Genomic DNA, 288,358 nt, shown 5'->3' on the forward strand with positions numbered 1-288,358 from the left:
ATTAATTCCCTAGATTCGAATTCTGCAGTTTACCAGAGAAACTGGGTATGGGGAAATCTGAACTTAGTTTTACTCAAAGTCTGTCACCCCAACAAGGAGGGACTTCCCAAAAGAACAGGAACTGATCTAGAAAATGAAGTGTATGGATTAGGTAATTTTACGCTCAATCTCATGATCTTGAATATCGAATCCGAAGCTACTCCAATTTTGCCCGCCATGTCAGTATTTCCAGTAAAAGGTAAATTATGTGTAAGAAAGAATGGTTCCATACATATGGGCCATAGTAGATGCACCACTGTAATAGAATTTAGTGATCAAGGCAAGTCTATATTTAGAGCTTCCCGCCATTCCTACTTCATATGTGGTCAGACAGCATACATACGTTTGCCACTAGATTGGGATGGTACCTGTTACATCGGATTCCTTTTGCCACCTGTTTTCCTAGCTCCTCCTGATTATCACAGAAATACTCATTTAGTACACAATAGAGAAAGGAGAGATCTCCCAATAGTCGATTATACTGAGACAGCATGGGAAAAATACACAGATTTCAATAAAGGTCTCTTTCCCTATATAGGTACAGTTACCAATAGTAAGCTGATACGTAGATTAACCAGAACCCTTGAAGCAGTAGTGAACGAAACTATTTCCGCCTTAGGCAATTTAACAGAAGAACAGTCTGCTATGCGGATTGTTGTGCTTCAAAATCGTCTTGTCCTTGACGTCATCCTGGCCGATAGGGGCGGAGCTTGTAGGGTCATCGGATCAAGTTGTTGCATTTTCATACCAGAAAATTCGCCATCTGTATATAAAGCCATAACTCGCCTTCATAAGATTGTAAGCCAGATACACCAGAATCCAGGCACCTGGACTTGGTCCGGTTGGTTTTGGAGTGTATTATCTACCTTTGGATGGAAGGTCCTATCCTTCCTAGGTATTGGCTTTCTCATACTATTCAGTTGCTGTCTATGTCTACAATGTGGACCAGCGATCTGTGGTCTGTGTGCCACATCGTGTATTCCACCACCAAGATTTCATTCATCACGGAAGAAGAAAGAAGAACAAATGATGCTATATGAACAGATCGATGGATTAATGAAGATTGATATCTCTTGACGGGCAAGTAGGGGACAAGGAGGGAATGTGGAAATATGGATTTTTCTGGTCAGTTATGTCCCCTATCTTGGACCCCAACGGTTTCATGTATAAATCACAAGTACATGTATGTTCCCTCCAGTTCCAGTTATGAAGACGCAAACACATGTGTGTCCACCGCCAACATGTCCTCTTTCAGATCCGCCATGAATGGGCCGGATATTCCATTCCTAAGTACGAAAGGCCACCGCCTTTATATGGTTCACTTATGCCATTTTACAGTCCAGGCAAGTAGGCCCTGATTCTGCCATCAAGCTGTTCCTGCCTTCTGCCTCTGAAAGCTCCAGTCTGAGCCCGCATCTGTATCCATGAACTTTGTCCTCATTCTCTGCGCGGCTAACGGTGCCTGACATCAGCCTGTTGCCTGCCAAAAACTGTATTTCACCTTCGAAATTATCTGCTCCGCTCCCTACCCAATGCATTCCTGTCTAGTAGTTTATGTAAACATTCTTCCAGCTACCGAGCAAAAGGCCCGGCTTCTCTGTCATTATGCAAGTAATTCATAGCCCTGTTACTATGGAAGATTCCTGCCCTCGCATCTAGTGTAGACACTTAGACGCTTGTACACGCACTAACAGTCAGTATAGTCAGTATAGAATAAGATTCTACTCCAAGAAGGCCTCTCTTTTGGATAACATAGTTCTTTAAACATAGGATGTTAGATATGATTTGGGATTAGGTTGACTTGACCCTCCAGACTTCTGTCGCCACATGTAGAGCTAAATGTCAAGTCCCCTTCACCCCCTAGTTGCACGTCAATCACACGTCATGCTGCTGCGCGCGCATTTCTGCCAAGTATTTCTGCTGACATTGCGAAATTCTTTCATGGAACCACCCTATTATGACATCATACCTGATGACGTTCTTTATTTACGCCCAGTTACACCCACTTTTGCTACGCATGTATGTTTTATCTTTACTATCAATTGTTACGCCTCCTGCATTTGCTTCACTGTAATGCCTATTGTATAAAAATGATTACTTATCAATAAAGTACGGTCTTCACTTCCTGAACCTTTGTGGTGATGGAATCTGGAGCTCATCAATTTAAATTGATTATGGAATAAAGCCCGTTCCGAACCTCTAATACCACGGATTCTGCCTCTTATTTTACTGAGCTATTGTTATAGATTTTCCGCATCAAATTAAGTCCCGGTAATTAAATTATTTACCACAACCTGGGGGATTACTGCTGACAGTAATAGGTGGTGTGACAGGAGTAGTTGGAGGAACAGTTTTGTTTTTAGCCTGTGGACAACTGCTGTCAGTTTTCCAATGCCCAGGAGTTTTACACACATGGCAGTAAGGCTTTTTAACTGTGGTAGAGGAGGGAGCTTGGGACCCACCACCCTGTGTGGAGTTTTGGGGCCCTGAGGAAGATTTCTCTTTTGCTTTATCCCCACCCTTCTCTTGAGGCTTGGTGGTATCTTTCTTTTGGTCACCACCCTGATTTTTAGGCCTAATCCTGGTCCTGACCCATTTATCTGCCCTCTTTCCCAATTCTTGGGGAGAGGTCAAATCTGAGTCTACCAGGTGTTGATGGAGAAGCTGGTTCTGACAATTACTAAGGATCTGCTCCCTCATAATCAAGTTGTACAATCCTGTATAGTCCTGCACCTTGCTGCCATTTAACCAACCCTCCAAAGCCTTAGTGGCACAATCCACAAAATCAGACCAGTCCTGTGTCTGTGTCTTCTGGGTGTCTCTGAACAACAACCTATATTGCTCAGTGGTTAAGCCAAACCCATCTATCAGAGCACTCTTCAGGACTTTGTAATTGTTTGCATCCTCATCACTGACTGTGAGGAGCTTGTCTCTGCCTTTGTCAGAAAAGGAGAGCCACAAAATAGCTGCCCACTGACTTTGGGGTACCTGCTGTACTTTGCAGGCCCTCTCCAAAGCAGTCATCCACTTGTGGATGTCATCCCCATTCTGATATGGGGGGACTATCTTGCTTAGGTTTCTATGGTCATAAGACCTATCCCTATCTCTAGGAATGTTGCTGCCACCAGTGGGTTCTGACCCACACAATTTTTGCTCTCTAGCCAGAGCAAGCTTCTCCTTGGCAAGGGCAAGTTCTTCCCTCTGAATCCTCAGATTAGCTTCCCTCATTCTGGCTGCATGCTCCTTTCTCTCAGGGGAAGTCATTCCCCTGTGAGAGGAAGCATTAGAGATGCTAGAGACATGGGAGTGGATGGATTCCCTTGAAGGGGATCTGTCCCTCCTGCTTCTCTGTGAAAGCCTACTTGTGGGTCTGTATGGGGGGACCCCATGCACACTCCCATGTAAGCTTAGGTTAGCCTGGCTAAGTCTTCCTACTTGGCCCTGGCTGTCTACCTCTCCATCTGAAGTCCCATCTGACTCATCTGTGGTGGGTAGACCCTTATCTACAGCTATGGCACCATCCCTGGCAGCTCTTTCAGCATCATAGGCCTCCAGAATCTCCACTAGCTGTCTAAGGGTAGGGTTGGAACCCTGTTTTATTCCTCTGGAGGTACACAAATGTCTCATCTCCTGGAATGTTAAGGTATCATACCTAGAGGGGGTCTTCTGCAGACCTGCCCCTCCTGAGAGAGCATCTACTTGATCTCCTGCCAGAGGCATGATCTAGTGAGGGTGTGGTGTGTGCACCTACCTACACTAGTTGTTTCTACTAAACCTCTCTAGTAGTTGTAGTCAGGGTGTGTTACTCCCTTCAACCTACAACTACTAAGTCCAGTAGGACTTAAGTATTATAATCTATGTTATATGTACCTAGACAATATCTGTGTGATCTTTCAATTTAGTATCTCAAGATTACAATGGTATTACAACAGCAAGCTCAGATCCCAACCGCTGCTCACCAATGTGAGAAGTTGGCCTGATGTATGATGTCACTAGTTCTAGTGTACACCTTATATCAGTCCAAATACCCTTATGGTGATTGGTTGTAAAGTCAACCTTATAGACCAGCTATCCTAGTGGTAGCATGGACAAGAGCAGTCTTAGGCTAAACTCTGAATGGCATGTGAAGCCAGCTGTGATACCATATATAATCCCTTGAATACCAAATGAAAGGACACCACAACAGATATATATATAAAATAAAGTGTATTTATTCTAAGCAAACCCTCAGCACTCTTTATGAGATTAGAGGTAAGTACAACACAGTCTTATTTAAGCATACATTAAGTCACACAGGTAAGTAATACAGTTAGGCCCTAGGGGCCACGCAAACCATATACTAAGTAAGTGGTATAAGAACCACTGTCACGGAAATAGAATAGGCCTAGGCCTAGGGAATCGCTGGGGCTACACTACACTAGCGTTAGTTAGGAAGTGGGAGGCCCACGGGATTCGTGTGCAGAGTGGAAACACTCACGCGTAATGCGTAAAAGTCAATAGCAATAGTACAGTTTAGAAAACGGTAGATTTAGGACACTTCCGGAGTAGCTAGGAAGTTGAGACTGGAAAACTAGACACTAGGATAGTCACTATCCTGATGAGCACCGGAGTACCCAAGTTACCTAGCCCACAGGCTGCGGGTGCATAGGGGTGAAGATGCGTTGTTTTCGTCGTCGACTCCTATGGATGCCTGAAGAAAGATGCTGACAGGCAGTCAGTGAAGAGTGTCCGGTGGATCCCAAGGCTGGGATCAAGAAGAGAAGAAACCTGCAAGCAGAAGGGACAGAGTCAAGGTCACTAGCCAGTGACCACGTGGAACCAGGAAGGAACCAGGCGATGTCGTGAAGATTGCAGGTGAAGGTGAAGCTTGTCGCTGCAGCCAGGAGGACCAGGAAGCGTCGAGGACGACCAGGACCAGGAGGCGAGCTGTCCCACGAAGGCTCTTGCTGTGGGCGGCGTCGAAGTTGGACTAGGACTCACCAAGCCTTGGCAAGCGGAACCCACGAAGAACGAAGGACTTGCTTCTGGTGCAGACCAGGAAGGTCTGGGGTGCTTCTTCTTTGCAGAGAAGCGGGAGCCAGTCTGGAGGAGCCAAACCAGCGCAGAAGATTTCAGGGTGCGTCGTCACAAAGGCCACTAGCCAGCGGGCAAGCAACCGGACAGACGCGGCAAGCAGGAAAATGCTGAAGGGCCCCACGCAGGACTCGTGGAGTGTGGGGGGCTGATCTTCAGTGCAGATGGTGCTTGGGGTTGGGGCTTCTCAATCCCCGGTGCACAACTTCGAGGGTACCTCAGAAGCTGCGCTTTAAGTTACTAGCCACTTTTTCCAGGTAGCCGGTCCCACGTCGCTCGTCGCCTCCACGGATCTCAGCTCGGCTGTAGATGTGGATCAGGGTCGGAGAAGTCTGGAAGTCAAGGCTCTGGTCGGGCTCTGCAGTTGGTTCCTCGTAGAACGTGGGCAAAGCAAAGGGTAGTCTCTTGATGGTGCCTGTTTGCACAGGGTAGCCACTCCTTGGCTACAAGGGAGATTCTTCAGTCTTCTTCTTTCGTCGAATGTCGAAGGTCCAGAGTTTCTGTTCAGTTTTGCAGGTTCAGGATAATCTAAAGTCTTGAGGCCCAACTCCCACTCTTATACTAATCTGGGGGGCTGGGATACCTGCTAGGTCACGCCTTATGGGTGGGACCTGGGAGGGGGTGGTTACACCCACTTCCCTTTGTCCAGTTTCGCGCCAGAGCTGGGGCTGGAGTGCCCCAGCGCCGGTTTGAACTGGACTATGCAAGGAACACCTTGTGTGCCCCAGGCATGTCTCATTCCTTTCAGCCCACCCTGCCCCAATACACTAAAGGCTGTCTGGGGAGGTGCTAGCACCTCCCCAAGCAGGAAACCTATTGTCCAGGCCTCCCTGGCTGGGATCACTCCCAGCAGCAGGAGGTCAGACTTGTGTCTGTGGCAGCAGCATCCATTTTGTGATGCTGAGGCTTTGGTTAGAGTTAAACAGCAAAGTAGGATTTTAACATGTCTCTCCCTCTAGAAGGGAGGGATAATATCCTCATCACCAGAAATGGTACGGGGGTATTATTCCAAAGTGTTAGACACCTTACACGACATGTTTTGATAAAGCCAAACCATAGTTACCATAACCGTTTAAGATTATAAGGCACTTTAAGAGTATATGGTAGGCTATATCATAGAACAGCTATAAGGACTTGGTTCCGAAAGCTGCAGACAGGCTCAGCTCATGCTAGAGCACCATCTCACATGTTACCAAGCACTCTGCCTCCAGGATTGTTAAGGCCTGCCATAGGAGTGACTGATAGGTACACATGTGTCTATATATAAGGGTAGATATAGGCATACTATACCTAAGCAAGGGGTGATTACACGACCTTGCCCCAGCTGAGTGATCAGCCAGTTGTGTCTGATTGGAAGGCCAGACCAGGGGTGGCATAATACATGCTGCAGCCCCTGGGAGGCCTAGGGTACACCTATGCCCTGGGTACCTAGGGTACACTGTACAGGGTCCAATAAGGTGATCCTTACCAATTGGTTATGTACCTAGGGTACATGGAGTCCATTTTAAAGAGAGAGCAGACAGCCTGAGACCCTGAATGGCAGGATCTCAGGCCAACTAAGTCGAAAAACCAGCTAGACACTAGGCAAAAAGTTGGGGGTAACCATAGTCAGATATCCACCTTCCTACAGAGACTATGCTCCACAAGGGGTGCAGGAGCAAATCCTCAAATGCATTACAGACTACTTAGAATTTAACGACACACCGGACACACCCATTGCTACGCTGTGGGGGTGCTTAAAGCAGTAGTGAGGGGAGAGCTAATTGCTATATCAGCGGCAGAGAACAGGGAATGCAAAGTCAAGAGGGAGGAACTTACTGCCAAAGTGCTGGAGCTGGAGACGGTGAATAGCCGAACTGGAGCGCCTTGGGTCTGGCGGCAACTGAAAAACGAGCGAGCCCTGCTGGCAGGGCTCGACTTAGACAGGGCAGAATACGCCGCCCTCCGCCTTAAACACTCATACTACATAGGGGAGGGCTAAGACGGGACGGATGTTGGCTAATAGGCTGCGGGCAAAGACGCAACAGTGTAAGGTAAAGGAGATTCTAGGCCCTACGGGAGACGCGATTACTAATGATATGGGAATAGCGCAGAGTTTTCGAGATTTTTATGCTACTTTATATGCGGGTGACTCCCCGTCTATCCCACATATAGATGCCTACCTCCATAGCGCACACACGACCGCATTGAATCAACATAACGGAGAGACGCTTGATAGACCCATCCGCATAGAGGAGGTGGTGGGAGCCATCTCCCGCCTTAAACACCTGAAGTCCCCAGGGCCGGATGATTTCTCAGCTGGGTTTTATAAGCAGTTTTGTTCAACGATAGCCCCAATACTTACCCGTCTTTTTAATTCCTTCACTGGCCCAGGCACGATCCCCGAGGAGATGTTATTAGCTTCGATAGTGGTGCTTCCCAAACCGGGCAAAGATGCCTCTAACTGCGGCTCATACCGGTCAATCCCGTTGCTCAACGTTGACCTAAAACTGTTTACGGGTATATTGGCGAAACATCTGGGGCCCCTAATGCCGGGTATAATCGATCCAGACCAATCAGATTTCATACAGTCCCGGCAGAGCAGCGATAACACTAATCGTATTTTTCATCTCATGGACAAGGCTCACCGCACAGGGATGGACGCTCTCCTCCTATCAGTGGACGCGGAAAAAGCGTTTGATCGGGTAGATTGGCGCTTTTTAGACAGGACCCTGATACATTTTGGCTTCAGAGATAGGTTTAGAGCGTGGGTCTCGAGTTGGTACACTAACCCCATGGCTTCAATTAGGGTGAATGGGGTAACTTCCACGCCATTTGAGATACAGAGGGGGACCAGACAGGGTGCCATTGTCGCCTCTCATCTTCGCCCTCTATATTGAACCATTGGCCCAGAGTATCAGGGACAACCCGGAGATAGTAGGCATCCCCTTCGGGGGCACACAACACGCCGTTAGCCTATACGCTGATTACATCATTGCTTCTCTGGATTCCCCAGCTCGATCGGTCCCCGCTTTCTTGAAGGAATTGGAGGATTATGGTTAGGTTTCGGGCTTACGAGTTAACGTGGGGAAGTCCTCGATCCTTCGATTTCAGTCGGACAGTCAAACGCCTCCCCCCGCGGGCTCGACGTTTGCAGGCATACCAGCCTATTCTTCGATCCCCTACCTTTGCATTGAACTGGCAGCATCGGTGGCCCAGACGCTCCACCTCAATTACTCTAAATTCCTCCAGCGCTCCACAAAAGATCTGAATGAATGGAAGCGCCACTCGCTCTCCCTGCTGGGCAGGGTAGCAGCTGTCAAGATGTCTCTCCTACCTAGAGCGCTGTACCTCTGAGGAAATATGAATTTTGTGATCAGTTATGTCCCCTATCGTAGACCCCAACGGCTCCATGTGCATGCTATAAGTACATGTATGTTCCCTCCAGTTCCAGTTTTGAAGACGCAAATATATGTGCGTCCACCGTCAACATGTTCTTTTTCAGATCCGCCATGAATGGGTCAGATATTCCATTCCTAAGTATGAAAGGCCACCGACTTTATGTGGTTCACTTTCCACATTTTACAGATTCAGGCGAGTAGGCCCTGAATTCTGTCATCAAGCCTTTTCCTACCTTCTGCCTCTGAAAGCTCCAGTCTGAGCCTACATCTGTATCCATGAACTTTGTCCTACTCCCTGCGCGGCTAACGGTGCCTGATCCAGCCCGTTGCCTGCCAAAAACTGTATTTCACCTTCAAGATTATCTACTCCGCTCCTCATCCGATGCATTCCTGTCTAGTAGTTTAGGTAAACATTCCTCCAGCTACCGTGCAAAGGGCCAGGCCTCGCTGTCCTCATGCAAGTAATTCATAGGCCCCGTTACCATGGAATATTCCTACCCCCTCGCATCTCATGTAGACACTTAGACGCTTGTACACGCACTAACAGTCAGTATAGAATAGATTCTATCCTAGAGACCTTTCCTTTTGGATAACACAGTTCTTTAAACATAGGATATTAGATATGATTTGGGATTATGTTGACATAACCCCCAGACTTCTGTCTCCACATGTAGAGCTAAATGTCAAGTCCCCTTCACCCTCTAGTTGCACGTCAATCACACGTCATGCGGCTGCGCGCGCATCTCTGCCAAATATTTCTGCTGACATTGCAGGATTCTTTTATGGATCCACCCACTTGTGACATCATGTATAATGACGTTTATTAAATTACGCCCATATGTCCGCCTCTATTAGTTACGTATGCACAGTTTATCTGTATTATCAGCTGTTACGCCTCTGTTTCACTGTAATGCATTTTCCTATAAAACTGATTATCTGTCAATAATGTATGCCCTTCCTTCCTGAACTCTCGTGGTGATGGAATTTGAAGCCTACAATTCGAATTGTATTCCTTTGTATAGGAATAAAGCCTTTTAAAACCTCTAATACCACGGATTCTGCCTCTTATATTTACTGAGTTATTCTTACTAGACTTTACCACATAAAAAATAGTACCGGTAATGAAATATTTACCACATAAATTGGCGCCCGAACAGGGACACTTTCTCATCTCACGCGCCGGCGGTGCGTTGCAGGCCCGGTCTCCTGCTACAGCTGAACGGACAAAAACGCGTACCTGCAGGATTTCCTGTATCTCCCTCCGGCCAAGCGGGGGCGACTGAGGCTGCGATCAACACCCAGACGAGGCGGTGAGAAGTGCGAAGTATCCCGACCAGAGCCTAGCTGAGAGAGCAAGATCCGAGGTATACAGAGGCCCACCAGGTTCCGAAGTTCCGAGTCCAGTCGAGTCGAGTCCAGTCCGGTCCAGTTTCAGTTCCGTTCCGAGGCCTTCCGTTCCGAGCTACCCGGTGAGTACCATTACCGGGGAGGCATTTAACGTGCACATAGTCTGTGCCGGTCAAGACGGGTTTGGGTACACAAATCCGGTCTGCACTGTTTCAGCAGTGTATCTGTACTGTTTAGCAGTATATATAGTATGTCTTGCATATAAACAAGTATTATCTAGTGTCAGTATTATGTCAGTAACTAGTTTTCTATTAGTTATCATCGTTCGTTAAACTGTTAAGTGTTAAATGTTTTAATACGTTCTATATATTGTGGTGTGAATGACTGTTCATTATTGTGTTCATTGTATAAAGTGTGTTCTAGTAATAAGGTCCAAAAATGCCGCTCTTCTCGAAACTAAGACAGATCAAAACCAGAAAAGGGGTACTCGAAGAAGCTGTTCCCATCCCACCTAGGGATACTCCCGGGTATTTTATGTATCATAAGCATGGCCTAGATGCCGTATTATTTCTTGATTTATGGGTGGACTACACCAAGGATTTGCCAGAAAATCAGAGATGGCCCGCAGCGGGGACCTGGGATGCAGATTGCATCATGAGAGTAGAAGAAGAATTATGGAAAAAGAAAGCCAGACAGTCACAGAAAGATGCCATTGAATTATGGCGTAAAGAATCATATAGACGTACAGAAAAAGCGCTCAGACAGGAAGAGAAAGGTAGAGAGAATTTAAATAAAACCCGAGAAAATCTATTAATTGAGGAAGGTACCCGAGTAAAATCAGAACAAGTAGATAGACAAAGAAACACTCTCATGAATGGTATGTATCCTCTTCTGGCCGAAGGGTTACCTAAGGCTACCCCGGAAATACCAAAAGACTTAACTCCTCCATTGCTCCCGATAAAAGCACATCCCAAAACGCATCCCAAAACAGCAAAGGACGTTTTCCTTTCCTCCTATTTAGATGACGTAGCTCCCGAGTATGCTAATGCCATACCACACATACCGCTTGCCGATGGTGTTCAACACCAAGAGCATCCGTCTGTATCCCCGCAACTACAACCTCCTACACAAGTTCCCACAGGTCCGTCTGTGTCTACAGTTTTTCCCACATCTACAATCTCTATCCTACGTCCAACGAATCCTTTCATGCCTAGCACCTCAGATGGCGCTACAGGAGGTACGACAGACATGTTTGCCACCCCGCCGCGAAATAAACAGACCCTTAGAGATTTAGCACTCCAACGTACACCCCAATTAGCGACATCCAACATGTTTAAAGAACAGCTTGTGGATTGTAGATACGATCCAGTGCCAGGTAGACAGGACAAACTGCTCATATCATCACTACGTATACGACGAGCTACATTATATTTAATGACGATACCAGGAATGGTTGAACACCTAGACAATATATATCGCTTTGTCTAAACAGGGCGAGGTTCAGAAAGTATTAACGAAGCTATGGAATACCAGAAAGTGGATGTACAAAGACAACTACTACGTTTTTTCATAAATTGTGTAATTAGGAATCAAGACAGGCCCGGGGCAGATCATGATACCATGCAAAAACTTGCCAAATGGGGTCAGAACATATCAGAAGAGAAACATGATAGACAGGCGTGTATAATCGCCATGTGTCGAAAGATCCGCAAGGAAGTAGAACGAATACATAAAGAAAGACGAGAAACAGACAGAGTAGAATCAGAAGAAGAGGAGGAGCAAGAATCAGAACAATTAGAAACGATAGCTTATGTAGGTAGAGGAAGACCCCATAATAATACTAGAGGCTTTAATGACCCGATACGTCCAATACGTCCAGAATATAATAGGCATTTTCCAAATCCTATGTTAAATACAAGATCCCCTGAACACCTATTCCAAGCCGTTGATAAATTACTCCGAGATCGAAGGGGGTATCATATGCTCGATTCCATGGACGAACAAGAATTAGCCAGGTCAGCAATACAATGGGCTGATAGTCCCAGCGAATACAATGATGATGCACTAGCGCACACGTTTCTGAATCTTGACCCCTACGAACAGCGTTTAGCTAGTATATACATGATTCAACACCTTCTTATATTATATAAAAGCCAACACTCCGATCCAGGACCCTTACCTGACATATTGACAGAACTACTCACGAATAAATGGAGAGGGTCAGGTACTGATTTAATTAATGAAATTCTAGAATTTCGAAGCCAGTATATAGCTTTCGTATGCCCAGAACACGTTCCAGTTCCCATTATGGGAAGAAAAATGTATCACATAGATAGACAGAACCCGTTACGCGAAGTACACCCAATCAGAGGTGACGGTAATAACTTTACACGCGTGTTTGTGTACACGCCTATAACTAAACTGGAATTATTAGAAATGAAGAAAGTAGTACCCAGTCATGACAAGGACCCAGCAGGTTTCCATCGCGAGATAAAAGACATGTTACTCATGGGAGAGTATACCTACCCCGACATTATGAAAATATTAAAAGTCCTATTACCCGCCGGTGTTTACGAGAAACTCAAAGAAAAGGAATGGGAGGTGGGAGACCAAAAGATAGATTGGACAGCATTAGAAAACGAAGAAAGGGCCCGAGCTGCAGGAGCAGGACTTGGGTAAAAGACTACAGCACTAGCAGGACTACTAGTACAGGTACTGCCACGTTTATTAACTACGAAAAAGGAAGACTGGGGTGCAATATCAGCCTGTAAACAAAAACCAGATGAAGACACTAGTGATTTCTATTCCCGATTTGAAAAATGTTTTGGTATAAATAGTGGCATAAAAGCCAGTAGTGAGTCATATCCACATCTGTTTGTGACAAAATTAGTTGAAAATTCTCTGCTGCAAGTCAAGAATAGAGTATTGAAATTCGAAAGTACCTGGCAAGGTAATACCCCATCACAGATGTTACAATATCACCACAATAGAATTAGAGAAGAACAAGAACACGAACAAAGACGTATGAAAGATACAAAAATGAAAATGCTTGTTGCTCAGTCAGTCCCAGTTGATGGTCATCAAAAGGGTGACTCCGCAGGTCCTACGAAAGGGACATGCAACTATTGTAAACAACAAGGTCATTATATACACGATTGTCCAGTCCTGAAACATAATATTGCTACAGGTAGAACCCAGGAGAGACCACGTCCACCTAGACAGGATCAGAATCAACAACAAATCCCTCAGCATGCACAACCTAGGTTAGCTCCGCAACAACTAGCTCCGCAACAGGGAACTCCTCAACAGACCGTAGCACCACCACAAACGCAGCCTATTGCTGCAACACAAGCGACAACACAACAGATGTATCAGTATGCACAAGCAGATTATCCCGATTATCAGCGATATACATGAAATAGCCTAGAGAGGGAAGTTGGCTTACCCCTTATTGAGGTTCCTGTAGACCAGGAGGGACCTTATGTACATAGTGAACTATTAGGGGAAGACAGAAAGTTTTTACTTGATACAGGGGCAAGCAGAACAACTATACGACGCAGTGAAGTTCCAGGGGCACCCCTCTCAGGCTCACAGAATATTTCCCTTGGATTCTCAGGAAAACCCATAATTAATGACGTAACACAACCTCTTCCACTTACGATTGGTCCATTGACACGTACTACAGATTTATTGCTTACTAAATCATGTCCAGAAAACTTGTTAGGTATAAAAACATTGAAAGCTCTAGGAGCTATAATATGTTGTTCTCCGGAAGGAGTACGACTATTTCTACGTGACTTCAAAGGTCACTACGTGTCAAGAGATATGGATCACCGATTACAGAATTTATCTACACATTTATGGGCACAAGGCCCCACTGATGTTGGTTGCATGAACATTACACCATATCGAGTTACACTAAAAACAGGAGTAGTACTACCACGAATGCGACAATACAAGTTACCACCAGATGCTGTTGTGGCTTTGCTGCAAATCATTGACGAGCTCATTGCACAAGGAGTGGTTGTCGAAACCGACTCCAATGTATGTAATTCCCCGATAATTCCGATTCTTAAAAGAACGGATCCAAAAGCACCACCAGTATATCGATTAGTTATTGATCTGCGCGAATTAAATAAATGTATTGTACCACAATACCCTGTGGTCCCAGATATCTCTTCATTACTAACTGCTATTGATTCAGAAGCAACGTTCTTCACTGTAATTGATCTCAAGAATGCCTTTTTTAGCGTCCCAATAGATCCGGAAAGTCAATATCTGTTCGGATTCAGTTTAAATGGACGAAATTTTAAATTCACACGCGCACCTCAAGGATTTACAGAAAGCCCCAGCATCTATAGCCAAGCACTGAAACGAGAACTTGACAGTATCCACATGCCAGTTAACACTGCCTTGCTTCAATATGTCGATGATCTGCTGATCACCGCCCGAAGTGAACATGAATGTGAAAAAGCGTCACTGACGGTTTTAAAATTTCTGGCTGACAAGGGGCACAAGGTGTCCCCTTCTAAGCTGCAATTCTGTGTCCAGCGAGTTGTTTACCTTGGGCACTCGCTGTCCAAGGAGGGAAGGCAGCTTACACCCGACCGCATCCAGTTAATTGCTAACATGTCAGCACCCAAGACACAAAAGGAGGTGCGGGCTTTTATAGGCCTCACTTCATACTGTAGGCAGTGGATCCCTCAATATGCATTTCTAGCAAAACCACTCATCCAGTTGACAACACAGGAGGTAGCCACATCGACTGTCCTCCCTTGGACTCAAGAACATACACACGCCTTTGAAAGCTTAAAGAAAGCTTTATGCCGAGCACCTGTTTTAGCAACACCATGTTACAGTAAACAGTTTACACTCTTTGTTACAGAGCGCGAAGGTACTGCCTTGTCAGTACTCACTCAGGAACAAGCAGGATCACACAAACCATGTGCTTATTTCTCTAGTACATTAGATCCAGTAGCTCAGGCTCTTCCTGCGTGCCTGAAATCGGTGGCAGCAACAGCTTTAGCAATCAGACAAAGCGATGCCATAGTGTTAGGACACCAATTGACAGTACAAGTACCACACGCAGTAGAGGTTCTCTTGAACCGCACACAAACACAACACTTGACTATAGCGAGACTTACCGGTTACGAATTGACATTATTTCAGCCACACATAGAAATCAGACGTTGTAATACGTTAAATCCTGCCACACTGTTACCAGTGGGCGGAACAGATCCATTGGCACATGATTGTGTCGAAGTCATTGCTATCACGACGAAACCCAGACAAGACTTGACAGATATCCCTTTGTCGGATCCAGACTTGACATTGTATGTAGATGGGTCATGTATGAGAACAAGTACAGGAGAGTTAGTGGCCGCTTACGCAGTCACAACAGACACTGAAATCATTGAAACAAATTGTATTAACACTTTGTCAGCTCAAGCAGCAGAGCTCATCGCTCTGACACAAGCCTGTATTCAAGCCAATAATAAGAAAGTCAACATATACACAGATTCACGTTATGCATTCGGAGTCGTCCATGACTTCGGCGTACTGTGGCGAGAGAGAGGTTATTTAACTTCTCACGGTGCCCACATCCAACACGGACCCCTCATTCAAGCCCTATTAGACGCGATTCATCTACCTACTGCAATATCGATTATGAAATGCAAAGCTCACACAAAAGTTACCGATATCATTTCTCAGGGTAATGACCTAGCTGACAGAACAGCTAAACAGACTGCTCAGAATCAGACTCACACAGCTGACATGACAAAGACAATAGTTCCGACACCAACACATTGCATGACAGTTAAGGATCCCGCCCTTGATGTAATTGACATACAGACACATGCTACACCAGAAGAAATAAAGAAATGGACTGAATTAGGAGGGATCCAAACGGATCAAGGATGGATGACGAAGGAAAAATCTATATGGTTTCTTCCCGACTCTATGGTTCAAGTCATCATTAACACAATACATAGTCCAGCGCACCTAGGAGAAAAAGCTATGCTAGACAGCATTCAACACATTTGGTTCAACAAACACTTGCGAGCAGCAGCTAAACAAAAAGTTCGTACCTGTATGATATGTTGTCAGTTTAATCCAGGTAAAAGCATCCCCGTAGAGCAGGGTGGATTTCAACCTCCCGATCATGCTTTTGAAGTCCTCCAGATGGATTATATCCAGATGGAACGATGTCGAGGATTCAAATATGTTCTCGTAGTTGTCTGTGCTCTTTCCCGTTGGACAGAAGCCTACCCGGTTTCAGATTACACTGCCCCGACTGCTGCCAAACAGTTAGTTCGAGAATTCTTCCCACGGTACGGTTTACCACGTGTTGTCTACTCAGATAACGGCCAGCCGTTCTCATCCGAACTAATGAAACACGTTTCCCTTTTGTTAGGCTACCAATGGAAATTTCACTGTGTCCGACATCCCGAGGCAGCAGGTCTCGTGGAACGCCATAATCAAACTCTGAAAATTAGATTGTCCAAAATATGTAGAGAAAAAGGTGTCGATTGGATAGTAGCCTTACCAGTTGCGCTCTTTTACATGAGAATGGTAGCACATTCTCGAACAGGGCTATCCCCGTACGAGGTGATCTTCGGTAGACCACCAAATATGTGGGGGACGCCTATACCTCGCAAAATCACTGATGTTGACTGTAATATGCTGACAGATTACCTGGCTTCCTTGATGTCTGCACTACAATCTTGTCGTTCACAGGTAGCCGCAGCTTTTCCCGATAATACTGAGGGGAAGCCCCATGACGTGGTTCCTGGTGACCTGGTTCTGGTCCGGAATTTCGACCGGAAGACCCAACTGGAGCCTAGGTGGAAGTCGCCGAAGCTAGTTCTACTAACTACAAGGACAGCCGTAAAGATCGAGGGACGAAAAGGGTGGTTGCACTCGAGTCATATCAAGAAATTTTATGGACTACCATCCAGTGTGAATACTCAACCTTGTATTCCCTCACAGACAGACTCAAAGCTCCCCTTGGTTGAGCAGTCAAAACCAGAACTTTACAAACTAAAATTAAGGTCTAGCAAGTCAGACAATTTGATTGTTTAAGTCCTCTCCAAGGTGAATCGGTTGAATTTGTCTCTGACATGTATCCTCTAGACCGAAATAGAGAAAGAAATCAACAGATGCAGCTTAAAAAGCATGCGTATTGTAAATCACTTCGTAGTCACTGCACAGTAACATTATTAATTTTGTTTTTTCTAAGTCTTCTGATCATCTTTTCCAGCATACTATTGCACATGTATTACCCTATTCTTAAGCGTGCTTACAATGTAACTGCAGAACATTCTTTTAGCGAATTACCTCCGCATGAGTTGTCCTATAGATTTGCGCTGCGCAACAACACATTCATTAGTATGTTACATCATTCCCATCAGACCAGCAATGCCACAAATTGTTGGATATGTGGCCGACTCCCTCCCTATCAGAACTATAAGGGAGTTTTGCCCCTCTTTCCCTATCCGTTCACACACAATGGCTCCTGTGGAGCATGGTTTAGTTTGATTAATTCCCTAGATTCAAATTCCGCAGTTTATCAAGACAACTGGGTATGGGGAAACCTGAACCTAGTTTTGCTTAAAGTCTGCTACCCTAACAAGGAGGGACTTCCCAAGAGAACAGGAACTGATCTAGAAAATGAAGTATATGGATTAGGTAATTTTACACTTAACCTCATGATCCTGAACGTTGAATCCGAAGCTACACCAATCTTGCCTGCCATGTCAGTATTCCCAGTAAAAGGGGAATTATGTGTAAGAAAGAATGGTTCCATACATATGGGCCATAGTAAATGCACCACTGTAATAAAATTCAGTGATCAAGGCAAGTCTACATTTAGAGCTTCCCATCATTCCTACTTCATATGTGGCCAGACCGCATATATATGTCTACCTTTAGATTGGGATGGTACCTGTTACATAGCATTCCTTCTACCACCTGTTTTCCTAGCTCCTCCTGATTATCACAGAAATACCCATTTAGTACACGATAGACAACAGAGAGATCTCCCAATTGTCGATTACACTGAAATAGCATGGGAAAAATACACAGATTTCAATAAAGGGTTCTTTCCCTATATAGGTACAGTCACTAATAGTAAGCTGATACGTAGATTAACCAGAACCCTTGAAGCAGTAGTGAACGAGACTATTTCCGCCTTAGGCAATTTAACAGAAGAGCAGTCTGCTATGCGGATTGTTGTGCTTCAAAATCGTCTTGTCCTTGACGTCATCCTGGCCGATAGGGGCGGAGCTTGTAGGGTCATCGGATCAAGTTGCTGCATTTTCATACCAGAAAATTCGCCGTCGGTATATAAAGCCATAACCCGCCTTCATAAGATTATAAGCCAGATACACCAGAGTCCAGGCACCTGGACTTGGTCCGGTTGGTTCTGGGGCGTGTTGTCAGCCTGGGGATGGAGAATCCTATCCTTCCTAAGTATTGGCTTCCTCATACTATTCAGTTGCTGCTTATGTCTACAATGTGGGCCAGCGATTTGTGGTTTGTGTGCCACATCGTGTATCCCACATCCACGTTTTCGTTCAAGATCCCGGAAGAAGAAAGAAGAACAAATGATGCTATATGAACAGATCGATGGATTGATGAAGATCGATATCTCCTGAGGGTCCGTAGGGGACAAGGAGGGAATGAGGAAATATGAATTTTGTGATCAGTTATGTCCCTTATCGTAGACCCCAACGGCTCCATGTGCATGCTATAAGTACATGTATGTTCCCTCCAGTTCCAGTTTTGAAGACGCAAATATATGTGCGTCCACCGTCAACATGTTCTTTTTCAGATCCGCCATGAATGGGTCAGATATTCCATTCCTAAGTATGAAAGGCCACCGACTTTATGTGGTTCACTTTCCACATTTTACAGATTCAGGCGAGTAGGCCCTGAATTCTGTCATCAAGCCTTTTCCTGCCTTCTGCCTCTGAAAGCTCCAGTCTGAGCCTACATCTGTATCCATGAACTTTGTCCTACTCCCTGCGCAGCTAACGGTGCCTGATCCAGCCCGTTGCCTGCCAAAAACTGTATTTCACCTTCAAGATTATCTACTCCGCTCCTCATCCGATGCATTCCTGTCTAGTAGTTTAGGTAAACATTCCTCCAGCTACCGTGCAAAGGGCCAGGCCTCGCTGTCCTCATGCAAGTAATTCATAGGCCCCGTTACCATGGAATATTCCTACCCCCTCGCATCTCATGTAGACACTTAGACGCTTGTACACGCACTAACAGTCAGTATAGAATAGATTCTATCCTAGAGACCTTTCCTTTTGGATAACACAGTTCTTTAAACATAGGATATTAGATATGATTTGGGATTAGGTTGACATAACCCCCAGACTTCTGTCTCCACATGTAGAGCTAAATGTCAAGTCCCCTTCACCCTCTAGTTGCACGTCAATCACACGTCATGCGGCTGCGCGCGCATCTCTGCCAAATATTTCTGCTGACATTGCAGGATTCTTTTATGGATCCACCCACTTGTGACATCATGTATAATGACGTTTATTAAATTACGCCCATATGTCCGCCTCTATTAGTTACGTATGCACAGTTTATCTGTATTATCAGCTGTTACGCCTCTGTTTCACTGTAATGCATTTTCCTATAAAACTGATTATCTGTCAATAATGTATGCCCTTCCTTCCTGAACTCTCGTGGTGATGGAATTTGAAGCCTACAATTCGAATTGTATTCCTTTGTATAGGAATAAAGCCTTTTAAAACCTCTAATACCACGGATTCTGCCTCTTATATTTACTGAGTTATTCTTACTAGACTTTACCGCATAAAAAATAGTACCGGTAATGAAATATTTACCACACCTCTTTCAAACCATTCCGGTCCGGCCGCCCGCGGGCACTCTTCAGGCTCTACAGTGGGCGATCAATCACTTCATATGGGGAGGGAAGAGACCCCGAATACGCAAAGAACGGAGCTATTTGAGACAAGACGGACGGGGATTGGGAATTCCTAATGTCCTAGAATACTTCAGTGCGGCACAGCTACGGTACCTTGTTGAATGGAAACATCCAGAATCTGAGAAGAGCTGGCTCTTCCAGGATAGGGCGATAGCTCAATTGGATCTATGGAAGGTCCCCTTTCTTAAATGGGTACACAGACCTCCCAGCTTCCGGGCAACCCCTACTACAAAGTCTATGATGAGGGCCTGGGATGGGGTGGCAGTTAAAAAGGGCCTGACAAAGTTTCCCTCCCCAATGACACCTCTATTTGATAATAAAGAGTTCTCCCCGGGTATGGACATGAGGGCATTTTCAGTCTGGAGTGCATCTGATTGTCGGTCAGCAGGCCATTTGTTTGACCTAGAGGGCATTCTTCCCTTTCAAGACATGAAATCTGAATATGAGCTCCCGGACACTGAAGGCTTTCGCTATTTCCAGCTTCGGCACCGGCTCCTTCATGCAAACGTTCAACCTGGGGTAGCTAGGAAACTCACTAAGTTTGAGAAGTGGCTGTATACTAAGAACACTGATAAGGCAATGATTTCTGAGCTTTCTGATATGCTTAGAGGGGAGACCCCCAGGGAACACGCTACAGGCCAGCGAAGATGGGAGAGAGAATTAGGTAGAGAACTGACGAGCAAAGAGTGGTTTGACATCTATTACCATGCGAATCACACAGCACACAACATAGCTAGTAGGGAGTCAGCAGTTAAGGTGGCCATGTATTGGCCTCTGACTCCAGCCCGCTTGCATAAGGGGAATCCAACAAGAAGTGCGCTGTGCTGGCGTGGCTGTGGGGAAGAGGGCACTCTGACTCACATTTTATGGGACTGCAGAGAGCTGCAGACTTATTGGAAAGATGTTTTAGATTACATTGACCGCCAATTCGATACTGAGATACCATGGTTTCCTGTCTATGTAATTTTGGGGCTGCCTAACCCCATAACTTACCCACTTAAGTCCAAACGGGGCAGGTTAATGAGGATTGCATTGAAAGCCGCCACTCAGACCGTCCTCTCCCATTGGGGCTCCCCCACGGGACCGACTAGATTGGGATGGTTACATAAATTATGGTACATTATAGGAATGGAACGCATACAGGCCTCCCTATCAAACGCTATGTCCAGCTTTTCAGATGCTTGGCAACCCCTGCTTTCTCTTCTGTCGCTGGAGATGAACGAAGTTACATGTCCTAGATATCTCCGCCTTCTCCGTCTCACCAGCCTGGCTTCTACACCACAGCCAGTGAATGATGACCCATGACTTTACCGTGACCTGCTGCACCTTACGACAGAACAATGGCACACCAGTTCGAGGGTCGGGAAGAGGGAGTTGGGGGTGGGGGGTTCCTTTACATTCATTAAAAGGCAGTAGCTCACTAGCACTTGATAATGGTCTGCAATTCCGGGGCCAGCCTGGCAGCACAAGAGGGTCCTGTCTGTAGCACAGTTACTAATTGATCAGTACCAGGGGGAGGGACCATGGATTCGATCCGATGTGCCAGTACCTGAAATCTGCCTTATTGAATTTGTTTGTACTTCTTTGATGCAATGCCAAAGAAAATAAAGTTAATATTAAAAAATATATTTTTTTAGGCTGCACAGTCCACATCAGATAGAAGTTGGATGTGGCCAGGTGGAATTTATTTATTGTGGCTGCTGCGAACTAACCTGTAGCGAAAATAGTTGGATGCTGATCAGTGCCAGATAGAACAGTATAGAGAAAACAAGCACTGTCAAAGCCAATAGGTCTCATCTATGCAAGAGCTATTGGCTTTGCCAATATGTTTTAGCCATGTTATACGCCGTTCAGCATGGCTAAATGATAGAGGGGTAAAACAGTGTCATGAAGTGGAGTACAGTGGACTAGAGTGAACTGGCATAAGTAGAGTGGATTGATGTAGAGTGTTGTGGAGTGTCGTGGAGGGAGTAAAGCGTAGTGGAGTGGAAAGGTTTAGAGTGGAGTTGAGTTGAATGGTGTAGAGTGCCAAAGTGGAGTAGAGTGTGTAGAGTGGAATGATACACAGTGCAGTGGAGTGCTGTAGGGCAGAGTGGACTGGAATAGAGGGTGTTGCGTAGAATGGAGTAGAGTGTTGAGAGTGACGTAGAGTGACATAGATTGCCGTAGAATAGAGTGGCATAGAGTGGAGTAGTGTAGGAGAGTTGAATGGCACAGAGTACAGTAGTGTGTTGTAGTGTCAAGTGACATACAGTAGAATGGAGTGTCATAAAGTGGAGCAGTAGAGTAGAATGCAGTAGTGTGTCATAGAACAGGTGGAGTAAAGTGGCATGGAGTTGCATAGAGGGAGTTGTGTAGAGTAGTTTAGAGTGGAATAGTGCTGTAGAGTGGTAGAGAGTAGAGTGGAGTAGACTGCCATAGATGGAGTACAGTGAATCGAGTAGAGCATCATAGAGTGGGGTATTGTGGAGTGTAGGGTCATAGAGTGATCTAGAGTGAAGTGGCATAGAGTACAGTGGTGCAGAGTAGACTGGCGTAGGGTGCATTGGTTTTGAGTAAAGTGGTGTAGAGTCCATTGGCGTAGGGTGCAGTGATGTAGAGTAGAATGCAGCCGAGTAGATTGCAGTGGCATAGAGTGCAATGTCAGATTGGAGTGGCACACAGAGGAGTAGAGTGGCTTAGAGTTCAGTGGTGTACAGTGCAATGCCATAAAGTAGATTGTTTCAGAGTAGAGTGAAGTGGCGTAGAGTTGTGTGGAGCAGGGTAAAGTGCAGAGGCATGGAGTGCAGTCACCTAGAGTAGAGTGGCGTAGAGTTGAGTGCCACAGAGTGCAGTGCTGCAGAGTAGAGGTTTGCAGAGTAAAGCAGTGTAGAGTGACGTAAAGTGCATTGGTGTAGACTAGAGTGCAGTGGCTTATAGTGATGCAGAGTAAAGTAACGTAGAGTGCAGTAGTGTAGAATAGAGTGGCGTAGAGTGCCGTGGCATAGGAGTAGAGTGCTGTAGAGTATAGTATAGGGGCATATAGTGCAGTGGTGCAGAGTAGATTGGCATAGAGTGTATTTGTTTTGAGTAAAGTGGGGCAGAGTGCATTGGCGTAGAGTGCACTGGCATAGAGTGCAGTGGCATAGCATAGAATGCCAAAGTGTGCAGTGGTTAAACAAATAAGGGGGTGACCCAGTATCCCTCAGAACCTGGGCAGTAAGTTATAAGGTAAACAGTGGTTCCGTTGGGTGAAAGAATTACTTTACGCATTGGGCATAGTCAAGCGTTATTCAGATAATATACGATATTCTCCTGTAAGCAACACACAAGACAGTTCATATGCAAATCAAATTCTTTATATATAAATTACGTCATTCATATATGTATGCATCGATATTTCATGGAAGGCCGTCAAGCAATAGTGTAATGATACAAGTGACACAGTGAATAATAAGTGCTCGGTGACAGTGTGCGTGATATGTACAATAGTTTAAAATCGAGAATATTCGAAAGTGGCCAGAGGGTTCAATAGTAAAGCTGCGTGATGGAAGTGTTCCTTTTGGCGCAGATTCTATGTAAAGGTCCACATAATAGTCGACGTTTCAACCCTAGTACTGCACTCTTGATAGGTCAGTGCGGGTCTTCATCAGGACTTGGATAAAGGGTGACGGCCTTAGTAAGAGAGAAATTCAAAATAGTCTGGGCCTGTGGAGTTGGTAAGCATCCAGCATGAATCTCAGGATGGGGTTCCAGTTAAGTATTCAGTGTTGGTGAAGGGCCTATGTTGTATGAGGGAGCAGTTGATTCACTGGTCCCGTAGCATTCGGGGCTCCACAGTTGTATCTAAAAATGGTTGCATCAAATTTCATGCGAAGTGCTGTCTAAAATCCAGGCGCTTCTAATCCCTTAGTGTGGGTAATAGGCAAGGTTCGCTCTTCAACCGAAGTTAACTCATTCGGAAGATCGGGCGGCAGGCCGGGGGTCCTGATGAGCCAGGACCCCCGGCCTGCCGCCCGATCTTCCGAATGAGTTAACTTCGGTTGAAGAGCGAACCTTGCCTATTACCCACACTAAGGGATTAGAAGCGCCTGGATTTTAGACAGCACTTCGCATGAAATTTGATGCAACCATTTTTAGATACAACTGTGGAGCCCCGAATGCTACGGGACCAGTGAATCAACTGCTCCCTCATACAACATAGGCCCTTCACCAACACTGAATACTTAACTGGAACCCCATCCTGAGATTCATGCTGGATGCTTACCAACTCCACAGGCCCAGACTATTTTGAATTTCTCTCTTACTAAGGCCGTCACCCTTTATCCAAGTCCTGATGAAGACCCGCACTGACCTATCAAGAGTGCAGTACTAGGGTTGAAACGTCGACTATTATGTGGACCTTTACATAGAATCTGCGCCAAAAGGAACTCTTCCATCACGCAGCTTTACTATTGAACCCTCTGGCCACTTTCGAATATTCTCGATTTTAAACTATTGTACATATCACGCACACTGTCACCGAGCACTTATTATTCACTGTGTCACTTGTATCATTACACTATTGCTTGACGGCCTTCCATGAAATATCGATGCATACATATATGAATGACGTAATTTATATATAAAGAATTTGATTTGCATATGAACTGTCTTGTGTGTTGCTTACAGGAGAATATCGTATATTATCTGAATAACGCTTGACTATGCCCAATGCGTAAAGTAATTCTTTCACCCAACGGAACCACTGTTTACCTTATAAAGTGTGCAGTGGGGTAGATTGTAGTGGAGTTGCGTATGGTAAATTGCAATGGCATAGAGTGGAATGGTACAGAGTGGAATAGAGTGGTGTAGAGGGCAGTAGTGCCGAGTAGATTGTTTTAGAGTTCAGTGAACTGGCGTAGAGTGTAGTGGCATAGAGTAGAGTGGCTTAGATTACGGTGTCATAGAGTGCAGTGGTACAAAGTAGATTAGAGTGGCTTAGGGTGTATTGGCATAGAGTGCAGTGGTGAAGAGTTCAGTGGTGTATAGTGAAGTGCCATAGAGTAGAGTGCAGTGAAGCAGTATGGTGTGGTGTAGTGTGAAGTGGTGCAAAGTATAGTGCAGTGACACAGTGTGGAGTGGCAGTGTGGAGTGGTACAGAGTAGAGTGCAGTGGCGTGGCGTGGCGTGGCATGGAGAGGTGCAGAGTAGAGTAGAGTGGAGTGGAGTAAAGTGGAGTATGCAGGGTGTGATAGCAGATTGCCATTACAGACAACACACCATCAATTGAAATGACCATTAAATTAGCACTGACACACAGTTTTACTGATAAAACTATACAGCACACAAACAATAACATGTGGAGATGTCATCACCAAGTATATTGATTTTTTTGATCGTATTATAATATTTGTTTACAGCACACTACAGAATTACCAAAAAATTTGCTTCATTTGTGCTCTCCAAAGTCTAGTGCTGTCAAAGCCCTGGTGTTGTCAAAGATTGATTTCTGTAACACACTCTTCCTAGGTGCCAACAAGATGATCAGACGTAAGTTTTGATCACTTCAAAACGCGGCACCACGATTATTACTTAGTATACCCAAATTTAGTTCGGTGTCTAAAGGGATTCAAGAGCTGCATTGGCTACCGCCCCAGGCGAGGATCCAATTCAAGTCCTTGTGCATTGTTCACAAGACCCTGTATGGGGTGGGACCAGCCCATTTCAGCAATCGCATTAGATGGCATGTCCCACAACGCAATCTCAGATCATCTACTGCCTCTTTGCTGGTCATTCCCAGGGTGAAGACCGTGAAATGGGGTGGTAGAAGCTCCTTTCATCTGGCCCCTAAACTTTGGAACACTGCCTTTTACTCTGAGAAGCCAAACAAATAGACAACTGTTCAGAAAGGCGCTGAAAACTTGGCTGTTCGCGCCCAACTATTAACCTCCGTTCGCCTCCTTGCTCAGGTTATGACAGCTCTAGCGGTATGACGTCTCAGCATACACGCGCTTTATAAAACTTTCATTTCATTTGAAATATCTGTTAATTTACAGACATTTAAATTTTGTTCTTTGCTAGAAACAAAAATAGAATCATACAGCACACCCGAGTAGTCAGCATAATTGTCAGATAAAACATCTCACTTTGAAGTCAGAGAAAGAAATGTAAACACCAAGCTCCCTGGATGACAGAGCCTGACCTTTGACCTCTGTCTTTGAATGCACAGCAAATGTGACAAGATAAGAACAAGTTTTAAATGACTGTTTTCAGAAATGTAGCGCTGGTGGAAGAATACAGTAAATAGGGTTTGGGCAAGGGAAGGAACAAACTCAAGCTGGAGTGCCTAAAACAAATAAAGCTAGCAAATAGAAAGCAAGCATATGTGAGTTACAAAACACAAAGCCAGTGGTAAGCAATGGGTGGAATACATTCCCAGTGAGGCTTTCCGAGTGTCCCCAAGATGTCCATAGCAAACCAGATAGCTGCTCGGTCTGGTAGGCTACGACCTAAAAAAGGACGACTAAAGACTGAAGAGACCTTACAAAGTAGAAAGAGCATCTTATGTGTGTAGGTTATGAAAATTAAAACAATCCCTCTCCCCCGCCCACCCACACCTAGGTATTGCGTTGTTTCCCCTTTTCTATTACCTTCAAATTGCTCTGTTCTCCATTGATTACTTCTATTATTTTTATACTTTTGGAGACAAAGTCCATATTACTGGCCAAATGGTAATAAAAAATTCAAAAACGTGACCTTTTGTAATATTTGTGTCGTGAACTGAATTTTCATGGATAAAATATATAGAAGACAAAGAACTAAGAAAAAAACTAAGAAACTAAGAAAAATATATAATTTTGATGCCTGTTGGAAGGGTATGTAGGGGTGTGGCATTGAGCAATTTGTGATGTGGAGTTCATTTTATTAATGTGCAGGAGGAGTCATTGCCAGTAAAACACAAACTGCAAATATGTTCCTTAGTGGAACGAAATATATAGAATTAAAGATGGGTAACTGAGTTATAGGGATGACTCCCTATCAAATAGACAACGAAAGGGAAGCTCAAGTTATCTGTAATGTTACTCAGAACCCCGAGGAGAAAAACATCTCCGTTAACTCAGTTACCATCTATTATGCTATGTATGGTCCCCAAAATCATCTGTCACTGTTTTTAACTGTTAGGTTGAAGCAAAGGAGTACATACATAATATGGCCTCTGCTCACTGTCTGGAATTTGAATAAACATCCCTATCTGCCATCCTTAACCAGCCACCTTCCCTGCCTTCCATTTCCCTCCTGCAGCTGTGTGTTATGCTTTCTGTCAATGCAGAAATGCACTGACAGGCTCTCAGAGAGCCCAGTCTCCCTGGCCTCAAAGGACTTTATGAAGTAGCAATAGTGGGTAACAAGTTGTTGTCAACTGTTGCTGCATCATAGCAGTGAATTACCAGATTTAAAATCCAGTGTAAATGATAGAAGCTTCCTATGGAAGCCATGCATAACATATTGAATAACGTTATTGAAAAGTATGTTGGATGAAGGGATTGTAGAACTTGTAGATGCAACTTTATGGATTTCCCTGCTTATTATAACATGCAAAAAGCAGGAACAATTTGAGTGTGCATTGATCCATGTAGTTTAAATTATGCTGTTTAGGTGAAAAATCAGCCGTAGCCCCAGATGTATGAATGTATAGGTGCTGTCAGTGGTATTTAAGAGGGGTGTACCATCAGTAGTGTTAGAAGAGTCACCCCATCACTGGCTGCATATATCACTCCTGATGGTTTGTTCCAACTTTCTAGAATGCTTTAGGACTTCCTTCAGGGTATCTGTTTTTCAGAGACTTATAGTCAATGTGTTTAAGGGTGTACAGAATGTTGTGACCTTTCCACATGACATTCTAGTGTTTGGGCAAAGGGGAAAGGAAGAGAAATTGATTTGGTGGTTGTAAAGATATTGAGTATTTTACAGGCTGTGGGAGTGACTTTGTGGCCTAAAAAGTTTCATTGTGGCGTCAGAGTGGTTGAGTATCAGAGCCAAATTAATTTCTAGAGAGAGGTTGCGATCCAAACCACTGACGCCATATGTATTAAGCCATTTAGCAGTCTCAAACCCAGCGATTTGCTAAGTCACAAGGTTTGCAAACACTGAATTGCTTTGTATTCTGCACTAGACCAATTCAGCAATTCTGTAACTGGTTACCAAGTTGCAAAAAAGGTTTAGAAATGCATAATGAAAATTTGGAAGGGGTGTGTTTAAAGCATGCCTTCCACATTGTGATTCACAAAGCAATGAATCAATGGTTCTTTATGCATCCCTATGAATCATAAAATTACCTGTTTGTTCCTGTGAGTCTACTGAGTGTCTTTGAATATAACAGAGTGTTTCTTTACTACCTTTAATTATTGACTACACGATTTGAGATAGAGAGGCAGTTTTCTTAAATATCTCTGACCCCTCAGATACAAGTTCTGCCATCAAATAATTCAGTGTAAGCACAAGCTGAATCTGTGAGTCAAGCCTTTCTAGGATAAAATCTGGAAAGAAAACAAAGGAAGACAGGCAAGTCCACCTCTTTCCACTTTTTATCAAGAGCCTTCGCAATTCCTTCATAAATATACAGTAATATTAGTTTGCAACATTGTTAACGATAAAAAAACTATTAATCATTCATGTGTAAAGACTCCAAAAAAGATTGACATTTTCCCTGAGGTGCGATAACACTGCTGTCAATCTGCCTTATGAACCAAAGTGTCCTGAGTTTCTTGCCCAATGTAGACACTTCTTCACATCTGGGGTGCTTTGTTGAGGGGACACTCTCCAGTGTGCAGAGCAGGCTGATTATGTTCAGAATATCAGTCAGGCTCTGGAAAGGCTGGTCCACTGTGATATAACCAGGGTCAGAGGTGACTGCGGCATGGTCAGGATACCCTTTTGCTCAATGCGGCAGTGCATATATTGAAGAGTGATGGGCTGCTTGGAATGCTCCATTTTTACTACATCACCTAGACGAGCAGCAAGAAGCCTGCTTTGCCTTTCTCTGTTTTACAGACTGTGTGTTTCTTTCAGGCAATCATAGTAACTGGTAACAATCACAACCCTACTCTTGCCAAACCACTGACATTGCCAAGCCAGGCAGGTGTTAGCTGTGGCAGTGTAGAGATGAGCAATGACGCCCCCACCAGACATCTTGCTCTGCCCAACTCACCCTGGCCACCATCCCACCGATCCGCAAGACCCCTGATGGAGGAAGATCCTTCTCCTACCTCGCTGCGAAGACCTGAAACTCCCCGCAATTCAGAAAGGACATCAAGACCTGATTCTTCGACTGAACCGCAGATCCACCCCCACCCACTCAGCAACTTGAGACCCTTACAGGTGAGTAGTCACACTTTATAAGAACCCTGATGGGTTAAATTGTTGTGTCAATGCAATAGTTCATGCTTAGAAGTCCTACAGCTTAGTATGTATGCATTTCTTTGTAGCTTTTGTTGTAGCACTACTAGACCCTATAAGGGTAACAAAGCACTATACAGTGAAGGCTTGTACAACAGATAATCACTGTGCAATAGTAGAATGCAAAGGGGACTATATACAAAACTGGGCGATTATAACTTAACCAAGTCAGCAGCAGACACGCAAGGATTATAAATTTGGAACATAAACACTAAAAACAAATGAGTTAACAACTGCAGCAAGGTAAGAGGGTGAGGTATATAATAACATAATATATGTGATGGCTATCACCTTCTACAGCCTTCCGCCCACCATTAGTTTTGTGGCTGCGACCCCCCCTCTGACTCTTCTCACTTAAATCCTGCTCTCTGGTTCTTCGTTCTGGATTTTTTACTTTTGTGAATCCCGCCATTTTGTTGTCGGTCTCTGTCGACACCCACGACCCAGACCCGCCATCTTGTTTGACCTCTGTCCGTTCCCCCTTCCCTCCGGACTCCCCCTGACGATCCTTGAACGTTTTTCTCCTTCTTTCTGGACTGCCTTAACTCCATCCCCCCACCTCTGGTTCCCTTCTCTCCCCTCACCTTCTCTCAGAACACTATTCTTGTCCCCCTCTACCTTCTCTCCCCCTTATAATTTTTCAACTTACTTTGTATTGACTGTGCAACAAATGATTAAATTATTGTACCTTGTAACTTGCTATTTTTGTTCCTTATGTAAAGCGCTCTGATACCTTTGGGTCTAGCCAGCGCTATATAAAACTCAAATAAATAAAAAATAAATAAATATATATGGTAAGTCAGACTTGTAAGGTGGGACATAGGGAAAGAGGAGTTCTAGGAATTAAATCAGTGATAATAATTACGTTAGGCTTGATTTATAAGTAGTTGAACATCAAAAACTTTGAGGATTTGGGGCCAAATGTACTAAGATTTATACTAGCGATGTCCAAACATTATTCTATACAAATGGCAATTATCAAATTGCTGTTCTTAATGCATTGTAGTCAGCGTTCCTCAATTAGCGAATTGCTAGGAATCTCATTCGCAACTTTGTGATTACAAAAAGCAGCTCTGTATTTAGAGAATCGCTATTTGGTGAAATTCGCATTCGCAAGCAGCTTGATGATCTCATGATGAGATGTGAGTTTGCATGCTCTATTGAGTGTACAGGTCCACAGAGGGAGGCAAGCTGTGTGAGCTCTCACACTTTCTAAATGTTTGGAGGCATTTTTATTGTTTTTTGATTAGCATGTCCCGAGAGGATAGTATGAAGGATGCAAGAGGACACAAAGGGCCCGATTCACAGAACTAACTTAAGACAAAATCCTAAACTTACTACCATTTTGGTATTCACAGAAGGCACTTACTCATTTTGGTATTCACAGAAGGAACTTACTCATTTCGGTATTCACAGAAGTTAGGAGTCCTAACTTTAGTACTCCTAAATGCCTTCTGTGAATAACGAAAGTCTTAAAATTAGGATTTTTCTCAGTTTAGTAGTAGTATAGTTAGGACTCCTAAATGCCTTCTGTGAATACCGAAAGTCGTAAAATTAGGTTTTTTCTCAATTTAGTAGTAGTCAAGTTAGGACTCCTAACTTTAGGACTCCTAAATGCCTTCTGTGAATACCGAAAGTCTTAAAATTAGTTTTTTTCTCAATTTAGTAGTAGTAAAGTTAGGACTCCTAACTTTAGGACTCCTAAACTGAGAAAAATCCTAATTTTAAGAATTTCGGTATTCACAGAAGGCATTTAGGAGTGCTAAAGTTAGGACTCCTAACTTCTGTGAATACCGAAATGAGTAAGTGTCTTCTGTGAATACCAAAATGAGTAAGTGCCTTCTGTGAATACGAAAATGGTAGTAAGTTTAGGATCTTGTCTTAAGTTAGTTCTGTGAATTGGGCCCAAAAAAAGGAGCTCGAGGTGCTCACAGAAGAATGTGTGGCACATCAGGGTGAGCTATTTGGAAAAAGCTCTTTCCAGGTAACAGATAGCCAGAAAAGAAAAACTCTGGAAGGATATCCAGGGCAAAATAAGTGCAATGGGAGTGACACATGGCATAATTTAAGAAATTAGCACTGATAAGATTTGGGTGTCACATACCAAAGAGAAGTTGTCAACCAGACTTGCAGAGGCCTGGGGAACAGGCGGCAGACCCTCTACCCAGCCACTCCAACACCTATTGAAGACATAATTAAGAGTACCAATTCCAATTCCAATAGCTTTATTGGACAGATTAAGTCATAAAAGTGTTTACAAAATACATACTAAACATCTACATATTAAGAGTACCTTTCAGCCTGAAAGCATTGTTGGTCTGTCAGACATTGATACCTCTGCCCCATCCAGGACATTGAAAGTAAAGATACATTTTTTACCGTACATTCCTGTTTCTTGTATTAGGCCTACTTTTTACATTTTTGAATTACTTGTAACAAAACCAAAAAAATGTTCATCCTTACTGATACCTTGCTGATGCATTTTGAGAGTTGCAGTCGCTAGTCTAAACATTAGGTTTAGGGTTATTTTGTGGTATTTTTTTTCAATAATTACTAATCAAACATTATTATTTTTAAATTATTTTTTTCATTTTTATTTTTTTAGTTTAGTATTTGCATACAAACAATACAGCTCATACAATATTGCTGCAATAGGCAAGTATATAGCATCAAAGCGAAAAAATAACAGTTAGAAGAAAGACAGAGAAAACACAAAACTTCACAATCACAGCTATACATGTGGTAAACAGTACATATGGCTATGGATATGTTACATTTTCCTTCATTGAATAAGGCTGGTGCTGCAGAAGAGGGACAGCTGTATTTTGAGGACATGTCCTGGAATTCTATCTAAGGGACCAAACTATGCATTGCAATTAATAATATATGGTACTCTGTTGGTAGTGACTGTGGTATTATCTAGCAGCGTTCCGTCTCCGTTCTACACATCTCTGTTAGTGCCAGGCTGAACACACACCCTACTGCGACCCCGCAGGGGGATCTTGATCAGTCTCTTGTGTGCTGTAGTGTCTGGGATAGATAGGAGGTAAGATTTGAGGGGTTCACATATGTCCTTGGGTTTCGACGTCGGGGGAAGTAGCTCTGCATATACCAAGGCTTGTTCCTGCCATGTGGTCATATCTTGGAGCCATTCTTTGAATTTAGGAGCTCTACCTCTGCCCCATTTGCATGCGACCTTGCGTTTTGTTACCAGTAGACCCAGCGGTAGAAACCTCGTGTGTGATTTCAGCCCTGTCTGTGTATCCCAGGATAGCTGTTACTGGGGTGGATTGCAGGGGGGTTACTACCATTTGGTCCAGGGCACTGAATACCTGTTGCCAATATTCATTGACAGGTGGGCACTCCCATGCCAGGTGTAAGAATCCTGTGTTTGCTTGCCTACAGCTTGTGTACCTATCGTCGTCCCTCAGAAGGAGCTTGTGAAGCTTGGTGGGTGTATAATATAATAGATGTAGAAATTTGTAATGTATCAGTTTTAATCTACTGTTCGTTGAGATGTATTCTGTTTGTTTGCAACAGAAGTCCCATTGCTGGTCAGGCTGTGATGTACCTAATCCTGCTTGCCATGCCTTTCGAGATGGTAACTGAAGCGATTCAGTAGGGCTTTGTGTATTTGTGGTATATACGAATGGTCACATTGTAGTGTAGTTCCTATATCCCTGATAGGCTCTGCTCATTGGAATAACATACACTATCGATTTGACATAGGACTAAGGTCAGTATGTCTCTATCGAGTATATTAAACTTAATTACTTGAGTGTGCCAGCTAACTCAAAGGTCACTAGAAACTTCTTGAATATACAAGAAGGGATTAGTCTCTGACAACCGCATAAACTTGACAACTTTGTTTCCCTCTAGAATCGGAACAGTCTCAAAATCGTGGAAACAATAGATAACAGTTTCACTCAGTCAATCGTGCATGCTTCGTTTCTACAGAGTTGCACAGAAATAGAGAGACGGGCGTTTCAATAAAAGGGTTTATTGAACAGTCTTATTTCTCATGCAAGAGATATGAATTGCTACAATCGTGAGACAGACTGCGAAGTACAATATGTACCAGGTTAGCAGTAAGATAAAATAATACTGCAATAGCATGGTTTGTAGCTATGACATATATTAATCAAAATACATACATAAATAACATAATGCTAAAATGTGATACTCATCTGATGCTTCTAAATTGTTCTACCCCAGAGTACCTAACCTAAGTGCAGTACGTGGTTTGAAGTAGGTGCTGTTTCTAAAGTATAACTAGCTATATTTTAGTTTAGCCAAGAGTTGCCAAACGTTTCTCTAAGTTCTAGTCAGCTCCATACCTTAGAATGAGAGAGGTTGGAATCTCTTTTCTGGACTCAATAGTCTAACCCCCGCAAGGGCAGTCAGAGAGCACTGGAGCTGGATTCTCTGCGAGGAGGATAGCAGCGTCAGGTCAGTGCATCAGGCTGGAACTCGATCTCCTTCCGAACTTGCCGTGGCTAACCGCGTAGTCTGGGTTGGATCGAATCCTCCAGGAACCGCAATTTGCCAGGGCAAGTGCTGGTATATTTATACCTTGAAGGTGTCTAGGAATTCCAGTATTGACGTAAAAGTCGGGCAGAGGAACGTCATGAATGAATCCCTAAGGAATAGATGTTCATGCATACTTAATGAGTTCTTCGAGAAATCAATATTCACGCTGAGGGAAATTCCTAAAGGCTTAAGGGTATGGTTTTCCAAGAATTCGTTGTGACGTGGATGGACGGATGTAGGTGGCCATGCCTGTATTTGTACGGACAATGTCTAAATAATGGCCGGATTTCTATGTCCAAATAAGGGCAATGTGAATTGTACCTATATAAGGGCATAAATCGGGAAACCTATATACGGAATCTAAATCTGCACACAACACCCACTCCAGTTTCGTATGAACGACGTTACTAAATCCTAAACGTTCTAAACATATCTTAAAACAGAGTATCGCATGGGTTTGCTAAAACAAGCTAAAAACATATCTAAAACATATGTTCTAAAAACACATTACAAAACCATTGCTATGCATAAAGTGTTGTACATATTAAAGGCAATGTTCCATTCTAAGCATAGGATCACATTGGAATGCTAAATGAATGAACCAAAATATATACATGTGATGAAATGGCTCGTAAATACAGAAGAAAAAGGGGCTGAAACCATTTCATATCAGGTTACACAAGTCACATTGTTACTCATGACAAGGTGGCATACTGTCCCTGGAAGTTTTTCAAAGAATTCTGTTCTCTATGAATAGTTCTACTATAAGCAGATTACTGTGCCAAAAATGAGAAAAAAATACAAATTTGAAAAAAAAAAATCATCATAGGAAAAGTTCCAAAGTCAGTACCATGTTTGAAAAAGAATAAAGGCCAAATTCAGAGCCTTTCCGGAACATTGTGTGCTTGAATCAAAAGTCGGTGTGAGGGGATGGAGAAAACGTAAAATTTTCTAATCTTGTAGACAACAAGTCATCTACCATTGTGGGTGAGAGTTGGAATACCTCGTGTAGAAGATCAACAGCACATAGATGTGAACTATCGCCTTCATCATGGGAAGCATCAGCAATGTCCGGATTGGATGTTACCTGCGCGCCTGGTGTTTCCTTTCGTACCTCAGCAGTCGCATGTTGCGTCTGCGAGATCTCAATGAATGCCGCCATCAGGATTGGTAGCCGCTGGTGACAACACATAGCATGGGCCGTTATCGGGTCCTGCAGAGTATCGATATCCGTAGGCATGACTGATGGGAGTGTCAGACAAATGTCCAGCACGCATTCTTCACCACATAGCAGGCAGCATAGAAGAGGTAAGATGCAATCTTGCCAAATTGGTCTGAATGACAGAAACCAAGTGGTGTTTAATTCTCATAGACGAGGTAAACCCAGAATTTGGACGATGCGCTCATGACACTTCATCTCCAATAGAGTTCGTTCCATGGTGAACTGGGTGTCGACGGTGATTTGGATTGCCATATCGCAGCAATAGGAGCAAAAATAGTATCCCTGCAACGAGTGCTAAAAGGAGCGGCAGTCTGCCAAACACAGAGTGCATGAATTTTGGAAAAATTCAGAGGACTGCTTGAAAAGGTGCTAACAGTCCTGCACACACGTTCTTAAATACATGTACAATACCACTCGTATCAGACATGTTTAGGATACGACCTAACATTTCTGAGAAATGCACAGGGCAGTTTGTATACAAAAGGGTATGTATCTCCGCCGAAGTCCTTGCGACTTGGAGATCATAGGTTTCTTTGGCAGAAGTCAAAGGCACAGTTTTTTGTAAAAGAATGGCTTTCATTCTGCTTAGAGTATCAATTCGTATAGAAGAGATATTCAGTGAAGGCCATAAAGGCAACTCCCTGACTATGTCTATTTGTGGAAACAAGACTTGCATACAGCAAGTGACCCTGGATGTAACCGTTACTAGATATGGTATACCTGGCAGCATGCCACAGCAGCTGTGATCATTCAACATAATGTAACTCCCATTTGAAAGTTGACCAAAGATTGGATTAATCACTGCTGCCGGTGAACCGTGCATGTGGCAGGATAAGTTTGTAGTGGAACCGTCACAGCCCCGTGTAAGTTAATACCCTGACAAAGGAGAGAACCGCTTAGTGCGTGTTCACAGTTTTCACCGCTAGAAACACTTCACGTCCCCCACTCCAACATCTGTGTGTGTAAGGTAAATCCCAGGATGTCTTGATGTATTCTTTACCCAACCTTTCATATTTGCCTACTGATATATTTTTTAGGCAATACTGAAAATGGAAAGTCGTAACAAGCAGAGTAATCTTACCATGTATGATCCACTCAGTAGCTGGTTTTTCTGCCACTGTGAATGGTAATTTCTCCAGGTTTTCACTGCTCAGCACCATATAGTCTGCTCCCCTTTGTGCCATTTGGATCTGTCTATCAGTGAGATTGAATTCTGCAAACAGTGACGTAGTGTTGATTAAACGCCAAGGCACATAGCCAGAACGCAGGTTTTGAAGCGTCCAGCCTAATAGCATGATAGAACGTAGCTGTGACTGACCATGTTGCAACATGACCAAGTCTTGTTCCATGATGTCTATGACAGAGGATACAATGCTGTCCAAAGAATATATCCTGGACGACAGAGTCGTTAACCCATTGTCTACTACAGAGAGAGATTTCTCTAAATTAATACGATCAATTTCTCGTATTTGTTCTGCAGTCTCTGCTTGGGTGACCTTCCATGCTTCATTATAAGCAGCGTAGATACCGGCATATATGAAATGTTTTTGACGCGGTTTTCTTGGACCTAGCAAGAATTCCCTAAGGTCTGCACCTTCTTGAAGTAAAGTTAAGTGTTGTTTTACATCCTCTAGTGTAGCTTTCTGTAGCCAATCAAGGCAAACTTTCCCTACACTGTAAGTTGCTACTACCCCCAGATGCTGTCTTTGGACATAACGTGGGTCTGGCCTATGAAAGGTAAAACCTTGTGTTTTGTTCAGGATTCTATCTTGACAGTTGTTTGTGTCTAGGGGCCAGAGCAATCATTTTTTTCCATTCAGAGTTTGATCTGTTATTTCTTAAAATAGTATTTACGTCGACCTCCCCCTGTGTAGTGCTTTCACTTGTAGGTGCAGGAATAGACAGAGTGTTCATGTCTTTTATCTTGGCTATTCCAAGGCATGATGTTTGTTGGACAGTGTTGTTCAAAAACATAACTTGCTCAGTGTTGATACAAGTTCTAAACAAAGCTTCTATTCCCTGTACTTGCCAATCTTGAATACCCCAGACAGTTTTCGTCTCAATGTTGTCTTTCCAAAAGTCGTAACCCTGTCTAGACAGTTGGGTAATAAAGGCTGCAGAATAAATCTGTTTGGTATTCGTTAACATAGTTTTCATTCCTGTCTTATTGACATTCTTAAAGTAAAATGTCTCTGCTTTCGAGATATTAAACCCTGAAAAATATGGAAATTTCGTTGCAAATGTTTTTGAGTTACCCTTTGGTGGCGTAGGACAATGTTCCCATTGGTTATACATAAATACATTTCTAGGTGATGCAGATTTATGCAAGAAATGATGACCATAGTGGTTATAACAATACAGTTGTTCATAGTCTGATGAACCTTGTAAATATTCATTATTAGTAAATGCAATTGATATCTCTAGATCAGACATCATATTATTAACAGTCTCGAAGTCCCAATCATCAGAAAAGGTACTGGAGGTAATAAAGTCACTTAATGAAATTTTAAATAAATGTGGAATCTTCAAAAGCTCCAACGGACCAAAAATGTCATATTCGGTTTTGTCCCAAACTATACCATCAGGTATAGGAATCGCTGTGATGTTCACTGCTGACAAGTTTCTTGCTTCACGATGGGATGATTTGTGTGGCTGGAGAAATAAGTTCACTCTTGTACTTGCTGTGTCCGTTTGAATATATCTTCCATGAATCAGCATACCCAGAGTTATTACCAGAGCTAACCAAAGTAGAAAGAAGAATATTCCCACAACAATCCATAGTTCAATCCATGGTGAAACCAGATAAGTCTTTTCCAGTAGATGAAAAAAGTCTGTTGCTTGTTCTTTGAGAGTTCTTTGTACTGGTGTTGTTTCAGGCTCGCTGGGATCCTCAGAAAACATATCAAAGATCATGAAATAGCCTGAAGCAGTTCTGTCAATGGTTGGAATTGCATTCGTATTTGATGAAATTGCTGGAACCAGTTGATCACTTGTTACTTTGTTGTAAACAGGTGTATCTGGACGAACTGTTATTTGGGTCTCAAGAGGTACAAGGTCCATAGCTTTGTTGCTTAGTCCTCTATATCTTACCGTTGAATCTTCAAAGGTGATGAGTCTCTCACTTTGAACCTCTTGGATTGTAGCTAGAGGAGTGCGTCTGCTACATTGGCGGAGTCCACTTCGCCTACTGTTCAGTATCGTCCACATTGTGTGGTTTGATCAGGTCGATGGACACAAATCTTTTCTCCTTTTTACCAGCAAGGGGCGGCAAAAGTACTGTTCTTGATCCGTGGATTGCTAGGACAGGTACTGGTTGTCTGTAAGAAGGCCCAAATTCCTTCTTATCTGCGATCTTTTCTCTGACTAGATCCCCAAGCTCTGGGATCCAGACAGGCCTTGCTGGGACGGCCGGATTTTTCTAAGTGGTGGTTGGCTTCAGGACCACGTTGCTTTGTTACGTTCTTAAATCATTAAAGTCCTGTAAAACAGCCAAACGATCTTTGATATCAAATTGTTTGTTTTCCACCACTGTGCCTTTCATATCTAAGTCCGGAACCAACATTCTAGTCCCAAACAGGACCTCATATGGAGTGACACCCCCTAGAGAACTTCTTGGCAAGTTGCTAAGTGCGCGCTGGACCCCATATAAATGTTTGACCCACCCATCACCCGAACCTAATACCCTAGCTGTTATAGACTGCTTTATGTCCCGGTTTTTTCTTTCCACAACAGAATTTCCCTCAGGATGGAATGGAGAAGAAAACCGCAATGCTACACCCAGACTGGCCATGGCTTCTTTGTAAGCCCTAGAGCTAAACGCAGGACCATGGTCAGAATAAATTGTGCCTATTGAGTATGTGCCGATAAAGACTCGCAAATCTTTTATAACAGTTTGAGCGTCCGCCGAGCGCTGAGGCCACATCCATAGGAACCTAGACTTAGTGTTTCTGGGATTGCATTTGTCCAAGAGGACGCCTGCACGTAGATAGTCTAATGCTGTCTAATAATGGTGTCTGAACTGGGCTGGCCATGTTGTAGTCAGGTATCTGGTGGCATTCTGTACTGCGATCTCTATTGCAGTCTATGCAGTTATTAATGAAGATGTGAATGAAAGTATTCATCCCTGGCCACCAGTACATCTCTTTTAGTTTTAAATTGTCTTTGAGATCCCCTGATGTATCAGACCCTCTCCCAGATGTGCTTCGTAAATCAAAGCTGTTCTACGTTCCCTGTTTGGAATTACTCTATCCCCCACTCCAGGAATACGAGTAAACGGAACGCCATTCGCATCAATTATATATGAGTGGAAACTTATTAGGTAATGCCGCACCACTGCCTTTGCTTGATGCATTGACAGCCAGAAATATTTAGCTGTCTATTTTTGTTTTTGAACGAGTGATTGCAGCTACGGAAGCCTTTTGCACAGCCCCTTTCGCTGCTTCATCAGCCAATGAATTCCCTTCAACGTGAACGCCATCACGTTGGTGACTCAGCGTGTGTATCACATGAGTGTTCTGAAGTCCGTTTGGCAACTGAACTACTTGTTCCCAAAGCAATTTGTGCATCTTTGAAACCATTTTGACTCCAATTCTGTAAATATTCATTGTAAGATTGAACACAGTAAAAAGAATCGCACACTATGAGTGTGGGGAATTTGCGATCCGTGTTTTCAAGTGCCATCTTAAATGCTTGTAGTTCAGCTCGCTGAGCTGTACAATCTCCTAGATATTGGGTTTTTGTGACCATTGGTCTGAATTTGCCATCTTGCATGCAACCTTTAACGATAGCACACGCTGCACTGTAAGCTTGTTTACTCTCCGTAGCGGGCTGTGCAGATCCGTCAGTATAAATTATAAATTCGTACTGGTCAAGAAGGAGAATTTCAGTAGGCAGAGGACATTTGTGTTCATATTGCAGGAATGCTTGTGTTTTTAAATATGGATCAAAAACGTATTCAACATCAGTTGCAGCAAGAGAATTAACCCATTGTATCCATCTCGGATGTAAAGCTTTTGCATTTGGAATGCTAGCCTTTGTAACTGCCTCTAGGGCTGGTACAGGAGTCACAACCATAATGTGTTTCCCCTGTGCTAGGGCTCTTTCTTTTGCTACAGCGGATTGAACTGCTGTCAGAATTTTTTCTGTAGAAGTTAATTTCATTTCTGCTTGTGTATACAAGTGGGATTTGTATGCAATTGGTACTTTTTCACCTTCGCTAAAAGTTAAGTAGGTGAATCCGGATTGACCCAGAATTATTCGGATCACTAAGTTGCGTACGTTCACGCGTGTATGCAAGTGTTTCGTTGCTAACATGTCTGTTTGTAGAGAACGCAAAATTTCTGTGTGTTTTTGTGTCCAATGTGTGATTTTAAAATCAGGTTTGATTAATTCGTAGAGAGGTTTAACCCTTTCTGCGTAATTTAAAATGTAAGTTCTTCCAAAGTTCAGAAAACCTAGAATCGACTGTAAATTTTTCGGCGTTTTTGGTGGTTGGAGCAGCGCACACTTTTCTAAAAAGTTGGCTGCCAGGCTTTTGCCTTCTCTTGATAGTTCATATCCTAGGAAAAGGACTTTAAGGTGGGCAATTCTTGACTTTTTAAAGTTGAATTTGTAACCCTCTGAGGCGAAGCCCAATATTATGGTGCTCACCCTGTTCAAGTGCCTATCTAGGCCATCGTCTGTCAGATATATATCATCGACATATGACAATGCCTCGTCATCATAAGTTTGTAGTAACTCTGTTACCCTTGCTGAGAATAACCCGGGCTGTTTTTGAATCCCTGGGGCAGTCGACAGAATTGACACTGGGTCTCCATTATTGAGAAAGCGGTCAAATATCTGCTTCCTTGTGCAATATTTTGACAAAAGAAACCATTTGAAAGGCCGATTGTGGTTTTATATTTTTTACGCACAATGTTATTCATTAATGCTGTACTATGTGCATTTTGCACTGCAAATGTTTTGCAACAAGAGTTTAAGTGTCTGTAATCCAATACTAGATGACATGTACTGTCTGGTTTGGAGACAGGAAACAAAGGATTGTTCATTGGTGAGGTGCATGTTTCAATCACCCCCTCATATTCAAGTTGATCTAAGATCTCCCTGACCTGTCTTTTAGCTTCTTGCTTAACTGGGTACTGCCTTTGTGCAGTCGGTTGATTTTTTTTTTTTTAAACTCTTTTTATTAACATTGCTCATGAAATCATTCGCATCAATACAATACTCACATAGCATGGGTTAAAATGTCATCGCCAAATACAGTGAATTGCCAACGCAGATACAGGGAGGTTTGTTCATATACATCAGTCTGGGTCTACTCCGCCCCTCAATGCCCTGTATTTCATCCACGGTCCCCAGATCTTTTCCATTTCTTTACACAGCCCCTGGATTTGTAGATGGTTTCCTCTGCCCGCTGGCACCAGTCCAGGTCTCGCAGCCACTGGTCCCACTGCGGGGGCACCTGTGCCCCCAGCCACTTGCTATGTTCCGTTTTGCCACCCCTGCTGCCATTGCTAGCCAGATCTCATTATATCTGGACCAGTCTGTGGCCCCTTTGATCATCAGTAGCAACCACCTAGGCTCCATTAGGACCGCGGAACCCACCACTGCTGTCATCGTGTCCACTACTTTAGACCAGAATGCGAATATCTCTGGGCACTCCCACAATATGTGATAGAACGTACCTTCTTCCCTGCACCCCCTAGCACAGTGGGCTGATGGACTCCTTCCCCAGGCATATAAGTGTGTTCGGGGGTAATAAACCTGATGAAGAATTTTTAACTGTACCAGCCTGAACCTAGCGCAAATGGCTGTCTCGCGGGGGCTCTGCAGCGCATCCTGCCAGTCATCGTCCTCCAGTGCCCCAATGTCACCCTCCCATTTTTCCCGTAGGGACACTAGGGGATCTGGAATGTTGTTGACGAGTTTACGATAAATTGTGGACGTGGGTTTTTCAGCAATGGGGTCCAGGAGAAGCCTGTCCTCCAGGGGGGAGTAGTCCGGGAGCGATGCAACCCCCCGCATGTGTGAACGCAGGGCGTGAGTAAGCCTTATGTAGTGGTAATGCTGTGTGTTGTGTAAGTCATATTCCTTTTGAAGATATTTGAAGGGTCGGGGGCATCTCTTTTCCATACATCCCCTAAGTACTCAATGCCAATTAACGCCCACCCCCTGAAGCCGGTCAGTCTGGTCACTTCCGGAAGCTGATCCCCAAACCATAAGGGGGTTCTACCCGTGAGGGAGCCCTTCTAGCCCAGGAACTGATTTGCCTCCCTCCAGCACTGAATCACCACCCCGGTGTGCGATGGCAGGTCCCTTCTCGGCCGCCTTGCATAAAGGAGTGGCTCACAGTGCCCCCCAAGCATGACCCATCTGTTCACCCTATAGGCCGGCTCCGTACTCGCTGCATACACACAGTCATTGACCACCTGCAGCAGTGAGGCCCAGTAATATAGCTGTACATCCGGGAGGGCCAGCCCCCCATCGTACACTCCCCTAGTTAACTTGCGTAGTGCTATCCGTGGACTGCTCCCCTCCCAGAGCAATGTCCGCACTGCCTGAGAAATTCAACTAAATGCCCCACTCGGAACCGGATATGGCGTGTTTTGTAAGATATACAAAAGCCGCGGCAAAGCCAGCATTTTAAACATTGCGGCCCGCCCCATAAGTGACAACGGTAACGACCTCCAATGGCTAACATCCATCTCCAAGCACAGCAATTGGGGTTCCAAATTCCTGGTGAAAAACTCTGCTCGGTCTCTAGTGATGTAAATCCCCAGGTACTTAAATCCGCTCTCAACTATTGAGGCCGGGAATCTAGACGGGATCCGCGGGGGGACCCGAGAGCGGGAAGATCAGGGACTTTGCCCAATTAATCCTGTAGCCTGAGTAGCTACTGAATAATTCAAAAAGATGGAGCACCTGCGCTATCGAATGGTATGGTCTGGCCATGTACAGGACGACATCATCTGCGTACAAAGAGATACACTCTTCCCATTCCTCAGACACAGATAGGCCCCAGAACGACCTGTCCCTCTGAATCCAGTGCGCCATTGGCTCAAGGGCTAAGGCGAACAAAAGGGGTGACCGAAGGCACCCCTGTCTGGTTCCCCTCTGCAGGGGGGAAGCCCGAGACTCTACCCCGTTAACTCTGACCCTCACCATCGGACGCTCGTACAGCAGCTGCACCCAGCTGCAGAATATCGGTCCAAGGCCCATTCGACGGAGAACCATAAACAGGTAAGGCCATTCAATGCTGTCAAAGGCCATTGAGGCGTCCAGCGCCATCAATGACGTTTGAGTGTCTCCTATGTCTTCCGTCATATATAGGACCCCGTATAAGCGTCAGAGATTATGACGAGTGCTCCTGTGCGGCATGAATCCGGACTGATCCACATGCACTAAATCAGGCAGGACCGAGAGCAGCCGTGTCGCCAGCGCCTTGGCTAGGACTTTAGCCTCAGCGTTTATGAGCGAGATCGGCCGGTAGGAGGAGCATTGATCGGCCGACTTCCCCGCTTTGTGGATTATGACCGTGGTGGCTTCTCTATGACCAGGAGTAGGTCGATGATAATATTTGCCTGCCTCTTGTAGATCTCTACTGGGAGCCCATTCGGCCCCTGCGCCTTGTGGTTTTATATTTTTTACACACAATGTTATTCATTAATGCTGTACTATGTGCATTTTGCACTGCAAATGTTTTGCAACAAGAGTTTAAGTGTCTGTAATCCAATACTAGACGACATGTACTGTCTGGTTTGGAGACAGGAAACAAAGGATTGTTCATTGGTGAGGTGCATGTTTCAATCACCCCCTCATATTCAAGTTGATCTAAGATCTCCCTGACCTGTCTTTTAGCTTCTTGCTTAACTGGGTACTGCCTTTGTGCAGTCGGTTGATTTTTTTTTTTTTAAACTCTTTTTATTAACATTGCTCATGAAATCATTCGCATCAATACAATACTCACATAGCATGGGTTAAAATGTCATCGCCAAATACAGTGAATTGCCAACGCAGATACAGGGAGGTTTGTTCATATACATCAGTCTGGGTCTACTCCGCCCCTCAATGCCCTGTATTTCATCCACGGTCCCCAGATCTTTTCCATTTCTTTACACAGCCCCTGGATTTGTAGATGGTTTCCTCTGCCCGCTGGCACCAGTCCAGGTCTCGCAGCCACTGGTCCCACTGCGGGGGCACCTGTGCCCCCAGCCACTTGCTATGTTCCGTTTTGCCACCCCTGCTGCCATTGCTAGCCAGATCTCATTATATCTGGACCAGTCTGTGGCCCCTTTGATCATCAGTAGCAACCACCTAGGCTCCATTAGGACCGGGGAACCCACCACTGCTGTCATCGTGTCCACTACTTTAGACCAGAATGCGAATATCTCTGGGCACTCCCACAATATGTGATAGAACGTACCTTCTTCCCTGCACCCCCTAGCACAGTGGGCTGATGGACTCCTTCCCCAGGCATATAAGTGTGTTCGGGGGTAATAAACCTGATGAAGAATTTTTAACTGTACCAGCCTGAACCTAGCGCAAATGGCTGTCTCGCGGGGGCTCTGCAGCGCATCCTGCCAGTCGTCGTCCTCCAGTGCCCCAATGTCACCCTCCCATTTTTCCCGTAGGGACACTAGGGGATCTGGAATGTTGTTGACGAGTTTACGATAAATTGTGGACGTGGGTTTTTCAGCAATGGGGTCCAGGAGAAGCCTGTCCTCCAGGGGGGAGTAGTCCGGGAGCGATGCAACCCGCCGCATGTGTGAACGCAGGGCGTGAGCAAGCCTTATGTAGTGGTAATGCTGTGTGTTGTGTAAGTCATATTCCTTTTGAAGATATTTGAAGGGTCGGGGGCATCTCTTTTCCATACATCCCCTAAGTACTCAATGCCAATTAACGCCCACACCCTGAAGCCGGTCAGTCTGGTCACTTCCGGAAGCTGATCCCCAAACCATAAGGGGGTTCTACCCGTGAGGGAGCCCTTCTAGCCCAGGAACTGATTTGCCTCCCTCCAGCACTGAATCACCACCCCGGTGTGCGATGGCAGGTCCCTTCTCGGCCGCCTTGCATAAAGGAGTGGCTCACAGTGCCCCCCAAGCATGACCCATCTGTTCACCCTATAGGCCGGCTCCGTACTCGCTGCATACACACAGTCATTGACCACCTGCAGCTGTGAGGCCCAGTAATATAGCTGTACATCCGGGAGGGCCAGCCCCCCATCGTACACTCCCCTAGTTAACTTGCGTAGTGCTATCCGTGGACTGCTCCCCTCCCAGAGCAATGTCCGCACTGCCTGAGAAATTCAACGAAATGCCCCACTCGGAACCGGATATGGCGTGTTTTGTAAGATATACAAAAGCCGCGGCAAAGCCAGCATTTTAAACATTGCGGCCCGCCCCATAAGTGACAACGGTAACGACCTCCAATGGCTAACATCCATCTCCAAGCACAGCAATTGGGGTTCCAAATTCCTGGTGAAAAACTCTGCTCGGTCTCTAGTGATGTAAATCCCCAGGTACTTAAATCCGCTCTCAACTATTGAGGCCGGGAATCTAGACGGGATCCGCGGGGGGACCCGAGAGCGGGAAGATCAGGGACTTTGCCCAATTAATCCTGTAGCCTGAGTAGCTACTGAATAATTCAAAAAGATGGAGCACCTGCGCTATCGAATGGTATGGTATGGCCATGTACAGGACGACATCATCTGCGTACAAAGAGATACACTCTTCCCATTCCTCAGACACAGATAGGCCCCAGAACGACCTGTCCCTCTGAATCCAGTGCGCCATTGGCTCAAGGGCTAAGGCGAACAAAAGGGGTGACCGAAGGCACCCCTGTCTGGTTCCCCTCTGCAGGGGGGAAGCCCGAGACTCTACCCCGTTAACTCTGACCCTCACCATCGGACGCTCGTACAGCAGCTGCACCCAGCTGCAGAATATCGGTCCAAGGCCCATTCGACGGAGAACCATAAACAGGTAAGGCCATTCAATGCTGTCAAAGGCCATTGAGGCGTCCAGCGCCATCAATGACGTTTGAGTGTCTCCTATGTCTTCCGTCATATATAGGACCCCGTATAAGCGTCAGAGATTATGACGAGTGCTCCTGTGCGGCATGAATCCGGACTGATCCACATGCACTAAACCAGGCAGGACCAAGAGCAGCCGTGTCGCCAGCGCCTTGGCTAGGACTTTAGCCTCAGCGTTTATGAGCGAGATCGGCCGGTAGGAGGAGCATTGATCGGCCGACTTCCCCGCTTTGTGGATTATGACCGTGGTGGCTTCTCTATGACCGGGAGTAGGTCGATGATAATATTTGCCTGCCTCTTGTAGATCTCTACTGGGAGCCCATTCGGCCCCTGCGCCTTACCAGACTGAAGCGCGGCAAGAGCTTCGCCAATCTCCAATCCCGTGAGGTCAGCCTCTAGTTGGTCGCTCTGCTCTTGGGACAGTGTGGGCAGTATGAAGTCCCGCAGGAACTCCGCGCAGTCTTGCTCCGATCTGGTGCACACCTTTTCAAAGTGCGATGCAAATGCCTCCGCTATTTCCATTCCCGTTGAGGCCAACCTCCCCTCACTATCCCTTACCTCGGCAACCCAGGAGCGCTCCCTGTGCCGGCGTTCCAGCCATACCATGAGCTTTAGGCTTTTATCACCCAGATCGTAGATTCTGTGTTGCGTAGCAAGGGAGTATGCTCTCGCCTCACTCTCCGCCAGAGCGCGTAGTTCCCTCTGTTCCAGGGCCAGTACGTGACTGTGTCTGGCCGAATGCGTCCCGCCCGCCTCTCGCTCAAGGGTGGCTATCTCACTTTCCAACTGTCTAATTTGTAAGGTCTCCTCTTTCTTCTGGGCGCCAATTAGTGCCTGAGCTTGTCCCCTAAGAACTGTTTTGTAGGCTTCCCATAATGTTAAGTGGGAGTCCACTGTACCCCGATTCTCATCAAAGTAGAGTTGAGAACCCTCCCGAATCTTGTCACACACATCTTCGTCCCTGAGTCGCCACGGGTCTATTCTTGGGAAGGACGCCCTGACGGTCACTGGACCCCTGAGAAGAACACTCACTGGAGAGTGGTCCGAGATTCCCCGCGCCAATATGCTGGTGTCGACGAAGCCACCCAGCCGAGCAGTGGCGGTGAACAGATGGTCAAGCCTGGAATAGGACCCGTGTCTGGCCGAGTAGTACGTGAATTGTCTGTGAAAGGGGAAGTGCGCACACCACACGTCCCCAAGACCCAAGGCCTTTACGAAGCCCCGTAAGCCACTTTCCCCCCTGTGTTCCCGCCCCTCACCCGACCTGTCCAAGGCTGCATCCATCACCGCATTTGTGTCGCCCCTAGTACTAGTACTCCCCGAGGGAGGTCCGTCAGGAAGGAGCCCAGTTTCTCAAATGTCTGGGAATGTAAACCAGGTGCAATGTAGCAAGAGACCAGCACAAGTGTCTGTCCCTCCCATCTGCCGGCTACTGCCGCCAAGCACCCAGAATCCTCTATCCATGCACCCCCGACCACTATAGGCAAAGTATTTCGAATCAATATACCCACCCCTCTAGAGCCTGATGTGAAGTCCGAATGCTCCACCATTTTATACCCAAACCTGTCTAGAGCCTTACATCTATTGCCGCGTAGGTGCGTCTCCTGTAGGAGAACCACATCTGGGGAGTGCCGCTTCAAATACTGCAGAACGAATGTCCATTTAATTTTGTTCCCCAGCCCATTGACATTCCACGTCCATTCTTTTAGCTGTGCCCGATCACCCATCAGATGTCAAAGAGCCCTCCTCCTCTGGACAGACCCAATTCCTCTGTGTCCCATCATAACAGTACCATCATGCATCACAATAAAGTAGACACTGAGCAAAATATACCAATCCCCATGAACTTCCCCCCCACCCCCAAACCAACTCCCCCCTCCCTGCCTCCCTGCGCAGTGGGTCCCCAACCTCCCACCATTCAAACTTGCAGAGTGCCTGTCATCCCTTCTTACCCAACACTAACTTGCAGAGGGAACGCAGTCAACAGAAAGAGTTATACATGGCTGTCGGAGTGTACACCCATACAGATCGAAATGTTAGGTTCATCCTGTTGCCCAACTTGGAATCCCCCTCCCGGCCCCCCCCTCACCATCGGTGCGGCTACAGTCATCAGAATGGTCTCGATGAGCCAAACTCTGACCCACCCAATGACCTGGAAACCAGCGACTCCACTGGACCTTCCTGGCCCCCATTCCAATACGAGGTCCAATGTCAATCCCCTTCTACCACCCCAAGTCAGAATTACCTCGGATCTTTGGAGTCACTATCATCACTTATGCGGACCCTGTTCCTGTGCTTGGTCGTCCAAGGCCGACCCGCCTGCATTAGTCCCCTCCCGGCCAGACTGGCGGTGATCTTGTCTGCGCGGTCCTCCATTTCTGCTCACTGTCCTCCATCCCTCCAGCCAGTCACTGGCCTCTTCAGGCTTATCAAAGAAGTATGCCTTGCTCCCGTGCAGGATCTTAAGTCGTGCTGGGTAGAGCTTCCTCAGATATGGACACAAACACCCACAACACTTGTGCCACCCAAAGCCATGGCAGCAATCTCTCCACTGCTTGATTTTCCAGGAGACACAGAAAACCATCAGACATGCCTTACATGTCATTCTGGTACCCGAGACAGAGAAATGTGTTAATCTCTTCTTCAATGCCAACACAATGCATGCAGAGGGTGAGGTTTACATGTTCATAGGGCTTCAGAAGCATTTCACACAACTCACAGATGCTATAACTAACTTATGCACAGTAATGAAGCAGCATAACATCACCCACAGACAACGGCCCTGATCCAGAGTGTATCTTCATTTTGCAAATGAAATGCATTTAACTAAAAGTTGCAAAAGTATATGGAAACTAACATGTATATTAGAAATGCAATTTGTAGTAGGTAACCATACTTAAGCAATATAAGTAAATATATATGTCTAAAATCTCGCGCTGCTGTGCAAGTAAGAGTCAGCACTCCAGGAGTCTTGAAATATTAATTTATGAGACTTGCTGACGTGATTCGACCTGTCCGGTCTGTGTGAGAGCCACTGTCCAATCATGAAAAATGCTCTATTTTCTTTAAACACAAGTGAGAAACAGTAATAAACATGGAAGAAAGACGCGTGGGTATTCTTTCTATTGAAAGAACATTTCATGGGAAAACAGACTGGTTTATGATCACCAAGAAAACTGATATTTAACAGTTGCATTATTTTCTGCGAACTAAAAAATATTCTTTACTGAAATTGATTAATACAACTGCTTCAGCAAATGCAAGCAATCGGAAATACGGCCAGTGCCATATTCCATTAAATTCGATATCACTCTACTCAAAATAGAAGGGATAGTTGCAGTAAAAACATATATTGTTATGTCATGTGACATTACATGGCAATTGGATAATATTGTTAAGTGGCCTAAATCCAATCTTCAAACATCCCTCAAGGATAATCCCCATGATATATCCCCCATAATCCAACAATACATTTTGTGAAATGTGAAATCTAATGTTTAAAGGAAAAAGAAAACAGAACAAAAACACTAATCTGGGTGCATTCTTTCTCGAAAAGCACAGCTCACATATCAAAAATCAATCATTTGACATAGCCAAACAATTCACAGGATGACTATCCTAAATGCACATGGAGCTCTTCATGGTTATTGACGCAACCAGGGTATTTGCTGCTGAGTCGGATGATATACTCCGATTCCATTCTCCTCAAAGTACGCTCTCTGTCTCCCCCTCTTTCATGTACTGGAATCCTGTCAATATCAAAAAATGTGACTTCAGATGCAATATCTGCACTTCATCCATGTGTTTGCTCACAGTGCTTATCTGTAGCATAGCTCATGTCTTTGTTCCTAATAGCACGGAAATGCTCTAATACCCTCTTCTTCACAAGAAAAGACGTACTTCCCACATATCCTAGGCGACACACACACACACCAAGACATACACTACAAAAGTTAGTTTGCAGAAAACAATGCAATGAACCGCAAAATGACGACGAATTATCCTTTCAAGGACTTTTGTCTGTGGTCCATTGTGCAGATATGAGGATTTGGAATGTTTAACTATTCCCAGATGTTTTTCTGAAATCCTATTGGATGTTATGAATGAAGAAAGGGAAACATGTTACCATCTGGAATCTTTTATGTTTATATTAGTGAATGTTCCTAGAGTAGGTCTAGACTTCTTTTACTTAGGGGGGCTTCTTTCACTCGCAATTTTTGTAGATTCATCCCCATGGTTTTTCTTGAGACTATGGGGCATATTATCAAGGAGATTTGATAATTATCGCAAATCGCGCTTAGCACAATTTACTTTATCGCTGGATTTCATCGCCGTGTTAGCGACGTATTATCAACGTTTTCCTAACAGGCGATGTAATTCCAGCGATAGAGGACGATTTTCAGGAATAGCGCGTGAAATCCAGCGATAATTTCACAGCGCTAAGGAGAAGCTTGCTGATAGGGGAGTGTGGACCTAACTTGGCAATCCACCTCCCATTATCAGTATGTCTAAGTCAATTTAAAAGCAGGCGTTACATTCCTGCGATAACCGCAGTTAGTGCGGTTATTTTTATCGCTTAGCGGGTCTGCTGCATGGCTTGTAAATATGGTGAAGCTGTGTTAGCGAGGATTCCCATGTTGTTGTGCTCAGGAATGCCTACTTTGCATGTCATTAGCAATATTGATCTCTGACATGCAAAGTCGCAAGGAAACATGCGCTAACGCTTGTTAGCGTGTCCTTGTAAATAGGGAGATAAAAAAATCATTTCCCTTGATAATATGCCCCTATGTCTCTCTCCATGGGAGATGGCTTTGAGCCTATTCCTTGTTATATTAGATGTCTGCTGATTTATGGCTGAGAATACTTTCCAAAAACAACAGTTGATGGACAGACTGCAGAACAATGTCATACATTTACCCCAGTGCAGAGATCTGAGCCTAAATCCATTGTTTCTTTGCTCACCATTCCATTCCAGTTTGAACCCATCCATATGCAAATCAGTCGTGACACTGTGCCTCATGGGAACATTCCAGCCCGAACTGCCAAGACAGGTCCTCCCTGGACTGGAAACAAGCATTCTAGGACCGGTATCAGGGTTTCACCCCTCTTCAGCCAGGATAGTTTGATTCCAGTGGCATGGAGAGCACGGGACCCACGTATGGACATACCCGTCCCACTCGGGGTGACAAATGCAAAACCAACACAACAGTTGATGGACAAAATAGAGAACAATGTCCTACATTCACCCCAGTATGGAGATCTGGGCCTAACTCCATCGTTTTTTTGCTCACCATGCCATTCCAGTTTGAACCCAGTCATATGCAAATCAGTCTTGACCCTGTGCCTCATGGGAACAGTCCAGCCCGAACTGTCAAGCCAGGTACTCCCTGGACTGGAAACAAGCATCCTAGGACCGGTTTCGGGGTTTCACCGCTCTTCAGCCAGGATGGCTTGATTCCAATGGCATGGAGAGCACAGGACCCACGTATGGGCATACCCGTCCCACTCGGGGTGACAAATGCAAAAACAACAGTTGATGAACAGAATGCAGAACAATGTCATACATTCACCCCAGTACGGAGATCTGGGCCTAAATCCATCGTTTGTTTGCTCACCATGCCATTCCTGCTTGAACCCAGCAGGAACCCAGCGGGCTCACTGTGCCACTGGAATCAAGCTATCCTGGCTGAAGAGGGGTGAAACCCAGAAACCGGTCCTTGTATGCTTGCTTCCAGCCCAGGGCGGACCTGGCTTGGCAATTCGGGCTGGACTGTTCCCATGAGGCACAGGGTCAATACTGATTTGCATATGGTCAGGTCTAAACTGGGGTGGCATGGTGAGCAAAAGAATTAACCCAGATCTCTTGACTGGGGGTGAATGTTTTGTATTGTTCTGCATTCCGTCCAGGTATACCCAGACGTGGGTCCCGAGCTCACTGTGCCACTCGAATCAAGCTATCCTGGCTGAAGAGGGATGAAATCCGAAATCGGTCTTAGGATGCTTGTATCCGGTCCAGGGAGGACCTTGTTTGGCAATTCGGGCTGGACTGTTCCCATGAGGCACAGGGTCAATACTGATTTGCATATGGCCAGGTCTAAACTGGAGTGGCATGATGAGGAAACGAATGATGGATTTAACCCAGATCTCTAGACTGTGGGTGAATGTTTTGATATGTTCTGCATTCCGTCCATCAATTGTGTGTCTTTTGCTTTCTCGCCCTAAGTGCGCCGGATATGCCCAGACGTGGGTCCCGGCCTCACTGTGCCACTGGAATCAAGCTATCCTGGCTGCAGAGGGGTGAAAGTCTGAAACCAGTCCTAGGATGCTTGTTTCCGGTCCAGGAATCCTAGGATGCTTGTTTCCAGTCCAGGGAGGACCTGGCTTGGCAATTTGGGCTGGACGGTTCCCATGAGGCACAGGGTCAAGACTGATTTGCCTATGGCCAGATCTAAACTGGGGTGGCATGGTGAGCAAAAGAATGATGGATTTAACCCAGATCTCTTGACTGGGGTGAATGTTTTGATTTGTTTGGCATTCTGTCCATCAATTGTGTGTCTTTGGCTTTATCGCCCTATATGCGCCGGGTATGACCAGACATGGGTCCCGGGCTCACTGTGCCACTGGAATCAAGCTATCCTGGCTGAAGAGGGGCGAAACCGTGAAAACCGGTTCTAGGATGCTTGTTTCCGGTCCAGGGAGGACCTGGCTTGGCAATTTGGGCTGGACTGTTCCCATGAGGTACAGGGTCAAGACTGATTTGCATATGGCCAGGGCTAAACTGGGGTTGCGTGGTGAGGAAAATGATGGATGTAACCCAGATCTCTTGACTGGGGGTGAATGTTTTGATTTTTTCTGCATTCCGTCCATCAATTGTGTGTTTCTTGAGAATACTTTCCAGCTTGACATTTCTTTTAAATTGGGATGCAAAGGCTTAATACTTATGCATTTATTCTCTCACCAGAACTCTTTGTTGGGTTTCTGAACTGACACCAAATTTCCATTCTAATTTAATTATAGATTAGGAAAATTCCTGTAAAGAACACACTAGCTGTATTATTGCAATATTACATGTTATTCTGACCAACATTGTATTATTTCTTATATGGAAATATCTATTATTGGACTATACAAATTGCTAAACTGAGGCCTAAATGATTAATACTTAAGTAATAAAGACTGAATAATAAAACATTTTAACTCACACCAATTCTCTTTATTGACTATAATGAAGTATTTAATAATTCTAATGTTTATATAGATTTTGAAGTAAATGATTGCTCCTTTTAACATCATGTCAACAAGCAAAGGCCCTTATGACCAATGGCAGGGCTCATTTAATGATTACACAAGAAGATTAAGATATAGAAAACCCTGCTCTATCACCACTAACAGCTTATGTGCAGATTGGATGGTTTACTAGGTCTGTTCACTGGCTTACACATGCAACAGCGACATTATCAAGGCGCACGGTGAACATGCAGGTGGAGATGGGTTACTACAGTGGTGACTTAGCATGTGGCCTAGTACAAGTCTCCAGTGCTTTGGAAAACATCCACACATCAAACATCTCTCCAACTTGTAAATTTGGTGGAGGGGAAGTGAGGAGCTGTCAATTCTCAGTAGCATTTCAGTCCTCGAAGAAATGTGTCTGCTTCACACTCACATGCAAAGTGCAGTAACAGATGTCTCACAAACAAAAAATGTTGTAGACACAGAAGGGCCGAGTGGAGTGAGAGGAAGGAAGAATCAGTAGCAAAATTTAATTGAAATTTCAGTTTATATTATTTCTATTTCTTGAACCTTTTGAATTGTCGAAATTGAAACATCTGATTTAGAACATTATGTGCATTATTTTCAACTTGAAAATATACCTGAAGCGAAGGTAATACAATATTATGGTTAAACAAGCATTCCTCACTATCATTTGTCCTTAACCTGGCACTTACTTTAAAACTAATTTCTATTAATCTCAGCACATCGTTCTCTGCCTTCTCCTGCCCTTGATTCATCTGGAGGGCGATGTTGTTGTTGTGTTCGCAGTTCTTCTTCATCAGATGTCAGGATTGGAGAGAGAATGATAGGTATTCACCTTAATGTAGCAATGTTGTGCAATATACTAAATGCTGCTAAACTTTTGAAGGTGGTGTCTGGTCTACATTGGAGTGCGCCATCACTCTTAAGATGACATTGAGAGTGACTTTTGAGGGGCCTACAAGCCCTCTCAATTACATTTCTTGTAGATTTATGTACAGCACTATAGCAGCGCTCACTTGCTGAAGCAGAGTTCAGATAAGGAGTTAAAATACAGAAACGCACAGCCTACAACTGTCTCCTACAATGTTAGGGGTATATTCACAACAACGTGTGATAACTACTGCAAGAGTAGCGTAACGCAACTTTCAATATTGCAGCCCATCGCGGGAAAATAATGTCCTGACAACGTGGGATTCACAACAAGTCGGTAGCATGCGATAGTATGCCGAAACCGCGGACAATGTCTGCGATAAAACCACTTCGATGGAGATAAAAACATAAACCACAACACCAAAAAACCTGTAATGGGCCAAAGCGCGATGAGGAAATCATCGATAAGCAGCACCAGGGCTGCAACACACACCAGGCAGATGAGAAAAATCTCTATAAAAGCAGAAAAAACACCCACACACAAACTGACCTACACCCAAGCACCATGGAGGCAGCCGGAGCAGGCGCAGCGGACGAGCGCAACCCCACAAGCACCCCGGATGACCAGCCTGGGACCTCGGGGACAGGGAAGGGCAAGGACAAGAAGATGAGGAAGACGAAGTTCAGTCCTCAGGCGAACAGGATCATAGTCACGGAGGTGATGGAATACCATCAACAACTCTTCGTCACCTCCAACGTGTCACTGGGCACCAAAACTGCAATATGGCAGGACATCGTCGACAAGGTGAATGCTGTCGGAGAGCACAAGAGGACAATGGACAAGGTCAAGAGGCGATGGAATGACATCAAGTGGAAGACCAAGGAGAAACTCTCCGCCAACCAGAAGGCAGCAACGCAGACTGGAGGTGGGGGCCCAGCGCCACAGCTAGAGCTGGATGACATGGAGGAGCTGGTGTTGACAGTCATCAGAGTGGAGTCTGTGGCCGGAGTTGGGGGACCGGACACTGCTCGACAGGACACAACACAACCGCAACAGGGTGAGTGACCACCAGGTACTGGGGGGGATGGGTGGAGATGGGCACAATGGCACACATGCACAATCAAGCAGAGCACAGTGCACCTCCACAATGACTCTGGGTCATCGCCCAGATCTACAGACTGTCACAATGTACAATGCCATGATGTCTGAATGTCAACCTGTACCATGCGTCTACACACATGTGGACACATTGTAATACATCATCTCCCCTTCACATCGCAGGGGCACCGTCAACACCTCCTGCAGAGCAGTTCGAGCCAGTCTTCACGGATGATGATGAGGACAACACCAGCATCGACGCCCAAACCATCCAAGACATCATTGACCTCATCCGCCACTCACCTCCAGGCTCAGGGCAGCCCAGCTACTTCGTTGTTACCCCACCCACCACCCAAACCACCCAGCAGGAGGCACCCACAGCCCCGGCACCCTCCCAAGACCTCCAGGAACAACACATGGCCTTCCAACGCCGTGTGCTGGAGTGCCAGATTGAGACGGCTGAGCAGGTGAGGGTGGGCTTCGGCATCATGGCTGCCAAACAAGACGCCATCCTTGATGTCTATGTCCGCCCCATGGTCTCCAACGAGCCCTGAGTGACATCGCTGGAGTCATGACGCGGAGAGAAGAACACCTGTCCGCTCAGAGTGGCTCCAGCGATGCCAGCCATGAGCTGGCACACATACGGAGGCTCATGGAGGACATGGTGTGGATGGAGGCAGAAAGGATGGCAGCCACCACTGCACATCATCGAAATGTAGCTGGGATCTATCATGCCCTACAGACCTCCACAATGGCATTGCCGCCACAAGGCGTGGCACTGATAAATGCTGCTGCGCCCACACCATCCACATACCCGCCCCCTGGTGTGTCAGTGCCTCCCAATGCAGCAGCCAGATCCACTCAGGCCCCTGATGTGTCAGTGGCACCCAGTGCGGCAGCCGGATCCACTCAGGCCCCTGATGTGTCAGTGGCACCCAGTGCGGCAGCCGGATCCACTCAGGCCCCTGATGTGTCAGTGGCACACAGTGCGGCAGCCGGTTCTGCAGCACCCACAGGTGGGGCAGGGCGGGCAGGGCACACACTCGGGGATGAGGACGTGGATGGGACTGTGGTCAGAAGGACCAGGCACTAGCATCCATCACCGCCTCCTGGCCTGTGTCTGCTTGGTCCCGCACATGGCCCCATGACCTTCCACTGACCCGCGATGCACTCCGATGCACTCACTTTGAACAGCGACATGGACTGCCACTTCCGGATTGATGCCCAATGACACGGCGACCAGGCTGCGGACTGTACCCTTCCCTTCAGCAGGACTTGTCATCCCCGGATGGACTCTGGCTGGCCCTCCACGGGCTCATATTGTGCAGTGTGCTGCCCATTGCCCTGAACCGCTCCAGCTGCATAACTACACTGGATGTGCAATAAACATCCATTGGCGCACTGCTGTGTCATGTCTATCATCAGCCATGTATGCATGTATGGATGAATGCAGGGACAGTGATTTCCCTTGCCTCAATGATGCGCATCCTGTGGGATGCCAGTCAGAGGGTACTACATTGCATTTTGTGCACCGGGTCCCGTGGACACTACAACTGGGACACATGCATCACTCACTTCCTTGTCCAGACATGGACTGAACCACGCCGAGAACCCACATGTCATTGTGGCAAGCCCTGCGCTGGTCCGGCGTACGGCAGGCCAGACCACTCCACTTACGCTCTGAGGGGGGGGCCTCATTGCTACCCATCGCAGGGGTACTCGCTGGTGGTGTGCAGGTCACTGGTCTAGTTTTCAGCATGTCACAGCCACTCCCTGAGGGCAGGTTTGGACGCACACCCATCCGGCACAGACGTCACAGACCATGTGACTCCACCAACATAAGGGGCCGATGACGTCACATTCTCCTCTGCCCCTGGTGACTGGATGACGGACGCCACGGCTCCCAATCATAAAGGGCACAAGAGTTTTGTTGCGCACAGGGTCAGTGGGATCCCAGGCCTGTGTATGACACGGGCAGACCACCACGTGGCGCTGACTGGGGTTGCACAGGGTGAGTCGCACCCGGCGCATTGCGGCAGGCACAGGCACCCCGCCACGGGACGGTGACTTTGGGTGCACTGAGTCAGTGGCACCTTAACCTGCTGAGCGGGTGGGCACCCTGTGATGATGCACCGTCCCGGCGGTCAGGGCAACTCAGGTTTCGTGTGCCCTGCTGGACTGCATTGTCGGCCAGAGCCAGCGGGCAGTGTGGGCCTCCTGCCACGTGCCCTTGCTTCCTGGTCACAGACTTAGTGGCACCCATTGGTCTGATCGGGTGTGCAAAAGACACACAATTGATGTACGTAATGCTGAACAAAGCAAAACTGAGAGTGTGTGCAGCCTGTGATGTTGCCGGGTGCACTGGTATGTCCTTGGCCATGGAGTATTCAAGACCCAGCAACACACATGAGACCTGGTGGCCTGCGGAGCATGACTGCATGGTGTGGAGGGTGCCATGTCCGCGGGCCCCAGGCTTGTGGCTTGCAGCGGCACGTGGTGGGACATCTAGTCTACACGCCGGTGGCGGAAGATGAGCAGTGAGGCCTGGCTGTGCATGGGCGGGCATGCTCCGTGGGCAGCGGGTGGCTTTGTGATGCCTCTGCCTGGGTGTGCATGGGCGGCCAGGCTCTGTTGTCTTGTGCGAGTGTGTGTACTGTGCCAGTCATGTATCTGGACTCTGTTTCAGATGACGGCTCTGACTCAGATATGTGACCTAATGGACTGCACTACATGCCGGCAAGTGGTTGGAAAAACACCGGTGGCAGCATGTGAGCTGTGTAGCCTGGGTGCGCAGGGGTGGCTCTCTCTCTTCTTCTCTCTCTCTCTCTCTCTCTCTCCCCCTCTCTTCTTCTCTCTCTCTCTCACCCCCTCTCTTCTTCTCTCTCTCTCTCTCTCTCCCTCTCTTCTCTCTCTCTCTCTCTCTCTCTCTCCTTCGCTCTCTCTCTGTCCTTTGATGTGCGCAGGACACACCTTCTCATGTTTTTTGTCTTGCAGGCTGTGACCTACGGACTGTCCCGCGGGCAGCCGCCAAGTGTCTTCATTTGATTTCGGTGTTCATTTTAATAAAGTTGTTTTTGTTGCTTAGGAAGTGAATGTGTGATGCTCATTTCTGTGTCGACACATGCATTTCAACTGTTGTGATTGTGCGACATCATGAAAAATAATTTGTACATGTTTTTGTGTACCTGATGTGGCATGTCTTTGTTGGGGGGGGGGAGGGGGGGCAGGGATGGGTGGTCCAGGGGGTGGTGTAGGTAGGTGTTGTGGCCCTCTTGGGTGTCCAGGCCACATGATGTGTGGCTCCATGGCATCTGTTGAACTTCCAATGTGGCCCTGGGCTGGTCTCCCTTTTGTGGTGCCGGCTGCCGTCCGACTTAACACCGGGTCAGAGCAGGTGTTGATTTTCTGGTGCTAATGTGCCTTATCGCCGGTTTTGTGTTCTTATCGCCATTGTGTCTGGTCGTTGAGAATGTTGAGGTGTGGTGTTTGGCACGGGAACGCCTACTCTGCATCTCATTAGCGATAGTTGTGGGGATCCTCTGTGGCGATGTTTTTTGCGGCTGCTATCGCGGGTAAACTGGTGCTGTGGGCTCTTAGCACCAGCTTGGGAATGGGGAGGTAAATTTATCACGACTTCGCCTGCGATAAAGTGCCGTTAATTCGGCAATAGCTCCTTGTGAATATGGCCCTAAAAGTAAAAATACATTACGTCACAAAATTGAGCTACATCATCGCTATATACTTAGGCAAATATAGAAAACATTACCAGGTAAATGTCCTTCACCAAATTCTTCTCTAAAAAGGCATGCGTAAATCCCGGTATAATGAACTATGAAGAAATCATGAGTACTGGCTAGGAATCTGGTCACTATATCAGTAATAATATTTGAGGTATTGCAACAACTTAATATTTGAAAATTAGTCCCATCAATGCAGCCTAGGACATGAGGGAATTAAGCTATCTGATAAAAATTTATTTTTGTTAGCTGACATTTCTGTAGTAGAAAATGCTATGTAATCATTGATTTGACTTCTCTTCCAGAAACTAAGAGGTGCATTGAACATAATATCTACACATCAGTAGAGATTGAATTGCTCCAGCGAGTATTTCGCGCTAGATGAAGTTTCATTTCTGCTGTTAAATCTAATATAAGGGCACTAGGTAAACTGTAGAAGATTTTCCGCGCAGTCTGGTCAAAAATAGTAATGCAAACTTTAAATATGCACTTCTGCCTCCTCCTCCTTCTCTACAAACCAGCCAGCATCATCATCCTCCTCGCCATGACATACAGAACAGCCATTGTGGAAAACGCAGATGCATTCTGGGGCTGTTTATACAGGTTGCACCAGGTTACCATCTGTTTCGAGTTAGTTTTAAATTGCACATGCAAAATGAAAATTCTGCGACTAGTCGCAATTTGCTAGTGCTTAGTACATTGAAATAGTGATTCACTAATAGGAAATCGCAAAATGTGATTTCCAATATGGAGTCACAATTTTACAGAATCAGTAAACATTCTACACTGTTTAAATTTCCTAAAAGGAGTAGATTATTTAGCTTCTCTGTTTGTTTCAAAACTACTTATGATAGGAATGCAGGGAAAATGATTAATTTCTCGACAGACCAGTATTAGAGGGCACTGTTAAAGGGTGGTAGTGAGGGAATCCAAAGCAGAGGTGGTCATTAGGGGGCGCCACCAGCACCAAAGCCGGTGAAGCATGTAGTCTAGAGGCAGTGGCTGTTTCATGTAATCAGCTCTCCCCAACTCTGCCAGTCTTACAGGGGCAAAAGCTGGTCAGAAAAGCTCCCTTTTCCTGTTGTTTAGCCTCAATTTGCGGTCAGGGCCAGACTTGGGAACCAAAAGCAGCCTTGGAAAAAATGCTAAAACCAGCCACACTACCTTCATCTCCTTATACCACTTCTCTCTTTCCATCTAGCCATTCCCTCTCTCTCTCACTACTTCTCTCTGCTCTCTCTTGTCTCCCTGTGATGGCTTCCTCTCTACCTCCCAGTCTTGCTCTCTCTCTCTCGCTCACTTGAAGCCTCCCTGAGCCTTCTGCAATTAATCTCAGCAGAAGTGACAGAGGCACCAGGAGTACTCCTGGGCTTTCAAAACCAGTCTCAAAGGGGTCCAGCCCACCGGGCAAAAGCCCAGTGGATTAAAAGGCCTGTCCACACTTTCGATTGGCTGACTGTAACATTCCATTGCTCACATTTAAGATAATACTTTATTTCTTTTTTAATTTAAGCACTTCATGAGAATGCCTGTGTTTTCTATACAAGTCAATGGAGAAAGGCCAAATCGGAAAAAAGCTGCAGGCTCAGACCAGGAGGCCGGTCGGGGGAACCCAACAGCTAGGTTGCGATGCTCAGAGATGTAGGGACACCTTTGGTCCTCTTCACCAAGTCCAGAGCGGACTGGTGCAGGGGTGCTTTTAGGTGCCGGAAAGGGCTTACCGGGGCAAGTCGTGGTTGAGGAGGTCTCCGTGCGGTGGCGACTTTGACGAGTCCAGGAGGGGGTCAATCAACGGTGGACTCGGACTCTGGAGCACTGGAGAACCTTGTTGGTGACAGTGGGCCTCTTCAAATCGGGCCAGAGGTGTCGGGTGCAGAGGTGGAACTGGGTGTCAGGTTTAACGGTTCTTCTGGTCATAGAGGCCTTGCTTGGAGGTTGCTTTTTTTAATAGTTCTACTGTTCTCTGGAGGTCTTGATCTTTGTTGAAGGCAGGAATATCCTCCCAGGGTTTTGGAGGTCGCTAGACTGCTGGACGTGTTGACTTTAGCGCAGCTTTCATCGAGGGCTGCCAACAGGCCAGTGTGGCTGGGGCCAAGTCAGGTGCTTTCTGCAGTCTTCTCTACTTTTGTGACTCTGTAGTGCCAGGTAGTAGCCAATGGGCTACTTACTTTGAGGTGACTACCCCCTCTAAATGCTCACCCCACGTGGGGGGGCATATCCCTGATCCTGCCCGGTTGGCTGGTTTCCTTTAATTCAAAGTGAGATGGTAGGTTTCAGGGGACTCCTCTAAGGGAACCTCAGTGTGCAATATTTAATAAATCTGACACTGGAATCAGTGCAGGTTTATTACAATGAGATGTTTGGCACCAAACATCCTATAATTCAGTGAGCTGGGGAATTCATAATCACGAGTGTCCAGCCCACGCACTCACTATGGCATTCCTGTTTACTCACAATATCCAGAAATCGACATGGACATTGCAGGGGCACATCTGCTCATGCATATATGCCCTTACAGGAGATTTGGTTAACCCTGCCATGGGACTACAAGGCCTGCTGTAGGGGTCACCATGCAGAGTCTGTGGGCATGGCACACAGGGATGTGTTCAATCACTGGAGCCTAATCCGGTTCCATCCAGGATGCACAGCGAATAAATGAATCATTCAATAAGATTCCAAAGTTAAGTTCCATTTCTCTTTGAATGTTATTCCAAAAAGTTCTCCATATTATTTTCAGTGTTTTTCATTAATACTTTACAGGTTCAATGAGTGCCGGCTGGCTTTGCTCATTAGACACCTAGAGGTGAAAAATTCCTCATGATATGCCCTGATGTTCCAGCCATGTCCAGAGGCGGAGGACCTCCTGACATAGGGTCAACGACCCCACCTCGCCCTGTTTGTTGTTGTCCATGAACACCTGTACTAATCTTTCCCGGACAGAGGGAAGGAATGCATTTAGTGCAAGACAAATCACCCGGAGTTCCAGAAGGTTGATGTGGAGCCTGGACTCTGCTGGAGACCAGAGGCCTCTGATCTCCGCCTCTCCCATGTGGCCGCCCCATCCCAGAAGGGATGCATCCATCACCACTGTGTGGTCTGGTTGGGGAAGGGAGAGGGATCTGCCAGTGACCCAATCCTGGTTCGTGAGCCACCACTGCAATTGACGTGCAGTGCCCTCCTGAGATCTGGCTGCAATTGGACAGATTCCTCTGATGTTGCACCCACTGGAACTTCAGGTCCCACTGCAGAGACCACATATGCCACCTGGCATGATCGACCAGCAGGATGCAGGAGGACATGAGGCCCAGCAGCCTTGGGGTCATTCTGACTGAAACCCAGGATAGAGGCTGAAAGATCGGAATCATAGCCTGAATATCCCGAACTCGCTGTTCGGGAGGATAGACCCAAAACCGCGGCGTGTCCAGAACCGCTCCGATGAAGAGGAGCTTCTGAGAGGGAATCATGTGTGACTTCGGCACATTGATGGAGAACCCCAGCGAATGCAGGAGGTCGGCCGTAGTCTGGAGGTGGGAGACGACTGTCTGGGGCGAGCCCGCCTTCAACAGCCAGTCATCGAGATAGGGGAAGACTGAAACCTCTGATCAGCCCAGATGAGCTGCGACCACCGCTATCACTTTTGTAAAAACCCGAGGGGTGCTGGTAAGGCCAAAGAGGAGCACGGTAAACTGAAAATGCTCGTGGCCTACCATGAACCGCAGGTAACGCCGGTGGGCTGGCAGGACGGGGATGTGAAAATAAGCATCCTGCAAGTCCAATGCTACCATCCAGTCTTCCGGGTCGAGGGCAGACAAGACCTGAGCAAGCGTCAACATCGTGAACTTCTACTTCCGGAGGAAGCGGTTGATGTTCCTGAGATCCAAGATAGTACGCAGGCCCCTGTCCTTCTTGGGGACCAGAAAGTAGTGGGAATAACAACCACAACCTACTTCTGGGACCGGAACGCGCTCGATGGATCCTTTGGCCAAAAGAGTCGGAACTTCCTGCTGGAGAAAGGCCGGTGATCCTCTGACATGAGGTGGTGGTGCGGTGGCATGGCTGGAGGGGTAGCCTCGAAGGGGAGGGAGTAGCCCCTTCGGACTATCTGCAAAACCCACCAGTCCGACGTGATTGTGCGCCAGTGGGGGAGGTGATGGCGAATTCTGCCGCCCACTGGCGTTTGATGGGCCTGAAATGTTGGACTAGGAAGGTTTGGAGGCTGCTGCAGAGGGGGGATTGGTGGACTGGCCCGCCCGCTGGCCCTTGGAACTATGACAGTTGTTCCCACATCCCCAGCCGTGTGAAGGTTGGGTAACTTGCTGCGGCCTGTGGCCCTGGGCGGGACGTAGTGGGGCACCCCTTCCGTAGCCATGAAAGGGGGGAAAAGCAGACTGTGCAGGGCGGGTGGAGAGGCCCAAGGACTTGGCCGAAGCCCGTGAGTCCTTGAAACACTCTAGAGAGTTGTCTGCGTTGTCGCCAAAAAGGCGACGGCCATCAAAGGTGTTCTCGACATCCCCTGAAAAGCCAGTCGATCTCATCCAGGCGTAGCGACGAAGTGCTACTGACGTTGAAATGGTCCTGCCCAGAGAGTCGGCGGTGTACAGCCCAAAACAGATGGTAAACTTTGCTGCATCCCTCCCAGCGGCGACAGCCTGGGAGAGCACTGTCCGTGCCTCCTGCGGACACTGTGGCAGCACCTGCGCAACCGTATCCCACACCAAGTGGGAATAGCGGCCCAAGAGACATGCTGTGTTTACCAACCGCAGTCCTAAGCTCGCGGAAGAGAAAATGTTCTTCCCAGGATGGTCCTGCTTCTTGGATTCCCTTTCCGGTGGAGCGGTAGGGAATGTGCTTTTGGAAGTGGAGTCTTGGACTACCAAGCTCTCCGGGGTGGGGTATTGAGAGAGGAAAGTGGCGTTGCCCGGAGCCGGGCGGTGGCGTCGGGCAATCATCCTGTCCAGGGGAGCCTCTGTGTTGGGACTGGACCACCTGCCCAAAAGGACGTCGGTGAGGGCCTCATTAAATGGCAGCAAGGGCTCCTGAAGAGCTCGCAGCCAGTTGAAGCACCTCTGTCAGGAGGTTAGTCCTGACCGCTACAGTAGGAAGCTCGAGGTTGAGAGCCTCGGCTGCCCTATGCTACACCACTGTGTATGTCGCTCCCTCCTCTGTAGCCACGGTAGGAGGAGATAACATGCCAAGGTCAAGGGAGGTGTGCAAACCACTGGCATCCCCGAGTTCCTCTCTCCACGTCCTGTTCACTGTCCAACTGGTCAGTCAGAGAGTCACCTGACCCCTCCCAGTCCTCCTCCTTGTCCTCTGGGTGCTATTCTGGTCGAAGCGGGACCCCAGGAGTGAACAGGGGCATAAAAACCCTACTCGGCGCCGGATCCGGTGTCGGGCGACACCGGTCCGGCTTCAGGTCCATGTCGGGAAGGAGGCCGGGGTCGACGCCGGCCAGGGGACTGACCTGCGTCGAATGTGGTAGGGGTGCCGGAGGGAGCGGCCCCGGTGGAAGCGTAACCAGGTCAACCGGTGCCGATCTGGATCCAGGCCTGGATCCAAGGAGGGCCTGCGGCGCCGGGGCTGGAGCCATTGGTGGGAAAGGCCTAGGCCTCCCAAATCAAGTCCGCGGGGCCCGACGGCGCGCTGGCGGGTTTGGGCCACCCAAAGATGGCATGCATTGCCTCGTAGCACGTACGAAGCTGAGTGGGAGTCGCTCCAGGTCCCGGAAAGGGAGGGAAACGCGGAGTGAACTCTTTGGGCTCCGTGCGCGGAGCCGCAGGAGGGGCACCACTTGTCTCCCTCGTCGGGTCGGTCGGCCGACTGCCGCGGAGAAATTGAAGAGCGACGATGCTTCTTCGACTTCTTCTTATGCTTTGAGTAACCCGACCCCGAGTGTGAAGACTTCGAAGACTTGGACGAATGGTGGTGGCTCAGCGACCGTTCCCTCAACCTCCCTCGCGACCGGGACCTCGAACGGCGCGGAGTCGACTGTCGGTGCTCAAGCAGCTTTCGGGACCGCTCCCGCAAAGACTTCGGCGCCATCAACCGGCAGTCGGAGCACGACTTAGGCTCGTGGTCGCGCTTCAGGCAAAAGAGGCACACGCGGTGCGGATCCGTCACCGACATCATCCAATGACAGGAACCGCATGGCTTGGACCCGGGCATCCCTCAGGCACCAGGAGTCAAAGACTCGAAAAAGAATTCGACAAAAGTTGAGAAAAAAGTCAGTCAAAAAGTGTCTGGAGGTACCGCTCTTCCCGGATCTGCGCTGGCTGGCACGGAAAAAGAAAGAACTGACGTCAGCGCGCGAGGGTGGTGTCTAAGTAGCTGCTACAACGTCATCTCGGAGACCACAACTACAACGACGGACGCAGAGCCGACCGACGCCACCTTCCGACGCACAGAGGTACTGCTGACGAGAAAACTTTTCAGATCCAGTCTGACGCCTGGGGGTAATTCTAAGGTAAGGAATCTATAACTAACGTGCTTCTTTCAGACTTTGCAATCTTATTGAATGATTAATTTATTCGCTGTGCATCCTGGATGGAACCGGATTAGGCTCCAGTGACTGAGTGTATACTTGTATGCATGGATGTAGCGCTTAACCAGGAAGGCACGCTTAACATTGCATAGAGCATTTTAAAACGGGCTGAAGAACCATTTACATTGGTGTGCACTCTACCATATGAAGTGAAACACAGAGATGTGTGCCATGTCGACTCTTCAGTTTGGTCTGCACAAAGGCACGCAGTCTGCAATGACAGAGTGCAGGGCCTTGGTGAGGGAACCCTAGGGTGGCAAGATTTGTGCTGCAGCCCTTGAGGTCCCTCTTCAGTGCCAATGCCCTAGGTACCAGGAGTACCATCTACTAGAGACCTACAAGGGCCACTAAAGTTCTGCTAATTGGGTAACAAAATGCACAGTTTTTAGGGAAAGAACACTAGTACTGGGAACCTGGTTAGCAGGGACTCACTACACTTCATTCAAAGTTGCATAAAAAAACAGGCAAAAAGTGGAGGATATTGCAAGAAGAAAAACTGTTTCCTACAGTGATGCTGCCGGAAATGGTTTCAGAACGTCCACACTACGTCAGTCTGACACCATTTCTTACTAAACAGATCTACTGCATGTTCAACTGCCTAAAAGACTGTCTTCATCTCTCCTCCAAGGGTGGATGGACGTAGCTCTGATTTTTAGCTTAACTCCCTTTATAATGCTTCTTCTAATCAGGCATGTGTTCTTTGATAAAACTGTAGCACTAATAGTGCAATTGATTGTTTGTGTGTTGCTTATGTTTTCAACAAAATCTCCATCCACCACCATCTCCAAAAGTTGGCCTTGGTTGCTCAAATTAACACTTCTGGAGAGGCGGGAGCCTAAAGGAAATAGCTTGTTTATCCAATGTGGATTCACCTGTGCTAGCTCTAGAACACTACTAGTAAAACTAGCATCAATCTATAACCCCTGACTGCCTGATGACCTCAGAACAGGCTTCATATTGTATATTTGGTCTATAGTGCCATAGCACTCTGAGCTTTAGGGCTACTGTACCATGGAGTCAATAACAGGACGCAAACATCACACATTCTCCTCTCGTTGAAGCTGCCAGAAGAAAGGGCAGGTCTTTCCTGTAGCCACTGTAATGCTTAACACTTAGGAATATCACCTGGAGGCAATGAGTGTCTTCTTGAAGGGTACCTGATTGGAGGAAAAACCAGGCAAAATAAAAACTCTCCGAGCAGACAGGATATTTATAGTAGGGAGTTGTTCAGTGTTGGCTTGCTCACCAATTCCCTACTATAAATGATAATAGTAATAGTAGATGAGGACCGAATTCAGCAGAAGCAAGATTCCTGGAGATGGAGAAAATTTCCAGAAAAAGAATTAAGGGTTCCAGGAGGTGGATCAGGATTCTAGGTGATGACATAGGATTTAAGAAGAAAAAGCAGGAAACAAGGAGCAAATAATCAGAATGGACACTCACCAATGCACTTACTGGAGCATTTGCTATTCATGGTATTGAATGCTTTAAAATGCGTCAAGTTCAACTATGACCAATTGAGTCTCCTGCCTTGGTCAGTCAAGGAAAGCTCTAATAAGTTAATTTAACCATAATATCACAAAAGCAAAGCAACAATATTTCGCCAATAAGATCAATGTATCCCAAACCTCTTAAAATGTTGTTAAAATCCTGGAATCCATAGCCAATGTGTGTTATTTAAATATTGAGATCACAACAACACATGTCCTGGTAAACAATATAAGCTCCCTTCTTTGAGAAAATTGAAAGCTTCAGACAAGAATTCAGCAACTGAGAAACTTTATCACCAAAGGATAAAGAAACACCCTCTAATTTAGAAAAAAGTGGCAGTGATCTCTTGGAATTTGCTTTGTTATAAATCCGTGAATTATAGACAGTAAAACTACTATTTCGCTCTGCGATATTTACCTGTGCAATCTGTCGCAGGGAATAAAGAAAATTTCAACTTCTCTAAAACAACAAGTTATTGATTCCTCTTTTGAGAAAGGATTAGTATCAACTGACTTAAAATAAACAGCTGTTTGTCCCTTGTTGAAGAAGCCAAATTTGGACTGCATGGATACAGTGAAGTTTAGACCTATATCTTTACTTCCAGTTCCAGCAAAACTTTTGGAAAAAAGCAGCCACCTTTTAGTTGAAGACCCATCAGTAATCTGTTGGCCTGTTAGACCACTATCTAACGGGCTTCCATCCAGAATTGTGGACTGAGCCACTGGTAAGTTCAGCTGTGGAAGCGTTGAGAACTAACATAACATAACATGTGTATTTGTAAAGCGCACATTCACCCGGAGGCATCTTGGTGCTGAATAACAGATGTTTATTGTTACCCAACTCAATGGTACTCATTTTATCGACCTCAGATGGATGAAAGGCTGAGTGGACCCACCAGGATATGCACCTGTGACCATGAGGTCAAACACAGGTCCCTGCAGTGGACGCATTAGCCCTCTGAGCCACCAGACCCAGTTTAATTTACACTGATGGTGGTGGAGTTGAAGCTGTGATTTGGTGGGGCAGGTAAGTGGCTTTCAACCATTATTGACCACTGGCTTCTTATTCATCATCTCTCCATCCTATCAATTATCAGTAAAGCCCTTTGTTGGATCTCCTCTTTCTTTGCACGGCAAACAGCGGCCTAATTGCTTCTCTAAGGGCCAGATGTACGACACCCAAAATAGTGCCTCGCAAATTGCGAGTCTTTTGCGACTCGCAATTTACGAGGGGCTATTTTGGATGTACAAAAGTGTGAAACACACTGTTAGCGATTCCCAATGGGGTCGCAAATTGAGAGGCTCATGAATATTAATAAGACTCTCGCACTTTGCGACCCCATTGGGAATAACAGGCCCTCCCAGGTATGGTGGCCTGCTGGGCTTAGCAGACCACCATGCCTGGGACTGCTTTTAAATAAAGCAGTTTTTTTTTAGGCCTCGCCTGGCGAAAGCAGCGCATGCGCTGCTCTAGCTAGGAGAACACCTTTTGTAATCAATTCTGCGAGGGCTCTCATGCATGTGTCTGCAATGGCCATTTGTCCATTGCAAACAGCATGCGCGTGTCCGTGGGACTGTGTGGATAGTCCCACGCCATTTTGTTGCCATAGCAACAAAATGCCGCATCGCGTTTTTTTTTTATGTCAAATGCTAACGGCTGTCCTTCAGTTCCCCCGGGGCACAAGCAGGCATCCACTTGCTCAGATCAGTCGTCCTCACAGAAGTGGATGCCTGCTTGTGCCCCGGGGGAACTGCAGGACAGTCGTTAGCATTTGCAATGCAATAGGTCTCGCATTTATGCGAGTTTGAGTTATTGACATTGTAAATGACAATGCCTTTTATTTATGTTTCAAAAACAAGAATAAAAGGCATTGCCATTTGCAATGTCAATAGCGTAAATGCAAGACCTATTGCATTGCAAATGCTTGTTTTTAATGCAGCCCGCTTTTCTTAAAGGAAAACGGGATGCATTTAAAAAACAAAAAAAAATGAAACGTTTTTGTTCCCCTGGTCCCCAGGGAAAGGGGTCCCCTGGGGACCTCTTCCCTTTTGCCAGTGCATTACCACCCTCTTGAAGAGGGTGGTAATTTGCGAGTGTTTTGCGCCCGCAATTGCGGACGCAAAACATTCTTACATAGGGTTGTGCTCGCTATTAGAAAGGGAACGCCCCTTCTAATAGCGAGTAGCAAAAACCTATTTTGCGAGTCGCAAAAAACTGCGAGTCGCAAAATAGGGTTTGTACATTCCCCATGCTATTTTTGCATGCGCAAATGGGTTCGCATACCCGTTTGCTCACGCAAAAATAGTCGTACATGGCCCTGAGTCTATGCCAATCAGTTATGGAATGCACTGTCCCCTTTACTTTTTAATGGGTCTTTTTCACCTTTGGCAGATCTTCTTCATCAACACAATGTATTGTTTATGTTTATACATGATACTGAGATCCTCCTTAGTATAAAATGAGAATAATTGATTATAGTAAATACGCTTTCAATAGCCTTAGATGTTCAAAATCGGAAGGCATCAGATGTTCTGAATCTCCATGCGTCAAAGACAGAGGTAATGGTGGATGGACAAAACCTGATGGGTGGGGCACAGCCTTTTGGCCTTACAACTTAGGCAGGTGCCCTCAACCAGTTCCGGCTATCAGGAACATGGGTATTATGGTTGATTCGAATCAAAACTTAACAGGCAAGAAGCCTTGGTGGGCAAATTGTGTTTATTTCATTTCAGAACATTATATAGGGTCTTTGTTTTTGTCATTTCCACAACAGGTTGCCACCATCAATGCACTTGGCCATGCCCAACTGGATTTTGGTGCTTCCAATGAAGCTTTTTTATTGGCTTCCAGTTAAGAAGCACTTTTATTTCATGTCTCTGTGCATTGTGCATCATATTCACTATTACAAATCCTGATAACCCTCAGTATTAATAGCAAGGATTTTGCTCCACCCACGTAGTTCTTAGAGGGCTCACTTTCAATTATTATTTAAAGTTCTTAAGGACAAAATTAATAAATAAGGAGGACGAGCCTTTAAGGATCAAGAAACAATTTTTGGGAACCCCATTTCAACCTACATAGGTATAGAATAAAAAAAACAGCACATTGGTGTGTATTCGATGGACATTTGGTCCAGGGAACAGAAGTGAAGAAGACAAGATGGTAACATGACACATCGTCTAGTGGTATGAGACTGTATCCATGAGGAATTATAGAACAACAACGGGACCCAACACCGGGTGGAATGCAACACAGAGCTATAGATCAACCCTGATGAAGTCCCAAAGGGACGAAACAGGTTTGCTGGGCTGAATGGATTGCTCCTGTCAAATCTACATGTGTTGAAAACTGCCTCTGTCAAGTTTGGGGAGAGGGGTTGGCCTAACGGCTAGGGCTGTCGACCTCAAATCTGGGGGACCAAGTTGGGGGCAATCTTGCCGAGTTCAAGTCTCGGCAAGAACGCGCAACATCCATTGATTCTGAGCAAATCACTTAGTCTCCATGTGCCTAACAAAAATGAATGTGTCCTCATGTAACACAACTGGTGCTCGTGTAAAGCGCTCAGATATCCGATACCTTCTGGTCAAGTTTGTGCTATATAAAACTCCATTAAAACATTTTTTTTTACAAAAGTTTGCATTTGTTGAATAAAAGTGGATTCAAAGCAACTTGCAAGACTCCTGAATGACTGCATCATGACTTTTTGATCTATTACTGAAGAATTATATAATCATCTGTGAACTTTGGAACAGATTATCTTTAACAAATTTAACGCTCCTTTGCATTTGTTGTTTTGATAGGTATAGAATCACCCCATCTTAAATTTTGTAAAAAATTTAAATAAAGCTTGGCTCTTTAGTTAAGGTCATCTGTAAATGACAGTACCAAGGGTACAAAGGTAATACTAAGACCCAATAAAACAGTGTTGTCCCAGGAATCATAAAAGGGCCTCACATGCCCCAACAGCCAGAGAGTGTGCCTGTTGGAATATGACTAACAATTCCCCAACCCTGATCACTCAGCAGAGCTGGATGTTGGGCATTTTACCAATGGCTTGGCTGTCTCTGTGCAGGTCTTCTGCAGCCCCCCTAAAATTAAGCTCTAATAGGGCATGTTGGACACTTGCCTGCCACGACTCAGGTGTTGGGAACCCACACAAAGGTACTGTACCTTGCTTCACTGATCTCTTGTGTGATGTTATGTGTGATGTTAATCGATAACAGACATTTAACTGTAGTTGGATAATGACTTATGGAATGTTCTGCAACCAAAGCAAACTGGCAGGACACTCATAATCTCAAGATTTCCTACATTTCTCAATGCCTTGCGGTCACTGCAAACTCAGCACAGGTCATCAGGTCTTCAGTCACATATTCATAGTCATAATAACTTTATTTCGCAACTACATATGGCATAAAAAGTATTCTAAAACAGTCAATTACATTTAAATCATTAAAAATGGAACCTGAAACAAGATGGCTTCCACAAGGCCAATGGAATGAAAGCAGCGTGACGCCATACGGTTCATAATGCCTGACTGCATCCTCCTCTCGCTCATCTCTCTAATCCCAATATTGTGTTCCTAGCTGCACTCAGACTTTTTGTAACTTGGTATCCCTGCCCTCCTCAGGCATGTTGTTCTGCTTGTTCGCTGTACCAAGGCTAGTATAACCCATCTTCATTCTTAACCCCGTACATCCCCTCCCTACTGCCCCCTGTGCTCACCTCAGAGCGTGACCAGGTCTACATTGTGCATCTGTAGGAATTTATCGAGACCAGGCCTACTACTTTCTTTCATAATTGCAAAGACGAAACCCCTCCTTTGCTTTAGCTGTATTGTATTGGAGCGTTTGTACCTGTGCGTTGGAGAGATTTGAACATTTTTGTCGTCTTCTTTCTTCCACCAGGAAAATATTTTATCACTGAAGAAACCCTTCTCATCACACCCCTTCACAGTGTATAATTTCCCGTTGTAAATGTCTTTACACCTGCTAGGGACACCTAACAGAGGAAAATAGAGTCAGCTACACCCACTTTATGAATTAACTCCGGAGTAGCGTGCTACTTGTCGAAAAAGCACTTCAACACCCCATCAAGGGTAGAAAGCGCTAAATAAATGCAAACCTTTTCCCTCTTCTATCCCTCCGCTATCCTTCTGAATTCAAACAACAGACTAACATATCCACCACTAAATTACTTTCATATTTCACTGTACTAATTCACCACTTATCCTTTATGGGTTCCGGAGTAGCGGGCTACTCGCTGAAAAAGAACCCTTCGGTTCGGGAAGGTTACAAAACGTCCTTTGCAACATGCACCCTCCTCTGCTCCAAATCGCCCTGAAGACAAACACATAGAGCAAGATTTTTTTTTTTTTAAATAACGGTTTGTAACTCTGCTGTAAGGACCAGAAAACTGAATGTTGCACTTGAGCCTGGGGCACTTCAAAAATAACGGGCAAATGGCGTCTAACAAGATGGCCTCCTTTGACAGTATTCAAAAAATGCGGCGTTGAACCGGTACGTGACGCAACCCTGAGCCTTGGGAGATTAAGGGGGGAGAGGGGGCCAAGCCGACACCAAACTCCTTTATTGTGTGTGAAAAAGGCCGCTTTATTGAAACAGGTGCATATCACAATTTAACTCCTTGGCCACTGCCTTACAAAACTAACGCCTCGCTATACAATAACCTCCTGACCCCTTGTGTTTTCCCCCCACCCCTACGATCCCCACATCATTTCCCCCATCCCCCAAAATACAACATAACATTCCATAACCAACATATAACCCAATCCTACACCATGTAACCTTTCCCAACTCCCAAACTCCCCTGACCGTAACCCCTACCTGCCTTTAGTGCAACTGTAACTAACCAACCTCTAATCTAAACTTATCCAACCTGTCTACCCTTTACCTGTCCCTGGACCCACATTACCAAACCTCTAACAACAAACTCTAGCCAATCCCGGCCAACTGTCAACCACCCCGCTTGCACCTGCTCCAAGCGACAATACATCCAACAGCCCCTATGTACCTGTTCCAACAAATGCTGCCCCCAAAACCCGCAAAAGTGCAGACCCAAAACCCCTTGAAACAGGCCCCCTAAAACCCCTCTAACCATAGGGAGGGTGGGTGGGGAAAAACTTTAACTAGCGCACCCAGCCACCAGGTCACCAAGCCTAAAATGGTGGCTGGGAATCGCGCGTTTTGTATATATACCCCTTGGGCTACTACCCCTGGATTTGGGCTACATTTGGGCTATCCTTCAAATGTAGCCCAATTATTTACAAAATGGCCGTTCGGCCACGCCCCCCTCTCCCCCCTCCCAACCTGCCCGGGCGGCAGACCTCGCGGTGCTCGGCTGCCCCCCAGGCTCCCATTGGGAGATTAAGGGGGGAGAGGGGGCCAAGCCGACACCAAACTCCTTTATTGTGTGTGAAAAAGGCCGCTTTATTGAAACAGGTGCATATCACAATTTAACTCCTTGGCCACTGCCTTACAAAACTAACGCCTCGCTATACAATAACCTCCTGACCCCTTGTGTTTTCCCCCCACCCCTACGATCCCCACATCATTTCCCCCATCCCCCAAAATACAACATAACATTCCATAACCAACATATAACCCAATCCTACACCATGTAACCTTTCCCAACTCCCAAACTCCCCTGACCGTAACCCCTACCTGCCTTTAGTGCAACTGTAACTAACCAACCTCTAATCTAAACTTATCCAACCTGTCTACCCTTTACCTGTCCCTGGACCCACATTACCAAACCTCTAACAACAAACTCTAGCCAATCCCGGCCAACTGTCAACCCCCCCGCCACCCAGGAAAAGGGGGGAAGTGTCGGCGACTGCGCCTCTTCCTCCCCTTTTTCTGCCCCCCCACGCACCGCGACCCCGCATGACCTAACGCCTATAAACTCCCAACAGACGCGCCAACACTTCTCTCAACTCCAAAAGATACAGATCCATTCCCATCCTGGACAAGTGCACCCCGTCATCCCTGAACATCTCCCGCGCATCGTATCGAATGTCCCCGTGTGCCACGCGGTCAATCCCCAAATGCCGACAAAACCTCACCATCTCCGTATTAAGTTTCCGTCGCGCCTTATCTACCGCACCTGGGTTCACCGCCCCCCTCCAACTCCTCCGGGGGACAAACTCCGTCCACACAATCGAACAACCCGCCCAGCTCTCTTTGATCAAAGCCAGATCCTTCTTCATCGCCCGCATTAGGGCCAAACCAGTCTCCCTTACCATGTCGTTCTCCCCCAAATGAAGAACCAATACATCTGGGCACCGACCCGCCCTTAAGATCCCATTCAACACGGGCACCAGTTCCTTCCAACGCATCCCCCCCCTACCCCTCCACCCCACAGAGAACACGTCTTTATTAAAACCCAACTGTTCCCCAAAGTAACTCTCCTGCGCCTGCAATTGGGCCCTCCTCACGAACGAATGCCCCACAATCCAGATAGACATTTCTCGGGCCAGGGGTCCCATAACCGAACCTGAAAAGAAAAACAAGAATGAAAACCTAACCACAACCTCTGAAAAATTTCACTGTCCTGTGTAAAGTCCCTCTTTTGCCTGTTTTACAGTGGCCCCCCACCCCCCGGCTCGCTGCGCACATAACGCTGGTAGCAATTTGAAGACCATCTTCCCAACTTCATGATTTCGCCCCTGTCCCAGCCCCTCGCATGCGCCTCCGACGCTGCCCCGATGCGAAACGAGTGCGTGCCAAAACCCTTTTCCTCGACCCCCAGCGTCCTAAGTGCTTTCCTCAGTACTGCCAGCAATTGTGAAGCTTTAACGCCTCGCCCCTGCTGATGGGAGAAGACCAGTCCCCCCAGACCCCCAGCGCACGCCCTCCACCGCATACCCCAGCGGAACGGACACACCCCCGGGGATCGCCCTTTCCTCAACGTAACCCACTTCCCTCGACTCTTCTGGTCAGTCTTTGCCTTTCGCAGCCAAATGCTCACCACCCGATCCCCAAATGATACTTCCTCCCAGGTCAAACCCCGGTCCGCTTTCGACCCCAGCAGCTCTGATACCCGAAACGCCCCAAAAAACATCCAAGACATGAGTGTGGCGAACAGCAAGGCCTCCCCACCGTCCCAGCACACCGCTGGCAGAACCCCCATCACCCTACCTAAGAGTTCCCATGACAGAGGCCTCCGCACTTTGGCCACTCTCCCACATTCCCGCGCCCAGCCTTCCAAAATCCGCGTCCCCAGCTCCCCCGCGGATGGCGCATAACCCCACAACAGTTTGCCGATGAACGCAACCCCCGCCAACTTGCCCACTATCGTCACCCTTGTCAAACCCCTCTCCACCAAATCCAGAATAAATTGCACCACGTCCTCCCGTCTCTCCGCCTCATAAGCCCGCCATCTCGCCCCTGAGTGAACAAACTCCTCCCATGCCGCCCTGTATGCTATTTTCGTTGACCGCGCCAAAGAACCTAGAACCAATTGTAGCATCCGGTATTGCCTACTTCCCAGAGTTGGCTTGGCATCCTGGTCGGGTTCCCGTCCGCGTCCTTGGCGAGCCCACGGAATCTCCCCCACTGTGAACGAGACAAGGCATCCGCAATGTCATTGTCCACTCCTGGCACATGCACCGCGCGAAACGCAATATCATGCCTCAAACAACCCAGCACAAAAACCCGCAACAGCTTAAGCACCTGCGCATCCCTCGCCGACTGCCTGTTCACCACCTGTACCACTGCCATGTTGTCGATCCTGAACGTGACTTTTTTGTGGGCTAACAAAACCCCCCACAGTGTGACTGCCACCACTAAGGGAAAGAATTCCAAAAACGCGATGCTCCTGCCGCCCTCTAACCAGTCCTCGGGCCAGGGCTCCGCACACCATCTCCCCTGCCAATACAGACCAAATCCCTTGCTTCCCGCTGCATCCGAGAAAATCTGTACGTCCCATACCATGTCCACCTCCCTCATCAAAGGCACCCCATTGAACTGGTGCAGGAAAAACTGCCACATGCGCAAGTCCTCTCTCACCCCTGCTGACAACCTCACATGATGGTGCGGAGGCCTCTGCCCCTCCAGTGCGCGCCCCAGTCGCCTGCAGAAAGTCCGCCCTACTCTGACCACCCTACAAGCAAAATTGAGATGTCCCAGCAACACCTGTATGTCCCTGACCGTCACCTTCTGTCGTGCCAACACCTCGGTCAGCAAACTCAACATGTTCCGTTTCTTTTCCTCCGGGAGGCGCGCCTCCATACGTACCGAATCCAATTCAATACCAAGGAATGCCAGTGCCGTACTGGGGCCCTGCGTTTTTTCCGGGGCCAGCGGCACGCCCATGTCCCCCATGATCTCATGGAAGCTGTCCAGACCCTGCTGGCAGTCCGCGGAGTCTGAGGTGCCGACAAAGAAAAAGTCATCCAAATAATGTGTGACACCTTGGTGACCCGTTCGTTCCGTAAACAACCATTGTAGGAACGTGCTGAAGCATTCAAAGAGTGCGCAGGACATGGAGCAGCCCATCGGCAATGCCTTGTCCACATACCAGTGACCGCCGAATTGTATGCCTAACAGATCCCAGTCATCTGGATGCACTGGCAGCAACCGGAAAGCTGACTTGATGTCGCACTTTGCCATCTGTGCCGCTGCGCCCGCGGACACCACCAGTGCCATGGCCACGTCAACCGATGAATATGACACAGTGGCCGCGCTGTCCGCAATAAAATCATTGACCGACCCACCTTCTGGCCATGACAAATGCTGAATGAGGCGAAACTGTCCCACCTCCTTTTTAGGCACCACCCCAATGGGTGACACAATCAAATTGGGCAGAGGCCACTCGCAAAATGGTCCCGCCATGCGGCCTTCCCGTACCTCCTTGTCTAGTTTTGCCTGTACTACTTGCGGATGCTCCCTCGCTGATCGCAAATTATCTGCCCATCTCCGAACCCTCGGCCCCTCGTACCCCAATCTGAACCCCTCTTGAAACCCCAATCTCAGTGTTTCCGCCGCCGCCCTGTCCGGATAGGCCCCCAGCGCCCCCACCAGCTGCTCTACCCTAACCGGAGTACGAGCCCTTCGCCCCAGCCCCCTTCGCCCCCCTCCCTCCTCCTCCCTGCTGTGACTGCTGCTGAGCTCCAGCCTTAGGGGCTCCCGCCTGCCAATGCTGCCCGCTCTGGCCCGGACCTTGCGTCCCCCAACACTTGACCAGCGGATGGCGCTTGCCGCAGCTCGAGCATTCGTGCCTAAACTTACAATATTCTCTCGTGCATAGTCCTTTGTTAAAGTCCCAGCAAGCCCCTTTATCTCCTGTCGTCCCTCTGCCAGCTCCCCCCACCCCCCCGCGGGTGGGACCCCCTCGAAAGGGCTGGTACACGAGCGGCAGCCCGCTGGCTGTAAATATAGTCTTCCCCGACCCCGCCAGGCCCATGGTATGCTGCCAGAGATCCGTATCCAACTCTCCCCATTTTGCCTCCGCATCCCATGCCATGCGCGCCCGGAATTCCTCATCATACTGAGCCCAGGCATATCCGCCCCCTGTAATCTGTGCCTTCCTAATTACGTCCATGTATTTAAACATGGCCACTGACCTCTCCGGAAACTTCTCGCAATACACGCTGGCATATATCAGAAAAGCCGCTGTCCAGTTTTCTATTGTCAGCGGCACCTTAGGCCTTTTTGCGAGCTCAAATTCCTCTTCCTTAGATCCCTCCTTCGCTCGGACCTCTCTGTGCAGGAGTTTAAGTATCTCCACATATTCCCCTTTCCAAATCCGTTCCTTCGTTGTCAACATCAAGTGCGCCCCCAAGGGCTTGGTCACTCCCATATATGGTAACCGTTTTACCTTCAATTCCTTACTTTCCAGTTTTGCCTCCTCTGCCTTTGCGTCCCCTGGCCCCTTCTCGCTTGTCCCCTCCTTCTTGGTCTGCCCGCTGTCACCCTGCCCTACTCCGTCCGTGCCCACAGCCACATCAACCACATACGCGCCTTTGCGCAGTCTTTCCCCAACCCCCCCCTCCACCCCCGCCCCCCCCACTCCTCTCGACACCATCCTTGGCCGCCCGAGCAAATGTGCATTACCTGGCGCCAGTGTCTCCGTCCGTCGCTCATCCCGACGTCCAGTCCTGGGAGCCGAGCTGCTTTCCCACCGTGATGTCCGACCCGTGGGCTGCGCCTGGCGTCGTGACACCTGTAAGAAACTAGTCACAACATTACTCGGCCCCCCGTCCCTACCGTCTCCCACCTCACGCAACTCCCCTTCCTCCATACTCTCCTCCTCATAGTCCAATTCCTCCTGTCCTGCACCCCCAGCGTTCCCCGCTGGACCTGCCACCTGCTGCTTAGGAAAACAAACAACATTCCTTTCGGTGCTCCTCCGTCGCTGCCCCCCGGGGCGCAGTAACCCCGTGGGTGTTGGGGCCGGCGAGCCCGTCTCGGGCCTACTTGTGCCAGCCGCGTCGGGATCCCTCGCCGGTACTGGGCACGCCGCCCGAGGCTCCACCCTCCCTTCTCCTTGGCGTCGCCAGGCCGCTCCCAGCCCTGCCAAGTCCGGTACCCCGCGCTGTTCCCGCTGCCTCTCCGCTACCTGCAAAGGAAAGGAATGGTCTGGTGTGCTGGGCCTACCTACCTTCCTCCTGCCATCCCATCCCCGCTTGCCAGCCCCCGACGACTCCGCGACCCACGCCTTACCCACCGCGCTCAAATCCGCCCCGTCGTCGTCCTCCCCCTCACCCTCGTCCCCGTCGCTCCACTCCCCCTGTCCACTCCATCTCACCCCGTGCCCGCTCGACTCCCCTCCGACCGCGCCACCCCCCCCACACCCCTCCCCCCTCCCTGCCGTCTCCCCCGCTCTTACGCCCCCAACCCCCGCCAACCCCTCTGCCCAGGACTCAAAGATATCCAGGCCTCCCCAGTCCCTCTCACTGCCCTCCGACTCGAATAGCACTGGGGATTCTCCCCCTGCTGCTTCCCCCTCCAGGGCCCCCCCTACCTGCTCCCACTCTCTGACAGTGCGCCCCCCCGCGCCCCTGCCCCTCTCCCAGGTGCTCGCGTCAACCCCCCCCCCGCCCCTCCCCGTCTCCCCCCCAGCCGCCACATGGCCCTGCGCGATCGCCACCCCACTGAAAGCCGCGCTCCCCCCCCTCCCCTGACCCCCCACCGTCTGGCTGACCGGTCGATCCGTGCCCGAGCCGCCTGCCCCCCCCCGCCCCCCCACACTCCCCAATACCGAGCCTTCCGACCAGGGGGCCGCGCGCCTCCGCGCTGACCCGGCCCCCGATATCCCCCCGCACTGCGCGCTCCCCCCGGGACCTTCCCCCAGCTCCTCGTCCTCCTCCACGTGTTCTCCCCGCCCCCGCGCGCTCCGCGATCCTCCCCGCGTCATCGTCAGGCCCTCCGCCGAGCAGCCTCTCGCCGTCGCCCTGGAAACGGACGCTCCCCGGCTTCCGGAGCGGCCCGCGTACGATCTAGGCCTCGCCTGGTAGGCGGCCGGAGCCTTCCCCCGTCGCGTCGCTCGTCCCCGCCCCCTCCCCAACTCCAGTCCCGTCTCGCTCCCCTCCTCCACACACGCTGACCCCGGGGCAGCGCTCCTGACATATGCGCTGCCCCTGTCACTCACCGCTCTCCTCAACGGACTCCCGGGTGGCGAACAAGCCGCGACGGCGGCCGCCACCCCCGCGGACGCGCGCCTCGCCGGGCGCTTCGTCCAATTGGCCTCCTGCACCAGCAAGTCCATCCTCCCCGCCTCGCTCAACAACCGAATAGCCTCCAGGACGCGATAGTCGCCGCAAGACATGCCGCCAGGTACGTGTCAAACTCCTTACTCACGCCTAATAATACACCAGAAAAACTTTAACTAGCGCACCCAGCCACCAGGTCACCAAGCCTAAAATGGTGGCTGGGAATCGCGCGTTTTGTATATATACCCCTTGGGCTACTACCCCTGGATTTGGGCTACATTTGGGCTATCCTTCAAATGTAGCCCAATTATTTACAAAATGGCCGTTCGGCCACGCCCCCCTCTCCCCCCTCCCAACCTGCCCCGGCGGCAGACCTCGCGGTGCTCGGCTGCCCCCCAGGCTCCCATTGCGCGTGAACCTGGTCCGTCCCGGGATGCACTTCCAAAACTGGGGTTTGTGATGCAAAACCCCTCACCTTTGCAATTACAGTTTGAACTCAGCTTCGATTTGCCCGCTAGGCATTCTGTGGGACCCATTATTCCTTTCAAAAAGCCCCAACCCGCCCTGCTGAGCCAAATTGGTCGACCCCCTTCCCTCCCAGTAATATTTCCATATTCAGTCCCCCCCCCCCCCCCATTCCTATTACTTGTACCACCTGTTCGAGGGGCTCGTTCTCAGCCTCTCACCCCATTCTACGCTTTGTAAATTAGCTTGCATCAGACACATCAGATGCAATCCTGCACCAGGGCAGTTATTAAGTTGGCGTGGGGGATGGGCTTTTTGGAAAGAGCAACGTGTTGTGTCTGGTTAGATTGTCCAGGCCAGCAGGTTACAGGGTGAAAGTTGGAAGCGTGCACTCACCCTTTCATCCATTAAATGCCGATAAAATGAGGACCCGTTTCCATAGGGATACTTGCTCATAAAAGGACACAGCCAAAATGCACTGTTCACCTGTGCCAGCTTCTCACACTACATACTCGAGCCACCTGTTCCCCCATCCGCCCATGCCAGCTTCTCGGACCACTCACTGATGCCAACAATCAATGCGACCCACCAGCGTCCGCCTGCCACACTGCTCCCGAATTCCAAATGCCAGCATCTTGCCATCTAGCACCCATACCGGCTACTCACCCTAACCACTTGTGTGTAAAAAAACAGCTTCCAGGTCAGAGGTCAGATTCCTGTTCACTTAATTATTTGCCTCTATGTGATTTCACAGGCTGCAGTGCCAGTTTTGTGCCAGTTGTGTTGATGGTTTGTCCGAAAAAGTGTAGCCCGGGCACATATAATTGTCTAAACTTAAAGGGTAAGAGGGTAATAGGTGAAACAGTTGTGATGGGTAAGTGGACAGACCTTACAAGCATTGCGAACAAGCAGGGGGTATGCCACTTTCAGGGGGTCGTGGGGGAGGAGGGGTTAACAATAAAATGTGAAGGATTCCACTTGCAGCATTTTGAACGTCTCCATGGGGCACTTTTGGTCGAAAATTGTGACATCTTGGGTGACACTCACCAAATGTCCTTCAATTACATAGTGAAACTATTGCCCATAAAAGACCAGTAGGGATGCAGGGAGCAAGTCACATGTTACGGTGACACTGCCCCAGCCCACCATCCTTTAAGATACACCAGCCCTTGTCTGATGTGGAGCAAGAGAAAGGGCATTTGAAGTTTTTTGGGGCAGCAAAGTTTTGCAGTGGTCGCGGCATGGTGTCTTTTGGACATGTTTCATAGCGAGGGTAGAACCGTAGCTCCGATTATGCTTGCTGATTTTGCTGGGTTGGTTGTGCGATGGGGTGTGGGGTGGGGGGTGTTATTTGTTATTTTGTTTAAATGTGTTGTATTTTATATGCATGTCCCTTCTTTATTCCTCTTTTGTTACTTCATGAGAAAACTGTCAAAGTCAAGATTTTGTCCATTGATGCTACGGAAGCCTCTGGGTTACAGAGCTCTGCTGAATGTGCATTTGACAAATAAAATTTGTTTAAAAAAAAAAAAGGTTTTGCAGTGGTCGCTGTTTTCATGCTTTGCTCAGTTTGTAACCAGTTCCTGGCCTAATTTTGCAATCGCACATACAAAGGTTTTCTGGTTATTGCCAGATAATTTTTTTGTGTAATTTTTGCCACATTTGGAGATAATGGATAGTGTTGTTGTTGAACCCCATGACCATAGAGAATCCATGGAGACATTCTATCCGCTGGTTTATCTCCTGTATAGCTCTTCAATGCACAATGGCAAATGCTACATTTTCCCCCACTTTGAACTTTAATACCTTAAACTTTGACATAGAACTTTGGGACTGTTGCAAAAAAAACAAAAAAACTCAGAGCTTTGCACCCCCTACCGAGGCATATCTGCAACCAACGCCCCTCCCCCCCCCCCCTCCCCAAATCTACAGGAAGGCCAAGTTCAGCCCTGTAATGGCGTTAGGGAGGTGCTCTTTGTGGCAGGGGGCGCCGGGTAACTTTACCCCGACCCTCCATATGGGAGGCTGGGGCCGTGGTTCTCACACAGCCAGGCCGCTTCCTCCCAGCTGTGATGTGAGCCTGGCAGTCCTGCCATCTGTCCCCTCAAAGACCACGGTGCCCCTTCCATTCACACTTCCAACCCTCGGGGCACCCTCTTCCCAGACCCCTTGCGCTCCCCTCACGGATATTTTCCCTACAAAGGTGGGGGGGGGGTGTGTGACAATGTAGAGCACTTGGGGAACAAAGCTTGGAGTTTATTTAACTCAGTGATTTTGAAGTGGCTTTGGTTCAGCCAAAACAGAAATGATTTTTCCATGTAGGGGGGAGGAGGGTTGAAATGGGGGAAGGGTCAAGGGGCGAGGATCTGTTGTCCATTCTTCTATGTGCCAATCAAAGCGCTAGGATGCCTGGATACTGGCTGCTCAGATACACACTGCTAGGCAGTCACAGCTTCATAATAGGCCAGAGTTGAACCCTTAGCCCGAACGCTGTGGTACCACAAACATTTGTGCAAGTGACTTTATGTTAAACAATTTTGAATAGCGCACCTTTCAATGGCTGATTGGTCCCTCGGCTTTAAGTGAAAATGCACGTTGTAAAAGTTGCCACAGAAATACAGTGACTGTGATGCAAAAGTGTGCCATATTTGCACTCGCTTCACATGTGAAAAAAGGAAACTTTTGTCTAACTTTTTAAAAGACATGTGTCACCACTGATCCCTCTACTTCGGGTGAACGCGCCTGAAACCACCATCTCACACCACCCTCACATAACTGGGTAGGTGGCACATAATCCATTCATGTCCTCCTACCACCAGAAAAACAAATAGATTGTCGTTTCATAGGTTATTTATTGAGATAAGGGATGCATTGGCTATAGGATAGAGATTTTCACATAATGATATGTTTGGACCTCCCTCCTTCCTGCCCACCCAACCTCCTATAAAGGAGAACACACAATATTCAACAGAGGAATTCAGGAAGACATGAGATACAAACAGGAGGAATCAGAGTTCAATAGCAAGCACTGAACTGGAGACCAACTAAAAGTCTGACACCGAGTGAAACATCCCTTGTACACATACCTACCAGTGTTTACAGATTATGCCAATGGTATTACTAATTGTTTCCCAAGCAGTGCTAAAATATGGGGTAAATTGGGTAAGACAAGTTTACATCTGCACGTCTTTGCACACATATCTTGGTATTATATTCAAGCCATGTTGGTTAACTGTAATGCATTTCACCGTGAGGCGAATTTACTACATCAGCACTGCACATCACTGATAGCAGAGGCCATGGATTTACTTACATGGTAAGAAGGAATGTACGTTTTTCCTGTTGAAAAACAGGCCTACAGTTCTGTCAAACAGCAGTGTACTGCGGTATCCAAATCCCCCCCAAAAGCAGTGTCATAATTGTTAAAGAAATCTACTCACACCCCAATCGGAATCTGAAAGGGTTTATTGACATCAGATAAATGAATAATCTGTGAGTAGCAGATTTAACCAGATGTCTGACAGGTATTAATGACAGAAATATTGTGGGGACAGAATATTGTGTCAAAAATATGGAGGAGCAAAATATCAATACGGTAAGTGCAAATAGGTGAGTATAGATTCCCTATTCTTAACTCCACATATACGTACCTTGACGATATGTATATCGCCAAGGTGCGTATGTGTGGAGTTAGGTATAGTAAAACTTTGTTTTCCCATAGAAACTTACCTTCATGATATTATTTGTCCGCGATATTCTTTACATCATATTTTGTCCATGATTTTTCTGTTTGTGATATTCTGTCTAAATACCCATTTTTATTCAGTCAGCAAATGAAAGTTAAGATCAAGAGTCCTACTATTACATTCTAATATTACAATAAATATTCTGTACCTTCGACTTTCAGGAGTAGCCTGGACAAACAGTTCAAGCTTTATTTTTTTGTTGCTTACATTTTTATTGGCATTTGTTATAACATATCCCCACCCACATTGCTCCACTTTAACCTCAGCATGGGAAAAGATATATTATGCCAACTGATGACATGATATTTTGTCCACACAATACTTTTTCCTTGTTATTCTGTCCAAACACCGATTTAACCAACCAGATGTTACGCAGCAATGGTCAGTGGAAAGGGCTCCAAATCAGGGCAGAACACAAATGTATAACTTAACGTGCACAAGTTTCTAGAAAAGATCATGTGTTCATTTCTTACAAAGAACACAAGCAGGCGCAGAGCGTGAGATCATGGAAATGAGAAAGAATGGCCTTTAGATAGTAATGGAAATGTCAACAGGTTCAGCTAAGAAGGCTCTTAGTTTTTTATGCTTCTGAAATAAGAGGCAAATCATGTGCTCCTCCTGTGGGCAATACTAGCCTGAGCAAGGAGACATTACTGGAGCAGGTAGAGTTACATTAATATACATTGATGAGTACCGAAGCACTCAGTAGTAGTCCGTAAGTAAGGATAAATTAACACAAATGTTAGTGTTTCGAAATGAACAAGCGTATATGGTCCTTATCAAATCTTTTTTCATTCGTGGTTTTATTCTTCGAACATTTTCAATTCTTGAAACATACAGACAACTGTTTCAAGACTTGACGATGTTCAAAGAATAAAACCACGTATGAAAAAAGAGCATTTGATATGGACCATATACGCTTGTTCATTTCGAAACACTAACATTTGTGTTAATTTATCCTTACTTACGGACTACTATTGTGTGCTTCGGTACTCATCATTGTATAGTTTTGACCTAGAGTTTTGCTCTAGGCATTTGTGCACCCCAGGTGGAGTGGTGGCTAGTACCAAGATGGCTTATAACAAAGAGAGAGGGACCCCTAGACCAAAGGAGAGGGGTACCAGAAATGACCTTAGTCACAAAAACAGACCTCCTTTGGATCTATACACTTCACCAACCAATAATCCACTCAGACCTCACATTAACAGGATGAGAGTGGACATCAAGAATGTAATCAAAGAAACAATGTAAAAAAAGTTATACAAATGTATTCAAGTTTCACAAATTGTCACATATATCACAAAATATACAATGTTACACAGATATTTGATAAAAAGCTGACAGTATCCAGACTTTATACACAAAAAATAAAATATTGTTTAAAAAAAAAATTTCAAGGCTCAATAACAGATAAAATCAAAAAATACATCAATGATCATACAGCACCATACATTTGCAAATTGGGAAGGAAAAAAAGGACAAATTAATCCTATTAAAACAAGGAAATCACCAAATCAAAGATTGGCACCACCAGCCAAGACTACTATCTGTTGAACGATTACTATATCCCAGACTCTAGTAAACAGATGGGCAAATTGTTTGTTTGGAAGAGCCACCAAACGTTTGTGAGAGTTACATTAATGCAAGTAAATACAATTTACATCCTACACTCTTTTGTGTAAAGTCCTGTCCTGTCATAGCTGTCGCCGGAGTCATGTGTTGCAACACAATGAGGTGCTTAAACTCAGCAGTTACTGATGCTGTTTTTGGGATTTCAAGAGTTGAATATGTGATTTTGAGAGGAGCTCTTTAATGGAAGTTCCATCATGTTGTTAGTGTTATTGATCAATGACAAATTTCCTGGATGTGTTGCATTGGGTGTTACCACACACAGGGTATAACCACAAGGGATGTACAAATTTATAATTTTGGTGGAGTCATTTTGTAAAAGGTGACAAACTTTGCAATATATGTTGCTATGTTTTTCACTTTTATAAAATAGGTCCTAGCTACATTTCCTGTAAATTTATTTTTGTAGGATTTTCCCATAAAAAGTATGGATGCATTCCTATACAAAATAGTCTTTTGTGGAATTTCATGCCTCCTATTTTTTAATATTTCACAACGTAACGGAACTGGTGAAGTTTTATGAAATCCTCACAAAATTAACATAGCAAAAATTCCACATTTTGCAGGCAGACACATAATTAACATATATGGTGCATTACGGGATAACTAGCCCTGACGCAAAAGTTATAGTACATAGAACCTGTATAATTTACTTCAGTGGTTCTAGTTCCACTAGATTTCGAAGATTCCTTTTTGAGGCATAGACCGCAAAATCATCTGCAAAAAGACAGGCTCCAAATACAGACTGCCAAAATATCATTTGCTCACAAATATCTCCCTTTAAAACTTTGAACCGAATTTAATTCCTAAATCCAGCCAAACTCACTTCCTCACATAGTTTAGGACTAGGTTAATTTCCTGGAATCATTGGAGGCACGTCCTTGACAGTGGGTTTATATGTAGTTTGTAACTATTGTAGGGAGACACTCATGCAAGATTGTGACATTTTGGTAGAATGTGGTTTGAAATTGATGTTTTTACAGAAGATGTCAACCCAGGGTACAGTAAATGAAAACTGTCCTTCCAAGGATCTTAGTAGATAGAGTGGGGTTTGCAGTGGAGAAGTGAATAAGCAAGACTAGAGGAGACAGATGGTCTTTTCTAATTTATTTAGTGCGGTCCTTTAGTACCGGAGGGCTCTGGTATCCCAAGATTGGGGTGCTTAGTGGGGGTTCAAGGAGCAAGGTCCAATGAGCCGTTCTGAGATTGTACTCCATTGTAAATGGGTGCTGACAACTATGCTGATGCCAACATCCCGAGGCCAAACTCTTGGCAATGATGACAATCCCATGGAAGCCAGAGGTCCTCGTCTTGAGGTTGCCATCATGGCTCCACAAGTTAAGCTCTTGCTGCTATCTGGTATATATTTCAATGTTACAAGTTCCAATCCTGGAAAGTTTAACTCAGCCTTTCATCCTTCCACATCAATTCTCTGATAACCTTTGCTTTGCATCTACATGCCTTGCAAGTGGCAAACACAGTAGTATGAAGCAAGCGGTGTAACAATAGTCAGAGAGCTGGAAACAAATGTGGGTTCACACTGCTTCACCTCCCAGCGGGTTCGCCCCTAAGCATTATGGTGGATGCAGTTCATCAAGCGTGTGTACTTGCACAAAAGTTCTTTCGAGTGTTTCACCAGGTTGGTGCAGATCAATGCTGGCCATCTCTAAACACGTGTTTCTGGATAATTATCCGTCATCAGTAGAGATTAGGCATGAAAATATTTGGGGTTGCTGAGCAGGCTGCCAAAGTCTTCTCGGGTCACAGTACCTCTCCAGGCGCGCAGGTGCCTCTCCACGAGCTCGTCAGCTCAAAGTGGCTCGAGGGAGCCTTTTAAACAGGAAACAAATGTGGGATCACACTGCTTCACCTCCCAGCGGGTTCGCCCCTAAGCATTATGGTGGATGCAGTTCATCAAGCGTGTGTACTTGCACAAAAGTTCTTTCGAGTGTTTCACCAGGTTGGTGCAGATCAATGCTGGCCATCTCTAATCACGTGTTTCTGGATTATTATCCGTCATCAGTAGAGGTTAGGCATGAAAATATTTGGGGTTGCTGAGCAGGCTGCCAAAGTCTTCTCGGGTCACAGTACCTCGCCAGGCGCGCAGGTGCCTCTCCACGAGCTCGTCAGCTCAAAGCGGCTCGAGGGAGCCTTTTAAACAGGAAACAAATGTGGGATCACACTGCTTCACCTCCCAGCGGGTTCGCCCCTAAGCATTATGGTGGATGCAGTTCATCAAGCGTGTGTACTTGCACAAAAGATCTCTCAAGTGTTTCACCAGGTTGGTGCAGATCAATGCTGGCCATCTCTAAACACGTGTTTCTGGATTATTATCCGTCATCAGTAGAGATTAGGCATGAAAATATTTGGGGTTGCTGAGCAGGCTGCCAAAGTCTTCTCGGGTCACAGTACCTCTCCAGGCGCGCAGGTGCCTCTCCACGAGCTCGTCAGCTCAAACCGGCTCGAGGGAGCCTTGTAAACAGGAAACAAATATGGGATCACACTGCTTCACCTCCCAGCGGGTTCGCCCCTAAGCATTGTGGTGGATGCAGTTCATCAAGCGCGTATTTTTGCACAAAAGTTCTTTCGAGTGTTTCACCAGGTTGGTGCAGATCAATGCTGGCCATCTCTAAACACGTGTTTCTGGATTATTATCCGTCATCAGTAGAGATTAGGCATGAAAATATTTGGGGTTGCTGAGCAGGCTGCCAAAGTCTTCTCGGGTCACAGTACCTCTCCAGGCGCGCAGGTGCCTCTCCACAAGCTTGTCAGCTCGAAGTGGCTCGAGGGAGCCTTTTAAACAGGAAACAAATGTGGGATCACACTGCTTCACCTCCCAGCGGGTTCGCCCCTAAGCATTATGGTGGATGCAGTTCATCAAGCGTGTGTACTTGCACAAAAGTTCTTTCGAGTGTTTCACCAGGTTGGTGCAGATCAATGCTGGCCATCTCTAAACACGTTTTTCTGGATTATTATCCGTCATCAGTAGAGGTTAGGCATGAAAATATTTGGGGTTGCTGAGCAGGCTGCCAAAGTCTTCTCGGGTCACAGTACCTCTCCAGGCGCGCAGGTGCCTCTCCACGAGCTTGTCAGCTCAAAGCGGCTCGAGGGAGCCTTTTAAACAGGAAACAAATGTGGGATCACACTGCTTCACCTCCCAGCGGGTTCGCCCCTAAGCATTATGGTGGATGCAGTTCATCAAGCGTGTGTACTTGCACAAAAGTTCTTTCGAGTGTTTCACCAGGTTGGTGCAGATCAATGCTGGCCATCTCTAAACACGTGTTTCTGGATTATTATCCGTCATCAGTAGAGATTAGGCATGAAAATATTTGGGGTTGCTGAGCAGGCTGCCAAAGTCTTCTCGGGTCACAGTACCTCTCCAGGCGCGCAGGTGCCTCTCCACGAGCTTGTCAGCTCAAAGTGGCTCCTGAGCTCCAGGGTGCCCCTTCAGCACTGGGCACAGGGCCCTGACCTTAGAGCTCCTGAGTGGGTCTGGAACATGGGGGGGGGGCCCTCCATGTACTCTGCAGGGGCCCCCAGTCAACTTTGGTTACACCCCTGCGCAGCAGCATTGGCAATCCAACAGTTCTGGTACTGGATGTCAGCTTTTTCGCTTTGTCAATGCTTATTTTGTTTTAACTTTATTTTTTAATCAGCTGCCCAGGCAGTTGAAGAAGAATAAGAATGACACAACAACAGACCAATGGATAAAGAGATCTGGCTGAAAACCCCGGTAAGTATATATCATTTTACTAAAATAAAAAGGTCTTGGGTAACATGGAAAGGATGTGGTCTAAGGTCAGCGCTACCAGCTTTGGAACTGGGGATCCAGGTTTGAGTCTTGGCTTCGGCTTAACATCCTCTGATTCTGGGCAAATCACTTAATCTCCCCATGCCTTCCAAAAAACGAATATGTCCTTGTGTAACTTAACTGGTGCCCATGTAAAGTGCTCCAATACTTTTGGGTATAAAACTGCAACAACAAAGAACTAAAAAACAGACCTAAAAACAAGTCATTGTTATGTTAACTGAACCAAGGGTTTCTTTCAGCGGCTTACACGGTACCTCGAAACCCCGCAGCAGGCCTGGCAGCAACCTGAGTACTGCGCAGATGGCATGGCTGCAGCCCATGTTTGAGTAGGTAGTACTGTTTGTGCTGAAATGCAGGGGTGTGGCAGCACTGAGGGGCACACACCTACATCCCATGGTACAGGGGAGGGGAGAGATGCTGCAGAAGTTATCACTAGTATAGTGGACATTAATCAAGCGTACCTTTCTCTCTCACACAACACCCTGTGACAGAGGAGGGGTGCTCTGACTTGTAATCAGTGATTAATTTGAAGAAAAGTGCCAGGGCTCTTGTCGGGAGGCTATTGCAGCTTGCACCACACACTGCCCCTGCCATGCTGCCAATGATGGTAACAACACAACTACTATCACACTCCTACAAGTGTAACGATTTGGACTATTTCAGGCCCCCAAAGCTATAACATTGACTTGGGCGGCAGGTAATAGTATATATTGAATTAAGAGTTAACTGTTGTTTTGGTCACCTCTGAATTAGCCAGCCACTGCCATTTTGTGGCAGACTGTCACAAGCGCCAGTGCTGACAATCAAGTGCTGGTGCCGAGCACCGGAATCCACCGGCTCAAACTAAGCACTGCTTGTTATTATTGGTTCTACAGCCTTGTAACCGAGTGCAGTCCACCTGCAGTGCCAGCCCACCACTTCCATCCTTGTGACTGCCATAAGCGGCCATTTGTATCTCTGTGTTTTTTTAAAGGAGTCTGCTGTTTCAGAACAAGCCCTGGTTCAGCAGCAGCGCCTTTCACATCGGTACAAGCAAAACGTAGAGCATAACTTACAAATATACAAAAACCACATTTGCACTTTTGCGTGGAAGGTTAAAATAGTTGTTAGTACAAACTCGAGTAGAAAATATTAAAATTTTAGAAACAGATATCTACAACTGTCACCTTTTCATTTTTTCAGATTCAATAAACCAGCATTAATACTTAAAAATGATCTCCTTGGAGTTGAAAGGCGGAAGGGGTGCACCCTGTTCCAATGCTTGTGAGACGGCAAGGACAGCTGAAAGTCTATGTAATGTATTACAACATTTGTATAGCGCCTACTGCCTTTATGAGATGGGCTGAAGCGCTTGCCTACGTGGGTAGCACGTGTTACTTACACAGCTCAGAGGTACAGTGGTGCCCCTGCACTGTGGGCCTCCATCCCAAACATGATGCGGGTTCCAACAAGTTTAGGGTGCAGTGGAGAGTTGTAGGCTGGCTGCGCGGTTGAGGCGAAGCCTTCGACCCCCTAAAGCCACGGCCAGCAGGTGGAGAGGGTGGAGCCCAGACCTACCCCTCCCAAACTCCAAGAGAGCAGATGTTTTTGTACGGCTGATCCCACTGAGTAGAACTTTTCTCTCAGTGACAATGCAGGGGAAGGCCTGGCCCTGGGAGGAGGGAGAGGGCGGAGAGGAGGGGCCGAGGGGGCCTGTCCTGCCCATTGTCTACTCCTCAATAGTCTCGCGCTGTGTACACAGGCAGCTCCGTCCCGCCCTCCCATTGGCTGTCTGCAGCTCCAGCCTGACGCCATTGGCCGGCGAGTTCCCACAGGGAACATAAGTTTTGTGCCCTGTGTAGGAAGTTTTCAAAGAAGTAACTCTCTCCGGGCTGAGCACTCTAGAAGTCCGGAGGAGGAAGAAGACATCCGCAGCCAAGATGACTCTGTGCGGGACCTTTCTCGGTTAGTAAAACTCCCCTAACGCTTGTTTGTCAACTAATATTCGCCTTTCACAGGCATTCTTGCCTGTTGCAACCTGCAGGGTTGTGTGTTTGTTTCCTTTTCACTTGGTATTTGTAAACAAAGTGAAACTACACATATTTCTTCACGAGTCTTCTTCAGGTGGTGAACACCCAAAGAGCCAACCCCATCCCCAAAGAGCCAACCCCATCAAGTCTGACGGCTGGCACAGTCTCGCAGCTGCTGGTAGAAAAGGCAATTTGTGGGTTTCTGGACGCTTTGTTTTAGTTTTGTCAAATTTACGAACGGTTTAAACAGTGCATTTTGGAGCCGATGGCTCGCACGGTCGGACAATAGGAAGCGTCAGCACCTGCTGCCTGTCTCCATTGTCTGCGCGAACAAACGCTGGCAGTTGCCGCACGCTCTCCAAATGATGTTTTTAAAACTTGTGGAACACGGCAAAAAATACATTAAAATACTGCTTCTAGGGAAACAGCATAGAGAAGACGTGTTTCTGTGTGGGTGTGTGTTTCTGAGAGAGTTGTACTTAAAACAGGTCTAGTTTTTTAATAATAAAAAAACACGAACTTCCTGTGCGTAAAAAGTACAATATATATATATATATATATATATATATATATATATATATATATATATATATATATATATATATATGTATATATATATATATATATATATATATATTGTGTTACAAAACGTGATGCCTTTGAGCTTTGCTTTTTATTCACTAGGCCGTAAATGTAACGTAGGATGTGTTTCATACTGCATAGGATACAAGCCACGGTACATTAAACAGTTTTCACAGGAGAGAAAGTTCAGCCTAGTAAATCAGTACGTTTTGGAAGTTTAAACCTTCTCTGCTCTGGGAACTAAGAGCTGAGGGGAAGACAGTTTAGGAGAACCTGTGAACGCAGTGTGAATTTAAATAAAAGTGCCAAAGAACGGAGCCACACCCATCTCTAGTCTACATGAGAGTAAAGTACCGCCTAATCTGCTTTTAGTAAGGACTCGGAGCGCTGCTATTTCTCTTGGTTGCCAACTATTCCATTCCAACATTTGAATCCCAGGGCACAGTCTGAAATATTTTGTTGTGATACGTTTAGGGTAACCTGGTCCACAGGCATGAAGCAATGGTTTGAATAAAAAAATCTTTATTGTAACAATGTCTGACATATGAAGTACTTGAAACTGCAACAGGGTAGACACTTCATGTGGTAGCCCACTATACGTAGCAAGGTTTAATCTCCCTGTGTCCTCTACCTGCCCAGGATTTCATGGGTGTTTGAGCCTCGTGCTTTCTGCTGCTATTGTACAACAATCTCCAAGAAAATAGGAAAGATGCCAAATGCTATTTACATGTCCAGCGACATATGCTAAAAACACATATTTGCCAGCGTAGATGAAATAAGGGTTTACATTTATGTTGAAATGAAACAAGTTCAAGGAGTTAAGACTTTGTTGTGAACTCAGTATACAAATGAATGCTAATGGGAAGAACATATACTCCACTTGTGACGTGTTACAAGGGAGTTGAGGTTTATCTGTGGTGTCATAAAATGGCTCCCACCAAGACTGTTTAATGCACAAGTGATGGGAAGAGCTTGGGGAGGGAGACAAAGATGGGCTGAGTCTATCATTACTTAAAACTTTACTTATTTGTTAACTTCTTTGGAAGCTCCTTTCACAGTTGTTGCATTGTGGAACTTTCAACTCTGCGGCTAATTTAAAAGTAATTCCAAAGTACCGGCTGGAACTTTTTAGATACCGTAAGGATAGTTCTCTTTTGTGAGCTGTAGCTATGTTGGAGTAGCTACATGGTGGGTGTTGGACCCCAGTAGCTGTTTGAGAGTAGATGTGTTGGGTGAGTTGTAACTTGCTAGGCACCATGAGAATATTTATATTTTCTGACTTGTAACTCTTTGGCTATTTTGAGAGTAGATGAGTTGTACCTCTATCAGTCTTTATATAGTAAATATGTTGTGTGAAATGTTACTCTAGGTATGTTGAGAGTAGTTATGTTACTTTCGTTCGTTATAGAGTAAGTATGCTGTGTGAAGTGTAGCTCTGGTGAGAGTAGTTGTGCTACTGTTGTTCTTTATATAGTAAGTATGTTGTGTGAACTGTAACTCTTGCTATGTTGAGAGTAGTTGTGCTACTGTTGTTCTTTATATAGTAAGTATTTTGTGTGAACTGTAACTCTTGCTTTGTTGAGAGTAGTTGTACTACTGTTGTTCTTTATATAGTAAGTATGTTGTGTGAACTGTAACTCTTGCTATGTTGAGAGTAGTGTGGTACTGTTGTTCTTTATATAGTAAGTATGTTGTGTGAACTGTAACTCTTGCTATGTTGAGAGTAGTTGTGCTACTGTTCTTTATATAGTAAGTATTTTGTGTGAACTGTAACTCTTGCTTTGTTGAGAGTAGTTGTACTACTGTTGTTCTTTATATAGTAAGTATGTTGTGTGAACTGTAACTCTTGCTATGTTGAGAGTAGTGTGGTACTGTTGTTCTTTATATAGTAAGTATGTTGTGTGAACTGTAACTCTTGCTATGTTGAGAGTAGTTGTGCTACTGTTGTTCTTTATATAGTAAGTATTTTGTGTGAACTGTAACTCTTGCTTTGTTGAGAGTAGTTGTACTACTGTTGTTCTTTATATAGTAAGTATGTTGTGTGAACTGTAACTCTTGCTTTGTTGAGAGTAGTTGTGCTACTGTTTTTCTTTATATAGTAAGTATGTTGTGTGAACTGTAACTCTTGCTTTGTTGAGAGTAGTTGTGCTACTGTTGTTCTTTATATAGTAAGTATGTTGTGTGAACTGTAACTCTTGCTTTGTTGAGAGTAGTTGTGCTACTGTTGTTCTTTATATAGTAAGTATTTTGTGTGAACTGTAACTCTTGCTATGTTGAGAGTAGTTGTGCTACTGTTGTTCTTTATATAGTAAGTATGTTGTGTGAACTGTAACTCTTGCTTTGTTGAGCGTAGTTGTGCTACTGTTGTTCTTTATATAGTAAGTATGTTGTGTGAACTGTAACTCTTGCTATGTTGAGAGTAGTTATGCTACTGTTCTTCCTCATATAGTAAGTAAGTTGTGTGAACTGTAACTCTTGCTATGTTGAGAGTAGTTATGCTACTGTTGTTCCTCATATAGTAAGTATGTTGTGTGAACTGTAACTCTTGCTATGTTGAGAGTAGTTGTGGTACTGTTGTTCTTTATATAGTAAGTATGTTGTGTGAACTGTAACTCTTGCTATGTTGAGAGTAGTGCTACTGTTGCTCTTTATAGAGTAAGTATTCTGTGTGAACTGTAACTCTAGCTCTGTTGAGAGTAGTTATGTTGTGTGACCCACTACCTATATTGAGACCAGGTATGTTGTGTGAGCTGTACCTCTGTAGCTACTATAAGTGTAGTTATGCTGTGTGAACCCGTACTCTGCAACAACGTTGAAAGTAGCTGTGATGTACGAGCTTTAACTCTGTAGCTCCCAGTAGATGAGTTGTTTATGTGAGCTGTAACCCTTTAGCTATGTTGAGAGTAGTTATGCTGGGGGAGCGGAAACTCTGTAGCTCTGTTGATCACATGTGTGTTCTATGTGCGGTACCTCTGTAGCTACCGCAAGAGTAGTTATTCTGGGTGTACCGGTACTTTGTAGTTATGTTGAGTGTGAGCTGTAACTCCGTAGGTACTACGAGAGTAATGATGCAGTAAATCTGTAAATATCTTTTGATAGTAGTGTTGCTTGCCCTACAAATCTATCTAGTTTCAGAGCAGGAAAGATCCGTGAGCAGTTTTAAGAGTAGTTATTTTGTGTGAGCTGAACTTTGCAGTTTAAAAAAAAGTAGCTATGTTATTTGAGTTACAGTTCTGTATTTATCGTGAGATTAATTCGTTTGTGTTACTGCAAAGAAGTCGCAGACAAACTTTATAAGAGTGTTCTACACAATGTCTAAGTGCCTATAAATAGGGCGCATCAGGGCGTGTAAGAAGTGTTTGCCACAAGGAGGAATCAAGGCTCGCTATTGTTCGCACTGGGGTGGGGCGCTGGAGAATTTCAGCGGCTGCAAACTTTAAAAAACTCAAAAGGGAGAGTGAAAGAAAAGAAAGGGGCATTTGCAAACCTCTGGTGCTGTTTAAGTCAGAAAGAAAAGTTCTAAAGTTGCTCAGTGCGCTTCAGACAAAGGCAGCCTGTCTCCTCGGGGAGGGGGCAAGCCGGGCAGACAGCTCGCCAGCACAATGTCAGCCCGAGGCTTAGTAGAAGTTTTTTGTGTGTGGCAGCCCCATCTGCCAGGGGTCTGGGCTAGCCCGGCCCCTCAGCTGTTCCGTATACAATATTAATGCATGCCTCGGCCATTCAGCATATAGACAAGCCTAATTGTAGTCTGCGTCCCATCTGCATATAGGGCTTATAGACGGAGCCCCCGCCCAGCTGGGAACCGGAGACCTGGCCCAATTAGAGAACTTTCAGCCGGCCTGCCTAAAAGGACTTTGTTCACAAGACCTGCGACAAGCCCCAGACTTTGTACTTTTGGACATCTGTCCCTGTCTCTGCCTTATTTACATATATACGTTGCACGTTCAATACCCGCCCCATGCTAAACTTTTTAGCAGAGTTTAACAAACTTTATCTATGCTTCTGTGGTCTTAAATACCCCACATACTTTTATTATATTTTACATATATATTTTCAAATCACTATAATAAAGCATAGATTTTATTATACAACATAGTGTTTGAGAGAAAATATTTATGCGTTATAACTCTGCACCAAAAGTCTATTCATGCAATATAAAGATAAAAACTCTTGTAATTTACAATTTTAATCCTAATATCACCACAAAAATTATACTTTATGTGCATTTTACACACTTTTTGATATTTTATAACACTTGGAGCACGTTTATCGGCCACTTCTGTGATAAACTTATCAATGAAAGTGTATTTACATTGTTTAATCAAAATGTACGTTGCACGTTTAATGCTACAATTTACTGAGAAAAGTTTGTTTTTTAACACATTAGGTTCATTTTCCACTCCAATATTGTAACTCAGCTCTCCAGTCGTTTATTTGCCAACTCACTCACTCTTGTAAATTAGCATTAAAACTTTTTTTTTGATAATTCTAAGATCTTGCCATAAACGATTACTTTTACATTCCGTGTATTTTATTTTAATTGTTTTTATAATATAGAGATGCAATAATTTTCACTTCTATGGTATAACTTTGCAGCAAACATGTATTACCACAGTTTCAATACACATTTTATCAGTTCATATATAATTTACCAATAAACATATTTTGTTATTGTCTGTGTATTTCAAACTCACTTAAACTTTCTATAATACTCACAAAGCATATGTTCTACTTAAATTCTGTAAGTTTGCACAAAAAGTGCATTTATAGCATTTTCTTGAAAACCGTACCCAGTTACATATGGTTTATCTTAAGTCACCATTTGTCAAATGCTTAATTTCCCTTATAAAGTTTATAAGACTATTGTCAGCTTCGTTTGCCACTTCAATGTCATAACTTAGAACCAAAAATGCACTTTCATAGTTTTGTACCCACGTACAAGTTTTAATTTAGTGGTGTGAAGTGCAAGTCACTTCAGCACCATACATTCTCACACACAGGGTAATTATCATAAACATATTTTCAAGTTTCTTTTAGGCTTTGGAGGACACGCAAAGTTTGTCTCTAAACGTAGCCTTCTTTTTTCCATCAGTAGTTTTGGTTGTATTCGTAATGTGGCATGTATTATTTAAATTTGTCTTTAAGAGAAACAATTGTCTATACTAAACGTGTGTTACCACATCATTTTATCACACATAGACTTCACCAGGCAGCAAAAGTGTTTGAGGTGTTCGGATAAGTGCACAGTTAGACAGATATCCGCATGTCTGCATGTTTCCTTAGGGCTGGCTGTGCAACCCCCCCCCCCCCCAATCAGAGGCAGATACCCATGAAAGTTACAGACACTCAGAGCCTACAGATGTCATCTTTGTATTGACAGTTGTCTAACTAGCTTCGTGCACGCGAACCTCCGTGTGCTATATGTATTTCCACACTTGCAGCTTTTATGACAATGCAACGACATGAAAAGTTAATGCACAGTTACTCCTGCTTAAGAAAGGCCACATGGAGAAGGGCTGGAATGAGAGTGCACGGGCATTTTCTGGAAATAAAAAGAGTGGTATTTTGAGAGGAAGTGATGACATTCCACGGTAAGGTCATAGGGCGGTTGTGGCAAACAGAGCAGCTGTTCTTAAAGAGCGCACTTTATGAGCAGGGCCTGGTGTAGGCGCAGGTTGCAGAGCGGATAGCGTTTCAGGGGCAGGGGTCGGTGCAGGAAACTCCACCAGGTCGGGAACAGGGGCTGACGCAGGAGCAGGGTTAGTGAGAGTACTGTAGATGAGGCAATAACGTGGCCTCCAGGAGGAAAAGATGCCGGTGGAGGAACTCGAACTGAAGCAGGGACGGGGTCTGAGGTAGGAACGGAGACTGGTGCAGGAACAAGGTCTGAGGTAGGACCAGAGACTGGTGCAGGAACCAGGTCTGAGGTGGGTACGAGGTCTGAAGCAGAGGCAGTTCCAGGACAGACGGGAAACGGCCCCTGAGGCAGAAAAAGAGGCAGGAAGAGAGGACGGAGCCGAATGGCCGGAAGGTCACAGGTGATTAATGCGGGCGCTGGAGAAAGACAGAGAGAGGCCAGCCTACGAGCAGGGGCAGCTGAAAGAAGCTGCCACCGTGACGATGACAGAGCTGAGGGCCTCTCAGCCCGGAGCCTCTGCTCTCCAGCGTGGCCGAGGGAGCTGTCCGCAGTTGTGGTACTGAACTCTCGAGGCGCCGCCTCGGGCTGCAGCCAGGCTCTGCGTGGAGGATCTGGCTTTAGCACACTTGAAGCTGAATGAAGAGGCACGGGATAGGCATGCCTCCAGGCGTGCCCTGCCCCACAGTTCAGAGCGGGAAGGGACTAACAGATGCAAGGCCATGCTCGGTCCGATACGCTGGACCGCTGTCCACTCATCTCTTTTAGAAGCAACGCTGTGAGTTTGGCACTTACAGGTTATCTTTTTTGCAGTTTGTGCTTTCACCAAGGAAGGCGGACTCAAAAATCCACTTAGAATGATTCTAGTGAAGGGAACTGGTTGGCGTACCCCCATTCACCCTCCACCAGTTCACTATTAGAAGGGCGGGCAGACGTATGCCTGGAGCCCAAAGGTATGCCTGGGTTAAAACCCCTCCACAAAGGACTACAGGGGAGGTGCATGGTCTCTTTACCCCTGCATTCAGTGCCTGAAAGACCAGGCTTCTGGTTGTAGAATGCACCCTTCCACCCTCCACTGAAACCACCCAAGACTGAAGCCAGCTTTACAGCTGCGAGTGACTCTTCCTACTCATCTGGAAAGACGATAGTACACAAAGGCACGGGGCGCCATGACACTTTTCCAAGCGGCCATTACTTACAGCAGGAAAACCAAACAAGTGAATTGGAAGCAGGGGTGTGTGTCCAAGATCACAAAGTGAGCAACTGAGTGAAACTTCCCTAGTCCGTTCAAATAATGCTGTGTTGTTTCTCAGAAGGCAATGCCTGGAAAACACATTTTTTACATGTACTTTATAGTTTAACATTTATTTTAAGACCTTGTTGTTCACAATTTAGTTTCAAAACATGGAAAAGTGGGTAAATATGGGAAAGGCGGTCCCAGCGCTTACAGGAAACAATTAATTAAAACACCTATCAGCACTGCAATAGTGTAAACATTGTTTTTAATGTCGCAACTATCATGGGCAACAGCGATGCTTGCATGAATTGTCAATTAAATGGAAGGTCTCCTTTCATCCGACAAATCTCGGAAAACACCACTATTCGAGGTGGGGAAAAATGACGAGCTGTAGTTTCACAATATGTCCTGATATCGCAGGAGCTGTCCACACGTGTGGAATGTTGCAGTGTCCCATGTCATTCTATCGCAAGCTCCATGTGTAGTGCATTGTGGCATTTCTATAGAACGTTCCCATCTCTTCCTGGGGTCCCAAATCATTCACCAACTGTTTGAGTACGCAGTCACCCAAACTTCCAGTGCATGAATGACGAAAAGGTGTTGTCTGCAGTGTCATCATAAATACTAGAGCTGAGTTTTAGTATATTATGCGGCAACGCACCGTGACGTATGCAGTCAGTGCTATATAGGTTTGCACAACTTGCTTAGACAGGATGTTCTCAAGTAACAAACTATGCACCCCTACTGGTGACACAGTCTATCCCTTACAGGCAAAGCCACTGAGGCAGCGAAGGGACAAATTAAATAGATGGGTCGACTAAATTATGTGACAAGAAAATGAAAATTATGCTGCAATGTGGGGCATACTCTGGCGCCATTATTATCCCTCTAGTTCGTCATTTCAACACACAATAATATATAAGGTTCCCAAACGCTATCCAAAACACAAAGTTTTCCTTGGAAAGAAAAGTAGGCACCCATGCCAGATTCTATTTAAATGTTATTGGCCGACATATAATGATTTTTGTAGTTGTGTCTTTTGCTTTGTTTTTCATGTTTGTAACACCAGTTACACCGTATGCACCTAGAGGAGAACAGTTCTTAACCCTCGGATCCCCGTCACACCCGAGCGTTGGTAGATATACCACGAATTCTATCGGTATACCAGGAAACACTTTGCTTTTCGCCTCCGTCTTGTCCTTAGCACCGCCCACGGAAAATCACCTCCTGCCGGCGATTTAAAGCCAACATAAAACCGGTTCAAACTTGACGGACGCTGCCATTTTTTTTCTGCAGGGTGTGGGTCTCTCCGATCACTTTTAAAATTAAACGTGATGCCTTTTGTGACAAGAGGCACCGGGCCATGGAAACGGGTTATTGTGGTGCAGGTTGTGGGGGAGGGGGGTTGCCTTCCCTCACCCATCCATAAATATTGCAGGGCACTTTCTCCTGGGCCGCCTCCCCCTGTGCAGCTGTCACCTCCTGCTTGATGCGATTACAAATTATTGGACTGTACCACGAGGAGGCAGATCGTAGGGGAGGCAGGAAGGAAAGGAAGAGCCCGCTGACAACTGCAAACATCATCACTCCTTTGTGTATCCCCTCCCTCCACACACGCAGAATAACTGAATAACTCCCAACATGCTCCGGTATCAATAATGCATCATGCGGAGTGCAGCGAGCCCCTTCTGTTCACTGGGGCGCTGGGGAGGGTGAGCGTGGGCAGGAGGGGGACCCCACTCTCACTACAAAACGTCAGCAGCCCCCACCCTCCATTCCATATACAGTAAAATGCATTTCACCTCCCAGAGTAAACAGATCTCTTGCAGGCCCCGGGGGCTGCTGGGTAGTGTATTTACAAGAGCAGCAGCCCGCCCCTCCCCCCACCTTGCCATTTCTATTAATGAGAGAGCATCGCGGGAGGGGTCGCGGGGGGAGAGACTGCCTTCAGCACGGGTTTATGAGTTTACCAGCACGGTGCGAGAAGCAGGTAGCACGGCTGATTCACAGCCGTGAATAGTGCAGGGAGTGTGTGCCCCCCCCCCCCCTCAGCCCCCACGGACACTGTGTACGCGTGCTCCCCGTGATGTCACTCCGGAGAGGGACGGACAATAGCTGAGGGGAAAGGTAAGTCAGCAGTGACTCCATCCGTCACAAAAGCAGGCAGGAGGCTGGGCTGCCGCCTCCCCGGTACCTTGGACAGCACCAGCTGGGAAGGACACGCTGCGCGCCCTGCCATTGGCGGCGTCTGTTCACAGCAAGGCGACCCTCCCACACTCAGGGATGCCTCAAAAATCGAACTGATCCCACAACTGGGGTTCTGCACTTTCATCGTTTTTGTCCATTTTTGATTTTGTTTGTTTTTTCCTTGTGATTCTGGGTATGCTGGGAAAGCGACCAGAGAGAACGCCGAGGGGGGTAGAGCGGGCTCTCAAGGAACTCTGAAACTTTCCGCCTCTTCTCTCGCCTGGAGCAGCTGAGGGTGTCGCAGCTCTGTGGACACTGAGTAGGGGGAAGCCCCCGGCCCCAGTTTCCGGGGAGCCCCAACCCCCAACTTCTATTGGGAGCTCGGCCTTAAGGACTGGAAACAACAAGGCTGGTAGTCCTAGCTGACACTTATTTCGCCCTGGACATTTCCTGATAAGAAGGTGCGTGGTTATAAATATTTTTTGAGGGTGCGCGTGCGTGTGAGCACGCTTGAATGGCCTGTTATAATTAAAGGGTTTGTTGTGAAATGTGCGTGTTATGGCTCTGTGACATTGGTGCATAACTGTCATTGTTTTATGAGTGATTGTGTGTTTGTTCCATGATATTGACCCATGTATGTGTGTCGTTGCTCTGTTTGTGTGTGCATATATCTGTGCATGTGTGTGCACGCGATCTGTGTCTGTTACAGTCCCAGGGGTTGAAGTTGTACTATGCTGCTCAGTGGACGTTGGTTTAAAGGTCACTGCCGTGGACCGCGAGCCACTCCCTCGGCGCCGACCCTCACTCTGTTGCATAATATCACGTTGTTCCGCATAACCATAAAGTGAGCCCTTGCCATCGTTAGCAGCGTTGCGGGTATCTTAAGGTGAAGTTTACTCTACATTCTGAAGTTTAAGCTCGGCTCTGGGCTTGCACAGCAGCGCTCAGGGGGTTAAAGAACATTGCTTTCTCGGTAGGAAGGCGTCCATCTTGATTTTTTTTAAAGAAGTTGCAACGGGGTGTCATGATAGTCTGCCTTTAACACGCTAACACGCAGCAGGACCTCGAAGGTGTGTTTAGAATGGATTTGTGCTTTGCCTCTACCGTGTACAGAAATACACAACACACACTGCACAGATAGTGCGGTGTTTGTGATGCTGATTTCACATTCACTTGATCTTGATGCAGGGTTGAAGTTGGAATCTGTTTTTATGCCACAGAGGTGTTTTGCCATTAATACATTTCAGAGTTTGACGCAATCAACTGCACTGTCTGTCTGCATGTTTATGATGTGTGTTATGAAAACGCTTACCGGGCCGAGTAACATTTGTAGCTGCTTTAAAAGTTGCACGTTCAGCGTCGTCCTCCATCACAACGCATAGGTGTGGAAATATAAGACTAGGTTCAAGTCTATTTTCAATGTGCAGTTTATGTTGAGTTTGTAAACATGTATTTTACAGTGAAATGACGTCTTTGACTTCGTGCCAGAGTCTGTTATGTACTCTGATGCAAACGAGGTGCACAGTGTATTAGAGTTTCTTCGTCGCCAATGTTGTATTTCGATGCTTCCCCAGGGGGAATATGGCCAGTGGCCTTCCAGGGGGCTGAACTTCACACTGCATGGCTATGGGTGGCAGTCTTATTGTGGGGTTTCTTTCAGCCGCTTTTAGATCTGGCCAACACAAGCTTTGCACATCTATTCCGCTGATTGAGGACCTCATCTGTCACCAGTTTCGTGTCTTCCATATGCACTGGTCTCTAATTAATGGCACACAAAAAAAGCCGAACACAGTAATTTGACTTCACACGTGTTTTGTCCATTGTGCTGTCATAGAAACCCGAAGACGGAAGCGTCTCGGGTTCCTTTGTATGGGAACTTTCATTGTTGCTTCAACAAGGACATCGTTTTTGTGTTGGTCCATGCTGCAGTCAGCTGCTTTAGAGGCCTTTCCTACCTCTCAATATCTGACTGCTAATTAATGTTTTCTATGTGCATCAATTACATTTACCATTTTCATCAATTTGATCTATTTCCCATCTGATCATTACCAAAAAGTAGTGAAAAGTTGGCTTTATCATAAAGTGTTGATATTTTTTTATTCCTGAACCATTTCTAACAGAGACAGTGTTTTTTCATTCAATTTACAACACCTCAAAACTCTCTGAAGTGCCACTTTTAAGGCAGGCTCTAGACTGCTCCAACTCAATCCTAGGATCTGAATTGCCGAGAAACATCGTCAACAGCAAATTTACACCTGACAATAAATATTCTTTTGAATCCCTATTTTCTGATCATTTACCAGCAGTGCCCATTGTAATTTTAATCGTGGTAACATTGCAGCACAGCCTGCGCTGCAAGTTTATATGTATTCTTACACACAGCATATTACGTAATTACTTCTAAATTATGCAGTAGCCTATACATATCAGTTTCTGGCAAATAACCTTGCGTAATCAACAAACAGTGATAAAAAATGACCAGAATCCACCAGGTTTAGTCTACCCTCAAGGCATGCTGTCAGTCTTGCACACATGAACGGAACCAAGAACGCACCCCAAATTCGCCTCATTGCCAAAGTTGTTGCAGCTCTCAGTATTTTGCCTTTTTGGGCTCTTGCACAAAACTAAACAAAAAGTGATGAATCAATTGCTTACAGTAAAAGTTTGCATGCAATTGGAATAAATAATTAGTTTCTTAGAATATTTTATCCACAAATGGCCAATTGTGCATCGTACAGAAACAATTATGGAGCACCAAACTACAGCTTAACAGTAAAACAGGTTTCACTTAAGGAGAACAACTCTCTCAAACATCAAAGCATGACATTTATTCTGAGACCATAAGTAGGACGGCTCAGAGTGTCAATGAACTTACTGTAGGTGTTTGTGTGCGACTTGTAAGACACAGCCTTTAACCCGTGAACTGTATAGTCAGTGTTTGGCCCTTTTGACTGTGACTTTCGTTTAGGTAATGGTTATATCTATTAGTCAAGTGACTGGACATACACCAAATTTGAGCTCTATTTAATTCTTACACCGCTATAAGTCTTCTTTTCATAAAGTATGTCACAGACACACCCGAAGAGTCCTCAGAACCCTTTCAAACAGCTGTACAAAACTTTCTACCTAAAAATGTGAATGTTTCCAACACAAATAACACACAGATCCTGTAGACGTGTTCTAAAGTTTACAGATTGGATTTGAACAGACTCCTGCCTCAATTTAGCAACAGTTCAACACAACCCTTTACAATAACTCTTTTGAAGATTACTGAACCCAAGCGACTGAAACATTTATATGTAGGAAGAAAGCTATTAAAGTGTAGAAGGGCACGATACACAAACTATGCAAATACAATAAGGATTGACCTTAAATTGAACCTTAACGCAATGTCATAACACACCCTAAATCCCCAATGACTGCATCACTTACTCCAATGTACCAATATTGTGTGCCTCCATGACTCCCTTGCTGTAATATAGTTAAATATCCAAGGTATCTTGATGGAGGGTGCCCTGTACGTGGAATACAAACAGACTAATCCACTGTGACAGTCCAGAACATGTGTAAATGATGCAGAGGGTTGAAGGTCAGAATTTAAAAATATGCTTTTTAGTAGATATACATTTAGTAAATGTATTGAGGTCTGATATTCATGGAACAAGGCCATATTAACTTTAAATTACTTAAAAGAATGAGGGTTGACACATTGTTCTCCCTTAAATTGTTTATAACAAATGTGAAACACAGTGTTCAGCCAATGGAAATTGGGTGTGCGTGGGCTGGCGCTGTCAGGCTAGAGTTTGGCAGGAAGCTGTCACTGGCCAGAGCTCACTGCAAGCAGGCAGATAAAAAACCATTGTAAATCATGTTTTATGCATTTTCTTTACTCTTATTTGTTCGAGCCTGACTTGCCCCATCAAATCTGAGGTTTTACCAGAGATAATTGCCCTCGCGTTTCTTTAGAAGCCCCGAGGCCATCAACTCAGTGGCAGCTTCTGGGCAACTAGCTGCCTTTTGAGCTAAGAGTTTTTGTCATCAACCTCTAATTAAAATACAGAATGGTGCTGTCGGCCAATCGGCTCTAGCGACTCACTGCTGGGAGAGTCACAGCTGCTGCTGGGGGATGGGAGGCTGCTAAGAGCATCATCCCCAGAAAGAGAAAGGGAGGACACTCTACAAAAGAAGTCCACACGGCAGGGAATATCCACGTGTGACATGCTGCAGACCTACCAGCCCTAGAGCGACACCAGGATGTCGAAACATCTCATGTTTTCTCTGTGGGCTTAATTCACAAAATCATTTGTGTATTTTACATGCGTGAAAGGTTAAAGGTTAACCCTGGACACCCAGCTCCTCATTCACAAAATTAATATACATCGAGGAGATTGTGCTCGTGTGTGCAGAAAATCCTGACATGGTGTGGAGTCATCCAGAGTAGTTAAGTCTGACAAAGGGTGGGGAAATGTGTTTTCACCTGCCATGGTCATAAAGGCAGAAATGAAAATGTGGAGAACACCACAAAATAATTCCTATTGGCCTTCCAATAGTAATTATACTCTAAGAGTACACAAATGTGAAGTAGCCGAAAGCAGGCTTCAGTTAACCTTTTTGGGCAAAGAAGTCATACAGTCAGGCCCATTGGAGTTATGCAGCATTTCCCGCATATATATGAATTTGCTACATTTTCCACATACTTCATGATTTTTTGTATAATTGACTCCCAACCCTCTGCCTTCACCTCTTACCACGCCACTCTACAGCCAAAAGCACTGCAACATACCCTGGTACCCTCCCCTCAAAACACTGCCACCTATCCCAAAACACAGCCCTGTATATTGCCCTTTCCCTGCCACAGTACCTCAAACAAGAGTCTAGAGCACAAAAAGATCAAAAGTCACAATAAAAAAGCTCCAAAAGTGGTTATTGTGCAATGGCAGGCTCTTTACAAAAGGTGATCTAATTACTTTTTAGTTTATTATTGTTCTATCCAAGTCTTAAACTGTTGTCGAAATGACAAATAACAAACTAATGCCTTCATAGACAGTGACACATGAAGTCGCATAGTTTGCCTTTTCTTGCCGTATACTTTTTTTTCTTCTCTGCTACATAGTGTGGCCCTCCTTTGCTGCATAATTTCAGTGGCCCTTCATATAATCCAATGCTCTCCATAAAGTGAAGGAGGGAGTTGAAAAATGTACACGTTCACGTGCTTCTTGAGCATTCTCATGGTTGCGTATTGTCCACTATATTTACACCATACAGAAGTAGAGATGGAATTGTTTGACTTTTGGTGACTTTAAAAAACATAACAAAACTTCACAGAATAGCATGAGTGTAAACATCATACTACTATGACTTTTTCAGTGAATCAGATCCTATGTCGGTTGCTATCCACAACTTTTCAAAACTACGCAGAAACTTACCCTATATAGGTAACTTCCATCCGGCAGCTATTAGACTTCACTTGTATTTCACTTTCTATATTACTGCTGCTAATGGGGCTTCTATTCGAAGAAGTTGGACTCTTTATAGTCAACAGGATCCAGTGGTGAACTTGCCTGGGGAATAGCCTCCACTGTACTTCAGATTCAAGGCCTCGCCATCCTGAAGAGGTTGTGGGAAAGCACACACTGACCGAAAATGGCTGAAAATCTGAGCAAATCCTACTAACCTCATCCGCAGGACACAAATAAAATAAAAAATCTTTGCAAAGGTAGTCATAACTGAAACACAATGCATCAGTAAGTAAGTTAAGGACATGTGAAATAACTGTAAACAGGTACATGTAACATGAAATGATGGATTGTACACAGGTGAAAAATGTGAAAAATGTCAAATTATGCATACGAGATGTAAAACAAAAGTACATTGTACAAATGTACATTAAGTAAAGAAACTCAACTAAATGTATAGTGAGTCGAAGGAATAGGACGTTTGTGTGTATGAAGTAGAGGAGACCCTAATAAATGAATGTTAAGTGTAGAAAACATTTAACCAATGAAAAAATATGGACTAAGAGTACAAAAAATAGAAGAGAAATGATAAAGTGGCATATATTAGAGGGCGAAGTAAGTAAGGTATATTAAGTATAAAACATGTATTTGTGTACATTAAGTACACAATTACAGGAAGTGAAAAACATACATTAAGTTCTGTAAACAATACATATGTGTATGTTAGCTGTGGAAACAAAATTTGTATATATTAGGTAAAGTTTTATTATTAACTAAGTGCCCTTAATCACATGAAAGTAAGGGTGTGTAAAAGCAAGGGGCACAGGAAACATTAAGCCTATGTCACGTACTTTAGAAACCAGGTACCGATTAATTAAAGAAGTGTTTGTTAAATACAGGCCGAACTAAATACATTAAGTGACTTTCAAGGCGTTAAGTATAGAAAACATGGAATCGGTGTATGGTAAATAAGACCAAAACAAAATATGTTAGTTCATTACAAAAAACAAGATAAATATGTATCAGGTAATTTAAATACAAATCTAATGTATGTTAAGGACAGATAATAGTGAACATATGTAAATGTGCATCAGGTAATGGAAATACAAAATTAATGTATGGTACGGGCAGATTATCGTGTACATATGTACATGTGGTGCAAGAAATATGAAACTGGTATATACTTATTACAAACATCCTGAAAAACTGTTACAGTTATAGGAAATAAGTGTCTGTTATGTACCCAGAGGATGAAAGTGTACATTACATGCAAGAGAAATTAAATAAAAGTAAATGATGTACACATGCCATGAAAGGTGCACATCATAGGCCAGAGATATTTAAAAAGTGTAAGTTAGGTACATTGTGCAATAAAATTGCAAGTGAAAATAAGTGTACGTTTAGTAAATGAAGCATGAAATACGTATGGAAAGCATGGGCACATGAACAATGAGTGTGGTACATTGAATAAACAATATTTAAAGTAAGTTCATGAATCATCAAATATGTATGCCTTACATTAAAAGAACTTGTACCAAAAAACATTAAACTGTTTGTGAGATATACAAACAAATGAAATTCATAGGCAGTAAGTCAAAGAAACGTGAGTTAAGCATATACACAAGTAGTATATTTCGGAAAACCACACGGAATACTATATATATGTATATATAGTATGTTACTTATTGTAACAGTATATAAATATATATATCGTTACAATAAGTGCATGAAACTTGAAATACGAGTTAAGCGCAAGAAAATGTAAATAATTGTACATTATGTAAAGAAGACATGGGGCACGTACGTGCACACTATGCAAAAAAAAAACTGAAACTGAAGGGATTGTTCAGTGGCTAAAGGAAACCAAAAAGAGTCCTTAGTCACAGGAAAAGTAAAATAAGTATATGTCCCATACTAAAAATGTGATATAAGTTAATGTTTCATAAAGGAAGCATAAGTATGGTTTCTGCTTTTTGCAAGGTGGTTTGCTGTCAGGTTATATTAGGCAAACGTTTGCTATTTTCTTGGATTGTTGCTGTATAGTTATTTCATCTGCCTTCGGACGTTGTTTACTATTTACTGTTTGGTATTTTGAAACTGGGGCAGCTTCTGAAACCTATAAACTTTGTGTGGCTTCCACGTCTTGTTTCAGTTTCCATTACATCAAGGTTGTTTGGTATCAGTCACCCCCAGACTTTGTTACTCTCAATGTGTGTCATGTGCATCACATTATCTAGTTTGAGTAGGGTGCACCAAATATTTTATTTTTGTTTAATCGTGGTATGGTATGGTTGGACCACATAGTGCACGGTATATCTCATTGGAAAGACTATACAGCCTTTGGGGGTTGAGGTGCAGTGCAGACCTGTTTCTCATTGCATACTGAGAAGAATGTGGGTGTTTTTGAGGATATGTCTGTGTTTTTTTTTATATGGAGCTCTGTAAGCCTCCATTTGGGCCCAATGAAGATCTTTTAAAAGCTATATGTGAGCCTTTGGGTGCCTTGTGAAGGCCTTTTAAGGCGAAGATGATTTTGGTGAAATGTGTTGGTCTTTCTGGGTTATCTACAAGTCTTTTTGGAAATTCCAAAGCCTGCTTTGGCTATTTGATAGTTTGCCCAGGTTATGTGAGGGCTAAGTGTGGCTAGCAATGTCGGATTTACCTTTGTGGGGCTAGCTGGTGGCACATACGGTGTTTGTTGAGAGCTATTTGGAGGTCTCAGGGCTGGGTGATGATTTGTTTGGGCCGATGTTCTGGTCTGGTAGTGTCTGTACGAGGGATTAGTGATAGTATGTCGGGTCAGATGAGGTTTTTACATTTTTAACACTTAATGTGCCTCTCATTTCTGGTGATGAGCAGTGAAGTGGCCCAGCAATCCCTCTTTCTCCAACCTTTGCCCTCTTCTGTCAGGCGTTCTTTATGGCTGGGGGTCGCCTGCTCCCAGTCAGGTTTTTGTTTATGGCTGGGGGTCTTCTGCTCCCCGGTTCCTTCTCTAATGAGTTTGTCCATTGCTAATTTCAATGGGTGACCAAGGGTCCCTGAATAAGGGGGTCTGAGTGAGGGGTGGGGGACAAGGACTGTCCCAGCAGGGCCAGACCACTCCAATCTTGGGAAACAAAGCAAGTAATTATCCCTGGAAAGAAGCCAGCTGAGTTTAATGGGGGACAAGGCAATAACCAGCCCACGTGCCTCGGCCGATGCAGGAGTCATGGCCTACGTGCACGACAGCAAAGGGGGCGGGCAAAGGAAACGCACACGCAACAATCAAAAACAACCACAACAGGCCCAGTTACATACCCAGGACTCCCTGAGCCTCGGCCAGAGAAGGTATCAAACAAATCTAAGTAGTATGGTGAAATCACTGTTAGAAACACACAACCTAACTTGACCACAACCAAGGCACAAACATCAGAGACTTGAATAGATCAGAAGCCACTGAAAGCACTGTGCAGAGCAGCAGGCGGAACAGGGAGAGGGATGAAGTGGACAGTTTCAGAAGCATGCCCAGCCACACTAGTTGCAAACACAAACGCGGAGGATCATGGGGATAAACATGCAAAAACAACCATGTACACAAACAACAAATCACAGACAATTATAATCTCGGTCATACAACCCAAACAAGAGTACAAGTAGTGATAAACGCCTAAAAACCCTCACACATACCTAATGTCAGAAAGACACTATAAAATACTAGCAAAAACAGAAAAAGAAACGCTATACTGACCAGCCACAAGAATTCACACACGTATTCACACAGAACAATAAGTATATGACACTGTCATGGATATCAAGACAAAAATAGACACACAAACACCAACACAAGCACACATAGATGCAATCACAGACACACACGCACATTTGCATACACTCACACAACCCTTTCCACAATTAATCAGATGCTCACAGTCACACTCTCACAAACTGATGCACAACACAAACACACAGACAGAGCAGACACACAGCGAACATTTAAACAAATCCATCTATGCAAAAACACAAGCACACCCACACAAACAACAAAGGCAGATGTGTACACACACGTGCACACAAATAACTGGCACAAATGAACTAAAAAAACACAAAAGCACAGAGACAAAAAGGCACCAAGAGACACAGTTACAAACACAAAAATCTGCAGAGATTGTGTACCCAAAGAATGTTTGGTCCCAACAGCAGGTAAGCCAAGCAAAGTCAACGGTTGCAAACAAGGGATTTAGAGGGTATTCATTTCACAAGAGGTGAAAGGTCAAATGTTTCCAGAAAACCCCCACTGCCCCTCACATGGCCCAGCTAGCCAGTCCGTGGCCTCCGAGCTGGGGATCGATACCTTCCCAATATGCTGCGCTCTGTTATCATCAGCCTGTGTTAACACTGCGAGTGGGTCAGCTCGGCGCATCTGTTCGCTTATTTACACCCACACAAATCAATTCACGGACAGGGACCGCATTATGCAGCTTTCACGGAAACGCTAATCCAGCCCAGTGGGGGCCACCCTGGCTGCAAACGAGTTTTCATCAAAGTGAGGCAACAGCGAGAGTTCTCGGAGGACCAGCGGCAACACGAGTCCCTGCACCCGTGGTGGAGACGGCTTGGGGGACAGGGCGCCATTTAAATGCCCTGCATCAATATTATTGATGAGAGGCACGTGGGCGTGCTTGTGTACCACTAAAAACAAACCTAATAGCAGTAAGGTACCACACCGAGTACAGAGATGTGGGCGGAGCATCATTTCAGGGACTACTGCCTGGGCAAGTGTGGAACGGAAAGGCCCGGGACGGGTGTGTGCAGTGGTCTCGGTGCTAGATTGGGTTTGGTGGAGCTGTGCGTGGAAGTGGGATGGCTGTGTGGGCGTGGTGGTAGGTGGGGAGAGGAAAGAGTTATAGCTGAGGCAAAGGGGAGCAGATGAAAGACTGGGAAACTAATCAGGCCGAGGGAGAATAGCGGTGGGAGGCGCATGAAAGGACGCAAGCTTTGTCCTACGGATGGATGTTGGCAGAGCCGGACAGAACTTGGATTCCACCGGGCATTTCCCCGGTCTGCAGGTACAGAGAGGCCGGCCTGACATGACCACACATACGGCTTCCCACACACGGAATCAAGCGGCCATAGGCGATAAGGCGGGCTCAGGTTCCAGGCATCTGTGCTTCCGCAAAGGCTCCGTTTTCATGACCCTGGTGAATCAATGTTTCATGCGCATTTTAAATGCCAGCGCTGACCAATAGCGGGCAGGCACGAGCCAGTGTTCCGGCATCCATTCCTGGAAATGACATAGATTACACGGAACCAGCTGAGCGTTCCCGGGACCTGGCCCAGCCTCGCCTCCATTCCCAAGCTCGCTTCGGACATTTTGAGAGTAGCTCTCCCCTTGCCTCCCTCCTCCCAGCCTACAATCCGACAACCTGGTCCCCTGCCCCTATTCTACTCTGTCGCTTAGCAACACCGCATCCCGCAAAGCGTGCTCCAAGAGCAGTCAGGCCTTTCAGCTCGGCATGGACACTGGCATTTACAAAGGTGGATAAAGCAGAGACCTTTCGTCCCGGGTGCGCAGCGTTGCCCATTCCTAAACAGCACCACACCTGTTAGAAGATATTTGTACAGGGATTCGGACATTGTGAGAGCAGTAAACCTCCCGCCTACGTATTGTGCTACACTGCCCAAAGCCTGGTCACCTACATCTCTCATTATAACAATTGCTTAGCAACGCAGCATCCTGTAAAAAAGCATGCCCCAAAAGCAGAAGGCCTTTAATCTTGGGATGTCGGAGACCATGGAAAAGCCTAAAAGAGCTTCGTAAAACAACTATTCAACCCAGATGGGCGCGACGCCCTAGAGCCCCCGCAGCGCTGTGATTGTACACCTTCGGTTCTAAGTTAGTTTTGTGCAGATTCGGACATTTCTCCTTCCTTTGCCTTACAAGACCTGAAGCATGTCCCACTCCAGCCCTTTTGTAAGCATTGCCAGGCAACGCAGCATCCCGCCAAGGAGCCTCCTAAACAGGCAGCACCTTCAAGTCAAACGCCGAGACTCGAACTCAGATCACTAACACCTGAGTCAGCAGCTCTAGCCGCTGCGCCACATCCTTTGATGGAGGTGCCCTATAAGTTTCTACATTAAGCACTGCCATACAGTGTAGCAGGGGATAGCACCGTGAAGTCACGAGCTGCCTAGCACGTCACCGAGAATGGGCCACTCCTTACGCTGCCTGGAAAGAAGAACTGTGTTTTGAAGAATGTCACTGGGATGCCATATTTAGACAGTAAACACAGTGACGCAAACGATGCTGACTGAGTGTTATTGCTCGCAGTCCGAGTCACGTGTCAATGACATCACGTTCACACCAGGAGGTGGAGCGCATAACGCGAAGAGGGCAAGCTGTCGGGAGAAAACAGGACGAATGGCGACCAAGATAGACGCAGAGCTGTATCAGAAGCCTCGTAATGCTACTTTTCAAAGGTCAATGTGAAACAAATGTGAGCAGGGCCCGGCCGAGCAGGGGTGGCAGCACTGGGGAGGCAAAATAAGGGAGCGTCAGCAAAAGTCAGCATCAGAAACACGCTGCGTAAGTGAGTGTATGTCAGAGAGGGAGGTGAGGAGAGACAGAGCGCGCGAGAGAGGGGGAAACACATGAAGAGGAAGAGAAAAGAACAGAGGAGGAAGAAACACGCGAGAGTAAGGCAGGGCAAGGCGCGGAGGGGTAAGTAAAAAGTGCGGCGAGTGTGACAGACCAGTAGACCGACAGGTAGGAAGAGGAAGGGTCAGAAACGTGAATGGAGAGAGAAAGAGAGAGTAATAGGGAACAGATAGATAGATAGATAGATAGATAGATAGATAGATAGATAGATAGATAGATAGATAGATAGATAGATAGATAGATAGATAGATAGATAGATAGAATGAATGAATGAATTAGGGAACAGACAGACAGACAGTCAGTCAGTCAGTCAGTATTAGGATCATCATTGGGGGCAGAGGTGAGGATTGGGGATGATCAGTGGGGGCAGAGGTGAGAGGCAGGCTGCCCATGGTGGGGAAGGAGACATGGTGCTACCTCAGAGCCACCCTCTTCATCGGGCTGGACACAGTCCTCCTCCCTGGATCCAGGCTACGTTCTGAAGCAGTTAGGTTAGTTCAAGCTTTCCCTTTTCCGGTAAGTTACAAGGTGTCTCCGTCATGGCCTTGTATCCTCTGGCTGGTAACAGTGCTCAGTCGGTTAATGTGCCTGCTGCAGAGATATGTGTCTGTAAAAGTAGAAAGGCAGGTACAATTTCGAGAGGGCAGGGTCGGCCCTCATTCGTGTATGGTGCACCCCTGAGTTGCGCAAGCACCCAATGTATTGCTTCAGCACCTGCCGCAGTAAAGGAAAAGGGCGGCCCTGAACTTTAAGAGACCTAGTTGGACAGTTTGAGAGTTGTATTCCTCCTCGAAACTGTGCTTTTAAGCACTATGTAAAAACAAGGTCCTCCTTGAGCCAGGGGAGGTTCAAGGAGGGCCTATAGATGGCCTTTTATCCTTTCTTCTTTGCAAGTGGAAATAACCCGAGGCAACTTCTGATCACCAGGAGCTGAGGATGACCCGATGAGCACTGGGTCTGTCTTTCATTCAGAGGAGTTGTAATCAGGACTCGTTGTCAGTCTTTTATCCTTCAGAAGCTGACAGGGATATTATGGGCACTCAGACATTCATCCGATCACGGTGGATGGCCATTAGGACTCCATGCCCCGCCTCTGAGGATGGGCAGGGATACTGCCTGGGAATATTGGGGTCAAACTGCCCCTTCACTGGACACAGAGCCTCACCGGAGTCAAGTCTGCAATGCTTGCCCTCATTCTCTAACCCCTCTTCCCTCCAGGAGCTCAGTGTTGTGATCTTTCAGTGCCTTCCTACATACTGTGGTCAAGCTTCTTACTTGTTGCTCCAGAGACCTGGGCGGGATGTGGACTCCTATTTTCTGATACAAAACAGGTCAAAGAATGGGCACCCTGGTTGTTGCTCAAATGTGTGCAATACTAACACACACACACACATACTTTGTCACACAGATAAACACGCTGTCACACACAAGGTGACACACACACACAAAAACACACCTGTGCCTGAAAATAGTTGTTCCTTGGTAGGAATCAGGGGGTAAAAACTATCCGAAGTGAAGTAAAGAAACAGAATTTAAAAAAGCCCAGCAATCGGTAATGGAAGTAAGACTTATCGCAGCTGGAGTCAAGCAGAGAGACTGGTGAGGGGTGGGAATGGACACACTGTGGACTGTTGGTCTTTTTAGCACACATTTGTTATTAGTTTGGTACGCATTGGCTGTTTAACTCAACTCGCTCTTTCTCTATCTCTTTTTTGTTGGGTCAACTGCAAGTGGCAGTGTTTTTCTGCATTCAGCTTTTACTTTTATAAAATAAGTTTTCAGTATCTTTTAGTGCTATGAAACAGCCACGTATACCAGACGAATAAATACCAGGGCTGATTAACAATAGAATTTATGAGTATAGGTAGTCCTCGCGTAGTACTCTTTTACGTACTTTGTGTGTCCTCGTGAAAATGGCCCAAAACATCTACTTATGGAATGTTCATATAATATCAGTAGCGATAGAAAAAATTACCCTTTTTCATTTTTTACTAAAAGGGAGTTGGGCATTTTGGAGTCTATTAACAAAGACATGTAAGTTTACTGAAAAGGGTACTCATGTTGTACTGATTTCTGTACCCATAAATGCCTTTGTGAATCAGCACCACAGAGTACTTTAGTAACCGGGCCCTTGTGACTGAATTGTCCGGCTGAACAGGTGCCAAAAAGAAACTGCGGTTTACATAATTATTTATGCTGTGTCTTCCTGTGGCTAGCGACTTGTTGGCACACAAACGCTCATTCCATTTTAGAAAGAGACAGTCTTATCGAAGTGGCGTGTAATGCTTGCTATGATGGTAGGCAATCAAAGTCAAGTGAAAAAGTTCAAAGTGGAACCTCCAGCCTTTCCGAGGCAGCATGCTTTGGCAAATCTCCCTCGGCAAGTTGGCCGAAGGAGATTCTCTCAGACTGCAGTCCACAGAAGACCCATTCCTGAGACAAAACCTCTCCAAACGTGGGAAACATTTGAGCCAATTTCTGCTGTGCAACATAGGCTGCCACGGACCACCACAAGATGCCTTCTGCCTCATCCGTTGCCCAGTCTAGGATAGGATGGCAGGCCCAGAAATTGAGGTGGTCTGCCTTGCAACCCATGATATTGGCTTGAATGTAGGAAACAAATCAGATTTGCAAGAGTTTTAGCCAATTTTATTGACTCTCCGTTGATGAAAGAAAATTGACTCCTTGGGCGAGGACAGCCTGATTGGCCACCTGATTGCCAATTAAAATTCCTCAAACCAATGAGGATGTATGGAATCTATTCCCAATGAGCAACATTGAGGTCCAGAAAAGGCTTGAATGATATCATCATCATATCATGAATTGTACCAGTTCATACTAAAGTAGAGGCGGGCACCAAGTATCGTGTCTTTGTCGGAAGCATGAAGAGTGTGGTAGAAGTATAAGACAGCGGCGTTTCACACCTGTCCAATGGGGAGGATTGCCACGGCAAGAAGTTTGGATGGAGCCTTTTACAGGGTGGATAGAACAGGACTTAGAGGATATTCTACCTATGTTTAATGGAGGTATGGAGGGCAGGATAGCGGTAGAGAGGATGAAAAGGGCTGAACCACTGACACACACGTAAAGCCCAGGTAAAACGTGCAGCAGGGAGGCAGTACTACACAAGTTTAGAAAGGAGCTGAGGACACATCTCTTTGGAGAACACTGCTTCACTACATGATCGGAATCAACGCGCCGCAGTCTTTCTACCTCAGTGTAAACAATCATGAACTGTACCCCAGGGCTTCACCCCATCTTCGAAGCTCCAGCTAGCTCCAGTTAGGAACTAATCTATACATATATACCTATATATGTACCTACTGTAGAAGACGCATGATGGAGTTTCATGTTTTTGGGTACGTCTAACAATAAACCCCATCAGTGGGCATATATATATATATATACGATAGTACAACTTATTTAACAATGACCATGTGCTGCCCCATGTTTCTTCCATGCCAGCTGCTGGCGGGGTACATACTGACACCAACACGTTGTGCAGAGTACCATCCATTCCAGTGGGACTCTCCCGGGACAGGCCCTGAGCCACTCTCTAGGTCTGCACAGCTCTTTGTCATGAAGCTCTGACCCCTAGGAACGCTGGACTTCTTCAGCGAGCACCTCCTGAGTGCCAGTCCGGTGGAGACAGCTCTCCCTGCTGGCACCACCCTCCAGCATTCCAAAAGAAGAAAAGGCACACCCCCAGGATAATCCACCCGATATGTAGTTGCCTCAACGATTATTTTGTGGCCTCAACAGTTCTGCTCCTTATATCTTGATGCTTGACCTTTCGATTGTTGGCTGTGTGGTCTACACAAGTCCATAGAGGTTTTCATTTTTTTCCCACAATGACGTTGAGCGTATAATTAACCTCTTGCAAAGGAAGTGATGTAGGAGAATAACCTGGGTAACACGAGTACACCTTCTTACAGTGTAGGCATAGGAGGCCGTAGCACGACTCCTGCGGATGCATCACGTCTTCCAGTGATGGTAAGGGCATCTGGCGATCTGGATGTCCCTTGAACATGAGCGTCGCGATGAACTGGGAGACTTGTGGAACCACAAATTAATTAGCACTGTCAAGTTGTGTTCTTGGCAGCTATGATTCTTGTATGCTGACACTACTCTGGGTTTACAACACTATCCCAAGAGACATTCACAGACCGGAATTCAGCTTGAGATGATGCGTTGCGACTCTTGTGTTCAGTTCCTAGTCTTAGTTGGATAGCTCGATCGCATGTTTTGACCTGCTGCTGTATGATTTTGAGATTTAAGCTATAAACCCAGAAGATTTGTTTACACTTTGGTTGACGTTCTGCTCAGAACGAACAGTAGGAAACCTGTGAGAGTGTTCACAGCCAGGTGTGAAAGGTGGGAGTGTGCTGGAAGGAGGCGCTTTCCACCATTTTCGATTAATGCTCTAGAGAGATGGCTAATAACATTCATTATGGACTGCCTTCTGAGCAACCTGATTGGCTGTCACACTTTCAGCATTCAAATGAAAGTGTTCATATATTTTTATGTTCATTTGATGGTAATGATAACACTTTGTCTCTATAGTATAAATCACAAATTCAAAAGTTAATTGGTACTTAAATATTAGGGAATATTATTATTATTCATCTCAATATTGTCAATTTTTGTCAACTTTGGTGTGACTAATCGGGTCTTATCTGGATTCATTCCAGTGCCTATCCGTCTACACAAATCTCTACAGTAGCTGCATTTACCAAAGGAGCTATCTTACCGACCACCGCCCTCCTCCCCCCCCCCCCCCAGCAGTACTCTCTGCACCACCAATCAGGCTTCTTCCTGATGCTGCAATGGGTAGAAGCGGGGGGTAGGGCGCTTCTTTGTGTGGCTGATTAGTAGAGCAGGTGCAACCCTTTGAAACCCATTTCTTGTGAACATTCACTTTCCCAACACATTTTCCCCCACAGACCCTTAAGCAAGAGTGTAAGTAAAGATGTTATTACACACATGCCACCTTATTATTATTAAAAAGGCACGCTTCAAAAAGTAAAAAACAATCGACTCTAACTCGTTAAAAGATTTCAAAAGGTTGTTTTCCCCTAAAGTTACATTTTGTTGGTGTTTTTTTCTCTTTATCGACTTTATTAACCAATGTACGTTGACGATTGGACTTCCATTTGCTCTTGAATGAGTACATTTCATTTATATGCAATTACACAAGTATAGACACGCTAATACTATTTAAGGGGGGTGGAGGAAAAAACCTTTAATGAAGAAAACCTTGGTTGAAGGACATCACACTTGAGTGTCCACTTGTCTGTTATGTCATGTTCAGTTCCAGCTGATCCTTTTGTCAAACATAGTCCCATGAAACAACACAGCAACTCTCAGCATACACTAGAGTGTAAAACAAAGTCAGGATTAGAAACTCAGTGACACGGAGCACTACTGTGGCTGTGACCCCATGTCAACACGATGAACAATGACAAAATGGCAGCTAAAATTTAGGGTCCAAAGGCTACTTTCGATGGCGCATTTGAGCTCCACTGAGTAACCAAGTGCCAGGGTCATGAGTGGCACTTCAGCTGGTCTTAGTTTTAAAGTCAACAGTGCTTAATTTGTGCTGGTGGTTGGATTGCAGGTGGTGGGCAAAGGAACTTTGTTTTGTGGACCAGGACTTGTTTTTCATCAACAGACTTTACCCAGAGGAAAAGAGGGGGAGGTCGAAAATTGTGGTTAAGAAGGTAGCGAAAGATAGGAGAACAGTGAAAGAGGGAAAAATCACACATTAAAAAATAAGCTGGTAAAGCGAGATAAAGAGACTAGAAGTGTAGGATGATGGAAGAAACAGGCAATAGTTGTAATTCAGACAAGGCAGCATTTGACGTTTTTTTGTTACAAAACAGTGGCAATTCATATTTAGCTCACTTTTATTTTTTTAGAAGCCAAAACAAGTTCAAAACCCTTGTGTTGAGCAAGCATTCGGTTTTCGGATGAAGTCAGTTTCACATTTCAACCCATTGAAATATAAGAACCGCACCAACATCGCACAAAGACAGAAATAGCAAAGGCAGTGAGTGAGGTTAAAACGTGGGACTTTAGTAGAAAAAATCTGTCTGGAAGGTAAAATCAGGTTATTAAAGGTTTGGAGGTTGGCTTAGGTTTTCCCAGCCTTTTTTTTATCATTTCTAACATTCGCTGAGGTGAATGTTTGTTTCACACAAATCAAGCACAAGAACGGCCCAATCGCCGGTTTGGTACGCACTGCGAAGGTAACCATAATTGGACTAACAGTTGCTGGACAGAGACAGTGAGGATTCTTAAGCAGAATGGTTTGTAAAATAGAACTGTTTTACTATGTGTCGTGAACCTCAAAACCGCAATAAAGATTTTTTTTTTAAAAAGAACGGCCCAATCGCAAACAGCACAACAGTGCAGCAATCAATCAAGTATTTACAAGGTCTGTGCATGAAGAGGTGCCATATATGAACAAAATATATAGGTGGGGGAATAATAATAAAGATACAAAAATGAACATTGTAAAATGTTTCTACTTTTACGCAACACGTGAAATATTCAGAAACTTGGCACATGTCCCCATTTCACATGAAAACCATACATATATACACTTGTGATATGCATGAGTTGCACAGAATTGGCATACATTAGTAAGCTAGGAGAATGTACATTACATACGGTTTGCTTAAACCAAATATTCTTCACGGACTACAGTGTATCGCCTCCAGCTCTTTAAAGGCAGGTGTGGTTCAAAGAACAAGTACAGAATTGGCAGAATGGGTCATCTTTAGGAAATTCCAGCATGGGAGGTAGATTTTGTTTTATTTCATCACCAGGCGGTTGCTTCTGAGAGCTTTGCGTCAGATACATCAGTACAGCAAACAGCTGTATAGTTACAAAAAACACAATTACTATATATGACAATAAGAAAGGGTCGCACACAGTCTATACCGAGAGTCTTCCTCAGCCTCGCCTTGCCAAGTGGCAGAGACCTTTTAGGAAACATTCATGAACCAATGAGAAGTAGTTTCTTGGAAAGGGCAGGGCTCTGGGGAACGGATTTTTGGAGCCCGTGCAAAATAATATTTCATTTTGATGTGCTATTTTTGTGTAAAGAAACAAGGCATTTTTAGGGGCATTGGTGATTCTTGCTGGCGGCATAAGGCAGCTGCCTACAACAGCTTTATGCAGCATCAGACCATTTTTGGTAAAGGGTGGCATAAAAGCAGCGTATAAAGTTTGGAGTTGGATTTAGGTAAAACATGCAAACGTGTTAGTCAAACCCCCAAACAAAAACACACCAGAATGTTATTGAAGGCAGCAGTGATGGTATTAACTATTGAACATGAATCCAGCACACCAGGACTTTGTACTTTTGCAATGGCTTCAGAGAAAGAACATTAATGAAAACTTTCAAATTAAAAGAAGCTTTTTTGATATGGCTGGTGTTTTTAATCTTCCCAGGGGTCTTTTCAGCGAACCTGCGTTGAGTCTCCAGCTATTTCATCAGCTCGAGTTTTGTAATGAACAAAGGGTGAGCACTGGGTTTGATAGAGCCGGGCCTTTTTTGTTGCTTTATTCAAAGTTAGTTCCTGATAGGAGGAAGGTTATTACAGTGGATGGAGGTGACAGTAAATGAGACGGGAGAAGAGGAGAAGGAGGATAGATGGATGAAAGGAGGAATGGAGGGATGAAGGAAGGTTATGTTGTGTGAGGTTTCAATATAACACTCTATGCAATCTAAGGCAGGGCCGCTGGAATGATGCGATTGTGTGGCCACTACGGTTTACGCATAGTTATAGATTGCCACATTTGCCACATAAACCATCATCTGATGCATAATCGGCAGATTTTAACAAAAAAAAAAATTCTAGCTCAAATGGTTCAAAAGTTACTGAAACCACAGCGGTACATGTTGCTGCGTAGTTGAAGGCCTTTTGCAAAGGTTAACTGGTCCCCTTTCTGTGGCTTATTGCTATATGTGGGTACTAATGAGGTGCACCCAATGCCCAGACAGTGTTAAGTGAAAAAAGTACAAAATAATGATGTAAGACTATAAAAAAGTGCATCATTATGCTGCATTATTTGCCTTTTCTTGCCGCAGAATTTACTCAACCCTGCCGCATAATTTGGCCCTCGCCTGCCATATAATTCCAGTGGCCCTGATCTAAGGCCACCTCAAAACATAAATGGAGATGGAAAAGAGGGATCAGTAGAGCATAAAGGAGGGGACAAGATCGAGGGAAAGGAGGATTCTTGAGGATGGAGGGGTCATCCCATAATCAACAGCATTTAAAAGACAGAGCAATGTTGTACTCTCTGTGCCCGCCATAGGTATCTACCAGCAGGGTGGAGGCGAGGAAAGTATGAGATGACCATGAGGGACATTGAGGCAACAGGGGAGGTAATGAGCTAGGGGTCAGGGTGAGAGGGGATGGGAATCAGGGAGGGACATCATTTACCAGTGCTTGAGAGGTTCCAAGAGAGGCCACAAAAGTCCCTGGGAGTCAGAAGGCTTCCCCCTGCCCTTCTCATTCTCTACAGTCAGACCTCTCAGTTAGCCTCACCCTGAAAGGCACATGTACGAGGGCTCATGGCTGAAGAGGGGCTGGAGAAAGAAGTGCTGAAGCGATGCTGAGGTTTCTGCAGGAAAAGTGCATCTGGATTCGAGGAGGAGCCCTCCATAAGATGCGGAGGGCTTGGTCCCAGCACCCACCAAGCTAACGGCTAGAGCGGGCGACTTTGGAGCTGGGGAACCAGGTTAGAGTCTGGCGGGAGGCTCGAACATCCTGTGATCCTGGGCAAATCACTTAATCTCCCCTTAAATGAATGTGTCAGTCTGTAGCGCAACTGGTGCTCATGTAAAGCGCTCTGATACCTTCGGGTCGAGTTCGCGCTATATAAAACTGCAACAAAAAAAAAGAACCCTTAACTCTTATCCTTAGTTCTCTAGCCGGCTACTGTAAGGGATGCCGCCCTATCCCTCTTTGACCGGTGTCTGTTGAGTATGAAGGAAAGAAAGATGAAAGAAAAATCGTAAAAAAAGGAAGAAGGGGAACAAAAAGGGGAGAAGGAGGAGAGAGAAGCTGAGTGCAGGAGAGAGTCCGAGAGTTGAGTTTAATCTGCACCCAGCATAAACTGCTTGGCGCATCTGTCTGGGCAGGGATTAGTTCAACGGTTTAAGGAGATGAGAGCTTGGGAAGCAAAGTATTCACCAGCTGGGCCATGTCTGAAGCATCCCGCGTAGGGAAAGGAAGAGGAGTGACAGCGCCTCAGATGCCTAATGTGCCACCATGCTACTAAACACACATTCACACCTACAGTGCAAAGGTCAAAGTCCATCTTTTTAAGACAGTCCAGCAAAACTAACGTAAGAACAGACTGCTTGTTACAGTTACTTTACACATGGAACCGGCTCTTCTAATAGCCAAGAGGTCCCTTCAAACTGCTTTTACCTCGCTGGTCAAAAGTAACCCCTTTCAGCCTGGTTTTGGTTAATTATCTTTTGTTGAAACAAATACACATGAAAACACGCCATGCTGTAAAACATAAATATGCAGATGAGGAGGAGAGTACAATCTGCTATTTATTACTATTGTTGAGGGAGGGGAAGGGAACCGGGTGCCACTGAAATTGTTGTAAAAAGCATATTACACTTTGCACAACTGTGTGTGTGTGTGTGGGTGTATATGTATATATATATATATATATATATATATATATATATATATATATATATATATATATATATCTGTGTGTTCACTGAAAATATTTATATTAAAGGGAAGTTTTGATTATTTATAATTTTGTTATTTTAGAAATTGGACCTTTCCCTTTAAAACATCAGTTGAAGGGATGTAATGGTCACAAAACTATACCTTAAGACCACTAAATGTGGCCAGTTAACACATCCATAACCTCACTCCCAACCCACCGCTCATGGCATCTTTGACATCATGCATGCCCTCAATGAGTGCGAGTGGTTGCTGAGCCAGGGCCCCTCAGTGGTGACCAGTGTACTATTGGCACATGGACTGGTTGGATGCCCAACACCCGTACTACTAGAAGTGAGAGTGTACCTTTTCATTTATGAGACCATGAGCAGGGCCTTGGGGCAAAGGGGTTGTGGTTGTGCTGCTTCACCATAAACAAAATTATTTCTTCTAAAGATTTTCTTTTCTCAAGACTTTGTGATCACCGAAAGGCTGACCAACCCCCAGAGAAGGCGTCAGCTTCTCCACTAATCACACATCTGTCCCTATAACACCAGGTAAAGATCTGGAGTGAAAGGCCAGTGTGGGTCCCAGATACTAGTTGTCCTGAGCCCAGCAAACCACTTTAGAGAACAAGTTTGAGTTGTATGTAACAACTTAATAGGCGTGTTATTTTTATGTTTATGTAGCACATTATGTATTTTTGGTACCTGTGGGCTTGCAAAAAGGCGTCAGTTAAAGTGAACAAAATAAACAAAACCGAGCAAAACATTATACCTTTTGATTTGCAAGACCTTTACAGACTTGTCAAGTCATTCGGTGGCACCATGTGTCACAGGATATTGGCTCTCTTCACACCACCACCCAGTAAGAAGCCAATATCACACAGTTGTGGGGAGGAAGAACTTGAACTCTGTAGAAAGAGTGGGTTTCCAGCTCGTCTTTAGATACTGGCAACAGCTGATATCCATTAAAGGACATGAAACCCCAGGACATCGACTACAAACACAACAACTTAGAAAGGAGAGAGGTTGGTGGGTGGATGGGGCATAATTGGCTAATAGGTAGTTCTCTACAACACTGCACTCTATGCCAATACACTCTACACCAATGCACTCTGTACTACTCAACTCTATGCCTCAGCATTGTTCGCCAAGCCACTGTACCCCCCTCTAATCTACTCTGCACCACTGCACTCTACACCACTTTACTCTACATCATTACAGTGGAGAGGTGTGGCTCACGGGTTAGAGGTGGCAGATCCGTAAGCAGAGAATCGGCCAGGGACCAGGGTTCAGTTCCCGACGCGGCAGGGTCGTGGACCAGGGTCAAAACGGACTCGATAATTCTCGCCTCGGTACCTACTCTAACCAGGAACACACTCGGCAACTCTGGGCATTAAGCTTGCCTCATCTCTACAACGGCCCCCCACAGACGCAGGGGATGCCTGGTTTCACCTTAGAGATACCCAGAAAGGGACCATCTCACAGGGATAGCCAGGACGGGTTCCCCAGCGGTCTATAGCGCCGGGACACTTCCGAGTATCTGTGCGCTGTATAAATGAAAATAACATAACATAACATAACATTACACTTTATGCCACTCTATGCAGAACCAGAACTCTACCCTGCACTGCTCCACTCTGCACCATTTCACTCTATACTGAAACAATCTACTTCATCCCACTACACTTTGTACCACTCTACTCTTAACCACTGCACTCAACACCAATGCACTCTATGTCACTGCACTCTATGCCACTGCACTCAACTCAAAATCACTGTACTCTATGCGACTGCTCTCTACTACACTCTACACCACTGCACTTTGACACTCTGTGTCGCTCTACAATACTTCACTCTATGCAACTCCACTCTATGCCACTACACTCTACTGCACTATACTCTATTCTGCACCACTCTATGCTACTCTACTCTGCACCACTCTATGCTACTCTACTCTGCACCACTCTATGCCACTGCACTCTATGCCACTCTTCTCTACTCTGCACAATACGCTACTGCACTCTATGCCACTCAACTCTACTCTGCACCACTGCTCTCTGCATTACTCAAATCTATGCCGCTCCAGTGTGCACCAGTCTGTGCCACTGCACTCTACACCACTGCACTTTGACACTCTGTGTCGCTCTACAATACTTCACTCTATGCAACTCCACTCTATGCCACTACACTCTACTGCACTATACTCTATTCTGCACCCCTCTATGCTACTCTACTCTGCACCACTCTATGCTACTCTACTCTGCACCACTCTATGCCACTGCACTCTATGCCACTCTTCTCTACTCTGCACAATACGCTACTGCACTCTATGCCACTCAACTCTACTCTGCACCACTGCTCTCTGCATTACTCAAATCTATGCCGCTCCAGTGTGCACCAGTCTGTGCCACTGCACTCTACACCACTGCACTCTACACCACTCTACTCTACACCACTCTACTCTACCCTGCACCATTCCCCTCTGTGCCACTCCATTCTGCGCTACTGTAGTCTGTTCCACTGCACTCTGCACCACTGCAATCTACTATGCACCACTCTAATCTACGCCACTGCGTTCTATGACACTGCATTGTACACCACTGAATTCAATGCTACTGCACTCAATGCCACTGCATGCTACACCACTACACTCTGCAACACTCTACGCCAATGCACTCTACACAAGTCCACTCTATTCTAAGCCACTCCAGTGTATGCAACACTCTCTGCCACTCCAATCTACAACACTCTTCGCCATTCCACTCTACGACACTCTCCTCTACACCAATAACATTTAGCCATGCTGAACAGCAGCCGTGCTAGTGTACAACATGGCTAAAACACATTGGCAAAGCCAATAGCTCTTACATAGGTGCAACCTATTGGTTTTGCCAATGCTATAGATTAAGTGATGGGTCGGACTGGTTTATAGAGCAATCAGGCAGTGCCTGGTGGGCCAGTCTGACAGGTTAGTGTGTGGACTGTTTTGTTTGCTGTTTGTGGGCCTGTTTTACGGTCTGGTGGGCTTGTTTTCACTGTTGATTTCCCTATATTACCACAACCATTGTCTGTAGCAAGCTCAAATCCATGCAGCCTTCCATACATTTCAAATAAAATTTCACGTCTTTGCAAGTTCAAACCTGCCCCGATTTGCAAACTTGAGCTATTTTTTGGGGTATCTAATTTCCTGTTTGGGGTCACTTTTTTGCTATCCTGGCCTAGTTTCTGTCCCAGTCCAACACTGACTGAGTGATTTTCCCAGAATCACAAGATTTTGAACCGAAGCTGAAAAAGGGACACAGTATTGGCTAATAGTATTTTTTTTTTTGTAAGGCCACATTGTCAAAGCATTCTTTTAGCGCTAAAATGTTCCTGCAAAAAAAGGTTTTGTAGGAAATTGTTCTCAGAACAACTTCATTTTTGTTGAAATAATTAGCTTGTCAGTGGAATTTGTGTGAGTACACAACCATCAGCTGAAAGTTAATGAGTGGCAGCTTCTATGTTGCACTTTCCTTGGCACTCTAGGATTCATTTCCAGTGGAAGTTAGACACATGTTACTTTTTAAAAACTTTTATTAGTTTGTTCTTTTGGATCAGCGCTAGAGTTCCGCATAAACAAAGTAAAATGCACTTGGATGACTGGCTGACACAGAGATGTTGTGATGCTGGCCATTTTACACCAAACACGGGTTGGGTAGCGTCTCCCATGTATAGGAGCTGTGAGGGAGTCACATGCGACAGTGCCATGTTCGATGCCCATCTCTTGCGGCCTCTTTGCCATTCCTTGTCACTGGCATCACTTTTTGCTTCAGTCCATACACGGATAGAGGCAGCATTTTTTTAATAGGTTTCTTAAATGGTGCAGCTGTACTGTCTGTCTAGATATAATTACAGGTGGCCTTGTACAGCGCTGCAATACAATTTCTAGAGTGCACAAATGTGTGCATGTCTACGGTTTATAAAAACCGCAGAGTGAACAAATACTTTCTTTTATTCTCTGGCAACGAGAGGACCTTTACTGTGGAGGCTGTGAAAGACAGTAACTACTGGTCACCCCCCTTCCTGGCAACAATCATGGGATTCTGGTCTCTTTTAAACCCACCGTCAGGTGCTGACTGCCTACCAGGGCAGAAAGTGAGGGGAGAGCAACTAGGGGTTGTACAGTTATATCCCAGTGTGAAAATGCACTATGGTGGCCTTCATGGAACAGATTTCATAGCAAACAAAACCCATTCCAAGATGGCCACAGAAACGTGCACATGCTCGTTATTCTGACCCAGATTTACTAATTCCCCAATTGATTTGCCATTACTTACTTTACCCTCAGGCGGCATCACGTAAAGGGCTGAATTTCCCCCATCCATGGGGTTCGGGTGACCACGGTATCAGTAACTCTGGGTGTGGAGAAATACCGGCCTATTATACGAACCTATCTTAAGAAGGGCATAGAGCCTTTGTTGTCTCCTCCTCAGAATGTAAGCATTGGTGTCAGAGAGTCAGTGGCTTTGTCAGTGCATCCATCCCAAACTACCTGGGGAAAAAGCCTATCAATTCTGACCTTCCTTACCTACAATTGTAATGATCAAAGGTATAAACAAGCATGTAGAATATAGCATCTCACAAACGAGACAGGGGCCTTCTGGCCATTCACCCCTCCTTAAGGGGAGAGATATGAGCAATGTTTGGGAATCATCAATTCTTAGCCTTTTTCACACTGAGTTAACCTCACCGATTGATTATGTTGGACACACACTATGGGGTGCGTGAGGGTTTTCTTTCATGAACATCGCGTTTCATTCATGCAAATACTATGATTCCAACCTATAGATCACATAGAATTCTGCATGTAGGTTTCATATTAAAAAGATGGCTGACATCCATCCATCCTGTTTCAAAGTTGCAGAGAATTTTTTTGTGTGTTTACTTGAGAAAATGGCACATCCATATTCAACATCAACTGGCACAATTAAAAAAAAAAAAATTCGAAACCAGGGTTGATACTTAGGAGAACCAAGAAACTTTCTAAAGAAAGGATTGGCCAATAATCTGGATCCGGCCGACTTGGTGACAGTGACAATCATTGTATTATGTCTGTGTCTGTGCATGCTAGCTGTGGGGCAGAAAGAGGGTCTTTCATACATACACTATGGGAATGCCCCACCAGTCAAAGATACTGGACCGACATTGCAGAGGAACTAAACGGAATACTGGTAGAAACAATACAGATGGTCCCTAAATTCATATTGTTGGGTAGCCCCATGGATGTAGATCTCTCCAGAGCCAAGCTCCTGTTTAACAATTTGGGCTTAGTAGTGGCCCAGCGAGATGTAGCCAAACACTGGGGCGTGCCTGGTCCTCCCACACTCTGAGACTGGAAAGCAGGGATGGACCTCTATATGGCTGCTGAGAAAGTTATATATAAGGCTAGAGGGTGCCCGAGGAAATTTACCAAGATATGGGGTCTCTGGCTGAGCCACTATGGAATTGACCTAGGGCGGGGCAACGGGCAGCCTAGACACACAGCTGAGTACTGAGTCACAAATCTTGTACTAACTCATCATCTGCATGTTGCCCGCTCATTGCATGTTTAATGCCATGAAACGTGTTGATGTATAATACGACCGACTGGGCGCTTAATCCCATGTACCTATGGTATCTTTGGTATGCTTATATGTTTGTTGTGTTAATCGCAGAAAACTGTAATAAAATTATTTTAAAAAACTAAAGTCTTTGCATGCTAGAATAATGTGTTCTGCAGCGAGCATCAGACACTCTAATCCTAGTAACACTCAGTTACCTCAGGGAGTCTGAAAGTATTCCTTCTGACGCCTGTCTTTTCTCAGGGCATTGGACTTCAGGGAAAACTGAGAATACCTAACAGGGAGGTTCCTTGGAAAAGAAGGTACGACAGGGAAAGCGTCAATAATTACGGGTCTTCCCTTGAGAGGTGTCATAGTTGAAACTATCGACCAACATACACATGTACAATTATAAAAATACAGGCACTCATATAACCTCATACACACTTATTGGTATAAGAACACATATATATTTATACCCATGCAGATAAACCCATAGGTTTATGTATGTATGCATATTACACTTGCACAAATGTATTGTATAAAAAGCAATGGTTCCAAAGCCCTTGTTTCACAGGGATACAATGTTTCTTTATGAATATGACATTATTCCTGTGAAATATGGATTCCATCCAATGTGAAGTCTAATGTCCTTCCCTCTGGCTCAGCAGTCTCTAAGGCTGACATTGAGTTAAAATATTGGCAGCACCAAACCAATCCACAAAGGTTCTCACTGCCCTTTATTTATTCAGATACACCTGTATGGACGTTAAGCAAGGAAGGTTACCAAATACTAAACATTCAAATTGCAATGAGGGCCAGGGCTTGATTTGAGCCGGTGTTTACAGGTGGGGCACACCAGCCCTCAATTTTTGGGACCAGCACTTATTTTTCTTGGACTTTGATCCTGAGCAAGCGCGAGAAATACGGAAAAGGGAGAAACAAGGAGGAATAGAGAGAGAGAGAGAGATGGAAAAACAGTTGGCAAAGGGGGAAAGCAGGAATGAAAAAGAAACTGCAAGAGGAAGATAAAGAGAGAGGAGGTGTCTGATGGTGGAATAAAGAGGCATGAGATGTAATCATGACTATGCACCCCAGCCATGTTTAGCTGCTCCCTGCGGGTGGGAGCAATGCTGGCACCCGCTGGAGGAAGGGAACCAGCTAGGGCTGCGGTGGAATTGGGGCTCCCCCAGCATCCTCCATCAAAAAGTGGGTGGCCCTAGGTGGCCCCATCCCCAAAAATTAATTAGACAAGCCCCGGGGGATGGAGACCCGGGCCAATACTGGCCTGGGGAAGGGGCTCTGTGCCTCTCTTCCCCTTTTGATTATGTAGGGGGTGCCCTGGGAGGGCTACAGGGCACCCACCATTTACTGGGTGGGTCCTGGGCGATGGGGTCCCGGAGGCCAATATTGGCCTGGAGAGGGGGGCTCTGTGCCTCCTCCCCCTTTTGAATATGCAGTGTGTGTCCTGGGTGGGATCCAGGTGGCCTACCATTCACAGGCTGGGCCCTGGGGAATAGAGTTCCCCAGTGCCAATATTGGACAAGGGAGAGAGGGCTGCATGCCCCCTACCTCTTTTACATATGGCCTGGACCTGGGAGATGGGGTCCCTGGGGTCAGAAATCGTCCCGGAAGGGGGCGCTGCGTACCCCCTCCAATTTAGAATAGGGCTGGGCAATGGGAGAAGGGGTCCCAATGGCCGAAATATAGCCCGGGTGGCGAGCTCCAGGGGATTGAGTCCCCGCGGCTGAAATGTCCCCGGTGAAGGGTGCTGCGTGCCCCACTCACAGGTATCTCAAGAAACTATAACATGTGCCCTAAGGTAGCTATAACTTGCGCCCTTGTCATGCACTGCTAATTACCACACATATTACATTACTGATGACATCTATGAAATAATAATAATATTTGTAATAGTTAATAATAATAAACGTTGCAGTAAAATAATTCATGAGAAAACTGTGCACAGCACCAGTGCGAGTTGTTACGTAAAGGTACGAGTTATAATTTCTTGAGATAACTCTAACTGCTGAATTTCTATAGTTTTGTGTGTGTGAACTCTGAACCGAATTATAATGTGCCTATAACCTTTGTATTTTTTTAGTGAATTTCTAGGGTTTTTTAAATTCTATTTTCTAACTATAAAGTCCCTTTAACTTTAGTTTTTTCCAGTGGAAAAAAAAATATGTATATGGGCATACGTGAGCAACAGTAATACATTTTTGCACTTTATCATTCGGAGTCCGTGCCCGCTTCGTTGAAGTTTCAGATTGTTACCTACCTACCTACTTACCTACCTACCTACCTACCTACTTACCTACCTACTTACCTACCTACCTACCTACCTACCTACCTACCTACCTACTTACCTACCTACCTACCTACCTACCTACCTACCTATCTATCTATCTATCTATCTATCTAGATGGATGGATGGATGGATGGATAGATTCAAAATATCTACACTTCCCTGGACAAACTTGGAGGCACTCGATAGGGAAAATAATAACAGACGGTTTTTTCAGCAAACCGCTCGAAGACTGACAGCTGTCAGTCTTCGAGCGGTTTGCCGAATGAACCCTTCGTTATTATTTTCCCTATCGAGTGCCTCCAAGTTTGTCCACGGAAGTGTGGATTGTTTGAAGCTATGTGACGCGAAGAGGGAGAGGGAGAGAGGGACAGTGAGAGAGAGGGAGAGAAAGAGAGAGAGAGAGAGAGAGAGTTTTCTCTGGGGTAGTTTGCTTGAAAATGCTGTTTTCTTCAAAGGGCACTAAACAGGGCATTGAATGGAAAATAGAATGCTTATGTTTTGCTCACCTTTCATGAAATAATTGTTGATAAAACAATGGTGACAGTCAGTGGATTTGTGGGATTCTGTGGCTGCAGCGCTTCCTAAATAATTAGGGATTTATTCCATTGCCATACAGTTTGCATTTTGCAGATTTCAAATATAAATTTGTTTCAAGCTAACATACTACCAGAGATCATGTGATATAATTTGCGTCTTTCACCGATTAACTTCGAAAACCTCGCTGAATAATTTGATCATCCATGGTGCATAATTCTAGTACTACCAACAATGGTAAAGCTCTTCAGAGAGGTTTGGGGGCTGTCATAATGGTAAAGAAATCCATATTTCACAGTTCCTATTGAAAAATAAGAATTTATAATACTATATTGGAGGGGGTGGGAGGAGGGGAGTGTGTTTGTGTGATGCATATACATTTGTACAAACATACACTTAAGTCAGCTTCCTACACAGTGTGGCTTCTCTCCCCACTGCTGCCTCACTTGGCCATTCCTCACACGAATGACTGTGCTTCCATTATGTCAGGACACAGCTTCAATAAACACTAGAGAACGTGCAGAAACATGATCAAATGCTGAGCATGGCGTTAGTGCCGAGTCTCTCTGCACTGGTTGGCTGAGAGTAAATAAAGGGTTGGGGGGACTGGTGGGCATAGAGGGGGAAAAAAGACAGAGCGAAATATCTATTTGCATTTTTAGGAAAATACTTCATTTGAGGCAGCCCGGGTGAAAGGTGAACATTTGCATTTAAATGGAAAAATCAGAAAGTGGATTGCGGTGGAAATCCCTCTTATATGATTTTCTCTGCAGTGAGCAGAAAGGACTTGCTGTCAAAAAACAACATGATGGAGGGGAGAGCACGATCGAATAAGGAAAACAGCAAGGTGTCTCAGGGGGGGGCTCTCCTAGTGCAGAAATTATTTTGCTCGTTTGGCATTTTATTTTGCTTTTGGTGTTTTTCTTTTGAAGTCAGCGGATGGGCGCACCTGGGGTTTAGTTGCAGCAACATTTTATGCACAGTTCTTAGGAAGTGGACGGTGTGCATTGGTTGCATCTGAACAAAGAGGTCGGTACAGAATCAGGGGCTTATTTACAAGCCCAATGCGCTGCCAGACCGGCAGCGCAATGGACTTCCCCATATTTACAAGGCCATGTAGTCACCCTTCGTAACTTTTCATGGCCTTGTAAATATGTTTCCTTTTTATGCATAACTCTGTGTGAAAGGGGGGTCCCATGGGTGTTGCTGTGGGTGTTCTCACACAACATCCATGGAAATTGGCGCATTCCCAAATTTACAACATTTTGTAAACCTGGGAATGTGTCAGAATCCTATACCTCCCCTGTAGAGGTGTATGGAGTAAGGAGGCACAACGAGGAGAATTTTTTTTTATTTCTCCTCGTTTTTTAGGTCTCACCTGACCCAGCGCATGCGCTGGTCTGGCGAGACTTATTGAGAGGGCTCCAAAAAGTGCTACCAGGCCAGCCTAGAGCTACAGTGAATGTGCGCGGGCGCGCGCGCCACGCTTTACCGTGATTACTTTCACTTTCGCGGCCACACAGCCGCTTTGATGTTTTTTACCGCGATCACTTTCACTTTCGTGGCCGTAGGGCCGCTTGGCATAGCCAATAGGTCTCGCTTCTGGGACCTTATAAGTATTTAGTTATGCAACTGTTGCATGGCTAAACACTTAAGAGGTCCCAAAGGCGAGACCTATTGGCTATGCCAATGCTTGTTCCTCTTTCTATGTGTGCTGCATTTTGCAGCATGCATGGAAAGAGGGCAATTCCGTTAATTGTTGTTTTTGTGCAGGAAGGTGTCCATCCTGCACAAAAACATTCATCCCATCAGTGCAGGCACCCTTGCAAAAAGCTGTTTGTGCGCCGGTGCAGGGGATAAGAACAGGAATGTGCTGTGTCTTGTAGATACGGGGTATTCCTTACCTTTTATTTTGACACATGGCAGCGCAGCAAAAAGGCTTGCTGTGTCGCCGTGCATCAAAATATTGTAAACGAGACCTTCAGGGGCAAATCTACAAGAAACTAACGCAGTGCGGTGCCGCAAGTCATTTTGCTGCACCGCGCTACGTTAGTTCCGAAGCACAGGGATGCGGCATATTTACAACACTATGTTGCATCTATTTGTTTCCCCCTGCGCTGTTGCACAAACTGCTGCCATGTGCCGGCGCAGGCACCCTTGCCCCATGTTGCAAGGATGCCTGTGCTGTGGGGAGATTGTTTTTGAGCAGGAAGGGGCACCCTCCTGCACAAAAACAATCGATTGAGGTGATTTCCTCTTCCATTGTGTGCTGTGGAATGCAGCACTCATTGAAAGAGGGAATAAACGAGGAGAAATTAAAAAATGTCTTCTCGTTGCACCTCGCTACGCCTCCCCTAGGGTGGCTTGCATTTTAACGCATTTCCAGATTTACGATTTCTCGTAAACCTGGAAATGCATCAGTGGACATGGGTGTTGCACGGGAACACCCACAGCAACACCCATGTCACGGCCCTAACATGCAAAGTGTTGCTTGAACAGGGGCGATATTTACAAACACAGGTTAAGTCACGCAGGGTGACTTTACCTGTTCTGGTATATATCACTTACCAGGCTAAGCCATCGGTGCGTCATGCAACGTGATGCACCGGCGGCGCAAGGGGCTTGTAAATCTGCCCCACAGTTTTTACCAGGTTCAAGGGAGGATAGAGCAGAAAGCTCTTGTTTATTTGTGGTGGGTCCTAGGAAGTGCAGTGTGCTCCAATAAGCCTGTTGGCACTAAAAGCTGAGTGACAGCAACAAAGCAGCTCCAGTGTGGCTACAAGCAGAGCTTGACTGCTTTACTATGCGCTATGCAGTGCTCCAAAACCACCCCAGTGGAACACCAGTAAAGGCATACCTGAAGCAATGCAGAATTGGGAAATGCTCTACTGGTAGGTGAGAGAACTTAGGGAAAGAATTGAGTAGAGGCGCAGCCTGCGCAGCTCCCAGAGCAAGGGAATGCCAAAAGTGTTTTTGGGGGGGGGGGGCAAAGATGAGGGCCTGGTTGATACATCAATAACTTGGAAACAAGAAGGAGCAATTGACACTTGGTACCACACTTGGTAGATTAAGCATAGTGCTTTATATTTAACACACTTCCATGACAAGGCTGGTCTGGTGTGACCTCTCAAGCTCATTCTGAGCATTCTTCATACTACTGCATTCTTATTTGGATGCACTTTACTTCAAGACCGTGTGAAGACTTTGTGAAGCCCAGATGGGTCACTGGGCAGTGGTCCAAGCAATCCAAAGCACAGACATTTAAAAAAGGTTCATTAGTTATTATATAGAAAAAGGAAAATCTGTGGTACTGATTTGATCTGGGGGTCCCTGGATAGTTGAGGACAGAGCTTAACCCCTAGAATTTTTCCACCAGAATAGTGGTTGGTGTTGACCAGAAGTAAATACACCAAATGTTTTTGGACTAAAAAAACACCTCATGAAATGGAGAATGAATCCGAGCACAGCTGCCATTTTGTTTCATCCTATTAAAACGTACCTGTGCGTCAATGTGAACAAGGAAGGCCTGAGGATTGCCAGTGGGTGCATATAGATCCCCTCCCTCCACCATGAAGATGATCTGGGTGTTTGTTCATTTGGTCACTCTCCTCCTATGTAAATACAAGCCGAATAGCCTCACAGGACCAACGCGTCAATAACTCAGCCAACACTACAGAACCAACCAAGCAACAAATCATGAAGGGTGTATGTAAAAAAGCACATTTCTAGTGACTTATAAAGAACTACTGAGGCATATATGCTCCTAGGTTTGCAAGCAGGAGGTCCAGGGGTAACAAGACATGGTTCCATGCTTGTGAGCTTCGAATTAAGCCTAGGGAAAGCTACTGTTTGCCTGGTGGGGGTGACCTTCATGGGCCTGGTAGGGTGAGCTGATGGTACAGAAGGAGACATGCCATTTCAGGACTGTTTCTATTATGCAGTGAGGCCACCGGTGTCTCAAATGTATTCATCTCAATAACATTTCTATAACAACAGCTACGCTGGATGGTCACCGAACAATTTAGTGTGTAATATGAGCTATATAACTGAACAATATTATTACTTTAATGAAAAAAAAACGTACTACCGGACCATGAGATTTTCCTGACATGACACTATACTTCTGAAATGTACGAGGGCGGGGTGGGCATTCACAAGTCAGGTGACACTGGACACGTGACTGCCACGTGACACAGCTGTGCCGCCATTGCGGAGCTGCGTCTGATACGCAGTCCTGATAGGACTTCCTTAGACAGTCACACCATGCGTGCGACTGTTCTTTCCGCAGCCCTTGCGGGTTTTCAAGGGAGAGAGTATGACTGACTCTTCCCCGGCCTTCCCTGGCCTTTCAGCAGCGGACAATACACTCACCAGAGCTGTGCTGTAAACTCGAAGCAGGCCTTGAACATGTTTTAGGCTCTTGTGGAAAAGAGTAAAAGCAGCGAGTGGTTGTATGCCTTGGAGAAGTGGCGGGATTAATAATTTAGAAACCAAAGGAAATGATGGACGGAGTGTTGAACATTGCAAGCACTCACCCCCAGTCAACTGATCTGGGTTTGATCCATCACCGTTCTTTAGCCCTCTCTGCCACCCCAGTTCAGACATGGCCATATGCAAATCAGTCTGACCCTGTGCCTCATGGGAACAGTCCAGCCCGAACTGCCAAGCCATGTCTTCCCTGGACCGGAAACAAGCATCCTAGGACCGGTTTCTGGCATTTCAGCCGTCTTCAGCCAGGCTTGCTTGAATCCAGTGGCAACGTGAGCAAGGGACCCACGTCTGAGCATACCCTGCCAACTTATGGCGAACAAAGCAAAACCAAAGGAAATTATGGCCGGAGTGTTGAACATTGCAAGCACTCACCCCCAGTCAACTGATCTGGGTTTAATCCACCACCGTTCTTTAGCTCACTCTGCCACCCCAGCTCAGACATGGCCATATACTCAGACGTTGGTCCCTTGCTCACTTTGCCACTGGATTCAAGCAAGCCTGGCTGAAGACGGCTGAAATGCCAGAAACAGGTCCTAGGAAGCTTGTTTCCGGTCCAGGGAAGACATGATGGCTTGGCAGTTCGGGCTGGACTGTTCCCATGAGGCACAGGGTTGGACTAATTTGCATATGGCCATGTCTGAACTGGGGTGGCAGAGTGGGCTAAAGAACGGTGATGGATTAAACCCAGATCGGTTGACTGGGGGTGAGTGCTTGCAATGTTCAACACTCCGTCCATCATTTCCTTTGGTTTTTGCTTTGTTCGCCATAAGTTGGCAGGGTATGCTCAGACGTGAGTCCTTTGCTCACTTTGCCACTGGATTCAAGCAAGCCTGGCTGAAGACGGCTGAAATGCCAGAAACTGGTCCTAGGAAGCTTGTCTCCGGTCCAGGTAACACATGGCTTGGCTGTTTGGGCTGGACTGTTCCCATGAGGCACAGGGTCAGACTGATTTGCATATGGCCATGTGTGAACTGGGGTGGCAGAGTGGGCTAAAGAACGGTGATGGATTAAACCCAGATCAGTTGACTGGGGGTGAGTGCCTGCAATGTTCAACACTCCGTCCATCATTTACTTTGGTTTTTGTTGGGAATATTAATTTCCCATGGCAGTTTTCCAAATACGTTGACCAGATAGTGATATGCTTTGTAGGGAGAGATGAACAAAAACTCATGAAACGTTCCACTAATTCGTGGTCTAGTAGAATTCCCAGGTGTATTATTTCTCCTCAGCACCAAATCATTGATTTGAGCTGTAAGGGAAGAGGGCCCTCACCCTATCCAGCCTTGTACACAGTCCCATAAACCCTTATTCCCGTATCCAGAGAATATCTGACACCTGTTTACCACCAAATCAAGATTACCATTTGTTCGGTAATGGTACTTTTTTCACCCGCTGTCAAACGTGGATCAAAAATTTGTGTGTGGGGAAAATACAGCGCATTTCTGGTATTGCAGCGCTGACCGCGGCGGCCGGAAAACGTAGAGTATTACCGCATTATTTCCATTTCGAGGTGCCCAACATGGAATGGGCGGTAATATCGCAAGCTGCCGTGCCGGTATTTACAAGGGGCGGTCCTACAAGCAAAATAACAGTCCGCGCAGAATGAGGGCCCGGGACTATGCGAGCTGTCGTTTTTCAGAGCCAGTTCACTTAGTTTGCAAAGCTCTGAAAATTGTGATTAAAGCCATTTCGCGGCGCTACACCACGGAGACTAACCGAAGGGCCATTTCGCACGGTTTGCCATGCTTTTCGTACCTTTTCCAGTCCCTGGCCGCCTGTTTGATATCTCCCCACCTGCTGGGCGCGGCCTTCTCGCTTGGCAGACCTGGGCCCTGGTCCACCTGGCTTCTGCGGTTTCGGGAACAGATGGCGCCCATTCATGGTGGCGCGGGCAGCAGATGGCGCGAGGAGGTGTCATTCTTTATAACAGGCGTGGAAAAGCCACTCCATGGCAAATGTCAACGGTGTGAAGTGCTTCAGGTGCAGGTCTGGCAGGGGACGCTGTGTTCATTGGCACGGCTGTTCCACTCCCGGGCTTTCGCTGAAAGCCCAATGCATTCTGGGTGAGGCGGTTTAGGTCACTGTGGTTTTAGGAGTTGCAAAAGGGAAGGCTGGCTTTGCCACATAACTGAACCCCTAGGTCCTCCTCATTGATCTCGTGCTAGGCTCGGGGTATGCAAATATCTGTGGGTAGAAGGACTGACGGGGCACTTATGACCAGGAGGACCACTGGAATTATGGATTTTGCCACCACACTGTTTTCCGCATAATTATGGTTCTGAAGCATTTGCCACATAATTCAAATCTGATGTGTAATCTGCAGATTATAACAAAAAAAGTGTATTTCTAGCTCAAATTTATCAAAAGTTAGTCAAAATGCTGCGTCACATGTTGCTGCACAGAGGCATGTCATTCAAACAGGTTGATTGGTCACTTTTGAGTTGCTTGTAGCTGTATGTGGGTGTCAAACTGGTAGTAATGAGGTGAAATCGTTGCCCAGATCGTGTTAAAATGAGTAACAATTGCAAATATTGAGGGAATACTGTCACAAAATATGCCTTTTTGCCACATAATTTGGTCCTCTCGTGATGCAGAATTTCAGCGACTTTGCTGATAACTGAGACTAAAATGAAGCTGTTTCCTTTTTAGGAATCCTGATGTACAAAACCAAGTGCTATATTTACACTTTTCAGTTTCACTCCATGTTATTGAGCCCAGAGGATGAAATGCTAGATTGTTTCTGCCCTGATTTGTGACTTGAAGGCCCTGCAGAGATGCCTGCAACAGGCTCATTAATCCTCTGCGCTATCCGATCCCTGCAGAAGATATCCGGTGTGTTCCAACTCCTAGCTCTTTCGCTGATTACCTTGTCAGCATCTACTGAGGAAGGTTACAAGCTGAAAAACTTCACTCTTGTCTTTATCCATTTGACATGGTACAAGACCCTCTCTTGACTAATTGCATTCCTACGCCTATGTAAAAAGGTGGGTCTGTCTCTTCTAGAGGACTTAATTGTGGGTTCTGTCATAAGTGGCACTTCAAACCCGATATCTTCTCGAAAGCTCCGTTGATGAACCAGGCCCCTGACGCTTTTGCCCATAATCTGCATAACAAGTATCAAAATGGACACTGTTTTCTTTCAAGGTCTTTGCCAATGGGGCAGGGAGGGGAAATAAAAAACAATGATGGATTTCTTTAGAAGAAGGTATATCCAAAAACCTTACAAAGTCGCAAAAGTTGTACTGTCTGTCGGCAACAAAGGGAGTTTTTGTCAAAGTCAACCAATCAAAAAGCACTGGCAAAGCCAAATAGGTCCAGGTTTAATGTGCTAACACATGCAGTGCAGTAAGCCTGCAAGTGATAACAGAGAGGACTATTGGTGTAAAGTAGTCCCTCGTGCAGTTCCATGCAAGTACAGGAGGAGAGGTAGAAGGATACACCCAACAAACAATAGCATTAGGTGAGCATTGAATACTCCACTGGGCTGAGCCAAGACATGACTCAAAAAGTCTCAAGCCCGTGAAAAAAAGAGGTCGAAGAAAGGCAGTGGTAGATAGAGGTGGACCCAAAGCCCAGACTCTGTATATTGTTAGCAATAGTTCTGTTTGACTGTTGCACTGGCAAAACCAAAAACCTAACCAGCGATTGCAAAGCCAAAAAGCTCTTCCAATGCCATTACCAAATACTTTAGGCTTTGCCAACGCTTTTTGCCAATATTTGTTCCTCTCTGGCAAAAAGAAAGAAATAGCTTGCAAATGTTGGAAAAAGCATGATGATGAAGATGCATTTAGGCGGACAGCAACAGAGGAGCACCCTAAGAGCAACGGAGGAGCTGGGTTGCGGGTGAGTGCCTGAAATAAAGAAAACAAAACAAAAGAGTCAAGCAGGACTGGGAGTCACAGAGAATCGACGAACAAGCTTGAGGGTGTGGAAGCAACAAGGAGAGCATGATAAGTGATGATGTAAGTGGGGAAACAACACATGGGGAGAAAACAAGAAAATATGCACTCCTATAGAGTGCTAACACAAACTAAAAAGTAGTTTCATGAGGTGGAGCTATGAAATAATGTAAGTTGACCACTCAAAAGGGTGTTAAAGAAGCTTTGCACCAGTGAGGGACAAGCATAAGAAGAGGAAAGAAAATCATCCAATAAGATCCAAGCGAACGACATTGACAAGGAAGCCAACCAATGATAAGCAATGGGGCTGACCCAAAACCTACTGTAAGTATAAGTATTATCCACAATAGGTCTTCAACAACCGACAAGTAAAAGTTGACTGTAGGCGAGACCCAAAATAGAGTACCTGTCATAGTAATCTAAGCACACATCCATACACCATGTTTCGTGCACCCTCCACAGGAAGTCTCTGTCTAGCAAATGAGGTCCTAATAAGATATCCTGACTCTGTAGAGGGAGCCTGTTTAGTAGTTTGTATAGTGTCAAACTGATAGCTCATGGGTAACTCACAGGTTGAGTGCTTGATGCGACCCTTCTAAAAGCTCCCTACTCATGCGTGAATTAATTCCTTAAACCCCACCTTTTAACCAGAGGTGAACTGGCCTGTGGTGCAATCAAGGGGTGCCCCAACAGGACACTGCCTCTGAAAGGAATACAGGGACAAGCAAGAGTCTGTTAAGTGACCTCCTTTATGACACCCGAAATACTGCACCAACCAGAAGAGTGAGTGACACTAAAATGAGGGGATGCACCTGTAAAATGTACCTAGGGGCACCCCAACAGGCCATCTCACAGATATATATATATAAGTCTTAGCGAGAATGAGGACACCCTGATGTGCACGGCCTTTTGCACCATAGGACTCTACCATACCCCTCCCTGCCCCTCTCCGACCTCCTCCACCGTCAATTGGGTTTACTATAATGTAACATCTTGGTGGAGCAGAATCAGTGTTGGCAGATCTTTAGAATAACTAATTCAAGTCCCAGGGACCAAATTGATGGTGGGCACACCCATAAATGGCATTTGGTGCTCCTGGGTCTTTGCTTTGCCGAGATTAGCCAACAATGTTAAGAGGGGACCCACCACACGAAGGTGCTCGGCTTCCTTTTTCAATTCCATCTTGGTTCCTCTGTGTGTGGAAGGGGGCCTGAGCTCCTCCAGAGGTGGCTGAACATGGAGACAATGAAGGACGACTGAGATACTGAACACAGCTGCATGTTTCATCCTTAGGGTGCTGGATGGTGGATAGAAACCAAATGGAGTTGCGGAATGGCATGTGCAGCAAAGTATCTGCAGCATCCAGGCAAGCCTCTCTCTCTGGTTATCCCAATCAGGCAACACACCTAGCCACAATGGCCATGTATTCCATCACTCACTGAAGTTCACCAGCTCAGCTGTCCAATATCTGACCTCATCTGCAGGAGAGCTCCAGCTCCCTATATTATCAATTGTTGCTCCACTGATCACCACATTTTGTCACCAGTGGCTCAACTGGTCACCACTCCTCTCAGAGTTTCAAGCTTTCAGGTCATCGCTCAAAAGGTGACAGGCCAACAGCTAATGCTGAGTTTCCATACATCCGTAAGCCCCACATGGCCAAACTGGCAATATGTAGCGCGGTATGGTCACCACTGGTCGCCAAACGTTGGTGACTGAGTGTGGGCAGTTAGGAGCAGACAATGGACCACTGGCGCAATAGTGAAACTGGAAGTGCCTGACAAGCTAGGGCCAAGGGTAAGCAGGAGCCCTTGTTGTAGCCCAATCACATCATCTCTATTTCCTCAAACGAGTGCTGAACAGACACCCACTGCCACACAGTGAACATGCTTTGACTCTCAGTATCTCAATCTTGTAATATTCTAATGGGTGAATAGAAAAACAAACCAGTGCAGCTGGTACCGAGGGAGCGATTGTGAAACTGGTAGATTCCTGACAGACTGGCCCTTCGGAGAGGTCGGTGGGGCTTGCCAGGATTTGCCCAAACACCCGGAATCTCAGACCTTCGCTGAATGCAGCAAAGGCACCTCTGAGCCGCCATCAGGATGCTTTAACTCCCAGCACCCCCTTCCACGTAATGTGTTTCTGCTTTCGTAGAAAAATGAAGCCGTGCAGCGGCTGCCATTAGCGGGATGGATGGGGAAGTTGGAGCGTGATGCAGAGAGACTTGCTTTGGCTTCCAGGAATTATTTGAAGTAGCAGGAAAGCCTTAATTTAGCTTGCTCTGCATAAATCAGCCAGCACTGAAAAGGGGAGCGAAACTAATGGGAAAGCGTGGCTGTGTATAAATGTCAGCATTTCGCAGCCTGCGGCAAGCAATTCCGCTGCCAGCCCCCAGCATCCTGCAGAGCACAGTGAAGATAGCTGAGTGGATGTGGTACCCGAATATCGTCTGACATAAGCATCCTCTCCTAATATTGTCCACAAAAATACCAGCCTATTGGAGTTGATAGGAAATCTACACCGAGTGGGAGAGTATTTTTATAAATAATATTTAAGACAATATTTTTGATAGAAGATATTACAGTATATGATATTCTGACATTCAACCGGCTAAATTAATTAATAATCTGATACTGAGATGTATATATTACCTGCAGCATCAGCTTCTAATCCCAATAGAGTCAATTCCTTTCAGCTTTCTGTGGTCGCCAAAAGGAGGACTAAAGAGTTTGATACCAATTAGGTGTCTTTAATCCAAAATTACAGATCTAAACCTATTTCAAGAAGTGCTACAAAAATAAGGCAATATTACCACACAAGGCTGCCCCTGGATGTCAATGGGAATCTAATTTTCAGAAAGTGTTAGTTAGATGAACATCAAAAGGCTGTTCAGGTACATCCCTCTTATTTTCACAAAAGAACTGAGAATATAATCATGTTTGTTAATGCACTTAAAAAGCTCTATAATCTTAAGTATTGAAAAAAAGGAAAGTCCATTTCAGAAAAACCGTTTCGGCCTGGTGACAGGGCTAGTTTTGCTGAGAACGTGAAACCAGAGAGCTAAATTCGCCACACAAGGATTAGAGCATTCCAAAAACGAATAGTTGGCAATGGAGGCCATATTAACAAGATTGTCGTACACCACAGCAACATGCACCCTAGAAACCCACAGATAACGGTAGGATAATTTCAACACTCCATCAAATTAACAATATCGCATCATAAGATGCCAAACTGGATTGTGATGCTTATACAGAAAACAACATGTTGCGAGCCGCACAATGGACAAGCAACCTCAAACAAGAGATACAGTGATAAAGTCCTTGGGCTCCCCCATGTACAGAACCTCCACAAAGATCTTCCAGGATCCAGTTTATTTACCTTGAATCTTTAATAAATGTTAGAATTTAAGACCGAAAAAAGACTCCAGCATCTCACAACCAAACAACAACAAAACTGGCCTACACACTTACTGCCATTAATTTTTAGTGTAAAGTGTGCAAGCGCTGGTGTGTGTTGTGCCTTCTCATTTTCCTGCTTCTCGTCCTTGCACAGTGCTGCGCTCCTATGCATCGCAAACTTCTAGCATGCACAGTTTCTGTATAGAGCACATGTATTGCGTTTCTTCGCCAGCCTGCTGGGAAGGCTTGACTGTGCAGGGATGGGGAGCCCTGGGTAAACACTCCTTGAATAATTCATAAGGGGAACAAATTAAAATTTCATAAAAAGCTCTGGGTCATCGGCATTAAGGAGGAGCAGCATTACTCATTCCCTTTGCTTTCTGAGAGCCACGTGGATCGGGTATTATCGCCCGCAGAAGTAAGAAACGACACAGTAGGTGTTGGGTTAACCTTTTGCCAGGAAGACTTTGTTCTGTTTGCTAGAGAACACCTCTTCTCTATCCCCACATCAATATATCCACTATGATCTTCAGGGCATTCATTTATCTAGATTTGTCCTTTAGTGATCTACACCCTATCAATCTTATCACTCAGTGTACAACTAAAGTGAGAGATTTATCAACTGGACAGTGCCTCTGAAAGGCTGGTAGGGCTGGGAGAAGTCAATTGAATTTTGCTCATCCTAAAGTTGTTCTATCAGGGTTTCAGAAGCCAGTCTTAGAGTTCACTCGTCCTTGAACCGTTCAGCCTTTTAAAGAACTCCCACATGCCCAGGGACAATCTTCGCCACCACCATGTATATCTCCAACGGAGGTTAGTTGGTCAGTGCATCTGATACAGAAATCTGTAAGCAACCCGCAGGTCATATTTCTGAATCTCAGCAGATCCTGAACTATCCTTAATTGTTTTTAGGATAAAACAACTACCCTTAATTGTTTTAGAGATTCATAAATGAGTACAACTAAGGTGGGAAATAGTCATCTTATAATTTATGGCAGTGAAAGACTGTAGGATGGTGGCATCAAGAGCTAGCAAACACAACAAGGCGATGGACAGAGTGCTGAAGCTTTTCAACCACTCAACCCCAGTCAGGAGATCTGGGTTTAATCCATCATTCGTTTGCTCACTATGCCACTCCAGTTTGGACCCACCCATATGCAAATCAGTCTTGACCCTGCTCCTCATGGGAACAGTCCAGTCCGAACTGCCAGGCCAGGTCCTCCCTGGACCAGAAACAAGCATCCTAGGACCGGTTTCTGGATATCACACCTCATCAGCCAGGCTAGCTTGAATCCAGTGGCACAGCGAGCAAGAGCTACACAGAATATGATTTTTGAGAGTCCTGTTTTTAGTTTCGAGAGGTCGACTTTGCCTATGTCCTGAACATAAAAAAAATGATGAGCTTGCACAGGCTGGGAAAGTCCTAAATTAACCGTTTGCTGATAGGGGTTGGTTAATGCAACAACTTGTGGACTTGGCAAGGCGCTCCAACAACAACGAAGAGCATCACTTCACAAGGGAGCGACTGAACAAAATATACACAACGGGAGATGTTCAAGATCGCTTTGTGGTTGTGCCCAAGCCGGAATATTTTATGCCAACTTCAGAATCAAGCCCAAATCCGTTGACTAGGTGAGGAGCGATGCATTCATTCATCCACTCCTGCTGTCTCCCTGACACACAGCTCAAGTCCCGCACTTCTGCGCACTCCGCACAATTCGAGAGGCCAGAATTCTGCCAAGTGGAAGAAAATCCATTTGCTGGAAACAAGCAGAGAGCATTTCTTTTTCGCAATCGGCCGTGATAGCATTTTAATTGGTTTAACAGCACTGGTGGAGAGATTGATTTGGAGTTGAGGAAATCTCCATCACGTGAGGAGATATTCAGAAATGTGCCTCTGCAGATCCGGGCCCTGCCCTCGCTACAGAGACTGCTCGAGCTGTATTTTTGGCTAATAAATCACTCATCAACTGTGTGGGCCTGTCAGTGCAAATGCAAGAAGTGCTTAGGGGCTCTGAAGAGGAAGCAGCCGAAGAATGCCTTTCGGAAGGAGGGGGCGAGGGGGAGGGAGAGAGAGTGCAAGAGAGAGAGGAAGAGAAGGACTGAAGGAGGAGGGAGAGGGCGACAGAGGAGATCAAGAGTGAGAAGAGGATTGAAGCAAGGGAGGGGACAGAGGAAGAGCAGGAGAGAAGAAGAGAAGGACTGAAGGAGGAGGGAGAGGGCGACAGAGGAGATCAAGAGAGAGAATAGAAGGATTGAAGGAGTGGAGGAGATCAAGAGAGAGAATAGAGGGATTGAAGGAGTGGAGGAGAGCAAGAGAGAGAATAGAAGGATTGAAGGAGTGGAGGAGAGCAAGAGAGAGAATAGAAGGATTGAAGGAGTGGGAGAGGGCGATAGAAGAGATCAAGAGGGAATAGAAGGATTGAAGGAGTGAAGGAGAGCAAGAGAGAGAATAGAAGGATTGAAGGAGTGTGGGAGATCAAGAGAGAGAATAGAAGGATTGAAGGAGTGGAGGAGATCAAGGGAGAGAACAGAGGGATTGAAGGAGTGGGAGAGGGCGATAGAAGAGATCAAGAGAGAATAGAAGGATTGAAGGAGTGGGAGTGGGCGACAGAGGAGATCAAGAGAGGACTGAAGCAAGGGAGGGAATCGAGGAAGAGCATGAGAGAAGAAAAGAAGAAATGAAGGAGGAGGGAGAGGATGACAGAGGAGATGAAGAGAGAGAATAGAAGGATTGAAGAAGTGGGGGAGATCAAGAGAGAGAATAGAGGGATTGAAGGAGTGGAGGAGATCAAGAGAGAGAATTGAAGGATTGAAGGAGTGGAGGAGATCAAGAGAGAGAATAGAGGGATTGAAGGAGTGGAGGAGATCAAGCGAGAGAATAGAGGGATTGAAGGAGTGGAGGAGATCAAGAGAAAGAATGAAGGGATTGAAGAAGTGGAGGAGATCAAGAGAGAGAGAATAGAAGGATTGAAGTGGAGGAGATCAAGAGAGACAATAGAAGAATTGAAGGAGTGGGCGACAGAAGAGATCAAGAGAAGAGGATTGAAGCAAGGGAGGGGACAGAGGAAAAGCAAGAGAGAAGAAGAGAAGGACTGAAGGAGGAAGGAGTGGGCGACAGAGGAGATCAAGAGAGAGAATAGAGGATTGAAGTAGTGGAGGAGATCAAGAGAGAGAATAGAGGGATTGAAGGAGTGGGCGACAGAGATGATCAAGAGAGAAGAGGATTGAAGCAAGAGAGGGGACAGAGGAAGAGCAGGAGAGAAGAACAGAAGGACTGAAGGAGGAGGGAGCGGGCGACAGAGGAGATCAAGAGAGAGAATAGAGGGATTGGAGTAGTGGAGGAGATCAAGAGAGAGAAAAGAGGGATCGAAGAGTTGGGGGAGATCAAGAGAGAGAACAGAGGGATTGAAGGAGTGGGAGAGGGCAGCAGAGAAGATCAAGAATGAGAAGAGTATTGAAGCAAGGGAGGGGACAGAGGAAGAGGAGAGAAGAAGAGAAGGACTGAAGGGGGAGGGTGACATAGGACATCAAGAGAGAGAATAGAAGGACTGAAGGAGTGGGAGAGGGCAACGGAGGACATCAAGAGAGAATAGAAGGGCTGAAGGAGTGGAAGAGGGCGACAGAGGCGACCAAGAGACAGAATGGAAGGATTTAAGGAGTGGGAGAGGGCGACAGAGGAGATCGAGAGAGAGAAGAGGCATTGAAGCAAGGGAGGGGACAGAGGAAGAGCAAGAGAGAGAAGAAAGGGATTGAAGGAGGGGAGTTGCAGAGGAAGACCAGCAGAGAAGAAGAGAAGGACTGAAGGGGGGCGATCGAGGACATCAAGAGAGAGAATAGAAGGGTTGAAGGAGTGGGAGAGGGCGGCAGAGGAGATTGAGAGAGAGAGAATAGAAAGATTGAAGGAGTGGGAGAGGGAGACCGAGGAGATCAAGAGAGAGAATAAAAGGATTGAAGGAGTGGGAGATGGTGACCGAGGAGATCAAGAGAGAGGATAAAAGGATTGAAGGAGTGAGAGAGGGCAACAGGGAAGATCAAGAGAGAGAATAGAAGGATTGAAGGAGTGGGAGAGGGCGACAGAGAAGATCAAGAGAGAGAATAAAAGTATTGAAGGAGTGAGAGAGGGCGACAGAGAAGATCAAGAGAGAGAATAATTGGATTGAAGGAGTGGAAGAGGGAGACAGAGAAGATCAAGAGAGAGAATAAAAGGTTTGAAGGAGTGGGAGATGGCGACAGAGGAGATCGAGAGAGAATAGAAAGAGTGGAAGAGGGCGACAGAGAAGATCAAGAGAGTGAAGAGAAACTGGAGCAAGGGAGGGGACAGAGGAAGAGCTGGAGAGAGAAGAAGAGAAGGATTGAAGGAGGGGAGAGAGAGAGCAAAGAGAGCAATACAGAAAGGAAGAGAAGATCGAAGGAGGGAGAGAGCGCAGCAGACGAGACCAAAAGAGAAGTGAAGGACTGAAGGAGGGGAGGGGAAGAAGAAGAAGAGCAGGAGAGAGAAGAAGAGAAGGATTGAAAGAGGGAAGAGAGGGACAAAGGCAGAACAATACAGAGAGGACAGAGGAAGAGGAGGAGAGAGAAGAAGAAGATTGAATGGAGGCGAAGTGGGGATAATAGAGAAAGGAAGAGAAGGATTAAAGGAAGGGGTCTGAAGAGCTCAAGAGAGAGAGAAGGAAACGGAGGGGATGGGCAGATGAAGAGGAAGCGAGAGAGATGATGAGAATGTTTAGAGGAGGTTATAGAGGGCGCATAGGGAGAGTAAAAGACAAACAAGAAGGAGGGTAAGGATTAGACATCCACAGAGGAACCGACCAGGGTGGAAAGAAAGTGAAAGTTTGAGAAGGGGTAGAGTGGAAAGAAAGTAACAGGCGGAAGGAGAGAAGGATGGGTGGAAGGTGAACTAGCAAACTAGATAGGAGAAGCCTGATGTGAAGGTGGAGGAAAACGGAAGACGAGAGAGAGAGAAGCGGAAAAGAAGGGGACGAGTGACAACATTAGAAGGGAGACAGATGTGGAGAGACAAAAATGCATTTAACGAATGAGGAAATTGTAGAGAAATTACGGAGGGGAGGAAAGCAAAGAGACAGACAAGAAGAGACCGTGTATGGAGGAAAGACAGGCTGAATTGAGTTATGGGAAGGGCAGACACGAATAGAAAAGGAAGAGACAGAGAAGAGTAGATACTGGGAGAAAAGGGGAAGACATAAGAGAAAATGAAATATAAGGGGAAGAGAGAAAGAGGAAATGATTAAAACAAGAGAGGAGAAGGAAGTTAACGAGTGGGAGAGAGACTGGAAGAGTTGAGAGTAGAAGATGTAGGACGGGAAGAGAGAAAAAGATGAGTGAAGTGAGTGGGCAAGTGGGTGAGATAAGAGAGGGTCTTGTTTCAACAAAGCCACTTTTAAGTACACTAAAGCCATGCCTACATCCAAGTCTAAAAGGCAAAGTCTTCCATGGAACGTACTGTGCTCTTATGAAGAGTGATGACGCCCAGAGGCTTGAAAGCATTCGCAAACAGCAGATATCCAGCACCTTGCCAGCTGGTGTCCCCCTGAACCCATTCTTCACGTTTCGGCCCCAGGCTGGGACCTCCACAAATGTCAGTAGGTAACAACTTCTGTTGTGAAAGTCGTTTACTCTTAAAATTAAGCCTCCAACAATTAAAAATGTCTAAAAAGTGGGATTACTTACAAAATGTTCCATGTGGATAGAAAGGAAGAAAAGACGAAAACTGAAAACAATGAGTACTTAAAGAGAAAAGCAAAGTAAGGTGAGATCAGTGACAGAGCCATAAAGAGAAAAGCAAAGGAAGGAGGGGAAAACAGTGACAGAGCCAGGAGTTGCACGACTCAGAATACACTGTAATAGGAGGTGCGAGCTGCACATCACAAAACACAATAGGTGGTGCAAGCTGCACATGCCAGAATACACTGTAATAGGAGGTGCACGCTGTGCATACCAGAACACACCATAACAGGAGGCAGGTGCTGCACATTCCAGAATACACTGTAATAGGAGGTGCACGCTGTGCATAACAGGAGGCAGGAGCTGCACATTCCAGAATACACTGTAATAGGAGGTGCACGCTGTGCATACCAGAAAACACCATAACAGGAGGCAGGAACTGCACATTCCAGAATACACTGTAATAGGAGGTGCACGCTGTGCATACCAGAACACACCATAACAGGAGACAGGAGCTGCACATTCCAGAATACACTGTAATAGGAGGTGGACGCTGTGCATACCAGAACACACCATAATAGGAGGCAGGAGCTGCACATTCCATAATACACTGTAATAGGAGGTGCACACTGTGCATACCAAAACACACCATAACAGGAGGCAGGAGCTGCACATTCCAGAATACACTGTAATAGGAGGTGCACACTGTGCATACCAGAACACACCATAGCATACCAGAACACACCATAATAGGAGGCAGGTGCTTCACATTCCAGAATACACTGAAATAGGTGGTGCAAGCTGCACATTCCAGAATAGACTGTTAATAGAAGCCCAGAGCTGTTCATCCCAGAATAAACTGTAGTAGGAAGCAGGAGCTGCATATTCCAGAATATACTGTAATATGAAGCAGGAACCGCATATCCCAGAGTGCATTTGAAGCACATTAATATGAAGCTGGATCTGCACATATCAGAATACAGTAGGCAGTATACCAGTAGGTGGGAACTGTGCCTCTGAAAATGCACTAGGACGAATAGTAATACAAATTCTAGAATTCACTGGAAAATGTAGTAGTAAACATAAGGAGCTGCCCATCGCAGAATGTACTAGGAAGCACAGTAACAGGAGTCAGGAGCAGGCCATCCCAGAATATCACTGGAGGGAAAATAATGGAAGGCATAAGGTACATCTTCCAGAATGCACTAAGAGGCACAATAATAGTAGGCATGAGTTACAAAGACCAGAGTCATTAGAAGGCAGAGGTAAAAGGAGTCAGAAGTTGAACATTCCAGAATGAATTAGGATACACAATAATAAAAGGCATTAGCTGCACATTCCAGAATTACTAAAAGGCAGAGGGATGTCATGAGTTGCACATTCCAGAATGCAGTAGGATTTACAATAATAAAAGGCATTAGCTGAACACAATAGAACTCTAGAACACTGGACATGCATATAACATCACAACAGTGAGCCATCTTCCTCTTTTGTTGTTGCTCAAGCACAGATAAGTACATTCATATCTTATGAACTTTGATATTGTTTGTGGTATGGTTTGGTTGGGATATTGTCATTAATGTGAGAGTTATTGGATTTTGGGATGTGTGTGAAACTAATTAGATGCAGATTTATCGTATTAATGATATATTATGAGAGATTGAAAGTACTTGTATCGTCATGAGTTGCACATCCCAGACTGTAGAAGGAACAATATTAAAAGGCATTAACTGCACATTCCAGAATTACTAAAAGGCAGAGTGAAGTCATGAGTTGCACATTCCAGAATGTAGAAGGAATCTCAATAAAAAAGAGGCATTAGCTGCACATTCCAGAATTACTAAAAGGCAGAGTGATGTCATGAGTTGCACATTCCAGAATATAGAAGGAATCTCAATAAAAAAGTGGCATTAGCTGCACATTCCAGAATTACTAAAAGGCAGAGTAAAGTCATGAGTTGCACATTCCAGAATGTAGACGGAATCTCAATAAAAAAGGCATTAGCTGCACATTCCAGAATTACTAAAAGGCAGAGTGAAGTCATGAGTTACACATTCTAGAATGTAAATAAAGGGCATGAGCTGCACGTCCCAGAACGCACTAGGAAGCACATTCAAAGGTTTTCACAGCTAATTATCACATAGAAAGTCAGATGGAGAGATAGGAGGAATAATAGGTCTGAAATCATGCTTCATTAACGAATCCCTGTGTGCATCAGCTGGTCTCCATGCCAAGAGTGGCGCTGCATAACCTTCATCCATTCCCAACCACTCTCACTTGCCAGCAGACATTTTGGGTGGTAGTTCGGTTAATGGACGGCTCCTCTAAAATGGGAATGCCAATTTCCCTTCAGAGAAGACATTCGAAAACAAGTAATAATTCCAATACGGTAGCTTCAGCTCTTGGTATATTAGGGACAGTCGAACAGTGGAGAGGTAAATGCCATGGTACTCCGGTAGTAATCCTTCCACCAAAATGCAGTGTGGACCTACCTTTCATTAGTTAAAATACCTTTAAGGCATGTCACTCTCATATCCCACCTTCCCACAGCCGCAGAGATCAATTCTTTGAACACCACTGATTTGGGATACCAATCCCATTTATTTGCTACTCTTAGAAGCTCTAAGTCTTTTGCAGATTGTCCCATATAACGCTTCGTCTCAATCGTTGATTCCTTGTGCATGAAGCTTACGCAGTGCCGCAGTTTGTGTGGCCATCTTCTCACAGACTTTGTATTTCCTTCTAACTACAGAGAATGAGTTCCGGGGCGAGCTGGTGAACCAGAGGTGGACGAGGGGTGAGAAGGTCAACAGCTGCGAGACAGCCAACAGACTACAGAGCGCTGCCCTCAAGGTGAGTGTGTCACATAAGACTGTCATGATGTGCCTTCGCGGTTTAGACAGGCCACCAATAAACAGTGCATACTGGCTGATATCTCCTGTATGGTCACAAGTGGTCAAACAATAATAACGGTGTCCATACAAAATGTCGCTTACAGGATTAGACACTGACAAAATGGCACATGGGCTTCTCAAGCTGTGTACTTGGGTTAGATAAATAGAACTACAGGTCATCCAAATCGAAAGCATCATATATGCGCAAATAACAGGAGGAAGACACAAAGGGATAGCGAGGGTAGGACAAGCACACATGATGAGAGTCAATGCTGAGACACTTGGTACATACCCTAAAATGACCAGAAGACCTACAAAAAAACACACAAAAAAATAAGAAGAGACAGTAGCAGAGCCCTTCTCAAAATGTACTGGGACATGTGGCTCTTACACGCAAAGAAGCTATTGAGCAAAGTGTTTTGGGCACTAGGAGCCCATACCTGTCGTCCAAAGGATGAAATGGCATGAAGTGAACATCAGCAGAATGTAGGCACAGAGAGGGGTGGAGGTCAAGTGGTCATGCCTCAGCTTGGTGTGAAGGAAATGCCCCATGCCTTGCTCCTACCTCACTATTGCATCTGTGAGTTCTGAGCCCCTAGTGTGTACTTCTGGAGATTAGTTGCCCCCTTACCGTAAAGATACCAGGAAACTGTTTCCATTACAAGGAAGTCAGATGCCATGTTTGGTAAGCGGGTAACCACACTGGTTGACAAAGGTGTCATCGTTTCATATTCAAAGACATCACCAATGCCTTCAGCAGCTGAGGCAAGAACTGCACTTACTGGATAGACTTGGGAGCAAAATTGCCATTAGCATGAGGAGGCACTTATCAGATGGACATGGGCAACTAAACGCCGTAGAGGAGCTGCAGTGACACCAGTTTGTGGGGGTGCTTGTTGATAAGAAGGTGACAGTATCCTTCTTATCACGGAGGGGGTTGATGCATCGCTGCTATGTTATGTGGTAACAGAACAAAGAACAAATCTCAGCTACTCTGCATGCCCCACCTACCAGCCAATCAGAATGTCAGTCAGTCCTTCACTTGGTTGAAATGAGAAAACCATCCTTGACTTTGCAGAAACTCCTGCCGGCTGTGCGGAGTCAGCACACTTCCTGCAAGGATGGTGGTACCTCCACCAAGCACGCGCGAGTCGTGAACCATGCCCTTGCGTCAGGCGGCGATGGCGGTGATGAATAGTGCATGTGCAGTTGTGTTCATCCTGCGGCGAAGCTTGTTCGTTGACCTTTCTGCAGAAGTCACAATGACACAGAACACAGTGTTCCTCCGGATACCACAAGAGAAGGAGCTGGATAGAATTTCTCTGATCTTCCTGAAATGAGATCTGTGCAGTACAGTGAAAGCAGATCGCTCTATAAACACACCGGTGGCCTGTCTGTAGAGAGAACCGACACCAGGTGGACCCCTTTCTCCTTTCATGTGCTCATGATGCCCACTTTCACAGCAGGATGTCTCAAGCACTCCCCAGAAAGCCTGTGATTGTGTCTTGTTGTCTTAGGCTCTGACATGGAACCATAGCCAAAGTTTCCAGGTCACAAGGCATTTTGAGGGGCTTAGCAGTGCGGCCCATTCTGTGTAAAACAGGAATGGTCAGGGATTCCAGAAGATGTTATTCATAAAAAAAAGCACCAGCAGAAAAATATTTATGAAAAATGCATGCAGAAGGAGGCTAATGGCAACGCACCGGTCTCGGCAGGGAGGGCATTGGTAGCTGAAGGTGACTGGCATGCTGTGCCAGGAATATTTATCTGAGACGGTGAATAGGAATACTGCTCTCTCTGCCATTGCCACTTGTCCCTCTGGGCGTAAACCGCTCTTCGCAAACCACAGCTCCAAGCTGAATGTCTGTTCCAGAGTTCACGTGTGTACCTTGGCTCTTTCCGGAAGCAGAGGTAAACATGAGGGAGCAGGCGCAAAGCTCCCATGCTGGAGGAACAGAGGTTGTTTCCCAGAGGGAAGCCCATGGTGTGCATCCCATTGTAGTGTACTGGAAAGACCGGTGGCGAAACTAGGAAAGTACCCATTGCGTATTGAAGGGGAGGCTGATTCGAAATATGTATTCATGACCAGCATCCACCACAGAGTGAAGTGGCAGCAGCATTTAAACCCATGATATGCCCCCACCAGCAATGGAAATGAAATCCATGTCTGCATCCATCATGGCTGCAGGATCAGCCAAGCCGATAAACCACAAACCGCACGCATCATAGAGTGAAGGGGCAATGTACTAGAAATATGCGATATGCACCCAAGACCATCACCCATCTCAAAGCGAAGGCTCGGACAATATGAAAAACACTGACATGCACACATCGTAAATTGAAAGCCCAGGAGTTGGGGAAAAAACAATATGCCCATAGGAGGTATGTAAGGCATCCATAAAATCTATGCACTGACAAAAAAGTACAATACGAAGCATGGAAGTCAATTCACTGAAATGCCAGGGGTAGCAGAAGTGATATCACACGGCCTATGACCTCCACTTTCACACACATACTTACACATAGACACTCTCTCCCACATAAACACATTCTCACCCACAAGCACACACACACAACATACATTTAAAAGCATTTTTAACTTACCTCAGCTGCCATGCCTCGCATATTCCAGCTTTTTGTAGTGCATTTTAATTACACTAATAATGAATGATATATTTTATTTTATCACTATTAGCGTAATAAATGTTTTATGGGAAATACAGAAGTGGAGCCCCAGCTGCCCCTGTGTTCTTAGCACTGAATTTGCCACCTCTGAGGCCAGGGGTCGCAAAGGCAGTGCTAGGGGTAGCAACGGGCAAGCCAGGGGTTGCAGCTGCGACCCCTGGCGACCCCTAAATGACAGACACGATCCAAAGGACAGAGGTCGGCAGCGACATTCACTAAGATTTGCCAGAGGTAGCAGGTAGAAACAAAGGGCCCGATTCACAGAACTAACTTAAGACAAAATCCTAAACTTACTACCATTTTGGTATTCACAGAAGGCACTTACTCATTTCGGTATTCACAGAAGTTAGGAGTCCTAACTTTAGGACTCCTAATGCCTTCTGTGAATACCGAAAGTCTTAAAGTTAGGATTTTTCTCAGTTTAGGAGTAGTAAAGTTAGGAGTCCTAACTTTACTACCACTAAACTGAGAAAAATCCAATCTTTAAGACTTTCGGTATTCACAGAAGGCATTTAGGAGTCCTAAAGTTAGGAGTCCTAACTTTACTACTCCTAAACTGAGAAAAATCCTAACTTTAAGACATTCAGTATTCACAGAAGGCATTTAGGAGTCCTAAAGTTAGGTGTTCTAACTTTACTACTCCTACACTGAGAAAAATCCTAACTTTAAGATTTTCAGTATTTACAGAAGGCATTTAGGAGTCCTAAAGTTAGGAGTCCTAACTTCTGTGAATACCGAAATGAGTAAGTGCCTTTTGTGAATACCAAAATGAGTAAGTGCCTTCTGTGAATACCAAATGGTAGTAAGTTTAGGATTTTGTCTTAAGTTAGTTCTGTGAATCGGGCCCAAAGCTCCTCTGGCGGCAGCGCTGCTTCTTTGCCGAGCAGGTGTCCAACAAAGGTTGAACGTTGGAGTTTCCAGACATTGTTACGGCCACAGAGGTCTGAGCTTCAGGACGTTTACTTGGGACTTCTTGACCTTGAGTGTACTTTTCCATTCTTTTATAGCCGATTTTCTTTTTCCTTTCCAATCCCCTGTGTCTTACATTGCTTTTATCCCTGCAAACCAGTCTTCCTAGGATCTGGTGGCTCAGCAGGAACGTTGGGTGCTGTCAGCGTAGAAGAGGCATTTTGCATAGCTTAACCATGTCTCCTCTTGGAAGCCGACATGCCAGACACTTCTCCTCCTTGATTTCACAGCTTGTGCTCTCCCTCGAGAATGCTAGCTCCTGCCTTCCTATGGTTGTCTCTGTCGCAGCCCTAATGCTCTTTAAAAGGCTTTAGCCTATTAGACTATCTTCTGTCTTCCCCACTGATCAGCCATTCTAGTCTTCGGCGCCAAACTACAAAAGTAGCTGCCGTGCCCCATTACAAGTCAAAATCACTGGTCAATAATTTATATGTAACTAAAACACATCTGCAGAATGAGCCTTATGGTGCCATCCTTACCAGCAAAGGGGTCTGCTTTTCAAAATACAGCATATTGTTTAACAAGAGTGAGGTTGATTCACTCTTCCATTGGTTGTCAATGGCCATGCGAGGAATTACGATTTAGTGCCCAGGTATATTCCACATTTTTAGTTGTGGTATCTCTCCTAGCCCCTTCATGCGTGTGCAGGAGTTGACAGGATGCGCCCGTACCAGGGACTTGCTGTGTTAGATTTAGCCTTTCTCTGTCTTTTCCTGGATAGGTACGCCTTTCTTGGTGTGCTCAAAATTGAGAGGTGAAGTGGCAGCCTCATTTTCCCATCCTCGTGCACTATAAAAGGCAAGTGGCAACGCCATTTTCTTCCTCCTTTTTAGGTCTCGCCTGACCCAGCGCATGCGCTGGTCTGGCGAGACTTATTGAGAGGGCTCCAAAAAGTGCTACCAGGCCAGCCTAGAGCTACAGTGCATGTGCGCGGGCGCGCGTGCCCGCTTTACCGCGATTACTTTCACTTTCGCGGCCCCACGGGCGCTTTGATGTTTGATCGTGATCGCGATCACTTTCACTTTCGCGGCCGCTTTGCATAGCCAATAGGTATCGCTTTTGGGACCTTATAAGTATTTAGTTATGCAACTGTTGCATAGCTAAACACTTATAAGGTCTCAAAGGCGAGACCTATTGGCTATGCCAATGCTTGTTTCTTTCTGTTTGTTTGCTGTCACTTCATGTTTAATATCTGATTCCTTTGACACCTCTTTTTGTGAGTTGTTTTATTCTCTCAATCATTCATTGTACATGGCCAGGTTCATTTGTTGGCTTGCTGTTCTCAAGATCAATTCCTCCTTATGTAATCTCTGATTCATTCGTCACTTCCTGCTACTGTATTCAAAGGACACTTCCTTTTAGCGTATCCATTTCTCTGGTTATTGTTTTATGTTCGCAAACTCTTTCTTTTATTAGTTTCTTTATACTGATGCACGATTTCCTTTGCACATACCTTCCACAGCTCTCGAGGGAGAGCGGCCTGATTGTACCATCCGATAAAAGGCTGGAGGTATGTCGATAAAAATCCAAACTCTGATCCTCTTTGAATATGCAAAAGCAATTGAGTTCTAAACCCAAATGTGTAATTACAGATATTATGACATACATCTGTTAAACTAAAAGGATGATACAATAATGCCATAAGTGAAGGTAATTCTCAGATTGCGGCAAGTTAAATGTCGCCATAGCATAGGGTGAGTAGGAGGGGGCAAGAATTTAACAGAGGAACCTGTTGGGCCCAACAGGCGGTCAGGCTCCCTTGGAAGCCAGAAGGCTGCGAGAAATCCAGTTTAATGCCTTGCCTTTTAGAACTGGTGTCAGTTCATGCTATTTTGAGGGCGTCTTTTTGTTGGACTTGGTACTTTGAAATATTAGAATTTCCCTTAAATTCTCCTCTGGTCTTGTGTAGTCGATTCCATAAGTAGTCGGTCAAAACTCTCTTGATTCAGAAGACAACATTACAATATTCGTCCACCAGAATCACCAATAGGGTTTTATAAAAAATAGAAAAGGTAACAAATAAAGTCATCACTATAAGGTGCCACTTTTAGATCCCAAGTGACACACAGTATTTCAAAGAGCAACCTATGAGGAATGAATCCATTGATGACATAGATAATGCGCTATGCACTTGTATGTTTAAAGTGCACAATATAACCATGAGCAGGGACATGCAGATACACAGCTCTAGAAGGACTATGGAGGGTAAATGAACAGCGCTGTGAACTGGAGCTGTAGCAAGGACGCAGTGGTCACTGGTGGAAAGTGAGAGGGCGCCGGGTTATTTAATAGGGGCTTCTTCTTGTGCATTCTCAGGACCACCGCTCATTAGGCGCTGTTCTGAGGACAATGGAGTTGAGACATGTTTTTCATTCTCTCCCGTGGCAGCCTCTGGACATGCACTCAGGCAATTACTGCTTCCCAGAAAAAATAAATATATTAACAAACTCTGGTTTCTCGTTGGCGGTATCATGAGCCATTTTGCTGCCATAAGCGAGAGAAGAATCGGAAACTGTGCAAAATACAGATTGCATTACGGGGAAAAAAACACGACACTAGAGGGAAAGAAAAAAACACAATGTCAGATCTCTGGAAGATGCCCATAAATATTGCAGAGTGCGCTTTGCTTGTGTGGCGCAGAGTGTTTTATAGATGCATTTATTTCGCCGAGCGCTTGAATATATATGGAATTATAATGCTGACCTTGGAGAAATGCAACATGGCCCCTAATGATGTATTTGCATACAGCTGTCAAGGAGACACACAGGGCTACACCCCTGGAGAGGACAGCATACAAAGAGAGCTGGAAAGATGGAGCCAAAAAGGAACCAAAGAGGAGCGCATAAGAGAGGCATCCGTGAGCAATGGATAGCAAGCAATGGAAAAGACAATGTCTAAGTGATGCAGTTCTGTGTGGCACTCACAGATTTAGCACACGCAAAACAAATGCAACAAGCATTCGTAAACCCAATACGTTTGCCCTGGACTGCCAGCCTTTTGGCTTGGTCCTGTTTTGTTTTGCTTTTCTTAAACTTTATTGTTAGGGGAGTTTTTGGGTACCCGTCAATCTAAAAAACTTTAGCTAAAAAAGCAAAAAATAGTACACACTGCCACATAAATATTTGTCACTGAAGGGAACTAGTTTGCATGTGGATGTGCTCCCTGTGAAAGGGCAGAATGCTGTCACTCACATTGAAGTCAGCCAATGGCTTTAGTGGGACGTCCCATTCCCCAATGCTGTATGCTTTAGTGGGCGGAAGAACAAATGTGAATGACATAATACCATCCCAATGGACGAAGAGGGCTGCCTGAAAGTCCCCATAAGTAAATATATATATATATATGTGTGTGTGTGTGTGTATATATATATATGTATGTGTGTGTGTGTGTATATATATATATATATATAAATGTGTGTATATATATATATAAATGTGGGTGATGGTTAGTAAACTCAAAAGACGCTGGCTAACACCATTCTTAAAAATAGTCTTAATCTTCTTTGCTGAGATTAGGTTGGTGCAGAAAAACTTCAGATCACACCTATGTGACAGATGGGGCGAGACTACTGTAACGGCCGAGAGAGTTCATTATTGACAGAAACAATGCAAAAGGTCTTTAAATGTGTGTGTGAAAAGCACACAACATACTTCAATCAACACCTGCACCTCTCTAGGGCATGAAAAAGTAAGGTTAAAGAAGCCGTTTGCCTTACCAAATTAATTGCAATTATTTTATGATCTTGGAAGGATGAAAGGCTTCATTCGCTGTGCTACAATTCCACTATGTGACCTACATGTTACATTCATCTGGCCGGCTTTAGAGTAGTAATACAGAGCCTTTTCTAATAAGGGTTTACTTTTGTGAGAACATCAGAAAAGAGACTATTACTTAAGTAAGAAGCAGATGATGTATTGTTTAATGTTGGCTTCTAGGGCTTGGCAAAATTGTGTGATGTAGAGCAAATGGTTTGATCTTGCTTGGCCTCAGTTTCCCGGTCCTGTGTTCCTGGACTAGCTACAGCATCAAACAACAAATTTAAAAAACAAGTCTTAGCTGAGCCGCTAGGTTGAGGTTTAACATCATGCCAAAGCACGTTAAAGCCAGAAAAGAAAAGAAAGGTGGGCTGTGGGTAGGGTCTCTTCCCTTTGGGCGACTCTTGTTTTTCTTTGCATTTCAAATAAAGAGGACTTTGGTTCTTGGTTCAAAAGAACTCCCCTTATGCAGTTTGTTGCAAGCACTCCAGTGGATGTGGAAGCACACACCCAAACAGTACTTGGAGCAAGATGCATGCTACACTGGGCTAAGCCAAGACGCGATTCACAAAGTCTCAAGCCAATGACAGAAAGAAGCTCGTCAGAAAGGCCAGTGGTTGAAAGGGACAGTATGAACCAAAGCCAACTCTGTGTATATTTTGAAAGTAGGTCTGTTTGCTTGCTGCACTTTCAAAATCCACACCTTGCAAGACATTCACGCTGAAAAGACTGCTCGAAAATGACCAAATTAAGTTGAGACACTACAGTCAGTAACAGAGAGACACCTTGTTTGCTTTTGGGCCTCCTTCCAATGCTTGCAGCAGGAAAAGTTCTGCAACTTTTTTCTGCAGTTTAAGACCACTGCTGTGTACTAAAGAAAATGCAGTTTTGTTGTCACCAGAACAGAGCAAAACATCATAATTTCTGCCCAGTGTGCACATAAATGACTAGTCAATAACTCTAGTCCTCACCACAAACGTGCAGAGCTGCAGGAACAAAATGATGCAGCTTTGAAGAAATGCAGTGCTTTGGGAGGTAATGATATGAGAGTCAGAGTTAGGGACATAGGCAGTAACTCGAGGCTATGCAACTTGCAAACTTGTGCGTTCTCCATGCACTGAGATATTATAGACAAACCAACAAGTCTAGTGCACCAGGCAATAGTGCGGGGAAAATCAAATGTCTATGTGCTTTTGTCTTTTATCAGATCTTCATTGTCATAGGGCAAAATGTTCAAGAACTGAGCTTGCAACACAGAGAAAGCTCCTCCACTTTTTGAGAAGTCTTCAATGATATGAGCTGGTCATAAGGCACACCTGGATAGAAACATGGGTTTAATTTGGCTGAAAATGAGGAAAAAGTGATCAGCAAATGAGAGCCTCCGACACAGTGAGAAGTTAGCTTTTTGTAGGACACTTTATGATAGAAATATGACTCTCTCTTTATTGCCTCTGAAAAACTGCCACAGCTAGAGAAGCAGCATCTCTCTTCCACATGTCATGAGGCATGAATGCTTTGTAGACAGTTCTTAACCATGGGTGAAAAGACACCATTCCATCACCATATGAAAAGAAAGGCTTCCAGTGATGAGAACAGACAGTGGCCTCTGCTCCAACAAGAAGTATCAATGGGACAGCTTAATCTACTAGAAACTACATACTGCAGTCCCGATAACGCATAAACCCTTCCATTTCCCATCTGTACTGTATTTTTTCACCCAGCACAAATAATCTTGTAAATCAATCTCTTCTGAGGCAGGGGAGTCGCTGAGTAGGGGGAGAAAGGAGTAAGGCTGACAGAGAGGGCGGAGGGTAAGATGCACTTTGCAAATTTGTGCTAATGCTTGTAGGAAAGTACCCCTTTTTGACATGGTCACCCCCACTTTTTATGCCTGGTATCTGATGCAATTTTGACAGAAAGCGCGCTGCGTTTCTGCTAACCAGGTCCTTAGTGCCAGATCTCTTTCCCTAAACACTGTACAATTGTTCCTCAATGGGCAACACTTTTAGCACCCCTTGAAGTCCCTAGTAAATGGTACTCCTGCTACCAAGGGAATGGAGTCCTAAAGAGGGTCTCTTGATTGTGCCACCCAAAGAAACCCCTCAGCACCAACATGCAAACTTCCATTGCAAGCCACGTGCCATGATGCAGAGAAAAGAGAACACACGGCATGGCACACCCCCTGTGTGCCATGCCGCAGACACTGCATGCAGTGTATGTAAGTCAACCCTACAGTAGGCCTTACATCCCTAAGGCAGGGTGCACTATACTATATGTGTGAACATATCTGCATGAGCCGATTCTTATATGTTACAAGTGAACAGGGAAGCCATATTGAGTACATATGCTGGACACTGGTAAATATGAGTTTCCCAGCTTCATGATGGCTTCACTAAGATTAGAGGTGTTTGGTATCAAACATCCTGTATTAATAAATCCACACTGATTCCAGTGATAGATTTATTAATACATGCATCCATAGGGAACCTTAAAAGAAAACCTACCTATCACTAGTGTGCTGGCTGACTGGTGTAGACCAGCCTGCCACCACAGACAGGGTTCTAACCCTCTGCAGGTGAGAGCCCGCGCTCTCTGAGGGCTGAAACAGTGCCTGCTCCGGCCAGAGGTGTGGTCACCTCCTCCAAGCAGGACGGCTAAGTGATCAGCATATCAAGGGAGGAGGCTTCATAAGCCTCGGCCACCTTTGATATACGACCCAAGGCTTCCCCAGACCAGGGAAATGCCACGCCCTGCCCGAACCCATTTGGCTCCAGGACAAGCAGGAGAATTAGCTAGTCAGGGGACGTGTCCCCTAAGGTGGGCTACCTGAAGAGGACACCACTTTTAGAATTCCACCATCTGAGTTTTGGTGGAATTAGGTTTTTTGGATCAGGGTTATGCCCACTTCCCATATAGAGGGTGTAGACACCCTAAAGGTAAGTAGCCCATTGGCTTCTACCTGTCACTCTCTGTAACACCCCTAAACTGAGTATTTAGGTGGTGCCCCTGACACCAGGAACTCAGTTTCGACGAATCAACAAAAGAAGGACACCAAGAGCCGCAAGAAAAAGCGAGCACTGAAGACTGCTGTGGACTTTTGGTGCCAAACCCTGACTGTCGCAGTAAGTCTCAACAAGCAGTTATTTCTATAATTGGCAGGTGGCACCTTCATCAGGGCAACAAAGTAATTTACATGCCCTGCAAACACATACATCAGGCCCAGACATACTACCACCCGAAATCTAAATCAGGGCATAAACCTACATGTGCAAGTGCCTCCTGTAGCATGAGAGTTTAGTGCTGGGCTTGAACAACACTTAGACTAGGAGGTGAGAGGTATTGATTTTTTTTCTACTGAAAAACAGTTGCACCCATTGCAAAGAAGTGATTTCATGACAACTTTTGAGAGATGACTGTCATGCAACTAACTACCCGCGCACCCTTGAAAATTATCTCCCAATTTCTCTTTTGCTCCTCACAGCTGTTGAGAGAACAACATGGGAGGCCAACACAACACATAAGCTCTGTACTTTGCACGGATATATTTTTTATTTTTAGTATTTTTAGAAAATTACTTTATACAATATTCAAACCAAAATGCCCACTGCATTGTATTCATTTAGTTATATTTTGTGTTTTTGAGACCATATGTACGCTACGAATGACCAACATGCTCTTCAAAAGCAAAATGTTCCCTGGATATTAATACTGCCTTTCTCTTTCTTGATTGCAGATGGAAGCAGAAAATGATGAAAGAAGAGCAAGGACGCGATCGAAAGGAATCCGAGGTAAGCATCCGCAATGGCTGTAACTGCGACCAGCGGCGTAGCGTGCGCTGCTCGCGCCCGTGGAAGGGCAAGTATTACGCCGGGCAATTTGCGCCCCCTATTTTGCGCCCCTAATAATTTTGCGCCCGGGGCAACTGCCCCTGTGGCTCCGCCCATGCTACGCTACTGACTGGGATGTATAACAAGCATTTACAATGCAATGGTCTCGGCATTGTTAAAGTTAGAGCTATTGGCACTGCTCATGACATTATTTTTGTTTATGTTTTTGTTTTTAAAACATTTAAAGAAACGGCATTGTTATTTTCAATGTCAATAGCTTAATCGCTCTCAAATGCGAGACCTATTGCATTTGCACCCACACACAGAGCCACACACACAAAGCCACCCACACACACAGCCACCCACACAGAGCCACCTACACACACACACACAGAGTTACCCACCCACAGACAGAGCCACCCACGCATAGAGCCACCTACCAAAAAAGCCAACCACACAGAGGCACACACACACACACACACACACAGCCTACCACACACACACACACACAGCCTAGCACACACACACACACAGATCTTAGAGTGGCTATTGAGGAAATCATGGACTAAAGACGTGAAAGACTAAAGGCAAAAGCAGCACAGGTTGCGGTGACGCTCCTCCCAGACGGGAAACAACCTTTACAACGCAACTATTACATCGCACTACACTTACAAAGCAGGCATCACAACGGAACATCCTTTACAACGCATGGCACTACAACGCATACCATTACAACGCATACCATTACAACGCATGACACCACAAGTCATTATGTCTCGCGAGCGAGACTGCGCAAGCGCAGCCATCGCTAGCCGAGACCTAAAAATAGCACTGTCACCAACACCACCCTTCTTACAGGAGCCAAGGCTGGCCAATGGGCTGCGAGCTTGCTTAAGAAATCTAAGAGCAGCCAGCAGGTTTAAGGTTCGTATTCCCACATGAACTTTCATCCCTTCGTAAAATAGTGCATCACTAACACGATAACGCACGGAATAATTATTAAACAGATTAAAGTAAAGCCTACACTATGGTAGATAAGTGTAACATAACCACGGGTAATAACCCATTTGTTCAAGAGGCGCCTGAGAGTCGGAAAGGGGCTTGTAATGACTAGACAAGACTTTCACCTTACATTCCCCACACCAAAGATGGCGTTTCTTCCCTAAAATTAGGCCTAGGTGAACAGCAGTAGTGGGCAGATTTGTAATCTGTAATTCTTGCCATCACTCGATTTGTTTAACAGCTCCAGTGTTGCAAAGTCGTTTAAAAAAGTGAGCGAATTTGACAAAAATTACTGATTAACATAACTGTATCAAATTGTGATTTTTGAATCAACAAGTAGCAAAACAACGTCCTCTTAGTGACACCACGCGGGTGTAAATTGTCAGGTTTACACGGCTTGTCGAGCAGACTTGTTCTAGATGTATGGTAGAACACCAGTGATAAGGATTGTTAAGCATGAAAAAAAGCACAGCACAAACAAAACTGTGGAATGTTTGGGTTTCCATTTACAAAGCCACAATTAAATTCGAGAGCAGCGCTTAACTGACCCACCAGATTCATTTGGACGCCTGCTGCTGGGAATGGATATACCACTGTGCAAAGAAGCATAGTCTGACAGTAGGAGGCGCACAAAAACGGAGGGACAGTAAAGGGTGTGTGGGGCTGGGTCCATGGCAGGTGAGGCAAAAAGTAGAACCTGCGCCCTGTGCACACCGTGTGTTTCTCTCGTCAGTACAGGGCAATTGGTTGCCTAGATATGGACCTCCGTCATGAAAAATGCCGTAGATACGTGCAGGAGCTGCATACAGACAGGGGCATCCAAATTCAGGAATTGCAGTGAAAAGGCAGTGTGACACAAGCACCAAAGGCACGAACACACAACCATCACTAGTACTGAAACAAAACATTCAAGATATTTCAGGCAGTTGCAAAAGAAGCATCAAAGAGGCTGCCCCCATACACTGACATCAAAAGCAGGAGCAACGGTGTACAGACAGCCCTTAGAACGTAGCACAGAGCCATGGGCATTAGTGCACACACCCTGCGGGGAGAGCACACAAGAATCACATGTAGGGATCAGACTCCGGCGGTAAACAAGCAGCAACCATGGATATCACAGACCACAACACAGAGGCTTCCCAAGCAGGCAGGAATGCACGGAGGCATCCCAGCCGCGGAAGCAAAAGCAAAACTGCACGCGGGAGGATTTCAAAAGCGCAAAGCAGGGACAACAACCAGCTACCAAGGCAGAAGACACGAACGGCATCACCGCGGAGCAACCTGCACTGGACTCTACTCGGACACTTAACGGGAACAGGGAAGTGTGCAGCACCCCGAATCTACACAAGTCCCCTTTCCACCGGGTCAGCCCAGTTTCACATTTCAGCGCGGGGGAGGGCGAGCTCAGCCGCTTGCCTGTACCTTTAAACGGACATGGGTCTCCCGCATGCCTCGGCTCCCAGCACTTTCCCTTTCCGCAGTGCTCTTCGGTGCAGCGGGCGCGCGGGCTCCGGACTCTTACCTTCCGTCCGCTCCGGTGCTGCAGTAACAGGTGTCGCCGGGGACAGAGGAATGGCGGCCGGACCGAGCTATGCGTGCGCTTTCCCAGGCGGCCCAGACTCACTGGCCCCGCACTCCGCCTCTTACAACGGCAGCAGGCAGGGGAGGGGCGCTCTGCGCAGACTGCGCTCAATTTGGGGGGAGGGGAAACGGGAGCTCAGCTGAAGTGCCTGCTGTAGGCAGGAGACCTGCGAAGTCGCCCCCTTGTGTGTTTTTCTCCAAACAGGACACCAGGTGTAAACGGACGATTACGTGCGGTCTGCTAAAACAGGGAATCAGGAACAAAAATGCTTGTCTTGGAAAGCATGGCTGCGTGTTTTGAAACGCTTCGAAATGCACGTGGAGCGGCTGTTTGCACTGATTACTAAACCTTATTTTCTCCCCGTGAGGCTGGGGACATTCAGCTCATTGACCCCCAGGGTCTATTGACACTCCGACTACAAATACCATTGTTTTTGAACCATTGTTTAAATCTCCTTATGTAACGTACTATATGGTTCTAGTGTAAAGCGCTCTGACACCTTTGGGTAAAGTCTGCGCTATATCAAACTGCATTAAATGCATACATTGTTTTGTTTAGTCAACATAATTAATCTTCTGTTCACAGCTCCAGTAACAAGTCCTACACAAGGCGATCAGGTGAGGGAGCAACGCCGGGACACCACCGCCTTTCTCCGAGGCAGAGAAGATATGCCTCGGAGAAACGCAGCCTCGTTTTCGGATTGGGGGGCGTGTTTTGCTGTTGTCTCCTCCCTGAGACTTCTCGCAAAAAACACGCCCCCCGATCCGAAAAGGACGGGGCTTGATCGGAGTGACGGGACCTCTTCTCCAATGGCTGGCCAGCATTTACTAGGCCAGCCAATGGAGAACAGGGAAGAAGAGGGGCGGGTTCAAGCCCCTCTTCACCCAAGTCATTATGTCTCGCGAGCGAGACTGCGCAAGCGCAGCCATCGCTAGCCGAGACCTAAAAAAGGGCCGCAAGGCAAGTGAAGAAGTAAACCTCCTTGAAGGACTCAAATGTTGTCATTCTCGATCACACTGCGCACAAGGGCTTGATGTGATATGCCATGTTAAAGTTACTGTAAACCAACATGGCACCCAGATGTCTTCCATGGGCAAGTATCGAAGAGATAACGAAAGTGCCAGTGCTGGAAGGATGCCTGTGCGCTAAATTGTGTTTGGTTTTATGCTTGACATAATGTAGACCACACACTTAATAGTCTCTTGGCGCTACAAACAACATCTATTATACTTAAACTTAGCATGTCGGTGGCTCTGTTCGCTTCACATGCAAGTCCTGCCTTCCTACCATATTAATAATCAAGCAAAATTGCTCAGTGCATAGACAATGAGTGTTCTGTCCTGCTGCGATGACGAGCAACATTTAACTGCCTTTCTGTCTCCTTGCTCCCTAGTGCCTGTAGAACTCACAGAGCAGGAATTAAGGTGAGCGACAGCCTTCTTCTTCGTTGTAAGACTGAGTTTTGGTGATTAATATCATGTTGATGCGCAAAAGAATGACCCAAGTGCAAACAGAAAGTAGGTTAAGTAATAATGGGCCTGAAACTATCAAAATATAAAATTATCAGACGAATGAGGCCGGATGGGGATGCCCTGGGATGCTAAGGTTGCTGGAGGGGAGTAAGCAGTATGACTGACATTGTTGTTCATTCACTTGCTGGAAGTCAGAGAGGAGGGTGAGGACTGGGTAAGTGCTGATTATATGTCCTCCGAAGTGGAAGTAGGAACTGGTTGGAAAATGCAGGCCTTGAACTGGACCTCCGTGGTTGGTAAATCAACATAAGAAAAACACACATATTGCTGCCTCTGGATCACGTCACAGTATCAGACAAAACATCTGCTGATAGTCCCCACCTGCAAGCACCGGCCCAAATAAAGCACTGGGAATACCTCTTTGTCAAGTGCCCTAATAAAAACTCTGACAGAGATTATGGGCCACATGTACAGCGCATTTTACTGGTCGCAAACGGCCCAGGGTAAAATGCACTTTCCTATGTACCAACCATATTTCTAGACACCCTCTGCTCCTCAGTATTACTCACACAAGTTCCTGCTTTCTCCCTTTGTCCTGTCTTTTCCGTCTTTCTCATTCCCCTTCTATTTTTTTCTTTCTCTCTTGCTCTGGGTCAAAGTTTGATGAAGAAAAATACACCCTAGTCCCCAAAAATGTCTGCTGATAGGCCCCTACTTGCAAGCACTGGCTCAAATTAAGCACTGGGAAAACTTCTTTGCCAATTGCCCTAATAAAAACGCTAACAGAGATTATGGGCCAGATGTACAGCGCATATTACAGATCGCAAGCAGCCCAGGGTAAAATGCATTTTCCTATGTACCAACCCTATTTTGTGAGTCAGTAACTTATTACCGACTCGCAAAGTAGGGTTTGCGAGTCGCTATTAGGAAGGGCCATGTAAAGGGCATCCCTTCCTAATAGCAAGTCGCACTGGTGTGTTTGAATGTAGTGGAACAGGGAATGCGTTCGCAAAACCATTGCAGATTACCACCAATTTAAAACTGGTGGTAAGCAGTTCGCAAATGGGAAGGGGTCCCCAAAAGACCCCTTCCCCTTTGTGAATGGGGTCGCCAACATTTATTCTGAGCCCAGCAGGCCACCATCCCTTTGAGTACCAGCCATTCCCAATGGGTTGCAAATTGTGACCTGACTCATGAATATTAATGAGGCAGGTTGCTTGTTTGGGAATCACATACAGTGTCTGAGACACCTTTGTAAATCAGGCTTTGCGACTCGCAAACTGCAAAACACAAAAAATCGCAATTTGAGAGTTGCAAAACCTGACTGTCATACATGTGGGCCTATATCCTTTAAGGAGTGGAACAAATGGGGGTAAGATTAAAAAGACGTGGGAGGGACAAAAAGGAGACAAATAAATTCAAATGCAGTCAAGTGTAAATCGATAAATTTAGGATAATATACATGGCTAGCACATATTCAAAGATAGTCCTGTAGACAATCAAGTTTTTGAGTGATTATTGATTAAATGTTATCAATATTTCCTAGAAGAGAGAAAAGGCAGTTAAGGAGGACAGGGGAATAATGGAGTGAAATATGGAGTATAATCGATGGAAACATACAGCACGATTTATAATTTGGTGGGCGGAGGTTTTTCTGTTTTTTTTAATTTATTTTTATTGAAGTTTCAGACAGAGATAAAACGTACAGCAGTACACTCCATGCCACAATACAATGCAAATCCTTTCTTTAATGCTTACTCGGATCACAAGTTTAATCAGTAGCATTGCAAAGTTTGTTTCTCTCTTCGGCAAAGCTAGGAGGAAAGGGGGCGGCTAGAACAGGGGGAAACAACCACACAGCAAGATAGGTACAGATGGCGATCATATAGTAGGGACACAACTAGAACCCTCATGAGAGGATGACATGAACTCAACATACAGCAAACCCAGGACCGACTAATAGGAGCTCTATATGCAACAGGATGAATCTACATCTAAGCAGCTTCCCTCGTGTCCGAAGCAGCGACTTCCACCTGCTTCCCAGTTAGTTCCTGTACTTAAAAACTTGGTGGCTGAGATTAAGTCCATCAGGGCAATGGAATAGATTATATTCTAGCCAAATTTAGAAATGACGCCAAGTCGGCATTCCTGTCAATGTTTTTTTTAATTTGACACACGGTCCCATCAATATGATGGAGCCATCCATCAGTTTTTTATTTTTTTTTTCAAAACAAAAATCCTGAGAGGGATTTTCTTTTTGCAAATAAAAAAAACAATGCCCCTCACCATGGGAGTCATCTCCCATAGCAGTGGGGGCATTTTTAGTTTTTTTAATGCCCCTTACCGCCGGTGTTTTCCTGGCGGTGACGGGCAGAAGACAAAATGCTATATGTGTGTCCATCTAAATTGAGCGGGCGAACATACACCATTTCTCCAATGGCTTTTACTCCTTCGGGCCATTGGAGAAGTTTAGCCATGGTGAAGACGGAGTCGTCTCCACAGTTGCCAAACTATAGTCCACTCGCATCTAAATTCGGCATCTATGAATCAGGGCCATAGTGTTTTGTTACCATTAATGTACTTAATGTACTTGATGAGGACTCACCTAAAACATTTCCATATGTGATGGCCATTTCTGAAAGAGGATAGACTTGTGTTAGGAAAGTCTAGAAACAAGCTATAATAACAATGCAAGGTCTCCATCAGAAGTCAGAGTGGGAGGGAGTAAATGGCTTTTACTAGGGAGAGTCTGGAAGAAAAGATAGGAGATACAATGCTAATGTCTTGCAACTTCCAGTGCAGACATATAACTGAGCTGGAGAAGTTGTCGGTCAGGTGCTTATGAGAAAGGACTTGTCAGCGGTGATTCAGAAGTAACAAAGATGTTCTTATTCGCAGAAAAGGTGGGAAATGGGCAGGACTTATGTGGGTAGTGAGAGCAGAATCGGTTACAGAAATAAAAACGCCTAATACATACACAAGAGGGTGATAAGTGTTAAGGCAAAGAAACAGAAACTAAGTAGAAACAATATTGATATAGCAGACAGAGAAATTTGTGGCCTAGATGGGCCTGGTGGTCCATACTTGCCAGCAATATCTATAGATGAATATTCCTTATGATCAAATTATCTTCTGTGGTGTCTGATAATGTCCTATTCAAATAATAGATTGAAAATATGGAGTTTTCATTATCACCCAACCAGGCTTCTCAGCACTCAAAGGTTGCAGGGTAGGAACTGGATGTGACTATCGTTTGTGCCACAAGGTTTAGCCCTATGGAGAAGCATCCAGTTCAATAAGATTTAGACACAACGTTTTTCAGAGACAAACAAAAAAAAGAAAAATGAAACTTACCCTTTGTTCTTTGCCGTTTCTTTGTTATATCATTTAGTGCAATATACAACGGAGCCCTGAATATTTTCAAAAAGAAAAAAAGCATAATTTACAATTCACCTCCACTTTCCATACCATAAATACACAATTTACTATGAAGCTCAAGTCCAAAAGGTGTAGATGACTAGACTACAATTTGCAAACAAAACAAATCACATCATTATGCTCGTCCATAGACTGACCACGTGTCTGCTACTAGTCTCAAATGCCCCTGAATTAAAACATGTATAAATTATTCATTGTGGACAAATGCTATGACTGGTAACGAGTTTCACAACATCTGCCACTCTAGGATACAACCAACTTGTGGCCTAGCTCTCAGCAGATGTTTCTGTGGCTCAGTATTCTCCTTGGCCAAAGTTCGGCTGTTACAAGCGCTCGGCTAGCATTAGCACTACAAAAAGCCAGTTAAAATGTCCCAATACACTAACGTTTCTGAGCATGGGCCTATACTCTACCCGTCTTTTGTATCGCTGTACAGTGCCCTATTTCTTGATGTAGGGTACTATGGTAGCAGACAGCCATTGTATACAAGTGTTAGAGTTCTGCATTTCAATGACCTATCAGAGGCATTGGTTTACTCGGAATTCTCTGATTATATGAGAGGCCAAACTGCCTCTATATAGTTGGAAGGTCTTGTGCTGCATTCTGTTACAGCCTGAAGCTGAAAACACTTAAGAATCAATTGATTGTGTGGTAGCAAGTTAAAAGAAATACTATGTCGGCCAGAAGAAAACATCTTTCAACATGGGGGAGGGGAGGGGTTTATGTACAATCTGCGCTCAGTCTCAACATTTTAATTTATGATCCTACTCAGTCCATAATAAATTGCTCACTTCGTTAAATGACGTGAGCCATTTCATAGGCGTTTAGCAAACTAGAGAGACCTGGTCGGAATTTAAAAGCATGGCCCACGGCTAAAATTAAAAAAATTGCATATGCTTTGAGAGTGGATTTCCAGCTGTCCCCACACTCTAAATGTGAACTGTTGTCAGCATGTGCAGTTTGTGTAAATGGGAAATGGCGTGGTGCACAATGCAGTGACCAGTCTTGTATTCCTTCCCCTCCAGCTGTCCGACCCCTGGATGTACCGGAGAGGGACATATCCGCGCAAAATACGCAAGGCACAGAAGGTATGACTGAGGGACAGGATATCACCCTACACTCCATACCTCACTTGTAGATAATGAACTCTGGGAAGTAGTGAAGAGCACCGATCTGCTGTGTGAAAGGTAGAGGCAGGCCATCAGACAGTCCTTCATTGGTAAACCATGGTCGATGTAGGGAGACCACCTGAAAGTAGGTACAGGAGGAATGGATAACTCATGCCCCAAAACTCACTCATAGATGATACTCTACGGTGGCTAGCCCATTGGCACAGAAAAGCAGATGGTCAACCCCAGACTTCTGCTTAACTCATAAATTATCTTTGGGGTGGCAATACAGGGCAGCGGAGGTTCTAGCTTTCACAACAGTGCCTATTGTAGGTACTTTAATGGTGCACGAACAGACTCGAGGTATGGAATGCCTTCACTACTACAGTAAAGGTGTTCCATACCTCACTTGCAACTCTCCACCTTCATTGGCTCTACTTTCTGAAGAGCAAAATGCTTCTCCTTCCTCATCAGGTTCCCTCTTCCCTCCCCCCAACAATGATTCCCTTTTGGGCTTTCCTTATTCATAGTCTATCCTCATTAACCGGAATTTTCTAATTTGCTCCTCATGGACTATCCTACCTCGCTCATCACCAATTTTCCCTTTATCTTGCCCCTCTTCCTCAAGACTTCTCCTTGATGGACTTCAAAAACGTGCTGATCACTTCCTTCTATTGCTCAATGACTATCCTCCCTTACTCGCAGACTCTCCTTGTTTACTATTCTTCACAAGTGCTCACCAGCCACTACATTGTTTAGCAACAACTCTACTCCATTGGTCAGCAATTCTCTGCCGTTTATTGCTCTTTAATGACCCCTCTAAGATTTAAAAATACTGTTCTTGCTCACAATGGTAAATATTCTGGCCCATTGGAAATTTTAAAATGTAACATAATGTCCCTTCGTATAATCTTTCAGGAAGATACAAAGGTTCTCATGGGTACAACAAAAACTTCTCTAGTCCAGTACCAATGTGGCTTGGTACTGATGATGCAGATCAGGGGAGGGTAACATTGCTTAGCACATTGCTCCCTTCCTCCCAGCCCAATACATTTTTAATGATATCGCTGCAAGAACAACTGTCACCTTTGTCAGGAACACTGTGGTGATAGGAGAATCCCTGAGCTTACCCTAGAGAAGGCAATGCTTTCATTCACTCATTCTATTCTCCGTAACTTACTGCCTGATTTAGAGTTTGGCGGACGGGTTACCCATCCACCGTATTACAAGTTCCATAGGATAAAATGGAATTGTAATACGGTGGGCGGGATCTCTGTTACATTTGTGATGGAGTAACCATGTCTGCCAAACTCTAAATCAGGTTCTTAGTGTTGATTTCCTTTCTCCTGGAGATATTTAGCTTTTCCTTGCACTGGTGTTAGACCATGACATTATTAGCTGTAGGTACTCCTTCTAGAGCAATCAGTGTGTTTCTGTTTTATGGTTTATGCTTTTAAAATCCTTTGTGGCAGCTTGCTGCGAATGGGGTATTCTTCATCTCGAGGCTGTCAATCCTTCCTAATGGAATTCTGCTTGTGCGGGGACCAGTACTTCTTGGCTTTGCAGTCTACCCCCCAAATCTTTGATGATGGCTCTACTCCCAATGAGGTGTTCAGCACCCCTCTATTATTGGGATTGCTCCTTGGAACTCATTTCTGATTGCTGTTTTCCCAGGGAGGTAGCTGGCATTTCCTCCTTTTTAGGCCTGATATTTACAACTGGCAAACGGTGAGATGCTCCGTATTACAAGGCTTGCGCACTTAAAAGCATACCTCTAATATATCTATAATATGGAGCAGTGTATCATAAGTAGAAGTAAGACGAAATGAGAACAATCACTTTTTGTTACCTTAATCAATTCACGGTTTCCTCAAAGCACCACCATTCCCTCAAAATTATAGAAATGAAACCGAGAAAGATATTGATTTCGCCCAAAATCAAACCTGCAGCAGGTGAGCAAATCAGAAGAAGAACGTCAGACCCAGATACCAAATTCCATGATTAGAGAAAGCATCAGAGCAGTGAAGTTGTCTGCAGCAACTGGCATTAGAACCGACATGGACAAATATACAAGTTACATTTGAGGGTCTGCTATTACAGTCTTTGCACTAGATTTGTTTTGTTGCAAACAGAGGCCCTATTTTGTCGCCGTGTGCAACATATTTTTATGGTTGCATGTTAAATGCAAACTTTTTTCACTTCTCGTGGGCTTGGCTTTCATGGAGGCCACCACATAAAAACATGAATAGAGACAAAAAAGGTAGTCTGAAGCAGACAAAGGGCATAGACAAAAGTGTAAAGGTTGGCACACATATTGGCTCAGTGCCCATCAAAACTATGACAGAAACATATAGAGAATTCAGATATTTATCTTTGTCTCAATGCTGTACTCTGCATTTTGAACAGACATATCATCTGTGTTCTCATGTAGCAACTGATCTACAATAGGCAATTTACAGAAGACAGGAAGAGCACGACTTGAAATCTGAAGAAGGCCTGCTTCTACCGTGTATGAGAATATTCATATTCTAACAAAAGCAGGGTATTTCCACCTAATGGGAAGAGGAGTGTGAGAGTTCCTTCCTACGTCTATTCCCAGTGTCTATTTTGCCATAATACAAAACACCCCTCCAATGTTTTCCATACACTTTCTTTTTTGTCCATCACACTTCTTCAGTGGCGGCTCCTCGAGGGAGTGCTGTGGGGCGGGGGAGGGGCAGGATGGGAGGTAGTAAACTCCGGCATACGGCCGAACGAAGTTGAGTAAATAAATAAATAAATAAATAAAATGAATTACATTGCGTGCTGCATTGCCGATTTGGCGTTACAGCGTGCACACTGTAATTCATTTTATTTATTTATTTACTCAACTCTGTTCGGGCGTATTCCGGAGTTTACTACCCCCACCCTGCACCACCCCCCCACCCCGCCCCACCGCCCTGCAGCACTCCCTCGAGGAGCCGCCACTGCACTCCTTCTTGATACTGCCCTCTATCGCTCTCTACTTGCGGTCTTACTCATTGGTTCCATGATTCACTGCCTCTCCCTCCTTGTAGGCCTCAATAATTTAGTTGAAGGCTTATATTTCTGTACTCCCAACCTGATCAGTGAGAAAAACCAAATATGATGTGTGAGCGGCTGAACCTGATCTCAACTACTGGTATTTACTCCAGGCAGCATTTCACTCAATCATTCATTTGAAAATCAGTTTGACCGTGCCACAAAATGGGCAGTCCTGCCCACTGCTTAATTGTGCCTGTTTGTATGGCAATACAAAGAATGCCTGGAATATTTCGGTCATGTAGATAGGGTGGGATTAGCACTTAGGGCAATCAGGCAGTGCACAACAGGCTGGTCTGAAAGGTCAGTATATTGGTCATTTTTGGCTGTTTTTGCGACCTGTTTTATGGTCTGCAGGGCTGTTTTTTCCTTAATGATTTCCTTAATATTGAAATAAACATTGCCTGTAGCAAGCTGAGATCCAAGCTTTCTTCCATACCTTGCAAAATACTTATACAGTGTCTTTACAAGGTCATAACTGCCCTGGTTTGCAGAAATGGGCCACTTTTTTAGCTTTCTAATTCACTAATGTGGGCTATTTTTATTTTGATGCCTGTGCCTAATTTTTGTCTCAGTCCAGCCCTCCTTGTAGGGACTTATTTGTGAAGTGAAGCTAGATTTCTATGCCATAATGAACCACAGCAACCACAACAATGAGGCATACTCATGTCATTTAGGATGACTCACTGAGTAAAACCAAAATAGATGGATGTAATCTTAAAATGAATAACAGCCACTTGAAATTACTCGACTGCTTTCTACTCCATTTGTTTTTGCTCACTGTGTTACTACAGGCAGGGATCAAATCTTGATCAGCATTTATTTACTCGTTGAACCATATAAATTCCCCTAATACACTCAGTGCTCCTTTAAAAAATAGACTTACATTGCTAAGGATGATAGTCCCTTCCATAAATAGAAGAGAGCATGCTTCTTGTCCGCCTGCAAATTCTGTAAAATCAATTTGGAATTTCAGGTTACAGCCACCAAGAGTTACTCATGACCAGCACAGTTTCCACCTGATGCTACCTTGCCTCTTTGCTTCTGCAAAAGTTTGTATCTTTGAGTCATAAATGTGCAGAAGATATTTTATTTCACAACTTATTAAGACATTCACAAAGCCTATGCCTAACTCGTACAATACGTTAAGTGTGTGCAAGCCTCAGACAGCCTCAGAAACATAAATGCTGACACATATAAGAAAGTCCAGCAGATTCATACGTTAGCCGTTGAAGGACATTACAAAACACTCAAGTGCACAAAGAGATAGATACACTCCAGGAAATGTAAACAGCAAATAGAAAATGATCCTTGTAGAATTTCATGACACAGAGGCTCAATTGACTAAAATATAGAGAAAATATCATATTGTAGGTGGGGGTTTAACCTTATGGATTCTTAACCAAGAAGGAATTCTGTTTAAAGTGTATGCCTGGTAATGAACATGTAGGCTTCTAGGAGGCATGTGTGACCTGAAAACTGTTGTTGTGCTGCCTGACACATTTCTTGCCTTCCAGTTTACAAAGCTGCCCTCTGGCGAGAAAAAGGAAACTCCAGGATACAGAGACTGAACATCAAGCCTCCAAGAGAAAGTCACACCCTCTCAAGCTGACTCTGGACGAAGGGTACAACGCAGACAGTGATGGCAGCCAGGACTTGGATGCAAAAGAAGAGTCTCTCAGCGAGGACTCAGATGCCACATGTGAGGAAGAAGATGAGCCAGAAGTACTGGAAAGACATAGAACACCAAGTCCGGTACCAGAAGAAGGTGGGAACTCTAGTAAAATACTATTATATTTATGCGGACACGTGGTATCTTATTCCAACATGAATACAACCCCTCAGTACCGCGTGCAGACGAGCTATAAATGGGTTAAACTACACATAACCCAGTGATTTTTATAGCAGAAGAACTTGCTTACAATTTAGAGTAACATTCTTGAATAGGATCACAATGCTATTTGAAGGTAATCACAGGAAAGCAAAATACAGTTCACAAACTGGTCTAATACACAATTTACAGACTTGATCCCAGAGTGCCCCATAACAATCTGAGTGTTGATAAAAAAGTAGCAAATAAGATTTTGAATCATTTAACATTTTTGAAAGGACATCAATGAAATTCCCAATCAAATGTTCTACAACTCTAAGACAAAACCCTTGACATAGAGTACCATTTATCGAGAGGTAGACATGTATGTTTGACATCACCAAAACAGAAAGTATAATGAAGCTAATGCATTTGCTAAAATATGATGCTCAATTCTCCTTTGTTGTTGCAGAGACCAGTCCAGCTAAATCACCATATGAACAAAATACATCCATCAATACTGCAATCACCCCAAAAGCCAGTTACAGCAGTTACAAAGAAATCATCGCTAACTCTCTTTTAAACCTTGGCCAAATAGCAGAAGAAACCCTAGCCACAGAAGGGTACCTGCCCGAAAGTGAACTGCAAGATTGTAAACCCGCCTCTAATGCAGTCCCACATTTAAATGAGGAGGTGGGAGAAGAAGTTGTTGAGGAATGTGAAAAAGAAATCATCATCCAAACCGAAGATGCTGAAGAGGTCATCGAGGTCGCAAGTGAGCAGAGCAGTGAGCCTGGCCTTGAGCCTCGCGAGGAGGTGGGCTGCGAGGAGGAATGCAAGCTGCAGGAAGCCATTGAGGACGATGATGATGACATTGATGATGAGGAGGATGAGGAGGAAGAGGAGGATGATGAGGTGGAGGAGGAAGAGGAGGATGAGGAGGAAGAAGATGCAAGGACTGACCTGATCTGTGAGGAAATGCCTCATGGTTCACAGGACCCTCAAAAAATCCATCATGAGGGGCAGCTCAGTCCCAAACCTGATTATGATGTTGTTGTGGAGGTGAGGTCAGATGATGACAAGGATGATGACACTCACTCTCAAAAGTCAGCAGTAACGGACGAGTCTGAAATGTATGACATGATGACCAGGGGGAACCTGGGCTTACTAGAGCAGGCAATTGCTTTGAAAGCCGAACAGGTTAAAGTGGTGAGGGAGCCAGGAAGATTGCCTGTGGAACACGTAAAGCACTACCAGGGAGATGACAAGCACAACCGAGCCATGGAAGCTATACGAAAAAACTACTACAGGAAAGGTATTTAAAAGAGGCTGTCTGTAAAGAGCATGCTTTGAACTATGTTTCATGTGTCAAATAAACTGAATTTCACCACTTATTAGTCATACAAAATACATGAACATTCCTCAGAGGCCGGAAGCTCTTTCATGCTGAAACTGGGTTCTATTTGTACCGAAGGGGGAATACAGCAGAAAAAGAGTTAGAGAATATTTGTTGGCTCAAAACCTTTAGATTAGTGAGATGCAGAAAGGCTCCTTTAAGAAAACCCAAAATACAGAATTATAACTTCTATGTGTACCAAACATTAGTCCCCGCTGTCACCCACAGTACTTCTTGCACTGTGTCTCCCTATATACATATGAAAGGGCAACTATCAAAAAACATGTCTAACCGCATAATCAGTGTAGTGTATTTCTCCCGGCCTCATGTTTCAAACAAACTCCTCACTCTGACCTGGCTTTCGTTTCTTAGGTCACCAGAGTGATATTGTGGCTTTCATTTTATTTAAATACATACGTAAGCGAGGTCTCATCAGGAAAAAGGCTCCAGAACGAAAACTCATTTTAGCCTATGTTTATATTTTGGCTCACAGTATCGCATTTGCTTTGCCCACAGTTCACATTATAAAATGTTTTTACTCATAGGTTTTATTAGAACCTTTGCATTCCAGTTGATATCATTATGAATTTTGTCCAATTCATCAGCCTAATTGCATAGTTTTTTGTGGTTCTCATTACCAACCTTCTCGTGCATGTGAATCTAACTGCCACCATGTTCCATTGGTGGGTTTCCCTACAACCTTTGTCATGCTGACGCATCTCTTTAGAACCTTTGTCATGCTTACTGAAACGTTTCAGATAGTAGGAAGTCCTTGGATATAGCAGTTCTTTTTGTCTCTCAGTACGTACGTATAAGTTTCCCTAAACACATAATAATAATGTGTAAGCCTTAAGAAAGTGTAAAGACAAAGCAAAATGTACTGGCTTTGCAAATGTGTTTTTTTTATGCTGACAGTTTCTTTGTTCTCAAACCCTAAACTCCACCCTCCTTTCCTCTTAGATCCATCAAGACCTGAGAAACGGGAGATCAAGTGCCCTACTCCAGGCTGTGACGGCACTGGCCACGTCACTGGGTTGTACCCTCATCACCGCAGTCTGTCTGGATGCCCACACAAGGATAGGATACCTCCTGAAAGTGAGTAGGCTATGCTGAGTTTTAGAGGCTGTCCAGTAAAGAGGGTACAATCCAGAAAGTGGAAGCAACAGACACTCTACTATGCTCAGTTCCTTGCATGGAATATTAACGCTGGTGTTATACATGTAGTGAAAAATCTATTATGTATTCCAAGCACACAGTACATTAACATGAATGCGTTGGATGCTTTAAAACATTTCACACTATTGTATTGTGGTATTTCGAAATGGCTTAATGAAGGCTTGGTATAAAAATAACCATACATTTCCATTTTGCCAAAGTTTCGAATAAAAGTTGCAAATATTCTCATGAAAGCTTAGACTTTTTAATGTAAGACACCTAAAATCTCATTCATTGGTAGGAAGTCTCACAGTACAGCAATCTTACACTTGACATTTTCGATCCGCCAGATAAATTTTGTTAAAGTCTCTCAACCTGTGATTCTGGGCAAATCACTTAATCTCCCCCTGCCTAACAAAAATGAATGTGTCCGTCTGTAATGAAACTGGTGCTCATGTAAAGCGCTCTGATACCTGATATCTTCGGGTCAAGTTTGCGCTATATACAACTGCAAACAAAAGAAAAAAAAAAGGATTTCAATGTTGTTGGTAATAAATCATCTTTTGGTCCAAAACCTGGAATGCTGTAAACTTTACTCTTTTGTACTTTGAAAACAACTATGATATCTTAAAAGCATTTTATCGCATCCCACTTAAAACATTTACATACTTGCGCAAAATGCCGGATTTGTTGATGTTCCCACTATTTTTACTATCTCTGGCATAAAATAAATGTCTGTGCCAGTAAAATCCTGGCTAAGTGATAACTATATGTACATTGATAGCCAGACATCTCAAATACGGGTCCTGGATAGCTGTAGGTAATGTTAAAATGACATACATGCAAACATTTTAAAACTAGGAAAAGGGAGATTTTTAAAAAAAAAATTGTGGCCTTAATTTTCTCCATTCACGTACATTAAATAAATAAAGCTATTTTTGGCATAAAAGTCGAGAGCCTTCTGTTTGAATCAGGCATGTTGGAATGTATCAAAGAAAGACACAAACAGATCACCATACACTTTTCTGTAGTCAAAACAAAGCATACAACTGCTAACATAACAATCTGGGTGAGTTTTTAGTGAAAAGCAAATGTCCCTTTTAGTACAGACACCGCAAGTACAGATTGGTTGAAAGTTTTTTCCAGTGCCCTCTGCTTGTATTCAAAGTTCGGAGAGTGTGTGACGGCCGTTTTGTCATTTGTCGGGGTGCTGGAACTATTTTCAGCAGCTCCTCCGCAGCAGGGAGTGGAGAGGCCTGCTCCCCCGGGAATCGCTGCCCGTTCTTGGGACGGGGCCCTCGTGTGGAGGAAAGGCCTGTGCGCAGCTTTCATACCCGCCCTTCTCCTTGGTGGTCGGTGTCCACGCTCTGGTGAGGGCCGAAGCACCCGACGGACCTGACTGTCCGACCGACGCGGGGGCTATCGGCGCGAAGGCCCTGGCCGAGTCCCGGGGAGAGAGGCCTATACCAGCATCCGACCCCCGGGCCTGCGCGCCCGCTTGCCGCCGTGCCCACCCTCAGCAGTTTAGGCCTCACTAGCGAGGCATCGTTCACACGGAGCGAAAATTTTACCTCTGGCTGCCCTTGGCCTCCTTGTCTCTGGGAGACGGTTGTTGTTGTGCCAGCCCGCGGGAGAACGGGAGAAGGCTGCCGCTCCTGCGTGACACGGGAGCGGCCTGTTCCCGGGCCCTGTCACCGAGGAGACGCGGCCTACTCGCCTGACAGACCCCTGGCTTCGAGGGGGTCGCGTGACGGGCTATGTCCCTGAAGATAGAGTGGGCCTGCTCACCAGACACACCCCCGGCTTTGAGGGGGTCGCGTGAAGGGGTGCCACCTTTCCCAGGGAAAAAGACCAGCCATCTGCCCACTTTTAAAAACACGCACCTGTCATTCATTTTTAACAGGCCCTTTTTTGTCCTATGTTTACTTTAATGATCAGTCAGGGATTATTAGAACACATTTTAAAGTGTTCTTGCATTTACTGGGTTAACTGTGTACTGATTCGGGAGGGGGGGGGGGCAGCTTTAGATGATTTTCTAATTTTTGTACTGACAGGGATATTAATATACTCGTCATGTCAGCATAAAGCCAGCCAGGTGGCAACCCTAGCTAGTCACTAATTTATCTGACGACGAATTAGATTATCTGACAACGAACATTGCGAAAGGAAGGTGCTTCACCAGTTTTATTTATTTTAAGTTACATAGTCTTGTTGCCGAATTTGAGGTAATGTGGACTTGAACTTAATTAAAGCATAAACACAAATGCCAATAGACCCGAATCAGGCGGGAGACTCCACATTTATTTATACCAAAATTAGCTTTATTTTCCCCGTCTACCACCTGTCATTTTGCCTCTGCTTTATTAAATGTAATGGGTAAAATACATTCCCCCAATCTTTTTTCCAAAATCTCCCAATTTCCTGTTTTAAAATGTTGGCATGTATTCATAACTCCTTTTACATGCCAGTGACAACTCTTTACCTGGAAATCTGCCTGCTTAGTTCTTTGACAGAGCTCAATGTAGCTTTGGAGAGGGTTGGGCCTCCTCGTATTTCATAGCTATTATTTTTTATGGCAAGGTTGGTGCAAAGTTTTGAAAAATCAGCAAAACCCAATTTATTTTCCCCATTTGAAAAATGATCTTAGAACGTCAAATAAACAAGAAATCACCTCAAAAGTATTTGCAAGTTATCAAGCCAATTTCTAAATGATTACGAAAGTAAAGAGGCAGAAATGTAATGTTAAAGAAATGAATGTAGACGATTTTTCAAAAAATCGTACTCAAGTCTTTCTAAATCTTCAAACATAAACACATGGCCCATACTGTTCTTTGAGAAAAAAGGCAATCTAATCTGGAATTGGAATCATACCTAAGTCACAGATAAGGCTGTGGCTAGAGGCCAATTAGCATGCCTGTTCCTGTGCTCGGAAGGAAAACCTGTTATGTAACAGGGCAGGACAGGCCTTTTCTTGTGGTACGTCCCTAGGCCCCAGAGAGAACCCTATGCGGTTTACCTCTCCCTGACTCCTGAACAGGGGCCTCTTTCCGTGAGTAGTACCCAGCAATAGAACATCATTTTTTTCAGCGACTAGTTGGTCATTACTATAATACAAATTGTTGAGGCCCTGGTGGTCCCCTGAGGTTCTAGCTTGCCCTAAGTTTTACTAGCGCTTGTGCCTTGTCCTGTTAGTGTCTGTTTCCTAGGGGTTAGGGCTGCTGACTGGAGCGAGGGTGCACCCCTGGATGACATGGCTGTATATCGCACCCATTAGAAGCAACATTTAACCGATCGTCCAGGGTATCTTAAGGTATTTTGCTACATTAAGCAAAGAATACTTTTTGCACCCCCTTTTTTCCTGGGTGCCTTTCCAACCTAGTTCAAACACTGCAGACCTACATGATGCTAGTACTACTCAGCATGTGGCACAAAAGGCAAGCCACTGTAAAACGTTAATTGAATCCTCCCTACTAGTCTTTTCTATTTGTAAATAGGATTAATTGTATTACCATACAAGGGTAATCAGATTGAGCTCTCTGTAATTCCCGACATACCTGTGCCTCTGCCTTAGCAAATCTGACTTGCAAATAGAACTGTCGGGCTGGTTCTGTCCCAACCTTACCAGCCTTTCAAAGGAATCGGTCTGTCTGAAAATATCCAGATTTATCGAGAGGTCAACCAGGCCCTTGTGGTATGGCTTCTCTTTCTTGATCAGGAGGACCACTGGTAGACTTGGAGGAATCCCTCGAGTTCATACCGATTGTGGCCCTTGGAAAGAATGAGGGCTCCTCTGATAGAAACAATGGCGTCATCGGTAGGTAGCCTGCTAGCTAAGTCCAGTGAGTTCACAAGCGATACCGAAGAGTGCTCTAAACCTACACCCAAGTGCTCCAACCTGGATCATTAGCAGCAGAGAACGTGCTTGCAACCTCTTTGGTATGTACGGCATGTATTAGGTAGTGAACGAAAGGCCTTATGTTGCTTCCACGACCAGAGAGCGGATGTGCCTAGCATACAAACTGAATGCAATATTGTGTACTTATGGTAATGGAGCAATAGGAGGAGAAAAATGGCCTTATCTGTCATTTTCAAAGGTTGCAGTCCAACAAATAAAGGCAGCGCTACAGGAGATGAGAAGAGAGAGAGAACTGCTATCTACAGGCCTTCAAAGAGGGGGAATGAAAAAGACAGATAATTTGTAAAAGCTACCGATTGAGTTAGCTCCGCAAGTTTCAGTAATTCTGGCGATTACAATTAAAAATGGTGACGGAAGAAAGGAATAGTATATGTTGTGTTGATAAAGAGAGGATAAAAAACTGAAATTGGCTTAGATAACTATATATGAACAAGCAGCATGAACACAACTGTGTTGGCAATGCAGGCAACCAATCCAATGTTTGCAGAACTGTATTTGCAGGGTCAGGAGATTTTAGAGGCCGGGAAATTAATGTAAAAGCATGCTCATGAGAAGTGTAATGGAAAATTTTCTGATTTGTGGAGGAAGTTCTAACTCTGTTGGGGAATCTCTGGCGGAATTTCTTCCACGCTAGGGATAGTATGGTGGATGACATTTCGTTTATGGAGTCTCCTCTGGATTTCGTAACAACTCTAGGTATTGTGTGCTAGCCTAATAATACCTCAGTTCTGTAGAATTCTATAAACATCTGCTACCGTGGTTATTTGATATGTGATTATTTTTTCCTGGTGGAACAGTTATTTTCTTTATTGCATTCCAATGGGAGTTCTGAGCATCTCTCTGATGTCCTGTCCAAATTTCTGGGATTGGAAATGTCACTGTGCAGTTCGTATGTGTGAGAACATCTGAGTTTTAACCTTGTCTTATTTGATATTCACTCTGTACAGTCTTGGCCATGCATGAAAATGTGCTAAAGTGCCCAACACGGGGATGCACGGGACAAGGACACGTGAACAGTAATCGCAACACGCATAGAAGGTACGGTATTTGAAAAAAGGCCATTACTTCTGTCAGTATATCATATACACTTTTCGCGTTTCTTTCTCATTACTATAGATTTAACTCAACCTGTAAAACAAAACAAAAGGAAAAGGCAAAAAAGGTTTTCTGGTTCTTTGACCACTGCAGGGTACATTGAGTAATACATGTGTTAGATGCGTTATTTGTGTCCCTCAAATACCACGTTACTGTGAAAGGTGAGCGAGCTTGTAGTTTGTCACATGTACACGTATGTTATATCTCACTCCTGATCCAAGGGTGTAAAGCAGCTAAAGAACATAGCTGAGTAGGAGGTGTGACAATCTTCAGCTATCCCGAAGTGCTTTTAGGACTTTACTAGCCATCCTCTGGGCGTTTGTAGTCACTAGCACTGATGGAAATGTCAGCTGACTAGACGTGGCTTGTGCTGGACATATAGAGCTGCAGTGAATAAAATTCTAGGCACATCTTGGAACTTTTTAAATGTGTCTGTTAATTTCAGTTATTGCTTAACCCGAATACCTTGATCTTCTCTTAATATTTCTGCTAAAGACACATAATGTAGTAAACAAACCCCAGCCACTGTAACGCAATCAAGTAGAAACCACCTGCATCTGGTAAACTGGAATTTCCACCAGAGCAGTTGCTTTGCTTTATCCACAAATAAAGGTTAACACGTGGCTGATGGGGGCAGGAAACCTTGCAGGAGGTTGCTAGGGAGGCGCAGTAGGGCCCAGATTAAGGTTCAGGATTATGGCAATGGAGAGTTTATTTCACAGTTCCCACTTGGGTTGATGTTTCACTTGTCTGCAGAATCTAATGATTGTCCTCCTGGACCCAGGTTTCTCTCCTTTAACTCTGCTCTTATTCCTTGCAGCTTATCGGGGTGTCCTATTGCAGCTGCTGAAAAACTAGCCAAATCCCACGAGAAGCAGCCGACACAGCCAGGAGATCTGACGAAGAGTAGCTCCAACTCGGACCGAATACTCAGGTGTGGCAGCTGCAGGTCGCTTGCACAAAGATTGGGAATTCAACAAACCTTGGCAATTGACCCACTGCCTAAGGCTTTTTAATGGCCACCTAAGTGAGCTGTTCGTCTGTTAGTCTTCTTGAATACTTTGTGTTCCAACAGGTGGCAGTTTGAAATAAGAACGTGTAGTTCAGTCACATTAATTCGCCACAGGCTACATTTACAAAACTGAATTCCCTTTCACTTGTTCTGGAAGACTGAACACCAATTCATGCTTGGCTGAAAAGCTGCTCTGTTGTACCTACCCACAAGAGTAATGCTTCCAAAGATGTGCTACCTGTGTGTTATTATCTCTCTGCCTTGTTGTCAGTGGTGTGGCAAACCGAATCTTACAGTAGTGATGGTGTTAAGCTAAGGTACAACCTAACAGCCACATACAGCACTAGCAGCAAGTGGATACCATATGGTAGAGGTTGTCTTTACAAGCATCAAGTATGGCCACACATTGAGAGATTAATTGTGAAAAAATCTCTATCCCAGCTCTGCTCACTTACTTACTGCTCATTACATCAGCGCTGTCTGACCCTTAGTCATCCTTTTCCACCCTCTGGTTGTCTGATGGCAGTCCTGACTTGAAATAGGTTATTGGAATTGTTTTCTCCCATTTTTTTTTTTTGCAGAGTTTTATATAGCGCGAACTTGACCCGAATCGGGTATCAGAGTGCTTTACATAGCACCAGTTACGTTACATGAGGACACACATTCATTTCGATTAGGCACGGGGAGATTACGTGATTTGCCAAGAATCACAGGATGTTCAGCATCATTGCTGAGACTCGAACCCAGTTTCCCAGATTCGAGTTTGACCGCCCTAGCCGTTAGGCCAACTCCTCTCCCCAATTCTTGACTAACTATCATTAGGAGGCTTGTTCTTTTATTCCAAAGTGCTTGCTTTTTTTTTTAGATAAGGCAGTTTACCAGTTCATCTGTGGAATACTAGATAAAGTAAACCTGCATGGAAGTCTATGTTGTAAACTAACATTGCAGTGCAATAACAGAAGTGAGTACACTTACAGATATACACATGTAAAACATTGTTTAAAACTGATTAATTAACAAGCAGGGGGTAAACAATAGATATGGCTTTCTAACAGCTCTAGAACCACAGCGCCTGATTCACAAAGGACCTCCGCACTTGTGGCGGAGGCCCCACAGTCGTGGGGGAATCTCTGCACTCGAGGTGGAATCTCCGCTATGAGAATTCCATTGTGGAGATTCCGTCCCCAGGGCGGAAACTCCCCCACAACTGCAGGGCTTCCACCACGAGTGCGGAGGCCCTTTGAGAATCAGGCCCACAGTTTGGAAATTGAGGCTCTGGAAACAAAGGGCGAATTAAGAATTTAAGTTAAGCCCATGGATGTTTTACCCGACAAGCCCCCAAACCACAACCAACTTTGCTTAGAGACAAGTTACTGTAAATACTCCAAATGACTGGACTATTTGTACTTAGTAAAGGATTTATAACATGCAGCAGTCTGCAGTATTCCTGGCCATAGCCTCATGTGAAAGTAGCTCTTGGAAATTAACACAACCTATGTGAGATGATGTACACCTGGCATATGTATTAAATGGGAAAGAATACCCATCACTTAGCTGCTAATTGCCGCTCTGGATTTGGTCTGCTCTGTTTTGGTATTTTTAAGTAAAGCTAGAAGCGTGACAGCCTTTTCCTGATGGCTGAATGTAGTTAACTTTTATATGACTGGAATGATCCCTATCTCACTTCCCCCACCAAGATGGAACCACAAGTCATGGACCAAAGTCCAAACTTACGCACACACACGCACTTCCAGTCTTACCCTGGTCTTGTTAAGTGGCTGATAAGGCTAGATTTAGATTGTTTCCTATTTCTCTAGTGTTAGTGAAAGCTAGGGACTCGATGACCGTATCTCTAGCTCCAAATCTTGCATACTAAACACATCTCCATTATTTAAGAATTGTACATTTCTCAGGTTTCTCTCTTCTTTTGTGAAAAAGTACTTCTTGGATTGGGTCACTTTTTTTTAACTGTTTAAGAACTCACATTGCAAGTAGTGAAAAATAGCTGTATTCTGAGAGATACATTTGGAAACAAACATTTTGTAATGAGACAGCAGAAATTTGGTGGGTTACGCTCCCCTTAACAGGCACATTTGTTGAGTAGTTTTCTGAAAATTTGAAAATGTTTAAAAGTAATATTGAATTTGAAAACCCTTACCACACATTCTTTTACTTTTATGTAATTTAGTAACATATAAAAAATAACATTCAAGTTTTTGGTTTTCACCAGTTTAAAAGATTCCCAAGACATTATTTTATAGAAATACTGCAGTAATCAGATACAGTCAAAGATACTGAAAGCGGGGCTCTATTTAGCTGCTATAATCAGAATGGTACTGACATAATCTCGATCACCCCCTTACAACTGCTAAATGATGTATTGGCTAAAAACAAAATCGGCTGAAATAAAGTTCCTTTTGGAGGCAGTTATCTGTTTATTGCACCTTAACCTATGGCACCCTGTCGGTTGAGTGGTTTAATGACTGGCTTGTATGGGCTGCCCCATAAAGAAGTTATGTTACTGTATAGTCAAAGGTCAGAGAGTGATTGTCTCAAAGATACTTGTTGTTTTGAAACCCAGACTGATTGTCCCTTCCAAGGCCATCGAGTGGACAAAGGTTGAGCTAGTTGTCGCCTCTAAAAGATACAGTGCGCTACAGGCAAAATGCTAAGACTGTCCTCCGAGAGTTGTGGTGTTCCATAGAACGGATTTGTGATCTCTTTCAGGGAATGTGGTATTCTTTTTGCAAAGGCCAGAATAGTTGCTTTTTAGAAAAAAAGGTGTTCTGTACACAGCAGTGTTTGCCACCTCGAAGAGATGTAATGTTCCATATGAAAGTCTAGAATGGTTGTATTTTTACGAAATGTGGTGTCTCACAGGTAAAGGCCAAAGTGAGTGTATTTTCCAAGAGACTACACCATGTTGTTTGTCTCTGCGAGTGTTGTATTGGTTGCTCCACCAGCTCACCCCTCGTGGAGATAGGCCCGTCTTGTACAAATCCTACTACTGATTTCAGTATTTGTCCCAAACAATATAATCATTTCATGGACTCATCTACAGTGGTCTTCCATAATTGTACCTACGAAGGACTTCCTCCAACTTAAAGGTGCACAAACTTTCAATTTTTCATATGATGGAAATGGAGTACCCATTCCTTCTGGAGTAGTGGTCTTCCAAAAATGTGGTGCTGACTGACAGGCAATGGCACAGCTTTCCTGAGGAAGCAGTCTTTCAGCCTTTCTTCTATATGCGGGGTTGACCTACCGGGAGCCTTGACCTTCCAAAATTTCATCTTCACCAGTCAGGATGAATCTGCATTCATTATAAGCATGAGGGCAACGTGCTTTTTCTACTCTTCCAATGTATGTATTTATTGCCACCTTAATGAGCTCCCTACGACAGTTTGCAATCTCATCTAAGAGATAAGTAGTATTAACAGTTGCTTTCTGTGCCCTTCTTGCAGGCCCATGTGCTTCGTGAAGCAGCTGGAGATTCCACAGTATGGAAACTACCGCCCAAACGTGGTCCCTGCCACGCCCAGGGCCAACCTGGCCAAGGAGCTGGAGAAATATTCCAAGGTCACCTTCGATTATGCAAGTTTCGATGCTCAGGTTTTTGGCAAGCGCCTGATCGCCCCAAAGGTTCTGCCAAGTGATGCCTCGCCCAAGGCCCTTAAGTGTAAGTTGGAGGATTTACTTGGGAACTTTTTCATGCAAAGTGAATTTCATAAAATCATAGCTTTTAGCAGCAGATAAGGTTAACACTGCTTCCATTTCTGTTTCCGCTCTAGCACTGGATTTAGTTTACACCTTTCCTTTTGCTCTTGCACTATGATTACCTCCCGGTTTCTGCTCCATGACATTTTCAATTCATTGCTATAAGGCAGTTACTACAGTGTAACGTTGAGAACAAGTTCTTTATGTGTTTTCCACAACACCTCTTATTTAGTTAACCAATGTATGGAAACAGCCTATGCCAAATTAAGCCCTGTTTCACCCCAGTTTTTGTACTCCTTAAAGTTTCCACAGTCACTGTGAAAGAACAGGTAGATTTTGGAAAGCTTGTGCCTTTAAAAAGTTGCTAGGAGCATTGTTTGGTCTCTCTCTTTATAAGAATTTGCATACAATGAGCCTCCATCCATGCAGACAAGGTTCACTCTGGGATCTACTTTATGATCTCAGCATTTAGAGGGGATCTTGCTGTTGTCGGGGTACTCTCCTACTTTACCAGTGTGATCCAAATACGAGAAAACACATGATTCACGTAGTACTAAAGGCTTGACACAGTTTGCAGACCCAATGCTGCATTCTCTAAAGAGCAGGGCCATCAACTGTTATTTTCCTCCTATTAGGGAAATCCAATTAAATGGCTTTTTAGTTCCATCCCGAGCTTCTGGGACCTGCAATCTGCGTTCCGTTTACCTCTCTAAGCACCTGATGCACAGATCATATTTTATAAAAACATAAACAACCAGCGCAATTAATCTTTAGGAGGGGATGTCGTGATGGAGATGGGACGAATAACACTAATGTCAGAGAATATATAGTTGAGTCCGTACTGAGAATCCATTGGAAGTTAAACATGGAAACCAAATTGGGTTTTTAACACTCACATTTGTTTAATTTGAAATGCCTTTGCATACTGTAGAAATTATTAAATAAGGGCAACTCCCAAATGTGTTTGCTAGAGTGTTTGTGCTTCATGAAATTTCCACTGCTTGCTTTTATACTACATGGATCACATGTTTATAGCTTGAAATGCTCCTTTCCACGATCTATCTATCATAATTTTCCAGAAGGCAGAGCTTCCTTGATGATGAATGTGAGCAAGAGTTGAAAATTCACTCTTAACTCTCCAGGAGCCGGCCTGTCAGGTACCTGCTGCCCAATCACGAATTTATCAATACCGGCCATGCTCACCAAGCTTGTCGGAGGTCTACACAGCTTGCCATATGTTAACTCTTGCCACCTATGAGTCTCCCCAACCCACAAATAGCGTTAATCCACCCACCAGGCATTTGTCACAACTAGCCTTCGTTCCACCACTGCCTACCAGGATCCCAATCTAAGCCAACTAGGATTGTTCCTCTTGTGCTAAGAGCCTTTGGTGGCCTAAGGAGGCCCATCCCAGATCTTCACAAACATGCATCGGACCCAACAGGAACTTACCTCCTAAATTTGGCCAAATGTTGGGGTCGGGACTGACTCGTGGCAAGGAAGGCCAGGACAGCCTTTTTCAAAATGTTCCTGCAGGATGTTCTACTTTAAAAAATGTAGAGAGCAACCCTTGGTGTTTGCTTTTTGCATCAGTTATTACCTTTTTCTGACCCCCCCCCCCAATATTCGGAGGGAAATGCAATATTTCAACACAATAATAAAACTTGACTCCAGTTCCTGTTTGGGGATCTATACATGAGAACATGGGTCGCTGAATGTTACAGCGGACATTCTCATCAAAGATAGCAGGGTCTCGCTAGCATCCCATTCCATGATCCTGACACACCAGCTGTCCCCCTTCCTGTCGGCCAAACGGTGGTCACCCTTATTAGGGCTCGAACAAACCTGATCCTACCATTGCATTGTACAGTGGCAGTCTGTGCAACCGTTACTGTCGTCCTAGGTTAAGACTGATGGAAAACCCATTTCTCTTCCAAGTCAAACAATTCATGCACCTAATAGGTGGTGGATTTTCAATATGAACAGATGATTTCCAAGTAATTGTCCTGACAAAACGAATTTCAGCAAAGTCCCCTTGGATAAGCCCCTCTATCTGACTCACCACTTACTGAAATATAATTTGCTCAGTCGGTAACGGAGGTAGCCATGCAAAAGTGTGGCAATGTACGTGAGGGTGGCTGCGATTTTTTTTTATACTTTTGAAAATCCCTGTCCTTTTACACTCATAACTGTTAAGGAAAATAATAACAATATATAAGAAAATTAACAACACATCGAGACATTGAGTTCGAATCAATGAGGTAACAAAGCAGATCAATGCGAAAAGGGATGCAGAGGAAGACTCCAAATCTCCTGGTATTTTGAAATAATTTTCTCAGGCAGAGACTCCGAGCGAAGAGAAAAGTGTTAATCACAACAACAAAAACACGTAAAAAGATGAAATGCTGATGTCCCGTGTTCAACAGAACAGCATTGTTTAGCTGTGCAAATTCCACGGATCCTACTATTTCTTAATAAATTAGTTTTATTTGTGGTTTTGCTTACAAGTTAAACTTTCTGAAACAGAAGCTTGATCAATATATTAAAAGATGTACCTGTTGTCACTCTTTGCATAAAGCCATCGAGTTGCACGAGGAAAAGCAAACCAGTGCACCCATCAGATGTGCCTTACACCACAGATAAAATTAGTTTCAAAACCATGCCCGTTTCCAAAGATGAATGCTGGGATTCCAAATTTGAACAGTGCTTACATTTTTAAATAACTGAATTAAAGGCGCAAAACCAATTAATAGTAAAATTAAAATGCATTCACGTTTCGAAAATTAAGAGGTAAGTGCATGTTTCGAAAAGGTAACAGTTTCTAAAAAAGAAAACATAAAAAGATATTTGAGGAATGCTGTAAAAAGTAACTGTAGATTGTATTTTCATACAAGACTTTGCAGAACTTCACCTGTTTTGGCATAAAAATGAAAGCATTCATATTCCCAGTGGTCATCTATACCTCTGCCATCCCTCCCCTTTTGCCACATATCTCTTCTGCTTCCCATCTATGTCTCATTTCTTACTGAACCCTAAGCGCCTGGAAGCGTTCTGTGGCATTATTTAAAAACAGGAACACTTATTAAACACTTTCAAGCCAGGATAGAGAGCTGACCAAATTGGAAACATTATTCCCAAAGTTGAAAGAAAGTCTGGTACATCAGGCACCTTCTCCCAGGAGAGGCACTCTTATCATGGAGATTAAATGGGCAAAGAGCTCTTTAGCAGGGTATTTATTAATATTTGCCGACAGTCATGTGCACAAACATAAAGGTCTGTGCTAACCAGAAAGCTCAGGTTCTCATAGTTCTATATCAAACTTGGCCAGCAAATGACCATGATTATTACCTCCCTTGTGTCTTAGTTCAAACTATTGCAATGAATTCCTCTGTCCTTGAGAACCCTCTTTGCCGAAATGAAGCAATAGAAAGAAGTGTTGATTGTGTGATCTTGTTTGGGAAGAAATCTTCTCAAGAATCACAGACAGTCTTTTTCCGGGGACATAATTCCCTACTCCTGGGCCCATTTTTATTCACTGGGCGTTTGTACACTCGAGGAAACGGACTGAGGATTTTCAATCCTGTACCAATCCTCTGTACTCTTTTTTGCAGCCAAATCTTTTCCAAAGGCCCCCTCCCCCAGCCACAGCCCTTCCAGCAGTTACATGAAGAGCACCTCTTCCTCCTCCACAGGCTTCGACTACACGCATGATGCTGAAGCTGCGCACATGGCTGCCACTGCCATCCTCAACCTGTCTACCCGCTGCTGGGAAATGCCGGAGAATCTCAGTGCAAAGCAGGATCATCCAGGCAAGGTAAGCGAGACACAAAGCTCCTGGGGGATCCATGGCTGGGCTAGGAGTGACCTAATGTTCTATGGCCCAGGGGGTTTTCCACTGGGAGGTTGCCTGGGTCATGGCTGTAGATCTTAAAGAAGCACAGTAAACGATTGTGGAAATACTAAGATGGCTGCTTTGGACAACAGTCACCTTCAAGGAATTGTCCGGGTATGCATGAGGATCTGAAGAAGCTGCTTACGGTGGACGGAGAACGTTCCGTTTGGTGTCTCGAACAAGGGATTGTATTCTTGCAAAGTATGTGGCCAAGGGTAGAGCTCATAGGATATCTGTACATTGGGCAGACCTTGTAGCGAGGTACCTGAGCTCTGGCACAGACATAGAAAAGGTAACTGAACCAATAAATTTCAAATTTTAAGCAACTTTCACATTGCGAGAGCTTCCTGACTAAAGAGTGGGTCTATGGTATTGTGATGTTAGTGCATGGATGTATGCGCGTGTGTATGAATGTAATCAATATACATGTGAAGAAAGCGTTGCTTTGTAGGTACTTGGGTGGAAGGAGGTTGGTGCGGATAGAAGGGAATAGGGATGTTCACATAGATACTTGGTTTGCTGATGTCATCACCTAGCCGTGGTTCTCTTGTTACCGCATTCATTCCTACGAAGGAAATAAAATCTTATTTGATGGAGGGAGGCTGATGGTGAAGGCATTCTTAATGTTGCCACAGAACAGCACTGTAGATCCATTTTTCTCCCTTTTCAGGCCTAATCTTGCATTTTAGGAGATAGTTTGCGGTGGCACACATCCTGCTCATTTGTTGACATTGTATTCTACAAGACCCGACTACTTCTAGCATAGGTTGATAGCTGTAGTTATGTAAAGTGAGTTTTACTTTCCCCATTGATTATGCTGTCAGGTTACGATTCCATGGAACTGGCACCGACTTCAAACATGGATGTTTGTTTGCCTCATAGCTTTAAAGGCTGCCCCTGAACATTTTGTTGAAGTTAAATACATGGCCTTTCTGTGGGGAAGGAGGCAGCAGGGACAGACCGTAAAAAGTGACTTTTAATTTTTCTAAATGCACATGGGGAACTGGTCTTCATCACAAGGAGGTGTGATCTCACTGTCTATGACACAAGGACTTCTATTGTGACTCCATAAACAGTCGTTATGAATTGATGGTCCGGGTATAATGTTAGAGCACGGATAAAGGAATGGTTTGATTGCAGTAAGTGGATGGCATATATGGAGTAGAGTGATTATTAGAGAGGCATGAAGTCTAGCGAGGGAGTGTGGTGTTAGTAAAAGAATGACAAGGGAATATGATTGGGGGCATGTAAAGAGCTGTTTATAGTGTTGGCACGCATACAATAAGAAGTATGTGAGGCCTGTAATGGTATACATTTCTAGGTACAATTCAATTGTTATTTCTGTTGACTCGGCTCACGGTAGTATGAATGCCAACATTGAGTATGCAGTGAAATCATTCATGCAAATAAAGAACATTATGGGCTAAGAACGCCTCCATTCAGTTTCAAAGGGTGAATGGTACTAGTTGTGTCCTAACTTGTATGGGCAGTGGGTTTATATGTAGCAAAAAATAGCACAGCGGGGATTGGTGGCCAACTGAAGAGCTCCTTTTGACGTTTCAGTCTCTAGACATTGAAGTGGATGAGAATGGTACCCTTGACTTGAGCATGAACAAGCAGCGCAAACGGGACAATGCCTTTCCCAGCAGCAGCAGCTGCAGTAGCAGCCCCAGCATGAAGTCCCCGGATGTGTCCCAACGCCAAAACAGCACCAGTGCCAGCAGCAGTACCATGACCTCACCGCAGTCCAGCCAGACCTCGCGGCAGGATGACTGGGACGGCCCCATTGACTACACCAAACCACACCGGCAGAGAGAGGAGGAGCCGGAAGAGGTAGGGAGATTTTGCAAAAATCTCGATTGCTAGAGTGCTTGTCAAGTACTGTCACCAACCTACAATCATTTCAGAATATCTTCCGTCCTCAGATTAGTTTGACTGCCTCTTATGCTCTGTTCATTGAGATGAACAATATTCACCTAGATTTAAAACATCCTTATGGGCAGGTATTTTTATGTCATCTTTGGTCCTATATTCTTTAAAACGGATGCTCAGGTTCTCAGTAAGCAGTAAGCATCCCCCCACCCCCCACACACAGGGAATGTGTGCTGCCTGTTTACATAGGTTTATTTTTTCTTGTTTAAAATAAGAAACATGGAAAATGTTTGAAGGTTTTTTCCACCGTATTTAAGTTTTAGGTTGCAAAGATATGTTTAGGGCATAAGGCGCATTGAATCGGCCCCAGTCCTTACCAAACCGAGAGTCTAGTGTATCACACAAATTAAAGTAATCTTCACTGTATTTAAAGAGCAGACCTTCATAGTGGAAATTATTGGATCATTTTTCAATTTCAAGAGCGATTAGTGTCTCTAGGATACCAAATGAGCAGTGTCTAAGTCTGTTTTACTCTGTAAATTCATACACGGAATAAAGATACCTGCAACAAAATAATGAACAAAAACAGGAATGACGCAGTCTGCCCTTCGTATTCATACACACTACTCAATTGTTATTGTTGGTTTGAGTTTGGATTATAACAAATTACTCAGATTTTCCAAATAAAACAATATTTTTACTTGACTTTGTTTTCTCTTCGCCTCTCTGTTTCTCTGTCTCCTTGTCTCTTACTGTCTTTCACTCCCACCCAACTCTACACTGCCTGTCTTGGCTCCTTTTTGCCATACAGTCTGAACAAGCAGCTGCTTCCTTCTCTTCCTCGGAGGCTGATGAGCAGGAGATGCAGGAGGAGAACTTTGAGGACCGGAAATATCCAGGCGAAGTGACATTAACCAACTTCAAGCTCAAGTTCATGTCAAAGGACAACAAGAAAGAACTCCTGTCGTGAGTCACAGTCTTTTGACTTAGGACATAAAATTGTGTGACTTGTACATTACAAGTATGTTTAGAAGAACTCTTAACATGTGCTTTGTTCACTTTCCAACTGTGATGTTCACGCCCAACAGTCAATCTTTAAAACACTAAGAGCTAGACACATCTTGCCGTCATTCAAGTCTCAAATGAAGAAGATGCATGTTCACCTCTTATGGTATTGTGAGGGAAAGGCACATTCTTAAAATGTAGAGTCTTGGCTTGCTCAGATAATTATGTAACTTTGAGCTATTGTTCTTCTTTGAGCTTCACCAAGGGGCCAGCATGATTCCAGAGTAAGACTCTTTAGTCATGTTTTGGTAGCTTCACACCTGCCTATGTGCATGCTAGGCATCCAAGTCAGTCACAGTATGGTTACCATAGTGAATAATACACAGGGAAGATTTTGACTGTGTTCTGCTAACTCTCTTTTGAACCAGTATCCACCACAAGCAATTAACTTAACACTGTGGTATTATAAGTCACAGAGTAAACACAGACATTCTTAGACCATTTGTCTTTGGCCTTTCATACATTGTAGTTTTAAATGTGTGCAGCATTCCCAAAGGCACAGCATAGTTTCTTCCTCCCCCTCCTTAATTTGCTTTTGAAATGCCCACATATTAGTCTGCACTTTCTGTAGACACTGTGCCAAGGAAGTGGTTTCTTTTCAGATGAATCCTTCAGGGTTTTTTCTAGTTTTGGTGGACCCATGCATGACGACGGGTGCCGTACAATTAGCTAAAAATGCGTAAAGACTTGTCAACTGTTCTTAGGCAGTTGCTTGTTCCCTCGCAATCGCAATTCCATGTGTGGTGACTTGTCATGAACCCAAATGAAAAGTGATACAGAGCAAGATAGCACAGCCCTGTGATGGGGCCTTTGCTTCCTGAACTGACTGACTGGCAGCACACAGATCTCCCACTTAACTTACGTGAAAAATTGATATTCTCCCACCCAGATATTTTGCTGCACAGCGGGATATTCGGCCGATACACGATGGGGGGTACCCCAGTCCAAAAGGGGGCGATGCAGCAAAGAAAGCAGGAGGATCCCTCCTGAATGAGTAAGTTGTAATAATTTGCAAACAGAAAGAAAATGTACATACGTTTTGGCAGTTTCAGGAGACAGCCTTCTGCGGGGACTTGGGAGCCCAGGTCTGCTTGCACCTGACCACATTATGTATCTGGGTGATCATTACGGGTGGGCGCTCCTGTGTTTGAAAACAGTCTGGCAGATCCTGGAGGCAATGTACCCCATGGTTCACCTTGCACAGGTGTTTGGGTGATTTTAGCACCACAGATACTCGCTATATGACCTCTCTTTGAGGCATCAATGTTTCTAATATAAAGTACTTTGTTTAATATTGTTTTTCCTCTGCATACACTATGAGCCACAGATAAACATAGATTGAGATCCCATTACCTGAAATGCTTGCACACTCTAACCTAGAGACTGAGAAAACCAAAAGCCATTTCTGGCACCTTAAAATGGCACTAATGTTTATTTTAACATTGCCACTTGAATTTGGATTTCACTTCAGCTCTTATTTGGACCCACTTCTTTAGTTATTTCTTTCTGTTTCTGTTGCCCATGTGTTGGAAAGTAGTTGCCAGTCTTAAAGAAAACAGCATTTCTTTTTTAAGAAAGCTTCACCTCATACACAAGTTGTAATTATTATCATTATTATTATTTTAAGATGTACATATCAGCCAGAACAATTAAGGTATGAGGGTGCTTTACATATAACTCAAAATCAAGAAGGCATGAAAGGGGATTACACCAGTGAAGGGAACGGCTAGCTGCAGATAGCCTCAAACTAAAAGGACAAGTATCACCCAGGATAGATTGGAGCAGCAGTCTAATTAAAGAATATTGTCATAGGATAGTAATTGTTATCTTCCCAGGTGAGAGGGAGAAATAACAGTAGGTGATTTAGTCAAGAACCGTTTAAACAACTGAGTTGTGAGTTGTTTTCTGAGGGCTAGTAAAGGAGTTAATGTCCTGAGGGTAGTGAAAAGCAAGTTTGTTGATAATGCAGCCCCCAAGAAAGACTGTTTGCTGGTGGTGGATTATTTGAATTTGGGTACCTCAAGTAGAAGTGATTCCTTGCTTCTCAGACCTGCAGCTTCTATGATGGTCTGGAGTTTGACCATGATGGGCGTAGTGTTGTCAGATATAGCCTGATAGGTAAGGATGCAAGTTTCCTTTGGCAATGATCAACTTGTCTCGCTCAGTTACAGTGATGGAATAATGCAGAAACTAAAGGGGAGCCACATGCAAATGCATCACATTCTTTATGCAAATGCATCACATTCTTTATGTACATGTATTTGCAGATATGCTTACAAGTGCCTCTGATACAGACTTCGAAAAGATGGCTTTTTAACAGGCTAGCCCTCAAGTCATCCCTTGAGATTATTAATCTTGAAATAAACTGCCAGTTACCAATGCTGATTTAGTGTTATGCCGCAATTTTCAAATCAGATTATGTGGTACAATTCATACCTTTTTCTTTCCAAAGGATTAAATTACAGGTGGAAACCATGTGTTTTGGGAAATTGTGGAATGCCATGTTTGAGCTGTAAATGCATAAAAATATTCTGGAATATAACAAATGTTCCATTAGGAAGCAAGTCTTGCATAACCAAAAACCCATTCTACTGTGGAGTAGGAATCGCACCTACGGTGTTGTCCATTGGAACTACCCATTTATGAGGGATGTTTGTGTACTTTGATCCTACCTATTAAACGGTGCTGGCCATGACTGACCCTACCTGGTAATGGTGAAGTTCGCTATAGTTAGTCATGTTAGTAAACTGACCAGTATTTTTAGTAGAGGTCGTTGCCGGTTCTGCCTAGCAACGTTTGTTGTGGATTATCGTGGAAACTGACCATTGAATATATTTGTCAGTCATTGTTGAACCTGACCATTAACTACAGCAGTGTGCCATTGTTGGTCCTGACCGTTAAATATAGTGGACCATTGTTGGCACTGGACATTAAATATTTTTGTGGGCTTTTTTAGTTCTACTCACTAACTGTTAAATTGGCTCATTGTTGGTTCTGACAAGTAGTCCTGTCATGGGTCATTTTTGTTTCTGCCCAATGATCCATGTCTCTGGCCAGTGGCGGGCCTGCCTAATGAAGGTCATGCTGCCCATTGTTAGTCTTACTGAGGAATGTATTGCGTTTGTGTCTTTCTAATGTATCTCAATTTTACTTTAAAGATGGCTTGATGGCTTTTCAAGTCTATAGATGTGCAGGAGAAAAGGGTTAGAAAGGTGGAATTCCGTAGTATGGGAACAAAGATTGTTTTAATTTGTAGAAATGTTGAGCTCACATTACCTAAACACAAAAGTCCTCTTAAAATTTTGAGTTTTGATTTAGAGCTTCATCGGTGCAATGCATGCACACTATTTTCAAATGCCCTTTGAAGAAAGCATTCTGTCTCCCTAGGCCCAAAATGTGCAGTGTGATGCGAACATGTGCTTTCTAAACCCTCTCTTTCATAAAGCAAGAATGGGTAGGGAAGAGTTATCACATGTGACAGGTGCCCTATTGCAACTGCGGGTACTTGTTGCTGAAGTTCACCTTCTGTAAAACTTGCCACCCCCCTTTAAATATTTAATTTGAGCTCTTTGTCTTTGAGGCTAACCGCATCTTTGAAACAAGGAGTTAACCCTTTCTGCATCTTTTTTATTCAGCTGCCCAACCCCTGGCTGTGATGGCAGTGGACACATCACTGGAAACTACGCCTCTCATCGAAGGTTTGTCACTCCCTATGGTATTCTCCGAAGCTACAGGTCTAAAGCGTTTGGGTTTATTTTCTGGGCTTATTTTTGAATAGCGCTGATGGTTTGGTCTATTCTCCCCCCTTTTATTTGGCTTACCCAGGTATCATATCTCTTCTCTTTCAGTCTTTCTGGTTGCCCTCTTGCTGACAAGAGCCTCAGAAACCTCATGGCTGCTCACTCTGCTGACCTCAAGTATGTTTGCGCTAAACTTGAATCTCCTTTCGCCATGTGGCCGTGCTCTAGCTTCTTCCTCTGTCTCCTCCTCTTTTCTTAGTCACGCCAACCAAAATCTACCTACTCAGGCTCCTGTATCTGGACCCAAGGTTCCGACCCAGGTCCTTGTCACAATTTGAGGGGTAAATCATGGAATAACCATGGTGGCTATCCTGGACAGAACCAACAACAAAGTCCATATTAAAATAGTCATGGACATAACATCCTCAAACTCAAATTATACGTGTTTTGCAATGCAAACATGCAAAACCATTCAAATATGAATTTTGGGGGTAAAAAAGGAGGCAAAGCCTGTGAGATCTATTTATACAAATACCACAGGTTCAAATCCCAGAGGTCCCCTCAGAATTTCATCTATCTCACAACAATAACGTGAGCATTAAAATTTACAAAATTTGGAATAGTATACTTTTAAATGGCTGGATTCTCTTCTTATGCTTATGAAATCCAGTTGGTAAGACAAATAAGTATTTTGTTTTGATAAATTGACTCCTCAGACAAAAAAGCACAAATCATGGGAATCTCATGAAAAAGGGCAAACAGAAATGGCAAGAATGATAGATTTATTTCAGCACCGCTTGGGATGGGTGTGGTGGGGGAATTGTGATACTAAAAAAAAAAAACGACACCACAAAGTAACCCCGATGCTTCCATGATCTTGCAACCAGCCCGGTCACTGCGACAGATTTGATGGGAGAAGTTGGGTTGTGGGCAGATTTTCCGTTGGCAGCTTACTTTTTACTTTCTTACTTTCTCTTCTGCTGTCGTCCCACTTTGTAACATTGTAAGGTAAAGAGATGTGCGGGCTCACTGGTTAGTATCTGATAACCTGGTCCAAATAGGTTGCCATGTTCCCTAGTCCTTGTGTTTCCTCTTTTTCAGCTGTAAGTTCAAAGGAGATTTTCAAATTATTCTGAAACTTTTCCAAAGTGTCTTTGGCAAAACATTTTCACCCAGCAGGCTTGTTATTTCCTTGGTTGTTGGTACCAATTCCATAGTCCATAAAGTGGTGGTTCGACTAGATGTTGAATGTATTCAGAATGGCAGTGTCTTACACCCAAAAATGAATGAGTATGGGCTATGAAGGTTCCCATGTGCAGGTCCTCTAGAAATTATGTTTATTTCCTTGCTAGTATGTCCTTCTACCAGTAAATTATTATTATTATTAGGAAGGTTTATAAAGCGCTTGGTTACGCTAGAAAGCGTGTCCCCGCGCTACACCTGAAAACTCAAAGCAGTAGTGAGGAGTAGGCTCGAATTATCTTGAGAAAAGGTGTGTTTTTAAGTTCTTCCGGAAGCTGGATTCTGATGGGTCTAGGCGGAGATTAAGAGGCAGGGCGTTCCAGCGCTTCGCCGCCAAATGGCGAAAAGAGCGTCCACCCATACGGGCTTTTCTGATTCTAGGAACCACAAGTAGACCTCCGTGTGAAGAGCGCAGAGCACGTGAGGGTGCATACTTGATGACCAGGTTCTGGAGTGGTGACGGCGCTTTCCGAGCGAGAATGCGGTGACAGGTACAGAGGGCCTTAAATTCCACTCTGCTTCTTACTGGCAGCCAGTGGAGAGTGTGAAGGGCAGCTTTAGAATCCGATCTTTTAGGGACTTTTAGGATGAGGCGGGCTGCCGCATTCTGCAATACCTGGAGGCGGTTTATTGCCTTACAGGTGGCACCCAGGTACAATAGGTTGCCGTAGTCTAGGCGCGATGTCACGAGGGCGTGTACCAGTGTTCTCCGGGCGGACATAGGGAGGAGAGCAAGGACCTTGTGTAAGATTTTTAAAATGCTGAAACAAACACCCGCCACTCGGTTTATTTGGGGTCCAAAAGACAGGTCAGCATCAAGCCATACGCCAAGGTTTTTGACTTCCTGACGGGGCATAGGTGCCTCCCCCAGACAAGGGGGCCACCATGCCGATGACCAAGCGGAAGGACTCCCCCCCACCACGAGCACCTCTGTCTTGTTGCCGTTTAATTTAAGGCAGTTGGTGGACATCCAGGAAGCAAGGTCTTGCATGCAAGCCTTGAAACTGTCCGAAGCAAGTCCGGGTACTCGTGAGAGGGAGATAACCAACTGCGTGTCATCTGCGTATGACACGATTTTCAATCCATGACTCACGGCAATCGAAGCCACTGGGGAGACGTAGAGATTAAACAAAGTTGGGCTCCGGGACGATCCTTGGGGAACGCCCTGTCCCAAACCCATGTCTCTCGAGTAGTGATCACCCAAGCGGACTTGGAAGCTTCTCCCAGTCAGGAAGGATTGGACCCATTGGAGTGCAGCTTCAGATATTCCTCCGTTATTCAAACATTGTAGCAAGTTGGCATGAGCTACAGTGTCGAATGCTGCACTCAGGTCCAGTAGGATGAGGGCCATGGTATGACCCTCATCCGCCCCCTGACGAAGGGCCTCCACCACTGTTAAGAGTGCAGACTCTGTAGAATGACGCGGACGAAAGCCGAATTGAGTGTCATGTAATAATGCCGCTTTTTCAACGAAATCCATCAGTTGTAAGTTGACCAATTTTTCGGCTACTTTGGCCAGGTATGGGAGGAGTGACAATGGGCAAATGAGAACTTTATTTACCACTGTGACCGGCAGCTGGTCCTTGTAATCATCACTAAGATCTAACAAAGTGTGCTGATGATTAGCACAGACGTGAGGGGTCCCAGTGTACTCTCACTGGAGAATGCCCACAGAATGAGAAGCAGATAAACAAGCAGCTGCCGCAGGAGTGAGTTTGGATAACCAAGAGCCAGAGACGTTTTAAGGTATGGGTAAAGTAGGCAATTGCCCAGGGCCGCCCGCTTCCAAGGGCCCCCTGATGAACTTTCTCTTTAGCTCGTTTCTGTATATTTTGGTATCTTATTCTTTAACGTATAATTCAATATGATTAAGCAACATAAGGCTTGAATTAGGAGAAAAAGGGTAGTAAAAGTGTAACTTATTCCAACCAGGGGTCCCTAAATATTTCTTGCCCAGGGCCCCCAAAATCTTTAAGACGTCACTGTCAAGAGCAGACTCAGTTGCAGATTTTGGTATGTAGTGAATGTGCTGTGACGTAAGCACTTTGAGGCACATGTAAATAGTGCCTTGAAAATGAATTGGATTGATTTCAGTGTTTGTATCTACTGCATGATTGGAGAAATGTGAAGGGGCCAGACAGGCACAAAAGTTAAGGAACCCATTGGGTTACACCATAGAACATCTCACTGACCAATGGATTGGATTACACACTGGGATCAAGCACTCTCCGAAGGGAGGTGCGGTATGGGGGTCCAGTTGCCTGTGACACATGGCTGGTGAGTCTTAGGAAGCACAGTGGCTTCATAAAGTATCACTTGGCTACACAAATATTTTACCTGTAAAAACTAGATATTGATCCCAGTCTTGGTTTGTGATTGATCTGTGCATTCAGTCTGTGGTTGAATTAAGTTTGCCTCAACCCTATTCATTGTGGGTTTAAGAAAAAGAAGGATGAAGCAGGTGACAGTTTTGTCTGGTCAAAGGACAATCATGAAAGTAAGCGTTCAGTAGTAAATCATGCCTCAGTGATGATGGGCCCGAATTGTATATTCAGTTACCCTACTGGGCTGAGCAGAGCCATTGAAGGAAGGCTTGCTCCTTCCTGTATCTCTCAAAGAACAGAGAACCACCTGTCACTCATTTCTAGGTTAGTGTAGATTTGGCCTACTACGATTCTCACAGTGCTTTGCAAACATCCCCAAATTTCAAGATTCTCTTTTGCAGTTTGAGTACGCCCAAGACATCTCTTTACGCTTCACTTCCTTACATGCAGGACTTCAACACTGGGAATACTCTTCCTGCCTTGCCAAAGACCATGTGCCAGGATCATCTAGCAAAACATAATCAATTATTTCCCAATAAATATCTTCCTTTTTCTTCATATAACAGACATCAGACTGTATAATCCTTAAACAGATCCTGGGACATGAGTCAAAAGCAATCTATATTTTTGTCCCTTACAAGATACGTGCATGCTGGGTCCTGTTTTGCAATAGTCTATGTTTGATGTATTTTATATTAACCCTGAATTGTTCGCAGGCTCAAACTACGATTCGCACAGGCAGCATATGTTGACAAAAGTACCAGGCACCCCTGAAAGCCTTCTTGAAATTTGGGTTTGTTGTAGTATAGAGTTTTAAGATTCTCATTCGGTGATGTACTTTAATGCTGCTAGTTAGGGTCAGTAGAAGTAGGTGAGTCAAGGGTTCATCTTTCACCTCTATTGTTAAAGGGACAGAGTAGCCTTCATCTTTAGTACAGAGCCACTTGTCTCTGTGGCTGAAGCAACAGAGCCTAATATTACTTCTGGGATACAGAGTCCACCATTTCTGTGGATGAAGATCACACCATTTTCGTGGGATGATGTACAGAGATCCTTACAGTCAGGGCTGGACTGGCCTTTTATTCCATCAGGCATTTATCCGTGTGGCTGGAGCCCACTGTTGGTGTTTCTGTCACTTTACCTAGCTCTCCAAAATTAATCACAGGCAGCACAGGGGACTTTAAGAGAGAGAGAATGAGAGATAAGAGAGACAGGAAAAAGAAGATAGAATTAATTGTATCAATGGATAGAGAGAGGACTGGGTGGGGGCGGGACTAGTTTGAGAATTTTTTCCAGGGCTGCTCTTGTCACCCCAGCCAGGCCTTGCTTACATTTGAGGCCTCAGGTTCTGACGCCACCACCTTAATTGTTAGGTGTTGGACAATGGATTATCTCTTCTTGTGCTGCAAGCCATGTTTGCCAACTCTAGTGCTTGCAGCACAGCGTTTCTCTCTCTGAATGATACCAGTAGCACTGGTAGTATGGAGTCTGTAACTGCTGAACCTGCAGACCGTATTGACTGCGGAATGCGTCTCATCACATCAGAACCTCTCGCCTCTAAAATACAGATCCGGACATGTGCATGAGCAAAGGCTCCATAAATAACAGATATAGAATTCTCAAACTCTGATATAGTTCTCAGGGACACCAAGCTCACTCTGGCCACCACTTAACCTACTCTTCTTCAAGAAGCCCTCTCACCAATCTCAGCTGAAGAGTTTCTACAAATCCAAAAGCATTAATAGAAGATGCTTAGCTATTGGCAGTCATAAATATGCCCACCAGGGTGTATCAGAAGGCAGTTTGTAAAGTACATTTTCCTTATGGTGTGGGGAAGAGTGACTTTAAGGTAAGCTAAGGAAACCAAGTTGGATGGAAATTTAGGAACATTGTTATGCCCATCTTTGTTTGGCAGGATTTGATGGTCTCATGCTGAAAGCAGTCACATTACGCCAGTGTGCACCTTACCCCTCCTAAATCCTTTGGTGTGTTTTTCCGTAGGTGCCCTACACCCGGCTGCGATGGCTCCGGTCACATCACAGGAAATTATGCATCGCATAGAAGGTGAGTCATTGGGTATAACTGTCTTCTTTATACAGGGTATTGTAATAAATCACTCACGTTTATCAGCAGCATATACCTCAACTGGAGAATGAACAAAGTAAAATTATGTTTCCTAAGCTGCAGTTCCATGCATGCATAGCTCTTATACATTTGTTGGGGTTACTTTGTGAAAATATACGAAGGGCCTGATTTAGAGTTTGGCAGACAGGATACTTGCAAACTTGATGGAGTACCGTCTCCGCCAAACCCTCGGTCCGTCTGCCTCATTTAGAGGTGGTCGGACCTTACATTTTCCATTGATCTTTTCTCCGTTGACTGAAAGTTTCCTTCAACTGCCTAAGGGAGCATGGGCAATCAAGAGTTACACTGCCCACCCTACTTAGGGTGGCTGGTGTAATGTCTTTGTTTCTGTCCATTCTCACTAGGAAAAACCTGCCAGTGAGCGACAGAAAGAAAAAAAAACTTTGGAAAAGTTTAGTAAATGGCTGTCCATAAAGATTGTTGTAAATTGAAGGAATGGCTATGAGGTAAGTTGCTTTCAGTGTACGTCTGTCTCTAAATTTGGAGGACGGCAGTTTGACAGGTTGGTGAAGGTAATGTCCTCCCTCACCCTGATGGACGCAGTACCATTTGTCAAACCTTAAATCAGGCCCCAAGTCTCTGGAGCATATTTGTTTTTGTGTCCTCATTCCACACCCAAACCATGAAAAATACATGCACTAGAACTCTGTCACAAATGCAGATACATCATGGTCCTAGTATGCTCCTGTATTTGCACTCAACAAGCTTCTTTTCACCTATTTTCCACAAGCCTTCTCAGCAGCTAAAGGCGTGTACGAAATATGTGACCATCTTTTTAAGATAGTACCGAAGCTGCTATGGAAAGTCTAGAATTCTGCTCTTGTCATCGACCCAGTATCAGAATTAGTTGGCTAGTATCAACAGTACAGGCATATGGGTTATACATGTACTTCAAAATCCATCAGTGGGGGAACAACAGAGGAATTTCCTCAGTGACCGTCTCAGGGAGGCACCCTCTGCAGACCCTCACTACGTATAAGGGGTCAGGCATTAACTGATTATCAGAATAAGACCTCAAATTTTAAAGTTGCTCCAGGATGAAGGTTGGCGGAGAATACCAAGATTGTGTGCTCACACAATCTTCACTTCTATGCTATGATAAAGGGATGTACCTTTGGCACATACCAATATTTGAATGACTAATTGAAAGTGGAGAAAAGTGCTATTTCATTTCTCCCCATTTGGCTAGAGAATGAACTCTGTTAAATCATTTTTTTTCCAATAAGCACAATGTAGTCAGAGTGAATGATATCATGTTGAGAATGTTGGCATCCAGCTTGCACAATAAAATGTTTGGAGCCCTATTCATCGTGGACCAGAGGCTATGAATTTCTATGAGATCGAGGAGGAGTGGTGAAAAATCCCAAGGAGAAACTCTTGTGGCTCTTACGGGAACTCGTATTGAAACGGTGCCCAGGCTCGAATCCTCGCAGGCTGACACTTAAAGTTAGAACAAGGTTCATATGGAACAAGGTTTCTCTGCAGAAAGGTTCATGCAAGAATCTTGATATTTGCACAACGTGTGACACTGTTTCTAGTCCTAACCATCAAATGGTGCCATGAATCCATGTTGAAGAATCACTGACTATAACCACTATAATTGTTTCATTTTTTCTGTAGTTTGTCAGGTTGCCCCCGTGCCAAGAAAGGTGGACTAAAGGTCACTCCTACCAAGGACGACAAGGAAGATCCTGAGTTGATGAAGTAAGTGTTCACTGCGCTTGGGTGGGTTTGCTCCCTTTGTGGTACCAGGAGATTCCTCTAAACTAGACATTTAGGATCCTGGTAATTATCTGCACATCTAAATAACAGTAGATAGAAATTAGGGCCACTGTCCCATCACAGTTGATGTAAGAGACTACTTGTGATCTTAGGCTGCAAGAATTGAGAACCAGGCTCCTCCCTGTCCTATGACAGCCTTCATATCCAGCCACAGCTAGGAGCGACTCCTGACTAGTAGCAGCTTGAATCACCATTGCTCTGTTTCTGATTACTGCTTCCAGTAATCGGGAATCATTTAATCGCATGTGCATTGCTACAAGGAGATTTTACATGGCAGGGCTCCAAAGTGGAGAGGTGTGGTGCAGTGGCCAGGGCATCTGACCTCGGAGCACAGAGTTCACGGTTCGATCTCCGGAGGCAGCTCAGCTCAGCACCATGTGACTCTGTGCAATAGCTCACTTAATTTCCACGACGGCCCCCAGCGCCTTGAGACCCGTAAGGGTGAGTAGTTTGCGCTTTACAAATACGGATTTATATTCCCAATCTTCTGACCACCACAACTCCAAAAATCTCTATTGACTTCGTAGGTTGAAATGTATTTTCGGACTGTAGAGCCCCAGGTTTGTAAGTGATTGTATCTTCTTCCTTTTCACAAATACAAAAGAGGGTAGTAGTGGAATCACACCTTGTGCTGATGTACAAATTGTAGTGGGAATGCAGTAATAGATTGAATTCACAACTAATTTTGGGATGGTGCTCCTGAGGTTATCCCACACCCTGCTACCAAAGGTGTGATTTCACAAGTGGACCAAAAGATTCAATGTGACAACCATATGACAAGGAAAACCACAGCACTCAATGTGTAATCACAGAAAACATATAAGATCCAAACAGATTTGTGCGGAGAAGAGGATTTTCTTTATTGTAAAGATACGTAGATTAAATGATCTTCATTACATTCATGTTTCACAAATTCATATTCTTCAGTTCCCAATACTGGATAACAGCCGACACGTGTTTTGTCACGGAGTGACTTTTTCAAGGCTTAATAGATATTGAGATTCCTGGCACTGAAAAAATATGCCGAAACCAAGGGCTGGTCATATGCTGCTAATGATGCGAAAAGTTGTGAACAGCAAAGAAGAGTGTAAACAAGGCAAAAAGTACACAATCTAGAGTGGACAACCGATCTTTTCATATACGTCAGAAACTGTTCGAACACGGTGGGGACAACATGTAAGAGACTGAGTAGTATCACCGTGATATTTACCAAAAAAAGGACCTTGAGAAGCCCCTGTATCGGGCAGAATCACTTTCAATCTGTGAGACTTCTCAACACAAGCCCCTGCTGTTTGGACTTTATATGTTTTCTATGATTACGGATTGAGTGCTATGGTTTTCCTTGTCACCTTTTTACAATAAACATCGGCATGTAGACCTCTACAGCTCTGCTGAAGAATAGTTTGTTACTTATACTAAAAGTGCATCAGAGTGCATCTTCCATCAGAAACCATCTTATAGACTGTCATGCTGTAAAATGAATGCATCTCTCGAGGCAAACACTGGAATCCTGTGTTTGGTTCTGTTTGCCAAGACTACAGGAAGTCAGTATAGTGTAGGAGGGTGATGTAGACTTTCCTTGCTTATAGAGTCCCACTGTCAATGACCAATGATATAAAACAGACTCTGCTAATGTTTAATATCAACGGTTTTGTGATCTTTTGTTTAATTCTAATTTTTTCTTCTGTTCCCTGTTTAGGTGCCCTGTACCAGGTTGTGATGGGCTCGGCCACATTAGTGGCAAATATGCTTCTCACCGCAGTGCCTCAGGATGCCCGCTGGCTGCCCGGCGGCAGAAGGAAGGATCCCTCAATGGCTCTGCCTTCTCCTGGAAGTCGCTGAAGAATGAGGGCCCATCCTGTCCAACCCCGGGCTGTGATGGCTCTGGCCATGCCAATGGCAGCTTCCTCACACATCGCAGGTACGCCAAGTATGCAGACTTCACCTGACGGTTTATCATGCAAGCATTATGAGAGAGAATAAAATACCAGTCAAACATTGTCATCTTCTATCTACACTGTATTCAGGCTCACCCTACTTGGAGTTGTGTGTGTTGTGACTTCTGGGTGGGCCAAAGCATATTTTTTTGCCACTGTGGGTCTTTGGTTTGGTATTTTCAGAAAATAACTTTGTTTTGTTTTCTATGTAGATAGAATTTGTTTGTGTTTTCAATTTAAAGTATAACCACACTCAAACAAGACAACGTATATCAAATTTTAAGATAAGGTTTGGTGTACTTGAAACAGTGAGAATTGATTTTATTGTAATTTTCACATTCAGAAATTGCCTGCTCTTGGCTAACTCCACACCTTTGTTTCCATTCTATTAATTGCACTGTCGGGATTTGATAACAAAAAATGTTTAGAAGCAATGAGAGGTAGACATTGTGGAAGTTGCTTGAATGTGAGATACTAAAAGGATTAAGTTTCAGACACACTCCATGAGGTGACTCTGGAAGTGCTCCGCTCATCGCTCAATTTTTAAATCTGTTATTATTTCTGTAAAACTGGATATTCCTGACTTAAGAGACTGTTATGCTAATGAATTGTGCAGACATTAATAGCAAGGATAATTTTACAGGCGAAACATGCCGATAGTGGTTTAGGGAAGTGTTTTTTTAAATTTAGTTTTCCTTTAAATGCCCTCGACATATAACTTTATTTTAGTTTTACATGTTTGCGTCTTGTTACAAAGGTGTTTATAATGTGCATATCTTCATTACTTTCACCCTGTATTACACAAATGCTGGGAACACAGCAAGTTAACAGTGTGAACATCACTTCAGAAATTCCTCAAGAACATGGACGTGGGTGAAATTTAAATGATGCCAGTAAAATTAGCAGCATTCTCAATTTTTGCCTAATATTTGCCTGTGGAAGGCTCGTTGCTGCAGAAACTGTCTTGCTGAGAGACATTATCTGCTGAAACATGTCTCCTGCCAAAAACGTGCAATAAATACTGTTTAACATGAGGTGTGCACCTGCTTAACGTAGTCCCATGAGATACAGGAAAAGCACATTTTGCTCTAAAAATGTAACTGGCTAATTTTGTAAAGAAAATTATTATCCAGTTTCACGCAACATTTTGAACACATTACGATTCTATATTATCCTTACAGTGGCCAGAAGAAAACAGTGATGAATAAAATGCTCCTAGTTTTGGCTTTATCTCCATGTCACATAGTTTAGAAATCAGGGCATTTCTTTGTATTGTAATGGACTACGCTCAATTTGAGAGGGCACATTTTTAGATCTCGCCTGACCCAGCGCTTGCGCTGGTCTGGCGAGACTTCAAGTAAGGGCTTAAAAAAATGCTACCGCCGGCTACAGCGTGTGCGTGTGTGTGGGCGCGCGCTTGAGCAGAGGCACCATATGGCGTGATTACAGCTGAACGCGCACCACTCGCGCACATGCACTGCAAGCTGTGGCCGGCGGTAGCATATTTACCCCGTCACGGCAGTCATTTCTCGAAGCGGGCGCTTGCTTTTTTTTTTTCTTCTGTTTATTACTTCTATGTAGTAATGGCGGCACCCGTGCTTTAGCTTAAACATCTTAGGCTAAAGTCGGGTGCTGAGATTGCTTCAAAAGTAAAGAAATAGACAATTCTTTACTTTTGAAGCAATCTCGGCACCCGACTTTATCTTAAGATGTTTAAGCTAAAGCACGGGTGCCGCCATTACTACAGAGCAGTAATAAACAGAAACAAGCATTGGCATAGCCAATATGTCTCGCTTTTGGGACCTTATAAGAATTTAGTTATGCAACTGTTGCATGGCTAAACACTTATAAGCTCCCAAAAGCGAGACCTACTGGCTATGCCAATGATTGTTTAAGGAAGGCTAGTGTGAACGTAGTTTCATTCTATATTACTACTACAAGCAGTTGTGGAATGCTTCAACTATGTCTTGGTTCTTCTTTCAGTTTGTCTGGGTGTCCAAGAGTCAGCTTCTCCGGAAGAAAGGGAAAACTCTCAGGGGATGAGCTTCTAAGCACAAGATTTCGGACCACTGATGGTAAGGATATTGGACTGCTGTCGGTATACATTGTAGCACAAAGACTGATAGAATAACACATATATCTTAGATACTACAAAGCTCGTTACCCGCCACAATTCTTTACTTAGTTTTCCCTTACAATCAGCATACTGTTCCTGAACATTATAAAAAGAACCCATAACTGGATCCATTGCAAGATGCAGTGCACTTCACCAACACTGTCTGACATCTCTATAAAACACTTTCCTCATCCATACCTCATTGACTCCTACAGACCTGCTACCCCTCAATACACTAGAGGACATGGGGGTAAATCATCAAGGACCGGCGATAATTATCGCTAAGCGCACTTAGCGCTAACGTGGATTTTTATCGCTGAGATAGCGTGCTATTAGCAACGCTTATCTCAAAAGCGATAAAAATCCTAGCGCTAACTGCCAAACGTGAGATTATCGCTGGAAATCCAGCGATAATCTCAAAAAGTTTGGCGTTAGCTTGATGATAGGGCAAGGCAAACTTAGCCATGATATCCACCTTCCATAGGATATCATGGCTAAGTCAGTCCTGAAGCAGGCGTAAGGAAAGTAGCGATAACAGGGGTTATCGCTACTTTTCTTGCCGCTATGCTTCTTAGCGTGGGGCTTGATGACAGGAGAAATGTCGCTTAGCGACATTTCTCCAGTCATGTCGGGGCAGGAACGCCCACTTTGCATCTCATTAGAGATGCAAAGCTGGGCGTTCAGAATTCAGGCGCTAATGCAAGGTTTCACGCGATAGCGTGACCTTGCTGATTAGGCGATAATATTATCGCCGCTTTTTGCCCGAAAACGGACGCAAAGCGGCGATAATTGTTTATCGCCTCGTTGATGATATGCCCTATAATTCTAGGAAAAAATACTCACCTATCTACACTTAGATGCTCTGGAACCACCACTCCATTTGTTTTGTTGGGCATTCCAAACACATACTTGTCGTTGAGCCCCTCGGATCCTTCAAAATCAGCGGAACAGATGAATGCCTTTAGACAATTCATCTTGCAAAGTTCACATTAAAAATCATATAAAATAGTCACTATACATTAAAATGCAAAATCCGTTTTTTATTAGGAGAAAATGCTTGAATATCAGCAGCATGAGGCTCTCGAATACTCATTGGGGTTCTGTGTCACGCCCTACAGATATGAATCAATATATACTCACTGATTTTCTGGACAAGATGGTATATATCTAGAGAGTATAGAACGATGCTGGCCCCCCCTGATGTAGGACCAAATATAAATACAGTAAAGCAAATGCATTTCCCAGCAGTGGGAAGGTTCTAGAGCAAATGATCATGAGTACACTGCAAGTAACATACGGCTTTTATGGGCTGGTGCTGAATGCATAGTGCGGCCTCCTATTAGCGACGGGTACAACTTTCAAAGGAGTCTTGGTAAATCTTACGGGCTTGATCAAAGTTTAATGACTGAGACTATGCAGTGATTTAGAGTTGCACGAAGACAATGCAACTCCCCACAAATAGGCAAATGCCCCATCTGCCTGACTCAGCTGTACCCCTATCACATTTAGAAGTGAGGTGGGAAATCATCTGGTTTCGTATCACCAAGTTCCGCCATTGGAAGTCCTTTGCTGCAGTCAATCTGCCAAAGGCAGCCACAGTACAAAAGTAAGAAGGTTCACCATATTTTGGGCAGGCATTTCGAAGCGATTTAGGTCTCAATTGAGACAGTGCATGCACTGTCTCTTGCAAGACATTTTTTTAATTTATAGTGGGTTTAGAGCCTACACATTGCTTACTGTTGTTTGGATTCATTATAACTCTCTTTTTCTTGATTGTTGTTGGTCAGCGCATGTCTGCTTCACTTCCTATTCTTGTGTTCTGCCCTCCCTTGGAGCATGGCCAAAGTACTTGTTACCTTTCACTGATCACATTTTGAGAGCTACTTTTTTCTTTTTGTTGAAGCACTCCATGAGAGTGCATGTTTTTGCAAGCTGTCTCCCTCTAGCGATTCTCTACCCTCGCTCTCTGTACCCATGCGCCTCTGTCCCACACTCCCAATGCTCACCAGTGATCTTCTGTGTACCACATGTCACTCTTTCACACATTTGCCTTTAGACCCCACCCGCACTTATGTCGCTCTCTTTCGCTCGTATGCTTGTGTTCCCCCTAGCCCCAGCCTCTCCATGTTGCTCACTCTCACCCATGTGCTTCTGTGCCCCCCCGGCTCTCCTCCATGTTGCCTAATCCCCCGTTACCCCCACCACTACATGTGGCTGCCCCTGCGACTCACTACCTGGGCACCATTAACATTAAACAACAGTGTGGTGACGTGGCCTCTAGATTGCGTCATTTTGTAGGTGTCGCCATGAGTGTTTAATGCATGCATGCCGCTTCAAAATTACACCACCCAGCGGCCGCATCATATGGCTTATTTTTATTATTATTTTTTATCTTTCTCTCATGCTGTACAACATCTGATTTGATGCTGGTAGGCATGAAGAAAAGGTATTAACAATCAACAGCTCTCTAAAGCAAGGCCTGTTGGCTTTGCTAATGCTTGTTTTTCCTGCTCTGGGCCGTCATCAAAGGCATGGTGGCCACAAACAGTAAAAAGCAATAGAGAAGACCCATACATCGTGACAAAAAACATCACGTACGTCATGGATATACATTTTTTTGTTTTGCAGAAACAAACTCCAACTAAGCAGGTTTGTTTCTGTAAAAACAAAATAAAGGACATTTGCTACCATGACATGGCAGCTTGACCAGCTGTGAATTTCCCTCAAAAATACCCCCCCATGTTGGCCAGTGCACTTTCAGCAAAACAACTCTTATGTTTGTGAGCAGGTGGTGGCAAGGATTGAGTCAGCAGGGCCTCTCCATCCATAACAATTTAAAGGCTGCTCTGTCATGAGACTATGTGGCTTGAAGCAAGTGTAATATGTACTGTCATTTATTATGAGGTGGTGTGATCTAATGTACAGCTTCACCACAGTGGCTCTTTGTTCTATTTTCTGCACAAATCATCAGAGGTAATCACGTTCATATTCAAGGATTCTTGTTCCCAGGCACGTCATCAAGTCTATTTAGACGCGAAACAAAACCGAAAAGGCTGTTAATGAGAAGCTACTGCATTTTTTCTTACTTGGAAGCCAAGAGCAGGAATAAAAGAGGCTTTGTTTTTATTTCCAGTGTTGGAAAATGATGAAGAAATTAAACAGCTGAATAAGGAGATCAGTGATCTCAATGAGTCGAATTGTGAGATGGAGGCCGACATGGTGAAATTGCAGTCACAGGTAAGTGCTGCCTCACCTACCATTAGAGCACATTAACATATTATCCACTGTGGGCTCTTGCTACTCCCCAGGTAACCGGCTTATATTCAGACTACTCAGAGAAATGGCCGAGATCCACACGCACCAAACAATGAAGTGGCAAGGCTACAAAACAGTAAAGTGCCAAGACTCATTTAGAGAGCATTGGAAAATGACGCTGTGTACCAAAAATTGGAAATTGTCTTACTCATCAGATGTTCATGGTACTAACATAACATGTGTATTTATAAAGCGCACGTTCACCCGTAGGTATCTTGGCGCTGAATAACAGATGTTTATTGTTACCCAACTCAATGGTGCTCATTTTATCGACCGATGGATGGAAGCTAGGATTTTAACTTGTGACCATGAGGTCAAACACAGGCCCCTGCAGTGAATGCATTAGTCCACTGAGCCACCAGACCCAAACACATATTTTCCTTCTCCATATTTAAAGTTTTTCAGTTGCTAAAGGGGACAAGGTTTCCGTACAATTCAGAGTTATTCCACATTACAAATGTGTATTACAATATCACTTTAACCCCTTTGCTGCGGCGGAAATTCCGCCGCAGCGCTGGAGGTGCGGGGGGGCAGCGCGGTGGCGCGGTGCTCATGACGGAGCCACTCCGTCATGAGCCACGGTTGGGCTGTGCTCATGACGGAGTGGTTCCGTCATGACTCCGCCCACGGCGCTAATCGCCCGCACAGGCGGGGAATTAGCGCCGCGTGGGCGGCGCGGCCGCCAACGGCCGCAGCATGACGGAACCACTCCGTCATGAGCACACGGCAACCGTGGCTCATGACGGCGTGGTTCCGTCATGAGCACGGAACGAGTTAAATAGAAAAAAAATGTGTTAAATATGCAAAAACCTGCGAACAGCTCATTTAACAAAACTTTTCAACATTTCCGATGCACTAAAGTACGGTCTAAACATGTGTTCTGGAACTGCTGAGGGTTTATCATTTCACTTAGGATTACAAGAATGGTGATGGGGAATAATATGATTTATGAATGTAATTGCCAGTAAACACAAATTGAATTTCTATAAATGAATTACCTTTCAATGTAGCTGCCCAAACAACTGGCGTGCTTCCAGGTGATTTTGCATTCAAATATTTTGCAGCATAATCCGTTGGGTCAAAAGCTTCTGTCCTGTACCTGTGTCTGAGCGATGTGGACTACTCCGGATTCCACCCATTGATTTGGTTCCTTCCTGCAGCTCATTCAGAGCATGTTCTGGCACACTGCATATGAGGAAGGAAATTAGGTGCATATTATCAAGAACGGCGTTAAAATTATCGCCGCTTTAGCAGCAGGAAACTGCGATAATGGGCTTGATAATATGCCCTTGAGAATTCCAATAGAAGCCCATGTTCTGGTGTGAACATGGGCTTCTAGTGGAATTCTCAAGGGCATATTCTCAAGCCCATTATCGCCGCTTTAGCAGCAGTTTCCTGCCGCTAAAGTGGCAATAATTTTAACGCCGTTCTTGATAATATGCCCCTAAGTCAGTAATAAAATAGCTCATAAGGATCTTTCTCAGATTCACAACCTTCTGAATTGTTTATCATGATGTCAGAAAAAACTGGTTTCCTTCCGACCTCACGGGAAGAATTCGAAAGATTATTAATCAGAGTAAAATCCAGTGGCAGATAAAGTAAAGTTATTTGGCTGTAACCCTTTCAGTGCTGTTCTTAGTCAAGGAGGATCCTGGTTCCTCCACAACCGGTTGGATGATTTCAAAAGGTAATGCCACCATGGGCGTCATTTATCAGTCCCTTCTGTCTGCATGTGGGCAGGCAAAAACTAACAACGCTAAAAGTGAGAGACGGATGGAACGTTTAAAGGAGGGAAAGGTGAAAGTTAGGAAGGGTGAAAGAAAGGTAGGAAGGGTGATAGGAAGGATGGATGAACAGGTGGGTCAATGCATGAGTAGATGAGTGATTGGGTGAAAGTATAGGTGAATGGATGGGTGAAAGGATAACTGAGTAACGGGAAATCCAACAGCATGTATGGACATACAGATGTATGGAGTGATCGATCAATGGATGGGTAAGTGAAAAGATGGATGTATGGATACATGCATGCATAGATGATGTATGTGTGAACAATCTGATTGCTGATGGATGGACTGGTGAACGGCTGAGGGGTGAAAGAATGAATGGATGACAAATGTAAAGGTGAAATGATGGGTAGCAGGTGCATGGAAGGGTATAAGGATGAATGGATAGATATTTGGATGGAAGGGTCGGGCAAACTGCTTCTCTTGCTTGTTGCTATCAGAGCTTTGGTTAAAAGTAGGGTGTACTTTATTTTTATGGCTTATAAAAATTCCAAAATGGAGAACTTACTTGTAAAGCTCTCAATCCAGTTCTCGTGTCCTGGATCAAAACACACCATCTAACCAGTCACAAAATGAAACACACCACCTGTGACCCTGCCAATGCATCTTACTGCCCGTTCTCATCCCTTATGCAGCTAGGGCTAACATGTTTATTGTGCCCCGCTTTTCAGATATCGTCCATGGAGAAGAATTTGAAGAACATTGAGGATGAGAATAAAGTGATTGAGGAGCAGAACGAAGTGCTGTTTGTGGAACTCTCCGGGCTTAGCCAAGCCCTTATTCGCAGTCTTGCCAATATCCGCCTTCCGCAAATGGTAAGAGGGAAGAATTGCATGTCTCGGAAAATGCAGGCTGTAAAAACTGTTAACACATGCTGGAGCATATTTAGAAGGGCTTATCCCCACCAGAACATCACTTTCTATGGCGTTCTGGTGACGATAAGCCCTTCCCCCTTATTTACAAGGTGGCATTAAGCCATTTAACGTGGCTTAACGCTGCCTTGTAAATAAGGCCCCTTTTCACGCAGAACTTAGCGTTAAAGGGGTGGGCAATGGGTGTTGCGGTTGGCGTTCTGCCACAACACCCATTGCTTTTTACGCTGCCCCCTATTTGCAAGAATGACGTAAATATGGGGCAGTGATTAAAAAAAAGGCCAGGGGAAACCTAGACTTTTTAATTTCTCCTCATTTTTGTTGTTTTTATGTGTGCTGCATTGTGCAACACACATAGAAACAGAAAATCGCCATTAGTGATTTTTAATGTGAAGGAATATTTCCCTTCCTGCACAAAAACATTTGAAAATGACGAGTTGTAACTTGTGTGTGTGCTGCACAAAGCAACACATATAGAAGTTACAAATTGCCATTATGGATTGTTTATGTGCAGGAAGGTTTCCCTTCCTGCACATGAACAATTATTCCCTGCAACCTAGTCACCCTTGCACCCCTGCATTGGCCCTAGGCAGCCATATTTAACGCCAGCGCTAGGGGAAACGCAGGGGTTTGCCGGATTCTTGTGAATACGGCACATCCCTGCATTTTTTTAAACAGAGCAATTTTTGAGCTACCCCGCGTTCTGCCAGTTTCTTGTAAATATGCCCCTCCATGTGTAATCTTTCTTTGTAGCATTCCTACATGCTGTGAGTTTAATGTGTGTCAATTAAAATCACAAAATGCTATTCTTCATGGCACCCCTCCTGCAGGCTGCCACTTTGCTTTACTCGGAGTTCATTTCTATTGTGCAACCATGAACGGACACAAACACACACACACACACACACACGCACACACACACACTCAAACACAAAGAGTTGCAGCTTTAGTGGCTTTTAAGCTAGAAGTATAATCCTGAATCAAGGAAAGAAAATAGGACAGGCCTCAGCACAGCTATACCTTACGGATACACAACTGAAAGAGGATGAAAGGAACCAAGCACAAGCAAGTACAGACAAAGCCATGATAAATGTGAGTGAAACTTGTGTGACTTGAAAATTTAGTAGTTCAGTTTTTTCAACTTGCATGAGCTCACTCTAATAATTACACCTAACTCCTATTAACTTAACCACCCCTTAGAAACTGGAGGAAATACTTCAGTTCCCATAAGGCACAAGACTAACCCAATAACCAATACATTTGTAACAATAGTTAATAACCATTAGATTAACTACTAATTTTGGGTTTCATAGTAGTGTTCCATCCGCCATAAAGTGCTCCAGGGCCTCGTTAGGAGTAGCAGCAAACTCTATATAAATGCAATTACAATACAGCACAGTTCCCTGAATTAGAAATTTGGGGAATTATTACTGGGGTAATACTTCCACACACTAAAAATTAAACAAGTACAAACTAAAGTGACAGCAATGCACAGACAAGGATATTGTTGGATCCACCAGAATTAACCTGTTGGCCACTGACTGCCTGTCTAACTGGGGAAGAGTGGGTCCAAGAATAATCCTGGTAGGTACATTTATTTGCTCATAGAGAATGGAATGCAGCACAGAGGGACTTACAAATGACAAATGTTGAGATTTGCGTAGGAACGTTTGTTTACTGCACAAGTTTAACGCCTTCTGCTAAGGTTGTTTCATTTGATCCCTATTTAGTGATTCTATATTTGGTATTATTATGCAGCGAGATTTTTTCTTAAATTAGACTGGAAGCCAGAGTCACAAGCCCAGCTTTGTCATGGCAGTGTAACTTGCCGCATTGAATTCCTCATATGTAAATAACTCGCTCATATCAGAGATGGCTCTAGTAACTGCCTTTCAATTTCCTTCGAAGCTAGCGCGCTATAATTGTGGATTATTCAGGAAGCGCACATGAACATTGCTATTTGCAGGGCTATTAAGCAGGCTACTTTTGTAAAAACTAAAATATTCTCAGGCATCGTTGAGAATGTGCGTTGCTTTATGGAGATAGGGTATTTTCACCGTCTGTACCTTCAACCAGTACGCGTGACGAGACATGTTTGAGCATTATATAAGGTAGAGCCAACTGTTGTCATTTTGATTTCATACCCCTTTCAGTTTCCCTTCTTTGACGCACATGCCTACGTCATCCAATTGTGTATTTTTTTTCCGGGTGATATAAGTGAGGACAGCAGAGCTCCAGCCGAGTCCACATACTCTGCTCTGCAGCGCATCCAACTTCACACTACCATTTTGGTATTAGTTCTGATCCTCCGGTTTATCATCAGTGTCAGTACATAGACTGACCATGTGTGTTATTAAGAAACATTGTACATAAGTGGCATACTAAAATGAACTTACACTGACCATATGTTATTAAGCAAAAGAGTACATAAGCTACATATGATCAAGACCGTTTTACTGGCCGAAACGCGTCATGGCAGGCAGAAGGGAGTAATAAAAAATCTCTAATCACCAATGAAGAGGAGTTCGTGCATTCGTTATCGCAGTGTGCTGGAAGTCTCTGAATGCTTTGAAGTCGATATATATATATATATATATATATATATGCACACTTTAAATATATTTAATATATGCAGACTCACAGAGTATATTCCTTTTTGCACTATTGTTGAACGATGGTCATAATAAATAGCTTATAACATGCTGTGTTTCTGTATGTATAGTTTGTGTCAATGATATTTCCTTGTGTTGATTTCATTTAAACAAAGTATTTAACCTAAACTAGGAAACACGGTGTTAAATGTAGGCAGTAAGGTAGCATCACATTGTAAAGGCCTTATGACTATTAGGAGAGTTGTTTCCCTGTGTAAAATCTTACAGTGCTTTTCACATGTCAGTTTCACTGTACTGCTGTATTGTCATGGGATTTCGCCTTTTCACTGTAGTATACATGTGCGCATGTATATTTATTAGTAAATGATGTGCTATTGGTCTACATTTATTTTCATTGCCCTGACTCACAAATATATATTTCAAAGTTTGAGGATTCCTACTCTGGAACCTTTCCCTTCTGATAATTTTCTATAAACCTGCCCTTGAGCTGTGACACCCTCAGATTCAGGTTTATGGATATTGTGTTTCTAATTTGTTAATTTGGATTTTATACAAACACTGGACCTGATATATAAAACGTTACTACAGTCACAAACTGACTCCTAAAACAGGTTTGCAACTCCATAAGGCATCACTGTTTGGAAGGGGCTTGTTGTAGGTGTCACTTCCAAATAAATATTCTTTAGAAGATGAGTCAATGGTTTGTGACCCAAATGTTGAAAATTTACCAACTCTGGAGTTGTGGTAGAGCAATTCCAGAAAGGGAAGGTTTCTCAAAGGACCTCGTCCCCTTTGTGAATTAAAAAAAAGGTGGTTGGGAAGTAGGCAGTGGGCCAGGAGACCATTGCCAACAAACAAACTTTAAAAAAAAGTAAAATTCTTTTTTAAACACAGCCATGTTTCCTTTAAGGAAAACTGGCATTTAAAAAGAAATAAGTTTATTTTATTAAAATACAATCATTTATATGGTGGTTTGTGGATTCCAGCAGGCCATCATCCCTCTGATGGCATCCTGTTGGAGGAAGTCATAATTTGCAACCTGCCTTATTAATATTCATGAGGTAGGTCGAATTGCAACTCACTCCAAGTTGTAATTTTGCTAAGCGACGTATTAGTATATAGGTTGGGTTGCTTAAATCCACAGTGGATGCAGAAATGCTGGTCACAATTTGTGACCAGTTTTTAATGACCAGGGTTTTGTACATCATGCCTACTGCCTTCTAAACCACAGTCCTCAAGAAGGTTGTTTTTTCAAATAGCGGTTTTAACAATTTTACTGATTCGCCGTAATTTTTTTTTTATCATGCTCTGTCTCACTGCAGGAGCCAATCGATGAGCATAATTTCGATACCTACGTGAACACTTTAACTGACATGTACACCAATCAAGAGTGTTACCAGAATCCAGAGAACAAAGGACTACTGGAAAGTATCAAAGAAGCAGTGAAGGGAATCCAGGTTTGATTGTGAAATGAAGCAACAAAAACTCAGCAAAAATGAAGTATTTCACTCAAGTTTTCAGGCCGACAAGCCATTCAACTTCATGAATGGCAAAAGACAAATGGGACCAACATTTGAACCCAAGGATCATCTTTCAGAGAACCCGGATTTGGATGAAATCTCCTCTCTTCGTTTTGTGGGAGGTGTTAACCTTTCTGAAAAAAATATTTGGGAGAGCTCTCCTTCCTTAGTTCGGAGTACTGTTGTGGATATTCAAGTCTTGTTGGTTACTGTTAAGTCAACATCGTCTTAAATAGCCAGTTTGCATGGTTGGAAATGAAGAGACATTTGGCTTGTAGTTTGGTAACTGAGAGGTGGACACGTGGAAGATTTAAGTCTACCTTTGACTTAGATCCTGTTGGTTTAACTCAAAGCATATTGAGTTAACCACATAGTTAGGTGTTGTGTCAGCTGGGAGGAGGGGAAGTCAAGAGGTTGCTCCTGTAAAGGGGAAATTCAGGAACATGTCTTGGATCACGCAACTAGCAAGGCCTCCAGACAATCCCTTGGGCACAACACTCACAGGGTGAAGAGACGCCTTCCGGTTCCTCGGACCAGCCAGTGCTTCTTTTCAAATGTATCTTAGCTCTGAAAGCTATGGAGACTGCACCGTTGGACCTGCAGCTTCGCACCAACCCGGGAGCCACTCCACGCCTCCAGCCCAGCGCTTTCACGGAACCTGCTGTCAGCATTTGAAGTGTTAAAAACGTAGCTTACTTAAATCAAAAACTGAAGATGCAGGTTTGACATTCCAGTGGAAGCGCATGGGATAAAAGGTTCTCTCAGGGAAGCTTTTGGAGTTTGCACCCGTAGCATTCCTTTGACTGTCTTATAAAGAGTGAATTGCTGCAAAGAATTTTATGAACTACTTATTCCTGGAGGGGCATGGGTGCAGCCCTTTGTGTGCAACGTCCAGTGTCCATGGTCCGTACACTTGAGTTTGTGAATTGTTTGGGTTCATTTTGTTCTTCAAATCGTTAGAGTACAATGTGTGCTGAAGTCGAGACACTGTCTTCATACTAGGAGATTGCACAAATAGGCCCAGGGGTAAAACTTTGCCAAAGCTATAGTACAAGGAGCATTTTTCCAAATAATTGGTACATTTTGGAGGAACTATAATTCTTTTTTCCCGATGGGCATTGTGTCGTCCACATCAAAGCTTTGGATGGTGCAGGAAGCAGAGTCTCCACAAAATCCTTACGCAACTTTCTCGAAACATCTGCTCTTGTGAGCAAAGGGCAGACACAATTGAAAGCCTCTCTGCAGTGCTCCCTCTTGCAAAGCAGACACCCTAAGTGCAACACAGATGCATCCAGAATGCGACCAATAGAAATGGCTGTTGCTCTTTCCCATGATCTGGTCCCACGCCAAGGTCCTCAATTGCTGCAGCATCTCCAAACACTGTGCCTTCTCATCCCTTGCTCCTCTGCTAGTGAGCTCTGTCCTACTTCCTCCTTAACCGTTGGTATTTCCTCCCATCTTGAAGCTCACTAATAAACGAGACACCTTCTCCTGAAAGGATAAAAGGCAGCTCACCCTAAATGTGCATTTGTTTTTAGCTCGACAATAACATTAGAATGGCATCACCAAAAACTGCTAATACCGCTTGCCGCCACTCCCTAAGAAAATAACCACTTGCATTAAAGTTTCTTGTCTCGTACTGCTTCAGATCAAGGAGCATGCATTAATTTGTTGAAGCAGTGCATAGAAATTAAACCGTTTATTGGATGCCAAAGTTGAATCTTAGTCAAGCAGCTGTGGCAGCCATCATGAAATAGTGGCAGGAGCAAAATCCGTCGGTATTTTTTAATTTGCAGTTGCAGGCAGTTTGTAACTAGCTCCTTAATTCAACAAGCAAATATCTCTATCACATACGGCCGGAATCTTGACAAATGCCTTTAGGAATTAAAACATGTATTGCCATTATTACTGATCGATAAACCCGCAAAACAAATGCAAACTGCCAGTCTTCCCTCCAAAATCTCAGTTGTGGTGTATCTTCTAACATATTCAGCCATATCAGTTAAGTGGACCCAACCCAAGATGGCTGACTTGTTTAGAAGAGTCAGGGCCAAGGGAAAAGACAACTAGCTTCTAATGAGCTTGCCCCTATAGCGCTTAAGGTAACTGGAACAGAGTGGGATGTGGTGCTGCGGTTTCATTGTTACTGTCTTGGAAAAAAAGTCTTGAGAAAAGTCCAATGTCAGAACTGCATGTTAGCATGTAACCTAAAATATGGGATATCTAGGGAGCCAGTGGGTCCAGGGGCGGGTCTAAAGCCTACTGTATCCCTGCATAACATCTTCTGACACTCCTACTTTGGGTCGCCTCTGTGTCTTTGTTGTTATGTTCATTATACCATTTTATATACTGTGCCTTGGTTGTGAAGGGCGTCCAAATATCCTATCAGATATTTGAAAAAAGAAGGAAAAAACAACTCAACATGTGAGTCAACCTTACTATACCTGACCTGAAAGCCTGAAACAAAGTGGCAGAAGGCCCACAGGAAGGTTGGAAATAGAGACTGTTTCATCCAGTCTATCTTCCTTCCAGACAGGTTTCAAATCCTGAGGGCATGTTGATCGAATTCATGAATGTTTTATTTATTGAAAAGACTTCCAGGTTAGGGTGCACTTCATGGTGCTTTTGAGACCCACCTCCCTTCCCCGCGTACTTGCCGCATTCTGTGCTGGTTGAGATGGGATTATTGTTCCCTTGAAGAAGGATCTTTCCCAACGCCATAGTGATTTGGCATCGGTTCTCTTCATGGCCTGTTAAAAGGTGCAAAAACGGGATGCATTTCTGTTTGTTAATTCAATGCGTTAAGAAGAATTGTTCTTAAAATGTAAATAGAGTCCAAAATGATTGTGACTGCATTTGAAATAGTATTAAAGAGTAGGGGAGAAAAATGCACTTCCTCAAAGAAATTAGAAGTTAGTTTTTTTAATGAAACTGTATATTTAATTTTTTGGTGAGACCTATGGTAATTTATTCACAAACACCTGGTGTTACTTGTGTCTATTTATTTACAATTATTCTAATTTATTAACTCATTAATTAATTCAATATTGTTATACTTATTTTACAACTGATCGCCAGACATACACACAAGTGGGAGGGTGCAGGGTAAAGCAGGGAAAGAATGCTGGACAAATAACACAAATGTAAAAATAATAAAAATCAAATCATTTTGACAAAAGAAGAGAAGAAAAATATAACTTGTAACACTAATTTTGATGCAACCAAGTTATTTTTATATATTTTGTTATTATTTATTCTTTTAAAAAAATGGGAATTTTTTAAAGCTATTTTATAACCGAGAAGTTTTGATATTTGTTTTTCGGGGAGGAGTGAAAATCTCATTTTTAATATGATTTACTTCTTCTTTTGTTCACATACTTTCAGGCACTGAAAACAAAAAATGAATATGTGGTATTTATTATTTATTTAATATTTAAGTCTAATAAACTGTGCTGTGGATGTATATTTATTTTGTCATGTTCTTTGTGCGTCTGTTATGTAATGGCTGAGTAAAATTGTCATGTGAAGGAATATTGTTAATATTTAAAAAAAACAAGAATATAGCATTGAATTGAAAGTTATGGGAGGCTATATGTTATTCTGTGATGAGTAAAAACTGTGATTCTTTCTAACCCCCCTCAGGAAATGTAAGAAACAGACAGGAATTCATTGTGTATTTGCGGGACGATTTCATAATAAAAAACCCAGTTCTGTCTATGAAGTTGGTTCTCTCTCTGCTGTTTGTTGGGGTGCTTGTTCAGCTTGTCTGTGTGCTTGTTCAGCTGTTGACGCCAGACTACTCTCTGTGTCTTCCAAGTCTTCCTTCAGGGGTTCCCATCACACAGATGTCACTGGGGTCATATCCTCCAAAGCAGAAACGTCCACAGTGCAGGTACAGGGCAGATGCTTTCTTGCTAAAACATCTTTAATTACCAACAATGAGTCCCACAACCAGATGTTATTAGCACCAGCCACTTACCAGTCCTGCTCACTATGCCCATCTCGAGAATTCACTTAGAAGTCTTTACCACTACACTAAGTGTTGCTGGAATTGTTAATGTTGGTTGTGGGCCCATGCAACTCTAGGAACATGTCCCAAAGCACCGTGATGTCATATTTGCCAAGTGTTCTGTTTGGTTTTGTGTGACATTTCCATGTCTTCAGTATGCTTACGAGTGACATTTAATGGCCTTATGTGTGACACTATCATGAGAGAAACATGACAGCTGTGCCCATGTAATGTAAGAAATGACTGATGTAGGCCCTAAAAAGTAACCACAAAGCAGCTGCAACACTCAGGAACTATGAAAGGTAACTCAACTACTGCAAAATAAACTATGTCTTTAGCCATCTAAAACAAACATTAATATTTATTTTATTCTGGAGTCCCTCATATTTGGCGTTTAGAAATATATTATCATAAGTGAAATGTCAGACTTTAACAAAAGTTATTTACCTTCTTCCCCCAGGAACATGTTAAATCAATTAATTAATGCAATGTGGTAACTCAGAACATAAATCCTTGCTCCCCAGAAACCAGAACCATTGGTGTTTTCTTGTGAAGTTGAAATGACACTGCATCTAGGGCCAGATGTAGGTGGCTAAATACCGGTCGGTAACCCCGAAATTCGGTAAATTTCAGGGTTACTGACCGGTATTTAGCCCTTCCTAATGTAGGTGATGATTCGGTAAATACCGAATCGGTATTTACCGATTCGGTATTTAACGAATCTGTATTTACCGAATCGGTAAATGCAATGTAGAAAGCACATAAAAGAGTGCTTATGTGCTTTAATAATTTGTTAATTACCACCAACTTCAAGTTGGTGGTAATTAACGAATTCCTTTAAAAATTCACTTTTGAATTTTCTTTTAAGTGCCATGTGGCACACATTCATGCCCTTAGGGCATGCATGTGCGCCACATGTGCACACAGGCACATTTCAGGGGTGCAACAGGGTGTCCTTTGGACACCCTGGCACCCTTGAAATACCTCCCGGTATTACGGATTCGGTAATACAGAATGGCTTTACATTCATTCCTATGGGCCTCCAAGCCCATAGGAATGAATGGGTAGGTATTCCTTATTACCGAATCGGTAATGGAACATTAAGGAATCTGTATTTTTTACCGATTCATTAGCTACATAAGAAATACCAATTTCTTAATACCGAATCGGTAAAATTCGGTATTAAGAATTAGGTATTTATGGATTATCTACATCTGGCCCCTATTTCTTACCAATGTTACTGGACTAATGTGCTTTCCTACAGCATTCCTCAAAACATTCTGGGGGGAGGGGGGGGAGGGGCAGGGTGTAAAGCAAGCCTGTGATAACAGACCCCCTGTAAAGTGGTCACTACAGTACACAGTACACACGCAACTCAGGTTTAACCAGTGTTGCAGACCCTTGTATCCTTACCACATGCAAGTGGCAAACAAATCTTGGTCTTGAAATTGGCAGGTATGCACTACCATAAATTTCTTTAAATATGTAACACGTTCACCAGGGAGTGGTGGACTAAACAAAGGAGTTATTTAAAAAAACAAAAACCTCCTTTTGACCTTTATTATGTTATATTACCTAGCGTTCCATACCGCAATGCTGCAATTTTAAGAACTGTAAACATTAAATGAAATGTTACTATTCACCAATGTAATGGTACTTAATTTATCAACCTCGGAAGGATGAGCGCAACTGATACCCTCTGTCTCGATATCCAAGGCTGCCACAGAAGCCTTTGGCTTGGAAACCTGATACAGTCATGCAAATTATGGTACCCACTTATCTGTGGGTCTTTACACTCAGTTTCCAGTCCTGGAGTTTTGTATGATAGTGTTATGCATTCTGAGGATTGCAGTCTTGTTTTGCTTCCATTGAACTGATTCCACTAACAGGCCTGAACTCAGCCAATTGTAGGTGAAAAGTTTAGGAATGGGAGCAGTGTCCGTAATGACCTGGAGTGAGGGAGAGCGCCCTGCATTCATATCCTCAGGGTCTGTCTCTTGCATCACTATATCAAGTATACACGTGCTACAGTCAAAGCAATGAGGCATGTGTTACAGAACTCTACAAACAGGTCTTGAGAGCCAGGGGTATGTACCTAATGAAATGTGGTGTGTATAATGGGGTTGTCCTGGGGGGGAGGGGAGAAGGGGGAAATTGTTGGGAATCCAAGCAGTAGTGTAGCTTCAGGAATCCCCAAAACTCAATACTGGAAGGAAGTGGAAACATGTTGACTTATTAAATGCATTGCCGACTTTTCAAAGTCTTCTCCACCCGAAGCAATTCCCTATACCTGTGTGTCTTCAGTGAAAGAGACTGTCACTTCCATAGGTGAAAGCAAGTGGTCAAGAGAGACTCACCCAATGGAATTTGAGTACATAGAAGCACTAAGGCTTCTCTGCTGAGGGAAAACGATGTCGCTGTAATGCTGAGCTGATTTGCTTGGTAAGTGCTGGACCCTTTGCAAATGCGGTTATGAAAATGCGTTGGACTACCCTGAGATGTGAGGCACTTGGTAGGTATGTGGTATGGTATCGCTGGAGTACATAAGTGGAAAAAGACAGCAAGTACTTGAAGAGATCATTGCCATGGAAAGACTTTCAAACAAAGTTCTCATCTTCTGCCCTCCTCCAAGATGCTTTTTTAGATCGAAGCCTACTAGACAGTACAGCTGTAGGGTTTGCTAACCAAATCGTGGGGACATACAGAACGTTTCCCTGAGAATGCATTCCACCCATTGCTTACCATTGGCGTTGTGGTTTGTAACAAACATTTGCTGGGTTTATTTGTGTTAGGCTGTCTAGCTTGAGTTCGTCCTTTCTGTGGCCCATACCCTATTTATGATATCCTTCCACCAATTCTACATTTCTGCAAACAAGCCTTTAAATCTCGTTTTTATCTTGTCACATTTGCTGGGCATTCAAAGACAGAGGTCAGTGTCTGGCTCTGTCTTCTGAGGGAACTTGCTGTTTACTTTTTTTTTTCTCTGACTTCAAAGTTAGAGGATTTATAGGACAAACATGCTGGCTGCTGGGGGGAGTGCAGAATGGAAGGCTTTTTGATGTTATTTTTTTCTAGCACACAACTAAATTTAAATGAAATGTGCAGATAGCTTAGAATATGTCAGAATTAGGAAAGCACGCATTTTTTGGTGTGGTGGAATCGAATATTTTAATCCGATCAAAAGAATTGATACAATAGGTGGTGACATTTCCACATAATATCATTTGTTACTGTATACTTTTATCAGTAAAAATGTAATGGTCATTTCAAATAAAGATGTGTTGTCTGCAATGGCAGTGCGCTACCACACCACTCATACTCCACTTTACTCCACTCTACTCTGCACCACTCAACGCCACTGTACTCTAAGCTGCACCACACGGCACTATGCCACGCCACTCTACGCTAATCCACACTGCGTCATTTCCCACTCTATTCTGCAGCACTCCACTCTGCACCACTTCACTCTATGCCTCTTTGCTCTACTCTGCACCACTCTACTCTATGCCAGTGCACTCTACCCCACTCTACTCTACTGTGCACCACTACACTGTTCGCGACAGCTCTCTACACAACTCCAGTCTAGGCCACTCCACTCTACTCAGTACAACACTACTCCACTCTATGGCACTCTACTCTGCAACACTGCACTCTATGTCACTGCACTCTACGCCACTGCATCCTTCTCTGCACCACCCCACTCTATGCCAGTGAACTGTATGCCAATCCACTCTACACCACTGCAATCAACACCAGTGCCCTCTACGCCACTCTACACCACTGCACTCTACCCTTCACCACTCCACTCTACACCACTTCACTCTAATCTGAAACAATCTACCCTGTGCTACTCCACTCTACTCTGCACCACTTTACTCTATACCACTGCACTTTACTCTAACCAATGCACTCTACACCACTGCACTCTACACCAATCTACTCTGCACCACTGCACTGTATGCCACTATGCTCTAGTCTGCAACACTGTACGTCACTGTACTCTATGCCACTGCACTCTACACCGTTACGCTCTAAACCATTGTACTCTACGCCACTCTATTTTACCCTGCACCACTGTACTGTATACCACTGCTCTCTATGCCTCTCTACTCTGCACCACTCTACACCACTGTACTCTGACACGCTACTTTGCTTCACTACACTCCACCACTGAACTATGTGCCACTGCACTCTATGCCACTGCACTCTACTCTGCACCACTCTATGCCAGTGTATTCTATGCCACTACACTCTACACCACTACACTGTATGCCTCTGTACTCTACTCTGCACCGCTCTACTCTATGTTAATGCTCTGTTCCCCACTGTAAAAGAAACCAGTGCATTCTTCGCCACTGCACTCTCTACACCCCTCCAGTTTAGGCCACTCCACTCCACTCAACTCTACACCACTCCACTCTATGCCACTCTACTGTGCAACATTGCACTCTATGCCACTGCACTCTATGCCAATGCACTCTACTAAGTACCACTCACGGCAGTGCACTCTACACCACTACTCTATGTCCCTGCACTCTACCCTGCACTATGCCATTTTACTCAGAAATGATCTACTCTATGCCACTGCACTCTAGTCCACTCTACCCACTCTGCGCCACTCCACCCTGTGCCACTCCACTTTCTGCTGCTCCGCTCTAATCTACTTTGCACCATTCTACTGTACACCACTGCACTCTACGCCACTTCACTCTCTGCCAATGCACTCTACTAGGTACCACTCCACGGCAGTACACTCTACACCACTACTCTATGTCCCTGCACTCTACCCTGCACTATGCCATTTTACTCAGAAATAATCTACTCTTTGCCACTGAACTCTAGTCCACTCTATCCACTCTGCGCCACTCCACTCTATGATGCTCCACTCTAATCCACTTGGCACCATTCTACTGTACACCACTGTGCTCTACGCCACTCTACTCTAAACCACTTCACTCTGCCAATGCACTCTACTACACTTTACTCAAAACCAATGCACTCAATGCAAAGTACTCTGTACCACTGCACTCTACCACACTGCACTCTGCAACTCTACACTACGCACCTGCACTCTACACCACTGCATTCTACGTCACTGCACTTTATGCCACTCTATTCTTCTCTACACCACTGGACTCTATGCCATTTCCCTTTACACTACTGCACGCTATACAAATGCACTCTACACCACACCACTGCACTCTATGACATTCTACTTTACAAGACTGCAATCTCTGCTACTGAACTCAACGCCACTCTACTCTGCACCACTGCATTCTATGCCACTGCACTCTACTGTGTACCTCTCAACTCTATGCCACTCTACTGTATTCTACGCCAGTGCACTATGTGCCACTACACTCTATGCCACTGTACTCTGTATCACTCCACACTACATCAATACACTCTACTCTGTACCTGTACCATTCTATGCCAGTGCACTCTACGCCACTACAGTATGCCACTATGATAAATGAGGAAATTAGATTTGCATGGGCAAGTCGTTTAACTTCAGTTCTTAACTATCTGCCTATATTCAACAGTGCATGGGACAGAGCAGCACTTAACCTGGGTAGAAAAACCATAACACAGATTTTATCTTACAAGGCTCAGGTTAAATACAATTCATTTTTTGGTTGCTTTCCCTAACCCTGGTTTGAATTCATTCCTGTTTGCTCATGTAACCACTCCTCATCACAAACAACAATACACTTTATACATTTTTGCACTTTATACAGCAGCTTTTTATGACCACTTTTAAAGTACATGCACTTTACTTCACACCAAGAGGGGTTGAATTTTTAAAAAGGTTTAGAAACCCCTTCAATTTGTTTCTCTGTCCTCGACTACATTTTATCCACTTTAAAACTGAGGAGGAGGTATGCTTTATAAGGATACTTATTTTAGCTCTGATGAGAATGCTAGTAGTTTTAATGAGCACTATTCAGTAGAGGTGGCAAATATATATATATTTTTTTTAAGTTTTTATAATTGGGCAAATGTCATATTGAATGAGGTTTTAAATCGGTTTTACCCTAATGTGCAAAGCTCGTTAATAATCTATGTATCTGAAAATCTAAATGATGTATAATGTACTTTATTACTGTGCTTTTATGACCATTGGTATGGCTGAATAAAGATTATTGAACTGAACTATACTATGCCACTGTACTCTACCCTGCACCATGCCAGGCCACTTCACTCTACTCTGAAACAATCTACTCTATGCCACTGCACTCTACACCACTTTACTCAATCTACGCCACTCCACTCTGTGCCGCTTCATTCTATGCCAATGCACTCTATTAGGTACCACTCCACGGCAGTGCACTCTACACCACTACTCTATGCCCCTGCACTATGCCACTTTACTCAGAAATAATCTAATATATGCCACTGCACTCTATTCTACTCTACTCACTCTGCGCCACTCCACCCCGTGCCACTCCCCTCTATGCTGCTCCACTCTAATCTACTTTGTACCATTCTACTGTACACCACTGCACTTTATGCCACTCTACACCACTTCACACTCTGCCAATGCATTCTACACCACTTTACTCAAAACCAATGCACTCTACGCAAGGTACTCTGTACTGCTGCACTCTACAACACTGTACACTATACCACTGCATTCTAAACCACTGCACACTACTATACACCGCTGCATTCTACGTCACTGCACTCTACATTCCTCTATTCTACTCTGCACCACTGCACTTTATGCCATTTCTCTCTACACCACTGCACACTATACAAATGCACTCTACACTTCACCACACCACTGCACTCTATTACATTCTACTCTACAAGACTGCAATATCTGCTACTGAACTCAACACCACTATACTATGCACCAGTGCACTCTATGCCACAGCACTCTACTGTGTACCACTCAACTCTATAGCACTCTACTACATTCTACGCCAATGCACTCTGTGCCACTGTACACTGCATCACTCCACACTACATCAATACACTCTACTCTGTACCATTCCATGCCAGTGCACTCTATGCCACGGTACTCTACCCTGCACCATGCCAGGCCACTTCACTCTACTCTGAAACAATCTACTCTATGCCAGTGCTCTTTACGCCACTTTAACCACTCTATGCCACTCTACTCTGTCGCTGTGCTCTACGCTGCTGCACCTTACTCTACTTTGACCCATTGTACTCTACACCACTGCACTCTACGTCACTCTACTCTAAACCACTGCACTCTCCCCAATGCACTCTATGCCACTTTACTCAAATCAATGCACTCTACACCACTACACTCTTTGCCAACTACTGTGCACCACTGTACTCTATGTCATTATACTGTACAGCACTCTACACCACTGCACACTAAGCCATTGCACTCTATGCTACTCTATTCTACTCTTCACCACTGTACTCTACGCCATTGCTCTCAGCACCACTCTACTCTGCACCACTCTACTCTACACCACTGCACTGTACGCCAATGCACTCTACACCACTGCACTCTATGACACTACTCTGCAAGACTGTACTCTATGCCACTGAACTCTAAGTCACTCTACTTTGCGCAACTGCACTTTATACCACTGCACTTTACTCTGCACCACTCAACACTATGCCACTCTACTGCACTCTATGCCCATGCAGTCTACACCACTGCACTCTACGCCACTCTACTCTGCATCACTTCACTGTATGTCACACCACTCTGCATCAATTCACTTTATGTCATTCCACTCTCCGTCACTCCACCCTACGCCACTGCACTCTACACCACTTTAATATACTCTGCACCGCTGCACTTCCTGCCCTCTACACCACTCTACCCTACACCACTCCACTCTGCACCACTTCACCCTACTCTGAAACAATCTACTCTGTGACACTCAACTCTGCGCCACTCCACCCTGCGCAACTGCACTGTACACTATAGCACTGCTCTCTCAGCTACTCTACTCTACACCACTCTAGTCACTCTACGTCCCTGCGCAATATGACAATGTGCTCTACACCATATTACACAAAACCAATGCACTCTATGCCACTGCACTCTATGCTAATCTACTTAGTACTCTACGCCACTTCACTCTAAGCCACTCTACGACACTCTACGACACTCCACTCTGACACTCCACTCCACGATACTCCACGATACTCCACTCTATGATGCTCTACTTCATTAAAAACGACTCACTCTATGCCACTCCACTCTACTTCACTCTATGCCACTCTATGACACTACTCTACTCTACACAACTCCCTCTACGTCTCTCCTTGCCACTTTACTGCACTCCTTTCAGCAATACACTATTCCACTCTACACCACTCCATTCTATGCCACTCTACAACACTATACTGCACTTAATGCCACTACACTCTACAACACTGTACTCCACTCTATGTCATTCCACTCTACTACATTACTCCACCCTATGCCACTCCACGACAATCTACTCTGCTGTACGCCACTCAACTCTACAACACTCTACTCTACGCAACACCCGCTACAACACAACACACTACTCCACTCAATTCTACAACACTCTGCCCCACTCTCCACCCTTCCACTCTACAAGATGCTACTCCTTGTACAACACTCCACAATCCTATGCCACTCCACACCACTCAACTATACACCACTGTATTCCACTCCACTTAATTCTACGCCACTCCATAACACTCCACGCTACTCCACCACATTCCACATTACAACGCTCCTCTCCACTCACCTTTACGTCACTAACTTTGAGCCATGCTGAACAGCAGCCACGGTGGTGTACAACATGGCTAAAACATTTGCAAAGCCAATGACCTTGCATAGGTGAGATTTTTGGCATTGCCAGTGCTTGTCTTTATCGACTGTGAGGCATGCCCAAACTAATATAGTTGTTCATACACCCCAAACTGTAGTCCCTGTTGCCTTCTATCACCTTCTGTGTTTCCACAGCTACACTTTCCTTTAGTTCTAAAGTTGCTGTCCTTTTTCTGTCTGGCTAGATAGTGCAGCAGGCATTTAGTGATCAACAGAAAAAAAGTTTTAAAGAGTACTAATGAGAGATGACTTTGGCTCTACCAACAACTTGATGTTATTTTATGTTATGTTATGTTAAAATCTTTTATATAGCGCACGTACACCAAACAGTTTCATGGGGCTGATTACTTTGAGTACCGCATATGATTGGGCCGAGGTGGTGACTTTTCACTGAAAAAGAGTGCCTCTATTGCAATTTCTGCTTTGTGTAAAGCTTATGAAAAGCTATCACAAATGGAGTAGGCCTGATGTATTTATTGTGGAAACCCTATGTTAAAGTTTGTAGTAATTTAAGGGTGGATGGATATTATACAGTATTAAAGCCTGTAGACAGGTATTGTGTTAGTAGGCAAATCTTGGTGTTGGGCACCCCCTCTTACTTATAATGGGGGGGAGAAAATGTGCACTTTCCCATTACTTGTTAGCCCTTCTTAGATGAGGTTGTACATTGTGATGCCAACTCGAATTCTGTACAATTCTTCAGTTTTATGATTGTGGACCTGATGGCTGTCTTGTGGGAAATCTTGAGCATATAACAGTAGGCCTGAGTTGATTATGGTGACAAGTCAATGATAAAGGGTACATTGGGGTAAGTTATGTCAAATGCTATTGGTCTGATCTGTTTATTATGAAAAGTTACAACAAAGGCAGGAAGTCTGACATATTTTTTGTAAAAACATATGTTAACACCTGTAGGCATTACTATCATACTGTATTAAAATCTATAGACAGGTATTTTCGTATATGGAATCTCGCAGATAACAATAGTAGGCAAGGGTTTTGGACTTTTTTATTGTGATAAGCATATGTTAACGACAATAGGTGTTTAACGGTGGATTTTTATTACACTGTTTTAAAGCCTACAAACAAGTTTATGTTACATGAAATTCTACAGATTACTGTAGTATGCAAGGATTTGTTGGTCAGCCCCTCTAACAAACCTCGGGTGTAAAAGGTTTGCATTTTGATTATCCCTGTTAAACCCTTATAGAAGAGAATGCATATTGTACTTCTAATCTGTTTATTATGGAAAGTTACAGCAAAGGTCATAGGCCTGGAGTATTTATTGTGAAAAACATATGGCAAAGCAAATATGATTTTTTTCAAAAACATATTTCATTAGCAATTTTCTTGACACCCACATTACAATAATAGAGAAGCGGATACAACTTTTCGATTTCCCGAAAGGTATCAGCAACAATACCAAATTGCACAGGTTAAACACACTGGTCAAGCATGCGACATAACAAACTAACCGACACAACTACCCTAACACCCCCTCACCCCATAGCTTGGTCCAGAGAAAGTCTCCACCCATCCAGTGGAAACCATCACATGGGCCATATGCCCAATGGAACAGCAAGGTTGAGTAAAGGGAGCTGAAAAGGAGAAACCACTACACCCCGCCATCCACCTGGGCAGGTGGGTGGGGGGAGAAGCCACCGAGCCCATTTCTCCAGGGCGCAGCTCCTCCAGAAGTGTATCCAGGCCCAGGCCACCTCCAATGAACATTGTCCCCTCTTGGCCTCCCTGAACAATGATACACCCTCATAGTCCGCCCATTTCAGCAATTCCAGCTTCCATTTGGAGATCTGTGGTCCCCATGTGTGTTTCCAGTGAAGCGTGATTTGCTCCTTTGCAAGTATCAGGGCAAGCTCTATAAACCTTGTAGTACCATTGTGTTTAGTCGGCCTAGGTAACAGCCCCAGTAGACAGGCCACAGGCGTGGCGGGCAATGTACGTTCTGTGACATCATTAATAAGGGCCACCGCTCCAGTCTGGAACTCTCCAGGGTGGAGGCAACTCCATGCCATATGGTAGATATCCTTCCCTACTAGACCACATCTTGGACACTGCGAGCCAGCCTCCAGAAATAATAAATTGATCCTCTCATAAATAAGGTACCCTCTGTGAAGGTGAAAAAAGTTAATCAATTTGAAACGCGCATTGCGGGAAATCTGGGGGACCCCAGGTAGAAGTTTAGGCCAGTCGGCATCTTTAATAGAAATGTCGATATCAGCCACCTAAATGTCTCCAAGGGCATTAAGGGGAAAGCCAGTATATGTCCTGATCACCACATATAATCCTGTGATTGTCTGGCATTTACCCGAAGATGTACATAGAACATGGCAGCCCTGTACGGTAAGTGGCTTCTCTTGCCCCTGATGCCATTTCCGATGCACCAACGCAGTGAGCGCGCCAAAGAAAAGAAAGTGACTCGCTGGTAGATCTAATCTGCCTGTGGGTCCTTAAAGGACCGTTGGATCCCGGTGTCATACAGATCGGCAATTGTCTCCAACCCCAGAGCCGCCCACTCCTCCACCCGTTGAACTGCATCCTCTGGAAGAACACAAGCTAGCCACCTGAGAGGTAAGGCAGCGTGTATAGGGGGTGGCCACTCCAGCTTTCTGCAGATACTGCACCCAACAATGCTTGGCCACCAGTAGCAGGGTGCAAGGCTCAACCCGGATTGACCTAGACTCCAACAGGAGCTGCATCAGCTAGGACAGTGGCGGCACATCCCCCTCTAGGAGTGGACCACCCCGAAGCCTGCAATCCAGCCACCTGGTCACCCACTGCAATTGAGCCGCCAGATGATATGCCTCAAAGTAGTGAGCTGCCAAACCAACATCCTGTACTGGTCGCTGTAGTTTCACAAGGGCTGCCCAGTGGATGCCCGCCCGCATATCAGGTGACAAACATGGAGTGCATCTCTTGAAATATGCTATGGGGATTACAACAGTGAGAGCGGCAAAATAATATCAGAGTTTGGGCAGAGCAATTATCTTGATTATCGCTACTCACCCTGCAACAGAGATGGGAAGAGTCTTCCAAAAGTATATTGACCCGCGGAGCCCCATAGGTGCTCTGCTAAGATTACCATTCAGCAAGGCAGGCTTAGTCCGATATAGCTGTACACCTAAATACTGAAACGTGGTAGTTTCCCACTGCAGCTCGCTATGTTGGGAAGGGACCTCAGGGGTCTCCTACAGAGGGTATACACTAGTCTTCCTCCATTTTACTTTCAGGCCGACAGAGCACAAAACTCTTCCACAAGTCGAATGGCTCTGGGGACGTCCACCCTGTGGCTTAGAAGGAGAAATAGCAGCATATAGCACAATTTGATTTAAAGCACTTGGTGCATGATGCCATTGTAACAAATGCATCCCCCCATGCCCTGCTCACCAGTAGTAGGAGTAGCTAGAAAAATAATTAAACAACTATTTTTTAATAGGTATTAAAAATCTAACTAATACTGAAGTCAGGTTTTTAGTGAATATTAAGTAAAAGTACATTTTAGAAAGTTACCTTTTCTCTGCCTGAAGTTCCAGGGAGCTAATTTGCATTTGCTTTTAAACTTCTAGCGGACACTGACTAGAATTTGAACAGGTGTGAAAAAGGTGTTAAATGCCTCTCAGGAGCAGATAATAGACTGACCTGAATGGGCAGAGATGACTCCTCTGAACCTTCCAGAGTATGCAGGGTGAGGACTTTGAGCTTGCTTTTTGACACTACAGTGCCAAATCCTACTTGAGTGTCAACACCTGTTTAACAGGTCTCATGTGTTTACATATAACACTTTGGAGCGCACTTGAAAAGTCGGGAATAGGATGGCAAGACAATTGTTTTGCAGCCACTGTCTTGATGTTGGAAAACCTTGCTTTGTTCCAACAAACTGCTGTCTCTAGGTGTATTGTGGGTGCACTGGCTGTCCCAAACTGGACTTTAAGGTTGAGATGTGGTAGGATGCTAGGATTCCCATTATATAGTTCTCATACACAGCCACATGTCTCAGAGCCCAAGTTAAGAGTGGCTGAAAACTGTCACCATCTTGAAAATGCTCAAAGTGGGTAAGGTTTGCCCTGAGAACGTTTACCCCATTGATTAGGGGCGTGCCCAGATGTCATTCCCACAAACTAGCTTGTACCAGGTGTAAAAGTGGAATCTCCAGGTATCCACTTCGGAACACTGCTGGAGCTGAGGAAGAACAGAAGAGGACTGGACCTGTTGTCTATGACATAGTGTCGTATGCCGACGATACACAACTAGTGCTATCAGTGACGAACGACCCCCACTCCGTTCACAATAACCTAGGTCCTTGCATGTCAAGAATAGCTGATTGGATGTGTAAATGCTCCTTGAAACTAAATGGGGATAAAACGGAGCTTATGTTCCTGGAAAACCAAACAGTACCCAGGAACATCATCAGCTGGCCAACCCAGTTGGGAGAACCCCCAACCCCCAAGACGGCCATTAAAAACCTGGGAATTTGGCTAGACGCAAATCTAAGTATGGAGACCCAAGCAAAGAAACTCTCAGGCAAATGCTTTGGATTACTCCACATGCTCCAAAAAATTCTACATATCCTACCTGTACAATCCCGCAGAATGGTGGTCCAAGCTTTGATTATGTAGCAGCTGGATTACAGGAATTCTTTGTATCTTGGCACACCGAAATATTTCATTAATCGGCTGCAGGTAGTCCAAAATGCCTCAGCAAGGACCCTGCTCCAAATTCCGAGAAAGCAATCAGCCAGGGCAGTCCTGAAGACTCTACACTGGCTTCCATTCAGGCAAGGATCACCTTTAAAGCAGTCTTTATTGCCCACAGAGCCATGAATGATAGCGGACCTGCCTTAATATAAAAACTGGTTGCCCACTATATACCAAGCAGGGACTTAAGATCCTCAGCAGATCTTCTCATGCATCAAGGCAGAATAAAAAGTGCAAGATGGGGAGGAAGATCTTTAATGCAGAGGGTTCCCAAAATCTGGAACTCACTGCCCAAAGACGTACGCATGTTAACTGACGAACTAGCTTTTAGGAAGGGACTTAAAACACTGCTTTTTCCCTTAAACCCCTACCTGGTGGTCTGACTAAGCCCACCGTTGTCATATCCTCCTAGCGCTGGGAAACCTACGGTCAGCTACGCACTCTATAAATCCATAAACATAAATATAAACATCTTGCATATGTAGGTGGATGAGGTGGATGAAGGGCTGTATGAAAATGATTAACAGAGTGCATGTAGAATGATCGCGTATTGAGTGTTTAGACTCACCAATCACTGAAGAAACAATTTCAATAATACTTGGCATTGCCAATGCTTGTTTCTTTCGCCCTTCTTTCCAGTAGGCTGGTGTATGCCAACATGCTGTGGATTCAATTGATGAGTGTTGTGGCACACAGAGTTTGCAGGAGGTGGCTCCTGCCACTTAAGGAAAGGCCATGGGGTTTATCTTTGCACTCTGTGTACTCTGCTCCCTAGTGGGTACCCGATGATGAAGCATGCCACCAACTAGGTTAGTGGGTGAGGGTTCTTTAATAAACTTAATGGTTTTACTTCAAGGGAGACAACTTTCGTGACTAACAGGATGCTAGTCTTTTGAGACTGCATTCAGCTTGTTGTTTTTCTTTGTTAAAAGTACTTTGGGGAAACGGACGAGCCTTGTTGCTTGTTCCTCTCTCGCTCTCATTTTTATTTAGAATGCACTCTGTGTACTATAATTATGTAATATAATGTGAAGCTAGTAGCGTTGTTATCAGCCATAGTGGGCTTCAGATCGACATCCTGAGTTATACACTGACTCCGCCTATTGCCAATGCCCTCATTGGAGATGCTTTTGCTAGCCTGACCATTAGACAGTTAAATAATATGCAACATGTGAGTCTGAAACAGTCTTAACAATCAAAACAACTGTTCTGATGAATATTACTTCCGCCAGATGTCTTATTTGTGAACACGTTGCTAGTTGTCAAACCGCATCCAGATCCTTATAGCAGCAATGAGACCACACTCGCGCCTCGTGGCGCTAAGCAGCTTCTGCCTTGAGTTCGGAAGAAGCATCAAAGAAGGTCAGCGAAAGGTACCACACCTGCTGGTGACGTCAATCCCTGTTTTTCTGTATCTTGCATACACAGGATTCTGGGCCACTGTCTTTGTCTGTCCTATTTAGAAGATTTAACACTCAAATTCTCTTTTTCGTAGCGGCATGCCCCGTCCAAAATCTTTTGGCTTCAAGAACTTTAGAAAATATTGGTGCAAACGTGGTTGTGATGCTTCAGAAGACAAAACGATGCAGGTGTGTGCAATATGAGGCAATAGGTTTTATAATCTCTGTGAAGTCTCTAAATTCCTCTGAAAGACGTGTTCTGGGGGCTGTTCTCCGGTTATATTGTCCTTGTCTTGCTATCTGGGCTTTTTAACCAAAAAGAGAACATCCATCTTGATTCCATCTCAGAAATGTCAGCCATCTTGATTCCATCTCAGAAAGTCATCAGAAAGTCAGCCATCTTGCTTCCATCTCAGAAACGTCAGCCATCTTGATTCCATCTCAGAAATGTCAGCCATCTAGATTCCATCTCAGAAATGTCAGTCCGTAGGAGCTCTCCTTGACGCTGTGAACCCCAGAGTGCCTCCACTGCGAAAGAGATTGGAGCACATTCAACAGATGATTGGTCAATTCAGCGAAAAGCTTGTTCAATCGTCAAGGGCAGTCCAGACCTATGACATTGTGCGTATTTGTGATTCCTCTGGAGTGGCTGACTGTGAGACGATGCAATGACAGTCACGTTTCACATCCCTGCCGCTCCGAAATAGTGGTGGTGCAGCCACTTCCAGAAAATGGAGGTGCTATTCAGACCTCACTGGTCTCAAGTCAGTCTGGTAAGAAATGTGTCTTTGTCAGGTTAGGGAGCACATCTGGGTCACAATCCCATCTGCACTACATGGACTCATTGAGAGCAAACTCTTGAACAGCGTGCATTTTTTTTTGGACCACCGGGTGATTCTACCTCCACCACAAGGCAAAGAAGTAGTGATACTAACAGACAATGGCACCACAATATTCTATATAAACGTGTGGCCTAAAGGCCAGAGCTAAGAAGTAGTGATACTAACAGACAATGGCACCACAATATTCTATATAAACATGTGGCCTAAAGGCCAGAGCTGCCGACTTTCTAGCTGGGGAACTAGGTTTGAGTCTCGGCGTCGACTCACCATCCTGTGATTCTTGGCAAATCATTTAATCTCCCTGTGCCTACTAAAAATGAATGTGTCCTTGTGTAATGTAACTGGCACCTGTACCCTCGGGTCGAGTTCGCGCTATATAAAACTGCAACAACAACAAAAAGGTGGGAGGAGTAGTTCTGAGAGCTCTGATCAAGAAGGTTACGGACAGGGTACATTTCTTTTTTATCGGGGTAATTTTGCCTCACTCTTTTGATGCAAAATTACTGAAAATTGCACAATTATATTAGTTTGGTAACTATGAGTATTCTGGCACAAAATCCGACCGCAGGAACACAGGTAGAACGCACTTAGCGAGCGCAATCGCTGCTGGCTACTGATGTTCACGTCCTGTAGCATTTAGTGCTCTATTTTGAATGCAAGGGTGCATTGCGCACTAAGAAAATAGCACTAAGTGCCAGATTACGCTCCTCACTTAATTCCATGTAATTCTGTATGACTGCGCTATGGCAAATCACTTGCACCCCTAGCTAAGGCCTTGTGGCTGTGGCCTATAGATAAAGGAATCGATGTTAGCAGCTAATGTGGCAGGGAGTCAGATTGTGACAGAGGGCTGCCTGAGCAGACAAGCAGTCATGAAGCATGAGTGGAACCTTCTTCCGGAGACAACCCGGGGTATGAAGTGCTATATAAAAGCCACAATCCCATTGACACAGTCATTGTGTCTTCTTGCTTGAATATAGAATTTGTATAGCACTCATCACTCCAGAACTGTCATCTCATAAAAACCCATCTATTCTGTAATAAAAGAATATGTGTAGATTCCCAAGCCTAGGATTATTCAATTTACATTATTAAGATAGACAGAAAATATAAATAAATATCTTCCTTTGCCACTCACTGATGTACCATGAAGCTGACTAGCAATTTTGAGCTGTGAGGCGTTTCTTGTTGTGATTTCTAGTGGGGCTTCAGAAGTGTTCAGCATCTTTCCACCCCCCGACCACCAGTCGACCCCTCTTAAAACTTTACGAACAGTGTAGTACTCCGGGAGGCAAATTTCTCTTTAGAACCGCGTCGCACATGGGTTACGTTGTTGTTCACTCATTCTAGCTGCAGGGTTAAACTCTGAGTACTTCTCTTCTCTTTTTGTCTAAGAGCTTAGGAAATTTGGAGGGACGTTCATAAATGTATGACAATGACTTTGCCTCCTAAATGTTTGGAAAGCATTCAAATGTAACTGGACAACTAGAAAGATTAGCATAAGTGAATAGCAACAGTTCAAGGGGAGAAGAATTGCATATTGACATATGGATCTTCATGTAATTGTGGCTCTCCTCGGGGGCGTGGCCAGCCGCCGAAGATGGTGGACATCATTTCTTAGACCGCCTACTGGTCGCGCGAGAATCATCACTCCTCTGCCGCAATACCCACGACAATTATGAACCCCAACACCCCAAAATGAAGGGAAACCTCTGAGGTGCCCACTGATAGGAGTGTTCGGAGCCTCGTTGGCAGGATGCCGTGCAGACTGTCCAGACCTGCTGCTGACGGGGCCTGCTGCAGCCTATCTGCTGGAGACGGCGTGCCCGGACGCATTGGGAGATAAAGGGGGGAGGGGGGGGGACTTGCCGACACGAAAAAGGCCGCTTTATTGAAACAGGTGCATATCACGTCCATTGGTCACTGCCTTACAAAACTAAACATCTCACTATACAAGAATTTCCTGACCCCTTGTTCCTCCCCCCACCCCTACGATCCCCACATCAGTTCCCCCATCCCACAAAATACAACATAACATTCCATAACGATCATATAACCCAATCCTACACAATCTAGCCTTTCCAAATCCTAAACTCTCCTGACCGTAATCCCTACCTGCCTTTGTGCTACTGTAACTAACCAACCTCTAATCTAAAATTATCCTACCTGGTTACCCTTTCCCTGTTCCTGCTCCAAACTACCAAACCTATAACAACAAACTCCAGCCAATCCCGGCCAACTGTCAACCACCCCGCCTGCACCTGTTCCAAGCGACAATACACCAAGTTGCCCCTATGTACCTGTTCCAACAAATGCCGCCTGCAAAAAACTCCCCACGCCAAAAAATACTAACCGCAAAAAACACCCCCTGAAACCCCAGAAAATAGGGTGGGCGGGAGGGGACAAAAAACCTGCCCTGCACAAGCGCTCTCAGCCACCAGGTCACCAAACCTAAAATGGTGGCTGGGATAGCGCGCAAGTACGTTATAACCTCTTTGGGCTACAAAACTCAAAAATTGGGCTACATTTGGGCTATCCCCAAATGTAGCCCAAATCCTTCAAAATGGCCGCGCCTGCCACTCACTCCCTCCCTCCCCCCTCCCAATCTGCCCGGGGGGCAGACCTCGCTGTGCTCGGCTGCCCCCCAAGCTCCCATTCTCCCCTGCCCGCCTGGGAGTGTCTGTCAGTCAGATCACGGGCCATCTACGGCAGTGAGGGTTCGCCCAGTTGCCGCGACTTTCACCCTGGCAACCCCTGAACCCATCCGGGCTGCAGAGGTGGCGCGGGACACCTGGACGTTGGTGCAGTGTTGTAGCTGCCAGCCCTGCCCCTGACGATCGCAGCCGAGGCGGCTGGCATATTGCATCCCCGGAGCAGGCATTAGAAGGCAGGAAGGCTGTCCTGGCAACGATGTCCTCGCTGGGTTTGCAGTACCGTCTTCCCGCTCTTTAGCCAGTGCAACTCAGACTTGAACGCAAGCATGGTGCTTTCCCCACAGTGACACCGCAAACTTCTGATTTATTGAAGTGAACTTTGTTGCAGATTATGCTCGTCATGTTGTTCCCACTGCCACATCTGGCATGTGGTTCAGATAAATCTTCCACTGTGGCCCCCCATCTCTGTGTGAATATCTCACTTTTCCCCAATCCTTCTATAATTCTCATGCTTAGCCTGGGGGAGACACAGGAGGTGGCACAGTGATGGCACACTGTGCCTATATCTCTGTGACCAGTTCTTCATCTTGTGACTTATATCAACTATTCACTGGCTGTTTCTACTTCGCCAATAATCCTTACATGCATACTATGTATTCAACACATCGAGGGCGTTGGGGTTACTCAACCTGTGTTTATCACTCTACTGGTATCTCACGGTGTCCGTGGGGGGTGATAGCCGAAACACAACTAACCCCCTACATATGGCTGTTGGACCCGTCTGCAAGCAATTGCCCAATGTATTATTTGAGTTCTAATGGCCGTTTGTTTGTTTGCTTTTTGGTAGAACATGTGGTTTCGTTTGACCTGGTATTTGGGAAATGTTCCTGTTGTTGTATTTGTTTCTCTGCCTGCCATGCAGATGAATACGACAATTGGGTCCATGCCAACTTGCCTGGCTGTAATACAATATCATGTTGACTACACCACAACACAATAAGATAGTAACTTGGAACGTTAGTTTTTTTTTTGATCAATCCATAAACGGCATAGAGTCCTGGCGCAGCTCCATCACCGGAAGGAGAATATAGTTTACTTGCAGGAGACTCGCCTCACTGCCCCAGAAGCCATGAAACTACACACTAAATGAAGGGGCCAATTATTTGCTATTACATATTCAGGGTTCGCTCATGGGGCAGCTGTCTGGTTGAGGGCTATGGTTACATTTGAGGTGCAGGACATTAAAATTGACGTGAATGGACGCTGTCTTTATCCATGGGTCCTTATATGGAGAAATTTTGGTTCTAGGCAGCTGCGGTGTTGGCCGTCGGGGGTGTCCGACCACGTGGTGATAGGTCAAAGGCTGGCAGACGCACACACAAGGCACACGCTTGGTTACAGTGGTGGTCAGAGAACTAACTACGCCCGGGCTCCGGGCTCTTTATTAGCTTGCCTTACGCTGGGCTGGCATACGCCAGTCCAGCCCATTATGCTTACTCATGGGGGGGAAAAGGTGATACAACAGCAGTCACCCCTGCTGGGTCAGGTGGCATGGCTTCGCCCGGCCGTCTACGACATTACATTCCTCTTATACCAGGCAATAACAAGTGCAAAACAGAACAAACACAAGAGGCCTTAGCTCAAACGGCCGTTTACAGTCTGCACAATAGAGTCCTGGTCAATACAGTACATATGGAACATTCTTCCTTGGTCACTGGAGACAGGAGCTCTTCTGCAGCATGCTGACGGCAGTCGTTGCCCCCGGCAAACTGGCACTTCAGCCATGTCAGGTTACTAGGGCACAAAGTCTCTGTATCTTTGTGATGGCTTGGGGCAGGGTCTCAGTTCATATTGGCTCTGTTTGCTTCGCAGCGACAGTGTTGGTGACAGCATAGGCGGACTGCTGCCTGTGCTTGACTCGGCATTCTCCTGTCTGCCTGCTTGACTTTTGGGACTTGGACCAGGGCTGGCAGCAGTGGGCGGCAACAGGTTGGAGTCTTCGTCTGTGGCACTCGGCTGTTCCCCGTTTGCGGCGGAAAGGGACACCATGGTGTGGTTACCCGGCGGTACACTCTCTGGGAAGTCTTCCACGCTGTCAGTGGGAACCTTCTTGAATTGTGACACGTTGCATGTTACATTCTCCTGGCCCTGTTTAGCTGTTACCTGGGTGCCTCTGACGTTCACTACCACCCATGGATCTAACTCAAAAGGTAGCCGGAACTTCCCACCGGGATGGCGATCCTGCACTAGTACCCTGTCTCCCACGCTGAGCGAGGGTTCTCGGGCACGTCTTCTCTGGGAGGCTTTGTCATTTGTGCATGCTCTTCTTGAGTCAGATAGGTTTGCTGGGTTTGGAGCGTCTTCCCACATTGGGTGAGATGGAATATCATCCGCCACGGTTCGACCTAGGCACAATTTTCTTGGTGCGATGCCAGTGGTGCAGTGTGGGGTGAGCCGATACTCCCTGAGGAATTGGTAGAGGGCTTGTTCCAGGTTGCGGCATTCGACGAGGGGGATCTGTATGGTCTTGTTGAGGGTCCTCATCAGGGGCTCCACTTCGCAGTTTGCTTGGGGCCATCTTGGGGTTATTCAGCGGTGCTTTATGTTGTGGGACACCAGGCAGATGGTCAGTTCAGTGCTGGTGAACGGGGGCCGATTGTCGGTGCGAATTTCTATGAACAGTTCATACGTTGCCATGATTTTCTCTAGTATGGAGATCACTGCAGCGTCGGACGCTGTGGGAACGATCTCCACTTCTGGGGACCTGGAGAAGTTGTCCACCACTACCAGCATGTGTAGGCCACCTGGAAGGCTGCCAAAGTCTGTGCTCACCCTTTCCCACGGGGCGCCGGGAGCTGCTTCCGTGATGATTGGCGCTGGTCTGTCTGGCAGGCTGGTTGCCAGGCAGACGGGGCACTGCCTTACCACCGCTTCCACTTTCCGATCAAGCCGAGGAACCAGACTTTACTCCGTAGTCGGCTTTTCGATTTGACGATTCCTTGGTGTGCCCCGTGCGCAAGGAGAGGAGCTTTGTGAGTCAGGTTTTCTGGTAGGGCGAGGCGGCGCCTCGGAGGTGACAGATAGTTAATGGCAAACCGCGTAGAGGGCCTTCAGCACTGATTGGGCGGTCTCCGTGCGGCGTGGTGTTGGGTGCTGTAGGAGGCTTCAGTTACCAGATGCTACTACTTGGATAGCAATTTGGAGGCTGTCGTCGTCTTTGGTGGCCGCCACAACATCTCCAAGAGAGATTGGGAGAGGTCTGGCTCGATCAACGACCAGCAGCACGTAGTCTTCCATTGCGGCTGCTTCAGCCGCTTCTGGTGCTGTGGCGGGTCAAGCGTGTCTGGATAGAAAATCCGCTGGGTTTCTGATGCCAGGTTGGTACACCACTGTGAATTGGAATTCTTGTAGTTGTAGGACCCACTTTTCATTCTTCGGGGGAGGACGAGCCGATGACCCTTGAAAAAGCGGAATCAGGGCCTTATGACCGGTGATGACCATGAATGAATGGCCATACAGGTAGATATGGACATTTCAGCAGCCCCACAAGATGGCGATCGCTTCCTTTTCGAATTGTGAGTATCGCTGTTCTGTGGCCGTGAGTGTGCTGCTGGCATACGCCACCGGAGCCCATTCTTCACACTCTTGGCGCTGGCTAGCACTGCGCCGAGGCCTGTGGGGCTTGCGTCAATGACGAGCTGTGATTCTCGCTTGGGGTCGAAGTACACAAGGGTGGTAGTTTCGGATAGAGCCAACTTTTGTCTGCTGGAACGCTTCTTCCTGCTCCAACTCCCATGCCCATGGCGTGGTGGTCTTCGTCAGGTCTCAGAGCAGGCCTGTGAGGTCTGCTAGGTTCTTGATGAAACGGCCGCAGTAAGTCACCATACCCAGAAAACTGCGGACCCCGGAGACAGAGGTTGGAGCTGGCGCTTCTTGGATGTCCTTCACTTTTTCTGGGTCTGGGCCTTTGTCTGAGAACTTGTATCCCAAAGAAGCTGATGTCCCGCCACAGGAAGTCACATTTTTCACGGTGCAGAATGAGCCCACGGTCTTGGAGGCACGAGAAGATGGCTTGGAGATGGATGAGGTGCTCTTCCAGTGTGGGGTGTGCACTAAGATATCATCACTCACGTTGAGTACCCCTTCCAGGCCGTGGTGGACGTTCTTGATGATGTTCTGGAACACCTCGGCTGTGCTGGAGATGCCAAAGTTGAGCCTGGTGTACCTCCAGAGGCCAGCGTAGGTTGAGAATGTGGTGATGGGGCGGGAGTCTGGGTGCAGCGGTATCTAGTGTAGCCAGATCGGAGGTCCATCTTTGAGAACCACTGTGACGCCGCTAGCTCGCCGATGAAGTCGTCCACCGTCGGTGCAAGGTGGCGTTCCCGCTTGGTAGCCAGGTTGGGAATCCTCATGTCTACGCAGATGCGCACTGCGTCGGGTCGCTTTGGCTTTTTGGCTACGATGATGGGTGACACCCATGGTGTTGGTCCGCTCACCCGCTCAATGCTGCCTGCTTTCTCCAGGAGCTGAAGCTCGGCCTCCACTTTCGGCCGTAGATGAAATGCTACTCTTCTGTGCCTGAGGGCAATAGGAGCTACCGACTTGTCGATATGCAATTTGATGGCAGGTCCTTTTAAGCACCTAATTCCTTCGAACAGTGGTGAGAAGTCATGGAGCAGATGATTGAGGCCTTGGGTATGCATGTCGAATACAAAGTGGATCAAGTTGAGGTCTTGAGCTGTTCGGCAACTGAGGAGGAGCCCTGACCCTTCTCGTGACATATAGACTTTTGCGCGTTGCCTGGTACCGTCATGAGAAAGTTCTGCTTGGAAAACGCCACACAGCTTGAGCGGGGAACGGTTGCCAAAAGTGTACACTTGAATGCTGGTGTCGCATAGCCTCGGGAAATTTGGCAGGCCCCGGTAGACGTGTTCGGCCATGAGGTTGTTGGTGCCCCAGTGTCGATAAGCACAGCTACGGCGTGGTCTTGCACTGCTATGTTGCAGATAGTTGCGGACTGACGGGCTGCTGCGAGCGTATTCAACATCTGTACTACGTGAACTGTGGCAGCTTTGTCCTCATCCATGTAGCTGTTGGCGGCATCACCCGGGTGTGGTTCCACCGCATGCACCTGCTTCTGCGAGCCTCTGGGCCAGGGCCTTTGTGATGAGTGGCAGACGGCGGAAAAATGATTACGTTTCCCGCATGCGCTGCAGGTCTTCCCGTTAGCGGGGCAAACTCCAGTGTGCGTGTACGGGGCGCCGCACCATCCACATGGGTGACCTTGTGGGTGGTGCTTGGTTGGAGGAGGCGCCGCCTTAGGGGGCTTCGGTCGGGTGTCATGCGTGTCCGTGCGCAGTGCATTCACCGGCTCTTCCTTGACTGTCGTCGACGAAGTAGGGTTCATGTGGGCAGTTCGAGCCTTGGATAGTTCTTTGGAGCGCCCCAGAGTCAGGATGTCCTTCATGGGCATGTTGTGCTCCTGCAGGATGCGCTCGCGAAGCTTGGAGGAGGCGCACCCCTGGATGAACTGTGCCCGGACCTCATCGTCCTCATCTGGGAGGGTACATGTGGTTGCCAGTTCTTTGAGGCGCCCATAGAGGATGTCGACTGATTCGTCTGACTGCTGATGGGCTTGGCGAAGAAGGAATCGGTCGTAGTCGGGGTTAGCATAAGGTTCAAAGTGCGCTGTGATGGCATCACGCATAGAGGCGTAGTTTCTTGGGGGCCCAGCTTTGTGCACCCTTTTGGAGATTTTGTGTATGTCTGCCCCTCCCAGATAAAGGAGCATGGGCCGTCACCGTGGCGCCGGGACGTCTGCTGCATCGAAGTAGGTTTCTAGGCGCTCCACCCGTGCTTTCCAGCACGCCGCTTGGGAAGGGGGAGGGCCAGTGACTGTGAAAGGTTCCAGGGGCGGCACTGAGGCCATTCTGCCAGGTGCAGGAGGTGAATGGCGGGCTGAGTGGTACGCGATTACTCCGTGCGCAAATCGCTTGAGGCAGGGAGTTGATGCCCCTCTCGGGGTGCGCATCCGCAGGTGGGGGTCCTTGCCGGGAGCGGAGATGGTATAGGCCAGGGGTCCGTGAGTTCACAGTTGGCAGCGTCGGCTGGCCGGTGGGCTTGCAGGGTTGGCAGACCACAAGCAAAACCTGCATAGCCGCGTGGTGACGGTGCCAGGAGGTGGGGAAGCAAGAGTCCGCCTTGGGCCCAGAATGCGGCACAGAACGTGGGGTCTGGTATGCTGCTGGGGCCTTGCCGTGTTGCTTCAGACAGCGTTGGGCCTGGTAGGCTGCTGGGGCTTGGCCGTGTGGTGTAGGCTGCGAGGGCCGCGCGCGGAAGCCCCAGAAGGGAGGCGCCGACCGCGGTGTGCAGTATGTGCTTGGTCCAGCAGGGGGGCATAGCGGTGGGACGCCAGTGGCGCATCGTCTCCAGCAGGGGCAGAGCGGCGGAATGCCAGCAGCTTGCAGGGCCGAGGACAGGCCGCGCGTGCACCATGCAGGATTAGCAGCGGGGGCGGCGCTCACCCCTTCGTTTTTGGTTGCAGCGAGGCAGCCACCGAGCAGGAGGCAGGCGAGCGGGAGGATGCGGCTCGCGTCAGGCCCAGCGGCGGCCATGTGGCTGAGACGGGGCACCACTCCAAGCGATCATATCAGCGATGCAGGTGAGGGGTGTGCAGAGGGGGTGTCCGCATACGTGGTGATAGGCCCAAGGCTGGCAGACACACACACACAAGGCACACGCTTGGTTACAATGGTGGTCAGGGAACTAGCCACGCCCGGGCTCCGGGCTCTTTATTAGCTTGCCAGCCCCGCCAGTCCAGCCCATTATGCTTACGTATAGGGGGGAACAAAGGTGATACAACAGCAGACACCCCTGCTGGGTCAGGTGGCAGGGCTTCGCACGGCCGTCTACGACATTACAGCAGTGTATACACGCCGACGGCTGATTAAGACCTTTTCCTCCAGCTTATCTCCTCAATTCTAGTAGAATGGTCTTATCCCTCTTAGTTGATAGGAGGGAGCTTTAATGCTGTCTTTGACGTTGACCTTGATCGTTCTCACCCCCCTTTACCACCAAACAAGTTAAGGCCCTAGTGGGTTGGGTGTCAAGTTAATCCTTGCTCGATGTTTGGAAGGAACACAACAGAAGTGCTCCATCTTCTAGAACACACACAAGTTCTAGAAGTGGAAGCAACAGCGCGTAAGGAGCATACATTTATAAACATAGAAAAGATAATCACACAGATATAACACATCTCCCTCCTAAATATAAAACAATTACAGCATGAACACTGGTAATAAAACATAAGTGCACAATGCAAACATTAAAAAGTGGCTGACACCTAGAGTGTCAGACCAGCAGGTAAAACCCCATTCTCTATAGCATAACATAAACAGACCAGTAGAACTCAATTGCAAACATATTATTCCAGATATCTGGGCCTGGATTTTCATCACAGACTGCGATCCCTATGAATTCCCAAAGGTCTTCCAACTTCACCCCCACATCTTCTCAACCACTCACTACCTTCTGCCTCATTGCATATCGCCACTCTCCTTGTGTTCCACCATTTTCCATAATCAAACTTGACAACATTCCCCCTTACTTCAACATTTACCTTGGGTGTGGATAGCTTAGAACATCCTTTCTTTTTGAGATGGTCAGAATGCACTCTGACCAACATGACTCTGTTAAATACCTTACATTCTTTCCTCACATTATCATTCTGACTCAATCTGTACCTCGCTTGTTACTTGTGCACATTCTCACGTAATTCTTTATAGTTCACTCTAACCGTGCCAGCTCTTGCCTTCCATGCTGGTGCTGCTACTGTGCATGGCACCCTACCTTTGAGCAAACTAAAAGGTGTAACCCCCATTGCAGAATGGGGTGTGACACGATAATTCCACAACATTTCTTTCACCTGATCCTTCCAACAAAAACTGCTGTGCCTCGCCAACTGGATGCTTTCACCCAAAACAGGGTTAAACCGTTCAATCATACCATTCCCCCTTGGATGATAAACAGGGGTTTTGCAATTTCTGATGCCCCATTTTCTCAGAAAACTGCTGAACTCTTCTGACACAAATTGAGGACCATTGTCGGTTAACACTTCTGCAGGATATTAAATGTGGGGAAACTCTCCCGCTTACATGGTCTGATCATTTTATGATAAACTTCCAATTGCTGGGTCCTATTGACCACTCTCTTGCGATAAATAACGAATCTAGTACCCGTCAGTACAGACCTTGGCATAAATTAACGGCCAACCATCTTGACCGATTGTTCGCTGAGTGGGATTGGAACAGTATACAAGGGGATATAGATCAGCAGCTTGAATTTTTCGATTCGAAAGTTGGTAACTTACTTAACAAAGTAATTCCTCTTAAACCTCTCAGATATTCACCTAAAAGGTCTGCTACTGGCTGGTATACGCCTGGCCTACGAGAGGAGAAAAGCGCCTGTAAAAAACTGGAGCGGATTTGGCGACGCTCTCATAACGAGCAAGCTAAAACTACTTATAAAGCTGCTATGTCAAGCTATCATAAGAATGTTAAAATGGCCCGTAAAACTCATATTGCAGAGACTTTGGAACAGGCAGGAAATAATGCTAGGATGCTTTTTCAAATTGTACAGGATTTCACTAACCCCATATCTTGCCAGACTAGGGTTAGTTTTTCTCAGACATTATGTGACGATATTTCCTCCTTTTTTGTACAAAAAATTGAGAGAATCTATCAAAATATTATCCTTTCTAATACTATTACTCCCATTCCTGCGGAGATCACATTACACCCTAATAGTGAAGGACCTTGTCTGACTACATTCCCGGCTATTACCATCACAGAAGTGCGAACACTCCTGGAATGCACCAGATCTGGATCCCCTCTAGACATTATCCCGGCTAAAATCTCCTCTAGATTTGCGGCTCAGCTGGCGCCCCCTTTCTGTTCTATAATCAGTACTTCTTTAAAATCGGCCTGTCTTCCTCAAAGATGGAAACACGCACAAATTCTTCCCATCCGAAAAAACTCTAATATCTCTCCGGAGGAATTGTCAAACTATCGACTGATTTTCCGCTACAGAGTAAGATCACGGAGAAGCATATTAACAAGCACTTATCTGCATTTCTTGAGTCTACTGGTGCTTTGGATGTCTCTCAGTCAGGCTTTCGTGCCAAGCATAGCACCGAGACTGCCTTGGTGGAGGTGATGGACAACATCAGAATGGCTCTAGATCAAGGTCAGGCGGCACTTCTGGTGCTGCTTGACCTTTCAGTAGCATTTGACACCATTTCCCACCAAGTTCTCTTGCATAGGTTATTAGAGCTTGGCATAAACGGACCTGCTTTGAGCTGCTTGGCTGATTTTCTGTCCAACCGCACTCAGGCAGTGTCAATGGGTCCTTTTACATCTGCTCGTACACAGGTTACCAGAGGCGTCCCGCAGGGCTCATGTTTGAGCCCTACTCTATTTAACATCTATGTGACGCCCCTGGCTAAACTGATGAGGGACTTGGGGTTTAACCCTATCTCTTACGCAGACGATACTCAGCTCCTCCTCACCTTCGACAAAGGGTGATCAGATATACAAACTATCTTTTCTCAGGGTATGATGGCTATTGCCTCCTGGATGAAAACCAACTATCTCCAGTTAAACTCTGAGAAATCTGAGATTCTGTTGTTCGGAGGTGCGGACATCTGTTGGTCACCTAGCTGGTGGCCGGAGGAGCTGGGTAATGCCCCTGCACCTAAAGAGGTAGTGAGAAATCTGGGCATTAAGCTTGACAAAAAACTTACTTTGCAGACCCATGTTAATACAATTGCTGGGTCTTGCTATTTCATTCTAAGTTTACTTAGAAGAGTTTTCCCGCTGCTTCCTTTTTCTACCAGGAAGACTCTAATTCAGGCTTTGCTCATGAGCAAGATTGATTATTGTAATGCTCTTCTTATCTCTGCTCATGCTGCCTCATTGGACAAATTGCAGGTCATTCAAAATACAGCGGCCCGTCTGGTTACGGATTCTCCGGATAGAACTCCTTCTCTGCCTTTACTGAATGAATTACATTGGTTGCCAATTAGAAAAAGAGTGCAATTTAAAACAGGTTGCATGATTTTCAAGGCTCTCAATGAGCTTAGCCCTTGCTATATAACTAGGAAACTGAAGGTTTATAATCCTATATCCTCACTTAGATCAGGATCTAAAAAACTTCTCCTTGTTCCCAGAATAAATAAAGCTCGTTCTGGTGGCAGGGTCTTTTCGTATTTGGCTCCTTTGTTTTGGAATAGTCTTCCTCTATATCTCCGCATGGAAATGTCACTCTTCCGTTTTAGAAAACTGATGAAAACTCACCTTTTTTAGTTCAAGACAGTTCGCTGTTGCAAGCGCAGAGATACCCTTTGGGGTGATTCAGCGCTATATAAAATTATAAAATCAAATCAAATCAAACACTTCTGCAGGACACCCCCCACGCCAAAATATGTCATCATCATCATCATCTTATGCTGACGATACTCAGCTTATGTTTTCATTTAGAGATCACTCTGACTCCAGCTTCGCCAGTTTTCGCCATTGTCTTGGCAATATATGCTCCTGGATGACTTCTAATCATCTTCGACTTAACACTGATAAGACGGAGGTCTTATTTTTTAATCAGAAAACTATTCCTCCTGCTATTTTGTGGTGGCCGACTGTGCTTGATCCCCCCCCCTACACCTGTCCAAACTGCTCGCAATCTGGGCTTTCAATTTGATAACGCTCTTTCCTGTAAAACTCAAATTAATAAGGTCACGGCAGCCTGTTTCGGGAAATTGCGTATGATCAGAAAGATCTTTCCTTATCTTCCTTTGGATGCCCGTAGAACGGTCATCCATGCCTTGATCATGTCACATCTGGATTATGCTAACAGTCTCTATGCAGGTGCCCCCTAGTACCAAATTGAACATCTTCAGATCGTTCAGAATGCGGCGGCTAGGCTGATAGGTAATATCCCCTACCGTCAGTCGATTTCGGCATACCGTAAGAAGCTTCACTGGCTTCCCATTTCCCATCGCATTCAGTTTAAGATGCTGACTCTTGCTTTTCGGGCCCTTAATGGGTCTGGCCCGGCTTGTCTGAGAAAGAGGCTTGTGCTTTCCCAATCGGCTAGATCTTTGAGATCTAACAACCTTCGTCTTCTTACTGTTCCCCGCTTTCGCCGCTCTAGAATGGGCGGTAGAGCCTTCACCGTTATGACAGCTAAACTTTGGAACAGCTTACCTCTTGATCTAAGGTTCCTTTCTTCAGAGCCTCTTTTCCGTAATAAATTGAAAACCTGGCAGTTCACTAAATCTTAGCTCTCTTCTCTTTAAGTATGCAGTCTATAGCGCTGGGACACCCCCTTCGGAGGTAGCCGTGCGCTTTATAAGCTTCTTAAATAAATCACAGAATGCAATCATACTCTTAGATCTCACCTCCCTCACAAATCCCACTGCCGGCCATTTAGAAAAGAAATCCATCATGACGATGGCATATTTTTCGTTAGCACCTAAAGGGCCGCAAATGTCCATTGCTATCCTCTCCCACGGTTGTCTGGGAAGCGGATCTGGGCATTTTGACGTCTCCTGAACCTTGTGAGACTTGTCGCTGCAAGCACAGGGAATGCAGTAACACACACATCTTTCTACTTGCTTGTCCATCCCTGGCCACCAAAAATCCATACAAGCTCTTTTCTTCTTGCTGGTCATGCCACCACAACCCGGGGGCCCAGCTCATTGAGTGAAAACTGCCTCGCACGTAGTCTTCAAATTCACACCCTGCCATTGAATCCCAGCTCGTCACCAGTCTTACAAAGACGCGTAGTCATGGGTGTCTTTTTGTGCTCTTTATTCAGTAAACGGAAACGCCCCCCAGTCAGCAGCTTCCACAACAGTCACTGCCGCTCCATCTTCTAGAACACACACAAGTTCTAGAAGTGGAAGCAACAGCGCATAAGGAGTATACAAGTATAAACATAGAAAAGATAATCACAGAGATATAACAAGAAGCATGTGCAAATATTCCTTTCCCCCCCCCATACGGCCTCCATACGCGGTTGGACTGTATCTTATGTGCATGACACATGGTTGGGAAATTTACTGGGGCAACTTATCTGGGGAAGAGCCTCTCAGACTATAATCCATTGGAAATTGTCCTGACAGGGGGTAAGATCCCAATGCCTATTCCAACATGACAAATGCAACCCATACTGCTTGAGGACAAGGTAGTCTGTGAAGCCCTCAGTACTGCAATAGACTCATACTTCACAGATAATGAAGGAACAGCCTCTACTCCACTTATCAAGTGGGAAGCATTCAAAGTAGTGATAAGGGGGGGTATCCATAGCTACTACAATGGGTGCTAGGCACACTGTTCTCCATGAATTGCAATGCACAGAAACACAGTTAGGATACCTTGAACATGAGTCAGCACATGACCCTACACGATTGGAAGACCTCCAAAACACTATACTAGAACATGTGGAACTCCTAGAATGACTGGTACTAATTGACCATAGATCATACATACAGAAGGTACACTCTGAGGGTGATAGAGCAGGAACACTGCTAGCCCATATGATATGTCCGCCAATATCTCCCTCTCTGATCCTGAAAATTGTATCACCATCTGCAATACCCTGCACTACACTAGTGTAAATCAACAAGGCCTTCCGCTCCTACAACACTGAGCTCTATAAAGCCCAACCCATACTACCTGTCTCAAACAGGGATGCTTTCCTGAGTTATCTGAGACTCTCCTAGATCACACTGGCTGTGCGTGAGGCACTGGAAGCCGCCCTAATACCAGGGGAATTGTGCAACGCCTTAAAAGAGATGGCACGTAATAAAACACCTGGCATAGATGGCTAGTCTGTCAAATTATACTCTACCTTTGCCTCCCGGCATGTCCTGAGGCTAGAAAAATTATACAGTGCATCCCTAGCAGGAACCTTACCTCCGACCACCAAACAAGCCCTAGTCACCTCATTGCTTAAGCCCAGCCGGGCTTCTGAGGATCTGTCGTCATATAGGCCACTCTCTCTCCTAACTACTGAATATAAAATTCTTAGCAAAATGTGGGCCCAAAGAATACTCCCCTTCCTCTCTGACCTGATCCACATAGATCAATGTGGATTTGTCCCACATCGGAGGGCCTCACTTAATATTAGACGCTTATATCAGATAATGGAAATAGCACAGGATACCTTCCCTGAAGCCAGTTGTCTGTTACTAGACCTCCAGCAGGCTTGTGATTCTTTAGATTGGGATTATATGTTCACAGTTAAGCAAATCTTCAATATACACCCCGCCGTTATTAAATGGATTCAACTATTACATGCTGTTCCCACGGCAAGGGCCAAAACGGGTGCACACATCTCCACGGAGTATACAATAGGTAGAGGTAGAGGTACAAGACAGGGGTACCCATTGTCACTGTTGTTGTTCCTGCTGGCCATGGAGCCTCTGGCACAAAACTATTGTCATGAGGCAGCAGATTGGTGCATCCAGAAGGTTCATGCAATCTCCTTATTTGCAGACAACATGCTTGTCTACACCCGAAGCCTTGGTGTGGATCTTTCGCCGGTCTCATCTTTTCTGCATTAATTCGGGGCCTGGTCCGGCCTTCAAATCAAATATACAAAGTCCTATGCCTTCTCCTTTCAGGACACAATTCTGCAAGACACAATTACCAGGGGCGCACAAACTATACTGATAACACAACACACATTCCGATATTTAAGCATCCAGGTCTATAGTTCTCCCGCTGACCTATTAGATAGGAACCTACTTAAGGCCATTTTGGCACTCAGGACACAGGAAAAGTTCCAGGTCACTCTACCCCTCCCTGTAACAGGGCGACAAGCCCCTTCAAAAATGGTTATGCTACCCAAACTACTGTATTTCTTTGTCCATCTGCCTGTAATTATCCCACTGGTGGTCTTTAAACCTCTAGATTCCCTCCTACTTGACCTTATCTGGGGCCCTGGTAGATGACGCATTAGCCTCGAAAAACTACAACTACCGACAGATGGTGGCGGACTGGGGGGCCCTGACTTTCGGTCTTATTGCTTTGCAGCCCAAGTACAATGGCTCTCCCACTGGCTGGCAGGGATACAACTAAAGGAAATTGGTTACACACAACCTAAGCTGCGTACCAGTCGGTTACGTAACCTGCTGCTGCCAGGAGTTGCACATCCCCCCACACTTCCCATACTCCTACGCAACGCCCTACTATAGTGAAACGATGCATTCCGTTCCGCATATGACACCATGCCTTATACCCTGCACTTCTCCCTGTGTGGTCTGCCTACCCCACTGGGCAGGCTCACGTCAGCGAGATTGACATCGTGGGAGGCGGTAGGGGTTACCACAGTTGGTGACCTCTGAAGATGGCCTGCTACTATCCCATCATGAATTTATGCAGCTTCATGTACTGCCTAGGGCTCTCTTCATTACTCACGGCAACATTATACATTATATTCGTATACATTGGGCACCGAAAGGTTCAGAGCCTACCACATATGCATTTGTTCAGGCAATCCATGACATGGGAACTGGCAGACATTTAGTCAAATGGCTATATAGGGGCCTACATTCCCACTCATACACTTTCCCTTGCACCAATGATGGCCCAATGGGAGATGGGCCTTGCCTGCGCTCTCCATGACAAGAAATGGAGCTTTCTGCTAGAGTACCCCAACTTTATACCCCGCAACACAAGGTTCATCCAGTTTTCACTGCTGCATAGGGCATACCCAACACACTCAAAATTCCACAGGATACTTCCTGCAATCCCTTCCCTATGACTGCTCTGTCGTACCGATAGGGCAGATTTACTACATATGTTGTCGTCCTGCCCCACTCTGCTCCATTATTGGGATGAAATTAGGCAATCTCTTGAGTCCCTTACGGGCTGAGCACACTGGGACAAAGTAGAACATTGCGTACTAGGACTCTACCCTAGACCCAAATCCTTGAAAACTGAAACACGCTTTGCAGATCTAGCGCTTCCCCTTGCTAAATGCCAGATAATGCGCCACTGGAAGTCCTCCACTGCGACCCTAGTGAGTGGTTGACGCAAAGAGGTCTGGCAATGAGGTTCTACTGAGAGCTCATCACTATGCAGGGAGAAATATCGGGCTGTGCAAGTAGCCCATAGCTATGACATGGGACGCCATGCTGGAACTATTTAAGGCACAAGGAGAACCCAATGTCTGATTCTGTGCCGTGGGTTAGTGGCCGACATGGTCGGATCTCCCACTCATAACACATTTTGTTATTTTGTGTAATCAGGCACACTGTCCAGTTCTGCACCCGACACACTGAGTTAAAGGTTTGCTATAGGTCAAGATGAGACAAGGTACCCGATGTATCATTCAGCCCCTTGAGTATGCTTGCCACAGAATGTATCTCTTCCCCAGCACTGGTACTCCTTGCCCTCTTAAAGACCCTGCTTGACCTCTTGGATTACTTTTCTACACAGTGGCGGCCACCATAAATGAAGAGGGGTGAGGCGGGTGGGGTCACAAGGGAGGCGTCGGAAGGGGGATTGAATATTTAAAAAAAAAAAAAAAAACTTAAAACTTACCTTTTGCTGCCGGCTGCTCCAGCGTCGCATCTCCTAGCGCTGCCTCTTCTCTTCTTGGGTCCCAGCAGCCCCGGGGACACACTCCATGTCCATTCTACACACTGCACTGATAAGTCTGGGCAGGCAGGAAAGACGCCCTGCTCAGACCAGGGAGTCTGAGGGGTTTCTCCAGCCCGGCTGCTCAGTGCAGCTGGGCTGGAGAAAACCTAAGTGCGCATGTGTGTATTGGTCGGCCTGAGACGGCCGGCCAAAAGACATATGCGCACTTAGGGAGTGGAGTGCACTAGCACTCCTCCTCCCCCTCACATACCTCGGCCTCACCCCTTCCAACAGCGCTGGCTGAGAGCCGTCAAATGTAAATGTTTCTACCTGACTCTGGGATCCTAATGCTCATACACCAAATCCCACCCAGCAACAGGAAACCTGGGGCCCTGGTCAGGGCGAGGAGCCAATTCTGCTTTCATATGGACATGAACGGAGCCATGAAGATCTGGACAGCTATATAAGCATTAACAACAGATGTTTGCGATGCGTGGATCCTGGTGCACCCCACAGACCACTTAGTGTTCGCCTCATCCCCTCACTGATTCCTTTTTGTACAGCTCCAAAAGGTGCCTCTTGAATGAATTGGACAACCATGTGAGTTGAAAGGTTGCAGCCTCTGCGACTGGGCCATGGTTGTCTGCGGGCCCTGGATTTTTCACTTGCCCTTTAAAAAAATGTCAAGATCGTGCTGCTGTTTCAAAACGGTCAGAGAATGGAGGACAGTAAAATGATGTCACCCCCTGAAAAAACTTCTGCGGACCCCCATGGACTAGACCCCTTTTTTCTCTCAAGCACTGACAATATTGCCTATATTTACTGCAAACCCTGTGATAGTGAGTTTCCTGCTGACTTCTGAAGAATCTGATCCCTGTGGCTCCCCATACAATTCTATGGGCTGTATACCTATCGTGGGACCCAAACTGATGGCACCCTACCTCTCATGTACCGAAGCACTTCTGACACATACCGCGTGTGAACCGGGGGAGTGAGCCAGTGCTTATTTTGTAAAGAAAAGCCCTTGTCAGTACCAACACAATTACTAATCATCACACTCTTACAAGTGTGACAATTCAGACTATTCCAGACCCACCAGGCTATAAGAATGGCTTGGGCGGCAGTCAATAGTCATTTTTAATGTATATTGAATTAATAAACAACTGTTCTTGTGCTCATCTTTAAATAAGACAGACAGCACCACCTTGTAGCAGACTGTTTCAAGCCCCAGTGTTGACAATCAAGTGCCGGTGCCGAGCACCAGAAACCCCTGGCTCAAATTAAACACTGCGCCAGCGACCCCAGGGAACACAGGCTACATGGATTTACCAGTAGGCAGTCACCCACTGCGTAGCAGATGCAAAGGGGTTGTCCACATGAATTTAATCAGATGCCACCAAGTGTTGATTGTGACATCGCCTTGTGTGTCTTGTCCACCAACAGAGCCCGGCACTAGAACGGTGGGCAACAGGAAAAAAACATGCAGAGCACCTGTTGTTGAGCGTCTGCTACAACCTGCACAGGAAATCACAACTAGTGGGTCAGAAAGGAAAAATGAGGTGCAGGCTGTCCGAATACCAGATGAACAGAAAAATGTTCGAGCCCACACTGGGATTATCAGTTAGGGGCCTCTTTGCACACGAGTCTCATTAATTCTTCCCAACATCAAACCGAGAAAATGAAAATAAGAAACAAGAATTTAGTTGACAATGGACACAATGTCACCTCACCCAGACACTCAACATAATGAAACTGTCGAAGTGTCAACAAGTAAGGATCCAATGGTGGAACCAAAACCTACCTTGGATGATGAAGCAACTCAACGTCACGCAAAAACATCAATGTGTGTGACCCGACAATGGGATTCTGCAAATGATCCAATGGCTGCCCTTGTGGGTGATGAAGGGTCCCTCAACAAGGGCCATCACAGACAACCTAGATAGGCCATATAAAGTTTTAAAAACAACCAAAAACCTACTAATTCAGGGACTATGCTCTCATTTAGAGTATCAGTTCAGGTTACATTTTCCAATCAAAATTTCCTTAGAGGGAGATAACATCATGTTGAAGAACATTTGCACTGAGCACAACATGGGTCTTGTTTCCGATTTACACATTGTTGGTAAAGTGGTAATGCTGTTTTGTGGAAGTTTTGCATGTGTTGTTAATAAACATTTTTTTGGTACTTTTGCACAGGTTTTTAGCTTCAAGATCGTGTTGCATGTCATAATGAAAGGGGGAGCAAGCACAATTTGTGCTAACCTCCTGATAGCCGCAAGTGCTGAAATGTGTCCAAAATCATCTGCAGGATTGAAGCCCAAACATTGGGCATAAATGACATAGTTAGAGTGACGTTCAGAGCTCTTGTAAATCAAAGGTGGGGTGCAAACGGAAGTTTGTATGCAAATTAGAAGCCCCAGGTTGACAGAATTTACGGTACATCCAAAGTTTTGCGCTTTCACGCGTCATAGAAAACCTGGAAACATGTGAAAGGGTAAAAGAAGGAAAGCCTGTGCTATCGGGTACTCAAAAATCTGAGACCCCAGATTAATTCACTTTCGGAGCAGAAAAACTTGGAATTGGGTGGGAATATTGCACCTGGTACACAGCACACGGTGCATTACAGGTATTTACTACAAGTGGAAAAATAATGTTAAAAAATGCACAAAATAGTAACTGCTGTCAATTGCATGCAGCAAAACCACACGTGTGAAATGCACAAGCACGAATCACGGGAATCTTTTGCAGTTTGCCAGGCCGTTGCTGTTCTTCGTGCTGAGGGGAGCGACTACCTATCGCGGCCCTTGCCGCAAAGAGAGCGGACCACATTGCTCTTTCCACGCCGTGAGGGGAACGGCTGTCCAAACTACACTTCCCAGCAGCCTCGTGCCACCCTGACGCTGCATTTGCGCCGGGAGGCGTTCAAAAGCACCGGAACCCTCCCGCAGCGTGGGACGCACGCGCGGGCGAATCCCGGGCAAAGGGCGGGCCGTCTGTGGCCGTCCGGGGCAGGAGGAGGCACAGCTGGGCCCTTTCTCTTTGATCTGTCTTTCGGGACAAAAAGAGTAAGATTCATAATTAACTGTTTTATTCTATTCCAGTACTTAGTGTTCGATAGGTTGTATTACTTTTTAATCCTTCTTGTGTGAGTACGGTATTGTGACTTACGGCACTCTGAGCAGCCCAAGCATATATTAACTCAATTATGCCTTCCCGTACTCCCCAAAGTAGACCCTCACTATTAGGAGGATCAGTACGAGGAACTCTGGACAACTTTATTATTAGGGCTACCTCAGTGCTTGAGAAAGAAATAGCCTTGGTAGAGCGGCGCCTATCGGCTGATCACTTACTAAATAAACGCTCTTCGATTGGATCAATCCAGTTGGCTATCACACCGGAGACCGCACCACCAATGTCTTGTTTGGTGAACAACTCATTGAGCGACGCCAGTACTCCCTTACTTGTGCAAGATAGCATTCCCTTGGCAAAAACTTACAATGACTCGATAGGGCTTGTTTCTAACTTATCTTCTGACATATCCTCAGACCTTATTACCATAGAGAGACAGACACCTAGCGGAGATGTTGTAACCGCTCAGGTGCAGAAGAGAAAAGAAACCATCACCGCAGGCCCCCCACCAAAAAAAAAGGAAGAGGGGAGGAAAAACAAATAACAAAAATAATATTATCAGTAACAATAAAAGTAAATCAGTGAAAGCTACTAAGATGCCTGTTTCTTTAAACGTCCCAAAGGGCCTTGGGGGGGATGAACTCATTCGGACCTCCCTTACTTTGACCCATTAATTAATGAGCTAATGGGACGTATGGAGATACTTGTCAGATCACTTCTACTTCCACTTCTTGAAAGAATGAAGGGAGTGTCTAACCAACTTGGGTCACTGGAGAAGTCGATTCTAAGTAACACCGACCAAATAAAAGATCTATCTATTAATAGAGCGATACATTTAAATAGCTCCATACAAGTAAAACCATCTTCACTGATAGATGATAGACAGACTAAGTCAGTGGCCGTTAAAAGTTTATCTCCCCTATTGAGTTAAAAAAATCTGACACCCCAATTGAAGGATGATACTGAGTCAGAAAGTGGGCAGACAAATCCCAGCGTGCAAACCCATGGGTCTGATTCGCCTAGACGAAATGAAATTGCTTCTATTGTGCCGGGAAAGTCTGACGGCGCAAACAGTCAACATATAGATTTGCCCCGGGAGGCGGTCCCATATGTTGTGGTTTTAGTAGGAGTTCCAATACTAGAGAAAGGGAAAAAAGAAGGATACTATGATTTAAAGAACAAGGTTGTACACTGGTTGGGTCAGAACAGACCCTACCCCCTAATATTGATGGGGAAATTTTAAACGTACGCAGACTTGGCTGGGTTGGACACCGGCCGAAGGAAATACAAGGGGATTTGATTATTGTTAATTTTAGAGATTGCAGGGCAACAATGCATATAACAAATTGGTATCAAGGGCAAGGGCAGAGCGTTATTAGAACTTATGATTTGACCTATTTCTATCCCCAGACACTAATGAGGAATCCAATACAGATCAGAGTCCATCCCCGGCACCAACTTGGGGGCTTCAATATTCCTATTTCTAATCGTTTTTCATCTCTCCGAGGGCTGGAGGACGTAGATTGACTCCCTATTGGGGGTAAAAACCGGGATTCTCAAGAATTTGGTGACAGGGTATTGGAGAACAGCGATTCTCTAATCCCCTGCCCAAATTCCATCACAGTTCACAATAAGAACGTACAACAACAGGATCAAAGCACTGTCCCTCAATGGGTGGATGAAGTGTTGGAATCCCCCCCTCTATCATCAAACATTATGACTGGCTGTAACCGGGAGGTCACTAAGCCAAAAATGGATGTTGTATTCTGGAACGTAGCTGGACAACGCTCCAAACTAGGGAATGATGTTTGGACAAATTTTATTTAAAATTTTACTATTCTGTGCCTACAGGAGACATGGCTGACAACAGAGATCCATGTAGATGGGTACAAAACTTATTTTACACCTGCCCAACCTTCTAAGTCTGGTAGGGCTAAGGGAGGCCTAACTATTTATATTTCAAACTTGATAAATATAGACGAGATGAGGGTTATAAACCTTGACCATAACTTCCAGATCCTTAGTTTTCGTATAAACAAGAAGGACACTTTCCTGTTGGTAAACTTTTATAACAATCTTCCCGAGATAGAAGCAGTGAACTTAGTAAATTCTATCTGTTCCTTGATATCATCTATTATAAGGAAATTAGCCAGGGAGGTAATTACAATATGGGGTGGAGACTTTAATCAGACTTTTTGTCAAGTAACTAACAAATTTATCTGTGGCATCCACGATGAGAGAGATAACCCTATCCCCCATTTTAGTCACACGAGATTAGGCAGCTCCCTAAATGAATCCATGTTCAACCTAGACTTAGGAATTGCCAATAATTTAGTTAATCCGAACATGGCGATGGCCCCTACATTTCATGGGAGAGGTTTTTACACCACTATTGATTTTATCCTGGTGTCAAATGGAGTAATAAGAAGAGATAGTTCTTTCCATTTACACCAGAATGCTTTGAGTGACCACTATCCCCTGAGCATCACTATTCAACATTCATATAGGTCCAACCATAATATCCCTAGTTTACTGGATCAAAATAATTTAGTATTAGACAGATTTAATGGCTACTCTCTTAAATGGGCTCTTGTTGATCCCGTTGAAATTGTTAAAACTGTGGTAACCAATGTATACTCGTCCATTCAGAAATGTTTAGATTTGGCTACTACAGATGTTGATGTTATTACCAATTTTGGCACTGTGATTAAGGCCATAAACGAAGCCCTAATGGTGAAAAAAAATAAAACACCAAGGAAAAGACAGGGCTGGTTTAATCACAGGTGTACTGTAGCTTATTCAAATTTAAAATCTGCTTTACATATGACAGTTAGGGTTCCCGTTGAGATCTCTAAATTGAGGAGGGCATATAATTCTGCCATAAAAGAAAGAAAACTGGAGTTAAAACAACAACTCTGGGACCAATTGCATGAGAGCTGCTTATATAAAAATAGTGCTGCTTTCTGGAAAGTGGTAAAATCACCTTTTTTTAATTGATAACGGTGACTCCCCCAAAATTGAGGTCGCTATTGACGAAAAAGACTGGGTAGAGCACTTTTCAAAAATTTTTATGAACAACTCAGCATCTTTTAACAAAATTGATAACAATTCTCGCTAGCAACGGTCTTCCCCGTATCCCATTGACCTGGTCATTTCACCAGACCAGCCCACTCGGGCTTTGAATGCAAGTAAGAAAGGGAAGGCCCCGGGCCCCGACGGGGTCCCAATAGACTTTTTTAAAATCCATATTGATCTTTGGATCCCCTTTTTGACCAGGGTCTTTAATGCATTGTGCACAATGGGACTTCCGGAATCCTGGAAAAAATCTATACTGGTCCCGATCTTTAAGAAAGGGGACCGGAGCTCAGTATCCTGCTATCGCCCAATTTCCCTATTGGATTCCCTGGGGAAAGTGATGGACCGAATAATTCTTGGGCGTTTGCAGGAGTGGGCGGAGGATAGTGGTATCTTATCCGACCTACAATTTGGGTTTCGTGAGGGTCTGGGAACCATTGACCAAGCCTTAAATCTATCACTCCTGATGGATAAATATGTAAATGTCAAGGCTGGAGCTCTCTATATGGTCTACGTTGACCTATCTGCCGCATTCGACTGTGTCAGTCATGCTAAACTCTGGTCTGTTCTGTTAGAGATGGGGGTGGAGCAGAGTGTAGTTACCTTTGTGAGGGAACTATATTCAAATGCAACCGCCAGGGTGAGGTTTGGGACCAGTGGAGAACTCACTGCGTCGTTCGGAGTGGAGAGGGGTGTCAGGCAAGGATGTGTCCTGGCTCCCTTTCTCTTCACCCTTTATACCAATGGATTGGAGAGGGAGATGTTGAGGGGGGCCCAGGACCTCCCTATGGTAGGTAATCGTCCAATACCGGCTCTTCTCTACGCGGACGACGCAGTGATACTGGCCCGCACCCCTAACGAACTTCAAAGGGCGTTAAGTAGGTATTCATCCTTTATGGCCACCCTGGATCTCAAGGTCAATATTGGAAAAACCTTTGTTATGAAGGCTGGGGTTGGCAATAAAAATAAAACTAGGGCTATTTACCTGAATAATGAAAAATTGGCGACCACAGATAAATATCCTTATCTAGGTGGGATGATTGACCAGAAATTAAGCTGGAAAGCGGCAGTAGATGTGAGGAAACTTCAATTTATGAGAACTACCACAGCCCTTGTAAATTTCTCTAGGAAATTAGGTAAAAAATCACCCTTGGAAATGGTTAAAATCTACAAAGCTAAATGTATCACAGTGGCTCTGTATGGAGCGGGTGTGTGGGGCCACGTAGCTTTGGATTCTATCCAGGGGGTAGAGAACACCTTTTTGAGGTACCTTCTTGCACTACCTAGGAGCTCTGCAACTTTTCTTTGCCACTTGGAATTGGGTCTTCCCTATGTGGCAGATCTGGCGAAAATACAGCCACTTTTACTGTGGCACCGAATTTGGTCGTCGGATAAAACAGCCTTTTCACAAACAATTATTCAAGACTGTAAAGCTCTGGAAAATGCACTCAAATCTAGGTGGCTATCCTATGTTAAAAGATTTTTAACTGACTTAGGGTTAGTAAAATATTACCATGATCCCTTTTTAATACGGGAGTTATCGAGGAAGGCTTTTCAGAAACTCTGTCTAAACCACCTCGAAGAACTGCGACTCACTTCTGAGGTCATGAAACAATCAGTTAGACAAAGCTTGACTGTTCAGACAGTATTTGGGATGCAGCCTTACCTAACCTATAGTATTACTGCTTATGAATTGTTTCTTTTGGTTAGGTTTAGGCTGAACTTCTTCCACCGTTTAGTTGCTTTCCCGTTGAGAAACAACTGGGCAAAAAATCTACCTCCCTGTCCTTGTGATGGGATTGCTACCCAATCCACAATGCATACCATCCTTTTCTGCAAATATTATATGGAACAACGGAAAAAATTACTTATCCCATTATTAAAACGAATGGGTTTCCGAACTTGTCGTCCAGCTCTTCTCTTTCTACAGTTACTGGACGGGGCGGGGCTGGTTTACATTGTCTCTAATTTTTTCAGTATCTTTCGCGCCATAGAACTAATTTAGGATGATTTTTAATAGGGTTTAACAATTGGGACGGGTCAATGATGGGATTTGAGTGTTTTAAATCTATATTTATTATATGATTGATTTTATTACTTATTGATGGTTAAAATATATTGATGATCTTTATCCAATCACTTTATATGTATTGTCACTTTAGCCGTGATCAAATTCCCGTGATTATCTGTGTATGTATTTTTTTTTTGGTTTTAAAACTTAAATTTAACGATTTTTTAATGATGGTACAATCTTATGAGATGTTTTTAAAACTCTATTTGTATGTGTATCTTTTATGACCTGTCTTCAGAAGGTCGAATAAAGAAGTTTTTTGATTTTTGATTTACTACAAGTGGAAAAATAATGTAAAAAAATGCACAAAATAGTAACTGCTGTCGATTGCATGCAGCAAAACCACACGTGTGAAATGCACAAGCACGAATCACGGTGTGTACGTACAGAAAATGTGCCGAAGTAACCAAACCTGACAACTCACAAGGTTCCATCTTTGTCTCACGAGATGGGCTTTCTTCACACGGTCTCCCGATGAAGAGCCAGTATCACACTGTGGAAGACAATGGGCCTGATTAGAGTTTGGCAGATGGAGTTAACTCTCTCAGGATGGCAGACGACAGTACCTCCGCCATCCCACGGGATCTCCGCCAGCCCTGCAGACTACTATCTACATTGACAGGTACCGCTGTTGGTGATTCCTATCAATGTAGGAAATGTTTGTGTTTGATGGATAGGAAAAAAAGCCTTTACAGTACCATTCGCTCTAAATAGGGATAACTATGTAAAGTCCCTTCTCTGACAGCCCCCTACTCCATTAGCCCACCCGGGGCACCTACCAATATGTCCCTCGTTGGGGGTCTACATATATATATATATCTTTATATATATATATATATATATATTCACTTAAAAAACCATAGGTTTCACACATGTTATAGTTAGCTGGGCATTTCCCTCGTAAAAAACCAATGAAATTCCCCCGTTATAGTTAGTGCAGGCAACTATAACTCACGCGACCGCAATCCGCTGCTGATGACGTCAGATATTACATCACTGTATTTAGACACTTATTTACCCATGTCTTCTTCCATTCATCTTTAGCTATACATATATTACATTTTTTTTTTCAGAAAGACACATATGTCATAATATCTGACGTCATCAGCATGATCATGGACAGTGAAAACAGACTTCATAGGCATTAAAGGATCTTCGCATCAAGGTTTAGAATAATGCAAAATATCTTTGAATCAATTGATTTTTCATTATTGAGTTTCAACCTTTGGATAGTTCTATTTAAAGGAAAAACTGTCTTACTCTATAAATACAAAAATAAGAACAATATGCCGATATAAGGGCATGTGGGGAAAGAATGTATAAAACATAATAACTGGTCATTTGTTATTCTAAATATTCCAAAATCCCCACATTGCAACAGATAGCTCTCTGTAGCATAGCATGTTTAAATAGATACTCTTTTATATAGGATTTCCACAATCAATCATAACATTATATATATATCTAGCGAGAGCGAGAGAGAGGGACAGAGAGAGAGAGATACATATTCTGCATGCCAAATGGATGTAGTATCTCAGATAAACAGTCAGCCACATCGTGTCGCGTTTACAATGTATAATGTGGCCCGGTTGATATAGAAGTTAAGTAAGGTCTGGGAGCTGTAACACCGGCGCCATTTGTTAGTGCCTCTCCCCACAGTGCCCACGCGCCAGCCTGAACATAGCATGGCGATCTCCTCAGCTGTCCTTGATGCTGCCTTAGCTGGGGCCTCGTGCGGCGAGTACCACTCTCCAGGCCGTGTGTTCTGGCCTTTCATTATAAAAGATGTGATGCGACCTGTTTGTTCTGCCACTTGCAGCACATCCCGTAACTATGGAAACCGAAGCATCAGTAGAGGCAGTCCTCTGGCAGGACCACGCGCAGAGCATGAATTCTAAGAACTGCTGAAAGTGGCTGCTGACCGAAATCAAGAGGCCAGTCTTCAGTGGCTGCTACTTGTTCTACGCAGGTTAAAAGACCACAAGCGGTTGTTGGACCCATTGCAGAGGTATTTGTAAATAAACCTGATGGATAATGATAATACCACCTATTATAATGCAACCAACGATGCTGGCTTTTGCATACAGAAAACAATTGCACCGACAGTCTAACAGGTTGTACTGATTCACCGACACAAATAGCATTGGTGGTGCACTAGCAGGAGCAGCGCAACGGCAGCAATGCACACTTTGTCACACACACACACAACCTATATAGCAGGTGCTGTATAGAACAATTGGACGTAGCATGCTCGACCTATAGATCAGCGTGCTACCCATCCACAAAAGCGCTTCAGTACTTTGTCAGGATCATGAAGCGCTACATAAATAAATACAAGTGCAAGCTTTAATTGCACCAATAAAGAACAGTTTCAGTATCTGTAGCAACCACGTGTTCTCATATTGGTTGTCAACAAAGAGGGTAAACAACATGACAATGCCTCTGGCTCCCCATACAATTAAAGAGAAAAAATACAACAATCAGAAAAAGAGGCTGTGTCAAAGATTCAAGGTTATTTATCCTTGGAAAAAACTTTTCCGAACTATGTGACCTGTTCACAAACAATATTTTGTAGTGCGTTTAGTAGTACTACAATTTCACGGCTAGCATGCTACAAAATTATCTTAACTAAACTATATGTGGAAGTCTATGCCTCTGCCTTTCCGATCATTTAGATCTCCACCATGTGTGCGGAGATCTCCGCTCACGAAGAAGTACGATTTAGCAGTAAATGCGGAAGGGACAGTGGAGAGAGGCTGGAAAATGGGGAATTCTTACAACTAAATAGGAGGGGTTAAGGGAGGAACAAGGAAGGCTTTATGGAGGGTTAAGTAGGGGTTTAGGGATGAAGATGCCCTCACCCACAAAATAATAAGCCCATTGCTATTCACAAACTGCACTTTTATCATCAGTTTCTACAGGTAATAACTTATTTTATCTTTTTTAAAATATAAATAATTTATTGTTAAAATATATCAATAAAATATAAACATTAGTTTATTATAAAATATGTTAATAACCTTTTTTAAATTTAAAAATGAATGTAACTTAAATTTTACAAAACATAATGACATTTATTTAAGTTAATTCTGTACATAACCTTAATATTACTACTTAATAAAGAAATACAAATGTTATACTTTATGTGAAAATATTTTTATTTAAATCTTAAGAAAATAAATACATATTTAATGTAATATTTAGTTATTAATGCTGTAGCACTTTTAATTTAGTTCTAGATTAAATTAATGTATATTAATATTTGTCTTAACATTGTTTTTACAAGTTGTTTGTAAACTTTAATAGACTTTGAAACTTTCCATGTACTTTATCATAAGGAGATATCTGCCCTGGTGGTTACAAGTAGTAACTTTAAACTCATAAATTAGGCTCCACCTCATGAATTCAGGGGCTGAAACATGTAAGCCTGCACTTTTAAATAAATTAAACTCATAAATGGTGAATAGCCTAAAATAGTACATTTACTACAAAGTGTAAAAGAAAACGTATAAGTGTAGATTTACTCCCATGTAATTTAAACTTTTTGTATAGCCCACTAGGATGAGTTCTAGAAGGGTCCCCTAGAACATTGATATAGTTTCTCATGCCTCACCTGGAACTTACTACTACATTTAGAAACCACATATTGAAAATGTTGCCCAATTCTGGAGGCCACATCTGGTGAGTTGTGTCTAGCTCTGGAGTTACAAGTAGCAGCACTGTTACTAAGTAGTAGTTTAAGCATAAGTGTAGGGTAGAGAGGGTTCTAAACTTGCCAAATACAGGTACTAGATGTGATGCAGCCTTACATTAAAAGCAGAGTTTTGCCATAACAGCACTCAAACATTCTAACGCGTAGTACATCAGACACAGCGTGTTAACAAACACGCCAAGAGATGATTGGGGTTGGGTACCATGCTTCCTGATCCCTTACTCTGGTTTGCACCTTCCCGGGGCCCCTGAACATCGAACTTACATGTTCCTGACTATACTATATAATCCTGCGCCTCACATATCTAGAAGGCCCTTCTGCAGCTTGTATAGCCTGTATGCAATGATTGACCTTACGCGGCCGGCCCGAAGTGGTTGTAGGCGACTTGTTGTGTATTCCCAAGCTGATTATTTTGATGGCTTTGACAGTCTTTACGCTGCTGGCCCGGCCAGGGTTGTAGGCACCACGCTGTGTTCACTATTGATTGCCTTTAATAAAGTTTTTTGAAAATGGATTTTTTTTTTAAAAAGAGCCAAGTTTCTTGCAGATGGGACAGTTTGAGAGGAAAAGCTGTTATGTGACGGAACCACGCATGCGTATTCCATGCGATCTTAACCACGCAAGCCTTAACCATGCATTTGCCTTTACCGCGCATGCCTTTACAACAAAATATGCGTTGTTAAGGCATGTATGGCAAAGGCATAAGTGTGGTTAAAACTTATCAGGTAAATCTTACCCTCCCCGACCCCTGCCCCCCGCCCTAAGACCTAAAACTACTACCCTCCCTCCTGAAAACTAGCCCCCTCTCCCCTCGAGCCCTAAACATTTCCCTACCCCCCAAGCTCTAAAAACTACCCCACCCTCCTCATAGCCCTAAAAACTACCCTGCCCCTCAAGCCCTAAAAAGTATCCCAATCCTTGCCCCCGTCCTGAGGCCTAAAACGGCCTCCAAGCCCCCACCATGAGACCTAAAACTACCCCTCTCCCTCCTGAAAACTAACGCTCTCCCCAGAACCCTAAACACTTCCTGCCCCCAAGCCCTGAGAACCTAACCCGCCGTCCCCTAATAACTACCTCCGAGCCCTAAAAACTCCAGACACCCCCCAGTTCTAAAAACAACCCGATCCCCTCAGCTCTGAAAACTTCCACCAACCCTTAAAAATGACCCAACCCCTCCAAAAACCCAGCCCCAGCTCCACTCACCTCACCCCATCCTCCTGATCCTTCCTGCTTCTGCCCAGCAGCAGCTAGACCACGCACTGCCTTAACCACACATATGCGTGGTTAAGGCATATGCGTGGTTAAGGCGTATGGTTAAGGCATATGCGTGCTTAAGGCATATGGTTAAGGCATATGCGTGGTTAAGGCATATGGTTAAGGCATATGCGTGGTTAAGGCATATGGTTAAGGCATATGCGTGGTTAAGGCGTATGGTTAAGGCATATGTGTGGTTAAGGCAAGCGTGGTTCTGCCCGCTTTGTTCCGACTGTTTCCCAGAAAAGCCAATCATACTTCAGTGTACCAGCTGCTGTGTGAGTGCCTGTAAAACCCCTATCAGAAAGGCTCACAACAATTGTTAATCGTTATCCATATTGTCATGAATTGGCTTAGCCCTAAGGTTGCTATTTGAAAACGACAGGAGCATCCCCTGTAAGCCCGCAACCATACTTTCATACATCTGAATAGTTTTTGTTGTATTAAAGTACTCAATTCCATTAATAAGACACCTTGTGCAGAACTTATATAACGATAGAGACTTGGAACAGGCGCAGTGAAGCCAAATTACACGGTGACACCTGACCCACAACCAGCAATATTACAACTGCTACATAGTAGGCTCAAGTAAAGCAGCTCTGTTGAAGGCCTACTTCCCAGAAGTAGGAGAAAGATAGTAAATAAAATTATGAACGTATAAACCCCTCATATTTGTAGTAAATACTTTTTATTTCTGGGTAGAATATCATTCACAGTGACAGAATATTTGGGGGAATTTTAGTTCCTAGGGGAGAAGACAAAGCCAGCAACAGGAGTGACAAACATTTCCATATAAAAAGATTTCTCCATCTACACTGTGCACAGTTTGTCCCTAAAATGCAAACTTACCTCAAAATGTCAGGACCACATTTGAATACCTGGGGGTCTATTCATGAAAGGTAAACTTATATGTGAGTAAATCTACGAGTGTAAGTTTACTCTAAGAAAACTACTGCCAGAAGGAGCAGTAAGATGCACTCTTGTTATGCATGAATAATAAAAACCTTTGCATATACAATGCTCAACATTAATATTAGTAAAAATAGCATTAAAATACTGATAGCAGCAATATCCCCAGGACCTCGCTGTCTTAGTCTTCGCTTTACAGGTAGAGGCGGGGGCTAAACAATTTTCGTACTGGTGGTGAAATCGCCTTTGACATTTTATGAATCTTACAGAAGAGGCCACTGGGACTCAGAAACAATCTTAATTAACGTGCTCAGTTCTATGCTTTAAAGTGCAGAGTGCGGTACGACACCCAAGAAGTGCAAAGGCTCCGAGGTGGCATGCCCCTTAGAGGATTCAAAACATGCTCCATAACACAGTGTCGTGCCCAATCCACAAATTATTCCCATTGCATGTATTAGGCAGGTTAGGGTGCATAGTTTTATCCCTTGATATATTGAGCACAGAGGGCTAGTAAGAGGAGCTGGTGGAAAAGAGCAAGTTAAAGTGCATGATTATTACCCTTGGAGTGCGGTTAGTTAACTATTCTGGTGATCTAGATCTGGGCACTAGTGTGTCCTCCCACCCCTGGCCATAGTGGGGCTTTAGTGTGCTTGCCCCGAACATCGTTCCTATGTGCAAGTAGTCTTCTGTGGGAAAAAGTTGCTAGTAGTAGCAGTTAGTTCTGGGCATACCAGTCAGCCATAGACTAGAGTGAAAAATGCAGCTTGTTTACGCTCAGGCAATAGGTTCAGGCTAGACGGAGGGTGGAAGCACACTGCCTCACACCCCAGCACTCAATTTGCCCCAATGCATCATGGTAAATGCAGGGCATGATCACACTTACTTCAGTATTAGTCTTTAATGTGTCACCCTTGTTGGTGCAGCCTGTGCTGTGTATCTCTAGACACGTGTTTCTGGATTCAGTACTTCATTACTAGAGAGCAACAAGTAATTTTGGGGGGTGCTGGAAATACTGCCCAAAGTCTTCTCAGGTCTGTGTACCTCTCACTGGGCACAAGTGCCTTTTCGAACAGGAGCAGAGTGGGAGCACACTGCCTCACATCCAGTCATCAATCTGTCCCAATGCATCATGGTAAATACAGTGCACGATAACGCTTACTTCAGAAGTAGTCTTTAACTTTTCACGCTTGTTGGTGCAACCTGTGCTTTGTAGTTCTAGACGTGTTTCTGGATTCATAAATTCGGAGTATCAGTCCATTGACTCTTGAGCACCAACGAAGCATCTTATAAGTAACTTGGTGCCCGTCGTACCTACGGTGGACTATTTAGGGGTCTATAGATGTCAAATCTCAGGTTCATACTGGTTGAGTTCCCTTCTTTAATGCCCTTTTAACCCCTGGAGGTATTTCACAGTCCAATATTTAAGTTGTGGCTCAGCTGAGTGGAGGGAGATCAATACCACTTGTCTGCAGGAACGTACCCTGAGCTGGTTTCAAAGTAGGCGAAGCCAGTGGCGGCGAAGTCTAAGGGTCGTTTTGCAGAGGCACATGTGAATTATATCTTCCTTTGGATGGCACCACAGCCTGCTGTCTCCTTTGCCTTTCAATCTTTGCCAGGGAATGGCTTCTGTATTTGAGGGCAGAAAGCCCAGCCTGTATTTCAGATGTTGTCCTTTTATCCTGCTGTTAAAAGCTTCTGCCAGATATTGCTGCGATTTCAGAGACTTGTAGCTATTTAGGAATCCAAGCGTGTGATCGTTTTTCTAAGGTTGCTTTGTCCTCTAAAGATGATAGGATTTTAGATGTTTTATTTACAGCTCTTTTAAAGATTTCATAACTGACTGCTGCAGACCATACTTCTGCTAGGACAAACCGGTCAATTATTGTGAAAAACAATCTCTGGCAGGTGAGAGAGATCTATTTGTTATCTACAGCCATATGTTATGAGTATTAATGTTCTTCTCAGAGGTTTTAAATATCTAGCAAGAATTGACAAAGGCCGCACGTCTAGCTAGTGTCTGCTTTACAAGACCAAACTCCAGACTGATCTGTGCTGGTAATGTATAGCTAGGGAGTTGAAAGGTTTGCCTGTATATCCTCGCTATAGTAGTATCTAGAATGTTTGAGTCTCTGCCTCGTAGTGATTTACTGCCATGTGCCAGGGTAGGCACTACTTTGGCCCTGGCAATTATTAAGATATGAGTGTACCATGGACCTCTTAGGTTTCTAAATAGGGTCCTCAGCCCATTGCCAGAGTGATCCTTTTTTATTTTTATTTTCTCCGTCTGGCGTTGAAAAGTACCTTTGCTGTCAAATATAAGGCAGTGGTATTTGTATTCGCAAATTTTGTCAATCGTTGCTGAGTCAAGAAACCAGTCAGCCTTTCCTGTATCTCTTCTCCTGCTGGTCATGATTTTCATCTTTTTCATATGTATTGTCTGGTCATTCAAGCTTGAGTATTCTTGGGTAGGATTGAAGAGGTGCTGCAGGTCGACCTTTGTCCGACTGACCAATGATCGTCGGTGTACAGGAGGTTAGAAAAAAGTATTGAGCCAAGTTCCAGTGCAGGAGAATTGACATGGGTCAAAGTTGGGGATAGGTCTGCAAGAAACAGGTTGAAAAGTGTAGGTGCAAAAATGTACCCTTGTTTGAGGACCTGAGTTGTGGGTATTGCTCTGGTTAGGTTTGCACCATTACCCAGTTTGACTCTTACCCATGTGTTTGTGTACAGGTTTACTATTGCTCCTAGAAGCACAGGTGGGATGAACCCGTTGATAAGTTCCCTCCGGATCCTGCATTGATTTACGCAGTCAAAAGTGGCTTTGTAGTCAATACAACAGAGGTGAAGGGCAAGTTTGGAGGCTTTTGAGGAATCTATCAATAGAGACAGGGCTGTGATGTTTGTTGTTTTCCCTGTTTCTTTTAAGAACCTGGTTTGATTGATCGCTATTATTAAGTTTGTGATGGCTCAATCAAAAAGGTGCACCATTAGCACACCGGCATAACATTTTGGCTTTTTTGTCTATGAGTCTTTAGTTCTCTGCGGCTACCTTTTAACCCCCTTTGAATATAGGCAATATACTGGACCCTCTGCATGACGCTGGTATTGTAGTACCAGTTAGGCCATGATTAAACATTGAGGTTCATATGTTCAGCCCATTTGGTTGGATCAGCTTTAAAAATGGCCGACAGGATTTCATTTGGACCTGGATCTCCAGCGATTCTGCCTTGAGTTATCTGCCGTTGAATGGAGTAGCCGTTGATTCATGACGCGCTGTTGCCAACATGCTCAGCGTTTTCATAAATGATCTTTGGATTGTCATAACCCTCAGGTGAGGCGCCGCCCACTGCTGCTGTCATTGTTGCCTCTACGCTTGTGTGTGCGTTAAAATGAACATACAGGAAGTTAACCCAGGATTCCTCAGAGAGGTTTGAGACCAAATGGTGCTTGAGTGGGTTATTTATATCATTCACCATTCTCCCAAAAAATTGGAGATGCTGTGCTTAGTGTCCCAAATTAATTTGGCCCAAAAGGTTTCTGTGCTTTGATGCTTCACTCTCCAAATTGCCAGTTTTAGATAATTTTTTTGAGCTCCTTAAATCCACTATTAAGGTTGCATTGTTTGGGAATTTCCTCACTGCCTGCAGGGCTTTGTTATTGTTAACTTTATGTTTCAGTTCTTTCACTAACCCTCTCGTGTGACGATTGTGGCTGTTCTCTTGGTGACCCACTGGACCTTGTTAGTTTTACTCTTGAAGCATGTCATTTTGCGAAGGAATCTGTAGACGCTTCCCAGTTGTCCTTTGCTGGGTTGCTTTTTTTCACAGTAATTTGTGGATGATATTCTGCGTTATGATCCAATGATTCTTTTGTTGCTGAGGTTCACTTTACTCTTTTTAGATCCTTAGTGTATGATGAGCCTTCAGCTTCCACCGTGCATGTATTCTCTCTCAGGACGGGTGCCAATTCTAACTCGCGAGACAAGTGATTGCTCTCAGATCTTTCACTCATTTTGAACGAGTGGACGTATTTTCGCAGGGGCAAGGAGACCAGTGTATAGTCTTTTAAGGAGTTTCCATTGGTAGAGTGAGAGGACAAAACTGATGGAATGTCGTCTAAGAATCGCCCATTAGGGATTCGTAAGCTCTGGCACTCTAATTTGCGAAGTAAGTTGAGTCCCTTTGTTATGTTATGTTATGTATGTTATGGTGACTTGTAAAGCGCAGGCTCTCTTAGGTTTCCCAGCGCTGGCCTCCTCAACAAAACAAATGCTCAGACAGTTCCAACAGCAAGGTCTATTGATGCCTGTGTTGGGATAACCCACTGGTGTTCCTGTGACTCCAGAATTTCATTTTTCGTTGGCCTGCCCAACAATTTCCTATTGAAGTCTCCTTTCACAATTAGCAGGGAGCTGGGGTGAGTTGACTCTACTTTGAAGGTGTCATTTTTTTGGATTTCTCTATGCTTTCTTTGCAATTTGGAGGCATGTAGATGTTGAACAGTGTCACCGATCTGACTTCTCCCTCCGTTTCCAGTGTTATATGCAAAATTTGTAAATTATCTGAATCCGTTTCTTGCTCCTTGCTCGTGGCCTTAACAGCTGTCAACAGATAAATTGCGAGTCCACCTTTGCTGCGGCCACATTTTGCTTCTTTGGTGGCTGGAACTGCGTTATGAGAGAAGCCAGTGATAGGGAGCAGTTCCACAGCTCATGTTTCCTGTAGAGTGATCACTTCAATAGGTTCCAGGTAGCTTAGTACATCTGGTTGTCTTGCTTGCCTGCTAGTTGGTGTATATTCCATGAGCATATTCAAAATATATTTTTACTGGTTTCTAGGTTATCTATGTGTTCTATAGGCTGGTTCAGTTCCGAACGATCGTTGGTTAATGGTGCTTGCAATCCAACCCCAGTCGTTGTTCTGAGTCCCTTGCAAGCTTGCAGCTTTTTTGTGGTTAATTGTTTCTGAAACACTTGCTTTATGGACTGAGTAGGGCTTTTGTGATTCCGAGGTACCATTTAAAAAAGTAATGTCCTAAAGACATAGAACATAAAGGCCTAAGGCCTCATTATTTAATAACATATCCATGTTGTTGTTTAAAAAAGGACCAAACTTAGAAAACACCCTATTAGATGACACCACCCTGTAGAACCTTCTTGAGAGAAGCTCCAGCCCCTCAGATTTTCTACTGCACGTCATGCTAGGGAGTCTCCACTGAGCTCTGCTCAGATTTTTACCTCACAGCTTTTGGCAACAGATTTCTACAAGTTTTTCCTTCTTTTGACTAAATATATATATTTTCCAGATCTGTGAATCTGTTTTTAGGTGAAGTAAACTGACACCCACCATGTCAGACACACCTAAAAAAAAGACCTCTTCAGACCCTGTGGCACCTGCAGGAAGAAAAGATAACACATCGACGACCCTCATAAGAACTGCCTTTATTGTCTCTATCCGGACCACAAACTCAAGGATTGTAAGATATGCTGCACGTTTTCTACTAAGACTTTGAAGGATCATGAAGGAAGGCTTCTCTTGTGGCTGCAGAGGCTTAAAAACAGAGATAATCCTGTCTCTGACGAGGAGAGGGATGCTTCTTAAAGATCCTTTTTTAAAACGCCTCTTAAAAGACCTCTTGATGACACCGAAGGTCCTTCCTCTCAGCAACCACCTAAAAAGGTGCCTAAAAAATCTTCAGAAGTTTCCCAGAAACATGGTGCTCATTCTAAGCTGCCTCTCCAACTACAACAGGGCAAAAAAAATCAGTTTCTGTCAAAGAATCCCTTCAGAAAACAGATTCACAGCCTTCTACTCCTCCTCCGAAGGTTAAATATGCTTTAAAAAATGCATACCTCAGCTCTCCCGATGGAGAGCTCATCAATGTTATCTTTAAGTATGAGAAAATCCTCCACAAGTACTGTTTCAGCAACATCGACGGTGTCCACCGTCACTACTGTCACAGTGTCGTCGGCAGCTATCTCCCCGCCGACGACGTATTTCATTGAGAAGTCAAGCTACATTTTCATCTATGGCACAGATTAATGTATCTTCCAAGTTATCATCGACGGTTGCTTCTCTCACCAAAGATGATCCCCTTGTCAACGGCTACCCTCTTGTCGATGGCAGACCTCTCGTCAATGACCTCGTCTGTCATTCTGCCAATGGCTTCGTCAACGGTCGAAATCTCATGGACGGCGAACACAATGTCCACAACCTTATCGCAACTTCTCTTCGCTGAGGGCTCATCGTTGACAACAGCTGTCCCATCTACAAATTCATTTAGTGGTAACAATAAAGAAACCTTTGTCGATGACTCCGACATCAAGGAGGGAAAAATTGGCTTTTCAACAAATGTTAAAACATAAAATTTTAACTCCATCTTTAACATCACCAAGTCAAGTGCAGTCATTGTTGCATACACATTTGTTTGATGGTGATGGTGATGATGGTGACTCTAAGGATGGCAGTCTCTTTGGGGCAGCTCAAAGCCCATCAGAACTTAACGTAAATAATCTAGAGGACTCAGATGATAAGGATTACTATGGCTTACAATATTATTACTCTCACCAATGCCATCAGCAACAATTTCAACAAGATGATTTATGCCTTCCCTCCACTCTCGTTATGGACTTACAATCCTTATCAGCGGATTACAAATTCAGATTCCTGCCAGCATCGCCTTCTCTTCCACAAGCACCTCCTCCGCCTCCTGGGGTGCAAAGTCAACCTCCACCTTCTCCACAGCACACATTTCCAATTATTTTCCATTCTTCTTCAGAAGTGCCATTACAGCAGCTATCATCTTCTGGGAAAGAGGAGGAAAGAGAAGAAGATGAAATTGAACAGGGACACAACAAATGGGATGACTACATAATTCCTCCACCAGCGTTACCATCTCCTCCCCAAATGGACTCACCACCAGAGGACATAGGGGTTTCCATAACGTCTTAGAGAGAGTGGCAAGGCATTTTGAGTTACCAATGCCTACACATCAACAGGACTGCTTCGTTTATCATTTTAAGGAGCCTTTAAGAAAGTCAGTCAGATCCATGCCCATTATCGATTATATTTGGGACCACGGTTTGAAGATCATGCGAAATCCAGCGATGGTGCATCCAGTGTTATCAAGACTGGATAAAAAATATAATATAAAGCTCAGGATCACGTGCCTGCTTGTCTCACGGGTCATCCAAGAGCAGACTTGATTATGTCACAAGCAGCGCAGCGTAGATTGAAAAATCCTTCAGCACCTCTTTCAGTGCAGAAGGCTTGATAATATAGGCAAGCGCTTCTAGACAATGTCTGCACTGACAATCAGAGCCTCTAATTCCCCGGCGTTATTGGGCCGATAGTATAGGCCGATGTGGTCAGATATTGCCGCATATATCGATAACTTTCCATTAGATGTCAGAGAGGAAGCATAGAAGATATTCCTGGAAGGTGAACAATCCTCCTCAGAAATCATAGACTGCGATGGACATTGCTGCCACCGGTTTTCGACAACTAGCTGGAATGGCAGTTTTGAGACATCAAGGATGGCTAAAAGCAACATTATTCAGACCTGAAGTCTTGACCAAGATATTAAAGCTGCCTTATGATGGGGAGGAATTATTTGGAAAACACATTGATAAGGCTTTGCAAATAATTAAAAAGGATACAGAAACTGCTAAGTCCCCTAAGTGCCTTTTAGTGGTGCACGAGGCAAGAGACAATTATCTTACAGAGGTTACCAGCAGTATTGTTACCCCATTTACGCCTCCTCCAACCAACAATATAGGCCACAATTTACCCAACACCAACCACCTATGGCTGCCTACAAGGCAAAGAGTTTAATCGTTGCCAATAACTTTCCCCTACTGTCGGCTGCCACCTCTCCCATTCCATCAAGAGTAGTAGGGAAACATTCCCGTTATCTACAGCATTGGAAACAAATTACCACATATCAATGGGTCTTAGACCGAATTCAATTTGGTCATTCTCTGGGATAAAAAAAAAACATTCCCCCACCCCTCCGCAACCTTTTGTTCAGAGGCATTTACACCTATTAAATTTAGATGTTGTTACCATGATAAAAAAGAAGCTATAGAAAGTGTTTTGTTTTACCATAGGGGACAAGGTTTCTACTCCCATTTCTTCTTGATGCAAAAGAAGTCAAAGAGGTGGAGACCTATTTTGGACTTGAGAAGTCTCAACAAATTCCTCAAGAAGCAGTTGTTCTGCATAATCACCATCCAGGATGAGTTACAGCTCCTCAAAGGAAACGATTACATGTCATCCTTGGATCTCCAGGACGCATATTTTCATATACCAATACACCAAAAGCACAAAAAGTTCCTTAGATTCAAGGTGGCCGGCAGGCACTATCAGTTCCAAGTTTTACCTTTCGGGCTCAGATCGGGCTCAAATCGGCCCCTCGCATCTTTACAAAGTGCCTAGCACTAGTCGCAGCATACCTCTTCAAATGTATCCCTACCTCGACGACTGGCTAGTCAGGGCCCCCACCTGCAAGAGCATCCATCAAGGCCTGTCTGCGCCTCTTCAACCAACTAGGCCTAACCTTAAATCCGGAAAAGTCAGTCCTCCAACCTTCTCGGCGACTAACTTTCCTAGGAGCCATTCTGGATACAACTTTAAACAAAGCATAACCCACACTGGAAAGACAACAGAGATTAGTGACCTTAGCGAACCACGTACACAAAAAAGGTTTCTTTCCGTACGTCTTTGCAAATCTCTTCTGGGCATGATGTCCTCTTGTATTCATCTCATTCCTTACTATAGCCTGCACATGCGTCCTCTCCAGGAAGCTTTGAACATCCAGAGGGTGCAGGTCGAGGGAACATTTGACGACTTAATTCAAGTAACTCCACCCATAGTCTTGTCTCTAATCTGTTGGACACAACCTCGTCATCTATCGCAAGGCTTGCCATTCCTGACTCAATCCTCCCCTCTGGTGATAACAACAGATACTTCCTTGGAAGGCTGGAAAGCTTTCTCACAAGAGCTTCAGGTCAGTGTAAAATGGGCACCATCTTATCGGGACAGTCATATCAATCTCCTCGAGCTAAGAGAAGTGTTCCTTGCTCTGCAAGCCTTCCTGCCCAGAATCAGTAATACTTGTCAGGACAGACAATACTACGAAAATGCACTACCTAAACAAGCAAGGGGGAACACGATCTCTCCTTCTATCCTAGGAAGCTCAACGTTTCTGGAATTGGGAGATACAGCACAAGGTGTCGCTAACAGCGGAGTATGTACCAGGAATGCAAAACACCATAGCGGACAAGTTAAGCAGGCTAAAAACATCCTGCCATGAGTGAGAGTTAAGTCAACGCACCCGCAACAACATCTTTTCTCGGAGAGGCAAACCAAGCATAGACCTTTTTGCTGCCCCCGACAACGCCAAATGCTGGTACTTCGAAAACTGGCATCCCCAATAGGTATAATGGGGGAATGCCTTTTCAATAGCATGGTCTGGCATATTTGCCTACGCCTTTCCTCCAATTCCTCTCCCACCAACGGTGCTAAAGAAGATAAAGTCAAAGCACACAAAATAAAACTAATAGCCCCAATGTGGCCCTGACAAACATTGGTACACAGAGCTTCACCTTCTCTCACTGCAACCTCCGATACACCTCAAATCGATTCCATCTCTGTTGACAATGAGCCAGGGACAAGTATGACATCCAGATCCCTGTTGTCTGAGATTATCCACCTGGCTCCTGAGTCCCCAGAGTTTCAACATTTAAAGACTCCACAGGAATGCAGAGAGGTTCTGGCTAGGGCACGAGCGGACAGCACCAATAAAATATACTCTTTGAAGTGGAAAAGGTTCTGCATTTGGTGCAGATTACCAAAAGTGCACCCTCTCTCATCATCTGCAGAAGAAATGTTGCCTTATCTCCTACATCTGGTATGTACAGGTTTGGCTCACGCTTTCATCAAAGTACATTTAGCGTCCATCTCTCGTTTCAGGAGATTCTCCAATGTTCCCTCTCTATGGTCCAACAGACTGGTGAAAACATTTCTCAAGGGATTATTCAGAACCTTCCCACCTGTGCGAGCTCCTCCTCCTACATCGCAGCTCAACACGGTGTATGCACTCCTTAGGTGTGAAAAGGTGCCTCAAATTCTATTTGGACAGAACCAAATCCTTCCGTAAACACAACCAACTGTTTGTAGCATACAGTGAACCTAGAAGGGAAACAGCCACTACAACGCGGGCATCACACTGCGATGCCTTTACAACGCGGTCATTACAATGACTGCGTTGTTACCTGTTACCACGCACTGCCATGACTACGCAAGTCATTACATCGACTTGCAGTAGATGGCATGGTAACATTAGAAATAGTATAGTTTACTATTTCAACACCTTCCCTACTGTTACATAGACTGGAGTTGGAATATTAAATTACACATTTCTAATGTCAGCACGCCATCTACTGCAAGTCGATGTAATGACTTGGTAAGTAATGGCTTTGTGTGGTAACAATGCGGTTGTTGTAACAACCGCGTTGTTATAGCACGCGTTGTGATAGCTCGCATTGTAACGAGTCATATTCACCTGGAAAGGGATCCCTTCTCACAAAGCAAAGCATCTCTAGATGGATATCAAGAGCAATTCTTTTCTGTCATCAATACGTGTGAAAACCTTTGACGTCAAAGGTCCATGCGCATTCCACCAGAGCCATGACCACGTCTATGGCACTGTTTGGCGGGGTGGTCCTACCAGATAGTTGCAGAGCAGCAACCTGAAAAATGCTGCACGCATTCACTAAGCATTACTGCTTGGACTCGAAAGTCATTCGAGATGCGGCAGTAGGTCAAGCGGTGCTAAGACATCTTTTTCAATAAATGTGAGCCATTTCTTTCTTCCCGTCATCCATTTTATGATGCACATTTTCCGCCGTGTTCTTTTATATATGTGTATGTATATTTCTATATTATTATATATGCACTACGTATTATTTAGACTTTCACGCAAAAATATATGTATGTATGTTTATATATTTAATAATAAAATGTGCTAATTACTGCTCTCTACTCTGATTCCAGCTTTTGGATATATGAAAGTTCCAATACTGAAGTAAGAAAATAAGTTACTTACCTGTAACTGTAGTTCTCCAGTATTGGAATCTTTCATAGATTCACATGTGACCCATCCTCCTCATGAAAGGCTCACCTATATTTACCTCAGTTATTTCTATTTGTAAGCACAAGTGCTAGGAAAATCTGAAGGACTGGATCTTCTCTCAGGAAGGTTCTACAGGGTGGTGGCATCTGATTGGCTGTTTTCTAAGTTTGGTCCTTATTTAAACATGGATGTGTTACTAAATAATGAGGCCTTAGGCCTATATGTTCTATGTCTTTAAGATATTACTTTTTAAAAAGGTATCGGGGACTCCCATCCCAACGACAAGGAATGATTCAAACATGTGAATCTATGAGATTGCAATACTGGAGAACTACAGTAACTTATTTTCTTCTTAGTAGGTTTCCACAGTTAGTCCCTAGTTCTGAATTGCTTGCTCTCACAAATTACTTTCTGGGCCACGTTGGTTGTGTTCCAAATGGCTCTAGTTGATTTGCTTTGATGCCCAGGTGCTGGGCTATTAAATTCGATGGAATCGATGTCAGCCAGCGGTGACCCTAGCGAGTGTTGGGATCTGATTTAACAGTTTAAGGATGTTACCCCGATTAAGGGCATTGTTGCTTCTATTTTGGCGATATGCTGGATGGAACAAAGTTATGGGTGTTCCTCCTTTATGAAGGTTGGTCCAGGTTTCTGATGTCCTCCTTTCCGCCATGGTTGTGTCAGTTGAAACGCCATGCTCCGAATGCCAAATAATAATCTGTGGCCCTGGTGTGGTGTTTTGAATTGTTCTTTTTAATAAAGACATCTGGTAGGGAACATTATGCAAGCCATTATCGGTCTATGATTTCCATGTCGCCCTCTGTTCCTCCCCTATGTTTCTCGGGGTTTGAGCCTGGTTCCTAATCCAGTTGCTCTGGGTGTCATATCTGGTTCCTCTTGGGATGAGGGTTGATGTATTATGGAGCCGGGTTGGACAGCTGATATGGCCTCTCAGCTAGACTTTTGATGGCAATTTAATGATTTACCTAAGTCCTGTTTGTGGACCCCATGACCCACAGTATTGATTGCCATGGTGTCAGATGGTATGTTTGATTGAGTATTATGTTTTGTTCTCTCCTCACTCGCATGATTGTAATCATTCTGAGACTTCTTTGGCGCTGATTTTTTTTATCGAAGATGGTGTAGTCCCTTAGACAATTGGTTTTTGGATAATTTTTATTTCAGGATTTCCATTTTTTGTTCCATTTCATTTTTGGTCTACTTCCTAGATTTTTGGACGTGGGATTTTCAAGTGTGTCTCCGCTTGATGTTGGATGATCTTGATAAGTGTCAACCACCTTTTCATCCGTACTATGAAGGGAGTTTTTTTGGTCTCTATTTAACTCCTGTTCTCCAGTCTGCCATGTGGTTATGTCACTGGAGGTGTTTGAGTTGGCAGGACTAAGGGGCTCATTAGGATGGCGGTGTTTGGCACATCTGCGGTGCTGGCGGAAAACATCCTTTTCCGCACTCCAGCGGCGGTCCTTGCGTCGCCATATTACAATGGGCAAAGATAGCCCATTTTCCATCCGCTGTTGAGTTTTGGGATCTGCCAGAAATTTCCTTCCGCAACGGTGGCAGAGGGAGCCAATAGAGGAAGACCGCTGTGTGGAATGACGTTATGACCGCCGTACAAATCATGATGCCTCAAACAGCCTATCAGAACGCATTGGAGAAACCAGCTACTCGGAGACGGCAGAAGCACTACTGCGGAGATCAAATTCGAATCCCGGGCACCTCCACTCGTTCCTGACTGCTATGGATCCAGCTCTTCAACCCCTTCCGCTGCTGTACCTGATCCACTACCAGCATATAAGACGTCGCCGCGGTCAACACTGCAGGTGAGTAAATAACACATCTCCGCATACAACCACAACACACAACTCTTGTGCTGGAATACGTTTCCTGTCCACATCAGACACTCTGGTGGTGACAGGAACATATCCCCCAGTGTAAGTCACACATGTCCTGCTTGCGAGAAAGCGACACCTTCGCATCGGGGTCACCCATCATCATTGAAATCACTGCAATGTCCCGGTCACGTCACCGCTGCGGTGAAGACGCGGGAAAACCTGCCCATAATGTAGTAGGCAGGGCCGGCGCCAGGCATGGGCAGTCTGGGCAGCTGCCCAGGGCCCGCATCAGTTGGCCACAGCCCACAGCACCTTCCCACATCCATTTCTGCACATGCTGTGTGCCCCTCTTGTGCCCCCCTCAATGCACTATTTAGCTTCCACTGGGAAGGTGGGGGTGAAGATGAACAGCCTGCACAGAAGGTCAGGGGCTGGACAGCCCTCCTCCTCACACCTGACTTCCACTCATGTGAATCAAACTGAGTAAACTAGTAAATGAAGAGTCACTTTGCATATTAAGAACCATGGGACTGTTCACACTGCATGTCAAGTCCCTCAGACAGATCCCACACTGAAACACTGCCACATACACATACCAGAGGTCCGCAGCAATGTATGACAATAAATGGACTAGCCCAAAGTGGAGTGCACAGTGCTGGAAAACCATGGAGCAAGCCATATAGCATGTGTACATGACATGCAAGAGGAGGAACATACCACCCTACCCTTAGGCCATCAAATCAGACATGGGTGTCACAGTGATTGAAATGTAACTGAAGTAAGAACTGTACAATATATCTGGGATACAGCAATGCAAGATAATCATAGGCACAGGTGATAGGAAGTGTCAGAAGCCATACAGTGACCAGCCACACATCTGTGTCAACTACCTTGACATGTGTATGCCACCAGTACAACACACATAGCTCATTGTCACACTCCCTGACTGTCAAACCCAAGTAGGACCTTCACACATACCTCTCATCTACCCATCTCACACCTGCACTACTCAACACCTGTGAGAAACACACATAAAGGTGCAAATAAGGTCCAGTGAGTTTCCTGACCATCAATGACACACCCTGGTGTGTATCTACAAATGCCAGAATCCCACTCAGGGATGTCTGAACCAATTCTAATCAAAAACCAATTGCCAAACACAGATCTCACAAACAACATCCAAATAGGTCCAACAAGCTCTGCCATGTGCAGGCAAACAGTGGATAGGCAATGTGACCCTAGACAGAACAGGAATACACAACCTTTTTACTCTGGACAAATGCACATACACCATATCCCAAACCAATACAAATTGCATTACCAAGTGCCAATCATGAACACTAACTGTGATCAATATGAGAAATCAGCTAACACAGTCATAGACACCACGTCAGTAATCAAGTGAGCATGGTGTCAATGTGTAGCACAAGCATGCACATGCACACTCCTGACCAGTGACTGTTCAGATATAGGAGAACATAGCACAAATGTGCACTCAAAAGAACCTCATGAACAAGAATCCACACTGCTGCATGTGACATTCACACAAGAAATGCACACTACAAATTCAAACACATCAGAATGTATTACAGTGCACAAACCACTCTCTCACAATGTCATGCAAATAGAATATCACACACATATGCACCTGTCAGTATGAACAAACACAGGCCAAACACAGCATCCATTAACAACAAAAACACAACATATGCACATACCAATTCATCACATGGCCAACTCAGCTTGACAACAGGGGGATGCACACAAGGCAAGTACAAGGCAACATACACTGACAGCAGTGCATGCACAGTAGGCAGTGTGTGAACACCAACAAAACCAGTATCACACATATCTGAGTGATCCACCATGAACTTCCACACCAAAAATCATCACAGCACACAGATAACATCACACTCAGGAAGGGTAGCAGTACCTCAGCAAACAGACATACAGGTTAGCCATCACCCACAGCTGCACAACTCAGGAAAACCTAGATGCATACAAAATTAATAGAGGACTGTGATGCTCAAACATGTGCACTGCACATGAGCAACCATGACTGCAATCAAGTAGAAGAAAATACCACATAACTAATTGTGAAACAGTCCTGAGTGGCACATTGGTCCTGTACACAGATCATCCTCCCACAGTATAGTGTCACACTATGACGTGGTGGGGAGAATCACACACTGGCAAGGCATAGGGTGGAAGAGATGAGACTGTAGTGGTGTGTACATCAGTATTGGACTGGTCAGGAGTGTACAGTACAAAAACACATAGAGGAGTAACTCACAATGTGTAGGCATCAGAAGCACCTAATGGGGATGACTCTTCATACCACATACTATACTTGTCCCAAAAATGTGTCACGTGACAGTAATGTA

General features: G+C 45.0%; 1 protein-coding gene across 5 annotated transcripts; it reads left to right on the plus strand.

The window, feature by feature from the left end:
• Window positions 1–91,163: 91,163 nt before the first annotated feature.
• MYT1 (myelin transcription factor 1) lies at window positions 91,164–224,501 on the plus strand. Of its 5 annotated transcripts, none has more exons than XM_085619670.1 (24): window positions 91,164–91,257; window positions 151,421–151,521; window positions 162,705–162,759; window positions 166,776–166,806; window positions 171,318–171,380; window positions 175,979–176,229; window positions 176,744–177,586; window positions 178,628–178,762; window positions 183,686–183,776; window positions 184,654–184,767; window positions 188,310–188,524; window positions 192,174–192,376; window positions 194,018–194,287; window positions 195,138–195,292; window positions 196,281–196,385; window positions 199,027–199,089; window positions 199,240–199,308; window positions 204,699–204,761; window positions 206,463–206,546; window positions 208,324–208,545; window positions 210,545–210,636; window positions 213,811–213,914; window positions 216,448–216,591; window positions 220,583–224,501. In XM_085619670.1, the coding sequence occupies exons 1-24, from the start codon at window positions 91,233–91,235 to the stop codon at window positions 220,721–220,723; spliced, it is 3,639 nt and encodes a 1,212-aa protein (XP_085475796.1). In that variant the 5' UTR covers window positions 91,164–91,232; the 3' UTR covers window positions 220,724–224,501. The 5 variants fall into 5 exon arrangements, with proteins under 5 accessions (XP_085475796.1, XP_085475799.1, XP_085475798.1 ...); XM_085619673.1 differs by having other exon boundaries at window positions 192,255–192,376; XM_085619674.1 differs by lacking the exon at window positions 91,164–91,257 and adding an exon at window positions 100,455–101,424.
• Window positions 224,502–288,358: the final 63,857 nt, after the last annotated feature.

The sequence above is a fragment of the Triturus cristatus genome, chromosome 7 (genome assembly GCF_964204655.1).
Source record: "Triturus cristatus chromosome 7, aTriCri1.1, whole genome shotgun sequence".
Taxonomy (NCBI): Eukaryota; Metazoa; Chordata; class Amphibia; order Caudata; family Salamandridae; genus Triturus; species Triturus cristatus.

Bases quoted from the DNA above. Each gene is read 5' to 3' on its own strand.
- MYT1 (XM_085619670.1), top strand. From the start codon at position 91,233: ATGACTCTGTGCGGGACCTTTCTCG. The intron at 199,090-199,239 runs GTTTGTCACTCC...CTTCTCTTTCAG, and splicing joins AACTACGCCTCTCATCGAAG to TCTTTCTGGTTGCCCTCTTG. The intron at 216,592-220,582 runs GTAAGAGGGAAG...GTCTCACTGCAG, and splicing joins ATATCCGCCTTCCGCAAATG to GAGCCAATCGATGAGCATAA.